The sequence below is a fragment of the Podarcis muralis genome, chromosome 1 (assembly GCF_964188315.1).
Source record: "Podarcis muralis chromosome 1, rPodMur119.hap1.1, whole genome shotgun sequence".
NCBI classification, from domain to species: Eukaryota; Metazoa; Chordata; class Lepidosauria; order Squamata; family Lacertidae; genus Podarcis; species Podarcis muralis.
In genome coordinates, this window is record NC_135655.1 from 4,133,001 (window position 1) to 4,388,814 (window position 255,814).

The 255,814-nt window shown below is 48.0% G+C and overlaps 3 protein-coding genes across 9 annotated transcripts; 1 reads left to right on the forward strand and 2 right to left on the reverse strand.

The window, feature by feature from the left end:
* The first annotated feature begins 22,870 nt into the window (after positions 1-22,870).
* Positions 22,871-60,302, forward strand: ABHD12B (abhydrolase domain containing 12B). The gene is made up of 13 exons (XM_028721634.2): positions 22,871-23,081; positions 35,322-35,455; positions 37,366-37,468; positions 40,924-41,043; positions 41,564-41,594; positions 41,999-42,044; positions 42,137-42,266; positions 44,234-44,271; positions 47,145-47,227; positions 49,246-49,328; positions 53,449-53,527; positions 57,350-57,474; positions 59,661-60,302. Exons 1-13 carry the CDS (start codon positions 22,969-22,971, stop codon positions 59,683-59,685), a joined length of 1,110 nt encoding a protein of 369 aa, XP_028577467.2. The 5' UTR covers positions 22,871-22,968; the 3' UTR covers positions 59,686-60,302.
* On the reverse strand, positions 59,789-120,657 carry PYGL (glycogen phosphorylase L). Its single transcript, XM_077935618.1, has 21 exons — positions 120,501-120,657; positions 117,159-117,403; positions 107,491-107,592; positions 106,511-106,589; positions 103,790-103,893; positions 98,523-98,654; positions 96,437-96,548; positions 92,523-92,605; positions 87,027-87,170; positions 83,595-83,687; positions 79,347-79,493; positions 76,774-76,937; positions 74,323-74,437; positions 73,296-73,397; positions 71,374-71,521; positions 70,539-70,597; positions 69,255-69,396; positions 66,379-66,586; positions 65,379-65,513; positions 63,864-63,930; positions 59,789-61,155 (listed from the first exon to the last, which is right to left on the reverse strand). Exons 2-21 carry the CDS (start codon positions 117,399-117,401, stop codon positions 60,955-60,957), a joined length of 2,580 nt encoding a protein of 859 aa, XP_077791744.1. The 5' UTR covers positions 117,402-117,403; positions 120,501-120,657; the 3' UTR covers positions 59,789-60,954.
* Positions 120,658-130,943: 10,286 nt separating this feature from the next.
* TRIM9 (tripartite motif containing 9) lies at positions 130,944-201,247 on the reverse strand. 7 transcript variants are annotated; one of them, XM_028722408.2, is made up of 13 exons: positions 200,229-201,247; positions 179,902-179,997; positions 174,900-175,022; positions 163,754-163,864; positions 161,572-161,725; positions 154,990-155,135; positions 151,960-152,098; positions 148,179-148,367; positions 143,522-143,557; positions 142,315-142,338; positions 139,953-140,256; positions 138,507-138,669; positions 130,944-136,101 (listed from the first exon to the last, which is right to left on the reverse strand). In XM_028722408.2, exons 1-13 carry the CDS (start codon positions 201,063-201,065, stop codon positions 136,039-136,041), a joined length of 2,385 nt encoding a protein of 794 aa, XP_028578241.1. In that variant the 5' UTR covers positions 201,066-201,247; the 3' UTR covers positions 130,944-136,038. The 7 variants fall into 7 exon arrangements, with proteins under 7 accessions (XP_028578241.1, XP_028577659.1, XP_028577981.1 ...); XM_028721826.2 differs by having other exon boundaries at positions 154,990-155,147; XM_028722148.2 differs by lacking the exon at positions 148,179-148,367 and having other exon boundaries at positions 154,990-155,147.
* Positions 201,248-255,814: the final 54,567 nt, after the last annotated feature.

The following is a 255,814-nucleotide window of genomic DNA, read 5'->3' on the forward strand; positions in this document are numbered from 1 at the left end:
GCGCCAGAAGCAGGCCGGGAAGGAGGAGGAGGAGGAGAGCCCGCCCGGCAGAGACCTCCCCTCGACCCCGGAGCCGGCGGAGCAGCGGGCGGGCCCGGCTGGCAGGCAGAGGGAGGCAGCGGCCTCAGGCGGCCGCTCGGGGAGGGTCCCTCGCCGGCATCCTCCGCCGCCGCCTTGAAACGCGGACCGGTTGAATTCTACATCTTTAGGGTGGTGGTGGGGAATAGGTTTTAGGTTTGGTTGAATCAGTATTTTTTAATTAATAATATTTTTAATTAATTAATTAATTAATTAATTATAAATAAATAAATTTTTATTTAGTTATTAAAAATGCAAATTTAATTACGTATTAAAAAGCATGTCACTAGTTTTCTGGGGGGCGTGCCCACCCAGGCAGGCGCTTTGAAACAGGGAGCTTTCTGTTTTTTAGAATAATAATAACAATAATAGAATTGAAGAGTTGGAAGGGACCCCGAGGATCATCTAGTCCAACCCCTGGCAACGATGGAATCTGCAACTGTCCCATACAGTGGTACCTCGGGTTAAGTACTTAATTCGTTCCGGAGGTCCGTTCTTAACCTGAAGCACCACTTTAGCTAATGGGGCCTCCTGCTGCCGCCACTCGATTTTTGTTCTCATCCTGAAGCAAAGTTCTTAACCCAAGGTACTATTTCTGGGTTAGCGGAGTCTGTAACCTGAAGCATCTGTAACCCAAGGTACCACTATATATATATATATATATATATATGCTTTCGTAGATTTTCACTGGTACAGGAATGCAGGTTTTGGTGTCCTCGGGTGTCTTCCCGTGTAAAAGTTGGGGTGTCTAGGCGACGTTTCGACGAGGTCTCACTCGTCATCTTCAGGCTGGTGCTTTCGGCTTCTTGTTACTGGAACAGAGCAGGATCTCAGTGTTTGAGTTCCTATAAATACTGTTGAGGAGGTGTGGTGCACCAGCCTGAAGATGACGAGTGAGACCTCGTCGAAACGTCGCCTAGACACCCCAACTTTTACACGGGAAGACACCCGAGGACACCAAAACCTGCATATATATATATATATATATATATATATATATATATGGCACAATGGAACACCGAAACCAGAGCAGCACTCAGAAACACCGTTTACCTTCCCGCCGGAGCGGTACCTATTTATCTACTTGCACTTTGACGTGCTTTCGAACTGCTAGGTTGGCAGGAGCAGGGACTGAGCAACAGGAGCTCACCCCGCCGCGGGGATTCGAACCGCCAACCTTCTGATCAGCAAGCCCTAGGCTCAGTGGTTTAGACCGCAGGGCCACCTGCATTTCAAAACATGCCAAAAAGTGCAAGTAGATCAATAGATACCACTCCGGCGGGAAGGTAAACGGCGTTTCCATGCGCTGCTCTGGTTCTCCAGAAGCGGCTTAGTCCTGCTGGCCACATGACCCGGAAGCTGTATGCTGGCTCCCTTGGCCAGTAAAGCGGGATGAGCACCGCAACTCCAGAGTCGGCCACGACTGGACCTAATGGTCAGGGGTCCCTTTACCTTTTTTTTTTTTTTTTAGTTTGTTTTGTATTTCTTGTGCCAATATGGGTTTGTTATTTTCGTAGGCATTTGGCTTGCCAGGTTTTTATCTGGAGATTTTGTGCTGCATGGTGGAATAGTGGGTGGTGAGCCATGGGGATTAGTGGGGAAGGGGTTAAGGACAGTTTGCCTGCTTCTTCCTTCCATGCTTTAATAAAGCATGGTCTGTGTGAACCTGTTTAGTGTTGTGGGAATTTTCCTTAAAAGTCCCTTGACAGACTCTAGGGTTGTGCGCCCATCTCACTCTATAGGCCGGGAGCCGGCGCTGTCCGCAGACACTTCTGGGTCACGTGGCCAGCGTGACAAGCTGCATCTGGCGAGCCAGCGCAACACACGGAAACGCCGTTTACCTTCCCGCTAGAAAGCGGTCCCTATTTATCTACTTGCACCCGTGGGTGCTTTTGAACTGCTAGGTTGGCAGGCGCTGGGACCGAGCAACGGGAGCGCACCCCGCCACGGGGATTCGAACCGCCAACCTGACGATCAGCAAGTCCTAGGCGCTGAGGTTTTACCCACAGCGCCACCCGCTTAGTTTTTTCCTTAGTTTGTTTCTAAGGAATGGGTTTGCTGTGGTAGAGGTATTTTCTCCTTTTTTGTAATAAATTTTTAATTGAATTTTACAATTCAACTTTCAACAGATTTATCATATATAAGAAAATAAAAATAAAACAGAACTTCCCCCAATCCATGACTTCCCTCAACTTCCCCTTATGGTTCTTTATATGAAAATTTGCTACTTCTGCTTACATTTTATCTTATTTTTCATCTCTTAGCTGAATGCTCTTAGATTCGTATCATTTTTGTACCAAATTTTATTCCAATTACACCTTGCATTTAATTAATTTCCATATTGTTATTTCTCAACCTTTACTCTTGTTTTCTGAATTGTGTTTACTCAAACCCTGCTAGTGAGTCCATTTCTTTACGATATTTCTGTAAATACAGCATGAACGATTCCCAGTCTTTTTTAAAGTCTCTAGTATTGTCTTTCTATTTGCCAGGAGGTGATGGGACCAGTGGCCATGATCTTCGTTTTTTTGATGTTGAGCTTCAAACCTAGACAGCGTCTGAAAAAGCAGAGACATCACCTTGCCAACAAAGGTCCGTATAGTAAAAGCCATGGTCTTCCCAGTAGTGATGTATGGAAGTGAGAGCTGGACCATAAAGAAGGCTGATCGCCGAAGAATTGATGCTTTTGAATTCTGGTGCTGGAGGAGACTCTGGAGAGTCCCATGGACTGCAAGAAGATCCAACATCTCCATTCTGAAGGAAATCAGCCCTGAGTGCTCACTGGAAGGACAGATCCTGAAGCTGAGGCTCCAAGACTTTGGCCACCTCATGAGAAGAGAAGACTCCCTGGAAATGACCCTGATTTTGTGAAAGATGGAGGGCACAAGGAGAAGGGGGCGACAGAGGACGAGATGGTGGGACAGTGTTCTCGAAGCTACCAGCATGAGTTTGACCAAACTGTGGGAGGCAGTGGAAGACAGGAGTGCCTGGCGTGCTCTGGTCCAGGGGGTCACAAAGAGTCGGACATGACTAAACGACTAAACAACAACAACAACAACAAGTATTGTCTTTGTCTCTGAGTTTTCCCGTAAGCTTTGCCGTTTCTGCATATTCCATAAGTTTAACTTGCCGTTCTTCTTGGGGTGGAGGTGTTTTCGATTACATCTCTCTCCAGGTGTACCCATTGCTTCATTTCATCATCTAGAATGTGTGGGATTATGGGGTGAAATCCCCAAAAAGGGTGTTCCTTTTTTTCTGTCTGCCACAACAGCTGCGAGAATATTACTAGCAAAGAATTGGAAGAAACAAGACTTACCAACTATCGAAGATTGGCAGATGAAGATGATGGATGATATGGAACTTGCCAAACTGACCGGGAGACTCCGAGACCAGAGAGAAGAGACAGTGGAAGAAGATTGGAAGAAGTTTAAGGAATATTTGAATAAATATCTTAATATTTAAATCTTAGAATAGCTTTCAAAGTGGATATAGGCTGTAGGGTTAGAAGTAGAAGATAGTGTATTTTAAAACAGTATTATTTGTAAGTGATAAAATGTGAAGATTTTTATGGTAAAAGTAAGTGTGATGAAAAAAATGGTTAGAAATTATGATATATGTACACGGCTAAAGATGAGGTACAATGAAAATCAGATAGGGGGGACTTGGGGAAGCCCACCTAACAATGTTTAGAAAAAATAAGAATAATATAAGAATTTGTTTGTGTTGTTTGTCTTTCTGTTTGTATTGTTTATTTGTGTTATAAAATGAATAAAATGTTTTTTTGAAAATAAATAGAATGTATGGGATTATGTGGCCGCACAGGGTTATTGTGGGGATAAAATGGGGAAACAGGAGAGGTACCGTCACACAAACAGTTTGGGGTGGGGTTTTAAAAAAATGAGGTCGGAAGGAAGTGAGTTGTAGAAAACCACACAGAGCACACGGAACAGAGAAGTTGTGCAAAGCTGCCCCGGAAGAAGCTTCTCGCCATCATTTTGCTCTGCTTCTTAACTCCGTGTTTTGTACTGAGTTGAATAGGATCCAAAATGCAGCAGTTTGATTGGTCCTAGAACAATAGGATCCAGAATGCAGCAGTCTGATTGGTCCTAGAACAATAGGATCCAGAATGCAGCAGCCTGATTGGTCCTAGAACAATAGGATCCAAAATGCAGCAGTCTGATTGGTCCTAGAACAATAGGATCCAAAATGCAGCAGTCTGATTGGTCCTAGAACAATAGGATACAAAATGCAGCAGTCTGGTTGGTCCTAGAACAATAGGATCCAAAATGCAGCAGTCTGATTGGTCCTAGAACAATAGTATCCAAAATGCAGCAGTCTGATTGGTCCTAGAACAATAGGATCCAGAATGCAGCAGCCTGATTGGTCCTAGAACAATAGGATCCAAAATGCAGCAGTCTGATTGGTCCTAGAACAATGCAGCAGTATGATTGGTCCGCAGGAGCCACCCAATCCGGCTCCAGATGAAAGTGAATCCACAACCTGATTGGCCTACAGGAGAATTCTGGAATGAGCCAATCACGTGCAGCCCATTGTGTAAATAATGTATATAAAGCAGACACTTGGGGGGAACTTACATTCCTCCTCTCCACTATGAGCTGAATAAAGAGCATGAAATCCACTCTCGACTCTGAGTATACAGTATTTCACTCCGGCAATATGGAGTGTGTGCAAAGGAAGATTAGAGGCTCTTAGCTTGTTTCATCTGCTGCTCTAACATGCTGCGATCATCGAGTATTTAGGACAGCTCTGCTGCTGCTGCTGCTTCCGAAAAGGGCAAAACGACAACAAACCTCTGGTTATGTGAAACATATTTAAGAAACACACAAGACGTAACCGGCTGTACGTTTGAAAAAAAATAATATATGCTATTCATTGTATTGAATTGTAGATTTCAACAGAGGTAGCTCATAAAGTTCAACAAAAAAAGTAGAAGACCTAGTGGATGAGTAATTTCTGGAATATTAGCCTTGTTTTGCCGTCCTGGGCTTCATCGGTAGTTCAAACTCATATATGATATCACAGGACAGTGGATCTTATAGCATAGTAGTAGCTGCTGTAACAGGCTAATATTCTGAAAATCCTTGTCTTAGACTCTGTGAAAGGATTCTGTGGAACTGTAACAACCTTTCATGTGGATTAGTTGGACCTTATGAAGAGACATTTGCCCACAAAGGCCCATATAGTTAAAGCTCTGGTTTTCCCAGTAGTGATGTATGGAAGTGAGAGCTGGACCATAAAGAAGGCTGATCGCCGAAGAATTGATGCTTTTGAATTCTGGTGCTGGAGGAGACTCTTGAGAGTCCCATGGACGGCAAGAAGATCCAACCTCTCCATTCTGAAGGAAATCAGCCCTGAGTGCTCACGGGAAGGACAGATCCTGAAGCTGAGGCTCCAAGACTTTGGCCACCACTTCTGACTTGCTCTGAAGACTTGGGCATTAGTCTGTTGCAGCAAAAATAGCATAGAGTCCTTTTAGAATTGTTTTATTTGAATGACTAGGATTCTATTTATAACAAAATACATTCATGCTCTACTTAGAGATATTCAACAAGTCTGAATCCCTTGTATGATGTCAAGTCCGGTAAAGAACAAAATAAATCCACTTTCCTGAAATTTCTCTGTTGAATTCATTCTTCCACCCTGTAATCGTTTGTATCATGTTACTTTGTTCAGCACCATTAAGTCCCAAATTTTCCTCTTCCATTGGTTGGCTGAAGGTGACTTATGCATTTTCCATGTCTTTGCAATCAATATACAAGCTGCTACGCCATATGAATAGCTGAAATCTATACTCTGCTGTGTGGCTGATGTTTTACAAATCCCAGAAGCATTGTTAATGCCTTCAATTGTAGTTTAGAATCATAGAATCATAGAGTTGGAAGAGACCACAAGGGCCATCGAGTCCAACCCCCTGCCAAGCAGGAAACACCATCAGAGCACTCCTGACATATGGTTGTCAAGCCTCTGCTTAAAGACCTCCAAAGAAGGAGACTCCACCACACTCCTTGGCAGCAAATTCCACTGTCAAACAGCTCTTACTGCCAGGAAGTTCTTCCTAATGTTTAGGCGGAATCTTCTTTCTTGTAGTTTGGATCCATTGCTCCGTGTCCACTTCTCTGGAGCAGCAGAAAACAACCTTTCTCCCTCCTCTATAGGACATCCTTTTATATATTTGAACATGGCTATCATATCACCCCTTAACCTCCTCTTCTCCAGGCTAAACATGCCCAGCTCCCTTAGCCATTCCTCATAAGGCATCGTTTCCAGGCCTTTGACCATTTTGGTTGCCCTCCTCTGGACACGTTCCAGTTTGTCAGTGTCCTTCTTGAACTGTGGTGCCCAGAACTGGACACAGTACTCCAGGTGAGGTCTGACCAGAGCAGAATACAGTGGCACTATTACTTCCCTTGATCTAGATGCTATACTAGATCAACCAGCATATATATATATATATATAGAGAGAGAGAGAGAGAGAGAGAGAGAGAGAGAGATCTGGATTCCCTCCCACAATTCTTTAATTAAGCAACAGTTTCACCATATATGGGGGGTTGATACATTTCATCTCCCTACACTATGGTTACCACTGAAATGTCCTGGGAAATCTGGACATATGGCAACCCATGTTGGAAGTTCTAAAACTACTTCAAAATACAGTGGTACCTCAGTTTACGAACTTAATCCGTTCTGGAAGTCCATTCTTAAACCAAAACCGTTCTTAAACTGAGGCGCGCTTTCCCTAATGAGGCCTCCTGCCGCTGGTGCCCTTCCACCGTTCGGTTTCCACTTGTAGACCGAGGTAAAGTTTGCAAATCGGGACACTACCTCTAGTTTTGCAGAATTCGTAAATCAAATCGTTCACAAACAGGACTGTTCTTAAACCGAGGTACCACTGTAGTTCTAAAACTACAACTTTTGTGTCCCCGGATTTTCACTTTTTGAAATATGGCAACCCTAACATAAATAGATGGGATGTGGGTGGCACTGTGAGTTAAACCACATAGCCTAGGACTTGCCGATCAGAAGGTCAGTGGTTCAAATCCCTGCGATGGGGTGAGCTCCTGTTGCTCAGTCCCTGCTCCTGCCAACCTAGCAGTTCGAAAGCACGTCAAAGTGCAAGTAGATAAATAGGTACCACTCTGGCGGGAAGGTAAACGGCGTTTCCGTGCGCTGCTCTGGTTTGCCAGAAGCGGCTTAGTCCTGCTGGCCACATGACCCAGAAGCTGTACGCCGGCTCCCTCGGCCAATAAAGTGAGATGAGCGCCACAACCCCAGAGTTGGTCACGACTGGACCTAATGGTCAGGGGTCCCTTTACCTTTAACCTAAATAGATTTCTAATTCCTCCCACCTTAAGATCCCTTAATACCCAGTGCTGGATTTACATATAAGCTAAACAAGCTATAGTTTAGGGCCCCACTCATGGGAGTCCCCCAAAAAATTAAAGGAAAAAATAACTGGATGTACATTTCCAAAATATAAGATAAAAAACAAATAAAATAAAAGCTACATGCAGCAACAGTGTTTTGTGTTGTATAGGCTCCTTTGATGTAAGTCATGGGCCCCGCCTGTTATATCAAGGGCCCCATTACCTTCAGTAGCTTAGGGCCACATCAAACCTAAATCCAGCCCTGCCCCATATCCTTATTGATGCTTCTTTCAGGGTGCCCCCGAAGAACAAAAAGGAGATGTGTCTCAGACATGGTGAAATGGAGGGCAAATACAAAAGACCTAGAAGGCTACGGTTTAAAAGTAATAAAACTATCAATGGAACTAAAAGAGTGTAAAATGTATCCATTAAAATGCAGACAGAAAGCAAACAATGTAGCCCAGTTTTCCAAGTCCTTTCCTTGAAAGCAGTCAGTTCCCTCAGAGCCTTTCACCTGTCGGCGGAAGTTCCCTGAACTTAGCCATTTTGTATCCTTCTTATATTATTGCAGGGTTCTTTTTCCTCTCCCTTTTGAAATCGTTTTATTCGACTTTCCAGAATAAGTAAGTGCATAAGCAGAGGAAGTTATCAGTTGAATAACATGTGCTGATGCAATCGCATTACACTGTTACACTTCCCTCACTCAGCAAACAAACATACACAGAAGAAATAATAATAATAATTGTTATGGTAAAATCTGGGTGCGAGGCTGCTCTGCCACCCAGCTCGTCGGACTAAGTCCGCGGGTCCCTGCGGAGGAAAATGAGCTCAGCCGGAGACAGGAGCAAACTGCAGAAGATCCGAGTTAATTGCGCAACAGGTTCAAGGCGAGATTGAACAGCGAGAAAGGGGTGACATGAACTTTTGAAACTTCCCTCCATGTCCCAGAATACAGTGCAAAATACATCCCAGTTACATCATGAATACATTAAGAAGAGGTTGGGTTACACAGGATTAACATATGGAGGAGGGAGGGGGGAATATGCAGAGCTGGAGATATGCGCAGATAAGCACATCCTGAGTACCGGTGATGAGAAGACAATGGTCCATGTATGCATGGTCTGCCACCTGGCATTGCTTGGCAGAGTGATTTGACAGGATTAGGGTCTTGACACCTTGCTTGAGGGATTATGGAGGACAGGGGAGGTGTCATGGAGTCCTAGAGAAATTGAGCAAATTGGCACGTTGATTTTCTATGGATTTTATAGATTTTAGTCCCTTTTGACATTGACAATTGGAAATAAATGGATATATTGTAGCGAAGAAGGAGGTGAAGAAGACATGCCCCCCCTTCCGTATCATAATAAACAAAAGCGAACACCAGAGAACCTGCACGACCAACGCTGACACCAAACCCTACATACATTAAGCAAAATGGAAACATCGCCACCCGACCCCCCCATCTCCCCCCTCCCCCCTTTTTTTCTCCCCCTAATGTCTCAACAAATTAACGGATTTGTAAAAATGATACATGGAAAAAATACGAGAGACATTACACATACTTCTATAAAACAAGAAAATCTTTAATAAATAATAATAATAATAATAGGTAAAGGGATTCCTGACCAATAGGTCCAGTCATGGCCGACTCTGGGGTTGCGGCGCTCATCTCGCTTTATTGGCCGGAGGAGCTTCCGGGTCATGTGGCCAGCATGACTAAGCCGCTTCTGGAGAACCAGAACAGCGCACGGAAACACCATTTAACTTCCCGCCGGAGCGGTACCTATTTATCTACTTGTACTTCGTGCTTTCGAACTGCTAGGTTGGCAGGAGCAGGGACCGAGCAAGGGGAGCTCACTCTGTCGCGGGGATTCAAACCGCCGACCTTCTAATCTGCAAGCCCTAGGCTCAGTGGTTTAACCCACAGCGCCACCTAACCGCATTGTATAAACAAGACATTTGTGGCTCTTTGGTCATTCTAGCTTTTATATATACACACATATATATAAAAGCAGTATTCCTTTTTTAAAATAAAGTTTTCACCAAAGTCACCAAAAAAACCCCAAAAAACCCCACAGCGCCACCTGCGTCCCTGATAATAATAATATTAATTTATTATTTATACCCCACCCATCTGGCTGGGTTTCCCCAGCCACTCTGGGCGGCTTCCAACAGAATATTAAAATACAATAATCTATTAAACATTAAAAGCTTCCCTAAACAGGGCTGCCTTCAGATGTCTTCTAAAAGTCTGGTAGTTGTTTTCCTCTTTGACATCTGGTGGGAGGGCGTTCCACTGGGCGGGCGCCACCACCGAGAAGGCCCTACCGAGAAGGCACAGAAACACCACAACAAACAAACTAATTGAAATGAAGCTAAATCACCCTGTCTGACCCCAACCAACAAACAGACCCTTGGGTTCAAAGTGTCATAAGAATGCCCAGTTGCTCCTCAGCAGATAAGTGTGGCAAAGAAATAATAATTTACATGCAAATCATAACACACATCGATATATATTAAATCTCCCCCCCCCCAAAAAAAAACAACTTAACTTCAAGATGCCCAAGCCCTCATTTAATGAGAAGGAGGAGAAAGACCATTAGTTCTATTACGAACAGAGGTGAAAAAAATCATACCACTGCCCCTCAATCATTTTTGGTTGTCCCAAATTCATTTAAATGTTTATGTAAGTTTTAAGTGGGTGTTTATGTAAGTTAAAAAGCAGAGACATCACCTTGCCAACAAAGGTCCGTATAGCTAAAGCTATGATTTTCCCAGCAGTGATGTATGGAAGTGAGAGCTGGACCATCAAGAAGGCTGATCGCTGAAGAATTGATGCTTTTGAGTTATGGTGCTGGAGGAGACTCTGGAGAGTCCCATGGACTGCAAGAAGATCCAACCTCTCCATTCTGAAGGAAATCAGCCCTGAGTGCTCACTGCAAGGACAGATCCTGAAGCTGAGGCTCCAGTACTTTGGCCACCTCATGAGAAGAGAAGACTCCCTGGAAAAGACCCTGAAGTTGGGAAAGATGGAGGGCACAAGGAGAAGGGGACGACAGAGGACGAGATGGTGGGACAGTGTTCTCGAAGCTGCCAGCATGAGTTTGACCAAACTGTGGGAGGCAGTGGAAGACAGGAGTGCCTGGCGTGCTCTGGTCCAGGGGGTCACGAAGAGTCGGACATGACTAAATGACTAAACAACAACAACGACAAGAAGAAGGTTTAAGCAGAGTTTGGATGATCATTTGTTAGGGATTCTTTAGATGAACCTGGGGAAATCCCAGACATATCTATGACACATTTGAAGCTTTCCCACTAAAACTAACCCCCAGACTCCCCCAAACCAGCAATTCCTGGGTAAGACTGCTGTCACCAGAGGTAATATAAAACGGCTTTCTGCCGCTGTATGGAAATTGTAGTCTAAAACATCTGGAAGGCACCTCGTTGCAGGAACCTGATATAAATGAATTTTAAAATCCCTTAAAAAGGATCCATTCCAAACCTTTCCTAGGCTATATCTGGTCCTACTTGAACATGTGATGTTTGCCAAACCTCTGGTGCTAGGAAGTTGAAAGCCAGGGGTCAGCAACCTTTTTCAGCTGTGGGCCGGTCCACCATCCATCAGACCATGTGGGGGGCCGGACTATATTTTTTTGGGGGAAATGAGCAAATTCCTATGCCCCACAAATAACCCAGAGATGCGTTTTAAATATCTGAGACCAGGGAGAAGAGTCGGTGGAAGAAGATTGGAAGAAATTTAAAGACTATCTACAAAAATACTGCAAAATTAATGAATGTTAGAATGATGTTGGAATGAAGTTAAGTGGTTTTAGCAGCAATGTTATAAAGGAGTATGTAAAAATGGTTGTTAACAGGTGAGAATCTAAAGTTATAATATATTAAGATAAAGGATTAGGATAAAAACAAAGAGGGAAAGGATTTGCTGAAATAACTAACTGAACCGGAATACAAAAAAGGGAGGTGTGAGGAGGTCAGGGAAACAAGTAAATGAAAGACAAGACATGGAAAGATTGATTTGTTTTTAATTGTTTTTATTTTTCTGTATTTTGTATTTTCTCTCTTTCTTTTTTTCTCTTTTTCCTATTTTTGTAACCTTTTCTGAAACTTTAATAAATATCATTAAAAAAAGAGAGAGATGCGTTTTAAATAAAAGCACACATTCTACTCATGTAAAACACCAGGCAGGCCCCACAAATAACCCAGAGATGCATTTAAAATAAAAGGACACATTCTACTCATGTAAAAACACGCTGATTCCCAGATTATCTGCAGGCTGGATTGAGAAGATGATTGGGCCGGATCTGGCCCCCGGGCCTTACGTTGCCCACCCCTGTTCAAAGCCATTTGCCAATCCTTCCTCCACCCGCCTTCAAGGTATCTCCTGGGATTTACACTTTTCTCTACAAAAAGCCCCCCAATACAAGTGGAAGTCTGCTCACACAGTGTTGGGAACTATCCTTCATCGATTGCAATCTTGAGCTCCAAACCATTGAAATCAATGAGAAATCAGCCATGGGTTTTCAGCTGCCTAAACTGCATTCGGAGAGTGCTATATATTTTGGGCGGTTGTCTAGCTTTGCATTCTGTGTGCTGCTTTGTCATCTGTTTTATCCTTTAAAAACAACAACAACAACAACAACACTGTTTTCTCCTTCAAATTACTACAACTGCAGGCATGCTTCATAAAATAAAATCACCGTTGTTAGATAAACGATGAGGGTGTTATACAATGCTGCCCCCTGTGGGTGGCAATTGGAAGTGCTTGCTGGGAATCTCACCTGCTCAGTGCTGTTGTTGCAATGGAGTGTACCTCTGGGGGTGAAGTTAAGCTGCAAAAAGGGAGAGGGTGGCTGAACGTGCTTTGAATGTGAGGTATGTACACGGAGATCCTCTTTGTGACTTCATGGAGAAGAGATTTTTTGATGGCTACAATGCAGGATGCCTCTGCCCTGCCCTAATTCTTCTTCTTCTTCTTCTTCTTCTTCTTCTTCTTCTTCTTCTTCTTCTTCTTCTTCTTCTTATAGCAATGACAAACCTAGACAGCATCTTAAAAAGCAGAGACATCACCTTGCCGACAAAGGTCCGTATAGTTAAAGCTATGGTTTTCCCAGTAGTGATGTATGGAAGTGAGAGCTGGACCATCAAGAAGGCTGATTGCCGAAGAATTGATGCTTTTGAATTCTGATGCTGGAGGAGACTCTTGAGAGTCCCATGGACTGCAAGAAGATCCAACCTCTCCATTCTGAAGGAAATCAGCTCTCAGTACTCACTGGAAGGACAGATCGTGAAGCTGAGGCTCCAATACTTTAGCCACCTCATGAGAAGAGAAGACTCCCTGGAAAAGAACCTGATGTTGGGAAAGATGGGAGGGCACAAGGAGAAGGGGACGACAGAGGACGAGATGGTGGGACAGTGTTCTCGAAGCTACCAGCATGAGTTTGACCAAACTGCGGGAGGCGGTGGAAGACAGGAGTGCCTGGCGTGCTCTGGTCCAGGGGGTCACAAAGAGTCAGACATGACTAAACAACAACAACAATTATTTATACCCCGCCCATCCGGCTGGGTTTCCCCAGCCACTCTGGGCAGCTTCCAACAGAATATTAAAATACAATAGTCTATTAAACATGAAAAGCTTCCCTAAACAGGGCTGCTTTCAGATGTCTTCTAAAAGTCTGGTAGTTGTTTTTCTCTTTGACATCTGGTGGGAGGGCGTTCCACTGGGCGGGTGCCACCACCGAGAAGGCCCTCTGCCTGGTTCCCTGCACAGCTGGAGCCAGAGATGCTTCTGAATGCCGGGTCCTGCTTGCAGGTTGCTCTGTTGATCTGGTCGGCCCCTGTGAGAACAGGATGCTGGACCAAATGGACCCCCTTTGCCCTGGTCCAGCAGGCTCCAATTATGTTCTTATGTTCTCTGGCTCACCTGCTTGTCTACTGTGCTACACCAGTCATCTTGCTTCCAGCCAGAGTTGTCCTTTACTTACAATCTGAAGCCCATTCCCGCCCCCCCTAATTTTTATTAATTTTTCTGTTTTACATTTTAGAATACTCATTTAAACAACCTTAAAATATCAATGGCTTTCTTCCTTCTCTTTCCGTGGTTCGTTTTGCATAACATAAATCCCTGCATATTTTATATAAACTAAACCATTCAGTATTCCATTATTACATCCATCAAAACTTATTCACACTGTTGAATTTATCTGAATGCTGCCAACGTTTTCAAGGGTACACAATTTACCCCCATATATTCAATAAACATTTTCCAATCTTCTTTAAATGTATGTTCTTCTTGTTCTCTTATTCTATATGTTAAGTCCTCAAGCTGTGCATATTCCATCAGTTTAAGTTGGCATTCTTCTTTAGTTGGAACCTCGCTCGTTTTCCATTTTTGGGCTAACAAAACACGGGCAGCAGTAGTGGCATACATAAATAAGGGAAGCTTTTAATGTTTGATGTATTATAGTATTTTAATATTCTTTTGGAAGCCGCCCAGAGTGGCTGGGGAAGCCCAGCCAGATGGGCGGGGTATAAATAATAAATTATTATTATTATTATTATTATTATTATTATTATTATTATTATTACCCTTTTTGACACCTGGGAATTTCCATCTGAATTATCCCCAACTCAAAGGACTCTGTGGGTTTTTGTTTTTTGGAAATGTACTTTTAAACATTTTTTTCAATTCATTATTGATTATTTCCCAATACTCTTTTGCCCTTTTACAAGTCCACCACATGTCAAAGAATGTTCCCTCAACCTCATTGCATCTCCAGCCCTTATCTCTAACCACCACATTGCACCCACTGCCGTTGGCCTATCGCTCAACATCCAAAAAAACCAAAGTGCTGCACCAACAAGTACAAAATCACCCCTCTGCAGTGCCACAAATCCAACTCAATGGTGTAACGTTGGAAAGTATTGATCACTTCTCCTACCTGGGCAGTTATCTTTCCACAAGGGCCAACACTGATGCCGAAATCCAGCATCGCCTGAGCTCTGCGAGTGCGGCTTTCTCCCAATTGAAGTGCTGAGTGTTTGAGGACCGGGACATGCGCAGGGAAATCAAAATGCTTGTTTACAAAGCTATTGTACTGCCAATCTTACTGTATGCTTGTGAAACATGGACCACTTATAAATGCCATCTCCAACTCCTCGAAAGATTCCATCAACAGTGTCTCCCAAAAAATTTACACATCACTTGGAAAGACAGGCGAACTAATGCCAGTGTACTGGAAGAAGCAAAGATCACCAGTGTTGAAGCAATGATTCTTCAACATCCACTTTGTTGGACTGGTCATGTTGTGCGGATGCCTGATGATCATCTTCCAAAGCAGCTACTCTATTCCGAACTTAAAAATGGAAAGCGTAATGCTGATGGTCAACAAAAGAGGTTTAAAGACTGTCTCAAGGCAAATCTTAAAAAATGTAGTAGAAACACCAACAATTGGGAAACACTGGCCTGTGAGCACTCCAGTTGGAGAACAGCCTTTACCAAAGGTGTCATGAACTTTGAAGATGCACAAACTCAGGACGCAAGGGAGAAACGTGCTAGGAGGAAGGCACGCTTGGCAAATCCACACCGTGATCAACTCCCGCCCGGGAACCTATGTCCCCACTGTGGAAGGATGTGTGGATCCAGAATTGGCCTCCACAGTCACTTACTGACTCATTGTTAAAACTGTGTTCATGGAAGACACTCTTCAGCCTCATCTATTATTTCCCTTCTCTTCCCTCCCCCTCCCCTTTTATGAAGATCACCCGCTCTGAGACCCCACAGCCAATTCTCCCTTGGTCTCCTCGCTGGCCAAAGTAGGACCAATTCAGCCAGCTAGCCCTGGGGATTATCTAATTGATGTATGATTTTTATTGTTATTCATGTTTTTATACTGTATTTTATGCTGCTTTGATAATTAAATGTTTTAAAGTGTTTTAAATTTGTTGTTAGCCGCCCTGAGCCCAGTTTTTGAACTGGGAAGGGCGGGATATAAAAATTATTATTATTATTATTATTATTATTATTATTATTATTATTATTACTCGGCTACGAGAGAGAGCACTTCCAATGCCAGCATCAGCAGCAGAGGTGTGTTTTTCCTCAACAAACCACGATAGCCCAGGAGGCAGCAGGTGCCTGGCCTGCTTTGGCCCAAGAGGATGCTCATTAGCCCTGCTGCAAGTGGGCAGGCAAAGGTGGAAAACGCACAGCTCAGGAGGCCTTTGGAGACCACCAAGGTGTTTGGCGATGGAAAACAAACAGAGCGCCAAAACAGAAAGTACAGAAAGAATGGAAAATCTTTAAAGAGTATTTGGGAAAGCATTACAATAACAAATATCTCCTGGCAGATATAGAACGATCCTTGCAAAACAACAAATATAATGTTTTTTTGATATCTGACGAAAACAAAGAAAGAAATACAGTAACATGGAACTGTGTGTGAAAAAAATTGTAGAAATAATAATACAATGAGTCTAATTGGGAGCCAAATGCGTTTGTTTTGTTTTGTCTTCTTTTTCTTTTCCCTCTTCTTTTTTCTTTTTGTGTGTGTCTCTTTTCTTGGACTTTCTCTTTTTGATATGTTAAGAAAGAGATAAAGAGATAAAAGTGTAATTTGAAATTTCGGTCAGTTAAAAGTGAGGTTGTGTAATTTTCTATTACTATTTGTATATTGTTAAAATAGGTTAATTGTTATGAATTGATGTAGCAACTACTGTGGCTTTTTCCTTTGTTATTGTTGAATTCTAAATAAATTCACGGGGGGCAGGGGGGCGGGGAGGAAAACAGACAGAGCGGCACAGCCTCAGGGAAGCAGGGAGAAGCTTCTGAAACAGAGCATGGCAAACGGAGACCAAATGTGATGGAGCATTTTGCCTCTTTTACTCTGCCTCTACCTCCACTGCCTTGCAGGAGAAGAAAGGGCTAAGGAGGAAACCCTACACAAATCCGGAACGGAGTCCCTAAGGTGGTTGGATGGCAGCATCTTGTACACCTCTTTCCCGCAACTGCTGCAGCCAAGCTGGTGCCTAATGTATTGCTTGCTTTCCTTTGGACCACATCTGTCAGGAATGAGCCAGCTCCGAGCAAAGGTTTGCAGCCGGCTGCAAAAAGCAGCCAGGAACAGAGAGACTGGGATTTCACTCAGGCAGAGGAGAGCCGACAGCTGCAGTCTTCACCTCCTCCTGAACTTGAACAGCAGGATGATAAGGCTGTAGCTGAGAGCTGGCTGGAACACAGCCAAAGCTTTTAGGAAGCACACAAAGGTGTGAACAGTCTCAGAGACAGCCTCTCAGAACAAGAAGAGGGTGGAGCTGATCCACTAAGTCCGAGGAGTCGGCCAATGGGAGGGCTGCTAGACAGGAAGCAAAACAAGAGACGTAAGTTCAATATCTTCTGTCGACACCGGAAGGAGTCTTCAGAAGGGTCATCTTGAGTGATAATGCCGGTGGCTGCGTTAGAGCTCTCCGGAGCTATCTGTTTGTTTTTGCAATAAATCCTCCTTTTTCATTACCTACGCTTACTGTGTTATCAAGCTGGGAACCTGGACTCCTGACAACATCAGTATTGACATCTGGGCAGCCCAGGAAAGTGTTTTGGTGTTTTCTTATTCTTCTTAAGTATATTTTATATTTCGGCACAGCAGCTTGTAACGTTCTGAATGCCGATTCCCTTTTCTTGGGGGATCATTTGGAGGAACTTGAATTGACCTGTGAACTGAGCATGAAACAAACAAGTTTGTTTTTATATAAGAGGCAAGGTGCAACCTGGAATTATTTTTTCTAATTTATCATAAGAATATACAGTACCACAGCAGCTTACAACAATATAAAAACATAAAACCAGACAACAACAACAATTTTTATTTGTATCCCACCCTTCCTGGCTAACATCATATAAATAAGATGATATGCATAACACAAGCGATCAATCAATTAAGATACATCCCACAATTAATTCAAACAATTAAAATTAAAACTAAAACTGGACAAGTGGCAATCTTCAAGTTAAAATTGGAAGACCAACTGTTACCACTGGTCTTATAAAGGACCTGTGAGTGGGCTAGGAGGCCTCTTTAATGCTTGTTCCTATACAGAAAGAAAAGAATCAGACTGAACCCCGACCAAAGGCCTGGCGGAACAGCTCCGTCTTGCAGGCTCTCCAGAAAGATGCCAAATCTTTTTTTTCCCCCCATAGATATTTATTAAAATTTTCAAAATATTACAAAATACCCAAAGAAAAAATAAAAATAAAAATAAAAAGAGTTAAAAACAACTCCATCTTCCTTTACTTAGCTTTCATTTGCTTATTTCCCAGACTTCCTCACCCCTCCCTTTTTTGTATTCCAATTCAATTTGTTAATTCAGCAAATCCTTTCCCACTTTATTTATCCTAATCTTTCATTGCATTACCTTAATCTATTTTCATCATTATCTTATAAAAAACCTTATAATTCAAAACCTAAATCTTATTTTTACTAACTTCTCATAACCATTATATTCTTTCCTAATCCTTTAAACATTTATACTAAAACCAAGCAATTTCATTTCAAACATCCTTCTAACATTCATCGATTATGTAAGACAGTCCTAGTAACAAAATAAAATGAATCAAATAAAACAAAATAAATCTTCATCCAGCGTCCCTTCCTCCTGGTCCCGGGTTTGTCAGTCCATTTTATCCCATTGAACTAGCACATTAACCTGGTAATCTTGTATCCGAGGCTCTTAAGTCTCTTCCATATCCCTTCCACGATTTTCCTTCATATTCTCCTTTCACTCTTGTGAACTCCCACCTTTTGCTTTTGCCCCTTTTCAACCAATCAGTCCCTTTTCCACAGTCCAGACTGAGCTCCATGTAGTACTTAAAAGCATGTTTCAAAATCCCTCCAAAATTTAGAGCCCCCATATCTCCAAACCTCTCACGGCCCATTGCCAGACTCGGAAAGTCCATACATCCCTGCTCAATCCAACCCCCCATTTCCAAACCAGTCCAACCTTTATCTTTCCAAGTCTGATTTTTTCGAAGATCAATTGTCAAGTCCAAAGGCTCATATTCCTGCAGGGCCACAACTTCCTCCATCTCTGGCTCCCAAAATTTAGCAGCATCCTCTTCTTTCGTCTGTTCTGTCAGGGCACACTCCTGGTTTGATTCCTGGGTAGGCTCCATACCTTTTCCTACTGCTTGTCCAAAGTTTCCCGCTGTCTGCTTAAGATTTCCAACCAAATCAGTCATCAAATTCATTCTCTCATGTAATTCTTCCAATAGAGCATTTGTTTTGTAAAGAACACACAACAACCCTTCTGAATGTATTGTCCTTCAAGGTCACCAGTCAGTTCCCACGTACTGTAGCGGCTGGAAACTCCCTAGAATTAGTTACAATTTCACAGTCTCCCTCTAGGGGGGAAACTTCTATTAGAAAATCCAACCCCAAAGTTTCTTTTTTTCTTTCTTTTGAGATACTTTGTCAATAATTGTTATTTTAAAACGTGAAAGGAAACAGTGGAATCACAATGTTTCTCTTCTTTCAGCTATCTGTCAAAAGACTTCTGTCTCTGGTCAATGAGCTTCAAACGTCAGGCCTGACACCCCGCTCCAGGGTCAGGACGGTAGAAAATTACTTTACTTTAAACTTACTTCTGCAGGTTAAAACAGTCCAAAGAAAGCTCCCCCTTCTCCTCCTGCTGCCGAAGGGAGGGGGGTTTCAACTATTTTAGATGATGAAATCCACTCCTTTAATGATGATTTTCAAAGCTTTAGTTTACTTTGTCTTTGCTTTGTTCAGTCTACAAGGAAACGGAAGGCTGACTTCCTGTTTAGACCTTCCCGTTTCAGTACCAAATTGTAATAAATTTTAAAGTCCAATTCCTTTCTGTTCCCAATTCCTTATTTAAAGTCCAATTTTCCAAGGTTTAAGTTCTCAGGGTGATTATTTTTAAAAGCCAAATTGTCCCAAGAAGAAGGCAGCACTCTCCGGCAATGGCTATGCGGCTTCACTCCACGGAAAGATCGGTTGACTCTCAGCACCTCGCCACTTCCCCCTCTTCGCTTCGGAGCCCGTTAGTGGGTTCCTTTGCGGGTTGGGGGGGTGCTAATGGTGCCCGCCGAGTCCCATGGTCACAGGCTTCATCTGCCTGTGATTTTTTAAGGGGTCCCCGCTTCGCCGTAGCGGAAAGGACCCGTTTCGCGCGGAGCTTGTCCCTCCAGTTCAGAAGGAGTCCGCCATTGCCGATGGCACCACCCTGGAAGTCCCGGAAAGATGCCAAATCGTGCAGGGCCCTGGTCTCTTGTGAGAGAGCGTTCCACCAGGCCGGGGCCACGGCCGGAAAGGCCCTGGCTCTGGTTGAGGCCAGTCTGATCTCCCTGGGGCCCGGAATCTTTAGGGTATTTTTATTTGCAGATTGTAAGGTCCTTTGTGGGACATACCAGGAGAGGCGGTCCAGTAGGTACGAGGGTCCTAGGCAGTATACAATAACAGAAAGTTAAAAACAGAAAGAAATTAAAAATAAACATTGATAGATCATTGGGGGGGGGGGTTGTACTCTTAATTGCTTGCATAGGTTGGCCTGGCAGAACAGAAAAGTTTTCAGCAGGTGTTAAAAAGCTGGCACAGAAGGCACTCACTGAGTCTCTAGTGGCAGGGTGTTCCGATGACACTAAAGGCTCAATTTCTCATTGTTGTCAAACAAGCCTCACCAACTTGGGGAACAACCAAAGACACTCCTGCAGATTATCTCAGTGATCGAACCGGGATATAAGGATCCCTGCAGTATTCTGTTCAGGGCTTTGTAAAAACCAATACAATAACCTAAAACCTGGCTTGGTAGCAGACGGGCAGCCAGACAGTGCAGCTGTTTTAACAATGGTGTCACATGTTCCTGACCAGAAGCTCCCGTCAGCTATCTGGCCGCAGCATTCTGCACCAGCTGGTTCTTCCAAACAAGACCCAAGGGCAGCCCCACATAGAGGCCATTACAGTAATCTAGCCTTGAGGTGACAAATGCATGGACTTCCGTGGTCAGGCTATCCCTGCCCAAGAATGGCCATAGTTGCTAAACCAGACGAAGCTGGTAAAAGGTAAAGTTAGTAAAGGTAAAGGGACCCCGGACCATTAGGTCCATCTCGCTTTATAGGCCGAGGGAGCCGGTGTTTGTCCACAGACAGCTTCCGGGTCATGCGGCCAGCATGACTAAGCCGCTTCTGGTGAACCAGAGCAGCACACGGAAATGCCGTTTACCTTCCCGCCAGAGCGGTACCTATTTATCTACTTGCACTTTGACATGCTTTCTAACTACTAGGTTAGCAGGAGCAGGGACCAAGCAACCAGAGCTCACTCCGTCGCGGGGATTCAAACCGCCAACCTTCTGATCAGCAAGTCCTAGGCTTTGTGGTTTAACCCACAGCACCACCTGCATCCCTAAAGGTAAAGTAGCTCCTCTTTAAAAAGGAACTTTCCAAGCTCAGTATAAAGGTGTGGTGATCCACTTCCAACTGCACAAACTTGAATTTCAGGTATGTGGCTGAATCCCTCCTGCAAAATAATGACAGTCTCTAGAGGCAGCCAAAGATGTCTTCGCCTCCTCTCTCGTTGGAGGGTTTGCGTGGCATTTCTCATCCCAACAGGGCAATTTTTCTCTCCATGTGCACCTTCCATCCAAACTGATGTTGCATCAGGTAAGTAGGAGTTACTGACAAAATAGAGGCAGTAGATCACCTCTTGCTGCAATGGCAAGACAGCTGTGAGAGACAGCATGTGCTGTCTGCAAGGTTTTGCGGGGAAGATGTAACAGTTTGATATTCTCCACCTGTCAGGGCTCCAGGCAAGTCACCTCACCCTTATCGCCTTGGGAACTGGCCTTCTCCCAGGCAAAGTGCAATAACTCACATGTGGGCAGAACTCCCAGGCCTAAGGTGCTGATGCGGAATATTCCTATACCAGACTTGCTCTGTGGTTTCTGTTATGCAATCTTTTTAAAAAGTATTTGCCAACTTGATGCCCTCCAATTGCTTTGGCTGGGGCTGTAGTCCCAAACATCTGGAATGCTGCTTTAAACGGTTTCCATTTACCACCCACCACATAAAAACTTCCAGGGCGCTTCACAAGAACTAATAAATAAATAAAGACAAACCCAGCAAAAGCACCGTCAAGGGCAGGCCCACAAACAGTGGCAGCAGAAGTCAGTTCAGACTTCATGAAAGCTTACATGCCTTTCAGGTGCTGCAGGGCTTTGGGCTGGTGTTTTTAATATTTTTTCCTTTTTATTGATGTCCTGTATCAGCCATTGATTTTATCCACACCCACTTTGAGCAAGCTACAAACCTGCCAAAAATGGAACAATTGAGGTGACCAGAAAAAAAGTTAATTTTTACAGTATGTGGTGTGATTTTATTAAAGATACATATAAAACAACACATGGATGAGAAATACTGACAGCATATACTGCAAAATGGAGCACATAAGCAGGCACGACTCATTGGCTCACTTCTGTTATTCTATGTTTCCCAAGTTGATTCATTGCAGAATCTATTTAATTGATTTATTTCAATCATTATGTACTGTAAAATAATATTTATCCCCCGTTTTGTGAGTCTTGCCACGTTTTATGACTTATAGAAATGACATGGATTGTTTTGTGGCTGCTTTGTTACCGATTCTGCGGGAGGAAATGAATAATAATAATAATAATAACAATAAATTTTATTATTATTATTTATTATTTTATTATTTATTATTAATAAAAACGATTTTAGAAAACCTGCCAAACCACTTGTCGGATGATGGCGCGCAAATGCACAACAGCTACATTGGCTCCCAGTACGTTTCCAAGCACAATTCAAAGTGTTGGTGCTGACCTTTAAAGCCCTAAACGGCCTCGGCCCAGTATACCTGAAGGATCGTCTCCACCCCCATCATTCTGCCTGGACGCTGAGGTCCAGCGCCAAGGGCCTTCTGGCGGTTCCCTCATTGCGAGAAGCAAAGCTACAAGGAACCAGGCAGAGGGCCTTCTCGGTGGTGGCACCCACCCTGTGGAACGCCCTCCCTTCAGATGTCAAAGCGATAAACAACTACCTGACATTCAGAAGACATCTTAAGGCAGCCCTGTTCAGGGAAGTTTTTAACGTGTGATATTTTACTGTATTTTTGGTTTTTATGGAAGCCGCCCAGAGTGGCTGGGGAGGCCCAGCCAGATGGGCGGGGTATAAATAATAAATTATTATTATTATTATTATTATTATTATTATTATTATTATTATTATTATTATTATTATTCTTATAGCTCATGCATAGTCGCACGCTATCAGCGCAGTCTATCAGGCTCTGGGAGCTCGGACCGGTCCTAAGTGGGCAGGCGGGCAGGCGAGCCCCGCCCCAGCGAGAGGCGCGCTCCGCCCTGGCCTCGCCCCTTGCGAAGGGAGACGGGGAGAAGGCGCTTCCGCGGGCGCCGCCGCGCACTCGGACCCGGAGCAGGCGGCTCGGCTTGGCGAAGGATGAAGCGGCGCGCCCAGGAGGCGCCTTCGGGGGCGCAGGGCAAGGGGATCGCCGCCTCTTCCAACCTGGGTCAGGCCGCGTCCGCAGCAAGGGCCCCCCGGCAACCTGCCGGGTAAGTCAGGGAGCTGGTGCGCCTCTCCATCGCGGGAATTCTGCATCGCAGTGGGTTGGGCTGGATGGCCTTTGGGGGTCCCTTGCAAGGCTACCATTCCAGGATTCTAAGTCGCCCCGCTTTGCGCGCTCCGGCCACCTGCGCCTCTCCACCCGGCGAGGCTCTGAGCGCTCCCCGCTTCCATCCGCCATCCCATCCGCTCGCTTCCTCGCTCTCTCGCTGCCGGTTTTCATCACGCGCTGGCGAGGAGGAGGGGTTTGTTTTTATTTCAGGCTCAGACAAAAAAAAAATAAGGTCACATGCATTTTGAGCATCCTTTGTTTTCAAGAGAGGCTGGAATTGGGAACGGAGCGCGCGCGCGATGACCTGAAAAGGGATGTTTTGGAACGGGGAGTTTGGCGAGGCTTGGGAGAGGGAGAGCGGAAAGATGGCGGGATTCAGCACCGGCCAAAAGGAATTTTGCTTGTCACATTTCTATCCACCCCCCCTTCCCTCGTTTAGTCCCCGTTTTGTCTTTCGAACAACCCTGCAGGCTAGGCTAGGCTGAGAATGAGCTTCAGGGCAGAGTGTTCTAGCCGGTCAGGGATGTGGGGAGCAGTTGTCTAGCTAGCAACATCTTGGAGGCGCCAGCTTAGGGGAAAGTGCTTTAGGGAGTAAAGTTGCCTTGATTGCGGTGGGAATCGCTTCAGAGCAGTGGCGTAGCGTGGGGGGTGCAGGGGGGGCCGGCCGCACCGGGCGCAACATCTGGGGTTAGGGCAAATCCACGGGTTAGGGGGCGCAAATCCACGGGTTAGGGGGCGCAAATTACTTGCCTTGCCCCGGGTGCTGACAACCCACGCTACGCCACTGCTTCAGAGTAAGCATGCATGTGATCAAGTTTTTTAATGGCTTTCAGGATGGGTGCCAGTGATTCAAGCTTTCCAAACCAGGACATTCCAGTTCCAATTCAATGTTCCAGTTTGTTTGCTTATGATTTAGGTAAAGGTAAAGGGACCCCTGACCATCAGGTCCAGTCGTGGCCGACTCTGGGGTTGCGGCGCTCATCTCGCTTTATTGGCTGAGGGAGCTGGCGTACAGCTTCCGGGTCATGTGGCCAGCAGGACTAAGCCGCTTCTGGCGAACCAGAGCAGCGCACGGAAACGCCGTTTACCTTCCCGCCGGAGTGGTACCTATTTATCTACTTGCACTTTGATGTGCTTTCAAACTGCTAGGTTGGCAGGAGCAGGGACCGAGCAACGGGAGCTCATCCTGTCGCGGGGATTTGAACGCCAACCTTGTGGTTGGCAAGTCTTAGGCTCTGTGGTTTAACCCACAGCGCCACCCGCGTCCCATGATTTACTTATTGCATAATAATAATACAGTAATATTTATAGTCCACCCTTTTCTCCAATGAGTACAGTGGTGCCTCGCAAGACGAAATTAATTCGTTCCGCGAGTTTTGTCGTCTTGCGATTTTTTTCGTCTTGCGAAGCACGGTGTTGGGAAAGTTTTGGAAAAGCTTCAAAAATCACCAAAGTTTTTAAAAACCTCAAAAAAGGCTACCACACTGCGTTCTATGAGTTGCTCCTCGAAGTCAAGTCGCAACTGTATTAACGGTTTTAAGAAAAAGGAAACAAACTTGCAAGACGTTTCCGTCTTGCGAAGCAAGCCCATAGGGAAAATCGTCTTGCGAAGCAGCTCAAAAAACAAAAAACCCTTTCGTCTAGCAAGTTTTTTTGTCTTGCGAGGCATTCGTCTTGCGAGGTACCACTGTACATCATTCTCCCCTTCCTTCATTAACCCCCACAACAACCCTGTGAGGTAGGTCAGGCTGAGTGTGATCAACTGAGTGTGAGCCCACTGAGCTTCATGGCCGAGGGGGGCGGGATTTGAACCCTGGCCTCTCCCAAGTTCTAGACTTCTAGAATGAGCGGCCTGTTTTTGGAGACATCCCTGCCTTCTGTGGGACTCGAGTGAGTTCCATAATTTAACTGTGCTGCGTGAAGGACAACATTATGTTATCTCTCCTCAATCTTCCAGCACTCAGTTTTGTTTGATGCCCGTGAGTTGCTGGTGTTACGAAAAGCTGTGCTTTTGTCACAGTTCATTCTCCTCCACTGCAAACCTTGGCCTAGCAAGCATTTAATGCTAAGGTGGTGTTTGGGAAACTTATTTGCACCCCAGATTTAACCAGAGCTGTCATTTAAATCCCTAGTGTGGCGGCACAGTGGGTGTGAACTGTTGCACATTAGGAAATCTGCAGTGCTGTTTCTGGAGCCAGCCAGTTAGCCGTGGGCGAGTGGGACGAAGGCCGCTGGTACCCATCCTGTACCTGCCCATCCCACTGATGGGATCTTGTCCAAGCCTGGAAGTGCAATGCTCCTTGCTTAAACGCCGTTGCTCTTGCAAAAGCTCAGAGGCCAAAAAATGGGGGTGAGACACACCTTTGGGCTTCAGGGTCTTCGGTGTGGGGTCTTTGCCCCACGCTCTCCCTCCCGGACCCTCTTAACTGAGGCCATGTCTCTGGAGGTAGGCAGAGGCCAAAATCCTCTGGTCTGCCATCTGCAAGAGATGCCAGGAGAGCTGTTTCAAGATGAGACCTTCTGCCCATTAAAAACACACCCACACATCAAAACCCCTTTTTGGCTTTGCTTCCAAACTGTCTAGACATCTTGCAAAAGCCCATTGCTTGCAAGATCCCAGCAACCCATCCTCTTTATTGGCTCCACCAGTGTGGGGCAGAGGTCAGAGTGTCTGACTAGGGCCCAGAAGACCCAGGTTCGAATCTCCACTCGCCCATGAAGCTCTCCCCGGGTGACCCTGGGCGAGTCCCTGCCTTCTCTCTGCCTGACTTACCTCACAGGGCTGTTGTGGGGATTAAGGGGGGGCATGTGTGCCCCCTTGAGCTCCTTGGAGAAAAAAGGTGGGATATAAATGCAATAGATTAACAGCAACAACTATTTAAAATTAGCACACGCCTGTATGGAAGTGAGAGCTGGACCATCAAGAAGGCTGATCGCCGAAGAATGGATGCTTTGGAATTGTGGTGCTGGAGGAGACTCTTGAGAGTCCCATGGACTGCAAGAAGAAGGCTTCCAGGTGGAAAAATCAAAATTGGAAACAGAACTGTTAGATCCCAAAACTAAGACTGTCAAGAATGTATAGCTTGCTGTTGAAATGGAATACTCAGGATGAAACGGTGAAATCTGCTATGATTAAATGGGCACAAGATGTTGGACATAACATTATGATGGCTGACTGGGAACAGTTATGGACCACAGGTATGAAGTTCACGACATGTAAAGCCCTAATAGAGAATATTATGAAAATGATATACAGGTGGTACATGACACCAGTCAAGCTTGCAAAAATCTATCATTTGCCCGATAATAAGTGTTGGAAATGTAAAGAAACTGAAGGTACATTCTTTCACCTTTGGTGGACGTGCCCAAGGATTAAGGTTTTCTGGGAGATGATATATAACGAAATGAAAACGGTATTTAAATATACCTTCCTGAAGAAACCAGAGGCCTTTCTCCTTGGCATTGTCGGCCAATTGGTGCCAAAGAAGGATAGAACTTTATGTATGCTACAACAGCAGCGAGAATACTTATTGCAAAGTATTGGAAGACACAAGATCTACCCACACTGGAAGAATGGCAGATGAAGGTGATGGACTATATGGAACTGGCGGAGATGACTGGCAGAATCCGAGACCAGGGAGAAGAGTCGGTGGAAGAAGATTGGAAGAAATGTAAAGACTATCTACAGAAATACTGCAAAATTAATGAATGTTAGAATGATGTTGGAATGAAGTTAAGTGGTTTTAGCAGCAATGTTATAAAGGTCTATGTAAAAATGGATTGTTAATAGATGTGAACTTGAAGTAATAATATACTAAGATAAAGGACTAAGATAAAAACAAAGAGGGAAAGGATTTGCTGAATTAACTAATTGAACTGGAATGCAAAAAAGGGAGGTGTGAGGAGGTCAGGGAAACAAGTGAATGAAAGACAAGATATGGAAAGACTGATTTGTTTTTAATTAAAACAAAAAAAAATTCCTTCCAGTAGCACCTTAAAGACCAACTAAGTTAGTTCTTGGTATGAGCTTTCGTGTGCATGCACACTTCTTCAGATACACTGAAACAGAAGTTGCCAGATCCTTCTATATAGTGAGAAGGTGGGGAGGGGTATTACTCAGAGGAGGGTGGGGATGGGTGATTGGCAGATAGCTGTGATGAGCCTGTTGACGACTATTAACGACTGCATTAGGTCTTACAGGAAAAAGCAAGGGGTGAGAAGGTGAAAAATGGCTTTGTCATGTATAGTGAGATAAGAATCCAATGTCTTTATTCAGGCCAGGTGTCTCCATGGTTTTAAGTTTGGTAATGATTTGCAATTCAGCAGCTTCTCTTTCCAGTCTATTTCTGAAATTCCTTTGTAGTAAAACAGCTACTTTGAGATCTTGTATAGAATGTCCTGGGAGATTGAAGTGTTCTCCTACTGGTTTCTCTGTCTTGTGATTCTTGATGTCAGATTTATGTCCGTTTATTCTTTGGCGTAAGGTTTGGCCTGTTTGTCCAATATAGAGAGCTGAAGGACACTGTTGGCATTTGATGGCATACACAATGTTAGACGATGAGCAATTAAATAGTCCAGAGATGGTGTGTGTGATGTTGTTGGGGCCAGTAATGGTGTTGTCCGGGTGTATGTGGCAGCAAAGTTGGCATCTGGGTTTATTGCAGGCTCTGGTGCCAGTGTCCGTGTTAAGTCTGGTTGTAGTATTATTGTGGGTTAGGAGTTGTTTAAGATTGGGTGGCTGTCTGTAGGCAATGAAAGGTCTTCCTCCCAGAGTTTGAGAAAGAGAACTGTCATTGTCCAGGAGAGGTTGTAGATCTCTGATGATGCGTTGTACTGTTTTAACTTGGGAGCTGTATGTGATGACTAGAGGAGTTCTGTTATTTTCTTTTTTGGGTCTGTCTTGCAGCAAGTTCTCTCTGGGTATCAGTCTGGCTCTGTTGATCTGTTGTCTAACTTCATCTGCTGGGTATTTTAGTTCTAAAAAGGTTTGCTGTAGATCTCTTAGGTGAGAGTCTCTGTCTGTAGAATTGGAACAGATACGGCTGTAACGTAGTGCCTGGCTATAAACAATGGACTGTTTGGTATGTTTGGGATGGTGGCTAGAGGCATGTAGATATGTTTGTCGGTCAGTTGGTTTACGGTATAAGGTGGTGTCTATGCGCCCATCCTGTATTTTTATAGTAGTGTCCAAAAAATGTATTTCTTGCATAGATTGATTCATTGTTAGGTTGATTGTGGGGTGAAAATCATTGAATTTCTGGTGGAAGGTGTTCAGGGTCTGTTGACCATGTGTCCAGATGATAAAAATATCATCAATGTATCGCAGGTACAAGAGAGGTTTGAGTGGGTAGGAGTTTAGGAAACGTTGTTCTAAATCTGCCATGAAGATGTTGGCATACTGTGGGGCCATGCGGGTGCCCATTGCTGTGCCGCTGATCTGAAGGAACAGGTCATCACCGAATTTGAAGTTGTTGTGGGTAAGGACAAATTGGCAGAGTTTGGTGGCAAAGTCCGCTGTGGTTTTATCTGAAATGGTGTTCCTTATAGCTTGTAAACCATCGTTGTGTGGGATGTTGGTATACAGAGATTCCACATCCATAGTAGCTAGTATAGTGTTGTTGGGAAGATTATTTAAAGATTGTATTTTCCTCAGGAAATCTGTGGTGTCACGTACATAGCTGGGAGCACTGATGGCATATGGTTTCAGAACAGTGTCCATATAACCTGTAAGACCTAATGCAGTCGTTAATAGTCGTCAACAGGCTCATCACAGCTATCTGCCAATCACCCATCCCCACCCTCCTCTGAGTAATACCCCTCCCCACCTTCTCACTATATAGAAGGATCTGGCAACTTCTGTTTCAGTGTATCTGAAGAAGTGTGCATGCACACGAAAGCTCATACCAAGAACTAACTTAGTTGGTCTTTAAGGTGCTACTGGAAGGAATTTTTTTTGTTTTGACTATGGCAGACCAACACGGCTACCCATCTGTAACTTGTTTTTAATTGTTATTTTATTTTTTCTGTTTTTTGTATTTTCTTTTTTCTTTTTCTTACTTTTCTTGTATTATTGTAATTTTGTTTGAAACTTTAATAAATATTATCTTAAAAAAAAAAAAAAAAAGATCCAACCTCTCCATTCTTAAGGAAATCAGTCCTGAGTGCTCACTGGAAGGACAGATCCTGAAGCTGAGGCTCCAATACTTTGGCCACCTCATGAGAAGAGAAGACTCCCTGGAGGAGACCCTGATGCTAGGAAAGATTGAGGGCACAAGGAGAAGGGGGCGACAGAGGACGAGATGGTGGGACAGTGTTCTCCAAGCTACCAGCATGAGTTTGACCAAACTGCGGGAGGCAGTGGAAGACAGGAGGGCCTGGCGTGCTCTGGTCCAGGGGCACGACTAAATGACTAAACAACTGCAATGGTACCTTGCAATGCCCCCTCCTTCTTCCTCTCCCCCCCCCCCCGCTACTCTGGGGCTAGGGAATTGAGGGCAATCGTGCCAAGGGCTGGTTTTCAGAGTTACGGTAGTTGAGTGCCTCTGAGAATGTGCAGAGTGCATTTATGTTCTTCCATGCCCTCCTGCCTCGCTCCCATTTCTGTCTTCTCCATCTGGCATAGAGGCCTTCTGTTAATATCGGTATATTTTTTGCGGGGGGGGGGGCAAGTCAGTAGCATGGGCAGGGCACTCTGCACATGCTCTGGGCACCCTCCCCTCCATGTGTGTGTATTTATGTAAAAAAAAATAATAATCCTGCCCTCACAGAGTTTGCTATGGTGGCAGAGGGGAAGGAGAACAAAAGGAGGCAACAGAGTCTTGTTCACTTTGACCCGTAAGCTTCATTCCAGCAGATCACTTCCTGGTGCAACTGGACTTCTCTGCGACCCATCCCCTCTGCAGGGAGGTGGGACCGATTCGGATGGTCCGCCCCCGCCACTTAATGGATCCAAATGGTTTCCAGAGAGTGGTAGGGGATGCTCTATCCCATGTTGATGGCCTTTCAGCCGATTCCCTGGTGGCCCGCTGGAATGTGGAGTTAACCAGGGCTATTGACTGTTAGGCTCCGAAGCGCCCTCTCCGATTGCATGGAGCCCGGACAGCCCCGTGGTTTTCCACAGATCTGAGGGCAATGAAACAATCGTTGAGACGGCTAGAGCACCGGTGGCGGATAACTCATTCCGAATCTGACCGGACACAGGTTAGAGCTCAACGTCGAGCCTACCAAGTGGCGATAGCGACGGTGAAGAAGACATTCTTTGCCGCCTCTATTGCATCTGCAGAAAACAGCAGCAGGAGACTTTTTCAGGTGGTTCACAATTTAGCGGAACCACCTGCGACATCGGGGCCCAGTACGGGCCAATTGATCTCCTGCAATGAAGTTTTTTGCAGATAAAATCGCTCAGATTCGGGAGCAGGGCCAGGGCAGGAGAGTGCTAGAGTCCTGTCTAGTCAAGTTGTGTGGGATCAATTCCAATCTGTGAGAGGAGGAGGGAGAAAGGTTGTTTTCTGCTGCTCCAGAGAAGCGGACACGGAGCAATGGATCCAAACTACAAGAAAGAAGATTCCACCTAAACATTAGGAAGAACTTCCTGACAGTAAGAGCTGTTCGACAGTGGAATTTGCTGCCAAGGAGTGTGGTGGAGTCTCCTTCTTTGGAGGTCTTTAAGCAGAGGCTTGACAACCATATGTCAGGAGTGCTCTGATGGTGTTTCCTGCTTGGCAGGGGGTTGAACTCGATGGCCCTTGTGGTCTCTTCCAACTCTATGATTCTATGACCTCCGAGGATGTGGACAGGCTGCTTGGATGAGTGAAACCAACCACCTGTCTCCTGGATCCTTGCCCATCCTGGCTTATAAAAGCTAGCCGGGAAGGACTGGGCAATGGGCTTCGTGGGGTGGTGAATGCTTCCCTCCGTGAGGGAGCCTTCCCAGACCCACTGAAAGAGGCGGTTATTAAACCGCTTCTTAAAAAACCATCTTTAGATGTGGCCACGATGGCCAATTATCGCCCAGTCTCAAATCTTCCATTCTTGGGCAAGGTGATTGAGCGAGCGGTTGCTGAACAACTCCAGGCACGCCTGGAAGAAGCAGACCATTTGGATCCCTTCCAGTCGGGATTCAGGCTTCATCATGGGACTGAAACTGCCTTGGTCGCACTGGTTGATGATCTCCGGCGGGCTAGGGACAAAGGTGAGAGCTGTTTCCTAGTTCTGCTGGATCTCTCAGTGGCGTTTGATACCATCGACCATAACATCCTTCTGGACCGTCTTGAGGGGCTGGGAGCTGGGGGCACTGTCATACAGTGGTTCCGCTCCTTCCTCCTGGGCCGTGTTCAGAAAGTGGTGGTGGGGGATGAGTGTTCAGACCCCTGGGCTCTCACTTGTGGGGTGCCTCAGGGTTCTGTCCTCTCCCCCATGCTTTTCAACATTTACATGCAGCCACTGGGAGAGATCATCAGGAGGTTTGGGCTGGGTGTTCATCAGTATGCGGATGATATCCAGCTCTACCTCTCTTTTAAATCAGAACCAGTGAGGGCGGTGAAGGTCCTGTGTGAGTGTCTGGAGGCAGTTGGAGGATGGATGGCAGCTAATAGATTGAGGTTGAATCTTGACAAGACAGAAGTACTGTTTTTGGGGGACAGGAGGCGGGCAGGTGTGGAGGATTCCCTGGTCTTGAATGGGGTAACTGTGCCCCTGAAAGACCAGGTGCGCAGCCTGGGAGTCATTTTGGACTCACAGCTGTCCATGGAGGCACAGGTCAAATCTGTGTCCAGGGCAGCTGTTTACCAGCTCCATCTGGTACGTAGGCTGAGACCCTATCTGCCTGCAGACTGTCTCGCCGGAGTGGTACATGCTCTGGTTATCTCCCGCTTGGAATACTGCAATGCGCTCTACGTGGTGCTACCTTTGAAGGTGACCCGGAAACTACAACTAATCCAGAATGCGGCAGCTAGACTGGTGACTGGGAGTGGCCGCCAGGACCACATAACACCGGTCCTGATAGACCTACATTGGCTCCCAGTACGTTTCCGAGCACAATTCAAAGTGTTGGTGCTGACCTTTAAAGCCCTAAATGGCCTCGGTCCAGTATATCTGAAGGAGCGTCTCCTCCCCCATCGTTCTGCCCGGACGCTGAGGTCCAGCGCCGAGGGCCTTCTGGTGGTTCCCTCACTGCGAGAGGCCAAGTTACAGGGAACCAGGCAGAGGGCCTTCTTGGTAGTGGCGCCCGCCCTGTGGAATGCCCTCCCATCAGATGTCAAAGCGATAAACATCTTCCTGACATTCAGAAGACATCTGAAGGCAGCCCTGTTCAGGGAAGTTTTTAATATGTGACATTTTAGTGTATCTTTCATCTTTGTTGGAAGCCACCCAGAGTGGCTGGGGAAATCCAGCCAGATGGGCGGGGTACAAATAATAAATTATTATTATTATAAAAGTTTGAGGGTCCTACAGGAGCCTCTCACTGTTGCTCCTTCCACCTCAGGGCAGCCAGACTGTGTGGGAAATAATCTCCCTTCTTCCAGCTTTCCTGCCTCCATACGAACACACAGAGCTGGGCTCCAGGGCTATTTCTAATGCTGAAATACCTGCCTACAGATAGGCCCAGGTGATAAGCTGTAATTAAAATAATGAGCCTTCATGAGCAACTTTTTTCTGGGCCTGTCAAGAGTCACAGCCCTGATCAGTTTACTATGTAAACTGTGTTGTCTTCTGGTGGCCCAAGGGCACCCCATGAGCTGCATGGCTGAGTGGGGATTCGAACCCAGGACTGGCTTTCGAATCTCCCCTCAACCATGAAGTGCATTGGATGAACTTGGGCTATTCATCTTCTCTCAGCCTAACCTACCTCACAGGGTTGTTGTGAGGAGAACAACGCACACCGCCTTGATATAAACGTAAGAAACAAACAAACAATAAAACTCTCAGGCCACTCTGATCTGGCCCTCCATTCACACACTAAAGCATCTTCCACTGTAACTAAGTACAGTAAATAAATTCAGCAATGCTTGGGATTCGCTGTGACATTTCGCCGTTTTATTTTCTCGGTTTTTATCCCGCGAAACCCCTTGCTGTTTATTACGACAGCCGGCCTGTAGCTGTTTCATTAAATGAAAAGGGTGGGAACAGCTGCAGAACTGCCTCCAGGGATGAGAGAGGAAGACGTGCGCGAGTGACGGCACTGGCACTGGGCAATAGGCACTTGCTGCAGCTGACTCTGTTGCAACATGCTGGGAGTGTGCAAGTGCTTTGGCAGCTTTTTGGAGTCTGTGGTGTCGCCAATACCTAAGGGTAGGGAGCAAGGGCAATGTGAGCTCTGGGGGTGTTGTTCTCAGGTGTTACTCAACCGAGTTCTGCTTATTTGGAAGCTGACTATTGCGGTTGTGATTTGGTTGCTGCATCACAGCAAGGTGAGTTGCTGCCTCTCTTGGGTGTGTTTCGATGCCTTGCCAAAGCACCTTCAAAGCGAAATCGCTCATCAGCTGGGTTATGTGCTGAGCCAACTGTTGCATCAGAAGCTAAGAGCATTATCTGCATCTCTCTTGTGTAAAAATCTAGCAAGACGGAGGAGGGAGGTGGTTAGCTAATCTAGTCCAACCCTCTACAGTGTAGGAATTGCAGCTAAAGAATTTATTTATTTTGTTTTCTTATACAAAACTCTTTAGTATCTTGCCTGTCCAGCTTAGAGCACAAGGCAGCAAACTGCAGAAATAAAGGAAACAATTATACAGGTACCGTATTTTTTGCTCTGTAAGACTCACTTTTTCCCTCCTAAAAAGTAAGGGGAAATGTGTGTGCATCTTATGGAGCGAATGCAGGCTGCGCAGCTATCCCAGAAGCCAGAACAGCAAGAGGGATCGCTGCTTTCACTGTGCAGCGATCTCTCTTGCTGTTCTGGCTTCTGAGATTCAGAATATTTTTTTTCTTGTTTTCCTCCTCCAAAAACTAGGTGCGTCTTGTGGTCTGGTGCGTCTTATAGAGCGAAAAATACGGTAATTTAAAACCAAACAACGACGATAACAAGAACAAGAACAATAATTTAGATGCTGCCCAAGGCAGCTTTAAAGAAAGCCAGTATAAAACCCCAAACGTATAAAAACTTCACTGTACAGGGATGTCTTCTAAAAGTCCTATAGTTGTTTATCTATTTGACGTCTGTTGTGTGGTCCGTATGCCTGGCCAAACAAAACGGCCACTGGCCTCCTCTTTAGTATCTCAAATATTGAGGGCAGACTGAATGTCGCTCTGATGGGAGTTCCACAGGTGAGGTGCCACGACTGAGAAGGCCCCGTCTCGTGTCATCGCTCTCCTGCAGGAGTGGCACTCGAGGGCAGATTTAGGCAGGGCCTTGCAGAGCCAGGCAGAGGCCCGGGCAGACAAATTTGACTAGTAATTATAATTAAATTATAATTATAATTAAAACTTCTCCGACTTCTTATTCTACTCTTAAAAAAGACGTATGCTTGTGAGAAAGCCACTATTGCTTATAAGCCACTAATTCTTTAAAAGACATGGTTTCCACCAAATTTTATCCTCATTGAGCTATATGTACTCCTCGGGTGTAAGTAATATTCCTGGCCTTGTCAACAAAATTTTAAACAAATGGCCACATCTTCATCAATTTTCCATCATTAAAAAATAAAAATTGCGATAAGAAAGCCAACACACCAGGGTTCAAATCTCCCACTCAGCCGTGAAGGTCAGTGGGTGACCTTGGTTCATCAGTCACTACATTTCAGCCGAAACTACCTCGCGGGGCTGTTGCTGGGATTAAATGAGGAGGAGGAAAACTTACGTAGGCCACTTGGAGTTTCTTGGAGGACAGGTGGGGATAGAAATGCAAAAAATAAAAATAATACGGAAATAATTATCGCTGTCCTTTCTTTGCTCATTTAAGTCTTTTTACCTCCTTATCTCCCCCCCATAATAATATTTATTATTTTCCATACATAGATATAACAAAATAAAAGGTTGACAGTAATAAAGGAAAAAGAAAAAAGAATATAAAACATAAAATACAACAAATCATCACTACACTAACACTTACTTACTTAATTAATTAAAATCCATCTTCATAAACATATTATTTGACATCCTCAAATCTCTTCCATCTGAATTGCTTAGTAATTATATATAGCAGTTTCCAATATCATTATTTCTTTACCTCCTTATCTTTTAGGGGGCTTCTGGACTGGTTCCAAGCCAGTAAAATCAAGACGCTGATCCTGAATGTATTTATTCTGTACGCCTCCATCCCCTTCATCATCCGCATGTTCCCTTCGCTGCTGCAAAAGTTTGTCTTTCTTAATTTCCGTAAGTATTCTCTTTGCCTGTTGCTTGCGTTGGGATCTTTAAACGGGCCGCACGAAAGGTTTCTCCAGAGGCTGGCTGAACTTCTGGAAATTGATTGCTGATCCAGGGTTTGCATCGTCTTTATCTCAGGCTAAGCCGGTTTGCGCTGACAGCTGCCCAGGGGTCAAGATCTGCATGTCTGTTTCCAAAGGCCTGTCTGAATAGGAAGGTTTTTGCCGGCCTGAGTCATCGCTGCAGGAGAGGAAGATCTTAACAGGCTTTGTCTTGGGAGCAAAGGAACATAGGAAGCCGAGTCAGGACATTGCTCCATCTATTATTAATTATTATTATTATTATTATTATTATTATTATTATTATTACAGTGGTGCCTCGCAAGACGAAATTAATCCGTTCCACGAGTCTCTTCATCTTGCGGTTTTTTCGTCTTGCGAAGCACAGCGGCTTAGCGGCTATTAGTGGCTTAGCGGCTATTAGCGGCTATTAACGGCTTAGCGGCTATTAATGGCTTAGCGGCTTTAAGAAAAAGGAAACAAACTCGCAAGAACTCGCAAGTCGTTTCGTCTTGCGAAGCAAGCCCATAGGGAAATTCGTCTTGCGGAACGACTCAAAAAACGGAAAACCCTTTCGTCTAGCGAGTTTTTCGTCTTGCGAGGCATTCGTCTTGCAGGGCACCACTGTATTACTAACAACAAATTTTATTTATACCCCGCCCTCCCCGGCCAGGGCGGCTAACACCAGTAAAATTACAACAGAAACATAATGGGGTGCGGGGACAAAAAACACCCCAATTTAAAATACAGGTTAAAATGCAATTTAAAAAGCAGCCTCATTTTAAAAGTAGCCCGTAAATCAAAACCGTAAGGGGAGGGAAAACATAGGGGTCAGACTGTGCCTTGGCCAAAGGCCAGGTGGAACAGCTCCGTCTTGCAGGCCCTGCTTAAAGATGTCAAGTCCCGCAGGGCCCTGGTCTCTTGGGACAGAGCGTTCCACCAAGTCGGGGCCAGTACTGAAAAGGCCCTGGCCTTAGTTGAGACCAATCTAGCCACCTTGAGGCTCAGAACCTCCAAAGTGTTGTTATTTGTGGACCTTAAGGTCCTCCGTGGGGCATACCAGGAGAGGCGGTCCCGTAGGTACGAGTGTCCAAGGCCGCATAGGGCTTTAAAGGTCAAAACCAGCACCTTAAACCTGACCCTGTACTCCACCGGGAGCCAGTGCCGCCCAGGCAGTGCGCATATTCTGCAGCTCTTTGCAAACATGCTGCTGCTGTGTTCTGTCTAGGCGGGAGAAATGGATGGTTTAATCCAGAGGCCGCCAGTCCCTTTTGGGCTTGTGGAAACCTCTGGATTTTTGAGTGAGTGCTATGGATGCGACTCCACATCTGCCTGCTTCTCTCGCTTCTTCCATGAGCACAGCCAGGATTTTGTAAATTGGGAGACTCCCCCACCCCCAAGACGACATTACGGGGGGCAGGCTTCCGCTAGGGCAGCAGAACCTCGGTTAATTGAGTATTTTTAATGCTTTTCAATACTTCTTGAGCCTGCTAGTAGCCCTCTCCTCCTCCATGAATTTTTCCAATCTGCTTTTAAAGACATCCAAGTTCGTGGCCGTCTTGTGGGAGGGAGTTCCACAGTGTAACCGTGCCCTGTGGATGAGGAGGTCATTTCTATCCTCTGTCCTGAATCTCCCTCTGGATGTCCACAAGTCCTAGTTCTCTGAGAAAGGGAAGAAAACTTTCCTTTGTCCACTTCTGCCATGTCACGCGTGGTTTGGTTTTGCTGCCCATTCATTCGAAGTCATAAAGCAGAGATGCTCATTGCATGCTTAGTGTGGCATTGACAAGTGTTGGGGGCGCATGGGGAACGCAAGGCCTTTGCCAGGGAGCAAATTTCCAACGTGAACTTCTTTTGCAGTTGCTTTTCCCTTTGGGGTGGATTACCAGAAGCCCGAAGTATATCTGAATCACACGAGGAACTTTTATCTCACCTCCGAACCGGGGATCACTATTGGGATTTGGTGAGTAAGGCCCCCCCCCCTTGGCCTGGCAGGGGCCGTGTGCTGATCTGCATGTCACCCTCCGAGTCTCGCTCCCATTCTGATCTGGGGCTGAGGATGATCCGTAGATAGATAAAACTTTATTCGCATTAGCCATGGCAACATAAAACAAGCAATAGGTAAAGGTAAAGGGACCCCTGACCGTTAGGTCCAGTCGTGGCCGACTCTGGGGTTGCGGTGCTCATCTCGCTTTATTGGCCAAGGGAGCCGCCGTACAGCTTCCGGGTCATGTGGCCAGCATGACTAAGCCGCTTCTGGCGAACCAGAGCAGCGCATGGAAACGCCGTTTACCTTCCCGCCGGAGCGGTACCTATTTATCTACTTGCACTTTGACGTGCTTTCAAACTGCTAGGTTGGCAGGAGCAGGGACCGAGCAACGGGAGCTCACCCCGTTGCGGGGATTCAAACCACCGACCTTCTGATCGGCAAGCCCTGGGCTCTGTGGTTTAACCCACAGCGCCACCCGCGTCCCATAAAACAAGCAATATATACAAATAAAAAGACAGCAATGGGTAAAAAGGGCAATCAAATGACCAAGATTATCGTCTGATTATTTTGATCTGATAAAAGAAAGAACAATGTGGCCTCAGATGGGCGGCCTGGGATGGTAAGTAAGAGTGGGGTGATGATCTCATTACTCAGATCTTTATAAAGGGGACAGGACAGGAGAACATGAGCCACTGTTTCCAGATTGCCATCTCCGCAGGGGCAGAGTCGTTTCTCAGTTGGAATCTTTTGGTATCTGCCCTCAAGTACAGCAGAGGGCATCACATCCAATCTGGCCAGTGTGCTGATCCAAGAATTTGGTCAGGTAGCAGGTTTTAAGTTGAATAAGATGAAAACTAAAGTATTAGAGAAAAATCTAACTGAGATTGAGAGAGACAAGTTTCAGAAGGGGACAGGATTGACACTGGTTAAGAAAGTGAAATATTTAGGGGTTAATATGACTGCTAATAATGTGGATTTATTTAAGGATAATTATGAAAAATGCTGGACTGAAGTGAAAAAGGACTTAGAAATATGGTCAAATTTGAAGCTATCATTGCTAGGTCGAATTGCTGTGATAAAAATGAATGTATTGCCAAGAATGTTGTTTTTGTTTCAAACACTGCAAATTTTGGACAAAATGGACTGTTTCAAGAAGTGGCAGAGAGATATCTCTAGATTTGTCTGGTAGGGCAAGAAGCCTCGTATAAAATTTAAGATATTAACAGATGCTAAAGAAAGAGGTGGATTTGCCCTGCCAGACCTTAAACTTTATTATGAATCAGCTGCATTTTGCTGGTTGAGGGAATGGATGCTTCTTGAAAACATGGATTTGTTGGATTTGGAAGGTTTCAATAATGTATTTGGCTGGCATGCATATCTGTGGTATGACAAGGTTAAAGCACACAAAGCGTTCAAAAACCATATTGTCAGAAAAGCATTGTTTAATGTTTGGATAAGATATAAGGACTTGTTAGAAAATAAAACCCCAAGATGGTTGTCACCAATGGAAGCAAAGGCTCAGAAAAAACTCAATATGGAGGCCAAATGGCCGAAGTATTGGGAAATCTTGGAACAAGAGGGTGACAGATTAAAACTGCAGAGCTTTGAAAAATTAAAAAACAGAGTACGAGATTGGCTCCACTATTATCAAATAATGGAGGCTTATAATTTGGATTAAAAAATAGGCTTCCAGGTGGAAAAATCAAAATTGGAAACAGAATTGTTAGATCAGAAAGTTAAGAATTTGTCAAGAATGTATAACTTGCTGTTGAAATGGAATACTCAACATGAAATGGTGAAATCTGCTATGATTAAATGGGCACAAGATGTTGGACATAATATTATGATGGCTGACTGGGAACAGTTATGGACCACTGGTTTGAAGTTTACGGCATGTAATGCCTTAAAAGAGAATTTAATGAAAATGATCTACAGGTGGTACATAACACCAGTCAAGCTTGCAAAGATTTACCATTTGCCCAATAATAAATGTTGGAAATGTAATGAAACTGAAGGTACATTTTTTCACCTTTGGTGGGCATGCCCAAAGATTAAGGCATTCTGGGAGATGATCTATAATGAAATGAAAATGGTATTTAAATATACCTTTCTGAAGAAACCAGAGGCCTTCCTCCTGGGCATGGTCGGCCAATTGGTGCTAAAGAAGGATAGAACTTTTTTTATGTATGCTACAACAGCAGCAAGAATACTCATCGCAAAGCACTGGAAGACACAAGATTTACCCACCCGGGAAGAATGGCAGATGAAACTGATGGACTACATGGAACTGGCGGAAATGACTGGCAGAATTCAAGACCAGGGAGAAGAGTCGGTGGAAGAAGATTGGAAAAAAAATAAAGTATATTTACAAAAACATTGCAAAAACATTGCAAAATTAATGAATGTTAGAAGGATGCTGGAATGAAGTTATATGGTTTTAGCAGAAATATAATAAAGAATTAAGTAAAAGTCGATTGATAATGGACCAAAAAGAAAAATGTAAGGTTAGACTGTTAAGATAAATTATAGAACAAAAATTGAGAAAGATGGAAAGAATTTGCGGAAACAATTAATTGAATTAGAATACAAAAAGGGAGGTGTGAGGAGGTCGATGAAACAAGCAAATGAAAGGTAAAGATATGGAATACTGGATGTATGGTTTTTTAATGTTATTGTTCTTTTTTACTGTATTGTTGTATTTTTTTTATGTTATTCTTTTTATGTACTGTAATGTAATGTTTGCCTTGTTAAATTTTTTGTTGTTGTCTCTCTTTTTCTTTTTCTTTTTGTAACCCCTAAACTTCTAATAAATATTTTTTTTTGGGGGGGGGGGGAACAATCTGGCCAGTGTGAAGGCATGTCTGTATTTTGGGATAGTTAATTTATACAAATATGGTGCCAGGGAATCAAACTGAGAACGGGGGGGGGGGGGGAGGCATACCAAGAACAGAATTTCTTTATCATGGCCAGATTGTTCTGTTGCTCTAAGTCCAATTAGCCTTTTTGCTTTATTAAAGCCCGTCATGAGAAGCTGATGTGGGTGGAATCCGCAGGAGAGGAGTTTTTGGTGCACAATTTGAAACCACACACTTTTATGGGGGTCTTGTGTCAGTAAGGGCAGTAGACCGGGTGGATTTAAGTTTAGACGGAGCCAATAATTAAGAGTTCTTTGCCAGGACCGAGCTTCTAGAGAGGGAAGACTTGAGGATGATCCGTATCTGCAAAACACCATGCATGTGCTTAGCAGCTTTGCTCTCACTTTTGCTTTCTCCTTTCTCTGTGCGCAAATCCGTATTTTTAGCTGATGCGCTCAAGGCTCGCTTTGTGCACTGATCTGGGCAGATGCAACTTGCCTCACTGCTCCCCCTTTCCATCTGCAGTGGGGCAGCCCCACTGTGGTTGAATAGGCCTTTTGCTTCTCCTCTTAGGCACTCCTTGCCTGACAACATGCGGGAGGAGGCTGAGGGGAAGGACCCCAGCTGGTACGAAGAGGCCCTGGCGGACAATAATCCCATCATAATCTATCTCCATGGCAATGGGGGGACCAGGTGAGTTTGAGACTGAAAGGAACAAAGGCAGCGCCCATGCTTCGTTATTCCCCTGCTCAGTTGTTGTTCTCCTGCATGCATCGTCTGGATGTTGGGACAGAAGGGCTGTAGCTTAGTGCAGGACACCTGCCCTGCATGCAGAATGGTCCCGGGTTCAAGGCCCAAGGGCATCCCGGTGGCGCCATTCCCCCTCCTGTGGCCGGTGTGAGTCTGAATAGTCTTGCTCATTTAACGACTTTAAAACTTTAAACCAGGCATAGGCAAACTCCGGCCCTCCAGATGTTTGGGACTACAATTCCCATCATCCCTAGCTAACAGGACCAGTGGTCAGGGATGATGGGTACTGTAGTCCCAAACATCTGGAGGGCTGGAGTTTGCCTATGCCCTGCTTTAAACCATGTCTTTTAATGGCTGGCTTGTGATCTGTTTATGAGTCATTCTGGAAATAAGCAAGTTGGCAATTTTGATCGCCGGCGACGATGATTAAACACTTGGCTCTCGTCTTTGACCTCTCTTACAGAGCAACAAGTCACAGAGTTCGTTTCGCAAAGGTAAGCTGTGGTGTTCCCTCTTCCCCTTTAAAAATAAGAACATAAGATGAGCCTGCTGGAACAGGCCAATGGCCCATCGAGTCCCCCCTCCTGTTCTCATAGCAGCCAAGCAGAAGCCCCAATGGGAAGCAGACGATCAGGATTCGAATACGAGCCCCCTCTCCCTTCCTCTGGTTTCCAGCAACTGGTGTTTAGAACCATTGCTGCCTCTGACTACGGAGTCAGACCATCCATCGTGGCTAGTAGCTACAACAGCCCTCTTTTCCTCCACGAATTTGTCCAATCCTCTTTCGAAGCTGGCCACCCCTGCCTCCCGTGGCAATGAGTTCCATAGTTTGCACTGTGCAAAGAAGGACTTCCTTTTAGCTTTCTGTTTCTGAAGTTTTGGCTTGTTTGTTCAACAGGCCATGAGTGACAGCGGCTTCCACGTCCTGGCTGTTGACTACCGAGGTAAGTTCCAACGCACAAATAATGCCGGGGTCTTGAGGGGCACGCGGATGCTGTGTTTTCCCTCTGAACCTTCATCCGATGCCTCCCTCCAGGCTACGCAGACTCCACCGGCCACCCCAGCGAAAACGGCTTCACCACGGACATCCTGTTTGTCTACGACTGGGTTAAAGCCCGCAGCCGCAACAGCACAGTCATCTTTTGGGGACACTCGATGGGCACTGGGTAGGTTTTGCGTTCTCAGCCCTGTCTCCAGACACCCTCTTTATTGTGGATTCTGTTGGAAACACGCCCAGGAAGGCTACCAACTTCCCAAGTCATTGGGACATCTCTCTGCTGGTCATCTCTGGCCGTAAATCTCCCTCAGTCCAGAGAGACCGGTAATAAGTGACCCCTCTCCTCTGAGAAGAGCACTCTAGTCTTCTAGCTTATCGTAACAGAAGAAAGACTCAATTAGTAGTTCTAAACTACTTTATTTACAGTCTTATAATACAGAGACTCCATCACTACATCTGTGCTCTTTGAACACCAGTACAGAACTGCATCGGGACGCAGGTGGACTTGCCGATCAGAAGGTCGGCAGTTCGAATCCCCGTGATGGGGTGACCTCCCGTTGCTCGGTCCCTGCTCCTGCCAACCTAGCAGTTCGGAAGCACGTCAAAGTGCAAGTAGATAAATAGGTACCACTCTGGGAGGAAGGTAAACGGCGTTTCCGTGCGCTGCTCTGGTTCGCCAGAAACGGCTCAGTCATGCTGGCTGCATGACCCGGAAGCTGTACGCTGGCTCCCTCGGCCAGTAAAGCGAGATGAGCGCCGCAACCCCAGAGTCGGCCACGACTGGACTTAATGGTCAGGGGTCCCTTTACCTTTACTTTACAGAACTGCATCACATACAGAAGTGAAACTAACTTCCAACGGTACTCAGACTTCCTGTCTCACACTCACTCAGACACTCACATGATGTATACAGAACATAGTACAATAGTAGCACTCACTGAAGCACCTCGGATAGATAAAAATCCTAACATCACTCACTCATTTTTAGGTAACCGTTTCTGTGTAAGCTAGTGCAGTATCAAGTGACATAAACAAATAGTTGTCATACACATAGTATACCCCTGTTGTACCAGTTCCACTTTTGGAACTACCTGCAACTGGATTGACCAGTTCAAACCTCTGGTTACCTGTCTTCCATGGGACTAGAGCTTTTGCTCTATCTTGGTCTGAGGAAACAGTGTTGACCCTTGCAACCTTCAGGTGTGGTTTTGTCTCTCCTGTGGACAAACTTGGCACCTCACTCAAGACCTCAGTGTCTGAAACATAGTTTGAGCTGGGGAGAGCACTCTTGTGTTCGAATTCTGCTCGCTGGTTTCCCACAGGCAGCTGTGTCCAGGGCGGCTGTCTACCAGCTCTCTCTGGTACGCAGGATGAGACCCTCCCTGCCCACAGACTGTCTCGCCAGAGTGATGCATGCTCTGGTTATCTCCCACTTGGACTACTACAATGCGCTCTACGTGGGGCTACCTTTGAAGGTGACTCGGAAACTACAACTAATCTAGAATGCGGCAGCTAGACTGGTGACTGGGAGCAGCCGCCGAGACCACATAACACCAGTCTTGAAAGACCTACATTGGCTCCCAGTATGTTTCCGAGCACAATTCAAAGTGTTGGTGCTGACCTTGAAAGCCCTAAATGGCCTTGGCCCAGTATCCCTGAAGGAGCGTCTCCACCCCCATCTTCTGCCCAGACACTGAGGTCCAGCTCCGAGGGCCTTCTGGCGGTTCCCTCGCTGCGAGAAGTGAGGTTACAGGGAACCAGGCAGAGGGCCTTCTTGGTGGTGTCCCCTGTCCTGTGGAATGCCCTCCCATCAGATCTCAAATAAATAAACTGCTATCTGACGTTTAGAAGACATCTGAAGGCAGCCCTGTTTAGGGAAGTTTTTATTGACTGATGTTTTAATGTATTTTTAATCTTTTGTTGGAAACCGCCTAGAGTGTGTGGGGAAACCCAGGCAGATGGGTGGGGTAGAAATAATAAATAATAATAATAATAATAATAATAATAATAATAATAATAATAATGGCCGGTTCCCATGAGAACAGGATGTCAGGCTCAATGAGTCATTGGGCTGATCCAGGAGAGATCTTCTGGGCCTGCGATGTGACAATATCCCTCTTTCCTGTTTCCCTGCAGAATTGCTACCAACACTGCTAGGAGGCTGAAAGAAAAAGGTAATTATTAATATCTGTGTGTGGAAGGGTCACAGCCTCACAATCCACGGGGGCCTGGTTGTGGGTACATTGTTGTTGTTTAGTCGTTTAGTCGTGTCCAACTCTTCGTGACCCCCTGGACCAGAGCACGCCAGGCACTCCTGTCTTTCACTGCCTCCAGCAGTTTGGTCAAACTCATGCTGGTAGCTTCGAGAACACTGTCCCACCATCTCGTCCTCTGTCGTCCCCTTCTCCTTGCACCCTCCATCTTTCCCAACATCAAGGTCTTTTCCAGGCAGTCTTCTCTTCTCATGAGGTGGCCAAAGTCTTGGAGCCTCAGCTTCAGGATCTGTCCTTCCAGTGAGCACTCAGGGCTGATTTCCTTCAGAATGGAGAGGTTGGATCTTCTTGCAGTCCATGGGACTCTCAAGAGTCTCCTCCAGCACCAGTGGGTACATAAGAAGCTGCAAAGTGCTTCCACTGCTGACAACAGCTCTCCAGCATTTTAGACAAGGGAGCCTGTTCCTAAATTCTACTTGGAGGCACCAGGGATCAAACCTGCGACCTTCTGCCGCCAAGGCAGATGCTCTGCCTTTGAGCTACAGATTAGAGAGAGCCATTTGCGCACGCTTTTGTGTGTAGGAAATGGCCTGTGCTACAGGGTTATTAAACCTTTAAACTAAGCCAGTGTAGTGTAGAGGTTAAGAGCGGTGGAATCGTAATCTGGTGAACCGGGTTCGCTTCCCCGCTCCTCCACATGCAGCTGCTGGGTGACCTTGGGCCAGTCACACTTCTCTGAAGTCTCTCAGCCTCACTCATCTCACAGAGTGTGTTTTTTTGTGGGGGAGGAAGGGAAAGGAGAAGGTTAGCCGCTTTGAGACTCCTTCGGGTAGTGATAAAGCGGGATATCAAATCCAAACTCTTGGCTTTTGCATAGGGTGAGCAAATTGGGGGCATGAGCCACAGATTTGGCCCTGAAATCCGTTTCAGCGGACACGGATTCCTCAAGGGTGTTTCTGAGCATGTTCAAAACGCCCTTCTTTCTCCGGTTTATTCTTACACCTCTCTGTTAACGCTTGCATGAAGCAACATCTGTTTGCGTATGAAGTCAAGAGAGAGGCTGTCGACACAAATGACAGATGCACCTGGGTCTCCCTCCTCACTTTCTCCCCTACTTCTGCTGAATCCTCACTCGTGACGCCATTCCTATGCACTTTCCCAATGCCCCTCACTCAAAACTGCCTATAGATTGCCCCTAGGTCTATAGGGGTTGGAAGAGACTGGGGTGATGAGGAAGCTGAGAAGTCACCTTACATAGGTTCCCTATTGGTAGGAGAAAATAACAGAGGCCAACCAGAGAATACTGAGAAGCAAGGCAGCTAGTAAGCTTGATCTTTATTGATCTGTTGCAACAGGGTGCTCTCCTCACCTGCAGGAAAGGAGGAACCCAGAAAAATGGTGTGCAAGGCCTTATAAAGACTTTTGAAATTGCCACCCTGTAGATCAAGACCACCCCCAGAAACATCATACATACATCACAAAAAAGGCGGTCTAAAACAGAAATTTGAATGTTGTTTTTCTCCTGTCGTTGTTTATCTCCTGTCTGGCAGGTTACTTGACTGGATTGCCTGGGGAGCCTGGCCAGTCTTTTGTAGTGATAAATACTTAGTTCCTGGGCCAGGTCACAGGCTCACACCCTATTCAAACACAGACATACCCTTAAGACAGGATTTGTGAAGGAAAAGACAATGGGAGGCTTCCCACTTTGACCTTGCAGAGAAAACATTTGCTCAGTTTAGGAATCAAAATGGCTTCAGGTCGGTCTTCCTGTGCTGATCTATGTACCTGCGGTTATGAACATTACCATATATCTAAGACCTCAAAATTCCTATCACAGATGGGATGAGAGTGGAACTCGACATGTGATTCCGAGCTGCGATCCTCCATTTGGGGACTAGATTGCGACCCTGCAATGATTTTGTGTCGGCAGCAACCAAACACGTCTCCATTTTCTTGGAATCCGCTTTGCAGTTGTTCTGGAGGGCTAACAGGGCTCCCTCTCCACACCCTCCTCAAATTTTGCAAGTTGACTGTTCAAGCCAGCCTGGATTTCTGTATATTTTGTCTCTGTCGGACTGGAATAGCTTGCTGTCCTGGTTCTTCTGGTGGGGAAAAGCTGCCCTTCTCCAGGGATTTGTCCTGGCGTCCCTCCAAGGGCTTTTCGTAGAATTGTAGAATTAAATCGCAGAATCGTAGTGTTGGAAGGGAACACCAAGGATCTAACTCCCCAGTACAGGAATCGCAGCTAAGGAATCACTGACAGATGTCAATCCAGCCTCTTTTTAAAAACCTCCAAGGAAGGAAAGTCCATCGCCTTTTGAGAGAGTCTGTTCCGCTGCTGACAGCTCTTGCCATCCAAAAGTGCTTCTTAAAGTTTAGTAGGAATCTTCTTTCTTGTCATTTGACTCCATTGCTTGAGGTGTGGGTCTGACCAAGGCAGAACTGAGCAGGACTAATAATAATAATAATAATAATAATTTTTATTTATACCCTGCCCTCCCCAGCCAAGACTGGGCTCAGGGAGGCTAACACCAGGTATAAAAACAATTGATTGAAATACAACTTAAAAACAAGATTAAAACACAACATTAAAATGCAGCCTCATTTCAGTAGGAACTCAAATCAAAAACTTTTTGGGGGGATGAAAACGTCAAGTCTTCACCAAGGCCAACTATCCAGACTGGTCCTACGTGGTCCAGGGGGAAAAAAGCCAGGGAAGTCCCCAAGTAGACTATGACTTTCCTTGATCTCGACACTCGACTTGCGTTGATGCAGCCCATGACTGCGTTTACTTCCACTTTCATCTTCCGATTCCCCCCCTCTTCCCCCCGCAGATGGAACCATAGTCGACGCCCTGGTTCTGGAGGCTCCTTACACCAACATCCGGGATGCAGCTGCCACCATCCCCGTTACAAAAGTAAGATTTAGCGCTCTTCTTTCGCCGCCCTCTTGCTGCCACTGAAACAGCTTGCTGAGCAACTCTGTAAACAGCGGGGGGTGCCAGCCGGCAAGCGGTTTTAATTTCTATTCTGTTTGGCCGGGATGGGGAACTTCAGCCCAGAGAGCCAAATATGGCATCTCAGTGTACCTTGAGCAAAAGTCAAATGTAACATGACAAGAGGCATTCTAGGTCAGACCATCCTGTTCTCACAGTGGCCACCCAGATCCCCCAATGGAAAACACATTAGCAGGATCCGAGCGCAAGGATCCTGCGGGTTCCAGTGACTGGTATTCAGAACCATTGCTGCCTTTGACCAGAGGATAGCCATTGTGGCTAGTAGCTGTTGATAGCCTTCTGCCCCATGAATTTGTCCAATCCCCTTTTTATAAGCCCTCCTAAGTTGATCGGCAAAAGGGACGCAGGTGGCACACTGATCCCTCTTTCTCTCCTGGCTTCAGCGAAAGCTGCGCATCCTGCATTCACTTCATAAGACGCACACACATTTCCCCTTACTTTTTAGGAGGGGAAAAGTGCGTCTTATAGAGCGAAAAATACGAGAATTACCATTGGGAAAAACCTAAACCAGGGGTTGGCAACCGAAGGCCTATGGGCCACAAGCGGCCCCCAGGGGTTGTTTAACTGGCCCAAGAGCCGCCCCCAAACTGAGCCACCCTCTCTGCGAGTCCCTGCGCACTGTGCTAAACCAGCGCAGCGCGGCACAGGGACACGCTTTTGCAGCACCAGAAATCGCGCCTGTGCAGACGCAGAAAATTGTGGGCCCACACGCGCTCTGGCCCACGGATGATGATGATGATGATAATAATAATAATAATAATAATAATAATAATAATAATAATAATAATAATAATTTATTTATACCCCGCCCATCTGGCTGGGTCCCCCCAGCCACTCTGGACGGCTTTCAACAAAACACTAAAATACAATAACCTATTAAACTTTAAAAGCTTCCCTAAACAGGGCTGCCTTTCGATGCCTTCTAAAAGTTTGGTAGTTGTACTTCTCTTTGACATCTGGTGGGAGGTTGTTCCACAGGGCAGGCGCCACTACCGAGAAGGCCCTCTGCCTGGTTCCCTGTAACTTGGCTTCTCGCAGTGAGGGAACCGCCAGAAGGCCCTCGGAGCTGGATCTCAGTGTCCGGGCAGAACAATGGGGGTGGAGACGCTCCTTCAGGTATACTGGGCCGAGGCCGTTTAGGGCTTTAAAGGTCAGCACCAACACTTTGAATTGTGCTCGAAAATGTACTGGGACCCAGTGTAGGTCTTTCAAGACCGGTGTTATGTGGTCTCGGCAGCTGCTCCCAGTCACCAGTGTAGTTGCCGCATTCTGGATTAGTTGTAGTTTCCGGGTCACCTTCAAAGGTAGCCCCACATAGAGCGCATTGCAGTAGTCCAAGTGAGAGATAACCAGAGCATGCACCACTCTGGTGAGACAGTCTGCGGGCAGGGAGGGTCTTAGCCTGCGCCCCAGGTGGAGCTGGTAAACAGCTGCCCTGGACACAGAATTGACCTGTGCCTCCATGGACAGCTGTGAGTCCAAAATGACTCCCAGGCTGCGCACCTGGTCCTTCAGGGGCACAATTACCCCATTCAGGACCAGGGAGTCCTCCACACCCGCCCGCATACTGTCCCCCCAAACAGTACTTCTGTCTTGTCAGGATTCAACCTCACTCTGTTAGCCACCATCCATCCACAGAGGGATCTCCACTGGAGTGAACTGGCCAGGTAAACCTTGCTGCCCCCTGACATAAATCCTCAGCCAGAAAATATGTTATATTTGGAACGTGGACTCCTCTTGCCACCGATATTGCAGCAATATAGACCCTCCACCACCCCACACACATTTGCTTTGCTGACACATTTACTGGGGCAATTTCACAAAGGCATTTTCCATCCATGGAAAATGTCCACCTTTTCCCAGGCTCTCTGTTCCGCTGAGACTTCTTCTAACGTGTCACCTGCACTTTCTTGAAACAGATCTACCGCAAGTTTCCTGGCTTTGACTATCTGATCTTAGACACGATGGCTCTCGCGGGAATGATCTTCCCAAACGACAAAAAGTGAGTCCGAAGGGTGCCACGGTGGCAGCGAGGTGGTTCTGTTTGGGGCACCTATGCCAGTGGAAGTCTGTGTACACTTGAGCAAAACTGGTGTCCTCTTATTTTGTTGTGTTTCATAAAAGGCATGCATCACTTAACTGTAAAAACAAAGTAAACCCTTAAAACGGTTTACAAAGAGAATATTATCATCATTATTAACATTTATATACCACCTCTATCCTCCAAGGATCACAAGTCGGTGCACGTGGTTCTCTTCCTTCCCATTTCATCCTCCCAACAAACTTGTGAGGCAAGTTAGGCTAAGAGATGGTGGCTGGTCCAAGGTCACCCAGGGAGCTTTCCTGGCTGAGTGGAGATTCAAACCCAGCTCTCCAGCACCCTTAACCATTACGCACACTGGCTGTTGTTGTAAACAAAAATTGCCCTTTTCCCTTATGGGGGACACAAGAGCCCATATAGAGTCCTTACATAGGTTCCCTATTGGTAGGAGAAGATAACAGAGGCCAACCAGAGAATATTGAGAAGCAAGGCAGCTAGTAAGCCTGATCTTCATTGATCTCTTACAACAGGGTGCTCCCCTCACCTGCAGGAGAGGAGGAGGGACCCAGAAAAATGGCATTCAAGGCCTTCTAAAGACTTTTGAAATTGCCACCCTGTAAATCAAGACCACCCCCAGAAACATCATACATACATCACAGCAGGGGTGTAACCTAAGACCACCCCTCAGATACATCACACCTTCATCACAAAAAAGGCGGTCTTAGAACAGAAATTTGAATGTTGTTTTTCTCCTGTCGTTGTTTATTTCCTGTCTGACAGGTTACTTGATTGGATTGCCTGGGGAGCCCAGCCAGTCTTTTGTAATGATAAATAATTAGTTCCTGGGCCAGGTCACAGGCTCACACCCTATTCATATCTTAAATGTGCCCTTAAGACAGGATTTGTGAGGAAAGAGACAATGGGAGGTTTCCCACTTTGACCTTGCAGAGAAAACATTTGGTCAGTTTAGGAATCAAAATGGTTCCAGGTTGGTCTTCTTGTGCTTGGTTGGTACACTTATGAACATTACCATATATCTAAGACCATAAAATTCCTATCACAATGTTCAGTGAAAACAACTCTTTAAAACATTCGAAAGAGAAACTCGGTAATAAATATAGAAAAAAAATTAAGATATCCATCAACATTCCACATTATGGAGTACTGTATTTTTCGCTCCATAAGACACACTTTTTTCCTCCTAAAAAGTAAGGGGAAATGTCTGTGCGTCTTATGGAGTGAATGTGCGGTCGATCGCTGGCACCTGCCCAGGCCTCCATTGTTGAATGTTCTGCAGACGGAGGCTGTTTGTTTCCCCAGCGACATGCGACTGGCTGATTAGATTATCTGTCTGGAAACTGTAGAAATGGCTCCCTTTCCTAAAGAAGCTGCAGAACTGTGAGTTGAACCCCATAAAAACAGGATTTTTTCCCTTTGCAAAGTAAGCCCAACAAAGTTGAGCTGATCCTCAAAAAAGGGGGCTTTTCCCCTTTGCAAAAGAAGCTGCACAACTGTGAGCTGACCCCCCCCCCCCAAAATGGGGCTTTTCCCCCTCTAAAAACTAGATGCGTCTTATGGTCAGGTGTGTCTTATGGAGTGAAAAATACGGCATTTCGTCTTTGCTTCAGGATAAGAACAGAAATCAGGCTCCAGCGGTGCGGTGGCAGCAAGAGGTCCCATTAGCTAAAGTGGTGCTTCAGCTTAAGAACAGTTTCAGGTTAAGAACGGACCTCCGGAATGAATTAAGTACTTAACCCGAGGTACCACTGTATATATATATATTTTAAAATAGATTTTTGGTAAACCATTTTGAGGTATTGTTGCAACCAAGCGGTATTCAAATTTTCTTAAATAACTAAAAATTGCAATTTAATTTGGGAGGCATCATCCTTAAGGCACAGGTTGGGGAACTGTTTTGGGGTCTGCGTTCACCCTTAGCCGTCACCCCACTGGGGTCCACATGCCAGCCAAAAGCGCCTGACCAAAATGGGTTTTACCCCTCACTCTTGCAGACTTTAGTGATGTATGGAAGGTGAGAGCTGGACCATAAAGAAGGCTGATTGCCGAAGAATTGATGCTTTTGAATTGTGGTGCTGGAGGAGACTCTTGAGAGTCCCATGGACTGCAAGAAGACCAAACCTCTCCATTCTGAAGGAAATCAGCCCCGAGTGCTCACTGGAAGGACAGATCCTGAAGCTGAGGCTCCAAGACTTTGGCCACCTCATGAGAAGAGAAGACTCCTTGGAAAAGACCCTGATGTTGGGAAAGATGGAGGGCACAAGGAGAAGGGGGTGACAGAGGACGAGATGGTTGGATAGTGTTTTCGAGGTTACCAGCATGAGTTTGACCAAACTGCGGGAGGTAGTGGAGGACAGGAGTGCCTGGCGTGCTCTGGTCCAGGGGGTCACGAAGAGTTGGACACGACTAAACGACTAAACAACAACAACAACTTGCAGACTTCCTCTATGTATGCAGAGAGAGACAACCTTCCCCTCAGGGGATCTGTAAAAATCAGATGAGGATGGGGATTATGACTTCCTGCCTGGTCACCAAATGATCAACCTGATGAGAAATGAGGAACAATTTTTGCGGCTTACTGGGTCACCGCTCTGCCCTGCCCAGCCCTTTAGAATAAAAACCATGTGGTACTTCTAGACTCTTAAATCTGTTCCCTGCTTGGTGGGGCTGCTACCACTGAAAAATTATATTGGAGACCAGGTGGGCCATCAGGAAAGGCTTTGTAGCTGGCCTCACACTTAAAAAGAGAGAGAAAAGAATGCCTCTTCTAAGATTGTTCTACATCACATCTAAAGCCAAAGTATGACTCTTGCTTAAAAACTATTTTTTAAATTTGTTTGTTGTTGTTTAGTCGTTTAGTCGTGTCCGACTCTTCGTGACCCCCTGGACCAGACTCGTGTTTGTAGCTTCGAGAACACTGTCCCACCATCTCGTCCTCTGTCGCCCCTTTCTCCTTGTGCCCTCCATCTTTCCCAACATCAGGGTCTTTTCCAGGGAGTCTTCTCTTCTCATGAGGTGGCCAAAGTCTTGGAGCCTCAGCTTCAGGATCTGTCCTTCCAGTGAGCACTCAGGGCTGATTTCCTTCAGAATGGAGAGGTTGGATCTTCTTGCAGTCCATGGGACTCTCAAGAGTCTCCTCCAGCACCAGAATTCAAAAGCATCAATTCTTCGGCAATCAGCTTTCTTTATGGTCCAGCTCTCACTTCCATACATCACTACTGGGAAAACCATAGCTTTCACTATACGGACCTTTGTTGGCAAGGTGATGTCTCTGCTTTTTAAGATGTTGTCTAGGTTTGCCATCGCCTTTCTCCCAAGGAGCAGGCGTCTTTTAATTTCGTGACTGCTGTCACCATCTACAGTGATCATGGAGCCCAAGAAAGTAAAATCTCTCACTGCCTCCATTTCTTCCCCTTCTATTTGCCAGGAGGTGATGGGCCAAGTGGCCATAATCTTCATTTTTTTGATGTTGAGCTTCAGACCATATTTTGCGCTCTCCTGTTTCACCCTCATTAAAAGGTTCTTTAATTCCTCCTCACTTTCTGCCATCAAGGTTGTGTCATCTGCATATCTGAGGTTGTGGATATTTCTTCCGGCAATCTTAATTCCGGCTTGGGATTCATCCAGCCCAGCCTTTCGCATGATGAATTCTGCATATAAGTTAAATAAGCAGGGGGACAATATACAGCCTTGTCGTACTCCTTTCCCGATTTTGAACCAGTCAGTTGTTCCATATCCAGTTCTAACTGTAGCTTCTTGTCCCGCATAGAGATTTCTCAGGACACAGATGAGGTGATCAGGCACTCCCATTTCTTTAAGAACTTGCCAATTTTTTAAATTGCTCCCGTGCAAATTTAATTGATTTAACCAGCTTGTCGGCTAAAGTGCCACCTATTTCATAAACTGTCTTGTGATTTTTGGATGAAGGGTGGTATATAAATCTAATCATCTCGTGTTCTAATTTTCCAAATCACTTTGGGAGCCAGGGTTTGGCCAAAGATGCAGGATAAAACCAGAATAACCAAATGCTTGGTGGTTCATTGCATTCTGTCTCCATCTGCAGCGTCCAAGCGTTGTCCAGTCCTATCCTGATCATACACGCAGAAGATGATGCGATCATACCAATACAGCATGGAAGAAAGGTAACAAAGCCTTTGTACTATTCTAATCTTCTTTTTTCATTTCTTTTAAAAGTGGGAAGGCCATGCAGCCGTGGAATGAAGCCTCCATGGTTATCTGCTCACTTAGCAAGTACAGTGGTGCCTCGCAAGACGAAATTAATTCGTTCCGCAAGTTTTTTCGTCTAGCGAATTTTTCGTCTTGCGAAGCACGGTTTCCCATAGGAATGCATTGAAAATCAATTAATGCATTCCTATGGTCAAAAAAAGTCCAAACAAAGCCAAATTTGGTACAACAAGAGTTTATTAAGTGCTCTTTAAAGTCACAAATACTGTAAAGAGCATTTCAAAATTCAAACCCAGAATTTTTTTTAAAAAACAGCAGAGTGGCCCAATGGTCACAGAAAATCATAAAAATGCAGAAAAAAACCACACAAGCTTCCAGGTTCTTGCAAACCCCTCCCCAACTGTTCCCCCAGCCACCCACCACACAGAAATTCAAACCCAGAATTTTTTTCGTCTTGCGAAGCAAGCCCATAGGGAAATTCGTCTTGTGAAGCAGCTCGAAAAGCAGAAAACCCTTTCGTCTAGCGAGTTTTTCGTCTTGCAAGGCATTTGTCTTGCGGGGCACCACTGTAAAATGGTGGCAGAGTGGGGTGGGGTAGGGTAGGGGGGCAGAACTATGGATTATTTTCACAATTACAAAGGGCTCCTTGTTCGGTCACCTGGGGACACAGTTCTCCTCGCCCTAGGCGAGCGACTATTCGTCATTGCCATTCTAGGGCTGAAAATGCAAGGTCAGATAGGTTACGCTTTCAAACTGGGCCAGGGAACCTTTGTCCCTTCTGGGATTGCTGGACTACAGTTCCCATCATCCCTGGCTCTGAGCTATGATGGCTGGGGCTGGCGGAAGTTGCAATCCAACAGCCGTAGGGCAACTGGTCCCTATATGTTGCTCTAAAACATCCTTTGCAACTACTGCCTCGAATTCCTTGTTGCTTAGTCATTTCCTGGACATTCAAAGCAACCTGCATTTATTTCAGAGGGACCAGGGTGCTCATTTTGAGAGGGAGTGGTGAGTGGGTTGTTCACTCTACATATACCATATTTTTTGCTCTATAAGACTCACTTTTTCCCTCCTAAAAAGTAAGGGGAAATGTGTGTGCGTCTTATGGAGTGAATGCAGGCTGCACAGCTATCCCAGAAGCCAGAACAGCAAGAGGGATTGCTGCTTTCACTGCGCAGCGATCCCTCTTGCTGTTCCGGCTTCTGAGGTTCAGAATTTTTCTTTTCTTGTTTCCCCCCTCCAAAAGCGTCTTGTGGTCTAGTGTGTCTTATAGAGCGAAAAATATGGTAATTTTTTTTTAATGCTGCAACATGCTTTGAACCTTTTGAAGAATGGTGGCACCAGAAGTTTTAAAGTCAGGGCCAAGTTGGAGGTGGGGGATTTCGACAGTGGAAATGAAACCACAGGCCGATGCCTCACCTCGCAACGCAAGGTGTGATTTTGCAGGAGGGCTTGCGATGAGACTGTCAGAACAGGATGCGGTTTCCAATTCCAGCTCACAAAACGTGTCGTGTGCCGCTGCAAGTTCTCTCAGACCTAACCTACCTCACAAGGCTGTTGAGAGGATAAAATGAGGGAAAGGGGGGAGAATCATTGGAAGCGACCATGAACTCTGTGGGATAAAACCATAATAATAAAAAATCACAAGTCGTGTGTCTCTGTTTCTCAATTTGATCGTTTTACATGGTATTGTAGTTAATGGTTCCACGTCAAAGTGACACGTGGGGTGTTGCAGGGTTCTGTCCTGGGCCCGTTGTTGTTCAACGACTTTATAAATGACTTGAAGGAATTGAGGGGATGCTCATCCAATTTGAAGATGACACCCAACTAGGAAGGGTAGCTAATGCTGCAGAAGACAGAACCAGAATTCAAAATGACCTTAACAGATTGGAGACCTGGGTGCAAGCTAACAAAATGTATTTCAATAGGGACAAATGTCAGGTTCTGCACTTAGGCAGGAAGAGGTAAAGGTAAAGGGACCCCTGACCATTAGGTCCAGTCGTGGCCGACTCTGGGGTTGCGGCGCTCATCTCGCTTTATTGGCCGAGGGAGCCGGTGTACAGCTTCTGGGTCATGTGGCCAGCATGACTAAGCTGCTTCTGGCGAACCAGAGCAGCACACGGAAACGCCGTTTACCTTCCCGCCAGAGCAGTACCTATTTATCTACTTGTACTTTGACGTGCTTTTGAACTGCTAGGTTGGCAGGAGCAGGGACCGAGCGACGGGAGCTCACCCCGTTGCGGGGATTCGAACCGCCGAACTTCTGATCGGCAAGCCCTAGGCTCTGTGGTTTAGACCACAGTGCCCAGATGCACAAATATAGGATGGGGGACACCTAACTTACTAGCAGTACATGTGGAAAGGATCTAGGGGACTTAGTGACCATGAGTCAACAGTGTGATGCAGCAGGAAAACCAAAGCTAATGCTATTCTAGGCTGCATCAACAGTGCCCAGATCAAGGGAAGCAATAGTCCCACTCTATTCTGCCTTGGTTAGACAAGACTTGGAATACTGTGTCCAATTCTGGGCACCGCAATTTAAGAAGGATGTTGACAAGCTGAAACGTGTGCAGAGGAGGGCGACCAAGATGATCCAGGGTCTGGAAACTAAGCCTTATGAGGAAGGGTTGCTGGGTATGTTTAGCCTGGAAAAGAGGAGACTGAGAAGAGATATGATGGCGATCTTCAAATATCTTAAGGGTGGGTGCATGCTTGTTTTCATCTGCTCTGGAGGGTAGGATTCGAACCAATGGCTTGAATCAAGTGGCAAGAAAGGAGATTCCAAGTAGGCATTCAGAAAAACTTTGTTCAACTGTCAAACAGCTCTTACTGTCAGACTCCCATGAGAGGTTGTGGTCTCTCCTTCCTTAGAGGTTTTTAAGCAGAAGTTGAATGTGTTGGGAAACTGTGTACATGCAGCAACTCACACAGAGTCAATTAAGGTTTGGCAGACAGCCAGAAGGCAATCTGAAGGAGTAAGTCTGCCTGGTGATAACAGACATGCAGATAGCTCCCTGATTGGTCAAGCTCTTTCAAGGGAGTGATAATTAATGGCCTACTAACTGGAATGAGTTAGTTCAGAGGTTCAGAGTTCTGTGTGTCAGTGTAGGAGTTGTGAGTCGTGTCAGAGAGAGCTAGCTAAAGATCCGTGTTCTGTTCGTGTAAATAGTTCACTGTATATAATCACCTAACTACAAGTTCCTGGTTCCTGCTTCGTCTATCCTGTCTGCAGCCAAGTCGCCAATTGCTTCCATGGATTCTGTGTGTACTCTGCTAGGTCTGGCTAAGGTCCTGCAACTAGTCAAGCTGCGAAACACCAAATAGGTTTTACCAATAGGATGGCGATCTATCCTGGATGCTTTAGCTGAGATGACAGCATTGCAGGGGTTTGGACTAGATCAAAGGTCGGCAACCTTATCCAAGGATGGGCTGGTCGACGCTCCGTCTATCGGAGGATGGGCTGGAGCGTGTGAGCATGCGTGCTCTTCTGGGTCAGAGGAGCACCTGTGTACGTGCGCACACGCTATTTCTGGCGCACATCCGGGTCAGGAGAGCGCCCATGAGCATCCACACAGGCGCCATCAACCCAGAAGTTGGTCCCCGTGTCGCTAAGAGCGGGCAGTGGCAGGGGTCGCCATAGGCCAGTTAGACAAGACTCGTGGGCCGCTACGGGCCCATGGGCCATGGTTTGCCGACCCCTGGACTAGACGACCCCCGTAAGATTCTATGAAACTAAGAAACCCCAGATGCTGCAACCTGCCTCATTCGTTCCCTTACAGCTCTTTGAGATTGCATACAACGCTTCGGAGAAGAAAGAGAACGTCGTGTTTATTCCTTTACCTTCTGCCCTGGGCTTAGGACACGACTACATTTCCTTCCACCCTGATCTTGCCGGCATCGTGAAGTAAGTGGGCGGAAAGAAGAGAAACGCTTTTGCAGAATGGGGTCCCTGACCCCTGACTTCCTTTTGACACTCTGGGGGCTGGGAAGCAGCAGGGAGCTGGGCTCACGCAGCTGCCGGCTCCAGCAGAAAGAGGGATGTGCAAATTTGCTGTGCTGAAAGCCCAAGAAGCAGCCTTTAGCCCAGGCTTTTTGCCTTAGCTCTTTGCAAGAGGGAGGACCCATTCTTCATCGCTCCTGCACCTTGATAAGAGAGACTGCCCAACCGTCCTGCCCTGTCCTGCTCATGAGCAGTGGTGGTTGTTTAGTCGTTTAGTCCTGTCTGCCTCTTCGTGACCCCCTGGACAGAGCATGCCAGGCCCTCCTGTCTTCCACTTCCTCCTGCAGTTTGGTCAAACTCATGCTGGTAGCTTTGAGAATACTGTCCCACCATCTCGTCCTCTGTCGTCCCCTTCTCCTTGTGCCCTCCATCTTTCCCAACATCAGGGTCTTTTTCAGGGAGTCTTCTCTTCTCATGAGGTGGCCAGAGTATTGGAGCCTCAGCTTCAGGATCTGTCCTTCCAGGGAGCATTCAGGGCTGATTTCCTTCAGAATGGAGAGGTTGGATCTTCTTGCAGTCCATGGGACTCTCAAGAGTCTCCTCCAGCACCAGAATTCAAAAGTACCCATTAGCAGTATAACCTCAGTATTTTTTAAAATAACTCCGTGATCATTGCAGAAATCAGTATGGCAGGCAGAGGGAACATGTCTCTCCATTGCATGACCAAGGAGAACATGCTTAAATGCCATGGCAGCACTTGGGCCTGTTCAAGGCATAACACCGGTCTTGAAAGACCTACATTGGCTCCCAGTATGTTTCCGAGCACAATTCAAAGTGTTGGTGCCGACCTTGAAAGCCCTAAACGGCCTCATCCCAGAATATCTGAAGGAGCGTCTCCACCCCCATCACTCAGCCTGGACACTGAGGTCCAGCTCCAGGGGCCTTCTGGTGGTTCCCTCAACATGGAACCAGACAGAGGGCCTTCTCAGTGGTGGGAACCAGACAGAGGGCCTTCTTGGTAGGGAAGTTTTTAATGACTGATGTTTTAATGTATTTTTAATCTTTTGTTGGAAGCCGCCCAGAGTGGCTGGGGAAATCCAGGCAGATGGGCGGGGTATAAATAAATAAATAAATAAATAAATAAATAAATAAATAGGCCTGCAGTCAGAGGTGGTTTTCAGTGGCCGGGCAGCTCTTGCAGAGCTAATGTGGCTTCCTCCATGTTATATTGGAGTTGTAGTCTGATATAACACGGAAGAAACCACATTGGCTACACTTGACCGAGGTCAGAGGTTAGCAAACTTTTTCAGCAAACCTTGTGGGGGCCCAGACTATTTTTTTTTGGGGGGGGGGGATGAACAAATTCCTATGCCCCACAGATAACCCAGAGATGCATTTTAAATAAAAGGACACATTCTACTCATGTAAAAACATGCTGATTCCCAGACCGTCTGCAGGCTGGATTTAGAAGGCAATTGGGCCGGATCCGGCCCCGGGCCTTCATTTACCTACCCATGACCTAGGCGATGGGGAGACATCCTCAGAGGTGGCTGGTCCCCTGCAAGTGGTTCCCTTCCCCCAATTTAAAACAAACACACCTTCCATATTTACTGAAATGGCATATAGGTGCACCCACGTACACAGAGTGTACTCTTCTGCCCAAATGCTGCACCAGAGTTTACCAAACCTGGGACTACAACTCCCATCATCCCCAACTAGCAGGGCCCGTGGGTCATGGATGATGGGAGTTGTAGTCCAGAAACAGATGGAGACCCAAGTTTGGGAAACCCTGTCCCAGCCTAAAGGCAGCCTAAGTACAGGGCCGTCTTACCCATAGGTGCTAGGGGTGCGGGGTACCCGGGTGCCGGGCTCTCAGGGGTGCCAGGCTGAGAGTCTGGGGCCTGAGAGTTGAGACCGGGGAAGAGGCCTCCATCAGTTGAAGTGAAGCAATGGGCTCTTCTGTTGCAGGTGGCTCTGCGCCGTGAGTTTGGGGGCGACTGAGCCAGTGAGACGCTGAAGCGGTAGGGTGGATATTTGCACCCCGGCGCCGCATATGCTTAAGACAGTCCTGCCTAAGTAGATACCTAGCATGGCCCCTGGTTGAAGGAATATCAATCATGCCTCTTTGTTTCCCTCCTGTTCCCAAACAGAAACTTCCTCCAGAGTGTTAAGTGACAGCAGCAACGCAGGAAGAGAAACAGCCGCTGTCAACCGCAAGGAACGCTGCGCCGTACTCCAGTTCAAATTGCTACCGATAATAAAACGAGCCATGAACAGGAAGAGTGGGTTTCGTTTTTATTTTACCAGGTGAATGTTCAGGAATGCAAGATTTGTGGCGTGGACCCGGGAGACAAGAAAGCGGGGAGACGGGAACACAAACTGATGCATGCAGCCCTTGCAAAGATGTGGGGTTGGTGGCTTCTTTTTTTGTATTAATGCACCTAAAAGTGGATATTTTAAGCACTACCTGAGCAGGACACTCTCTCTCCCCTTCTTAGCGCATCTTGCTCACTGCAGGCAAGCAGCCGGCATGTACCTGCAGAGCGCACCAATGGCATTGAACACATAGCACCTGCTGCAATACCTCAGGGTATCCGTTAAAAGCACTTTGGTCCAGCGACTGTAGGACAGATTATAGGGCTCAGCCAGACGTCCTTTTGCACCCCACTTTCTAGGCACAGGTCTGTACTTTAAAGCTCCGCATCTGAGTGGGTGGGGTTTTTTTTCCATTCCAGTGCTTCCCCTGGGAAAACCCACATTTTAATTCCAAATCAGAGCAGATAACAAGCCGCGTTTGCCAAATGCTGGGAGAATAAAACCACAGGCTCAGAGACAGAGCTTTGAAATGCAGAAAGGGAGTCTGGATATCGCCATAGGCAAATTGGAACAGGGATCCCTTTTTGGTGGGGAAGACCCTTGGCCACAAGATGGCTGAGACAGCAACATGAAGACCCCCAGGGATTCTGCTGCCACCATTTTCGACACACCTCTCTCGCCAGACAGGTCCCAAACCCTCTGCGAAGGGTTTATCTGATGGGTAACCAATCCCTTATCTTTTAAAAAGAGATGAGGATGCAAAAGAGCAGCTTGTTGACTCGATTTTGCCATTGGTCCTTCCTGGAAACTGGTTCAACAGCAGCCCCATCCTGGGAGCTTCGAAAAAGAGACTTAGGACTAGGAATTCCCAGGCTGCCAAGGGAGGGGGAGGAGGGGGGGGGGTTCATGAAACTCAGAAGTGCCCTTCAACCGGCTTCACACTTCTGCAGAATTCACGGAAGAAGTCAGATTCCCCTTTCAACGCCAATAAAAGCAGAAAGAAAAAGAGCCCACAACTTTTAACTACTGTTAGCGTCACTAAACAAGCGTGAGCTTGCCTCGCACAAAGCACACAGGGCCGCACACTCACTACTCGGGTAGAGCTAACTCCCCGGGGCTCGTGCAAACTCAGACGTGCATCTTTTCGGACGTGTCGTTGGCCAGCATCTCGTCCGCCACGTCGCGGGGCACATTGGGGGGCGGGATCTTCAAGTCGGAAGGCTCCACCCCCCAGATGTCCCGGGCGTACTCCTTAATGGTCCGGTCGCTGGAGAACTTCCCGGAGGCGGCGATGTTCCTGATCACCATTTTGGTCCACTCCTTGGCGTTCTGCGAAAAGAAGCTGACTTGAGAATCGCAAAGGTCTCATTTCCTTTTTCCCCCTTTCAATTTTTTTTATTAATTTTCCAAAAAAATTAAAACAAACAAACAAATATACATCCTATTTGTAATTAAACCAGTCTTGGTAACATTGTAAAGTGACTTCCTGAAATCCCCCTGGTTACCGGGGAGTGGGGGAGTCGCCAAAGGGCACCCACCGGATCACCAGGTCCTCAGAACGCCCGATCTGAGGTTTTTCCGGGGGACCGCGACGCTCTTGCGGTCTCCCCCTGCTTCACAGCGCTGGGGCTCTTTCAACCGAAAGAGCTCCCGTCTGCCATTACCGGGCGACCAACTGGAAGTCTCTCATTTCCATGTGCAGAGTTCTTTCTGACTGCCCAGCAAAACCCTCCGGGCCAAAGCAACGGTTTGTTTCAAGTTCCAACCTAACCCAGCCCCAAGTTTGATGGCAGGGAAACCAGAAAGAGTTTTACTTGAAGGAGCGTCTCCACCCCCATCATTCTGCCCGGACACTGAGGTCCAGCTCTGAGGACCTTCTGGGAGTTCCCTCACTGCAAGAAGTGAGGTTACAGGGAACCAGGCAGAGGGCCTTCTTGGTGGTGGCGCCCGCCCTGTGGAACGCCCTCCCATCAGATGTCAAGCAGATAAAAACTCCATAACTTTTAGAAGACATCTGAAGGCAGCCCTGCTTAGGGAAGTTTAAATGTTTCATCGTGTTTTTAATATTCTGTGGGGAGCCACCCAGAGTGGCTGAGGAAACCCAGCCAGATGGGTAGGGTATAAATAATAAATTTTATTTATTCTTATTCTTATACATTTTAGGTCAGTGGTTCCCAGTTAGCTAGGAACTGTAGACCCCTGCTTTTCAAAAGCCAAGCCATTAATTCCTTTCTTTTGAAAATGTTGACATCTCTGTAGTAGTTCTTGTTATGTGAATGGTGCCAACATGTCTCAGAGCAAATGTACGGCTTCCGGGCCTCGCTCCTGTGCGGTTCACATGACCCGTGCGAGCACACGGCGCCCACAAACAGTCAGTCGATGGGTATGCGCCATGGACATCAGTTGGGGTTTGCAGACCACCAATTGGGAACCACTGTTCTAGGTGGTTATCTTGCAAGAAGCAGCAAGAGGAGAACTACATAGGAAGTGCAGCATGTAGAAGAATCTCAAAATATAGGAGTGAAGGAAATACTTCACTGTACCTGCAGGATTGTAACAAGGAGGGATTTCAACTACAGGAGGGAGGAGGGAGAACTGTTTTGGACCCTGAGCAGGCAGCATGGCCAATGGCCAGGAGTTAAGGGAGTTTTAGTGCAGCAACACCTGGAGGACCACAGGTGAGTCACACCTGAGCTACAAGGATGCTGATGAAATAACCACAGGTGATCAAGCATGGAGTTAATAAGCACACCCAGGAAACTACAAAAGGCCACAGTTTACTAAACACAGGTGTGCGTGGGAGACAGAAAGTATGCAGGCTAAATAACTTGTGTATTTATGGCTAGACTAGTGTTTCCCCCCCTCTCTCTTTTAAGGTCCCAGGGCAGGTCACAACATTAAAACATAGTATTAAAAGCAGGTTTAAACAACTTATAGCCACAAAAAATACACCTCAGTTGTCCAAAGCCAAGGTAAAGAGGTGAATCTACAGCATTCTCCGGAAGCTGTATAATGAAGGTGCCAGACACACCTCCATGAGGACGGAGTTTCACATCTTAGGGGCCACCACAGAAAAGGTCCTCTCACCCTAGGCTGACACCTCTGAGTGTCTAAGGGCAGGAGAACTATGAAGAGGAAGGACCTCCTCTGCCGGACTCCGCACCAGAGATGGTCTGTAGGGAAGGAGGTGGTCCTTATATATTTGGGATCTGAGTCATTTACGGCATTAAAGGTAAAGGTAAAGGACCCCTGGACGGTTAAGTCCAGTCAAAGGTGACTATGGGGTTGTGGCGCTCATCTCGCTTTCAGGCCAAGGGAGCCAGTGTTTGTCCACAGACAGCTTTCCGGGTCATGTGGCCAGCAGGACTAAACCACTTCTGGTGCAATGGGACACCGTGATGGAAGGCAGAGCGCACGGAAACGCCATTTACCTTCCTGCCAGAGTGGTACCTATTTATCTACTTGCACTGGCGTGCTTTCGAACTGCTAGGTTGGCAGGAGCTGGGACGGAGCAACGGGAGCTCACTCCGTCGCAGGGATTCGAACCGCCGACCTTCTTATCGACAGGCCCAAGAGACCCAGTGGTTTAGACAATGTGAGCACCTCGAACTGGGCCCGGAAACGAATTGAAAACCTCCGCAGCTGTTTTAAAACAGGGGTTATATAAGGGAATGCCCAGCCAGGAATCTGGCAGCTGCATTTTGGACCAACTTCCTCTCCTCCCTGCTGTCCCAGAGGACCCTGCATATTGGGAGAACTCCAGAAAAAGGGCCGTGGTGGTGGCGGCGCAGGGGCGCTTTCCCTCTCGCTCCATTTCGGAGATTCTGGGAAGGTTAGTAATGGTACGAGGCCCCCCTGGGCTTCCCTCCAGCCTCTCCTAGCACCTCGCTTGAAAGCACTTCTTACAAATGTGGAACGGGCATTATGCGGTGCCTGGAACGGGGCCAGTTTGGCCGATCGAAGCGAGTGCGTTGACACAGGGTAAAGCGATCTCAGGAGACCGCTGGCCGCAGCCAAACACCCTGCACCCTGCTTACCATGTAGAGTTGACTGACGTTGTCTTGACATCTGACGTAAGCTTCGTAGTCTGCGAAGACTTTGAACCTATTTGAGGAAGGAGTCAAAACGGGCGTCAGAGGGGCTTTTGCCTGAACAATGAAGACCCTTTTTTATTACAGTGATACCTCCGGATGCAAACGGGATCCGTTCCAGAGCCCCGTTCGCATCCTGAAGCGAACGCAACCCGCGTCTGCGCATGCATGGGTCACGATTCGCCGCTTCCGCGCATGAGCGTGACGTCATTTAGAGCGTCTGCGCATGCGTGAGCAGCGAAACCCAGAAGTAATGTGTTCCATTACTTCCAGGTCGCCGTGGAGTGTAACCTGAAAGTGCTCAACCTGAAGCATATTTAACCCGAAGTATGACTGTATTACAGTGGTACCTCGGGTTAAGTACTTAATTTGTTCTGGAGTTCCATTCTTAACCTGAAACTGTTCTTAACCTGAAGCGCCACTTTAGCTAATGGGGCCTCCTGCTGCCGCCGCGCTGCTGGAGCCCGATTTCTGTTCTTATCCTGAAGCAAAGTTCTTAACCTGAAGCACTATTTCTGGGTTAGCGGAGTGTGTAACCTGAAGCGTATGTAACCTGAGGTACCACTGTATTATTATTTTACACATAAATAGGAAGGCCACCATCAAAGTCCAGTATCCTGTCAAAATAAAAACAGGGTCCTCAACAGGCCCTGACATCAAGAAGAACCTTTCTCCCCTTTCACTTTTTTATTATTAAATCAAGAATTAATCACACATATTCATAAAAATGTGCTCCCTGAGACCTTTCCATTATAGCTATCCAACCTCCCAAAATTCCAGCACCTCTTGCGATGGTTTGACCCCTTTCCGTTTTAACAGTACAAATTCTACAACCACCCTCCGTATCTCCTCAAAATCATTTCTCCTGCGTATTCCCTGTCTTACCTTAATGGCACATGTTAATTTATCATTAATAGCTATATCGCAAACCTCTTTGTACCATTATAACATTTTATTTTCTGCTTGCCTCTTCTACTTCCTAGCTGTGATAATTCATGCGGCTGTCAATAAATTTGTGAGCAAGTCCTTCACAGCCCGTGAACCTTCCACCCCATCGTAAATTGATAATACTGCTACTTCTGGACTTTTGGACAGCTTTAACCCTGTGATTTCTGCTATCCCCTTAAACACCCTTTGCCCAAAAAATTGTACATATTTACAACCCAGTAAGAGCTGTTCAACAGCGGAAAGGTCTCCCTTGGGAAGTTGTGGACTCGCCTTCCTTGGTTTTGAAACAGAGGTTGGATGCTTTAGCAGAGATTCCTGCATTGCAGGGGGTTGGACTAGATGACCCTTGGTGGTCCCAATTCTATGTTCCTTAAGCTTTTTCCAGAGTGGAGGGTCAGGGAAAGCAGACCCTGCTGCGACTGAGGCACAGAGTCCAGGCAAGTTACAGAGTGTGGCACAAGCAACCGTTAGCCAAAGCTGTCAACGGGTTTCTGCAAAGGGGTCTCCACTCACCGGTCATGGTGGAACAGCATGTTGACCAAATCTTTGAAAAGGTCGGGCTCTTTTGGTGAAAAGAATCCACTCTTGATCTGATCCATAGCTTGCTTTAGCTCAGGAAGCCTCTCGTAATATTCCTGAGCTTTGTACCTGATGGAAAGAGGGAGGAAAACCTTTAGCAAACATATTGAAGACTACCGATGGCCACGTATATCAAAATAATCATAATCATAATCATAATTTATTATTTTTACCCCACCCATCTGGCTGGGTTTCCCCAGCCACTCTGGGCGACTTCCAACAGAATATTAAAATACAATAACCTATTCAACATTAAAAGCTTCCCTAAACAGGGCTGCCTTCAGATGTCTTCTAAAAGTCTGGTACTTGTTTTTCTCTTTGACATCTGGTGGGAGGGTGTTCCACAGGGCGGGTGCCACTAGCGAGAAGGCCCTCTGCCTGGTCTGTTACGTGCTCCTGGCCTTGCAGTCACAAGACATCCTCAGCTATCTCATTTTGTTATACCAGGAGGGGCAGACATGTGAACTCCCTTGATTCCTCCATGGGGCTGTCCCTGAATAAGTTGGGCCCAACTCATAGTCATGGACATGCCTTAGACCTGGTATTCACCTCTAGTGACGTGAATTTTTATTCATTTTTGCTATTCTTTCAGGTGTTAAATACCATCTATGTTGCATTTTAAGGTAACTTTCTTTCAATATATAACACAGAGTGAATTTCATACCTTCTTTGCACAATTTCCCCCATTGTTCAAGCATAATATTTTCCCCAATATCTTGCGCCCATTTAATCATGGATGCTTTAACCGGACCTCCAGAACGAATTACGTACGTAACCAGAGGTACCACTGTAAATATATTTAAAATTTAAAAATAAAAATAAAAAAGAGGAAAAGCTCTTGGAACTGGGGGGCGGAATTCATCGGTGCACAATCCAATCAAAATACAGGTCAAGCGAAAAGCGTGGACGAGACCTTCGCTTCTGCCATACTCACCCTCTCCGGTCCAGCTCAGCCACATCCTCCACTCTCATGCCAAAGATGAAGAGGTTCTCTTCTCCAGCCTCTTCTGCCATCTCAACGTTGGCGCCATCCATCGTCCCAATGGTCAGGGCCCCGTTCAGCATGAATTTCATGTTGCCGGTGCCAGACGCTTCGGTGCCTGCCGTGGAAATCTGCTCCGACAGATCCGTGGCGGGGATCACTGCCAAGAAGGTGCAATTTTAGCCATTCCTGCAGTCCTTTATTATTATTATTATACATTTCTGTCACAGCCAACCATGATGGCTCGCAGCAGGTAATCAGGAAAAAAACCATGCAGAATCAAGCAAGCAACTTTGTTATATGGACATACAAACTGCCTTGCACACAGAGGAAAGAGAAGGGCGTAGCTGAGTGGGGCAACTGGGGGAAAATGTCCCAGTTTCAATTTCTGGCTATTTCCAATTTAAAGGCTGAGGGAGAGGAATCTGCGAGCTTGCCAAGGAGTTGATAAGGTTCAGTACCGAGTTATTTGAAGTTCGACAGCTTCTTCTCCTTCCCAGGCTGAGAGAAAAATGGCGAAAACAGGATATTTATTGGGACAGTGTGATTTCTGCAGCTGCTGCTAAAGTTGCAAACAATGAACCACGGGACAGAGCAATGGAGAATTTCTGAAGCAACAATGGGATATTAGCTCCCCCCAAGGCATGATGGAGAACAGCAACAACCAGGAAAAGATAGACGTAATATTTTACAAGGACAGGAAGAAACATTACGGACAGAATAACTGCCACTCACAGGAAGAACAAGGATGTAGTTTGAATGCTTCACCTGTAGTTTTATAGATCATTCAATGTGTCAATACAAATGGAAGTTGTTAAAATTGCAGTTGCCGTATAAGGGATTTAACGTTATTTTGACTTGAGAGTAATTGAAATTTAGAAGATTTTGGAACACAGAAATAAAGTAAAGCATCAATTCTAGCACGTGGGAGGCTACCTAAATTGTATAATTTGGCGTCTGAATTATTGGTATTACGAATTGTGTTATAATTTGGCTTTGTTATAATGAGGCTGTTATTGGATTATTGTAACTGAAAACTAATAATAATAATACAGGCTGAGGGAGAAGCTGTTAAGCACCTTTTCTGCCCAAGAGACAACTCTTGAGTTAGGGCCAATGGCCTGACCTGGTATAACACTGTTTCCTTTTACACATTACTTGGGAAAACAGGCGAACTAGTGCCAGCGTACTGGAAGAAGCAAAGATCACCAGTGTTGAAGCAACGATTCTTCAACATCAACTTCGTTGGACTGGTCATGTTGTGCGGAAGCCTGATAATAATAATAATAATAATAATAATAATAATAATAATAATAATATCATCTTTATTGTCATTGCCCCCTCTCGGGGACAACGAAATGATCGTCTTCCAAAGCAACTACTCTATTCCGAACATAATGGAAAGCGTAATGCTGGTGGTCAACAAAAGAGGTTGAAAGACTCTCTCAAGGCAAATCTAAAAAAATGTAGTCTAAACACCAACAATTGTGAAACACTGGCCTGCGAGCACACCAATTGGAAAACAGCCTTTACCAAAGGTCTCATGGGCTTTGAAGACACTTGAACTCAGGACGCAAGGGAGAAATGTGCTAAGAGGAAGGCACGGTTGGTAAATCCACACCGCGATCAATTCCTGCCTGGAAACCTATGTCCCCACCGTGGAAGGACGTGGGGATCCAGAATTGGCCTCCACAGTCACTTACGGACTCACTGTTAAAACCGTGTGAGCTGGACCATAAAGAAGGCTGATTGCCGAAGAATGGATGCTGTTGAATTCTGGTGCTGGAGGAGACTCTTGAGAGTCCCATGGACTGCAAGAAGATCAAACCTATCCATTCTAAAGGAAATCAGCCCCGTGTGCTCACTGGAAGGACAGATCCTGAAGCTGAGGCTCCAAGACTTTGGCCACCTCATGAGAAGAGAAGACTCCCTGGAAAAGACCCTGATGTTGGGAAAGATGGAGGGCACAAGGAGAAGGGGACGACAGAGGACGAGATGGTGGGACAGTGTTCTCGAAGCTACCAGCATGAGTTTGACCAAACTGCGGGAGGCAGTGGAAGACAGGAGGGCCTGGCGTGCTCTGGTCCAGGGGGTCACGAAGAGTCGGACATGACTAAATGACTAAACAACAACAACAACATGGAAGACAATCTTACTCGGCTACGAGTGATCGCCAAAGAAGAAGAAGAAAGTGTTGGAGTAGGACCTGGGAGAGACAAGGGTTCGAATCCCCATTTAGCTATCAAGCTCAATGGGTGACCTTGGGCCAGTTGTTGCCTCTTAGCCTAACCTACACCACAAGGTTGTTGTGGATATTAAATGAGGAGGGAGACAACTATGTATGCCACCTTCAGCTCCTTGGAGAAGAAGGTGGGATTATAAATGTAATCCATCAATCCATCAAATGTTTAAGGTCTGTTAATGAAGCTCTACTGCAATCCCTCTATCATGTGAAGACTGGATTCCGCAAAAAGCAATGGACCCAAGTAAGCCGTTGTCACCAATTTAAATGGTTCTTCTCTGAGTAGAACTTAGTTGGATACAACCCAATGGGCCCCAGAGCCCTCTCCCTTCCTTCAGTTTCCAGCAATTGGCGTTCAGTTGGAGTTAAACAATATCTAGAGGACCACAGATATGTTCTCCCGCCCCCAACATTTTAGCCAAAGGAAGAAGGACCCACCAAGAACAGGAAAAACGTTGTAGGGAAAGCCAATGAGGCACAAGTGCGGTCTGAAAAACATTTTGACTTTTAGGCACATTTGCCAGGAGAAATGATGCAAGGCTTTTAGACGCCAGCTCTTGCCAGCGACGGACGATGCTGGCCTTACCTTTCTCGGCCAACGAGACTCTGTAGTTTTCCAGGAAGATGACCTTCAGCTTGTTCCCCACCACGGGGTCGTTGTTGACCACGTGGCCGACGGAGGTGATGAGCTTGATGATCATTTTGGCCATGTGGTAGCCGGGAGCAGCCTAGAAGGAGGACAGAAACGCAAGTGCTTAGAAGGAACAGTGGCAGCTGGTGCAGTGATCAGGTGGGATTGCTATGAGGAATTATAACAGATATAGAGTAAGCCATCTATGTCAGAAATGAAAGCATTGCGTTGACTGGGTTTCAACTATTTTGATATGATTCTTGATCAATCCACACCTCTGCATCCCAGTTCCATTTCTCTTTCTTGACAAGTCACGTACCCACTTAGACAGGCAGGCGTCCTGGGTCATCAAAGACAGTGGGCAGTTTCTTTGCTGTAGCTTTTCTGATATGTTAATCTTAGGATGTTAATCTTAGGGCCAGGAAACAGGTCTCACCTGAAGGTGATAATGATCGCTGCCCTCCTGGCCATCCTTCTTATCATGTGTATTGCTTGTTTATGACCTCCGGGGTTGCTGAACGCACTCCTTTGTAGTTTTCATTCATTTACCCCCAAAGTATGCATGCTTAACTAGTGCTTGTAGTTTAACTTTGTCCCCACGTGGGGTTTGTTGAAACGCTCAGAAGTAATCTGATTGGTTCTTACGAACACTCTGTAAAAAGCTATTTTGTGAATAAAACGACCTGGGCCAGGGGCTGGGGGGAGAGATTATTATATGCACCCTTCCCAGAGTCTTGCGGGTTCAAGCCTCTGTGTGTATTTTTATTAATTAGAGTTCAATCCTTCCTTTACTTTGGAAACGCCTCAAGCTGGGCAATCCTTGCGCTTCCCCCTAGCCTCCCTGAAGCCACGACCCTCCAGATGCTTTCTAGATGTATTTTTTTTTTGTTTAAGCAGACTTTTCAGCTGCACAAATCCCCCACCAACACCTCACACTCTCCCTTTGTGGTGGTGGTGTGTGGTCACATTAGCAGTACATGAAATTATGCTTTAGGGAGGTGTTTTTCTCATTCTCCCATAACACTAGCACTCTGGACGGGTAGTAGCATCAGGAAAGTATTCCTCCACACAGGGCTTAATTATTCATCGGTGGAACTCCCTCCCACAAGATGTGGTACGTTGGCCACTGACAAGTCCAAGGAAGGCAGGCAGGCACTTCCAAGGACAGCCCAAAAGGGGCACCCCAGCAGATCCTAGGCTGTCCCCTCTGGAAATGTGCAGCGCGAACCCATCGCTTACTTTGCCACCAATGATCACCGTTCGGGGCACAAACAGCTTCATGGGGTCTCGCTTGATGCCTGTGGGAGAGAAAGGAGAACACAAAATGAGAGTCAGCGTGGTGTAGTGGTTAAGAGCGGTGGACTCGTAATCTGGTGAACCGGGTTCGCTTCCCCGCTCCTCCACCTGCAGCTGCTGGGTGACCTTGGGCCAGTCACACTTCTCTGAAGTCTCTCAGCCCCACAAAGCCTCACAGAGTGTGTTTTTTTTGTGGGAGAGGAAGGGAAAGGAAAATGTTAGCTGCTTTGAGACTCAAGAAGGCTGATCGCCGAAGAATGGATGCTTTTGAATTCTGGTGCTGGAGGAGACTCTGGAGAGTCCCATGGACTGCAAGAAGATCCAAACGATCCATTCTGAAGGAAATCAGCCCTGAGTGCTCACTGGAAGGACAGATCCTGAAGCTGAGGCTCCAAGACTTTGGCCACCTCATGAGAAGAGAAGACTCCCTGGAAAACACCCTGATGTTGGGAAAGATGGAGGGCACAAGGAGAAGGGGATGACAGAGGACGAGATGGTTGGACAGTGTTCTGGAAGCTACCAGCATGAGTTTGACCAAACTGCAGGAGGCAGTGGAAGACAGGAGGGCCTGGCGTGCTCTGGTCCAGGGGGTCACGAAGAGTCGGACACGACTAAATGACTAAACAACAACAACAAAAGGGGAGTGAAAGGCGGGATATCAAATCCAAACTCCTCCTCTTCTTCTTCTTTTCCACCAAGACACCTAGGAGGTGAGGCTGTCACTGCCTACTAACCACGAATGCCCAGGATGCCCAGCTGCCCCCGTGCCCTTACTCACGGTTGTACATGGTGATGATGTGCAGGCAGTTCATGAGCTGCCGCTTGTATTCATGGATCCTCTTGACCTGGACGTCAAACATGGAAGCCGGATTGATCTTCATCTTGTACTCCTTCTCTAAATACTGGGCAAACTTGACCTTGTTCTCCTGAGAGGGCAGAGGGAAGGTGCAATCGCTCAAAGCAGCAGCAAATATAGCCAGCAATGCATGGTCTGAGGGCACCAGATGCAGCCGCCCCCTGCCTAATGTCGTTCCCGAGACGTCCTTTTTATTGCACATTTATGATGCTCTGCGTTCATGACAATATTGGCGCGGTTACACACAACCCTCCTTTTCAACTCTGTTTGCACCTGCAAATGTTTCAGAGCCAACATACAGTTCCTTTCCCAACTGGGGTCTGTCCCTTAATCTCCTGCCGAAATCCTGCAACTTTTCATAGCACAGAAGTTTCCTGGGCCTTTCCGTCCTGTTTTGCTTCCGTGTAATGCAAGGCTGCCCCCCACCCCCGCAAAGGTAACATTTGGGGGAAGCACTGCAGAGCAAAGAGAGTGGAATCGTGTGTGAACAGTGCTGGATTTATGTATAAGCTAAACAAGCTATAGCTTAGGGCCCCACTCTCGTGGGGGCCCCCAAAAAATGTAAAGGGGGGGAAAACTGGATGTACATTTCCAAAATATAAGATGAAAAACAAATAAAATAAAACCTGCATACAGCAACAGTGTTTGGTGTTGTGTAGGCTCCTATGATGTGCCGTATTTTTCGCTCTATAAGACGCACCAGACCACAAGACGCACCTAATTTTTGGAGGAGTAAAACAAGAAAAAAGTATTCTGAATCTCAGAAGCCAGAACAGCAAGAGGGATCGCTGCGCAGCGAAAGCAGCAATTCCTCTTGCTGTTCTGGCTTCTGGGATAGCTGCGCAGCCTGCATTCGCTCCATAAGACACACATACATTTCCTCTTACTTTTTAGGAGGGAAAAAGTGAGTCTTATAGATAAAAAAATACAGTAAGTCATGGGGCCCGCCTGGTAGCCTGCTCCCTCAAATATCACTGCTTTCCTCCTTTTTTATATATAGGGTGCCTACATTCTGCATTTACTGGTTGCACGGCAACTTGTGCAACCTATTAGGTCCATCAATTGCCATGTAGCACATATTCAACACAAAACAGCGACAATTTCTTGTTGACAGCTGGATATACAAAGAGCCCCATTACCTTCAGTAGCTTAGGGCCTCATCAAACCTAAATCCGGCCCTATGTGCAAACAATCCAGTACAGTGGTACCTCAGGTTACATACGCTTCAGGTTACATACTCCACTAACCCAGAAATAGTGCTTCAGGTTAAGAACTTTGCTTCAGGATGAGAACAGAAATCGTGCTCTGGTGGCGTGGTGGCAGCAGGAGGCCCCATTAGCTAAAGTGGTGCTTCAGGCTAAGAACAGTTTCAGGTTAAGAACGGACCTCCAGAACGAATGAAGGACTTAACCCGAGGTACCACTGTACAAATCCACCACTAATGTACTACTGTATCGTTTCCAGTTTTAAACTGTGTGTCTGTTTGCCATCCTGAGCAAACTTGGGCTCTTTGTAGGAAAAGCTGGGAGATAAATGTAACAATTACTTTTCCCCACATTTACTGACATTATGATTATTTCCAAGTGTTTTTAATATGGTGTTCGTTTGGCATCTTGTGAGCCAACATTGAGCACTACTGTGGAAAAGTGGAACGCAAGTAAACTGATGGTGACACTGCTGGCAAGGATCGAGGGCCGTGTGGCCGTCCCCCGTCCCCGTCCCCCCAGCCACCACGTTTGCTTGACGTGAAGTCCAGCGTCTCCCAGGAATCTCGGGAGCAGAATCCTGCCTCCTCTCCAGCTGCAGTGCCAACAAGAAGACGTTCAGCTCCTCCACCCGCTTACCTGTTTGACTTTGGACACTTCCCGGATGAAAAGCTCATCGTTGGCAAAGCGGTGGAGCTTCGTCAGCTGGCTCAGGTCCTTGACGTACTCCTCTCCTATTTTCTGTAAAAGAGAAGCGGGGGGCTTGAGGCATCCAGACCACCTGCCTCAAGACAAGCAGCCTTTCCGGGGTATCTTCTCACCTCCCCAAAATGACTTTTTCCTGCCTCTTACCATGTCAGCCTTACATGCGCCTGCCTGACCACTTCGATCGGTGGAACTGGCACCACTACAGGCGTCGCAAAGCACCCGTTCTGCGCTTGTAAGAACTTGATAGTTTAGTGCGGCAGAACTTTGGAACTCCCTGCCTAATGAGATCAAGCAGGTGCCTTCACCGTACTCTTTTCGGCGCCTGCTAAAAACATTCCTGTTTAGATAAACCTACTCATCACATGCTTAGAAATTTAAGGTTGTCTGGACCTCTTTTAGCATTTTAACTTTTGTATGTTTTGAAGTAGGATTGTGAATTTTCCTTGATTTTACTGTGGACAAGCAACCGTTTTTAATCCAAAGCATTAGCTATAATCTTTAGTAAATCTTTTGTAAACTGTTTTGAGGTTGTTGCTTCTCACAATCACACGATGTATTAGTTTTATGAATGAAATGCATAAATAATTATTATTATTTTTTTAAAAAAGAATGCCTCTGTTTCCGCATGAAAATGACAGGCAAAGTTATGTTCAGATACTGCCCCAAATTTCATCACTTTGCAACTGTGATTTTCTGGGTTAAGGGGCCTGAAGACCAATTTTCCCTGGAACCAAATAACACAGAAATGAGCTCTGAATGCATGCTATATTCCAGAATAGAAGTGCCTTTTGCATCATGTGAAAGCTCAAATACAACGTGGAAATTAACAGGGAAAGGGAATAAACTGCTGCACGGAAGCAGCCTTATTGCTGTCCAAGGTACATCAGGACACGATCCACCTTGATGGAAACGGTGCGATTTCTGCCAGAGCAAAGTCAACTGCAGGTGGGCTGCGTACCTCTGCAATTAACTCTGCGAGTCCCGGGTTGCAAAGTAGGAGCCACCGCCGAGGGGTGATGCCGTTGGTTTTATTCTGAAACTTCTCGGGCTCCACCTCTGCAAAGTCCTTGAACCTGCGCAGGAAGGAAGTTCTCAGTTCAGTGGCTGGGGAAACCCAGCCAGGTGTGTGGGGTAGAAATAATAAATTCTTATTGTTATATCATCAAGGTTTCTTGGCTAACAATGCATCATAAGAAGAGTCTTTTGCCGGATCGGGCCAACCATCTCGTCCAGCATCCTGTTTGAACAGTGGCCGATCAAATGGCCCAAAGGGAAACTCACGAGTAGGACTTACCGTATTTTTCGCTCTATAGGACACACTTTTTCCCCTCCAAAAATTAAGGGGAAATGTGTGTGCGTCCTATGGGGCGAATGCAGGCTCCTTGGCTTCAGCGATAGCTACGCGAAGCCTCCGAAGCGCAGAGGGAGCGCTCCCTCCGCGCTGCTTTCGCTGAAGCCTGGAGAGTGAGAGGGGTCGGTGCGCACTGACCCCTATCGCTCTCCAGGCTTCAGGGATAGCCGCCTGAAGCCTTTGGAGCGCAGCGGGAACTCGCGCTGTGCTCCGAAGGCTTCGGGTTCCTTTTGCTGAAGCCAGGAGAGCAAGACTCTCCTGGCTTCAGCAGAGAGGGAGAGCTGTGCAGCGCCCCTTCAGCGAAGTGGGAGGAGAAATGGAAGGGGCTCCGTTTCTCCTCCCGCTTCGCTGAGGGGGCGCTGAGCAGAGAGGGGGAGAATTCCCCCCCCCCTGTTCTCCCCCTCCTACGGTCCGGTGCGTCCTATAGAGCGAAAAATACGGTAAGTGCAACAGCACCTCCCTTCACTTAATTGTCCTACTGTACAGCTGGGGGGGGGGGCAATGGAAGAAGGCTCAGAGCCCAGGGAGTGATGGTGGTGGAACAACGATGAGTAGTCAGAGGGAGAAGACTGAGAAGAGGAGGTGTTGGAAGATGAAGGGTTAACAAGGCTTGGTGAGCTGGGAGAGTCTGTGTCAGAGAGAAGTCCAGAATCAGAAGCGGAAGCAGGAGAGAGGGAAGCAGAGAGGAGTCAAGCTGGTGAAGAGGTCAGGGTGTCTGCCCCTCTTGCTGCAACACTCTTTCCTCCCTTCTGATCTCCCAGGACCAGGAGAGGTGTGAAGCAGGAGGAGCAAAGACAGTTACGTTGGCATAGTCTCAGATTGCTTGGGAAGGACCCGGGAGAGGAGGTGACTTAGGCAGTTGTGGGAAGGTGGGGACCTTTGGTCTCCACAACTGCTTCATAGGGGCAAGCGCTATTGAGAAGAGTTGTGTGCTTATTAGGCCTGGCACTCCGAAGCAGACCTTGTTTCTTCTAATAAAGAGTTAAATTGCTCCATGTGATTTATTGCTGGCTCACTCCTGACAATAGACTTATTCTGCGTGTATGTGCTTAAACTTCTCTTATAGCAGTCCAAGTTGACCATTGCTACATCATTTTGAATTATGGTGCAGGTGCTGGAGGAGACTCTTGAGAGTCCCATGGACTGCAAGAAGATCAAACGTATCCATTCTGAAGGAAATCAGCCCTGAGTGCTCACTGGAAGGACAGATCCTGAAGCTGAGGCTCCAAGACTTTGGCCACCTCATGAGAAGAGAAGACTCCCTGGAAAAGACCCTGATGTTGGGAAAGATGGAGGGCACAAGGAGAAGGGGACAACAGAGGCCAAGATGGTTGGACAGTGTTCTCGAAGCTACGAACATGAGTTTGACCAAACTGCGGGAGACAGTGGAAGACAGAAGTGCCTGGCGTGCTCTGGTCCATGGTGTCACAAAGAGTCGGACACCACTAAACGACTAAACAACAACAACAACATCTTATAGGAAACACAGTGTGTGTGTGTGTGTGTGTGTGTGTGTGTGTGTGTACTATTTTGGGGCTGCGATTTCACAGATATTTTTCACTGTGATTTACTTTTTTATCGCCAATTTTATCGGTCTTTGCATTGCACAATGGATCTACTTTCTGTTTTCTTGTGCTCTGGTTCAGAGGAAGGGTTGGGTAGGAAAGCACCAGACGAAAGGGAGATGATTACAGAAGTTGCTCTGAAGTACAAAACAGAAACAAAAACCGCCAGACTAAAAATGGGAAGGAAACCACAATACCACAACTGTCAAGGTACTGACTACAAAGAAACAGTGGCCAAGAGAAGGTGGAAGGAGAGAGGGAAACGTTCTGGGGGAAGCCGACCTTTCTCCACAGGGGACGGCTGCAGACATTTCCTCTTGCCCGCTCCCACAATCTGCACATGCTCAGGGGCTCTAGAGCTCTGTCTTCAACCACCACCCAACTGGCCCAGTAGAAAAGCACCCTGGAGCCCACCTTGGATCTAAACCCTAGTTCCAGATTTTTTTCCACGCCCACCCACTTGGGCCCCGTGGAAATCCCCGCCCGTACTCACACTTGCGACTTGACAATTTCCGAGTGGATCTTGGCGACTCCGTTGACGGCATGCGAGCCCACAATGCAGAGGTGTGCCATGTTGATGCGCTTCATGCCTTCCTCTTCGATCAAGGACATCCGCCGGAGGCGGTCAACGTCCTTTGGAAACATGGCTGCGATTCTCTGAGCAGAGACAAGGAGGGAAAGACGGCTCAGGCACTCACAGCGCTCCAAAAGGATGCCGGAAGATGCCCAACCCAGTTCCGAAGCTCCCTGGAGAGCCCTCCGCATGACAGCAGAACCTTGAGCTTGAAAGAGGGGTGTCACAGAATCAGTATTTCTGCATTGCAGAGGGTAGGACTGTTAGGATTCTTTCCCCGTGTTGCAGTCATGGGATTGTTTATATCACATGACGGTGTATGTTTTCATTCCACATTGTGGGAAGTGACGGAGACAGGATGTTTTTATTACTGTGTTTCCGTGTTGTAGGATTTTTGTCCTTTTTTCTCCCCCCCCCCCCCCCCCGTTTGATGCTGATGAGGAAGGAGCTGAGTTAGAATGCTCCGAGTGTAAAGGTAAAGGGACCCCTGACCATTAGGTCCAGTCATGGCCGACACTGGGGTTGCGGCGCTCATCTCACTTTACTGGCTGAGGAAGCCGGCGTACAGCTTTCGGGTCATGTGGCAGCATGACGAAGCCGCTTCTGGCGAACCAGAGCAGCGCACGGAAACGCCGTTTACCTTCCCGCTGGAGCGGTACCTATTTATCTACTTGCATTGGTGTGCTTTCAAACTGCTAGGTGGGCAGGAGCTGGGACCAAGCAACAGGAGCTCACCCCGTCGCGGGGATTCAAACCGCCGACCTTCTGATCGGCAAGTCCTAGGCTCTGTGGTTTAACCCACAGCGCCATTATATGTAAATAAAGTAGTTTAGCCAAAATGCTGCGCTACTGAGTCTGTTACGCTGACTGCCCATACTCTGCTGTTCCGGAAGTGTGCTGATGCCTCTGAGGCATCAGTCGCTGTGATGTTTGGGCTGGAGAAAGATTTTGAGTCTCCCGAACGACCGACCAGGAGGAAGAAAACATGCCAGCCGGGCATGTGTCTCTGCCGGATTCCTACTCGTGTGTAGGACCTCCTGACAAGGACTAGATGGGTGTCCCTCCCAACCCTACAATTCTATGATTCTGTTCCCTGATTTGTATATTTTTTAGTTTGTGGGTTTCTTCCCCTTTATTTTATTAATTCATTCCTATGCCACCCTCTCAAAATACCGGGGCATTGCGTACAGTCATACCTTGGGTTGAAGTAGCTTCGGGATGAATATTTTCACTGCGCTCCACAGTGACCCGGAAGTAACGGAGTGCGTTGCTTCCAGGTTTCGCCGCTCGCGCAGACGCTCAAAATGACGTCACACACATGCGCGGAAGCGGCGAATCGCGACCCACGTAGACGTGTGGACGCGGGTTGCATTCGCTTCAGGATGTGAACGGGGCTCTGGAACAGATCCCGTTCGCATCCAGAGGTACCACTGTACACCACTTTGTATACAGTGAAACATAATATGCCACTAAAAACCAGTACAAAATGTTCATTAAAATAACGGTCTAATAATAAGAAAAAGCTTTTAAACAGTGGCATAGGCCAGTTGGCATAAAAAGGGACATCTGGAAGTCCAATAGTGAGGGTGGCTGCTGATCGTTGGCTAGGCAAGTATCCCACAGATAGGCAACACAAAATTCCTGACTTTTGTTAACACACAGGAAGACTTAACAGCGCTCTTCCAGATGATCTCAGAGATTGGGCTGGGATATAAGGGCTCAGGTGTTCCTTAAAGTATCCTGGACCCAAGTTGTTCAGGGCTTTATATATCAACTCAAGGTGCCACAGCACGACTGTTTCTGACTGGTACTGATGGAAGTTGTAGTCTTAAACACCTGGAAGGCACCAGGTTGAGGAAAGGTTGCATTGGAGCAGGCATAGGCAACCTAAGGCTTGGGCTTGGGGACCCCCGCCGCCCGGCTCCCGTGCACCGCGCTAAACCGGCGCGGAATGGAGCGGGGACCGCCTTCCGCGAAGCTGGGCGGCCTTCCATTGGCTGCAGGAAGCTCCTGCAGCCAATGGGAAGCCGCGCATGCCTCTTCCGTGCCGGAAATCGCATCTGCACATGTGCAGACACCGAAATCGCGCTCAGGCGCACTCATGCTGTGACCCACAGAGCGATCTCCGTGGGAGTTAAGGGGCCCATGGCAAGTAAACCTTGCTGACCTTTGCATTAGAGTGAGGGCAGGAAGCATGGCCCTCACTCCGACTTGGCTTCTGTTCTCCTCGGTTATACCTGATGATGCCTGAAGCCAAATCGGAGGGAGGGCAAGCCCTTCTTGCGCTGCCCTCTGGCACCCTGTGGGCAAGAGCAAAGCCAATCCTGGAATCCAGTGAGCCACTGGGGAGTGTGAGCTCCGCCCTAGGCAAGCAGGGCAAAAACATCTGCCCCATTAAATGGCTCTCCAGGAAATCACTTCCACTGCCCCCCGAATCACGGCACTGGGCTTGAAAACCAGAACTGGGAACACGGCGACACAGCCCTGCTTACGTCCAGGTGTCTCTGGTTGATTTCATAGATGATCTGCAGGTGTCTGGGCAGCAGTTTCTCCACCAGCTCCACCGGCCAGCGCTCAAGGGCTTCAGGGAGAACTGTGTGGTTCGTGTAGGCGAAAGTCCGCGTGGTGATGTCCCAGGCCTAGGATTTGTGAGAGTGAGAGAAGGACAGTGAAGTAGCTGTTGCAGGAATTTATGTATAGGTTAGGGGGGGGTTGCCCCTCCAGCAGATATCATGCACATGCAGCCCACTACCAAAACCAGCACAATCGCTTTTGTGACTTTTGTGATTTGTCCCCACAAAACACTTCATCACAGTTTCTTCCTATCTATTCAAAGGGCTTCTGCTGCACGATACCAAATGTAATAATTCACTGATAAATGCATCTCTGTACCGGCTCACAGGGAAAACTTCAGAAATTCATCTAGACATGTGAGCTCAGCTCCTCCGCAGCCCCTCTGCCTGAGTGATAATCCCTGGCATCCTGATACCTGAGTGCCAGACAGGTAGCCATCCCAGAAATAACAAACCCAGATGAAGAGACAAAAGGGTGTGATTCACTTGGCTGGGAAACAGGGAAATGTAAATATATTTTTTGTTCCACTTGATGGGTGTTTGGTGGAGGGAAGGAGAACCATGGGGCAGGGTCCAGGATGCTCAGATTACTGCCACCAGACCTCCCCTTTCATGATGTAACCGTGATGTATGAGTGATGTAGTGGGGGGGGGGGGAGGTGTAACATGGGGATTAGCAGCTAATAAAAGTTTGGGGGCTCTTTTGTTGGGGGCTTCCATCTTGTTCCACCTTGTGGCAGGTGGGAGTCCTGTCACGACAGTCTTCAATCAAGACCAAGCCTACTGGCTGCTGTTTTGCTCTGGTATTCCTGGCTGGTGTCCTTGTTTTTTGTCCAAGGGAGCCCTCAGATTTCTCAATTAACAAGCTCAGTGGCAGAGTATCTGCTTTGCATTGAGAAGGTCCCAGGTTCAATCCCTGATTGAATACATATTTTAAGGATAGAATAGATATTTTAAGTAGCCCAGATTAAAAGGGGAAAACCTGAACTCAGGGCTTTTTTGTGCGTGACAGCGCTCACTGGTACAGAGTGCCAGTGTCAAGGTTAAAAGGCACCCTGTATTATTTAAACATGGTTCTAGGAAGTTGGCAACTCGAATGAGGCAGAAGCACCATGGCTAACTTGTGCATTTGGCAACCTAGTAAGCCAATGCTTGCTTAGACATTTATGACATACCGTATTGTCCCGAATATAAGCCGCACCTGCAAATAAGCTGCACCTTTAAAATTTGGTGGCTTGGGGGAGGCTTTGGAGCTGCAGACGGGATGGGCACCATTGCCCCATGCTCCTGGGCTGCTCTCTGGAGGGCAACTGTGCCAGATGGGAATTTGAAAAAAATAAGTGTGGCTTATATTTGGGCCAATACGGTACATACGCCACTTTACTACATAGAATGCTTTTAGAACCAAGCCTCTTAATTCTGCTCTACCTTTTCCTTTGAAAGGAACTCAGGATAGACTGAAAAGCTACCATAATAGATGATGATTGCAGCTCACTACCAGTTTGTTCCAACCTTGAAGATAAGGAGTCCTGGGAACTGCTTAGAGACCGCATAGCAGAAAGAATACAACGGGTTTGTGTGTATGTTTGCATGGCTTTTGCTTGCAGAAGCTGCAAACAAAGAAGCAGGTGGGGCAGGTAGATAGGAGGTTTGGAGTTGAAGGTGGAGCAGCAAGGCCAGCGGTCTGAACTTTGCTGGACCTATGTCTCCATGCACGCAAAGAGGACTATGCGAGAGACACTTTGACCCCTACAGCTGGATCTGGGCAATGAATAATGCTAATGGCGTTCTGGTTCCTGGGGGAGAGGGCTTCATTCTGCACCCCATCTTTCTCTAAAAACCTCTCTCTCTCTGTGCACTCAAGCAGAGAAGGACACAGGGGGAACCCTCAAGGAGGAACACCTGTCTAAAGTACCTGCGTGTGGATTAGGGTGAATCTGATTAGCCACAACAACTCCTCCTGTCCGATTCCCCTTTCCCTTTCTGCAGGCTAACTCTCTGTTAAGGAAGAGGAAGGCCTAGTTGTGCAAAAGTTTTCGGATGGACTAGATGACTCTGGGGGTCCCTTCCAAGTTTACAATTCTACAATTCGCTACCACCAGCGACCAGCAGGTGGAGCCATTGTGAAAGACCTCAACTTGGTGGCACCCTTCCCTTGGCACATATTCTTCGCCCTGGAAGTCATTTTTTTTGAGAGTAGATCTGATGACGGGGGTGCAGCTAAATGGTGCTACCATGTGGGAAGGCCCCCACACCAATTCCACCAGCAAGACCTTGTTGTTGTTTAATCATTTACTCGTGTCCGACTCTTCATGACCCCCTGGACCAGAGCACGCCAGGCACTCCTGTCTTCCACTGCCTCCCGCAGTTTGGTCAAACTCGAGAACACTGTCCCACCATCTGTCGTCCCCTTCTTCTTGTGCCCTCCATCTTTCCCAGCATCAAGGTCTTTTCCAGGGAGTCTTCTCTTCTCATGAGGTGGCCAAAGTCTTAGAGCCTCAGCTTCAGGATCTGTCCTTCCAGTGAGCACTCAGGGCTGATTTCCTTCAGAATGGAGAGGTTGGATCTTCTTGCAGTCCATGGGACTCTCAAGAGTCTCCTCCAGCACCACAATTCAAAAGCACCAATTCTTCGGCAATCAGCCTTCTTGATGGTCCAGCTCTCACTTCCATACATCACTTCTTGTTGTTGTTTAATCATTTACTCGTGTCCGACTCTTCGTGACCCCCTGGACCAGAGCACGCCAGGCACTCCTGTCTTCCACTGCCTCCCGCAGTTTGGTCAAAGCCGTACATCACTACAATTCTACAATTCCCTACCACCAGCGACCAGCAGGTGGAGCCATTGTGAAAGACCTCAACTTGGTGGCACCCTTCCCTTGGCACATATTCTTCGCCCGGGAAGTCATTTTTTTGTGAGAAGATCTTATGACGGGGGTGCAGTTGAATGGGGCTACCACGTGGGAAGGCCCCCATGCCAATTCCAAGAGAAAGACCTAGAAGATCCCCAACGTACAGTTGCACCATTCAGATGAAAATATGAAGTTACTGTAGAAGAAAAGTGAGGAGGAATTAAAGAACCTTTTAATGAGGGTGAAAGAGGAGAGTGCAAAATATGGTCTGAAGCTCAACATCAAAACACTAAGATCATGGCCCCTGGGCCCATCACCTCCTGGCAAATAGAAGGGGAAGAAATGGAGGCAGTGAGAGATTTTACTTTCTTGGGCTCCATGATCACTGCAGATGGTGACAGCAGTCACGAAATTAAAAGACGCCTGCTTCTTGGGAGAAAAGCAATGACAAACCTAGACAGCATCTTAAAAAGCAGAGACATCACCTTGCCAACAAAGGTCCATATAGTTAAAGCCGTGGTTTTCCCAGTAGTGCGGTATGGAAGTGAGAGCTGGACCATAAAGAAGGCTGATCGCCGAATAATTGATGCTTTTGAATTCTGGTGCTGGAGGAGACTCTTGAAAGTCCCATGGACTGCAAGAAGATCCAACCTCTCCATTCTGAAGGAAATCAGCCCTGAGTGCTCACTGGAAGGACAGATCCTGAAGCTGAGGGTCCAAGACTTTGGCCACCTCATGAGAAAAGAAGACTCCCTGGAAAAGACTCTGATGTTGGGAAAGATGGAGGGCACAAGGAGAAGGGGACGACAGAGGACAAGATGGTGGGACAGTGTTCTCGAAGCTATGAACATGAGTTTGACCAAACTGCGGGAAGCATTGGAAGACAGGAGTGCCTGGCGTGCTCTGGTCCAGGGGGTCACAAAGAGTCAGACACGACTAAACGACTCAACAACAACAACCGTAGAAGAGGCATGGCCAAACCCGGCACTCCGGCTGTTTTGGGACTACAACTCCCATCATCTCTAGCTAACAGGACCAGTGGTCAGGGATGATGGGAGTTGTAGTCCCAAAAAATAGCTGGAGGGCCAAGTTTGGCTCTGCCTGCCTTAGAACAATCAGAGCCTTGCTCTACTTAGCTGGCCTTGCAAGCGTGGAGGGTGGTGCTGAGTTCAGGTTCTGCTCTTGAGGCTCCCCAAGAGGCACCTGGTGGCCACTGTTAAAACGGGGTGCTGGGCCAGATTGGCCTGATCCAGCAACCAGGCTCCAGCCCTTGATCCCTGGAAAGAAACAGGAGCAACATGAAAGACGGTTCCAAACCTTGTCCCACGGCAGCCTTTCAATGTCCAGAAACACTCTCATCAGCTCAGGGATGGCCATGGCGGGATGCGTGTCGTTCAGCTGGATGGCAACCTGCAAATGTAGAAGGAAGAACCGAACAATTAATTTGGACCTTCAAATTGGCCGGTTAGCTTCTAAGAGGAGAGATGCTGGAGGTTAAAGTCTACCTCGGACAAAACTCATTGCTGGGGTTTTCTGCCCCCTCCTCCCAGCTGTGCACAGAATGGTTCTTGCTGCTCTGCACATGCCCAGAGGAAATCATCACTAACATAGTGTCAGTTTGCATTTCTTAGTGCAGAAAGTATTGATCTGATGGGTAGAGATCTTTCCTAGTCTAATAAATTCAAGAGGGTTCTGGAAGCTTCTGTCCATGAAAGAAACAAGCAGAAGGTTCATGATGTTTGGGTTATACCTTCAGAGAAGCGGAGGACAACTGGTTTAAACTGGTTCTCTTATCTCTTACCTCAACATACTGTGATATTTCCTGCACTAGCATTTGGGAGCCAATTGTCCATTTTTAATTTTTTTAAAAATAAGGCCAGAAGGAGCCTGGGTTTCACTTTCTCTTTCTGTCTCCCTTCCTTCTGATGTGGTGTTCTGTACATAGTACGCTATAGTATTAAGGTTTTAGACTTATTATAAGTTACTGTAAGTTTAACTTAAATCTGCTGCAACTAGATTTCTTATGGAAAATGCCAATCCTGAATGTATTGGATTTGTGACTAATTATGCTAATTTGCCTTCAGTAGCAGTAAAGCTCTGCTGGATGAAATACAATTGCCTCTGGTCTATTTTCTGGGAATTCTGCAACATGTTTAAGTTTTTACTCTGCTAACTATACGTTGGAGCAGGCATAGGCAAACTCGGCCCTCCAGATGTTTTGGGACTACAACTCCCATCATCCCTGACCACTGGTCCTGTTAGCTAGGGATGATGGGAGTTGTAGTCCCAAAACATCTGGAGGGCCAAGTTTGCCTATGCCTGCGTTGGAATCTACTCTGGATCAATACTGAGTTGAATTCAATGACATATCGTATTTTTCGCCCTATAGGACGCACTTTTTCCCCTCCAAAAATGAAGGGGAAATCTGGGTGCGTCCTATGGGGCAAATGCAGGCTTTCGCTGAAGCTTGGAGAGCGAGACGGGTCGGTGCGCACTGACCCCTCTCGCTCTCCAGGCTTCAGGAAGACATCTGCAGCCTAGGCAGCCCTGCGGGAGGTCCTGCAGGGCTGTCTAGGCTGCGGATAGCAGCCCGCCGCCCGCCGGACAGACATCCGCAGCGTGGGGAGCCCTGCAGGAGTTCCCCGCAGGGCTCCCCACACTGCGGATAGCAGCCTGCCGCCCGGCGCGGGGCACCCTGAAGCAGAGCGCCCCTCGCGCCGGACAGACATCCGCAGTGTGGGGAGCCCTGCAGGAGTTCCCCGCAGGGCTCCCCACGCTGCTGATAGCAGCCTGCCGCCCAGCGGGCGGGGCGCCCCTCGCGCCGGGCAGACATCGGCCAGCCCCACAAGCTCGGGGGACAGCAGGGAGGCGCAGAGCTGCCATCCCGCTGTTCCTCGACCGGGTTCGGTTTCCCCGACCTGCTTTTGGGGGGGAAATAAATGGAAAAAAAATTCCTTTATTTCCCCCCCAAAAAACTAGGTGCGTCCTATGGGACGAAAAATACGGTATATTTGTCATCAGGAGATTGATGGCTCGCTCCCTCTCCCTAGCTACTGATGCGATAGTGTTACATGAGCTGTAACAATGTCTGGATATTGTTACATGAGCTGTTGGGGAGCTTTATGCTCACTAAAAAATTTGAGGTGAGTTAATTGCTGGTTTTTATTTAGCGTTATGATGAAGTGACACCATACTTTCAAATGTATTGTGACCGTACTACAGAACTAAGACCGTTTGGTTTTTATGTGAGTCGTTTCAGTGCAGATGCATATAATGAATTATGTAAATACGGCTGCATACATACCACAAATATAAAGCACCTTAAAAGAACCTGGCTTCCCCCAAATGCATCCTGGGAACTGAGGTGTGCTAAGGGTGCTGGGAGGGACGCGGGTGGCGCTGTGGGTTAAACCACAGAGACTAGGACTTGCTGATCAGAAGGTCGGCAGTTCAAATCCCCGCGACGGGGTGAGCTCCCGTTACTCGGTCCCTGCTCCTGCCAACCTAGCAGTTTGAAAGCATGTCAAAGTGCAAGTAGATAAATAGGTACCACTCTGGCGGGAAGGTAAACGGCGTTTCTGTGTGCTGCTCTGGTTCACCAGAAGCGGCTTAGTCATGCTGGCCACATGACCCGGAAGCTGTACGCCAGCTCCCTTGGCCAATAAAGCGAGATGAGCGCCGCAACCCCAGAGTCAGCCACGACTGGACCTAATGGTCAGGGGTCCCTTTACCTTTACCTTAAGGGTGCTGGGAACTGTGGCTCTGTGAGAGGTAAACTACAGGGATCTTTGGGGGAAGCCAGGTGCTTTAAATTCCTGCATTGAAGGGTTGGACTCTTCAGGCTCTACAATTCTATGTCGTGTACGTAGCCGGCATGACTACATCTTCCAGAGCTAAAACCCTTGCTATATATGTTCTGGGGCTGAATCCTGGCTCGACGTGGCCCCGCAGCCATGCATATTTCACAACCAAATGAAGGAAAGACGTCCTATTGAATTTCACATCCTCACTGTTGCAAACTGGTCATGTTGTGCAGATTCTCGTCTTCCAAAGCAACTACTCTATTCCGAACTTAAAAATGGAAAGCGTCATGCTGGTGGTCAACAAAAGAGGTTTAAAGACCCTCTCAAGGCAAATTTTTAAAAAATGTAGTACAGTGGTACCTTGGGTTACAAACGCTTTGGGTTACGTGTTTTCAGGTTGTGGACCGCGGGAAACCCGGAAGTACCGGAAAGGGTGACTTCTGGGTTTCGCTGCTTGTGCATGCGCAGAAGCACTAAATTGCGTTTGGGCATGTGCAGAAGTGCCAAATCATGTCACGCGTGTACGCAGACACGGCGCTGCAGGTTGCGGACGTGCCTGTGTCACGGATTATGTCGGCAACCCAAGGTTCCACTGTATAAACACCAACAACTTGGAACGCTTGCCTGCGAGCGCTCCAACTGGTGAGCAGCCTTTACCAAAGGTGTCATGGACTTTGAAGACACCCGAACTCAGGACGCAAGGGAGAAATGTACTAGGAGGAAGGCACGCTTGGCAAACCCTCACCGTGATCAACTCCCGCCTGGGAACCAACGTCCCCACTGTGGAAGGACATGTGGATCCAGAATTGGCCTCCACAGTCACTTACGGATTCCTTGTTAAAACTGTGTTTATGGAAGACAATCTTACTCGGCTACGAGGGATGGCCAGAGAAGAAGAAGAATTTTGTGTGAAAGCCAACATACACACACGCAAACACAAAACTACCTGGTCTGGAAAGGAATCAAAAGCTGTCCGGACGCTTTCGGTGCTCCCAAATTTGGAGGCTTTGAACCGCCGAATGATGTCCTGTAGGGTTGCAGCCACCACAAAGTATTCTTGCTTCAAGCGCAGCTCCTTTCCTTCGAAAAACTGCAAAGATGGAGAGGAACGTCCCATTGGGAACATTGATAATAAGACACACCAGGCAAGGTACTTATCTGTTGAACAGTGTGGCTTGTCCTAGTGCAGTCTTTGCCATAAGCTGGTGTCCCCCCCCTTCCAGATGTTTGGGCTCCAACTCCCATCACAACTGGGGAGTAGAATGGCAGCAACTGTGAATTCATTGCACAGGGCAACATGGGGGGAGGACTGCAAATCACTTTGTGTGTATAAAAACGACTGTAGAAATGTTAAAAAAATATACCTTTCATTTCCCAAAGCACTTTAACCTTTACTATTCCGTGAATAATCCAAAGGGAATTTTGGGGATGGGCGAGATATTTTATATTTGACTTCATTTAGTAATGGTTCTTGTTTTTACTTGTTTTTTGAAAGTTTCTGTGGTTTTTTTGGTTAACATTTTTTTGTGTTAAATATGTAGTCTGCAGTTGACCTGCTTTGTAAAGTTTTATTTCGAAATCTTTAAGATAATATTTTAGTTTTCTGTTAATTATGTTGCTTTGGCTGCATATGCCACATTTGACTTTCTTATGAGAAATGTTTGATTCCGGATTGTTTTATTGGTGTTTTAATATGCTGTAAACCGCTTTGAGGTTTTTCTTAAAAATATAAATCGGTATAGAAATGAAATAAATAATAATAATAATATTTGAGATGGGCTGATAACCGAAAGAAGTTTGGTGAAGCAGTGGCGTAGCGTGGGTTGTCAGCACCCGGGGCAAGGCAAGTAATTTGCACCCCCTAACCCGTGGATTTGCGCCCCCTAACCTGTGGATTTGCCCTAACCCCAGATGTTGCGCCCGGTGCGGCCGGCCCCCCCCTGCACCCCCCACGCTACGCCACTGTGGTGAAGAGAAGCAAAAGAAGGGTCTTTGGAATCAGAGGGCGCCCAGATGACACATAGCTGTGAATTAAACTTTATTAGTCAAGCATCTCTTTAACTGCATATCAAGTGTTAAGTGTGCGTTGCCATGGCACTTGTAGAATTTAGCATCAAGGGGAGGGGATAACTAGAGCTAAAACAAACAGTTGTTGAAATGATGAACACAAACTCTATGAAGTGGGCTAGAATTTTATTTTTTTAAAAATCTAAAAATCTTCTGGGGAAATTAAATGAGGGACTGAGCAAAAATTTTGGGTTTCGCAGAGATGTTGGCCACTTCACTCCATATCCTGACCCCCAAGGCGTGGACTGCAATTTTGAAATGCGAGAGATTCGTTGAACGGTGGCAGGCTTGAGTGTTTCGGCACTAGTTAAGGCATTGCAGGGATCTAGCACAATCTAACAGCCAATGAATCGGTTTCCATTTTCAAACCTGGTTGCCTGATTTTTTAAAATTATTTTTTAAGGAAAGAATTGCTGTCGCCACAAGGTAAGCAACTGTGTGCTCCTGGTGAAAGCTGTTCAAAGAGATGAAATTTGGATTTCCAGTCCCTAGAAATGTATATCACATGAATGGAAATTACCTTCGTCCTGATTCAACGCTCCCCCCAACCTCAACCTAAAAAGAATATTCCAAATTCATGGAGGGGGGGGGACCCTCTAGTGGAGGCACGTCCAACTCCCAAGAGACTGATCTACTCCCAGTATGAAAAAACTGGCACTGATCTATCCAGGATTGCACAGAGTTGCTGAGTTTTTTGGGGGGAGGCGTCATCAAAGTTGTTGATGTTTTTTTCCTGTTTTCCCCCCCTTTCTGACTGGCGATCGACCAGGATCCCAGGATCGACCAGGATCGACCATGAACCAGTAGATCGCGATCGACCGGTTGGACATGCCTGCTCTAGTGCTTTACAATGGTCATATTAACACAATAATAGTGGATCAGTGGCAGATTTATTCTGCTTTATTGGTTAATCTGTGATACTTCCCCGATGCTACCACATTGGGGGCTATTATAGCAAAACTATGCAGAATCCCACCCCCCCCCCACCCCGAACATTTGTGGCGTGAAAAGTTGCTGGGTTTCAGCAAGGAGTTACAGGATATTACCAATGGGAAGTGAAGCAGTTTGACCATCCCAAATCATTCTCAGGCCTAAGCAGTATGGTTAAGTGGGATCACACATGACTGCCCTAAAAGCATTTGGATGTTTAAAGAAAAAAACTCAGTATTTCCATCAGTTCCCCCCCTCCCCCATTAACAGCAAAGAAGCTAGGCTAAGCAATGGCACAGGTGTGAAAAATCAAGACACAAAAAAGGAATTCTAGGCTCGTTCTCACAGAGGCAGTAAACTTGTGTAGGCAGTAAACATTTCAGATACTCCTCCATATAAACACACACACACACACACCCTTCCATGTCGACAAATAGCATAACAGCGAGGGTAAGATTCCCTTTCCTTGAGAGGCTAGCTTTCTAAAGGCAGGGACTTTTAAGGTTTGGAGGAGGATCCCACCCAGCAACGCTCCCTCCACATTCAGGGGGACAATCTGGAGACAGGTTTGCCACCTCGGTGAGAATTCAAGAGCAGGGAGAAGCACAGAAATACGTCACAGGCGAAGGTTGGGGTGGTCAGGGAGCGATGCCAATGAATCTGCCACGCCAAAGTTACAGATCTACACAGAGCTCTCCTCACCAGGTGCGCCGGCTGCGGCAGCGAGGGGTGAACAAGACAATGTCAAGTGCCTGAAACAGCTCAAGGGCTGAGAAAGCAACAGGAAAACATTCGCACACGAAAGCCCCCCACTTTGTCTTTGAAAAACAACCCGGCACCCTCCTCTTAGAGCAAGCCAGTAACTACAGCATTTCCCAACAACTATTTGCTGCTTGAGAGTCTGAGTGTTTTGTTTCCAGTCCTCGTGGTCACGTCCAGGGCCGGATTTAGGTTTGATGAGGCCCTCAGCTACTGAAGGTAATGGGGCCCTTGATATGTCCAGCTGTCCTTTGTCAACAACAAATTGTCGCTGTTTTTTGTGTTGAATATAAGTTATATGGTAATTGATGGACCTGATAGGTATCTAAAACCATTTGCCCATGTTGCCATGCAACCAGAACATGCAGAATGTAAAGGTAAAGGGACCCCTGACCATTAGGTCCAGTTGTGACCGACTCTGGGGCGCTCATCTTGCTTTATTGGCCGAGGGAACCAGCGTACAGCTTCCAGGTCATGTGGCCAGCATGACTAAGCTGCTTCTGGCAAACCAGAGCAGCGCACAGAAACGCCATTTACTTTCCCGCCGGAGCAGTACCTATTTATCTACTTGCACTTTGACGTGCTTTCATACTGCTAGGTTGGCAGGAGCTGGGACTGAACAACGGGAGCTCACCCCGTCATTGCGGGGATTCGAACCGCCGTCCTTCTGATCGGCAAGTCCTAGGCTCTGTGTAGGCACCGTATATATAGAAAGGAGCAAACCAGTGATATTTGAGGGAGCAGGCGAGCAGGCGGGGCCCATGACTTACATCACAGGAGCCTACACAACACAAAACACTATTACTGTATGTAGGTTTTATTTTATTTGTTTTTTATCTTATATTTTGGAAATGTTCATTGTTTTCCTTTAATTTTTGGGGGGGTCCCCCAAGAGAGTGGGGCCCCAAGCTAGAGCTTGTTTAGCTTATACGTAAATCCGGCACTGGTGATGTCTCAGAGGAACAGAAGTCAGGAGGGCAAAGGACTGTCACCTTGTTTATTAATCTCGTGAGATGCCTTACGTTTAGGGGATTAGACCTACGCCTAAGTCCTTAAGAATGAAAAGGTTGGGGGGACCTATTAAATGTTCCACATACTTTGGTGCACATATAAACCCCAACAATGGTTTGCCATTATATAAGCTGAGCCTTGAGATGCGCCCCTTGTGAGCCCTGGTTTCTGTGAACATGGTAAGTAACCGATTCACACACCGTTGGCTGTCACATCTGACCCGAGAGACTGTTGCTCAGGTGGTCCCTCCAAAACCATGTCTGCCAACATGGTGTCGGCCCAGTATCCCTGAAGGTGCATCTTCACCCTCATCATTCTGCCCGACGCTGAGGTCCAGCGCCGAGGGCCTTCTGGCAGTTCCCTCGTTGTGAGAAGCAAACCTACAGGGAACCAGGCAGAGGGCCTTCTCGGTGGTGGCGCCCGCCCTGTGGAACGCCCTCCCACCAAATGTCAAAGAGAAAAACAACTACCAGACTTTTAGAAGACATCTGAAGGCAGCCCTGTTTAGGGAAGCTTTTAATGTTTAACAGACTATTGTATTTTAATCTTTTGTTGGAAGCTGCCCAGAGTGGCTGGGGAAACCCAGCCAGATGGGTGGGGTATAAATAAATTATTATTATTATTATTATTATTATTATTATTATTATTATTATTATTATATAACACATGTTTTAGGGACGCAGGTGGCGCTGTGGGTTAAACTACAGAGCCTAGGGCTTGCCAATCAGAAGGTCGGCAGTTCGAATCCCCGCAATGACGGGGTGAGCTCCCGTTGCTCGGTCCCTGCTCCTGCCAACCTAGCAGTTCAAAAGCACATCAAAGTGCAAGTAGATTAATAGGTCCCGCTCTGACAGGAAGGTAAATGGCGTTTCCATGCACTGCTCTGGTTCGCTAGAAGTGGCTTAGTCATGCTGGCCACATGACCCGGAAGCTTTACGCCGGCTCCCTCGGCCAAGAAAGCGAGATGAGCGCCGCAACCCCAGAGTCGGCCACAACTGGACCTAATGGTCAGGGGTCCCTTTACCTTTACCTAAAACATGCTTTGCAATCCTGGTTTGGTGGCATTGCACAAACCACAGTTTGATGCGGCAGCAACTTGTGGTTTATGTGATATTTGCAGAAGTAACTGACTAAACTTGGATGGGCAAAGACGAGATGAGCACCAGGCACATTTGTGTAAGGCAGCCTTCTCCAATCCGGTGCCCTCCAGATGTTGCAGATCATAATGCCCACCAGTCCCAAAACATCTGGAGAGCACCAGGTTGGAGAAGACCAAGTGAAGTCCAAAGCACAATCGGGAACAAGAGACAGATGATGCTTTAGGGAAGACCTGTTCCTGTCTGCAGCTAAAGACACAGGGAATGAAATTGCCGCTTTTGTGGGAGAGGTGAGATTTGGAGGTCTGGCACTGAGAGCTGCTCTTACAGAACACTCCAGACGAACAAATTTTGAAGCCTGCTTGAGGCAGACTCACAGCCAAGAACTCGGTGACAAAGCCCATTCTCAGATCTTTTATGAGGACGCTTTGTGCATCCAGAGTTATGAGCCTGCAAGAAGGTTCAAATCATTTCCTTGTTTGGTTCTGAGAGGCTGACACTCTCCCTCCCTCTCTCCCAAGCAACCCCTCTCACACATCTGCAAGAGGGAGGCTGCATTTCTGCACCCAGGGACTTACGTTATCATTTGGGTAAAGGACTCGGGAAATGTTCTCAGCCAAGTTTCTGTCCAGCACAGCCTGAATGTAATCGCCAACGTTGACTAGGAAAAGGGTTTGGGGAGGAAAAAACAAGCTGTCAACTTAAGAAATACAGGGTGTGTGGCAGGGAGCGTGCAGTCTCAGCTTCCTTCTTGTTCCCCTCCCATCCATCCACCTCAAGTTTCTATTTTTTTTTTAAATGATATTTATTGAAAAAAAGTTTTTTAAAATTACACACACAAAAAAAAAAAACACAAAAAAAACCAAGACAGAAAAATAAAAAATAAAACCACCATTTCTCAAATTCTCCACTTTCAATACCTTCTTTCTTTGACCTCCTCCTCCTCCCTTTTCTTGTATCCTGATTAATAAGAATCTCAGCAAATCCTTTCCTTAATTCATAATATTCTGTCATTCATCCACCTCAAGTTTCTAGTCCTTTGTAACGGTGACAATTTTCTTGGAAGCATTTGGTGACTAAAACCTCAGGCAGCTGAAAGGCGGCCAAAATGTTATAGAAATTTAACTGTGGCCCAACAGCTGACTTCTTTGAAAAGTGAATCCAGGAACCAGTTGGTCAGAGATGTGGCCGGCGGTGGGGTGGGGGGCGGGGAGCAAGGAGGAGGCTAATGAGAATTTTCCAATCAGCTATCTGACAACAGCTAGGCAGAGCAAGACAGTGAAAAGGGAAAGGAAACAAGGTGGCTATTTCTAGACACACTGTGACTACAGCCAAAAAAGAGGCCATTTATCCCTATCTCAAACATCCGAGCTCGATGAGTGAGATTGGCAGCAGTGTGGCTGGTCATTCCCCAAATTGTTGAGGCTCGTTTGACAACGACAGAAAACCGAACCTTTAGCGCCAACAGCCTTGTGGAACTCTCTCCCACTAGAACTTCAGCCTTCTGGGCCACCTTTTAAACACCTGCTGAAAACCTTTCTGTGGGATGTAATCCACTGGGAGCAGTCAAGTACAACATTTCTTGTTTTGCTAGAGTGGTCATGCAGGGGATGTTGGTCCAGTCAGTTGAACTTCCTGTTACACCTGGCTGGAACATCCTTCCTTGCATGTGACTAGTAGGTGGGCGTGACCTTTCCAGACCTGGTAAAAGGCCAAGTCACGCAAGCACCTCCCTCTCTTCATCTTCTTTTTCGTCCCGCGAACTTCCTGATTCACCTGGACTGTTCTGGTGGCCAGCAGTCCCGCAGGTTATCTCCCATATGGGGTAAACCTGTACATATTTGTAACTTTAAGCCGAAAGCCTGCCTTCAGGGATCACACACTGCTCTGCCTGATCATGAGTAAAACTACTTTTTGTCACTTATGAATAAGACTGCTGTGTCTTTATTCTTTTAGGAAGGATCAAAGGGGCCTTATCTTTGAACATATCTCAACCTGGGCAAGGCAGATTGAATTGCCTGTTGTCTTAAGAGGCTCACACGAGTTTGCAACCAGCTTTCTGCTGCATACCGTATTTTTCGCCCTATAGGACGCACTTTTCCCCCTCCAAAAATGAAGGGGAAATGTGTATGCGTCCTATGGGGCGAATGCAGGCTTTCGCTGAAGCCTGGAGAGCCCCACCGCTAGCCCCACAAGCTCAGGGGACAGCGGGGAGGCGCAGCGCGCCTCTCCCGCTGTCCCCTGACTTGGTTAGAAGGTTAGAAGCCTGCTCCTCCCCGTCGCCAGCCCCACAAGCTCGGGGGACAGCGGGGAGGCTTCCCCCTCCTCCAGCCCCACAAGCTCCCAGAGCTTCGGCATGGCTCTGGGTCCTGTTCTGGGGGCTGGCCCCCCGCGCCTGGGGGGGAAAAAATATTTCCCCCCCTTTATTTCCCCCCCCCAAATCTAGGTGTGTCCTATAGGGCGAAAAATACGGTAAGTAGGGGAATGTAACTCTGCTATATAAAGAAACTTGCTAGTGCGAGTTAGGAAGGATATTAATAATCAATATACCGTATTTTTCGCTCTATTGGACGCACCGGACCACAGGACGCACCTAGTTTTTAGAGGGGGAAATCAAGGAAAAAAATATTATTCCCCCCCAGCCCCAAAGAGCAACGGACAGGCTGCACGCAGCCTGTCCACTTCTCCCAGACCTTCTCGGGGCTGCGGGGGAAGCCCGGGTTCCCCCCCCCCCAGCCCCAAAGAGCAAAGAAGCCAAGACAGCGCGCGGGGTCCATAGCCGCACAACCTCTCCAGCCAGGAGCTAAACCTCTGCAGTGCAGCTAAAGAAAAAGACAAGGCAGCAAGCGCGATCCATCCCGCTCGCTGCCTTGGCTTCTTTAGCCTTGCGCAGCATCTTTAGTCTTGCGCAACGGGATGGATTGCACATGCTGTCCACCGGGGCTGGACTAGATGACTCCTGGGGTTCCCTTCCAACCCTGCAATTCTATGACCTCGGAAGGTGTTTGGGGTCTCCACCACTGGAGGCTTTTAAGCAGCGGTTGGGGGACCATCTGCCTGGCGTTCTTTAGCTGTGATTCCTACATTGTGAGGGGGCTGGGCTAGATGACCCTCGGGTGGCCCTCCCAACTCTATACAGTCCTACAGTTCTGCGGCAGGGGATCCACAGCCACTTCACACAATGCCCACTCCCAATTTTCATTGGAGAGACATGTGGCTTCACTGTCTAGGTAGGTACCCCCCTACCTGCCACACTTCCCCCACCCCACTTAAGCTGGGGGGGGGGGGAATCCGCTGAAGCCTCCAGCAGCGGAGGATCCATGGTCCCCTTCCTTCCCTCCTCCGTAGTTGCTTTGAAGGAGGAAAGTGGGAGAGGAGCTGCTTACACGAGTGTAAGCTGCTCCCCTCCCACATTGCCGCCTCAAAGGGAGCCCGGGAGGAGGGAATCTGCTGCAGCTTCCCCCACCTCCCGCAGAAGCCGCACGCTCTTTAAAGGGGCGGGGCGGCTTCTCCTGGCTTTTCTGGGAGGTGGGTGGATTCCCCCACCTCGTAGAAAAGCCTGCAGGAGCCGCACAGCCTTTAAAGAGGGCGCCGCTCTTGGGGGCTTTTCCCCCAGGAGGGAGAAGGGACTGCTGCGGCCAGTCAGTCCCTTCTCCCTCCTGGAGAAAAGCCCGCAAGAGCGCACGAAGCTTGTGTGCGGCTCTTGAGGGCTTTTCCCGCCTGCCTCCCCCCTGCATTCGCTCCATAGGACGCACACACATTTCCCCTTGCTTTTTAGGAGGGAAAAAGTGCGTCCTATGGTGCGAAAAATACGGTATCCTCTCCTGCCACCCTCAACATTCCCACACTTTCCAGGCCTACGCAGGCAATTAAGAATAGCTCCTAGTTGATTTCTGATTTTAACTTCTTGTATATGCTTTGTGTATTGCCCAGTTTTGTGTATAATTGTTGTACAGTGGTACCGCTGGTTGCAAACGGGGTCCGTTCCAGAGCCCCGTTCGCAACATGAAAAGCCCGCAACCTGAAGCGCAGTATCTGCGCGGCGTGATTTGGCACTTGTGCACATGCGCAAAGTGCAATCTAGCGCTTCTGCGCATGCACGAGCAGCGAAACCCGGAAGTAACCCTTTCTGGTGCTTCCAGGTCACCGCGGGACGCAACCTGAAAAAACGTATCATGAAGCAAATGTAACATGAGGTATGACTGCACACTGGTACCTCGGGTTAAGTACTTAATTCGTTCCGGAGGTCTGTTCTTAACTTGAAACTGTTCTTAACCTGAAGCACCACATTAGCTAATGGGGCCTCCCGCTGCTGCCGAGCCGCCGGAGCACGATTTGTGTTCTCATCCTGAAGCAAAGTTCTTAACCTGAAGACCATTTCTGGGTTAGCAGGGTCTGTAACCTGAAGCGTATGTAACCTGAGGTACCACTGTATATGGTTTTAAGAAAAGCAGTATATAAATATTCTTGCAAACAGAACAAAAACACTTACAGTCGCGGAGGTTGAAATCGTTGGGAGCCCGAGCTGACCACAATCTCATGGTGTTGACCGTGTTGTTCATGTAGCCAGGAATTGGGGTGTCGTAGGGCAAAGCCAGGACCACCTGGGGAGAGAAAAGGCCCAGGGGCATCAGCTGTGTTGCAATTTCTGTTCTCATCCTGAAGCAAAGTTCTTAACCTGAGGCACTATTTCTGGGTTAGCAGAGTCTGTAACCTGAAGCGTCTGTAACCTGGAGCATCTGTAACCTGAGGTACAGCTGTATAATGTGTGTTTATGTGTTACTTTCACTGATCTATGCAAGCTTTTGCACACATTACTTGGTTAAACATTGGCACTGCAAAATTCAGGGCAAATTTCAAATGAAAATCATGTTACAGTGGTACGTTGGTTCTCAAACTTAATCTGTCCTGGAAGTCCGTTCCAATACCAAAGCGTTCCAAAATCTATGGGCATGCTTTCCCCATAGAAATTAATGCAAAATGGATTAATCCGTTCCAGACTTTTAAGAACAACCCCTAAAACAGCAATTTAACATGAATTTTACTATCTAACGAGACCACTGATCCATAAAATGAAAGCAATAATCAATGTACTGTATTATAAAATAAATAAGATGGTATTGTAGATGATATTATTTTTTCTTATCTGTACTGATGATAGTCATTGTTTGGATGAGGGGCTTTATATATATATATATATATATATATATAATAAATTTTTATTGGTTTTCCGAACACAAAATAAAAACAAACAATACACAATACACAAATATACAAACATATAAACATGTATAATTTCATAATCTTATTTTCATACACCTTACTTCCCAGACTTCCCCATACCTCCCCTTTTCTGCATCCTTGTTTTACATTTCTTCAGCAACTCCTCCAATTAACTAATTATTCAATTCAATTTCTTTTGAGTTCTTCTTTAACTTATTGATTACAGCTGCAATTCTCTATTTCCCAATTCCTTGACATCTTAACACTCCTCAATTTTACAATGGATGAGGGGCTTTTATCCATTTCCGCAGTCACACAATCAATCAATCAATCAATCAGTCAGTAGCTGAACTGGGTTCCACAGAGTCACAAAAACAAATTAACCGAAAAAGCCTCAAAAACAAAAATGCAAAATAGCAAAAACAAAATCGCCAAACTTAATCTGTTTCGGAAGTCCGTTTGACTTCCAAAATGTTCCGAAACCAAGGCGCAGCTTCTGATTGGGGCAGGCGCCCTGAAAACCATAGCCGTCAGCCGCATCGGACATTTGAAAACCAGAACACTTAATTCCGAGTTTTCGGCGTTTGGGAACCAAGGTGTTTGGGAATTGGGTTAAGTACTTAATTCGTTCCGGAGGTCCGTTCTTAACCTGAAACTGTTCTTAACCTGAAGCACCACTTTAGCTAATGGGGCCTCCTGCTGCTGCTGTTGCGCTGCCGAAGCGCGATTTCTGTTCTCATCCTGAAGCAAAGTTCTTAACCTGAAGCACTATTTCTAGCTTAGCGGAGTCTGTAACCTGAAGCCTATGTAACCTGAAGCGTATGTAACCTGAGATACCACTGTATTGGTTCAAGAAGAGCAAATCAGGTTGTTTCCCATTAAAACGGAAACAGAATCCAATCTACAGTGGTGCCCCGCAAGACGGAAAACCCGCTAGACGAAAGGGTTTTCCGTTTTTGAGCTGCTTCGCAAGACGAATTTCCCTATGGGCTTGCTTCGCAAGACGGAAATGTCTTGCGAGTCTTGCGATTTTTTCTCGCTTTCCTCCCCCTTTTTCTAAGCCGCTAAGCGACTAATAGCCTTTTAGCAGCTAAGCCGCTAAGCCTTTAATAGCCGCTAAGCCGCTAAACCGCTAATAGCGCTAATCCGCTAATAGGGTTGCTTCGCAAGACGAAAAAACCGCTAGACGAAGAGAATCGCGGAACGGATTCTTTTCATCTTGCGAGGCACCACTGTATCTCCCTTCCCTAATGGGTGAGGCATATTAGGCCACCCAGTAACCTTCTTGGCTGTGGGGAGTTGAACTTCCTCCCTCCCCACAAACAAGACCATGGAGGTGCTCCCTCTCCCAGTACCTGGGTGTCAATCCATCTCACGCCGGTCTGGGTGTGCTCCACCCTTCCATAAAAATGAATGGGAAGCATGTATTCTGGGCGGGCTTTCTCCCAGGGGTTCCCGTGTCTTAGCCAATCGTCAGCTTCTTCCACCTAGAAAGAAAAAACTGTCAGGATGAGCATGAGAAGGAGGAACAAGACAATACCATGTCACAATCAGTGTCATTCACAGAAATGACAATACAGTACAGAGGAACAGTTGTGCACAAAAACACATATGGAACGGACTCCTTTATAGTGTTATATAGCCCCTAAATTCACATCCAGTGTTTGGTTAAGCTTGGAGTTTAAAGAAATGTTCTCATAACATTTTATACAGTAAGAGGATTGATAACAACATGTGAATAATCAAGCATTTTTGAAATCATGACCGCCATTCTTATCCTCCCAAAATATATCCCACCTCCCCTTTAAAACTAGCAGGTTAGTAACTATCGCAAGACAAGTTTCAAGAAAAAGGTTCCCTGCCGATTTGGTTTTGCTTGGAGTTCTTTAAGGCAGACCAACCTATTCTTCATTCATCTTCGCCACTCCCTTAACACTCTAGTTTTCTAGCAATTTGTACAACAAGTATGTAAAAAAAATTGGGGAGGGAATTGGCAAGGAACTGAGGACTACATGTTTGGCAATGCTGGTAAACAGTTCTGACCCGGTCTCATTCATACATGCAGCTTTGGCCCATAAGCAGAGGGTGACAAGGAGAACAGAAGACCCAAAGGGATGGGGTCATAGCTGTCAACCGTCCCTTATTTGGCGGGAAAGTCCCTTATCCCAGCGCTGTCCCGCTGCTGTCCCTTATTGATGATGTCCCTTAAATTTCCCAGGTTTCAAAGGAAGCAGCTCCTCTCCCTCCCTCCCGGCCGGCCGGCCAGGGAGGAGGGAGGCTCCAACTGTGTTGCTTGGCTGCGTTGCTCACCCAATAAGGAGTCTAAGAACGACTGGGGGGGTGGAGCTTGCATGCCTTGTGCCGCTCAAATCGGCCGTGCTGCCTGGGGACTCGCCTTTGCTCAGCGCTTCCCAGCGGAGAGGTGATGGTGGTTTTCCTTGCTGCATCCCCTTTGCCGGGTTGCTGCGCTGTGGGAACCACCGCTTGAGGCTTCGTTTGGCTGCTGGCTGGGCTTTCTGCCTTTGGCTCAGAAGTCGAACATACCTGTGCTGGGGAAAATCCCTTATTTTGGCTGCTGATCCCTTATTTTCGAGGCTGCTGGTCCCTTATTTTCAAATCTGTAAGTTGACAGCTATGGATGGGGTGCTGTGCGAAGGGTGAAAGGGGTGGGTGGGAAGCGAAAGTGAAGCACGCAAGAGGTTGCAGGTGCTCCCCCAGGTTTTGTTTCCTTGGAATGAGGGCCAGCAGAAACTGTGGCATCTTTAGGATAGTGGGTTTTATTCTATGCGCATATGCAACTTGAGTGCAAGATAAGAGTGGCTCACAGCACTAAAACCTCAACAAACCTTGCTTAGGGCCCTCGTATCTACGGGACCACCTCTCCTAGTCTGCCCCGCAGAGGACCTTAAGGTCCATGAATAACCATAGTTTAGAGGTCCCGGGCCCTAAGGAAGAAGGATTATCCTCCACCAGGGCCAGGGCCTTCTTAGTAATGGCTCCAACCTGGTGGAATGCTCTGTCCCAGGAGACCAAGGCCCTGCAGGATTTAACCTCCTTCCATCGGGCCTGTAAGACAGAGCTATTCCGCCCGGCCTTTAATATGAATTCAGCCTGATCTTTTATTTCCCTTCTCTTCCCTCCCCTTTTATGAAGATCACCCGCTCTGAACCCCACAGCTAATTCTCCCCTGGCCTCCTCGCTGGCCCAAGTAGGACTAATTCAGCCAGCTAGCCCTGGGGATTATCTAATTGATTTTTTATTTTTGAATTTTATTGTTATTCATGTTTTTATACTGTCTTTTATGCTGTTTTTATAATTAAGTGTTTTAAATTTGTTGTTAGCTGTATAAATAAATAATAATAATAATAATAATAATAATAATAATAATAATAATAATTACAGAAGAACCTGGAGCTCTCTCCTTCTGCTGGCCAGAACTGAAGTCATCTAAGGCTTTTCCTGAACCCTGTTATACCCATGCTCAGGGCGTCACAGAGTCTCCCGGAAGGGAGTAACCGTGCACCAAAATCCTGCCAAGAAAAGTTGGCTCAGATCCCTGAACTTGCTGGGACTTCCCAGCACATGAAAAGGCAGAAATTTACACCTAAAGGAAGAATCCCAGAACTCTTTCCTATGTCCTGGGGCCCAATGAGAGCTGATTGCCCTTTGCACCGAAGATTCCCTTGAGCGTGTTTGGAGGTGATGCAATTGGCCCCTCTCTCCTCTCTGCCCCCCCCCCTTTGAGACCTAGCCCAGGGACCTAGTCACTCTTATCAATCCAAGGTAAATTAGCCTATGCACATCTAGTCTGTGATCTCCCTGAACTCCAGTTATCGTTTGCCAGATTATTCTGTTAATAATTGTCCCAGCCTACTCCCTGGAAGCCTTTGAAAGAAACAGGAGGGGCCCCCACAACTATTTACCAAACACACACACACACACACACACACACACACACAGAGTTCACAGCCTAAAAAGGATGATATAGAGGTTGGGAAGGTTTTTCAGGAAAGGGAGACCTAAATTATCAAGGGAAGAGCAGCGGCATAGCGTGGGTTGTCAGCACCCGGGGCAAGGCAAGTAATTTGCGCCCCCTAACCCCTAACCTGCCGCCACTGCCAGCTTCTACTTGCTGCTGCCTGGGGTATTTACGGTAAGGTAGCCACGGGGGTGGCGGCGGGTCCGTGTCAGGTGATCTGAGGCGAGTTGCCGTGGGCGCTGCCGCCCAAACGACGCCGCTTGCCTGGAGGAGGAGGAGGGCAGAGAGGCGAGGAAAATGCAACATGGCCCAGCAGCTGCAGCAGCAGCAGCGGCGGCGGGGCTGTGAGTAGGGGCTGCCTGGTGCGCCCTCCGCGGCCCTGACGCGCGGGGACCGCGGCGAGCGCTGAGAGCTGCTGCCAGCTCGTCGGTTCCGCGAGACATGGGGCTCTGCTACAGCCTGCGCCCGAGGCTCTTCGGCGACTCCGGAGGCGGCGAGCGCCCCCCCCCCAGATGTTGCGTCCGGTGCAGCCGGCCCCCCCTGCACCCCCCACGCTACACCACTGGGGAAGAGAGGGGAAAGGTTTCAGCATTCGGGACTTTTGATCTTAGAAAAGAGACGATTAAACGGCGACACGGTAGAAGCTGATGAAACTATGCAGGTGAACATTGGAAGATTCAGTGCAGATAAAAGTCCTTCAGCACATCGTTGAACTATGGAACTCATTGCCACATGAGAAAGTGATGGCCACCAACTTGAATGGCTTTAAGAGAGGATTAGACGAATTCAGGGAGGAGATGGCGGTTGGTGGCTACTAGCCGCAAAGGCTAGGGTCTGCGTCCACGGTCAGAGGCAGTAAATGTCTCTGAACAGCAGCTGCTGGAAACCGCAGGAGGGGAGAGGGCTCGTGTTCGAATCCTGCTTGAAGCTTTCCCAAAGGCATCTGGTTGGCCACTGTGAGAACAGGAGGCTGGACTAGATGGGCCGCTGGTCTGATCCAGCAGTCTCTTCTTCTGCTCTTATAATATCAAATGGCTTAAAGGTAAAGGTAAAGGGACCCCTGACCATTAGGTCCAGTCGGGGCTGTGGTGCTCATCTCGCTTTATTGGCTGAGGGAGCCAGCGTACAGCTCCCGGGTCATGTGGCCAGCATGACTAAGCCGCTTCTGGCGAACCAGAGCAGCGCACGGAAACGCCGTTTACCTTCCCGCCAGAGCGGTACCTCTTTATCTACTTGCACTTTGACGTGCTTTCGAACTGCTAGCTTGGCAGGAGCAGGGACCGAGCAACGGGAGCTCACCCCGTCGCGGGGATTCGAACTGCCAACCTTCTGATCAGCAAGCCCTAGGCTCTGTGGTTTAACCCACAGCGCCACCCGTGTCCCACATCAAATGGCTTAGTAATCCTTCAAAATAAATAAACCTGGTTGCCTCCACTTGTTTTGGACTACAGCCTGGATAGCTCAGCTGGTTAGAGATTGATAACTCCAAGGTTGCAGGTTTGATGCCCGTAAGGTACAGCTGCATATTCCTGCGTTGCAGCGGGTCGGACTGGATGACCCTTGGGGTCCCTTCTGGGTCTGTGGTTGCAGCCACAGCAAAGGTGGCATTTTTCCATCTCCGCCGTGTTAACCTTTCTCACCCCGACCTTGCCACAGTGATCCATGTGACAGCCACCTCCAGGCTTGATTATTGCAACTCGCTCTATGTGGGTCTGCCCTCGAAGCTGACCCAGAAACTCCAGTGGGTGCAGAATGCTCCGGCGAGGCTCCTTACGGGGTCCTTGCCGCAGGATCACATTCACCCAGTGCTCTACCAGCTGCACTGGCTCCCGGTGGAGTACAGGGTCAGGTTTAAGGTGCTGGTTTTGACCTTTAAAGACCTATGCGGCCTAGGACCCACGTACCTACGGGACCGCCTCTCCTGGTATGACCCACGGAGGACCTTAAGGTCCACAAATGACAACGCTTTGGAGGTCCCAAGTCGCGAGGTGGTTAGATTGGTCTCAACTAGGGCCGGGGCCTTTTCAGTACTGGCCCCAACTTGGTGGAACGCTCTGTCCCAAGAGACCAGGGCTCTGCGGGACTTGACATCTTTCCGCAGGGCCTGCAAGACGGAGCTGTTCCGCCTGGCCTTTGGTTTGGACTCAGTCTGACCCTTATGTTTCCCTCCCCTTATAGTCTTGATCTGTGGGCTACTTTTAAAATGAGGCTGCATTTTAAATTGCATTTTAACCTGTATTTTAAATTGGCTTTTTTCCTATTATGTTTTTACTGTAATTTTACTGGTGTTAGCCGCCCTGAGCCCAGCTCTGGCCGGGGAGGTTGGGGTATAAATAAAATTTATGACGATGATTCTATAACTCAGCCATGTTGGCTAAGACTGACAGGAGCCAAAATCCAAAACCTCTGGAACGTGCCGGGCTGGGGATTGCTCATGCGCACCTATGCCCACTTATGCGCAAGGCTCATGAATGCATTTCGCCACAATGCAAGCTAGGAAGCTTGTGAGTAAACTCTGAGATATGTACACACAATAAAATATATTGTGCACTTACTTCACCCGTAACAATGTAGGCTCTCTTTTCTTGCACAATACAGTGGTATAAACTGTGCCGTGCTTCATATCATACACATTTAGGTTACCTGCCATCCGTCTCTGATCTTCTGATTGAATATGCCGTACTCATAGCGTATCCCATAACCGTAGGCTGCGAGCCCAAGGGTGGCCATCGAATCAAGGAAGCAGGCTGTGGAAGGAGAGGCAGGGATGTGCTCAGTCCCACCCACAAAAAGGTAAAGGTAAAGGACCCCTGGAAAGTTTAGTCCAGTCAAAGGCAACTCTGGGGTTGCGGCGCTCATCTCGCTTTCAGGCCAAGGGAGCCAGTGTTTGTCCACAGACAGCTTTCCGGGTCATGTGGCCAGCCGGACTAAACCACTTCTGGCGCAACAGGACACCGTGACGGAAACCAGACCGCACAGAAACACTGTTTACCTTCCCACCACAGTGGTACCTATTTATCTACTTGCACTGGTGTGCTTTTGAACTGCTAGGTTGGCAGGAACTGGGCCAGAGCAATGGAAGCTCACCCCGTTGTGCGGATTCGAACTGCCAACCTTCCGATCAGCAAGCACAAGAGGCGCAGTGGTACCACAACCCAACACAGTCCTGGCTGTCCACCTTCCCTTTTTTTGTGGGAAATTCCCTTATTCCAGCACCGTTTCCCGCTGCTTCCCACTGCTATCCCGGATTGTTAGATATCCCGTAGACTGTCCCTGGGACAGGAGAGGCTGCTGATCCCTTCTTTTCAAACCTGAAAGTTGACAGCTATGAGCAGAGTTCAAGAGCTTTTCTCACCTTCTCTGCAGGTATAAAGGTAAAGGGACCCCTGACCATTAGGTCCAGTCGTGGCCGACTCTGGGGCTGTGGCGCTCATCTCGCTTTACTGGCTGAGGGAGCTGGTGTGCAGCTTCCGGGTCATGTGGTCAGCATGACTAAGCCGCTTCTGGTGAACCAGAGCAGCGCACAAAAACGGCGTCACCCATAGCGCCACCCGCGTCCCTTCTGCAGGTATAAGCTGCTCTTAAAAAGGATCAATAGTGAAACTGGAGTTGGGATTCTGGAGATGCAGGAAATCTGGCTTCACCATGTGGCCTACAGGAACCCTCTACCCCACCAATTTCTGTACAGGGATGGCTCCACCGAATGATGTAGCCACAGGGAAAGATGACTGGCGCAGCCCCAGGGCTATGCTCAGCCCATGATCCGCTACAGCAGCCAAGACCAGCCCAGCTCTGATGAGAGTGCAGTCCAAGCACGACTGAAGGCACCAGGTTGGGGAACAGATCTCTGCACACAGATCTTCTAAAAGCATCTCAGTGTTGCGATTAGTCCCTTAACAGCTTGGGACCAGTTTACTTACCAGATCGCCTACCCCATATGTGCCCACTCGACTGCTTCGATCAACGGAATTGGCATTTTATAGGTGCCACATAATATTCCCAACTCATTTGTAAGAACCTGGTCATTCAGTGTGGCAGCATCAACACTTCGGAACTCCCTGCCTACTGATATCCTGCAGCCCCATTCGCTGTATTTTTTTCAGTGAAGACATTCTTATTTAGACAGGCCTACTCAAATGTTTAAGGGATGCGGGTGGTGCTGTGGGTTAAACCACAGAGCCTAGGACTTGCCAATCAGAAGGTCGGTGGTTCGAATCTCCGCGACAGGGTGAGCTCCCGTTGCTCAGTCCCTGCTCCTGCCCACCTAGCAGTTTCAAAGCACATCAAAGTGCAAGTAGATAAATAGGTACCGCTCCGGCAGGAAGATAAACGGCGTTTCCGTGCGCTGCTCTGGTTCGCCAGAAGCGGCTTAGTCATGCTGGCCACATGACCCGGAAGCTGTACGCCGGCTCCCTCGGCCAATAAAGCGAGATGAGCACCGCAACCCAGAGTCGGCCACGACTGGACCTAATGGTCAGGGGCCCCTTTACCTTACCTTACTCAAATGTTCAGAAAACTTGTAGGAATTTTAATTTCTTTTAGTCTATTGTGGCTTGAACTTTTTGCATGTTTTAACTTATGGTTTTGATTTTTTAAAAAGTCATAATCTTATTGTTTTATATTTTTTGGAAACCGCTTTGAGGCCCCCCTACAATCAAGAGGTATGTAAATTTTATGAAACATATAAAATAAATAAATATTGTTTCATAAATTAACGGAGCCCTTGTGAACTGGCGCCAAGAAAATCTGGTATTTCTGAACCAAGAAAGACGGTTCATTTTTGCTCAGATTAGTTTCCTATGCACGACTGGAAATGGCCTCGTGATTCACACCTGTGTTTTCTCATTTGAACTTCAAGTTTTGAACTTGAACCTTGAACTTCAAGGTGTTCACTAGCTGAAGCAGAAATGAGTTTTGAGAAGTTACGGGCTGGCCACGTTCACAACACACATTGAAATCACCACGATACCACTTCAAACAATCACGGCTCCCCTCAAATAATTCTGGAAACTGTAGTTTGTGGAGGCTGCCGAGAGGAAACTTGTACGCCTCTCCCAGAACTACAATTCCCAGAGTGGTTTAGCAATCAATCCCTCCGAAGAGGGAACACTGGGAATTGCGGCTCTCTGAGGGGACTATGGATCTCTTAGCAACTCTCAGCGCCCTTAATGAACTACGGTTCCCAGAATTCCTTGTGGGGAGGGGTCCTGACTGCTTAAAGTGGTAGCATAATGCTTTCAATGGAGCTTGGATGTCAAACTCTCAGGGATTCTTTCAGCTAACATTCCGGCATAGCAGGGGGTTGGACTAGATGACCGCTAGGGGTCCCTTCCAACTCTACAACTTCTATGATTCCTCACTTACCTGCAAGTCTGCCAAGGCCTCCATTGCCCAGGCCAGCATCTTCCTCAATCTCCTCCAGTTCTTCAATGTCCAGCCCCAGCTAAAGAGCCACATATAGAGATTTGTTTATTTCAGTTATAGCCCACATTTTACTCCAAGGTGCTTAAGGCAGCGTACAAGGTTTCCCCCCCTCCCATCTCATTTAACCCCCACAACAACTATGCGAGGTAGGTCAGGCTGAGAGGTAGCGATTGCCCCCAAGGTCACAACAATGAGCTTCATCCCCAAGTGGGAGATTTGAACCCGGGTCTCCCAGGTCCCGGCCCAAAACTCTAACCACTAAACCACGCTGGCTCTGTGCAAAACGCTCCCAAGAGTTGTGTTTCAAGCATCAGCGAAGCCCCACAATACACACACCCCTACAAAAATGGGAACGGAAGGCAGCCAAACTGTCAAAATCTGCCGTTTTTTGTAGCAGGCAGGCTGAGGCCAGTTACACAACACAACTGCACAATTTGTTCTGGGAGGCTGCAAGTGATTCAAGCACCGTTTAGATCAGCCGTGGGCAATTAACGGAAATAAATCTAACGGCAAAGAGGAGGTAACCAAGCCTCTGCAAAATTCAGCCAAGTTCCCCCGCCTGACGCTTGCAAGTTTTCAGAGTCTTGTACTACTGGCTGTCGCTTCCAGAATTAGTTTTATTTTTAAAAGGTGGGGAGGAATCACTTCTGTGTGTGCACACACAAGGGGGGAAACATTGTGTGAATGGGTGTTCAGAGGCAGATCCGACTTGCCAACGGATTTGCAAAACCAGGAGCTTCTGGGTAGAGGCTCAGACTTGCTCGACTCCATCCCATGACCAGATCCATAAGGCGATAAATTTATTTCACTTCTCAATGGTTTCAAAATACTGTTTCTCCTCTCGATTCTGACCCGGGTCACCTTCAAAGGTAGCTCCACGTACAGCGCATTGCAGTAGTCCCCCCTCTCCCCCCCCTTACCTGATAAATTGCCTCATCGCAGGCGTTCTGCAATCCCAGGTTTATCATGGTGTTCTGCAGAGTCCGGCCCATGTAGAACTCCAAGGAAAGGTAGTAAACTCTCTGGAAAGGAAGAAGAAATGGTCATTGCAACCTGCTAGGATTGGAGAAGTTGTGATGTATGGAAGTGAGAGCTGGACCATAAAGAAGGCTGATCGCCGAAGAATGGATGCTTTTGAATTCTGGTGCTGGAGGAGACTCTTGAGAGTCGCATGGACTGCAAGAAGATCAGACCTCTCCATTCTGAAGGAACTCAGCCCTGAGTGCTCAATGGAAGGACAGATCCTGAAGCTGAGGCTCCAATACTTTGGCCTCCTCATGAGAAGAGAAGACTCCCTGGAAAAGACCCTGATGTTGGGAAAGATGGAGGGCACAAGGAGAAGGGGACGACAGAGGATGAGATGGTGGGACAGTGTTCTCGAAGCTACCAGCATGAGTTTGACCAAACTGTGGGAGGCAGTGGAAGACAGGAGGGCCTGGCGTGCTCTGGTCCAGGGGGTCACAAAGAGTCGGACACGACTAAACAACAACAGTTTTAACTTTTAACTTCATCCCACGTGGGGTTTTTGAAATGATCAGAGGAAATCTGATTGGTTCTTACGAACACTGTGCAAAAAGTTCTTTTGTGAATAAAACGACCTGGGCCAAGAGATGGACAGGGATTATTACTGGCACCTCCGCCCAGAGTCTTGCTGGTCAAGCCTTGTGTGTATTCTATTAATCAGAGTCCAATCTTTCCTTTACTTTGGGAATGCTACATTCAGCAAACCATGGGGATTGTATTATAAAGGGAAAGAGAAGAGAAGAGCCGGCAGACCTAGACAAACCACAAGCCACCAGCAAGGATCAATTCGACGCAATTCATTCTCTGCCAGACATGTGCTTCGCATTCCAGGAACATTTCCCCCACCAAACTTACTCCATTACGTCACGGTTTGTACATCGGTGAGCAAACAGTCTCATTGCCCAACACGCAGCAACCGTCTCCAGAGCCAAATGGCTGGGTTAGGATTGCACCATTTTGAGTTTGGCCCCAGCACAATTGGTGTAAATGACAGTCAGCCACCTTTAACAAAATAAAGATGACTGAAACCTTAAGAAAATGACAGCTCTTCTTTCAAAAAAACAAAACCAAACCAGAAGCCTTTCTGTTAGGCATTATGTCCACTGAAATCCAAAAAAGTTTAGAGCCATCTTTATGTTTGTAACCACGGCGGCCAGAATTCTGGTAGCAAAAAATTGGAAAGGCGACTTAATTCCTATAAAGCTTGACCGACAGGTGAAGACGATAGAATACCTGGAACTTGCGGAAATGACCAGGAGAATAAGAGGAAACTCAAATCAGAAAGCGTGCAAAGTATGAACAATACTGAAAGAATATTTAAAACAATATTGTGAAATTGCAAATCTCCTGACAGGTATAGATTGAATCTTGAATATTAAAGAAAATCATAAAATATGTGTGATGTTAAATGAAGTGTAGTCAATTAATGTTTAGTTGTCATTGTGGTATTGTTTTTGCCTGTTTGTGTTGTATGTTTTGCAATAAACATAATAATTTTTTAAAGGGGGGGGGGGAGAAAAAAGAAAGAAAATGACAGCTCTGGGAGAAAGGGGCCGGGGATCAATTCAGGGCCAGGTCTGCCATCTGGGGAGGGAAGGAAGTTGCATGTGACGTGCCTTGAGACACGCAGGTCCCCTGGGAGACCTGAATTCTGTGTTTTTAACTGGTATGAACCCGCTCTGTGTACAGTAACCACAAAAAAGCCATACACAAATAAACCTGCCTTGATGCAGGTAGTTTTTCTGCCTGCCGCAGGGGTGATTTATTTGCTCTGCTTGGATAGTCGTAAATAAGAACAAATCTTAGAAGGAACCCTATGTCTAAACCCTCTGGAACATCCACTGCTCAGAAAATTAGGGGGAGAGTCCACAGAAATCACTGGTATTCAAGTCAGGAGCAAACATAGGTAAAGGTAAAGGGACCCCTGACCATTAGGTCCAGTCGTGGCCGACTCTGGGGTTGCGGTGCTCATCTCGCTTTACTGGCTGAGGGAGCCGGCGTACAGCTTCCGGGTCATGTGGCCAGCATGACTAAGCCACTTCTGGCGAACCAGAGCAGCACACGGAAACGCCGCTTACCTTCCTGCCGGAGCGGTAGCTATTTATCTAGTTGCACTTTGACGTGCTTTCGAACTGCTAGGTTGGCAGGAGCAGGGACCGAGCAACGGGAGCTCACCCCATCGCTGGGATTCGAACTGCCGACCTTCTGATCGGCAAGTCCTAGGCTCTGTGGTTTAACCCACAGCGCCACCCGCGTCCCTATTCAAGTCAGGAGGAAACATATTCAGTGCTAAAATATAGCCTGTTAAAATTCATAGGCTTATCCCTGCCTCTGATCGTCACTTCTCCAACGCTTATCAGGTGGTTTGGGGCAATTTTCATTACAGTGGTACCTCGGGTTACAGACGCTTCAGGTTACAGACTCCGCTAACCCAGAAATATTACCTCGGGTTAAGAACTTTGCTTCAGGATGAGAACAGAAATTCGGCTCCGGCAGCGCGGTGGCAGCAGGAGGTCCCATTAGCTAAAGTGGTGCTTCAGGTTAAGAACAGTTTCAGGTTAAGAACGGACCTCCGGAACGAATCATCGTATTTTTCGCTCTATAACATGCACCCAACCATAACACGCACGTAGTTTTTAGAGGAGGAAAATCCGTAGGCATGCCACCCGTAGGCATTCCCTCCATAACACGCACAGACATTTTCCCTTACTTTTTAGGAGGAAAAAAGTGAGTGTTATGGTGCAAAACATACGGTAAGTACTTAACCCGAGGTACCACTGTATTCTATTTTATTGGTTTTATCATCTATGAGGAGCATTTGCCTGAGAGAGCAGGTCCAAAATCAAGTAAGTTAGCTGTGCATGCTTTTAAGAGGATTTCTACTCCTGCAAGAGCTGGGGGCTCATCAGGACAGCTTTGGTCCCAGTTCCCACAGTGACCAACCCCTTTGCTGTAAAGGTAAAGGTAAGGTAAGGTAAGGGAAAGGAGCCCTGGACGGTTAAGTCCAGTCAAAGGTGAGTATGGGGGTTGCGGCGCTCTTCTCGCTTTGAGGCCGAGGGAGCCAGTGTTTGTCCACAGCTTTCTGGATCATGTGGCCAGCAGGACTAAGCCGCTTCTGGTGCAACGGGACACCGTGACGGAAACCAGAGCGCATGGAAAAGCCATTTGCCTTCCTGCCGCAGTGGTACCTATTTATCTACTTGCACTGGCGTGCTTTCGAAATGCTAGGTTGGCAGGAGCTGGGGCAGAGCAACGGGAGCTCATTCCGTCACGGGGATTCGAACCGCCAACCTTCTGATCGGCAAGCCTAAGAGGCTCAGTGGTTTAGACCACAGCGCCACCTGCATCCCTTTCCCTTTGCTGTAAAGTACAGCTCACCTTGGAAATAATAGCGGAGTTGAAAGGGACACCCAGGGGTCATTAGTCTAACCCCCTGCCTTGCAGGAATCCCAGCCAAAGAATCCCTGGCCGATGAGAAGCCAACTTCTGTTGAAAAACCTACAAGGAAATAGCACCCACCCCTTTATGACTGAGTCCGTTCCCCTGGCAAATTGCTCTTGCCATCAGAAAGGTTCAGTTGGAATTTTCTTTCTTGCGGTTTAGATCTGTTGGTTCGGTTCCCACCCTCTGGGGCAGCAGAAAGCAAGCTTGCTCCATCTTATAGCCCTTTGTGGATTAGGGCCCTCGTATCTACAGGACCACCTCTCCTGGTCTGCCCTGCAGAGGACCTTAAGGTCCATGAAATAACCATAGTTTAGAGGTCCCAGGCCCTAAGGAAGTCAGACTATCCTCCACCGGGGCCAGGGCCTTCTCAGTGATGGCTCCAACCTGGTGGAATGCTCTGTCCCAGGAGACCAGGGCCCTGCAGGATTTAACCTCCTTCCATTGGGCTTGTAAGACAGAGCTATTCCACCTGGCCTTCAATTTGAATTCAGCCTGATCTTTTATTTCCCTTCCCTTCCCTCCCCCTCCCATTTTACAAAGATCATCCGCTCTGAGACCCCACAGCTAATTCTCCCCTGGCCTCCTCGCTGGCCCAAGTAGGACCAATTCAGCCAGCTAGCCCTGGGGGTTATCTAATGCTTATTTGCCCTAAATTGATTTTTGAATTTTGAATTTTATGGTTATTCATGTTTTTATACTGTATTTTATGCTGCTTTTATAATTGTTTTAAGTTTGTTATTAGCCGCCCTGAGCCCGGTTTTTGAACCGGGAAGGGCGGGGTATAAATAAAATATTATTATTATTATTATTATTACACACCCTGGCAGCTGATGTGAGCTATAAATGGTGGCTCAGGGGTCACCTCTGGGTCCCAACCGATGAGGCAAGACTGGACTTTTCTAAAGTTAAAATGGGAGGCAGGGTGGAAGGTGGTTCTGGAAGTCTCTAGGATGAAGCACCGAATCAAAGATGGGAGCTGGAGAAAGGGCAGATTAGGAGCAAAGCTCTTCTCAGCAGAGAGCCTGTCTACCTCACTTGAGAAAGGGCTTCCGACTGATGTCACAAATGGGATTACTCCTTAATCTGCTAGGCTAAAGCTCTACATTAAAGGCCGTTAACAGTCGAAAACCTGACTGAAGAGATGGTTAAGTCAATCCAATTCGAGGAGGGCAACCAGCTATTCCATGCTGGATTTAGATCTGCCTTTTAGCCTCTCGCTTTTCAGGATTGGCAGTGACAAGGTCTCTTCCAGCCTTATTAAGAAGCGCATCTTTCAAAGCTGGAGAAGGCAGGGATTGAATTTGAGACCTTCTGGGTGCAAGGCATGGATTCTGCTAATAAGCCAGGCTCAGTCCTCACCAACTGGAAATCCACAAGTTGGGAGGGAGAAGAAATTCTATTCCGTTTTCACTTTTTGTGCTTTTTTGGGGCATAGCATTTTCATTAAGGCTTTGTCATAATGAGATACCGTGAAAACAAGGTAATCTAAACAAAAGCAGAAGCAGAAAGAGAAAAGCAAGGTCACCTGGGAGGTAGGTCACCTGGAAGCTTCCCTTTCTTCTCCCAGCCTCCCACCCTGGGAGATCTTCCCTTCTGCCTCTCATACAGTCTTTCTTCAACCATCTGTCACCTTCATGTGCCTACCCTCATTGACCCAGAGTAAAAGGTAAAGGGACCCTGGACCATTAGGTCCAGTCGTGGCCGACTCTGGGGTTGTGGCGCTCATCTCGCTTTATTGGCTGAGGGAGCCGGAGTACAGCTTCCGGGTGATGTGGCCAGCAGGACTAAGCCGCTTCTGGCGAACCAGAGCAGCGCACGGAAACGCCGTTTACCTTCCCGCCAGAGCGGTACCTATTTATCTACTTGCACTTTGACGTGCTTTCGAACTGCTAGGTGGGCAGGAGCAGGGACTGAGCAACGGGAGCTCATCCCGTTGCGGGGATTCGAACCGCCAACCTTCTGATCGGCAAGTCCTAGGCTCTGTGGTTTAACCCACAGCGCCACCTGCGTCCTAATTGACCCAGAGTAGAGGGCATCAAATGCGAGGAGAATTGTAGGGTTGGAAGAGTTGTAAACAAAATCTGCCTTTATTCCCTTATGGGGGACATAAGAGTCCTTAAAGAGTCCTTTGTAGGTTCTCCATTGGTAGGAGAAAATAACAAAGGCCGACCAGAGAATATTGAGAAGCAAAGCAGCTAGTAAGCCTGATCTTTATTGATCTGTTGCAACAGGGTGCTCCCCTCACACGCAGGAGGACAGAGGAGGACCCAGAACCAAGGTGTGGCTGCCCTTATATCGACATTTTAAATTCCCTGCCCTGGAGCTCAAGACCACCCCTCCATACATCATACATACATCCCAGAAAGGGTGTAACCTAAGACCACCCCCCACAAACATCATAACTATGTCACAGAAAAGGCGGTCTACAACAGAAATCTGAGTGCGTTGTTTATCTCCTGTCTGCCAGGTTATCTGATAATGCCTTATCTGATTGCCTTTCCTGGTTGTCTGCCCATTCCTTTGAGATGGTGATTCCCCAATTCCTGAGAGAATGGGAAGGTTCCCTCACCCCCTCCCTCCTTGCAGAGAAAACATTTGGTCAGTTTGGGAGTCAAAATGGTTTCAGGACGGGTCTTCCTGTGCTGCTCCAGACATGTGGTCCCTATATCTATGTACGTGCTTGGTTGGTACATTTATGAACATTTATTATATATAAGGTAAAGGTAAAGATACCCCTGCCCGTACGGGCCAGTCGTGTCCAACTCTAGGGTTGCGTGCTCATCTCGCTCTAGAGGCCGTGAGCTGGTGCCGTCCAAAGACACTTCCGGGTCACGTGGCCAGCATGACGAAGCTGCTCTGGCGAGCCAGCACCAGCGCAGCACACGGAAACACCGTTTACCTTCCCGCTATAAAGCGGTACCTATTTATCTACTTGCACTTAAGGGTGCTTTCGAACTGCTAGGTGGGCAGGAGCTGGGACCGAACGACGGGAGCTCACCCCACCGCGGGGATTCGAACTGCCGACCATACGATCGGCAAGCCCTAGGCACTGAGGTTTTACCCACAGCGCCACCCGCGTCCCGACAAAATATGTGTCGTGTAGTCGGCACTTATAAGACCTTAATTTTTTTATTTCAGAAGGTACCCTGAGGATCATCTAATCTAGGCATGTCCAACTCCCAAGAGACTCTGATCTGCTCCCAGTATTTAAAAACTGGCAGTGATCTACCCATTGGAGGGAGGAGGAGCGTGCGTGGGGCAGGTGGATTGGCCAGAGTTGTTCAGCTTTTGGGGGGGAGGATTGCACAGAGGGTTTTTTTAGCTCCCCCCCCCCCGTAACTTTTTGTACACAATAAGGATCCCACGATCTGCCAGGATCAGCCGGGGATCTACCTGATCTAGTCCATCCCCCCTGCAATGCAGGAATATGCAGCTGTCCCTGACAGGGATCGAACCTGCAACCTTGCCATTGTGAGCACCACGCTCTAACCAACTGGGCTATCTAGGTGGAAAAGGAAAACAGAGCAAAAGCAAAGGGAGGGAGGAATAATAATAATAATAGAATGAAAAGAGAAATAAATAAAGTAGACTTCTGCAATTCTGTCTGCAATTGAAAGAGAAACCACCTATGTAATTTGCACTTCTAGTGGCCCATCTACCGTATTTTTCACTCCGTAAGACGCAGTTTTTCCCTCCTAAAAAGTAAGGGGAAATGTGTGTGCGTCTTATGGAGCGAATGCAGGGGGGGAGGCAGGCAGGAAAAGCCCCCAAGAGCTCCCGCACACAAGCTCCGCGCGGCTCTTGCAGGCTTTTCCCCAGGAGGGAGAAGGGACTGACGGGGCCAGTCAGTCCCTTTTCTCCCTCGTTGTAGAAAAGCCCGCAGGAGCCACGCGCTCCTTAAAGGGTGCGTGGCTCCTGTGGGCTTTTGCGGGAGGTGGGGGTATTGCCATAGCCGTGCGCAGCCCCTCCGGTTGATTTTTTTTTCTTGATTTCCCCCTCTAAAAACTAGGTGCGCCTTATGGAGCGAAAAATACGGTACTCCAACATCCTATTCTGATGGTGGCCAACCAGATGCCCCCATGGGAAACTGTCAGGCGGTGAGGTGGTTGCTCACGAGTAACCAGGCAGGACCCCGACCTGTCTTTTGTGGGTTTTTATTTGTGCAAACTATTTACAGTGCAGAACCACAAAGTTCATGTCCGTCTCAGTCACTTGCAGATTCCGGGAGTGGCCCCTTCCGGCTCCCCCCCCCCAACTTAAGAACTTGGACACCCCAAATCTCTGCCTCCCCTCCTTCCGTTTCACCTCTCTGCACAAGCAGGGTGACGGAAGAGTGTGTGCCTCCTGGCCGGCCGTGCCAGGTGAGGAGCTTAGGATCTCTGTAGCATCTTCGAGCCTTCCCTCCACCCGGCTACCTCTTTCCCCCTCTGCTCCACTGGAGGTGTGGCCTTCCCTACTGCCAGATGAGGAGCTGCTTCTCAGAATCTGCGGAGTATCCCCCTGCCTCTCTCCCCATTCAGATGGCAGTCTCCTGACAGAAACCAGCAAGGCACAAGAACAGTTCTCCGCTCCTGGGATTTGCAGCAACTGAGATTCAGGAGCACTGCTGCCTCCAAGCCTCCAACTTAAACCCAGCCATCCTTCAAAATCCGCATTTTGTGAGGCAGCCCTCCAACCTCAAATATGGAGGCATTCACAAAAAGTGTGCAAACCTAGACAGCATCTTAAAAAGCAGAGACATCACCTTGCCGACAAAGGTCCGTCTAGTTAAAGCTCTGGTTTTCCCAGTAGCGATGTATGGAAGTGAGAGCTGGACCATAAAGAAGGCTGATCGCTGGATGCTTTTGAATTCTGGTGCTGGAGGAGACTCTTGAGAGTCCCATGGACTGCAAGAAGATCAAACGCATCCATTCTGAAGGAAATCAGCCCTGAGTGCTCACTGGAGGGACAGATCCTGAAGCTGAGGCTCCAAGACTTTGGCCACCTCATGAGGAGAGAAGACTCCCTGGAAAAGACCCTGATGTTGGGAAAGATGGAGGGCACAAGGAGAAGGGGACGACAGAGGACCAGATGGTGGGACAGTGTTCTCGAAGCGACCAGCATGAGTTTGACCAAACTGTGGGAGGCAGTGGAAGACAGGAGTGCCTGGCGTGCTCTGGTCCAGGGGGTCACGAAGAATCGGACACGACTAAACGACTAAACAACAACAAAAATGTGGAAACTAGCATGAAAGGTGAGTGATAGGAGGCCTGGGTCAAGGACTCAAGTTCCCTGCCTAAGAGACTGTCAGTGTCCGAGTAGGGAGAGAGACCAGGGTGCTGAAGACATCCCACTTATTTGTGTTAGAGACATTACACAAGGCACATGTTGCACAACTGTGTCATGTGTGCGTATATAGCCAGGTCCCCAAAAGCAACAGGAGGACAGCCTTGCAGGGTACCTGAGCTGCTGTTTTTTGTCCTGCCACACACATTGCCAAGCAGAACACCCTGATCTCAGACCTCACCATTGCTGGAACAATGGCGCCGGTTTCACCTGGGAACATCGCATTTCCCCCTTGAGGAGCGGCGGCATGCAAAGGCATGTGGCTCTTGCAATTCAACCAAGGACGGCACATCCATCACCACCTCAAGCCGGCCTGTTTTTCCAAGGACCACACCTAACACCACCAGGTGAGAGTCTCCAAGAAGCAGTCAAGGGGTGATTTACACACCTGCAGGGACCCACCGCCGATTTATTAATCACCTTCTAAATCACCGAGTCAAGGCGATTTCCATGTACAATAATTTAAAGAAGCTAGGTCCTGGAACTCCTTGATTTTTCAGCATGGGAACTTTGCCCCTGCTTATTTTGAAAATATATATCCCACCTGTTCAAGAAATGGAGGCCTGCTAGCAATCAAAAGCATGTTATATAAACTATGGAGCGATCCACAATTTAACCAAATCATAAATAGAAATCCGAGTCCCGATGGACCAGCTAAGCAAGAGGCTGCTGGACACCAGGCCAACATTAGTTCAGGTTGGTGGTCATCACTGCCTACTGTGGCAAGGAGTTCCACAGCCCAACTGTGTCAAAACAGCAATAAGAGCCGCTTTCTGGCTTGCCCCGCATGTCTCACCTTGGGGTCCTTCTCATAGTAGTACTGCTGTGTGCGGATCCACCTGCCCACCAGGTGATCGCGGACGGTGTGGGCCAGGGCAAAGTAGTAGTCGCGATGAGTGGCCACATTGCGGTCCTTGACCAAGGTGAAGTGGAGGTGCCGGTTGAAGCCTTTCTTCAGCTCCGCCACGTTCTCCACGCCGACGATGCCACGGATGCTGATCTGCTTGCGCTTCTCCTGGTCCGTCAGAGGGCGAGACATGGCTGTCGGAGGAAGGAGACGACAGCGCTGGGTGCCCTTCGCACAATACGGCCCAGCCGCCAAGGGAGAGAGAGCAGCTGGGAAGGCACTGACCTCTGGAGCTCCCGGCCAGTGACCGGGTACAGCCCTTTCCTGTTCAGGCCAGCCTCCCTCCTCTTCTGCCTCCCTCTGTGGGGCTGAGAAGCGACTGAATGAAGGGAGGAAGAGCAGGAAGAGTCTGGTTTAAAAGTGAGCTCAGCTCTGAAAGAAGCAGCTGGGAGACTGCCCCTTTCCTGGACACAAGTGGAATTAGGGGTTTGGGCTGGCGTTTAAATTCCTTCTTTCTTTCTTTTTTGTTAGCTCATTTTTATTAATTTTCCAAATAAAAGACATCCAATTAACATATCAAATCATAATCCAACAAAACTAAAATTAAAAAGGTCAAATTATCTTCCGAATTGTAGTTATTAATTTCACGACTTCCCATAGTCTGAACCTTGAAGCATGTCCAAGTCTCAATCCTGCCTTTCGTCAATATTTCCACATCTCGATGTTAACTCTCCAATTAAGTTCCTAAACTTAAATTACAAAATTACGTAAGTTTCACCTTTTTTTTTTTTTTTTTTGCATCCTGCGGGTTCAGGTTGAGTGGCGCGCTTCTATGAGAGGTGCAGGAGATTGGGGGGGGGGCCTGGAAACCGGGGGAGGGAGCCGACGTCAGTTATTGCAAACACTGCATTGGCAACCGGGTTTGCAAAGGTGGGAAATCAGAGCTTGGGGTGCACCACCTCAGATTGCAAATGCAGGCTTACATGATGGAATACTCTTACAAATAAACACCCATTCACCCTGTACCTAGGCAGCTAGCAAGTCATATAATAATAAAAATATTTTTTTTATTTATACCCCGCCCTTCCCGGTTTAAAAACCGGGCTCAGGGCGGCTAACAGCAAATATAAAACATTGATTAAAATGCGACTTAAAAACAGCATAAAACAGAACAGAAAATGCAGCATCAATATCAATAAAATTCAAAAATTCAGGGGTCATTGGGGGAGGGGAACCCAGTCAGTAGACATCAAGTGACCACCAGGGCTAACTGGCCAAGTTGGTCATACCAGGGCCAGCAAGGAGACCAGGGAAGAATTGAAATGTGGGGTCCCAGAAAGGGTTTCTTCATAGAAGAGGAAAGGGGAAAGGGAACAGAGGATCAGGCTAATGCAAATTGAAGGCCAGGCGGAATAGCTCTGTCTTACAGGCCCTGCGGGAGGAGATCAAGTCCTGCAGGGTCCTAGTCTCGTATCAGGCAGAAGGGGGTCTAGAAGAGTATTATTTTATAGGAACTCTCAACTGCAGCCTGAAGTGTTCTGCCCATACCCAGATTACATGCTTCAGTGCTAACCAGGCCAGTCACAATGACAGAGAAAACCTTTTCTGCCTGAGAAAGAGGGGAAGTTGCCAGGCAGCAAGAAAAGAACCTCAATTTCCTCCTTCCTTTTTGCACACGAGTCCTGGATCCCCGTTTGGGCTTTCATGAAAAGCCCAGATAAATTGGTTGCAGCACAATGGGCTACGTCTCTCTCCAAACCGCTTTGGACTTTGGTCAGTTCACAGAATCCTGGAGTTGGAAGGGACCCTGAGGGTCATCCATTCCAACCCCCTGCAACGCAGGAGACTTTTGCCCACTGTGGGACTCGAAGACCCTGAAGAGTCTCAAGCTATCCCAGTGCGAATATTTTATTTTTGCTTTGGTTATTGCAATCTGTATCTTGCCCTTCGTCCCAAAGGAGTCCAGGGTGGCAAACAACCCCACTTGCAAATAGAGTTACACAAGAACATAACAAAGTAGGCTGCCAGATTTTTGGACTACAACTCCCATCAGACTGGAGAATAAATAAATTTATTTATTGCTTGCATTTATACCCCCCCCCCGTCTTTCTCTCTAAGGAGCTCGCGGCAGTGCACCCCCCTCCTCATTTAATCCTTGCAATAGCCCTGTGGGGTAGGCTAGGCTGAGAGGTCCGGCCCAAGGTCACCCAGTGAGCTTCATGGCTGGGTGGGGATCTGAACCCCGGTCTCACCCAGGTCCTAGTCTAACCACTACACCACACTGCCTCTTGATGCAGAAAAGTCAAATTCAGACCCTTTCCAACCTAAAGACCTTGATCAGTGGGACAAGACACCCATGTAGAGATCCCAAAAGCAATTCAAGCCTTAGGTTTGAGAAGGTCCAAAATCAATGAGTTTAACTGTTCCTGGGGAAAGCCCCACTTGTGGGTCAGAGAGGGTCAGTGGCAGAAATGACACCCTATGCAGAGCATTTTTACTCAGAAGGAGACCTCACTTGCTCGCGAGTAAGCATACTTGGGATTGCACTGTGTTGCCCAAATGTAAGCACGCTTACTCCGAATTAACTCCCACTGCGTTCTATGCGGCTTACTCTCCGGCAAGTAAGTGCGTGCACGGAAGCGCAGCGTCACTTCTGAGCTGTCTCTATGGGGAAAAGATTGAGACCTTTAAAGTGGATGAGGGGCTCTCCCCCCCCCCCCCCCAGAGAACGCGCATCCGACGGAAGCGTTCACACTCCTCTTGCGGACCTCAGAAGTGCAACACGCCTCTTTCAGAGTCACGTGTGAACTGTGGCTTTTTTGCCTGGCAGGCAAGGAAAATCACTTACACAGAACCGCCTGCACTCTTCCCTTCCACTCTTCCGTGGGGAGGGGAGCAAAACATCCTTGAAGAAAGTTGCCCCCCCCCTCAGAAGGCTGGAAGATTCGAGGTGTGCGCATGAGTGGGGGGTCCCCCTCCACCCCAAGGAAGTGCCTCCTTGCACCCGAGAAAGTTCAGAGCCACCCGCTTACCTCGCTTCTACCCTGTGCGCTTTTACGCACTGTTTGCAGCAGCGCCCACCCGGACCGCTCCCCCTTCTTGCGCGCTTACTTGCGAGGGGTTGGAGGGAGGGAATGGGGGACACCCTCCCCGCCCCCAAATGCCCCCCAAACTTTCTCCCCTGGGGCGTGTCCTGCAGGACTTTCCCTTTCTTCCTCCCCCCCCCCCCCAGGGAGCTACGCCAAGCAGGACAAGCGCGCCGACGGGCGTCGCCCATCGCGAAGCATTTACCTGCGCTGGATCCCGGGGCGTCGGAGGATGGTGTCCCCTCTCTTTTCGGGGTTCGGTGCTGCGCAAAGGCGCTTCGAGGATCTTTCCCGGAAAGAGCCAAGGCCCGCCCCCGCCCCTCTTTTTATAGGCTGCCATTGGCCGAGGCGGACGCCTGTTAGCCCCGGGACCCCGCCTCCTAATCGCTGGACAGGGAAGTTTCCTTGCCCGAAGGGGCGGGCGGAGCAGCGCAGCCCTGGAATGGGGAAGCGGGGCGGGATCGGGCTCCGGACTGGCTGCTGCCCCTCCCTCGGTGCTCCTTCTTCCCTCCCCAGCCGCTTTGGCGTTGCTCCGGTTGCAGGAGGGATGGCAGGCGCAGCCAGGAGTTTGCCAGGCCCCGAGGGCAGGGCGGGCAGGCAGGCTGGGACGTGAAGCGGAAATCGGCGGCCCTCACCCCCTCTTTACCCGAGAGTAAGCCCCATTGAGCTCAAAGGGCCTTACCTCTGAGTAGGCAAAGCTATTGGTTCGTTGGTGAACCAGTTCCGTGCCGGTTTTAGGTTTCTAAGCGATTTGCACGCATGGCGTTTAGGGCGTCTGGATTAAAAGGCGCAGTGAAACGGCACCGTGGGAAAGCGTTGGGGTAGAAACGTCCGTGGTTAAAATATGCATTTAAATATTGCACGGTGAGGAAGGGTGCGGGGCGGAAGCTTCTTGCAAAAGCTTATCGGTAGGCAGTTGCAAGGGTTCCTCTTCCTTCATTCTGCCTTCAGATGCCTTCTAAAAGTCTGGTAGTTGTTGTTCTCTTTGACATCTGGTGGGAGGGCGTTCCACAGGGCGGGTGCCACTACCGAGAAGGCCCTCTGCCTGGTTCGCTGTAACTTGGCTTCTCGCAGTGAGGAAACTGCCAGAAGGCCCTCAGCATTGGACCTCAGCGTCTGGGCAGAATGATGGGAGTGGAGACGCTCCTTCAGGTATACTGGGCCGAGGCCGTTTAGGGCTTTCAAGGTCAGCACCAACACTTTGAATTGTGCTCGGAAATGTACTGGGAGCCAGTGTAGGTCTTTCAAGACCGGTGTTATATGGTCTCGGCGGCCACTTTCTGGATTAGTTGTAGTTTCCGGGTCACCTTCAAAGGTAGCCCCACGTAGAGCGCATTGCAGTAGTCCAAGCAAGAGATAACCAGAGCATGCACCACTCTGGCGAGACAGTCTGCGGGCAGGTAGGGTCTCAGCCTGCGTACCAGATGCTCTGATAACCTCTAGGTTAGATTACTGCAACACATTATTCATAGGCCTGCCTTTGAAGACGGTTTGGAAACTTCAGCTGGTGCAGAATTTGGTTGCTCACTGGGGCAAGACAGTTTGAGCATCTTACGCCTATCCTGGCCGAACTTCACAGGCTGCCAGTTAGTTTCCAGGCCCAGTGCAAAGTGCTGGTTTTGACTTACAATGCCTTAAATGGCTCAGGCCTGTGATATTTCAAGCACCGCCTCTCCCCATATGATCTCACCTGGACCCTGCAATCATCATCTGAGGCCCTTAGTTCGTGTGACCTTCCCCTCCACAACAGCTCTGGAGCATGGCAACTTGAGAATGGGCCTTTTAAACACTGGTTCCCTGTTTGTGCAATGCTCTCCCTGATGCTGGGAAAGATGGAGGGCACAAGGAGAAGGGGACGACAGAGGACAAGATGGTTGGACAGTGTTCTCGAAGCTACCAGCATGAGTTTGACCAAACTGTGGGAGGCAGTGGAAGACAGGAGTGCCTGGCGTGCTCTGGTCCAGGGGGTCACGAAGAGTCGGACATGACTAAATGACTAAACAACAACAACAATAAAATAATAACGATTCCCTCAGGAGGCAGTGATGGCCACTGATTTGGATGACTTTCATAGAGGATTAGACAAATTGATGAAGAGGAAAGCCATCAATGGCTACCATGTTTTCTCTCTCTGTCAGAGACAGTGTGCCTCCGAGTTCCTGGGAATCACAGGTGAGGCAAACGGAGTTGCAGTCGGGTCCTGCTTAATTCTGCTTTAGAGGGTTGGCTGAGGCCCGTGATATGAGAGGCGACAGGAGAAATGAACTTTCCCTGATGCTGCACCTCAGAGGAGGGCAAAGGAGCTGCAGGAGGAGGGCCACCCGCCCGGCTGCGACTCAATATAGACCTGACATCAATCCATCTTGAAGCCATCGCTCTGTGCAGTTTCCTGCGGGAAGGAAGTCGGAGAGGAACACAAGATGCTGCCGTCTACTGAGCCAGACCCAGTAGTCCTTCTAGCTCCATTGAAATATACTCAGTCGAGAGTGGATTTCATGCTCTTTATTCAGCTCATAGTGGTGAGGAGGAATGAAAGTTTCCCCAAAGTATCTGCTTTATATTCACTATTTACACAATGGGCTGCATGTGATTGGCTAATTCCGGGATTCTCCTGTAGGCCAATCAGGTTGTGCATTCACTTCCATCTGGAGCTGGATTGGGTGGCTCCTGCAGACCAATCATACTGCTGCATTGTTCTAGGACCAATCAGACTGCTGCATTTTGGATCCTATTCAACTCAGTACATAACATCCATAATGCCTGCACTGACTGGCAGCAGCTCCCCAGGATTTCACAGAGAGAGGCATTGCCCTCCCTGCCTGGAGATTGAACTGGGAATGCATTGTGTGGTTTGTTTGTTTCAAAATTATATCTTTCCTCCAAGGAGCTCAGAGTGACCTAATTGGTTCTTCTGCTCCCCATTTTATCCTCACAAGAACCTTGTGAGGTAGGTTGGGTCCTGTTTATGGGATTCCCAGAGGCCTCTGGTTGGCCACTCTGAGAACAAAAGCTGTCGTATGAGACCCCCCTTTGGCCTGATGATGATGATGATGATGATGATGATGATTTATACCCCGCCCATCTGGCTGGGCTTCCCCAGCCACTCTGGGCGGCTTCCAACAAAATATTTAAATACCAGAATACACCAAACATTAAAAGCTTCCCTAAACAGGGCTGCCTTCAGATGTCTTCTAAAAGTCTGGTAGTTGTTGTTCTCTTTGACATCTGATGGGAGGGCGTTCCACAGGGTGGGTGCCACCACCGAGAAGGCCCTCTGTCTAGTTCCCTGTAACCTCACTTCTCGCAATGAGGGAACCGCCAGAAGGCCCTCGGCGCTGGATCTCAGTGTCCGGGCTGAACGATGGGGGTGGAGACGCTCCTTCATGTATACTGGACCGAGGCCATTTAGGGCTTTAAAGGTCAGCACCAACACTTTGAATTGTGCTCTGAAACGTACTGGGATCCAGCATGCGGGCTCCTCTTGTATTCTTAAGAGCACGTGAGCCTTCGCAGGTGCAGGAAACACAGAGACCCAACTTGCTAGGCATAATAGCTTTAGGGACATTTTATGCTATCTCTCCAGTCCATCTGAATCAGGAGAGGCAGTTCAGGTACGGAACTGGTGTCTGGAGGCAGGGATGGGGGCCAATAAACCAAACCGGAATCTTGGCAAGGCAGAGGTCATATGAGTCAGTGGGGCTGAGGTTCAGGAATCAGGGTGCTGGCCTATTCTAGGTGAGGTGCCCCCCCCAAAGCAGGTAAGTAGTTTGGAAGTGCTTCACAATTCTAAGCTGTGTCCGGAGATACAGGTGACTTCGGTGGCAAGGAGGGCTTATGGCCACCTGTGGTTGGTTCACCAGCTATAGACATTCCTGGACTGAGAGGGTTTGGCTTCTCACTCGTGGGGTGCCTCAGGGTTCCGTCCTCTCCCCCATGCTTTTTAATATCTATAGGAAGCCCCTGGGAGAGATCATCAGGGGGTTTGGGCTGGGTGTTCATCAGTATGCAGATGACACCCAGCTCTACCTCTCTTTTAAATCAGAACCAGTGAAGGTCCTGTGTGAGTGCCTGGAGGCAGTTGGAGGATGGATGGCGGCTAACAGATTGAGGTTGAATCCTGACAAGACAGAAGTACTGTTTTTGGGGGACAGGAGGCGAGCAGGTGTGGAGGATTCCTTGGTCCTGAATGGGGTAACTGTGCCCCTGAAGGACCAGGTGCGCAGCCTGGGAGTCATTTTGGACTCACAGCTGTCCATGGAGGCACAGGTTAATTCTGTGTCCAGGGTGGCTGTCTACCAGCTCTATCTGGTACGCAGGCTGAGACCCTGCCTGCCCATAGACTGTCTCGCCAGAGTGGTGCATGCTCTAGTTATCTCCCGCTTGGACTACTGCAATGCGCTCTACGTGGTGCTACCTTTGAAGGTGACCTGGAAACTGCAATTAATCCAGAATGTGGTAGCTAGACTGGTGACTGGGAGCGGCCGCTGGGACCACATAACACCAGGACTGAGAGATCTGCATTGCCTCCCAGTACTTTTCTGAGCACAATTCAAAGTGTTGGTGCTGACCTTTAAAGCCCTAAATGGCCTCGGTCCTGTATCCCTGAAGGAGCGTCTCCACCCCCATCATTCAGCCCAGACACTGAGGTCCGGCACCGAGGGCCTTCTGGCGGTTCCCTCATTGCGAGAAGTGAGGCTACAGGGAACCAGACAGAGGGCCTTCTTGGTAGTGGCACCCACCCTGTGGAACACCCTCCCTTCAGATGTGAAGGAAATAAGCAGCTATCTTATCTTTAAAAGACATCTGAAGGCAGCCCTGTTTAGGGAATTTTTTACTATTTAATGCTGTATTGTTTTTAACACTCGATTGGGAGCCGCCCAGAGTGGCTGGGGAAACTCAGCCAGATGGGCGGGGTATAAATAATAAATTATTATTATTATTATATCAGTGACCCATGCACTAATAACATTTGGGATAGATTACTGCAGTGCACTCTGCATGGGGCTGCCCTTGAAGACAGTCTGGAAGTGCAGAATGATTAAGGGGGTGGGGTGAGTCCCCTGTGAAGAATGGTTGCAGCATTTGGGGCTTCTGGGTTTAGTTTAGGGGAAAGGCCGGTGAGAGGCGATGTGATATAAGTTCACAGAATTATACATGACATGCAGAAATTGGAAACCGGTCCGCATCGCACACCTGATCTGTCACATGGAGTCTTGCTTCCCCTAACCTCTCCAACTGAACCAAGAGCCAATGATAGGATTATAGTCTGAAAGGGAGCTTAGATCCCATTTGCCCATCAAGGAGATGCTAACTCCAGACAGAAGAGGAGCTCAGAGGGCCCTTGTAAATGGAATTTAGAAGTCAAGGAGAGGGTGTCCTTTGCCTGGCGACAGCGCCCGCGATAATTCTGCTTGAGAGGGTTGGCTGAGGCCCGTGATATTAGAGGCGACAGCAGAAATGAGCTTTCCCTGATGTTGGGTCTGGGAAGGATGCAAAGATGCTGAGCAGGGTGGACTGCGCACAGCAGGGGGTGCCTGCTGCACCTCAGAGGAGGGCAAAGGAGCTGCAGGAGGAGGGCCACCCCACCCCGGCTGCGACTGAATATAGACCTGACATCAATCCATCCTGAAGCCATCGCTCTGTGCAGCTTCCTGCATTACGGTTGCTGGGGGGAAATCGGATGTTGAAGCCGGAGTTTCCTGCAGGAAGGAAGTCGGAGAGGAACACAAGATGCTGCCTTCTACTGAGCTGGATCCAGTGGTCCTTCTAGTTCCATAATGCCTGCACTGACTGGCAGCAGCCCCCCAGGATTTCACAGAGAGAGGCATTCCCATCCCTGCATGGAGATTGAACTGGGAATGCACTGTGTTGTTTGTTTGTTTCAAAATTATATATTTCCTCAAAGCGACCTATTTACTTCTTCCGCTCCCCATTTTATCCTCACAAGAACCCTGTGAGGTAGGTTGGGCTGAGGTGAGCAGCTGGCCCAAGGTCACCCAGTGAGCTTTATGGTTGAGTAGAGATTTGAACCCTGGTCTCTCAGGTCCTAGACCAACACTCTTTGCCACAACAACACCTGCTTAATTTGCAAAGCCTCAACAACAGCACACAGCAGCCCATGCCAAGAACAAACTTAGTTGGTCTCTAAGGTGCTACTTAGGGATGCGGGTGGCGCTGTGGGTTAAACCACAGAGCCTAGGACTTGCCGATCAAAGGTCGGCGGTTCGAATCCCCGCGACGGCGTGAGCTCCCATTGCTCAGTCCCTGCTCCTGCCAACCTAGCAGTTCGTAAGCACATCAAAGTGCAAGTAGATAAATAGGTATCCCTCCGGCAGGAAGGTAAACGGCCTTTCCGTGCGCTGCTCTGGTTCGCCAGAAGCGGCTTAGTCATGCTGGCCACATGACCTGGGAGCTGTATGCCGGCTCCCTTGGCCAGTAAAGCGAGATGAGCGCCGCAAACCCAGAGTTGTTCGCGACTGGACTTAACGGTCAGGGGTCCCTTTACCTTTAAGGTGCTACTGAACAATTTTTTTCTTCTTATTATTTTTATATACCGTATATACTCGAGTATAAGCCGACTTTTTCAGCACATTTTTTATGCTGAAAAAGCTCCCCTCGGCATATACTCGAGTGAGGGTCCTTTTGGGCTGCTCCTTCCTCCTCCTCTTCCTCTGCTGCTGCTGCTGCCACCACCACCCGGTTTGTGTGGTGAACCGGCTTATACTTGAGTCAATAAGTTTCCCCAGTTTTTTGTGCTAAAATTAGGTGCCTCGGGTCGGCTTATACTCGAGTATAAGTATAAGTATAAGTAAGTGAGGAGGAATTAAAGAACCTTTTAATGAGGGTGAAAGAGGAGAGTGCAAAATATGGTCTGAAGCTCAACATCAAAAAAACGAAGATCATGGCCACTGGGCCCATCACCTCCTGGCAAATAGAAGGGGAAGAAACGGAGGCAGTGGGAGATTTTACTTTCTTGGGCTCCATCATCACTGCAGATGGTGACAGCAGTCACGAAATTAAAAGATGCCTGTTTCTTGGGAGAAGGGCAATGACAGGCCTAGACAGCATCTTGAGAAGTAGAGACGTCACCTTGCCAACAAAGGTCGGTATAGTAAAAGCTATGGTTTTCCTAGTAGTGATGTATGGAAGTGAGAGCTGGACCATAAAGAAGGCTGATCGCTGGAGAATGGATGCTTTTGAATGAACTATAGTGCAGGAGGAGACTCTTGAGAGTCCCATGGACTGCAAGAAGATCCAACCGCTCCATTCTGAAGGAAATCAGCCCTGAGTGCTCACTGGAAGGACAGATCCTGAAGCTGAGGCTCCAAGACTTTGGCCACCTCATGAGAAGAGAAGACTCCCTGGAAAAGACCCTGATGTTGGGAAAGATGGAGGGCACAAGGAGAAGGGGACGACAGAGGACAAGATGGTGGGACAGTGTTCTCGAAGCTACCAGCATGAGTTTGACCAAGCTGCGGGAGGCAGTGGAAGACAGGAGTGCCTGGCGTGCTCTGGTCCAGGGGGTCACGAACAGTCGGACATGACTAAACAACAATTACTCGATTATATACAGTATTTCAACAATAGAGACGTACCTAGGCTCTCTCGATTGCCCCATTGGCAAGGAGCTGAATGGGAGCTGCACTTCTAAGTACACCACTGGGCAACCTAGGAGGGGACCCTGCTGCCGTGGCCCATGCTAGGAAGCAGATTCCTCCGCTGGGGCACCCATAGGAATCACCCAAAGCAGGGGAAGAGCAGCTTGGGGAGTGGGCAGTTGGGTTGGCTCCTAGCCACTCCAAGCCAGAGTGAGGAGGCACAGAGATTTGTGCCCCCTGGGCCTGCCCTCTTGGCAGGGGCCAATCTTGCCAATCCATAGGCACGCCCCCGCTGAACAACTTAGCCAAACCCTCCAACATCTGGAGTCCCCAAACCGGGATCAGGCTCAATCCTCGGTGGGGCTAGAGAGTCTTCTTTTTTGGCGATCCCTCGTAGCCGAGTAAGATTGCCTTCCATCAACACGGTTTTAGCAATGAGTCCATAAGTGACTGTGGAGGCCAGTTCTGGATCCACACGTCCTTCCACAGTGGGGACATTGGTTTCCGGGCGGGAGGTTCCCCCTCTTTCTTAGGAAGAGTTAAGATACGGCCATGCAAGCCAAGAGGAAAGGTTACAACATCTGGGACTTTCCTGTTAAAGAAGAAGTGAGCAAAGGAGGTGTGGGGGAGGAACATGATGTGGAGACAGTGGGGTGTGAGGTTTTTTCCGTCATCATGCTAAAATTCCTGTCTATCCCATGAAGCCGATTTTTGGAAGATTCAGGGGAAGTTTTGGTATGAAAACGGTGCCATTCATACCACGGAATATGTGGAACATGGCCAGTGGCGTAGCAAGGTCAGGTGGTACCCGGTGCAGAAAATTTCTTGTCAAGTCCATTGAATTTTTATTTATTTTATTTATTTATTTTGCCTGCAAAAATGGGTTTGACTTGGGGGGGGGGAGCTAGAGTTGTTGAGCTTTTTTTTTTACAGAGCCAAAGTTGTTCAAGTTGTTCAGTGTTTCAACACCTGGAAGCCTCTCTGAACATGGCACTAGGTTGGCGAAGTCTGGGAACAGAATGTGACTCTGGCTCCATCTGCTGGGGGACAATGGTCTCTTTTGAACTCTGGCTAGTTTTTAAAATGAAAGCAGGCGGTGATTAAAAATAAATAAATGATACCGTAGCCCGTTTTCCCCTCGGGGGGGGGGGGGAATGCTGCAAAATCAAAATGGCAGCACCAGCATTTCAAAAATATGGATTTTGATCAGTTGCCTTATTGGGGCTTGCGAGACTGCACAGAAAGACCATATTTCTAGAGGCGCTGAGGAAGAGGGCGGTCAACTCAACAGCTGTGCCTTGGATTCATTTGATGGATTTGTTTCTGTAGCACAGAAATACATGTCATCATTACTAAAGGCCAAGTTGCAGGAGCTCAACGAAAGAGCTGGCAGCCCTAGAATTGCAGTTTGAGATGTGCAGCCCTGGAAGGCTAAGATAATAATAATAATAATAATAATAATAATAATAATAATAATAATAATAATTTTTTATTTATACCCCACCCATCTGGCTGGGTTTTCCCAGCCACTCTGGGCGGCTTCCAACAAAGTATTAAAATACAGTCGTCTTTTAAACATTAAAAGCTTCCCTAAACAGGGCTGCCTTCAGATGTCTTCTCAAAGTCTGGTAGTTGTTGTTCTCTTTGACATCTGATGGGAGGGCGTTCCACAGGGCGGGTGCCACCACCGAGAAGGCCCTCTGCCTGGTTCCCTGTAACTTCACTTCTCGCAGGGAGGGAACCGCCAGAAGGCCCTCGGCGCTGGACCTCAGTGTCCTGGCAGAACAATGGGGGTGGAGATTAGAAGGGGGAAACAGACAGACTTCCTGCGCTTTTAATAGCTGCCATGAAATGTACATGTGCTGCAATTCCCTCTTCTACACAACTGTTAAAAGTGCAGGAGTCCTTTGTCCTCTATGGCATCCGGCCAATGTAACCCATGCTGTTATTATCCTTGCTATGATTTAAGAGCAGGAGAACACATTGCATAACCAATAGAGAGACTGCCTATCAGCTGCAGCAACAAGAACCAGCTGAGTCTGCTCTGGCTCCTGAGGTGATGGAGGACCCATTCAGTGGCGTAACGTGGGGGGTGCAGGGGGGGCCGGCCGCACCGGGCGCAACATCTGGGGTTAGGGCAAATCCACAGGTTAGGGGGCGCAAATCCATGGGTTAGGGGGCGCAAATCCACGGGTTAGGGGGCGCAAATTACTTGCCTTGCCCCGGGTGCTGACAACCCACGCTACGCCACTGGACCCATTGCCTGCAGGTGCTCCACTCTCAGCCCCGTCAGAGGAAGCTGAGGTTGCCTCTGGGTCCGGTAACCCTCCAGCCTCTCCGGAGCTGCAGAGGCTCAGGGCAGAGAGGCGGAGAGAACTGAGTTCCCGCAGGAGGAGTGCTCGCCTCCAGGCCAGGAGAGGCAAGTCACCAGAGGATCGGGGCCGCCCTATGCCTCGGGGCAGATAAAAGCTGGCCAGCCCCAGTCGCAGGTTGCGGGAGCATTATTGGTTGCTAGTTCCTGCCTGAACCCTGTCCTGCTCTTCTGCCAGAGTTCCTGACCCCACCCAACTCCCTGCTTGCATGCCTGCTTCTGACTTCACCCGACTCCCTGCCCTGCACCCAGATTCAGCTACTACGCACTGCCTCCACATTGCACCTTTAGGGATGAGATTGCTCCCTAATTGTTTTAATGTTGTATCTTAATCTTTTAAATTGTATTTTAATCAACTTGTTTTTATTATTGGTTGTTAGCCACCCTGAGCCCGTCTTGGCTGGGGAGGGCGGGGTATAAATTATTATTATTATTATTATTATTATTATTATTATTATTATTATTAGACCACGGACTGGACTTGAACCTCGGCTCTCGGGTAACCCACGGGACCAGCACATTAATTTATTAATATTATCGGGCAGATGTTGTATTGTAGACACTCCTGGGCTTCGGGTTGTATTTTGGTAGGTGTCCTCTTACACTCCCTCCCCCCGACTTCCTCTTCCAGATCCAGGCACCCTCCCCCCAAAAAAGAAACAGTCAGAAACACTGGCAATTCTCTGACTAAAATCTTTTATTAGAACAACACACAGGACCCCCTTTGGGCCTGGGAGGGCGGCTGTCTGCAGCTAAGGATTGCAATAAGTTGCCAACGACATGTTACGAAGTCACTAGGAATCTATTCTATGCATCAGGAACATCATCAAGAAGCAAGATCGATGCTGATGGGAAAAGAAGGCCGCAGGTGGCCCAGCCACCCAAGCCCAGGAGGAGATCGGCGTCACCCTGCAACCTGTCTCCTCTGCAGCCCAGAAAAATGAAGAGCGTGGCTGCGAGGTTAGCACCCATTCAATAAATTATGTTTAACGTAATGCTGGTACAACGTCACCATAACAGAGAAAAATCAGTTCTAAGGGGAAGGAAATCCTAGAAGGGAACAATTATTTATTTACAGACATCTCCTTTGTTGTTTTGCTTTGGGTTTTTGTGTGTGTGTTTTTTTGCTGTTAACATTTATTACATTGGATTGTTTTCTTCCCACCATTCCTGATTTATCTCCACTCCTGGTTAAATGAATCAAAGCAGATACGTAATTTAAATAACTTGCGATGAGAAACAATGGTAGAAGAAAGAAAACAATATCTCAACCCTCCGCAGACAAGTATCTCTAGAGAGCGCCACCAATCTGAAAGCAAAAGGAAAGGTCAGAGCAGCATGCTGTCCGTGTTACAGAGAGAATATTATGGCACCAACCACATGGGATGAACTTGAGGCATCATGGGGTATGTACATGACATTCGCCAAATTTAGCAGCCGGTCCCAAGATGGGAACAGATTCCGATGGAAGGGTTTGTTAAGGTTTTCTAAAGTTGCCTCCTCCAAAATGGAATGTGGATGGTTGGTATGACCACAGATATCAGCATCCCTATCATTTATGCCCCCCCCCCTTCTGGAGATCACAAATGCCACAAAACTGCCAGACTCCAAGACAGAGTGCTGTCCCATTGAAGGATTGGGCTTCCACAAAATCCAGGGTTGCACCATTGAAATACAAGGGCTTCTATTCTTGTTGGAACAACATCTCTGATGCTCTGGAGCTGTCCCAGGTCCTGACCTGCCACCTGCTGACAGCTACCAGCCTCCTACCAACCTCCTGACCACATTGCCTGCTCTCAGGCATAATCCAGGCTAGTTTCCTTATAAGGCATTGCTCAGCAAATGCTCAGCAAATCCTTCTACCCCCGGTGTAAACTGATACATGGAAACGCATGCAAATATGCAACTGCCGAAGCCTTATCTGCGCTCGCATTTTACTGGGTCACATGCACTGCGCCCATCTCAAATTGCAGTTAGAGGCAGCTGCTAGGTGGGTCTTTCGGGAGCAGAGGTGGATGAGTATTTCATTGCAACGTGGTTCCTTCCAGTTCGGCAGAAACGTAATGACAGAGAGCCAGCCTGGGTTGACACTGCGACACAGTTAATCAAACAATGCAAAGAGCAGATAATAATATTATGGTGATACAGGTGAAGTGTGTTTGGATTGGTGGGGGTAGTGCTGGTTGATCTGGTTTCAAACCAGGAAGGTGGCAACCGCGAGAGGTAGCCATGGCAATGAGAATATTTAATTTCCTGAGATTGTGAAAGGAAGGCATTCCTGCTCTCTTCTTTCTTCCCTTCTCCATGTCTGTCGTTGACCACAAAGGAATGCTAGATCTGCCTCGTAGTTGTTGGTTTTTTAAGGCAAAGTCATCACTGTAGCTAATTTTGAAATGCTGCTATGCAAAACTATGCCCTGACACACACGTGGATATGAGGCGAGATGGATGCTATGCACCGGGATGTAGTCAGAGAAAACGGAAACATGCCACGTCAAGCTTGTTTGCAGAATCAAAAAGGACCCCGCAAGCAGCCCCCCCACCGAGCAAAAAAGCAGCTGCCCATTTAGAGCGGGTTATCCAAAATTGACAGCTCCGTGTAGACGTGGTCAGGGAATCTCACATTGTTAATACAGCATCAGACTAGCCAAAGAGCTGGTTTCATCAGTTACCTACGTGGTATGGAAGCCACCCATGGGTGCTTGCCTCTGATATCTGTAGCAAGCAATCAGTAAGTCCAAGACTACAAAGCCCAGCATCAAGCACAAGGCAAGAGGTGTGCTATTCGAGGGAGGTCCAGCGGCAGGTACCTGCCTCTGCCATGTTTCAGACCATGCACGAGTTTATTCTTAATTAATACCTGCATCTCTGGACTCCCAATGGTCTACACACTTATATGCAATCCTGTTTGCTTGCTCAAAAGGAAGCCATGCAAGTCCCACTGTGTTCAACAGGATTTACTTCAAGTTAAGTGTGTTTAGGACTGCAGACTTGTCCCCGAGCAACCCTGTGCATGCTTACTCAGAAGGAAATTGCATTAAGGTGTGCTTACCCCCATGCTAGCATGCATGAGGTTGCGGCCACAGTGACTGATGTCACAAACAATTAAATGGGGCTGCGAACCAGGTCAGGATGTCAAAGGCACAAGCCTCTTTGCCTTGGAAATATAGCGAGATAGAGGAAGGAAGATGACTGTTTGACTGGTGCTGATAATGGAGGATTATTACGGCATGAAAATGAAACACAACGAATTGGCTGGTTTACAAGGGAAACTTGAATACAGTGGTGCCTTGCAAGATGAAATTAATCCATTCCGCGAGTCTCTTCGTCTTGCGGTTTTTTCGTCTTGCGAAGCACGGCTATTAGCGGCTATTAATGGCTTAGCGGCTATTAGCGGCTTAGCAGCTTTAAGAAAAAGGAAACAAACTCGCAAGAACTCGCAAGATGTTTCGTCTTGCGAAGCAAGCCCATAGGAAAATTCGTCTTGCGGAACGACTCAAAAAACGGAAAAACCTTTTGTCTAGCGAGTTTTTCGTCTTGCGAGGCATTTGTCTTGCGGGGCACCACTGTATATCTAAGAGCCAGCCTTGGAGCCTTGCTGTGAATATGGTTCTCTCCCAGTCTGAAATCTCTCCCTGCACCGTGACCAGTCAGGAGTCGCATCTCTGCAAACTGACTTAGCACACAAAACAACCATGTAAGAAGCCCTTTCCAGTCAAAGCTGCGATAATCACCGCAGCGCGAAGGATGTCCCACAGGGCTGGCCCTAACATGAGGCGGCTGCCTCAGGCGGCAAATATTGAAGGGTGCCAAGCGGCGGGAGCTCTGTGTATGTGCGTGTTATGCAACCTGTCCTGCGCCCTTGGGGTTCAGCGGAGGATGTTGAAACAAGATTCAACGGTCTGTTGAGGTTTTGTACTAGGACTAGGAGGATGTGACCTCTCACATTTTGCTTCTGAAACAGTGAGAGGATATCAGGATAGCAAAGGCCGATGTAAACAAATGAGAAACAGAAGTGCATTACGGGAGCTGCCGTCTCTAGCGTGCAAAGGGCCCTTGTTGCACACTAGAGCAAATTGTGGGTGCCTCCTTCTACTTCAGGCGTTCAGAGACAGATTGGTGACCCCCCCCCTCCGTTTACAGAGGTACAGGACAAATGTCTGGATAAGCAGCCAATTAACTTGAGCCAGAAGATTGTCACGTTCTGCTAAATACAACCATCCATCCCAATCAGAAAAGAAAAGGGATATTGGATATATTTGCTGAATGCAGGCGGGGGGGCATTTCTGGGTGGCATTTTGGGGGGAGCATTCAGAAATTGGAATGTTGGCATTTGAGTTTTGAAACTCACTGAAAATGGAAATGTTCTGCTCCTACAAAGTGATAATTTACTCAGAACTCAAATACGAAGTTCTGCCAATAGAATTCCAAATTTGAAAATGGTGCTAATTTCATACATTGATTGAAGCGTTGAGGACTCCTCCATAGAGTCGTCTAAATCGTACACCTCACCCTCACAGGGCTGTTAGACCTGTATCTGAGCTGCACCACTTCAGATGTGGGTACTGGGCAGTGGCGTAGCGTGGGGGGTGCAGGGGGGCCGGCTGCACCGGGCGCAACATCTGGGGTTAGGGCAAATCCACAGGTTAGGGGGCGCAAATCCACGGGTTAGGGGGCGCAAATCCACGGGTTAGGGGGCTCAAATTTCTTGCCTTGCCCCGGGTGCTGACAACCCACGCTACGCCACTGGTACTGGGAGCAGCTCCCATCACATCTGGGCTGGAGAACCAGGCCTCAGTTGCTAGGCCCCAAAGGATGCCCTGCTAAAATACCATCCTTCATAACCAACATTATTATTTTCCAGCGTTGATTTGTTTATACCGGTGTTCTGTGCCTTGTGCTGAACTGCCTTGCGCATCCTCTGGATCAAAAAAAGGGGTGCCTGATCTTTAAAAAACGAAAAGCTAAACACTGACATGGGGGGGGGGATCATGTGACCTTTCCCCCAACTCTCTGCTTTGACTGGGAAAAAATTAAGATAAATCCCATCTCCCAGGGCTTGATTCATCAACCTGCATGGCTTTGTATGTTGATTAAGTGGTGATCCCAAGCTGATGTCTATGAGAAGGAATTATTCAGCAAGAAAGGCCACGAGGACAGAGGGGGCTAAAGTCAGCTGGACTCTCTGCAAACCCTTCAAGGACCACCCAATTCTTGCCCGCCCAGGGGCTTGGGGTGGGAGTCTCGCTGATGTTATATGCACAACTCTCCATACGTAGCAAGTGAAGCTCAGTTTTCCTTCTGGCTGGAGAATCCGGAAGTTGGTTCAGCCAACCCTTGGGAATCTGATCCACATTTAGGGGAAAGGGGAAATCGCAAACTGAAAGAATAACTGAACCCAAAAGCTGATTTGAGAGAGTCGCATCTCAGGCTCTCTTCAGGAACGCTGTCGTCAGCCGAAAGAGCAAAATTAGCAAAGCAAACACACACTCGTGCACACACACACAGAGAGAGAGCACAGGTGGGGCTGGAAAGGCGGAGAGGGGTGGCCCTGGCGGGTGCCCAAAGTCTGCTTGGTCCTTTCTCTTCTCTAGATTCCACCCCGCTTTTTGTCTGTCTGTTTTGTTTGTTTAAAAAATTTGGTTTCCGCTGGCCTGGAGTTACCAGACGACCAGATATTCTCCTCCTTTCTCCCATGAGGTCAATTCCTGAAGAAAACGAACGCAGGTCTCTCGGTGTGTCCTGAGAAAAAGCCGCCGGGCGCCCCCTGACTCCTTACTGCATGGAGCCTCGTGCGTTGTAGAAGTCCGGGACTGGGAGACCGGTGTGCAGCGTCACCTGAAAGCAAAGAGCACTTGCTGCAAATACCCTCCAACATTTCTCCAATGAAAATACAGTGGAGCCTCAGGTTGCGAACGTAATCCGTGATGGAGGCACGGCCGCAACCCGCAGCGTTTGTAACCTGCAACAACGCGTCTGTGCACGCGTGTGACACGATTTGGCACTTCTGCGCATACGCGAAGCGTGATTTAGAGCTTCTACGCATGCGCAAGCAGCAAAACCCAGAAGTAACCCTTTCTGGTACTTCTGGGTTTCCCGCGGTCCACAACCTGAAAATGCGTAACCCGAAGCGTCTGTAACCCGAGGTACCACTGTAGGAACATCTCATTCCACAATGATAACTTTACTATTTATACCCCACACATCTGACTGGGTTGCCCCAGCCACTTTGGGTCTGGGCAGCTTCCAACATATATAAAAACACAATGAAATATTAAACATTAAAAGAAAACTTCCCTATACAGGATTGCCTTCAGACAGCTTGGGGGTTGGATAACTCCATACTCTCCAATGAAAATCGGGACATTCCAGGATCAAATCAGAAACCGGGACGGCGTCTCTAAATCAGGGACGTCCCTGGAAAATAGGGACACTTGGAGGTTCTGGGTACAGGGTTCAACAAGAGGTAGCAGGGCCGGCCCTACGATGCGGCAAAGTGAGGCAGCAGCCTCAGGCGGCAGATGCTGAGCTGCGGGGATTGTGAGTGCTATGTTGGCATGTTGCATTCAACTGGAGGGGAAGACACTTCCCTTCCCCAGTACTGGAGTAAGATTCAACCACCAGTCCAGTGGGCTTCTGCCTGTGCCTTGGGGAAGGGCACCATCTTGCCCCTTGCCTCAGGCAGCAAAATGTCTTGAGCGGGCCCTAAGGAGTGGCATTTTTAATCCCATCACAGCTGGCAGGATTTGATCTTCCCATGCTCACAGAACCATATCCCTCTGTCTGTATGTGTGATGGCCTGGGACTCGGGCTCGGAACCAGAGGAGTCTCAGTCCGCACCGGATCCTTTGCCTCAGGCATCATCTGAACTACGTCTGGGGCCTGATCCTGAAGAGTCCCAGTGTTTTAAATTTGTTATTAGCCGCCCTGAGCCCGGTTTTTGAAGCGGGAAGGGCAGGGTATAAATAAAAATTTAATATATTATTATTATTATTATTATTATTATTATTATTATTATTATTATTATTTATTCCCAGAAAGTCACTAGGACTTGAGGGGCAATTATGGCAGGACCATATTTACACATTGAATGAATCTCCCGCCGTCTTTACACCATAGGCATCAACTCCTAGGGGCCCAGCTCTTTGGGCCCTCCCAATAATTTTTTGGTGGGACTGCCCTTCCCAATGATCAGGGGATGGAGGCGGCTGAGTACCAGTTGGTGCCTTTGCTTTAGTCATTGTTGTGTATGTTCCCTAATTCCACACAAGAGCAGACAACGAGGGCTTGGGCAGAACACTGCTCACCCCCACTGCCCTGCCCCACGGCCCCGTTTATGAGTAGCAAAATTGGAGTGTTTGGGCAATTCAGAACAGGACATTTTTACCACCTGCTGCCCAGCCCACCCCTGCCCAGAATGCCCTGCTTGAGGGCACTAGCTTTGAGTACCAAACTGATTCTGAATATTAAACCCAGCAACCTAAGAATCACAGCTTGCTCGCTTTTCGTCAAAGCGAGTTTCTAGTCCTTGGCGTTCCTCCGCCTGTTTTAGACTACGACTCCCGTCATCGCCAGCCAACGCAACTCTGGGTTTCCTGTTCTGATTTCTTTTCTTCCCACTCTCTGCCCTGCCCCTCTCCAGCAACTGATGGGAGCGCTCAGCGGCATAGCGTGGGTTGTCAGCACCCGGGGCAAGGCAAGTAATTTGTGCCCCCTAACCCCTAACCTGCTGCCACTGCCAGCTTCTTCTTGCTGCTACCTGGGCTGGGGTATTTACGGTAAGGTAGCCACGGCGGCGGCGGGTCTGTGTCAGGTGATCTGAGGCGAGCTGCTGCTGGCGCTGCTGCCCAAACGATGCCGCTTGCCCGGAGGAGGAGGAGGGCAGAGAGGCGAGGAAAATGCAACATGGCCCAGCAGCTGCAGCAGCGGCGGCGGCAGCGGGGCTGTGAGGAGGGGCTGCCTGGCGCGCCCTCCGCGGCCCTGACACGCGGGGACCGCGGCGAGCGCTGAGAGCCGCTGCCAGCTCGTCGGTTCCGCGAGACATGGGGCTCTGCTACAGCCTGCGCCCGAGGCTCTTCGGCGACTCCGGAGGCGGTGAGCGCGCCCCCCAGATGTTGCACCCGGTGCGGCCGGCCCCCCCTGCACCCCCCATGCTACGCCACTGGGAGCGCTTCATCCCGAGATCCAAGAAGCCTCCCTGTCTCTCCTCCCTGAGGCCCGGACTCCTTCCCACTCCTCCTTACTTGCACATTCCTGTTCAGACTGACAGCAGGGAAGAAGACACCTTCCAGGTTCTCAAAGGCCACCGGCCCCTGCTGGTCCTCATTGATGGAGAAGGTCAAGGTCCTCCTGGTTAGGTCAAGCAGGATCCCAACTGTAGCCCCTTTGGTGATGCCCCCTTCAGTCCTGCCGAGAAAGAAAGCGCTCCTCATTAGCTCAGGGGGTTGGGCTAGATGACATTTGTGGTCCCTTCCAACCGTACAAGTCTATGGCTAACCTCTCTCTCTCTACACACAGTGCTTTTTCTTAAAAAAAAATGTTTTGGGGTATAGTTGTACCTCTGGTTGCGAACAGGATCCGTTCCAGAGCCCCGTTCGCAACATGAGCAGAATGCAACCCACATCTGTGCATGTGCGGGTCGCGATTCACCGCTTCTGCGCATGCGTGTGACGTCATTTTGAGCATCTGCGCATGCGCGAGCAGTGAAACCTAGAAGTAACCCTTTCCGGTACTTCCGGGTCGCCGCGGGACGCAACCTGAAAAGACATAACCTGAACCCAACGTAACAAGAGGTATGACTGTACTCTCATTTTCACTCAATAAAATCACCATTTTATAGTTCAAATCAGGAAAAATAAATACAGTAAATGGACAAAAGTACAAAGATTCGTAAAATGTTTAGGGGTATGTGTACCCCTGTGTTGCCCCAGAAAAAAACTCTGTGTGTGTGTGTGTGTGTGTGTGTGTGTGTGTGTGTAAATTTTTAATTAAATTTTCTGTTTTACCATTTAAAATACCCATTTTACATCCTTAAGATATCAATGACTTCCCTTCTTATCTTTCCACAGTTCATTTTACATATCATAAATCCCTGCACATTTTATCAAAGCTATACCATTCAATATTCCATTATTGCATCCATCAAAACTTGTTTACACTGTTGAATTTATCTTAATGCTGCTGTGATGGCCTGGGACTCGGGCTCAGACTCGGAACTAGAGGAGACTCAGTCTGCATCGGAACAGCTGCCAGCATTTTCAGCTGTACACAATTATTTCCCATATATTCAATAAACATCTCCCAATCTTCTTTAAACATATGTTCTTCTTGTTCTCTTATTCTATATGTTAAGTCTGCGAGTTGTGCATATTCTGTCAACTTAAATTGCCATTCTTCTTTGGTTGGGACCTCGCTCATTTTCCAATTTGGGGCTAACAAAACACGGACTGCAGCAGTAGCATACATAAATAACCTTTTTTGACACCTGGGGATTTCAGTCTGAATTATCCCCATGACTTATCGTAACCCTCTTCTAAAACTATCCAAGTTGGTGGCCATCACACTACCTCTTGTGGCAGGGAGTTCCATAGTCTAACTGTGTGCTTCCTTTTGTGTGTCCTGAACCTTCCAATGTTCAGAGGACGGGGGGAAGAGACAGAGGGAACAAGAGATGCTCTGGGGCTACGTACCTATTGGTGTGTGAATTGTTATGCATGAACCAGCTCCGGTTGTTGTCCACGTACATGGCCCAGGCCTTGTCATCTTTCCCCAGCATGACGTCCTTCAGAACATCCATGCGGGCCACACCAAAGGCCGGGTCCGGGTGGTTGTCATAGCGGTCGATGGACAGCTCCCAGTAGTGGAGACCCTTGGAGAAGCCCGTTTTGCCCAATACCACCCGGTCGTCATAGCTGTTGCAGGTGACTGTCAGGTTGTCGTTGGAGAAGATGACGTCCGAGTGGGCCGTATTTGGGTCAAACGAAAACCAGGCCACTGCAATGGACACAAGGGAAGAGCAGTTCCCAGTGAATGGGATGGCAGTCCCTGGGCTGGGGGGGGAGGGCACAAAATGCATTCCATGCAGGCATGCAGGAGGACGAGAGTTGCAGGGTGGTCAAAGGCCACGATTCCACATGCTTTCTGGGACAGAGCCGGCCCAAGGCATTTTGCCGCCTGAAGCAGGGGGCAAGAAGTTGCTACCACCCAGTCCCATTCCAAGTACAAAAGCTCAGCAAACCATTGCATCTTATTTCAACATCCTCCACTGCACCCCAAGGGCTCTCTCTGTTAGTGTGATGGCCTGGGATTCCGATTCTGAGAGTGAACTGGAGGAATCCCAGCCGGCACAGGAGTCCCCGCCTCCAGGGCCGGCTGAACTGGGGCAAGGCCTAGATTCTGAGGAGCCTGCACCTGTGCCAGATCCTCAGGAGCAGGCACCAGGTGAAACCATTCTGGCTCCAGAGGTGCTTGAGGACTCAGTGCCTACAGGTGAGTCTCCCCCTGGGCCCAGTAACCCTTCAGCCTCTCCTGAACTGCAGAGGCTTAGGGCAGAGAGGCGAAGGGAACTGGTTTCTCCCAGGAGGAGTGCTCGCCTTAAGGCCAGGAGAGGTGGGGCTCCTGGGGGCCGGGACCGCCCCTGACCTCAAAGAAGATAAAGGCCAGTCAGCCCGGTCCGAGGTTGCGGGAGCAACGTCGTTGTGGAGTACCTGCTCTTACCCAGACCTAGACCTGTACTTCCAGTGTTCCTGTTCCTCGCCCGGCTTCCTGCTTCTGACCTTCCAGCGTTCCTGTTCCCGCCCAGCTCCCTGTTTCGGACCTTCCAGTGTTCCTGTTTCCTGCCCGGCTTCCTGCTTCTGATCTTCGAGGGTTCCTGACCCCGCCCGGCTCCCTGTTTCAGACCTCGCGTCTCATCTTGTGAACTTCTACCAGGCTAGTGACTCAGGACTGAACTTTGGCTACGGTAATAGTACCTTCCCCCCCGGGACCAGCACAGTTAGTTTCTGTTTGCCACTGTGCAGCTGCTTAGAGTTGCAAGACTCTGTTTACATTCCAGAGACATTCCAGGCTGTTGGAAGTCTCACGGGAGACGGATGTGACGTTACTGGTTTCCTGTTCCTTTGTTTGTTCTCAGTTGCTCTCTGCCTCTCACAGAGAGAGGATGTGGTTTTCTGTCTGCGTAGTAAGAAATAAAGCATAGCGATGTAGCCATAAATCTCATCACTTCCGCGGGCTGTTTTGATTCTCTGCGTAATGGGGAATGTGCCTGGAGCCTTATCAAAGGCTCAGGTCGTTAATCACGTTGGAGGCGATTCCAGAGGAGCTCGGCCGATCGCAGGTTTCGACACTCTCCACTCAATGCTCATCAGTATTTGCCGCCCGAGGCACTTGCCTTACTCTACCTCATGGTAGGGCCAGCCCTGTTCTGGGGACAAATCCAAAGGGAGGCACAGAAATTCCTCCCTATGTAAGTTGTGCAAGCTGCGTACAGTAACTCCCCACAGCAGGTAGGGAGATAAATGGTTTAGTTTTTGTTGGAAGGTGACTTGCAGCAGAATGGAAACGATGCTGCGTGCGACAAATAGAGGCAAGAACAGAAAATGGGTGGAGCGTGGGCTCATGGGGAAGAGCCAGGGGCTGACACCCCTCCCCTGAACCTGCCGCCTGAAGGCATGTGTCTCACTCTGTCTAATGGCAGGGCTGGCCTGGGCCTACAGACTTGGCTCCCTGATTGCCTTTGCCTTTGCCTGCTTTGTTTGTATAGGCTTTTCACTGCAATTGCACATTGTCCGAATGCAGAGGACAGCAGAGGATGCCATTGGGTTGCTGAGTTTTGCTGCACCAACTGGGAACCCACAGAGCTTTGGGGTAGCAATCTGGGCATGTGCCAACTGCACGGCTTGGACTTGGTTACCGGAATTCCTACGGGCAAGACATCGCCTTGAGGACAACACACGTGCCGCAAAGTTTTCAAAACACACTCACAAACACACACAAACTGTTGCAGCCAGTCAGTAGGTTCCATTGGCCCCATGCATCCAAACTGGCTCCTACCTGCTACCAGTTTTTTAATATCAACTGTTGTCGTTCCGAGCGAATGGCATGAAAGGGAACAAATGAGAAGCTGCGTCGGCATTGATAGAGAACAAAAGCGCCAACTGCAAGCTTCATTGTAGCTCGGTTTCCTGGCTGCATACTTTAGTTTGCCCCTCCCAGCCAAAGCTGGCACATCAATTTGGCATTAGCAGAAACCTCGCACAGTTATACATAACGTGTACCGGAGACCACACAGCGTCTGCAGACAGGGAAGGGCTCAAGGAAAGGCTACCAAATTCTGCAAGAGGCTGCTTTCCTTTAGCTCCTCCTGCCTCCCCACAACTCGGCTAAGAAACCAATTAGAATCCCTCACCCAATTAAAGAAAAACCAGGTCTAAATTTCACTTCTTCGAAGGGTTGACTCCAAGCTAGGTTTATAAGACTGCTTCCAGAGTGCCATAACTCGATGCATCCCTTATGAGTTTCAGAGGCTCCGACGGACACCTTGAGCCAGGTGTGATGTGATGCTGAGAGTGAGTTCGCTCAGACCAGGGAGATCTGGGTTCAAATCTCTGCTTAACTAGGCTATGTCCAGGCAGGGGGCAGACTGGGGCAGTCACAAGCTCTAAGCCAGCCTTCCTCCAAAGGCGCCCCCTAGAGGCATTCTAGCAGGCTCTGTGAATTCACTTACCGTATTTTTTGCTCTATAAAACTCACTTTTTCCCTCCTAAAAAGTAAGGGGAAATGTGTGTGCGTCTTATGGAGCGAATGCAGGCTGCGCAGCTATCCCAGAAGCCAGAACAGCAAGAGGGATTGCTGCTTTCACTGCGCAGCGATCCCTCTTGCTGTTCTGGCTTCTGAGATTCAGAATATTTTTTTTCTTGTTTTCCTCCTCCAAAAACTAGGTGCGTCTTGTGGTCTGGTGCGTCTTACAGAGTGAAAAATACGGTATATTCTTATGAGCTGATGGCTTTGTCCTCTAGCTAAAAACAGCTGTTTCTCATTTCAGAATCGCTTCCTGGGCTGCCTCCCCTCTTCCCCCACCCCTCAAAGGTGTTACAAACACGGTAGGGGGGGACAGACTGGACCAAACATAGTGTTAGTTTAAACATTGGGTGTATAGCTGGGGGTCTCTCCTTGTCACGTACGAATGGGGGGAGTCGAGGGTTAAAAACAAGTGACCGAAACAAATGCCACCGAAATGTGGAAGGAAGTATATACTTGCCCAATTGGGAGAAAGGTCCTGACTGAGCCTCAAAACCTATAAAGAGACACACTGCATTTCATACGTCGACACGGAGAAAGGGCAACCGGAGTCGGGCGACAGGAGCCACGCAGCTGGGGCACCAGCGGGCGGCAGCCGCCGGAACGGATTTGCCAGATTCACTTGCAAAGCGAGAGGCCCACCATCGGAACCAGAGACATGCGCATTTCATGGGCCTTCATCAACCTGCATCTCTCCAGGTCAATTGGACACCCAACTCCCATCAGCCCCAATCGTACTGGCAGGGGCTGATGGGAGTTGGAGTCAAAGCTCCCGGAGAGACCCATTCTAGAACCCAGGCCTGGCACCCCTGAAGTGGGTTGACAGCAGCGGATTCAAGGCAAACAACAACTGGCACTTCGGCCATGCACAGCACATAGCCAGTGGAACTCCCTGCCACTGGCTTTTAGACAACCCAGTGGAGAGGTCTATCCATCAGGCAAGGCCTCTTTCCCCCTGCCTTGCTCCACCCTTTAGTTTCTGCTTCTCAATTGTATTGTATTATTTTGCGTACTGTGGTCTTATTGATTATAGTTTAGAAATTATTTATTGTAACTGTTGAGTGGATTTCTGTTTAACTTTTATATGTTGATATTATTATTTTGTACTGTTCTAATAATTGTTGAATGTTACTTTTTGATGTAGGTTGCTTATTTTAAAGTTTTGTTTTATTATCACATTTTTTTATTGCATCGGATTGTTATAAGGTGTACATTTTTTCTTTCTTCAGCTCGTAAACCGCCTTGAGTATTGTAAGATAGAAAGACGATATACAAATAATAATAATAATAATAATAATAATAATAATAATAATAATAATATCATCAAGCATTAGCTATGCGACTAGAGCAGGCTTCCTCAACCTCAGCCCTCCAGATGTTTTTGGCCTACAACTCCCATGATCCCTAGCTAGCAGGACCAGTGGTCAGGGATGATGGGAATTGTAGTCTCAAAACATTAAATACAATATTAAATGCAATTTGATATATTGAGCATTCTAGTTTCAATGTCCGCCCCCCCCCTTCCTATCTGTCCTACATTTGCTTCCTATCCTATCTGGGTGGCCACTTGCCAGGAATTCTTTTAGCTGTGATTCCTGCATTGAAGGGGGTTGGACTAGATGACCCTCGGGGTCCCCTCAAACTCTACAATTCTATGATGGTGATGATAAAAATAATAAATTACTTATATTCTGCCTTTCCTCCCGAAGGAGGAGGTCAGGGCAGCAAACAAGTCAATAGCGGAAGTCAATTAAAACTTCTAAAAACAGTTTTAAAACCTTGTAAAAACAGTAAAAGAAACACCCTCATTTCTCCTTGTCATCACTGTTCTTTTTCGTGTGTGTGCCAGTATTAATGGATGAAAAAATAAAAATAAGGATGCCTAATTGAGTTTGCCTAAATCGGAAAATGAATTGGTGGGGGTGGAATTTGAGCATCAATGGAAGAAATGCACATAACCTTGACCATGTGGAATTTAGCAAAAGCCTTTCAAATGAATCTGGACTCAAACCAACTTAGGGGATTGCGACCTTCACATTTTTTTTGCAATTTCCCATTGTGCAACATCTCCTAAGAGAAGCAAAAGGTGTCCGTTTTAGGGAAGAGCTCCACCAACCATCTAAGGATAGGTGAATCTGAATTTCACACACTGTGTGAATTTCTGTGAATTTCCCACTCTTAAGTTCTCCACATTTCCACACCAGTTCGTGAATTTTTAAAAAAGACGTTCTCACGAAAATTCGCCAGCATATCACACACTTGTTTTGTACGCAACGTTGTTTGACGTGCGCATTTTTGCAAAGCAATTCCTCCCGATGGAATGTGTTTTTATCTGTTATCTCCACAAATATATCAATATATATATCAATTTCCCCTTAAATATATCAATTTCCCCTTAAGAGATTCGTTTTTGTACAAACTACTTGGCCGGGGAACTGCGCTGCAAAGTTCGGAGAACGGCGAATCTCAAACGATGGCAATGTTTGGGTTTGCTTATTGTTTCAGAAAGCAGAAATTATGCAGGTTTGCTTTTTGAAAGCGAACCAAATCCAGTTTATCCCCCCCCCCCCACATCCCTACCTCCACCCCACAAATCCACCCCCCAGCTTGAGACCAATTCACTCCAAAGATACAGACTTCAAGAACGTACAAGGAAGCAGGCAGACCCACCAACTCTTCGTACACGGGACACAAGATCAGAAACGTTCGGGGATGGATTATGTCGAAAGCCAGTCGCACCAAAGCAGTGGGATGGGGTAACCCATAAAAGGACGATGGGGAAAATATAATAAAACCGGGGTTGTGCGTCCAGCCCCTCGATGTAGCCCAGCAACTAAAAGACTGTGCCATTCCTCATTCCAAATTATGGGGTGGACGGAAAGAAATAAATCTATGTCAGGGCTATTCTCCTTGCGCTTACGCCGGTGTCAGGCAGGTGCCAATGGAGGTTACATCAGCGTAAGCTTGTAGCGACGGGAGAATCCTTAAAAAAAATAATGCAACCCAAACGGAAAAGGTTGGTTCTTGCAAAGGTGGGAAGGGGAAGGGTGGGCTGCGGAGAGAGGGGGCACCTGAGGCCTTGGCGCCATAATTCCAGAATATCCCACAGGAAAATGCACGTGAAGAGCTGCTATTACACCCCAAGGCTCAGGACAGCTTTCTAGAACCTTCTCCTTGGTTGCTCTCTTGCTGAAGGCATCACAGTGGAAATCACCTTGCCCCTTACTCGGCTGCTTTGATCTGCGGAAACTGGCACTGCTGCATATGCCATGTAAGACCCGTTCTGCGCTTGCAAGAACTTGATCTTTTCCTGTGGCCTACACTTCGGAACTCCCTGCCTATTGACATCAGCCACCTCTGCTGTACTCTTTCTGGGGCTTCCTGAAAGCCTTTCTGTTCAGACAAGCCTGCCCAGATGTTTAGATAGCTGGTGGAAGCCTTAAGCTGCTTTTAGCTTATCGTTATTTTAAACCTTTCGAATGTCTTAAATCATTTTTCTTTGTGTTATGTGCTGAGTCGAATAGGATCCAGAATGCAGCAGTCTGATTGGTCCTAGAACAATAGGATTCATAATGCAGCAGCCTGATTGGTCCTAGAACAATAGGATTCAGAATGCAGCAGTCTGATTGGTCCACAGGAGCCACCCAATCCAGCTCCAGGTGGAAGTAAATCCGCGACCTGATTGGCCTACAGGAGAATCCTGGAATTAGCCAATCACGTGGGGCCCATTGTGTAAATAATGTATATAAAGCAGACATTTTGGAGGAACTTCCATTCCTCGCTACTATGAGCTGAATAAAGAGCATGAAATCCACTCTCGACTCTGAGTATATTTCACTTTGTGACCATCTTAATGTTTGTTTTCTTTTTTGTAAACCGCTTTAAAGTGTGTATGTGTGTGTGTATGGTGTGTATACACCAGCGGTGTATGCATTTTAGGAAATAAATAACAAATAAATGTGTGGGGCCTGGCCACAGATTCAATGTTATAGACAGTGGGCACCCATCTCCCACCCAGGAATTATATGCCTTCAGGAACCCCAACGCAGCTTGGATGTTTTCCTACGTGGCGGCAGCCAACATTTTGCCTTCCAGATGTTGTTGGACAACAGCTCCTCTGGCCACTGGCCAAGCCGGCTGGAGGAGATGGGCGCAGCCCAACATCTGGAGAAACCACATTGGCTGTCCTGTCCTGCACCAAAACCTCTGCACTGGGGGAAGTTTAGCCTGTTAGGGAGACGTTTCCTGGCCCAGTCTTCTTGCTGACATGCTGTGCCACAGTTAGTCGGTGTGGTATGTACCGTATTCCAGATATTGATGGACTACAATTCCCATCATCCCTGATCATTGGCACATCTGTGATCTAACCTGCTTCTTCTGTTACAGCACCAATCGGGTGCTCAACAGTCTTGTTGGACTACAACTCCCATCAGCCTGAGGCAGCATGGCCCTATGCTCCTGAGGGTGCTGGCTGGGTGTTCATGGGAGTTGTAGTCCAAAATATTTGCAGAGCACCAGGTTGGCAAAGGTTGTGTTATTCCCTCAAGTTGCATTTTAAAAATCCCCAATCTGGCGGTGAATTCCAGTAATTGCTGCCTGCCCTGGGCTCCTTTGGGAGGAACAGCAGGATAGAAATTTAATCAATAGAATACTGTAAGTAAATAGTGCTTTTTTAAAAAAAATCCTTCTAAATGCTATTGGAACTTTGCACATTTGTGACTTCCCCCCCTTCTCAAAGACAATGCTGTTGACTGCAAGTCCACATAAAGGAGACAGGATGTCAGCAACGATATCCTTGCTTGCTGGTGCTGTTCAAACAAAGTCTACAAACTTGTAACACAGAAACAAACATGTCACACATCATGTCTACATCCTCAGAGTTTCCTGCACAGTGGAACACGGGCCACTGACAACATAGAACAGCAAGTCCCGTCTCACACGGATGCCATGGGCGGGGGGAGAAGGGGAGGAGGGCCCCCCCAAAAAAATTTAAAAGAAAAGCAAAAAAAAAAAAAGCAAACAGCAACAAAACAAGAGCCGAACCCCCAAAACAAAAACGGGGGGACGTCCAGAAGCACAGCGCAAGAGGCAACGCCAGGCACGCTCGGCTCACCCACCGGCCGAATTCAGAGACTGTAAAGAAGAGTGCAAGCTCATTTGGTGGGACGAGGATCTGAGCTCAAAGTAGGATCTCCCCGGAAAGCTGTTTTGCAGGTTAAGGGTGGAGGAGAAGGGGCTGGATCTACGCAGCTGCAGCCTTTCCAAAGGCACTGGGAAAGTCAGGGCCTGCTCCTCCGGTTCGGAGTCTAGATGCAAGATCAAGGCAAACTCAAGGTCAGAGCTCCCCAAAGGGGTGAGTCGAACACGGCACCCAAGCCCTTCCTTACCTGTGCAAGTGAAACTGGGGGGAGAGTCTCCCAAGGGGAGCGTGGCCCCTGGGGCAGAACAGCTCCCAGCAGCGGAGGAGCATATGCCCACACTACCCAGGACGGGCGCGTCCACCGAGGGGGGTGGGGCGTGCTCCCGAGGGGGGGCACGGAGGGTGGCCTCCCAGGCGCGGGATAGCCGCTCGGGTGCACGGTGCGCTCGACATTCGGTGCGCCTCCCACCTGCAATTCCTAAGCTTCCTCCTGCTGTCCCCCTTTCCCCCGACGGCTCGGGGTAGGCTTCGGAGTCGCGGGCGGGCGGTGCGGCAAATGTCGCCCCCCTCGGTGAAGACGCCCAGGGTGGACTGCCCCCACCGCACACTCCTCCCTCCGCCACTGGCTCCCAGTTATGGCTTTACCAAATTTGGGGGGGTGGGCTCACAGGGAGAGGAGAGGAAGGGGAAGCCCCACCCCACCAACGGCATTCTGCTAGTTCATAATAATAATAATAATTTTTATTTATACCCCGCCCTCCCCAGCCAAGGCCGGGCTCAGGGCGGCTAACAAGCAAGAATAAAAACAAGTTGAATGAATACAACTTAAAAAACAATATTAAAATACAACAAATATTGAAACATTAAAATATTAAAATGCAGCCTCATCGCAGGAGGAGAAAGGAAAAAGAAAGAGGGGGAGGGAATCAAATTGGCTCCAAGCCAAAGGCCAGGCGGAACAACTCTGTCTTACAGGCCCTGCGGAAAGAGATCAGATCCTGCAGGGCCCTGGTCTCATGAGACAGAGCGTTCCACCAGGCTGGAGCCAATGTTGAAAAGGCCCTGGCTCTGGTTGAGGCTAATCTGACTTCCTTAGGGCCCGGGACCACGAGGGTGTTGCTATTTATGGACCTTGAGGCTCTCCGTGGGGCAGACCGGGAGAGGTGGTCCCATAGGTACGAGGGTCCTAGGCCTTCAAAGGTCAAAAGCAGCACCTTGAACCTGACCCCGTACTCCACCGGGAGCCAGTCCAGCTGGGTCCCTTGGCAGAGACCCCGTGAGGAGCCTCGCTGCAGCATTCTGCACCCTCTGGAGTTTCTGGGACAGCTTCAAGGGCAGCCCCGCGTAGAGCGAATTACAGTAGTCAAGCCTGGAGGTGACCGTCACGTGGATCAATGTGGCCAGGTCGGGGCGGGAAAGGTAAGGGACCAACAGCATCGGATGCAACCCTATGTACAAAGCTCTGCATACAGATCTACAAAGCTGGGTGCAAATCTATAGATATACACGTGTGTGTGCATGCATGCGTGTGTGCGCACGCACACACACACTCCTCAGCCGAAATCCTTGAGCAAGCAAACCTTATCTTTCGGCAAGTAGAAGAGACAGTGGCTGTGGACTCTCCCTCCTTGGAGGTTTTTAAGAAGAGGTTGGGTGGCCACCTGTCAAGGATGCTTCAGGTGAGATTCCTGCCTTGCAAGGGGTTGGACTAGGGTTGTAGTGTTGGGAGGGGGGAGGGGACTCCCAGGGCAATTGCTCCGGGCACATTTTTGGGGAGGGAGCGCTGCTCATGCCACCTTCCTTGAGCTGGCCCTTTGCAAGGCTGGAATATGATCAGATCCCAGCCTTGCAAAGCGGCTCAGGGAGGGTGCCTTGAGAAATAATAATAAAAATTTTTTATTTATACCCCACCCTTCCCGGTTCAGAAAACCAGGCTCAGGGCAGCTAACAACAAATTTAAAACACTTAATTGATGCAACAAAAACCAGCATAAAATACAGTATAAAATGTGGATAACAATAAATTCAGAATTCAAAAATCAATTTAGGGGAGAAATCCATCCAATAAACATTAGATGATCACCAGGGCTAGCTGGCTAAGTTAGTCCTATTTGGGCCAGCGAGGAGACCAGGGGGGATTTAGCTGTGGGATCCCAGAGCAGGTAATCTTCATAAAAAGGGGAGGGGGAGGGAAGGAAGGGAAATAAAATTGAAAGCCAGGCAGAATAGCTCTGTCTTACAGGCCCTGCAGAAGGAGGTTAAATCCTGCAGGGCCCTGGTCTCACAGGACGGAGCATTCCACCAGGTCGGAGCCATCACTGAGAAGGCCCTGGCCCTGGTGTAGGATAGTCTGACTTCCTCAGAGACCTCTAAACTATGATTATTCATGGACCTTAAGGTCCTCTGCGGGGCAGACCAGGAGAGGCGGTCCCATAAATACGAGGAAGATGCCACGCACCTTCCAATCCCAGCCCCAGCCTCGAGCCCCTTTGCAAAGCATTGCAAGACCCTGTGCTGCTTTCGGAGGCTGGGGTCATTCCAGTCTCACAAAGCAGCTTGGGCTGGGGTCACTCCATTGGCTGCAGTGGGTGGGGCTGGGCATGTGCAAAGCAGGCTACGTTCGCCCTCCAGACCCCCAGTATGTGCCCCCCCCGGTGCCATGGATACATGCTCCACTGCTGGGTTGGACTAGGGGTCCTTTCCGACTCCACCGCTCTATGATTCCATCTTGCCGAAGTCTCACAAGAGCTCATGGAGAGCAGGAGATCTTGTGAGATTTCGGCATGATCCTCTGTCAGAAGATGGCACTGCTGCCAGTGTTTTGTGGGCTCTGGCACACAATGCGGGAAGAGAGCCACAGCGCCAGTGGCGAGGCGAACAGCGCGGGGAGGGGGTGGCTCATGCCTGTTCCGTCTCAAGTGGGAAAACGGGGTGCGCCTACCCCACCCCGATTAGGGGCTGAAGGGAGAAGTAGGAAAACGGAGGCCAAGGGGGAGTTTGAAGGCCGTGCGTGTCAGAAGAGAGGGAGGCGGAGGAAAGCTTTACGGGAGCTGTTTCCCACTCAAGAAAGAGAGATAAAAGAAATAGACTCCGGATCTCAAAGAGTCGCCTCCAACAAAACACCTGTAGGTGCACCTGCGGACTCATACAAGGTGAAAAAGAAGTCAGGATTAAAAAACTGTGAACGATCTCACTGCCTGGGAGTGGGGTGCCTGACCCAAGAAGTAGCCCCTCCCCAGAGAGAGGATGTCATCTGCTCTAGGGCTGGAGCCCAGCAGCTCTTCCCCATCTTCTGACGTTACTGAATCACACTGACTGATGAATTTGTTGTTGCCCGTTTGCTTTATTCATACGCCAATGCGTTATTAGAGATATTAGAGCACTCGCTGCTGCTGCGTTTGTTGCTTTTCAGCGCTGCTGTGATTGTCGCAAGCCGCTTTGAGCGCCACGTTCATTGTTGGAAAAGCAGGATGCAACTATTAAATAGAAAACATGGCCAGGTGCGTGACACGTTTTTGGAACGGAAGGGGCAGGGAGGGCAGAAATGGCTTTTGACACCTGAATTCCGTTCTTTCCCAGGTGACATTTCTCTCCTTTCTTGAGGGAAGGGGGTCTCCAGTTTAGCAACCCAAACAAGGAAGGGCATCTCCTGCAAGAATTCCTAGGATGCACCTAGGCAAGGAAGGAACCACCCCCCCGCCCCAGCCCTGCTCTTCAGTGGAAAATGCCTCACCCCTGATCCCGGCAGCCATGACTTACCCTCGGAGGTCTGCAGGACCAGCATCTTGCTGTAGGGGCTGACCCCGGTCTTGTTGAAGGCCTTGACCCGAGCACTGTAGGTGCTGTTAAAGTGGAGTCCATCCACAGTGCACATCGTCTCCTTCCCGACATACACCTCCTAAGGACCCAAAGACACAAAGCTGATGTATGTGTGGGAATGATCAGGGAGGCATATATTGTTTATTAATATCCTTCCTAACCCACGCTAGCAAGTTCCTGTACTTAGCAGAGTTTACATTCCCCTTCTCAAGCACAGCAGATAGCTGGTTGCAGGCTCGTGTGAGTCTCTCATACAATTCAGTCTGTCTCAGAATGAATTGTACAGTTCCTGCTAAGTAAAGGGAAAGGGACCCCTGACCATTAGGTCCAGTCGTGACCGACTCTGGGGTTGCAGCATTCATCTCGCTTTATTGGCCAAGGGAGCCGGCGTACAGCTTCCGGGACATGTGGTCAGCATGACTAAGCCGCTTCTGGCGAACCAGAGCAGCGCACGGAAACACCGTCTACCTTTCCGCTGGAGCGGTACCTATTTATCTACTTGCACTTTGATGTGCTTTCGAACTGCTAAGTTGGGAGGAGCAGGGACTGAGCAACGGGAGCTCACCCCGTTCTGGGGATTCAAACCGCCAACCTTCTGATTGGCAAGTCCTAGGCTCTGTGGTTTAACCCACAGCGCCACCCACGTCCTTGCTATAGTTCCTGGTAAGTTCCCTTTAATCCCTCTTAAAAGAATAAAGAGACAACAATCTTATTTAAAGCCAATAAAAGAAGTTTACTCACGTCAGTTCACAGTTGGATTCCTGAAGGCAGACTTAGTTACAAAATATGTACATGTGGATCTTCCCCATATGGGGGAATAATCCCAGTGCTTATGCTAGATGAGAAGCTATCATAGCAGTCCTAGCTAAAAAGCTGGTCAAACAAAGAAGGAAGTCAAAGAGAGAGAGAGTGCTGGGTGATTTGTGCTTTTTGTTACCTGGACAGGTAAGGTCACGCACCCCTCTAGTCACATGCAAGGAAGGATGCTCCAGGCCAGGAGGAAACAGGAAGTTTCGACTGGCTGACCAATATCCCCTTGCATGTCCACTCTAGGAAAACAAGGAATGTTGCATTTGACTGCTCCCACAGGGAACGGGCCCTTTCAGGGAAGCTTTGCAATGCAGCAGAGATCTGGGGTGTGCAGTGGGAGGCAAGATCATAGGCCAGCCTTTGCCAACCTGATGCCCTCCAGATGTTTCGTACCACTACTCCAAAAATCCATGCTGGTTGGGGCCGATCGGAGTTGTAGTCCAAAATATTGATAGGTGTCAGGTTGGCAAAGGAAGACTCTGGCTCAAATCTCAGTTGAGTCAACGACAATCGCTGAATGTCCAAAAAATTAGGATTGCGGGAAGCTGCCTTGTGCTTATTGCTGTCTACACTGGCTGGCAGCAACTCTCCAGGGATTCAGGAAGGGAGCCTTTCCCAGCCCAACTTGGAGATGCTGGGGAGTGAACCAGGGTGCTTCTGCATGCAGAGCAGGTGCTCTGCCACTGAGCAATGATCCTACCTTAAATATATAGGGTAAACAAGAAACTGCCTTATGCAGCCAGGCCACTGGACCATCTAGGTCAATATTGTCCACACTGACTGGCGGCATCTCTCCAGGGTTTCAGCCAGGGGCATCTCAGGGGCATCGGAAATTGAACCTTGGACCTTCTACAAGCAAAGCAGATGTCCGACCACACAGCTGAGGCTGCTCCCCAGTGAATATATTACATATATTTGTGTTTTTGATTGCTGCTCCTAAGAAAAAATGATTGTTGAGTAACTGTCCCTGAAACTCACAGCTCCCCAGAGAAACGAGAAGGCTAGGAAGCAATTGCCTTTTATTTCCAAGATGTTGGAGGCAGCTATTTTAAGCCAGCCCCCCCCCCTCCAAAAGGCATCTGTGCTGGCTTAGCTTTCCACCCACCCAAGTCTCACATCAGAAATCTATTCTCGATTGCCTACGCACACAAAGCGTCAGTGGTTTCAGCCCCTGCATTTCAGGGACTCGGACTAGATGACTTTGGGGTCCCTTCCAACTCTACAGTTCTGTGATTCTAGGGTCCCAAAGCCACTTCCGCCCTTCCGAGGAGGTGGGGTTGCGGGCTTCATGGCCCCACCATGCGCACGGTGGGTGGAGGCCAGCCCCCGCATGATTGGGGGATTCCTGGCTGTGTCACCCCCTGGCCGGCCAATTGGCTGGTTCAGGGGGCGTGGCCTGCCCTATAAAGGCAGGACGCGGCCGGGGATCTCCCTCTTTGCCGCGCATCAGCTGTTCCGGTTTCCCAACCTCCCGCCCTATAAGGTTTCCGTTCCTTGACCTTGCTATGGACCTTGGTTGGTTGTCATTGAGGGGCCTGGTAGGAATTTTCCCACTTGGCAAATTGGCACCAGCCACTTGGTTTTCGCCTACCTCGTAGCAAATCACCACAACTTTCTGGGTATTGGCGGTTAGGCATTGGTATTGTTCTGTAGATGGAAGAGGGGAGGTAGCGCCATCACCTGCCCCGCATATTGGAGGGTAGTCTGGTAAAGGATTCCAGGGGGCATGGCCCTGTCCGTAGTCTAGGGAGGTGAGGGCCTAAGGCACGCCCCCTATTGGTGACCCCGGGGGAGTTCCTAGTTGATGTGCATCAGCAGGACTCCCCCTACTGGTGGTTAACCCTTGCCGGTCTTCCAGCGGACGGGCTGGAGTCGGATATAGTCAGTTAGGACCAATGCCTAAGCCAATACTGCTCATCACCTGTAACCAATAAAGTTGTGGCCTTTTTTAGCCCATTAACCTTAATAATTGTGTCACGTGCCACGCAATTCTATTTGAGTTTTAATGGTCTTTTAACGAGGTTGGGTGGCCACCTGTCAGTTGAGATCCCTGCTTCACACGGGGTTGGACTAGATGACCCCTGGAACCCCTTCCAACGCTAAAACCTGGAGCCAGCACTATTCAAGCACAACGTAAAAGCGCCTCTCCATAAAACATACCCTGAACTGACCACCGTTCCCGTCATCCAACTCCAGGATGTATCCGTCCACTTGCACCGCGGAAAGTGGAGGCTGCTTCCACGACAAGGTGGCGCTGTTGTTCTGGGTGCAGCACTCTTCCAGCTGGAGGATTGGGGGGGCCGGCACTGGGGAGGAAGCTAAACAGAAATTAGTGTAACCCCGACTTCTACCGCCAGACAGGGTGGAAATCGGGGCCTCTGTTTTTTTTGTTTTTTTAAATAAATTTTTATTAGTTTTCCAAACACATAATAAAAACAAACAATACACAATACACAAACATACAAACATATAAACATGTATAATTTCATAATACACCTGTACACCTATACATAAAACATGTATAATTTTCATACACCTTACTTCCCGGACTTCCCCATACCTCCCCTTTTCTGCATCCTTGTTTTACATTTCTTCAGCAACTCCTCCAATTAACTAATTATTCAATTCAATTTCATTTAAGTTCTTTTTTTTTTAACTTATTGATTACAGCTGCAATTCTCTATTTCCTAATTCCTTGACATCTTAACACTCCTCAATTTTACAACAATTTTTAAGATATGTTTTAAATTTCTTCTAGTCTTCTTCCAGTCTTCAATCGGGGCCTCTGAGTTCTGCAAGAGTTTGTCGGCTTATTACCCATCCTTCACCCTAATACAGTGGTGCCTCGCAAGACGAAAATAATCCGTTCCGCAAGTCTCTTCGTCTAGCGGTTTTTTCGTCTTGCGAAGCAAGCCCATTAGCGGATTAGTGGATTAGCGCTATTAGCGGTTTAGCGGCTTAGCGGCTATTAAAGGCTTAGCAGCTTAGCGGCTAAAAGGCTATTAGCGGCTTAGAAAAAGGGGGGGGGAGCGAAAAAAAATCGCAAGACTTGCAAGACGTTTTCGTCTTGCGAAGCAAGCCCATAGGGAAAATCGTCTTGCGAAGCAGCTCAAAAACGGAAAACCCTTTCGTCTAGCGGGTTTTCCGTCTTGCGAGGCATTCGTCTTGTGGGGCACCACTGTACAGTGGTACCTCTGGTTGCGAACGGGATCCGTTCCAGAGCCTGGTTTGCAACATGAGCAGAACGCAACCCACGTCTGCACGTGCCGCGGTTCGCCGCTTCTGTGCATGCGCGTGACGTCGTTTTGAGCGTCTGCGCATGCGTGAGCGGTGAAACCCGGAAGTAACCTTTTCTGGTACTTTTGGGTTGCTGCGGGACGCAACCTGAAAAGATTTCACCTGAAGCAAACGTAACAAGAGGTATGACTGTATTATAATAATAATTATAATTTATACCCCGCTCATCGGGCTGGGTTTCCCCAGCCACTCTGGGCAGCTCCCAACAAAATATTAAAAGCATGATAAAACATCAAACATTAAAAACTTTCCTCAACAGGGCTGCCTTCAGATGTCCTCTAAAAGTCTGGTAGTTGTTTCCTTGACATCTGGTGGGAGGGCATTCCACAGGGAGGGTGCCACTACCAAGAAGGCCCTCTGCCTGGCTCCCGGTAGCTTCACGTCTCACATTGAGGGAACTGCCAGAAGGCCCTCGGAGCTGGACCTCAGTGTCCGGACCATAGGCGCCGACCCAATGGGGCTTGAGGGGGCCCGAGCCCCCTCAAAAATTCGCCCCCCCAATAATCTCCGGCGCCCCTCCAGCAGAGCGCCATCGCCGCCCCTCTCCCAGCCCAAAATGCACAGGGAGGGGCGGGCTGCATGCCTCCTGCCCTCCCTCCCGAGCAAAAGCTCCACCCAATTTCCTTTGGAGCTGATTAATAGGCGCAGCACGCTCTCCCCTATTCACTCACGAGGAGGCGGCGCCACTTTATTTGCATATTCATGAGCCTATTTATTATTCATGAGCTTTCCCAGGCCCCCCCAATATTTTTTATAAGTCCGCGTCCCTGGTCCGGACTGGACGACGGAGGTGGAGACGCTCCTTCAGGTATACTGGCCCGAGGCCGTTTAGGGCTTTAAAGGTCAGCACCAACACTTTGAATTGTGCTCGGAAACATACTGGGAGCCAATGAAGATCTTTCAGGACTGGTGTTACATGGTCTCAGCGGCCGCTCCCAGTCACCAGTCTAACTGCCGCATTCTGGATTAATTGTAGTTTCCGGGTCACCTTCAAAGGTAGCCCTATGGAGAGCGGATTGCAGTAGTCCAAGCATCCCTAAAGTCCCAGGAGGGGGCCACAGCATTAAAAGGCAACATTAAAATAAGTTAGAACCATTAAAAAATCAGGTGGGTGCTAAAAACCTATGCCTCAAGTCTCAGAAGCCAGGGTAAAAAGGCGAGCCTTTAGCATTTGTTTGAACCTGTACAGGAAAGGTGCCAACACAGAGAAGGCCCTCTATCTTTTTTTTAAATAATTTTTAATTAGGGTTTTTACAATATTACAAAATGAAAAAGAAAAAAGAAAATTATTATAACATTAAATTTTTACTTATAAAAAACATTTTTTCATATTCTTTTATACCATTACAGCTAGAAACCACCTTATTTCAATCCAACATCATTCTAACATTCATTAATTTTACAGTATCTCTGTAAATAGTCTTTAAATTTCTTCCAGTCTTCTTCCACCGACTCTTCTCCCTGGTCTCAGATTCTACCAGTCATTTCCGCCAATTCCATGTAGTCCATCACCTTCATCTGCCATTCTTCCAGAGTGGGTATGTCTTGTGTCTTCCAATACTTTGCAATAAGTATTCTTGCTGCTGTTGTAGCATACATAAAGAAAGTTCTATTCTTCTTTAACACCGATTGGCCGACTATGCCCAGGAGAAAGGCCTCTGGTTTCTTGAAGAAGGTATATTTAAATACCTTTTTCTATTCATTATATATTGTCTCCCAGAAAGCCTTAATCCTTGGGCACGTCCACCAAAGGTGGAAGAATGTACCTTCAGTTTCTTTACATTTCCAACATTTAGAGAAGGCCCTCTATCACCCCAAGCCTCTGAGTGGGGTCCCCTCCGATTGTCCCCTCTGCAGCGCCTCTGACTGAATGATGCAGCAGCAGAACTTTGTATCCCTGTTTAGTTCCCACCAGCTTTTTAGGTTTTGTTGGGGGCACACTTGGTTCTCAGTAAGGGCTTTGTATAAAAGGGAAATTAATCGCCGAGTCATTACAGTCTCCCTTATTTCTTTTCATATTCTGTTAGTTTCCCTGTAGCTTCATTTTTAATTTGTGTATTTGGAAGAAAGGATCACAAATGATAGTCTAACAGCCATGAGATTTGGTTATTTTCTAAATGTACTTGCATCTTTGCTACTGTAATTCAAAGTGTTGGTGCTGACCTTTAAAGCCCTAAGTGGCCTCGGTCCAGTATACCTGAAGGAGCGTCTCCACCCCCATCGTTCTGCCCGGACACTGAGATCCAGCTCCGAGGGCCTTCTGGCGGTTCCCTCATTGTGAGAAGTGAGGTTACAGGGAACCAGGCAGAGGGCCTTCTCGGTGGCGGCACCCGCCCTGTGGAACGCCCTCCCACCAGATGTCAAAGAGAACAACAACTACCAGACTTTTAGAAGACATCTGAAGGCAGCCCTGTTTAGGGAAGTTTTTATTGTTTGATGCTTTATTGTGTTTTTAATCTTTTGTTGGAAGACGCCCAGAGTGGCTGGGGAAACCCAGTCAGATGGGTGGGCTATAATATATTATTATTATTATTATTATTATTATTATTATTATTATTATTATTATTATTATTACTGTAAGAGGCTGTCCTTGGCTGTAATAACCCTTCAAGTAATATAAGTAGCGTCCTTTCTGTACCTTGGCATTATATGTTCTGTTTTAATTTTTGTACTGGAATTGTAGGTGATAGTCCTGGGGGCCACCTAAAACTTGCCAATTTATCTCCTATTCTAAATTACTGAGTGTATAGAAATCAGTAAGCCATCTCATCTTCTTGTTCATTAGCCCCACTTTTGAAAAAAAAAGGCTATAGAAATACTGTTATTACTGCAAAAAAAAGGCTATAGAAATACTGTTATTACTGCAAATTGCCAGCTCAGAACTTCCTTCTCATTAGCCGTGGGAACTGCAGTTCTCCACAAGCCTACAGTTCCTACCCAGGTGGCAGGCACCCTGAGCGTCGCCCTACAACAAAGCCTGTTTCAAGACAGGGGTCTGGATACCCCTTCCCCCTTGCGAGGCTTTGAAGTGCCACAATGGCGCAGATGGGCACCTCGCAGCTGGCAGGTCGCCCAGGAGCATCGCCACAAACATCTTCTCAGCAGCCCTGCCTGTTGCCATCTCTCTCTGCTCCGCTGCTCTGCCCCAGATGGGGCCTGTTGCGATGTGCCAATGCAGCTGAGCTGGCAAGGAGGAGAGGAACGAATGCGAAGGCAGCTGGGCATATCGCAGGCAAGGAGGGCTGCATTGTGCCCAGTCGTGTGAATGCAGGAAGAACAGATCTTGGAATGAATGGCATACAGAGGAAGGGGGGAGGCAAACGCTCCCATTTCTCCATCAGATTTATTTCCCCTGTTTCCTAAAATGGCAATTGCACAGCCATTACTGCAGGCATGTAAACATGGGGATTTTCCATCCTGAGAAAGCTAGATTGTCATTCTCTCTCTCTCTCTCTCTCTCTCTCTCTCTCTCTCTCTCTCACACACACACACACACACATAAATAATTTTAATTGGATTTTCTGTTTTACCATTTAAAATACTCATTTCACTTCCTTAAGATATCAATGACTTCCTTTCTTCTCTTTCTATGGTTCATTTTACATATCATAAATCCCTGCACATTTTACAAAAAAACTATACCATTCAATATTCTATTATTGCCTCCATCAAAACTTTTTTACACTGTTGAATTTGTCTTAACTGCACTGGCTCCTGGTGGAGTACAGGGTCAGGTTTAAGGTGCTGGTTTTGACCTTTAAAGCCCTATACGGCCTAGGACCCACGTACCTACGGGACCGCCTCTCCTGGTATGCCCCACGGAGGACCTTAAGGTCCACAAATGACAACATTTTGGAGGTCCCAGGTCGCAAGGTGGTTAGATTGGTCTCAACTAGGGCCAGGGCCTTTTCAGTACTGGCCCTGACGTGGTGGAACGCTCTGTCACAAGAGACTAGGGCCCTGCAGGACTTGACATTTTTCCGCAGGGCCTGCAAGACAGAGCTGTTCCACCTGGCCTTTGGTTTGGACTCAGTCTGACCCTTATGTTTCCCTCCCCTTATGGTTTTGATCTATGGGGAAATGAGGCTGCATTTTAAATTGCATTTTAACCTGTATTTTAAATTGGGCTTTTCCCCCCATTATGTTTTTACTGTAATTTTACCAGTGTTAGCTGCCCTGAGCCTGGCTCTGACCGGGGAGGGTGGGATATAAATAAAAATTATTATTATTATTATTATTATTATTATTATTGCCAGCATTTTCAGCTGCACACAATTATTTCTCATATATTCAATAAACATTTACCAATCTTCTTTAAATGTATGTTCTTCTTGTTCTTATTCTATATGTTAAGTCTACGAGTTGTGCATATTTCTGTCAACTTAAGTTGCCATTCTTCTTTGGTTGGGACCTCGTTCGTTTTCCATTTTGGGGCTAACAAAACACGGGCTGCTGTAGCAGCATCATACATAAATAAGCTTTTGACTCTAGTTTTTTTAGGAAAGTACTTATAAACATTTTTTTTCAATTCATTATGGATCATTTCCCAATACTCTTTTCCCCTTTTACAAGTCCACTGGATTGTCATTTTCCTAGCCCAGAGGCTAGGTCTGCAACTAAGGACATAAGAATGGCGCAATCAGTTGGTGCGCTCCACGTCTGTTGTGCTCCTGTTTTAGTAAGATGGTGTTGTGAATCTCTAGGATTCTATCTAAGAAAAGCCTGTTAAGGTAAAGGTAAAGGGACCCCTGACCATTAGATCCAGTCGTGACCGACTCTGGGGTTGTGGCGCTCATCTCACTTTATTGGCCGAGGGAGCCGGCGTACAGCTTCCGGGTCATGTGGCCAGCATGACTAAGCCGCTTCTGGCGAACCAGAGCAGCGCACGGAAACGCCATTTACCTTCCCGCTGGAGCAGTACCTATTTATCTACTTGCACTGTGTTGCTTTCGAACAGCTAGGTTGGCAGGAGCAGGGACCAAGCAATGGGAGCTCACCGCCTCGCGGGGATTCGAACCGCCGGACCTTCTGATCAGCAAGTCCTAGGCTCTGTGGTTTAACCCACAGCGCCACCCGCGCCCCTTAAGAAGAGCCTGTTAGATCAGGCCAATTGGAGACTGGAGACTGGGGTGGCAGGTAACATTCCTAAAGAAACAAGTTAACATTACTCGTCTTGGTCCATATGGAAATGTTATCTACCCAGACTCACTAGCAAAGCTCGGCTTTTAAAACTGGTTCCTTGGCAACAGTGTTTCAAAAAAGACATTTAATTATTATGCAATTGTTAGTCACCCTGAGAACTTTGTTCAAGCATGGGAGATAACATGCCTAAAATAAATTTCTACCTTGCGGCTATTTTAAACCTGCTGTTCTTTCCTCCCCCTCGTATTTTCATGCCTGGCACTCCTTCCAAACAGACAGAGACAGAATTTCTCTGACATTTACCTTTCATTTGCATGAAGTCCAGTTGGTGGATGGTCTGCAGCAAAGGCCCGCTGTCCAGGTTCAGGTCAAAGTCTGTCGTCATCCTTGGGGAGAGGGTTCCTTTCCCCCATTGGTCCTCTGTCAGGTGGACTCTCCTTATCAGCGCATCAGAGATCTGGTGGCAAAGGAGACGGGTGGATCAGAGTGTGCGATGCTTGGATAAGTACAGGATTGGAGACGTCTCCCGGGGTGAGGAAGGTCACAAGCCTTGATAGCCAATATGCAAAATCCATTCTTAGACACAGGATACCCTTTGACTGACATACTTGTGGGATGTGAAACACAAGAGCAGTCAAGTACAACATTCCTAGAGTGAACATGTTGACACATGGGGAGGAATGTTTGTCCAGCCAGCAGGTAAACTTCCTGTTTCCTTCTGGGCTGGGACAGACTTCCTTTGCATGTGACTAGAGGTGGGTGTGGCCTCACCTGTGCAGGTAACGACAAAAGCACAGGGAAGGGCAGCCACCTCCCTCTCTTTGACTACATGCATCGAAGAAGCAACATCTGCTTAGCCAAAGATGCTCTCTTGGCCTCCTTGTAACTTGGCTTCTTGTAGTGAGGGAACCGCCAGAAGGCCCTCGGAGCTGGACCTCAGTGTCTGGGCAGAACGATGGCGGTGGAGACGCTCCTTCAGGTATACTGGACTTTTATATACTTTACACAAGATTGTGGCGTGCTCATTCTTTTAAGAGGAATATAAGGGGACTTAACAGGACTCTAATAGTGAGAGGCTTAAACAACCACCTATCTACTGTGCGTTTAAATGGGGAGTGTAAAACTCTGCTAAGTAAAGGAACTTGCTAGCGCAAGTTAGGAAGGATATTAATAAACAATATATCCTCTCCTGCCTCCCTGAAGATTCCCACACAACAGACCTGAGAAAATTCAGATCACAGAAGACAAAAAGGAGGGGAATTAGCCTTTGCTGTAGTCCTGAGGAAAATCCCCCCTCCGAGGCTGCTATTTGCATCAGGGGGAAATGTTCCATTGATGCCAAACTCCTCTGCTTCTCTGCCTGCAGCAACCTGCATCTCCTCAGCAACTTCTCTTTGCATCTTATAAAGTGCATATTAAATGAAAAGATGCATTGAATGGTTCCTTTTGTGCAGCTTCAGATCTTTTGGTCTATCAAGCCCACTACTGTCTCTCTATACCAGCTGTGTTTCCCCCCAGGGACTCAGACAGAGACACTTTGCAGTGACTCTGCCTGAGATCCTTTTAACCGGAGATACCAGGGATTGAATTGAATTTAGGGGTCTTCTGCATGTGATGTGCTCAGTCCCTGTACTTCGCTCCGGCCATCCCTGATGGAATGAGAAGGTAAAAAGGTAAAGGTACCCCTGCCCGTACGGGCCAGTCTTGCCAGACTCTAGGGTTGTGCGCTCATCTCACTCTATAGGCCGGGGGCCAGCGCTGTCCGCAGACACTTCCGGGTCACGTGGCCAGCGTGACAAGCTGCATCTGGCGAGCCAGCACAGCACACGGAACGCCGTTTACCTTCCCGCTGGTAAGCGGTCCCTATTTATCTACTTGCACCCGAAGGTGCTTTCGAACTGCTAGGTTGGCAGGCGCTGGGACCGAATGACGGGAGTGCACCCCACCACGGGGATTCGAACCGCCGACCTTTCGATCGGCAAGTCCTAGGCGCTGAGGCTTTAACCCACAGCGCCACCCGCGTCCCTGGAATGAGAAGGACTGAGTCTTAAAAGGTTAAACAGATCAGCAGGTTTATCTTCTCAAGGCGACTTGCAAACAAGCAGCCAACTCCTCCTCTTTCCACAAGTGCTTTGTGCTCCTAGGCCAAGTAGCCTTGAGTTGCTTAGGAATGCTAAGTAGCATCATCTAGAGGACCGGTCATGAACACCACAATGTACAGTGGACACTCGGGTTGCAACCTGCAGCGTTCGCAACCTTCAGCAGCTGCATGCACGACCCCTGAAACCCGGAAGTAACCCGTTCCGATACTTCCGGGTTTCAGCGGTCCATAACCCAAAAAAACGCAACCTGAAGCATCTGTAACCCAAGGTATGACTGTATACATGAACTCAAGGAGGTCTGAATTAGGGCATTTGCAGCAATAAGAGGAAATCCACGCTTCTCTTAGGATTATGAACAGGGGGGAAGAGAATCAAGCAGCAACCTGGAGGAATCCGCTGGGATCGTTCTCCTTGATGACCTCCAAGCAGTATTCCATGAGTCCCGTCGTCTGGCGTAGTTTCACTGTGCAGTGGGAGATCTGGTCCCGCACCACCTGCAACGAGACACACAAGACAGCAATGTTCCCAGAGCTAGGAGCCATGCTGTTCTATCTCTGTACCATTGTCCGCCCAGACACTGAGGTCCAGCGCTGAGGGCCTACTGGGGGGTTCCCTCCCTGTGAAAAGTGAGGTTGCAGGGAACCAGGCAGAGGGCCTTCTCGGTGGTGGCACCTGCCCTGTGGAACGCCCTCCCGTCAGATGTCAAAGAGATAAACAACTACCTGACATTTAGAAGACATCTGAAGGCAGCCCTGTTCAGGGAAGTTTTAAATGTGTGACATTTTAATGTATTTTTAATCTTTGTTGGAAGCTGCCCAGAGTGGCTGGGGAGACGCAGCCAGATGGGCGGGGTATAAATAATAAATTATTATTATTATTATTATTATTATTATTATTATTATTATTATTATTATTATGTATTCAGTGGTCTGTGTTGTCAGGTCTAGGGATTCTGAGCCCTTGTGTTCTGATTCGATACATGATATCCAATCACAGAACATTTCAGGATTTGGGCCTCTGCCATTGGCCCTTAAACTCTGACTTGTGATTCGCAGCTTGGAAGTTTAGACAGCCAATCACGTTGAGAGTGGGAGTAGCCCAGGCCTCCAAAAATGTATTTAAGCAATTGTTTTGCCCCTCTTGTCCTGTTCTGCAGTTCAATAAAGGTTCTTGCTGTTGTCACTTTGTCTTGCCTCGCAGGAACCCGCCTACACTTCAGCTTCTGAACACCAGCTGTTGGAAACAACAGGAGGGGAAAGTTGCTCTTGTGCTCAGGTCCTGATCCAGCATATGCTCTTCTTAAGTTGTTGTTGTTGTTTAGTCGTTTAGTCGTGTCCGACTCTTCGTGACCCCCTGGACCAGAGCACGCCAGGCACTCCTGTCTTCCACTTCCTCCCGCAGTTTGGTCAAACTCATGCTGGTAGCTTCTAGAACACTGTCCAACCATCTCGTCCTCTGTCGTCCCCTTCTCCTTGTGCCCTCCATCTTTCCCAACATCAGGGTCTTTTCCAGGGACTCTTCTCTTCTCATGAGGTGGCCAAAGTCTTGGAGCCTCAGCTTCAGGATCTGTCCTTCCAGTGAGCACTCAGGGCTGATTTCCTTCAGAATGGAGAGGTTTGATCTTCTTGCAGTCCATGGGACTCTCAAGAGTCTCCTCCAGCACCAGAATTCAAAAGCATCAATTCTTTGGCGATCAGCCTTCTTGATGGTCCAGCTCTCACTTCCATACATCACTACTGGGAAAACCATAGCTTTAACTATACGGACCTTTATTGGCCTTGCCTTCTTAAGTTCCTATACTGCAATACTGCACGCATCCAGTAGGAGGGGCTCGCACATTGTGTTGCTTCTTCGCGTTTACATTTGACATTTGAGTTCATGCAAGTTTCTGCAAAGTTGCAGAAAATGAGGACATGAGGTCCTTATCACACTGATTCCGAATGACAGGCCAGATATCAGTCTTTCCAATGATGGACTTGTGGAATCAGCAGCTATTGCCATTCCTGGCTTGGGAAGGTCTTGCCACAGAAATTTATGGGTCTTCTTTTTGCAGGACACGTCCTCTTTTTCAGGGGTAAAATTTGGAACAATTTGGGTTTCTTTGCTTTGAATGGCCATCATATCGTCCTCTTTTTCTTGCTCTTCAAGATACGGCAACCCGAGTTCCATCAAGACTGGATTACTGCAATGCACTCTATGCACTATGTTGCTATTAGTCCACAAAGCCCTTAATAACTCAGGGCCAATTTACCTACAAGAACTCCTTACCCAACATGTGCTCCATCAACCACTTCAGTTGATGGAATTGGCAGTACTACATCTGCCACATGTAGTATGTGGGCTGGATGAATCCCAAGCCGGAATTAAGATTACTGGAAGAAATATCAACAACCTCAGATATGCAGATGACACAACCTTGATGGCAGAAAGTGAGGAGGAATTAAAGAACCTTTTAATGAGGGTGAAAGAGGAGAGCGCAAAATATGATTTGAAGCTCAACATCAAAAAAATGAAGATCATGGCCACTGGTCCCATCACCTCCTGGCAAATAGAAGGGGAAGAAATGGAGGCAGTGAGAGATTTTACTTTCTTGGGTTCCATGATCACTGCAGATGGGGACAGCAGTCACAAAATTAAAAGACGCCTGCTTCTTGGGAGAAAAGCAATGACAAACCTAGACAGCATCTTAAAAAGCAGAGACATCACCTTGCCAACAAAGGTCCGTTTAGTGAAAACTATGGTTTTCCCAGTAGTGATGTATGGAAGTGAGAGCTGGACCATCAAGAAGGCTGATCGCTGAAGAATTGATGCTTTTGAATTCTGGTGCTGGAGGAGACTATTGTGGGTCCCATGGACTGCAAGAAGATCCAACCTCTCCATTCTGAAGGAAATCAGCCCTGAGTGCTCACTGGAAGGACAGATCCTGAAGCTGAGGCTCCAAGACTTTGGCCACCTCATGAGAAGAGAAGATTCCCTGGAAAAGACCCTGATGTTGGCAAAGATGGAGGGCACAAGGAGAAGGGGACGACAGAGGACGAGATGGTGGGACAGTGTTCTCGAAGCTACCAGCATGAGTTTGACCAAACTGCGGGAGGCAGTGGAAGACAGGAGTGCCTGGCGTGCTCTGGTCCAGGGGGTCATGAAGAGTCGGACACAACTAAACAACTAAACAACAACAACACATGTGCCACATAACACCCATTCCACATTTCTAAGAACGCAATTGTTTAGTATGGCAGCACCTATACTTCAGAACCACCTGCCTCTTGATACCAAGCAGGAACCTTCACTGTATTCTTTTTGGTGCCTGCTAAAAACATTCTTGTTCAGGCTAAGCCTACCTAGATGCTTAGAAATGCTAATGTGAATTTTAATCTGTTGTAGTATTTTAACTCCTAGCATGTTGAAAAGGATTGTAAATGTTTCTTGGTTTTATTGCTTTATCCTTTTGTAAGCCGCTTTGTGGTGGTTGTTTATTTGTTTGTTTTTACAAACAACCAGTTTATAAATTTTATGAAATAAATATAAATAAAATACACAGACACAGTTCTGAGTGGCATTCCCTTGGCTTTTTTAAAAAAAAACTGAAGTCAATTTGCTCCCAGTAATTTGCTCCCCTTTGCAAATGTTGATGTCGACTCTCAGTGTTCAAATATTTGCCAGTTGTTTGGTGTCTACATTAATTGTATTTGATTTCAGTGTTTGCTACCTGGTGGTAGGCAGCTGGCATGCAGTGGCATTCGGGTGCTTAATTTATTACAGGGCATGCAATGGCATTCAGCATAAGGCAGCTTCCTCTGTTCCTATAAAATCTCCAGCCTCAGGACAAGTAAGCAAAGCATTGAAAGAGCCTTCCCTTTCATCACGTCGGCCTCCGTTAATGCTCTTTGCAGAGATGAGCCCTGCCCTGGAGAGCGAGATTGCAAATATGGGATTTGCGGGGGAAACCATCTTTTATCTCCTTATCTTCTTTACAGCTTAAGTCGAGGTTCCTGCTCTTCCCAGATAATGAAATCTCTCGCCTCTCCACTCAAAGTTGACGCTTTCAGAATATTATTGAAGGAGCCACCATCTGCTCTGCACAGAAACTCTGTGTGTATAAATCACAGGGTGATGCATGGTCTGTCCCAGGTGTGGCAAGGAAGGAGTTTCAAGGGCTCCCGAAATTCAATAATGGCTCATAATCTTAGCTTCACAGAAGGAAGTTCAACACAGTCCCAGCGGCGCCTTAACTGGTGTCAGGGGACAGAGCTGTAGCCTGTGAGGTTAGGGCTTGACCTGGGCCAGGGGTGACTCCTGACCTCTGAGCTTTTTATAACCTCAACAGCAAGCCCAGTTGAAGGCCAACATGTCTGTACAATAACACATTACAGACAAAATCTGCAAAGGACTTGATAAGCATTGCCTCCGATTCAACGCACTACCAGCTGCCTCTAATTCTCTTGAATAAGGCCCATCCACACTATATATTTAACTGGGCTCATACCACTTTAAACAGCTGTTCCTTCTCCCCAGAGAATCCTGGAAACTGTAGTTTGCTATTCCACTCAGAGAGCTGCAATTCCCAGAGTTTCCTGGGGAAAGAGATTGATTATTAAACCACTTTAGGAACTATAGCTCTGTGAGGGCTGAGGTTTGGTGAGTGTCTGAATCTACTTGTGCAAATACCGTATTTGCAATATCAGACATCTCTCATCCCTATCAACAAACCTTTGAATCAAAGAATTAGAAAGTTGGAAGGTACTGCAAGAGCCTGCAATGAAGAATCTCAGCTAAAGCTTCCATGACTGATGGCCATCCAAAAGCAAAGGTGAAGAAGAAGGGTTTGGATTTGATATCCCGCTTTATCACTACCCAAAGGAGTCTCAAAGCGGCTCACAATCTCCTTTCCCTTCCTCCCCCACAACAAACACTCTGTGAGGTGAGTGGGGCTGAGAGACTTCAGAGAAGTGTGACTAGCCCAAGGTAACCCAGCAGCTGCATGTGGAGGAGCGGGGAAGCGAACCCGGTTCACCAGATTACGAGTCCATTGCTCTTAACCACTACACCACACTGGCTGGTAAAGGACCCCTGACCGTTAAGTCCAGTCGCAGACAACACTGGGGTTGGGGCGCTCATCTTGCTTTACAGGCCAAGGGAGCCAGTGTTTGTCTGTAGACAGTTTTTCCGGGTCATGTGGCTAGCATGACTAAGCCGCTTCTGGCGCGATGGAACACCGAAACCAGAGCAGCGCACGGAAATGCCATTTACCTTCCCACCATAGTGGTACCTATTTATCTACTTGTACTTTGACGTGCTTTCGAACTGCTAGGTAGGCAGGAGCAGGGACCGAGCAACGGGAGCTCACCCCGTAGCGGGGATTCGAACCGCCGACCTTCTGATCGGCAAGCCCAAGAGACTCAGTGGTTTAGAAAGCACCACCTGCATCCCTGACGCCCATCCAACCTATGGTTAAAAGTCTCCAAGGAAGGAGAGTCTACCACCTCCCAAGGGAGCGCGTTCCACTGCTGAGCAGCTCTTACCATCAGAAAGCTATTCCTGATGTTCAGTCGGAATCTCCTTTCTTGCAACTTAAATCCATTGGTTCGGGACCTACTCTTAAAAGCAGAAGAAAACAATCTTGCTCCCTCCTCCTTGTGACAGCCCTTAAGATATTTGAAGATGGCTCTCATATCTCCTCTCAGTCTCCTCTTTTTCAGGCTATATTATTTATAATCTAAAAGCTTTAATGTAAAATTTCAAACTGTGTTGTATTTGTATACAGCAAAGAGACGTTTAGAGTAATTAGGTATATTTTAATTTAGTTAATTATGTGCCATATTTTTCGCTCTATAAGACGCACCAGACCACAAGACGCACCTAGTTTTTGGAGGAGGAAAACAAGAAAAAAAATATTCTGAATCTCAGAAGCCAGAACAGCAAGAGGGATCGCTGTGCAGCGAAAGCATTAATCCCTCTTGCTGTTCTGGCTTCTGGGATAGCTGCGCAGCCTGCATTCGCTCCATAAGACGCGCACACATTTCATAAGTGAGTCTTATAGAGCAAAAAATTTGGTAATAGGTTTATGTTAGAAAATGAATATGGATATTGAATTTGATGTTTGTAATTTTTCTTTTTTCGGTTTTGGAAGATAATAATAATAATAATAATAATAATAATAATAATAATAAAAAAGATATTTGAAGAGGGCTCTCATATCTCCTCTCAGTCTCCTCTTTTTCAGGCTAAACATACCCAACTCCCTCAAACATTCCTTCTAAGGCTTGGTTCGGACCCTTTATCATCTCTGTTGTTGTTCTTTGCACACATTCCAGTTTGTCAATATCCTTAAATTGTGGTGCCCAGAATTGGACACAGTACTCCAGGTGTGGCCTGACCAAGGCAGAATTGAGCAGGACTATTACGTCCCTTGATCTGGACGCTACAAAGCCTTGGCCCTGCAAAGAGTTAAAAACTGGCCCGGGTATGCTGTGCATTATTTAAAACCCAGCCTCTGAGCCACAGCAAAGACAAATGCTGCACTCTAAATAAATGATGCCCATAAAGCAATGCAAATATATTTTGTATAATTAGTGCCACATTATGCATGGTTATTTATCTTTCTGCATCATTTATGATGCTTGGCGCTGGAGAGCGAATAAGTTGTTCTAGTGAGTCCTCAAGCCCCATTCCAGCATCGCTGGTAGTCACACGCGGCCCTTCTCCAGCCCCAGGGACTCTTCCCATGTCCATAAGGGCTAGAAACTTACTTTTATTCAAAAACAAAAGCGTAAGTTTCGGGTACAGAAAATCCAGTCCTCAGTAAAAAATGCAGGGAATTAAAAACTTGCAAGTCCACATAGGGCTGTCATACGCCCAGATTTTCCTGGACACTGGCGGGATTTCAGAGGCGGAAGTGATGTCTGGAAGGAATTTTCAAAAAGCAGTGCTTTGTCCTGGATCTTAGGTAAGTCAATTGAAAAATTGTTTTTAACATTTGTTTTTGTTTTTAACAATTGTTGTTTTTAACATTTTTTGCAAAAAGGGGGGGCTCAAAATCTTTGGGGGTGTCATCCGAAGGCAGCCCTGTTTAGGGATGTTTTTAATGTTTAATGCTGTATTGTGTTTTTAATAGTCGGTTGGGAGCCGCCGAGATTGGCTGGGGAAAACCAGCCAGATTGGCAGGGTTTATAATATAATATTATATTATATTATATTATTATATTATATTATATTATTATATTAGGGACGCGGGTGGCGCTGTGGGTAAAACCTCAGCGCCTAGGGCTTGCCGATCGCATGGTCAGCGGTTCGAATGCCCGCGGCGGGGTGAGCTCCCGTCTTTCGGTCCCAGCTCCTGCCCACCTAGCAGTTCAAAAGCACCCTTAAGTGCAAGTAGATAAATAGGGACCGCTTTACAGCGGAAAGGTAAACGGCGTTTCCATGTGCTGCGCTGGTGCCGGCTCGCCAGAGCAGCTTCGTCACGCTAGCCACGTGACCCGGAAGTGTCTCCGGACAGCGCTGGCCCCCGGCCTCTTAAGTGAGATGGGCGCACAACCCTAGAGTCGGACACGACTGGCCCGTACGGGCAGGGGTACCTTTACCTATTATATTATATTATGTATTGTATTGTATTGTATTGTATTGTATTGTATTGTATTGTATTGTATTGTATTGTATTGTATTGTATTGTATTGTATTATATTATCATATCATATATCATATCATATCATATCATATCATATCATATTATATTATATTATATTATATTATATTATATTATATTATATTATATTATATTATATTATTATATATCTAAGGAAGAATACAGCAGGGAGATCCTAGAAATGGGTCTGTTTAATTTTTTAAAAATTGATGGATTTGTGTTTCACTGTTCTACATTCACTCTGAATTAATTTCCATTAATTTCAGTGGGTTTTGTTATGGAAGGCATAGAGGACATATCAGGAAGTTATATGACATTAAAAGATGGTGGAATTTCAAATCTAAGACCAATGAATGTGAATATGGTATGACCCAAATGAGTTCTGCCTCTGGGCCACAATGAAGTACTCAAAGGCTCAACGCAACTTTATAGCTCATAAAACAATCCAGGAGGCAGAGAAGATGGGGAGCCGGGAGCACTCATTACTGAGGGGTGATGTTGTGTAAATAACTGCTCAAGGGAACTCAAGTTACATCCAAGTCCTTTAAGAGACCCCAAAGCTCATTATCAGCTTTGCAAACGTCATCTGTTTCTTCCTCCTGAGCTTCTCTCCTCTCTCTCTCTCTCTCTCTCTCTCTCTCTCTCTCTCACACACACACACACACACACACACACACACACACACACACCCCACTCTTCTAATCAGAACAAGCTGAACGAACTCTGTCATTTCACAATCTTGGAGCCCTTGCAGGTTGTATGATTCAGGAAAGGGAGCGGAACCCAGCATCTTGAGAACTGCAGGAATCATTTCTTCATCATCCGAACTCTGTGTTCATCATCTGAGGCTGTTCTCTGAGTGCCCTGCCCACATGGGGTGGCAACATGAGAACGGCATACCCTCCAACATTTCTCCGATGGAAATAGGGGCATCCCATTCCATAAGGATAATTTTTCAAATTACACCCCTTTGCAATTTATACCCCACACATGTAACTCGCTCTACGTGGGGCTGCCCTTGAGAATGACCCAGAAACTCCAGCGGGCGCAGAATGCCGTGGCAAGACTCCTTACGGGGTCCTTGCCACGGGATCATATTCACCCAGTGCTATACCAGCTGTACTGGCTCCCGGTGGAGTACAGGATCAGGTTTAAGGTGCTGGTTTTAACCTTTAAAGCCATATACGGCCTAGGACCCTCGTACCTACGGGACTGCCTCTCCTGGTATGTCCCACGGAGTACTTTACGGTCTTCAAATAAAAACATCTTGGAGATCCCGGGCCACAGGGAGGTTAGGCTGGCCTCAACCAGAGCCAGGGCTTTTCCGGCTGTGGCTCCGATCTGGTGGAACGCTCTGTCCCAAGAGACCAGGGCCCTGCGGGACTTGACATCTTTCTAAAGGACCTGCAAGACGGAGCTGTCCCACTACGATGCAGCCCCTGCTGCATTCTACTGTAAGGAGCGACGCAGGTTTGCTTTGAAGAGACATCTCAGTTCTGCTCTGAAAATGCCAGCGGTGTTCAAAGACACACACAGAGAGGTCTAAAGGAAGGATGAGGGTGGAAAGCCAAAAGCTCTGAGCTGGCCGCCTCTGTGCATGCAGGGAAACCTATTGGACTCCTCTGCTGAATAGACAAAAATGTGTTTGAGTTAACTGGGCTGGAAAACATCTCAGCACTGCTGCCTTTGACTATTCCCAGGGGGAGAGACTTTTGGCTCCGGCCGACCCACTGCAACACATTCAGCCTGTGTTGCAGTGGTGCATTGAAAAAGCCCAGGAGATGGACTCTCTCATTCCTCCGCTAGTCCATTTCCTTTCAATCAATTCTCTTGTGCAGCCGCAAACCCCCTCCTGGGAAAGGAGCTGTAACCTTTCCTCGGAGGGGAGTGTGCACAGCACACAGGCAGCTGCCCTCCATCTCCAAGGTCAATTCTCCCTGGGCTTATCTGTTGCTGCTGGTCCCCGCATGCCACACACACTGCCATTCCTCTCTCCGTCTCCGGGTGTTTCTATGGCAACTGTTGCCACGGCAGTTTCCAGGCCCCCTCCCTCCCATGGTGGCTGCACCCTCATCCCTAAATCATCCCAGCCCTCTAATCATTCCTGTGTGTGCTGGAGGGGGTGGGGGCTTCAGGGAGTCTGGGTGGAGCAGGGAGAAGCCCTGCTCAGCTATCCCTGAATTGTATGTGCAGGTCCGTATAGTTAAAGCTATGGTTTTAAGTGAGAGCTGGACCATAAAGAAGGCTGATCGCCGTAGAATTGATGCTTTTGAATTATGGTGGTGGAGGAGACTCTTGAGAGTCCCATGGACTGCAAGAAGATCCAACCTCTCCATTCTTAAGGAAATCAGCCCTGAGTGCTTATTGGAAGGACAGATCCTGAAGTTGAGGCTCCAAGACTTTGGCCACCTCATGAGAAGACTCCCTGGAAAAGACCCTGATGTTGGGAAAGATAGAGGGCACAAGGAGAAGAGGACGACAGAGGACGAGATGGTTGGACAGTGTTCTCGAAGCTACAAACATGAGTTTGACCAAACTGCGGGAGGCAGTGGAAGACAGGAGTGCCTGGCGTGCTCTGGTCCAGGGGGTCACGAAGAGTCGGACATGACTAAACGACTAAACAACAGCAAAGCAAGTGTGCAGGCTTGAGGCGATGGCAGTTGAAATCCAAAATAACTGGAGGGCACCAGTTCTCACAAATGTAGAGAGACAGCTACCTATATGGATCTATATTTCAGGGATGCGGGTGGCGCTGTGGTCCTTGGGCTTGCCGTTCGGAAGGTAGGCGGTTCGAATCTCCGCAATGGAGTGAGCTCCCGTTGCTCCGTCCCAACTCCTGCCAACCTAGCAGTTTGAAAGCACGCCAGTGCAAGTAGATAAATAGGTACCACTGTGGCAGTAAGGTACCATATTTTTTGCCCTATAGGATGCACTTTTCCCCCTCCAAAAATGAAGGGGAAATGTGTGTGCGTCCTATGGGGCAAATGCAGGCTTTCGCTGAAGCCTGGAGAGCGAGGGGGGTCGGTGCACACCGACCCCTCTCGCTCTCCAGGCTTCAGGAAGCTATCCGCTAGCCGTGGGAGACGCAACTCTCCCACGGCTAGCGGAGAGCTTGCCGGCACCCAGAAGCTTGGGGCGCGCTGAGCTCAGCACTCCCTAAGCTTCGGGCTTCGCGCAGCGCTCCGCTAGCTGTGGCTCCCATGGCTTGTAGATAGCAGCCTGTTCTGGGGGCTGGGGTCGGGGGAAGCTCCGGCTTCCCCCGCCCCAGCCCCGCACCTGGGGGAAAAATAATTTCCCCCCTTTATTTCCCCCCCAAAAAACTAGGTGCGTCCTATGGGGCGAAAAATACGGTAAATGGTGTTTCTGGGCGCTCCGGTTTCTGTCACAGTATCCCGTTGCACCAGAAGTGGTTTAGTCCTGCTGGCTACTTGACCCAGAAAGCTGTCTGTGGACAAACGCCGTCTCCCTCAGCCTGAAAAGCGAGATGAGCGCCGCAACCCCATAGTCACCTTTGACTGGACTTAACCGTCCAGGGGTCCTTTACCTTTTACCTTTATGGATCTTGTCTCACCAACCTCAGACTGCCCTCAGCCAGCCCCCACCTGCTTATTTTCTTGTTTACAACCAGTCAGAAGAACACCAGAAGATCTCTACTGGGCCACGATGATGGCCCATTGAGTCCGGCACCCTCTTCTCACAGTGGGCAACCTGTAGCCCCTATGGGAAACCCCCAAGTAGGTCCCCAGCACAAAGGTACTCTCCCCTCCTGCGATCTGTCTCCCATCTGTGTCCATCACCCATGTCAACCTTGCTGGCCGTTCTTGTCTAAGGGCCGTGCGGTACCCCCAGATGCTACATCACCACCACCCTCACCCCAGACCAACCTTCAGCTTGTGCTCATGTTCCTTGTTGACCCGCGTCAACAGCTGAGCTTTTCTCCGGTTGAGGGCATCAATGAGGGCATCACACTGGGCGACGAGGCAGGCTTCAAACTCCACGCTGTTCTCCTGTGGGGCAAAACACCTGTCAGATGGTCCCAGTGATGGGGACAGTTGAAGCAGCTCCCATTACATGGTCTTGTCCTCATGCAAGTCTACCCCTACTTGGTGCCCTCCAGATGTTGCAGAGTAGGATTCACATCAGTCCCAGGGGATATGGCAGATGAGTGGTGCAGCCCCAAACATCTGGAGGGCACCAGGTTGGGGAAGGCTCTCCTGAGCTGCATGAAGATTCCCCAAGGCCTGCTGGAGGTGGCGGATATTGACTAAGAAAAGTACACATTTCGTGTGCAGATGATGTGCACATTCTCCAGGCGGCCTGGTGAATGTGCACAATGGCTAGTTGTTATGCACATTTACCGCTCAACTAAGGGCTCACCCACACTTTTGCTTGTCTTAGAAAGGATGGACCTGAGCAGTTTCTACCTTGCCCTGCTCCTTTCCCAGGAAAAACCCAGTCTTTAGCTCTAAATCGGAGCAAACAGCAATCTGTGCAAAAACCAGATTGCTGTTTGCTCCAACTGAGCGCTAAAGAGCAGTTTTGCCCGGGGGTGGGGGAAGCAGTGGGATAAGAGTAAGTGTGGATCAGGGCCAGATTAAGACCTTTAGAGACCCTAAGCACTTAAAGGATTTGGGTGCCCTGTATATATATCTAATTCAAAATATAAACCATAATAAACCATAAAATAAATTTACATTTTTTGAAATGAAACAAAACCTACAGTAAAATGGGAAAGAGTGTTTATTTTTGTCTACTTCCACTTTATTTATATCTGAAAAAAATTCTCCTGCTTTTTCTAATTGTAGTCTTTGACCAGATCCTCAAAACTAATCTTATGTAAAACATCTGCTTCTACACTTAGTTGAGATAGTTGTTCTATTGGGATTTTAAATATACTTCAGCTGAGGAAATGAATGCTCAGCTGAGCCATTTGTGACCATGAATGTTTAAAAATCCAGCAATGGGAAAATTCTGCGGTGCCCCCCCCTTCCCCTTGATGCCCTAAGTGCGTTCCTATTTTGCTTAATCCTGCCCTGGTGTGGCTCAGCCCTTACATTACCCCTCCTCCACACAAAAACTGGTAAGACAATTGAGCTACCGGGGCAAAATCAGGCCCTTACAATCGAACAGCATCTCTGTGCTGCCTTGAGAAAGCAGAGCTCCTGCAAAACCTCCCCGGCCTTTCCAACCCATTCCTGGAGATCAAACCCCTTCACTGAAACAGTTGTGTGTCTCCGTCCACAGCAGGGCTGCTCTGTTAAGCGAGGCAGGATTAGTCCCAGGAGAGATTACTAACATCAAGGCATACAAAGTGGGGCGAGGCAGCGGTAGGGGGCGGGGGTTTAATTTGGCAACAGCTCAGCCTGGCTGTGATGGATGACTCTCCACAGCTTAATGGGGAAAGGCGGAGAGGAACAGCTTTCCTGGAAACCAAAGCCAGCCATCCGCAGCCCAGGAGCCACACTTTAAATCAATGCTGCATGGAAGCCCAATTCCTCCGGAGGTTTGCATTAACCCACCAGGCACATTTGCAGAGATGTTATCAGGCTTGGCTGGGGGACGGAGAATAATTGCCTCGGCTATGCCCTATCTTTAGAAGATGCTGCGGCAGCAACAGCGGTACCCAACACCTCTCCATCTTGCCTAAATACTACTTGGGGTGGGGGGGATTTAAACTGTCCGATGGTAATATTATTTTGAACTATATTCCAGCTGCCTGGGGTTTGACAAAGGGTCGGTGTAAACGGACTCTCCACGCCCTTACTTCTGCGAAAAGGCCGATATTATTTCGTAGGAAAGATAATGTGCCATGGCTCCCTTCGATCAATGGATGAAAGAGACGATGACTCCAGCAACATACGAACGGATTGCTTTGAAACACAGATTGCGTGTGGATAAATATTTGGAATCAGTTTGTAAAAAGCATAATGCCGTGTTAAGAATTTGTCAGATTAATTGTGCTACTAATGTGCAGGGTTATTTTGGAGCAGGAACTCGTGGGAACCAAGTTCACTTATCTTTTTTTAAATTAAATATATATATTTTTGGTCTAGGCAGGCTGGAATGGATGTAAAACCCAATGCCCGAGCCAAAAATCCACTTATATCTGCAATCAATAAAGTTGTGGACATTTCTAATTGAGATCATTGTCTGCTGGAGTTTATGAATCACATCTTACATTTAGCCACTGCCTGGGGGTGGGGGTGGCACTGCGACTGGGCCCGCAAAAACAAACAAAAAGTGCTGCTTATGTACAGTGGTACCTCAGGTTAAGAACTTAATTCGTTCCGGAGGTCCGTACTTAACCTGAAACTGTTCTTAACCTGAAGCACCACTTTAGCTAATGGGGCCTCCTGCTGCCGCCGTGCCGCCAGAGCATGATTTCTGTTCTCATCCTGAAGCAAAGTTCTTAACCTGAAGCACTATTTCTGGGTTAGCGGAGTCTGTAACCTGAAGCGTGTGTAACCTGAAGCGTATGTAACCTGAGGTACCACTGTACTTATATATGCTGTTGTACTGAATTGTTTTGATAACTTTTCCTCTTTCTTTCCTTTCACATTTCTTTTCTTTCATATCATATTTTCACTGAATTTTTAAAATAAAATATAAATATTTTAAAAAGCACGTAAGTGACATGGTCCAAGAGAGCAGGCTTTGCCAACCTTGTGCCCACCAGCTGTTTTAGGCCACAGCTCCCATCAGCCCTGGGGTTCAAAGGACTTCCAATGCACAGGAAAAGCACATGACTTTCCCCCCCAAAATGAAATCTGGGAACCGTAGTGTGGCGTTTGCCTCCTAGGATGAGTCATAAGGAAAGGGTTAAAATAGGTGTGATGTGATTGGCTAGTGAGAATGCAAGGGGGGAATAAAAGTTAGAGTGGGAGGTTTTGAAAGTCAGTTGAGTTGAGTTGAGTGAAGTTGAGGCTTGGGGAGTTGAAGAAGGAAGAGGGAGGAATAGGCAGTGGGTTGGTAGAGTTGTACTGTGAGAGAGTGAGAGGAATTGTTAGGTGGAGTCAGATAGATAGTTGGAAGAATCAGTTTGGAGTTGTTAGGAACTAAGAATAAGAAACTGTCAAGAGAAAAATTAACTGAAACCATAAGCTTGTTCCTGCATTTAAAAATAAACTTGATTATTTGTTTATGTTAACCACTGACTGGACTCTGTGTGTCCGCGTGAGAAGCGGGGTGGTGGCAGCGGAAAAAGCAATCACAGTGGCGGCACAGGGTCAATAGACCGTCAAATGTCCGGGGGCCCTGTGTGCGATCGCCACACGTAGTTTCCTCCTCACAGAGCTGCAATTCTCAGGACCTTTAAAAAACTACCAATTGCTGGGAACTATGGGACGCAGGTGGCGCTGTGGGTTAAAGCTTCAGCACCTAGGACTTGCCGATCGAAAGGTCGGCGGTTCGAATCCCTGCGGCGGGGTGCGCTCCTGTCGTTCGGTCCCAGCGCCTGCCAACCTAGCAGTTCGAAAGCACCTTTGGGTGCAAGTAGATAAATAGGGACCGCTTTCTAGCGGAAAGGTAAACGGTGTTCCGTGTGCTGCCCTGGCTTGCCAGAGCAGCGATGTCACGCTGGCCACGTGACCCGGAAGTGTCTGCGGACAGCACTGGCTCCCGGCCTATAGAGTGAGATGAGCGCACAATCCTAGAGTCTGGCAAGACTGGCCCGTACGGGCAGGGGTTCCTTTACCTTTACCTTTATGGGACGCGGGTGGCGCTGTCGGTAAAAGCCTCAGCGCCTAGGGCTTGCTGATCGAAAGGTCGGCGGTTCGAATCCCTGCGGCGGGGTGCGCTCCTGTCGTTCGGTCCCAGCGCCTGCCAACGTAGCAGTTCGAAAGCACCCCCGGGTGCAAGTAGATAAATAGGGATCGCTTACAAGCGGGAAGGTAAACGGCGTTTCCATGTGCGGCTCTGGCTTGCCAGAGCAGTGATGTCACGCTGGCCACGTGACCCGGAAGTGTCTCCAGACAGCGCTGGCCCCTGGCCTCTTGAGTGAGATGGGCGCACAACCCCAGAGTCTGTCAAGACTGGCCCGTACGGGCAGGGGTACCTTTACCTTTATGGGATGGGAGAATGTTGCTCTCGTGTTCAAATCCTGTGCTTGCGCGCTTACCACAAGCATGTGGGTGGCTACTCTGAGAACAGGACGTTGGACTCAGTAGGGCATTGGCCTGATTCAACAAGTTCATCTCATGCTCTTAACCATTCCTAGGATACTTTGGGGGAAGCCATGTGCTTGGCTTGCACGCTGGGTGCTTTAAACTATGGATGATTTAAATTATGGTGTGGGTCTGCCCCCAGTCATCATGGTCGGGGGCTGATGGGAGTTCTAATCCAAAACAGCTGGAGGTATTGGTTGTGTTTAGAATAGATTTATGAAAGATTTAGAAAACTTTAGTGATTAGAATATTTGCATGAGATAGTATGGGGAAAATACAGAATAACAGATACAACCTTGCTTAAAATGTATATAGGAAGTGCAGTGTAAGCGATGGAAGTCAATCAATGAAATTTTATTATTCATTTCATATTGAGATATTTGTAGAAGAAATTTGGAAGAAATTCTTCCAACTTTTCTTCTTTTCTTCTCTTTGTTTTTCCTCTTCTTTTTTCTTTTCTTCTTTTTTATCTTTTGTTCCTTTGTTCTTTTTTATATGTGTGCTTATCTGAAATATATATGTATGTATTTGCAATATTTTGCTTATATTTTGTAATAATTATGTTTAAAAAATTAAATAAACAAAAAACAAAACGGCTGGAGGGCATCTGGTTAGGGGGCTGCTTGGCTGGGCAGTGGCCAGGGTTCCAATTTGGGCTTTCGGTTTCAGGTCCCCAAATGCTGCATCCAGCTCCCACTTCCACCTGGCGGATTTGAGAGCGTACCTGGATTTGCTGCACCATGTTCCGTAGTTGCACCAGAAATTCTTTGGCCTCCTTTGCTCTGTCTGAGAGTCCGTTCAGCGCCTGAGACAGCTGGCTCTGTGGGGGGGAAGGAGGAAAAATCTGGGTTAGAAGAAAGGGCCCCATTTCCCGGGGAAAGTGCAGACTGGTTTTAGCTGCTCCAGATGTGAGACTGATATTTACTCAATTTGATTTATTGAAAAACATTTAGAGTTTGTAAATGCAGCATAAAAACAAGCAGCGTCATTAAAACCAAACTACCACCCAAAACCGGCAGCGTAAAAGCACATAAAACCAAACAGAAATTCAGGGGATTCGGGTACATAAATCAGGGTCAGGGTCTTATGAGTCTGTGGAAGCCTCTGTACATGCTCAGAGAGCTCATCGTTCTCACACCTGCACCAGGGATGGGCCTCAACATTCTAGGTAGGTTATGGAGCCAAATATTCCAAGCAGCTCAGTGTTAAGTTGTGAGTGAACATATCAGATGACACAGCGATTCTTCAAACAGCTCTTGTTTATTCGCAGACCCAGAACAGAACTGAACTGAAGGTCCCTGGTTTTTAAAAGGGTCCCTGCTACACCACCATCCCTAAACCAGCCCCTTTCCAGGGCAGGCCATTTGTGGAGTCTCCTGGGGAGCAGAAGGCAAAGGCACTGGAGGAAGAATTTCCTTCCGGATCTTTTGCACGCTCTCAGTGGAAAAAGCTCCATCAGGCGGCAGGCAGTTTGACTGCTGAAGCGGCAGGCGAGGAAACAGTAAATGGAGCCCGGGCTGTTGAGACAATTACTCATCACCTCCTCGCAATCAATTGCTTCCACATTATGTAAATAGGGTGCCCTGAATTCACTGCACGGCTGCTTCCCGAGGTGCATCAATGCAGACATGGAGGCTTTTTCAGTGACAAGGAACCACTGGAAGATTTATGCCAGGAATTCAGAGGCAAATGGATGGTAGCACAAAAGCAAGGGGAAGGGAAAAGCTTGGTGGTGAAGTGCCTGCTTTGTATGCAGAAGGTTCCTGGAACATTGGAACATAAGAACCTGCCTTATTCCATAGAATGAGAGAGTTGGGGAAAAGGTAAAGGGACCCCTGACCATTAGGTCCAGTCGTGGCCGACTCTGGTGTTGCAGCGCTCATCTCACTTTATTGGCCGAAGGAGCCGGCATACAGCTTCCGGGTCCTGTGGCCAGCAGGATGAAGCCACTTCTGGTGAACCAGAGCAGTGCACAAAAACGCCGTTTACCTTCCCACCTATTTATCTACTTGCACTGGTGTGCTTTTGAACTGCTAGGTTGGCAGGAGCAGGGACTGAGCAACAGGAGCTCACCCCATTGCGGGGATTCGAATTGCCGACCTTCTGATTGGCAAGTCCTAGGCTCTGTGTTTCAACAGAATATAAAAATATATTAGTCTATTAAACATTAAAAGCTTCCCTAAACAGGGCTGCCTTCAGATATTTTCTAAATGTCAGGTAGTTGTTTGCCTCTTTGACATCTGATGGGAGGGCGTTCCACAGGGCAGGTGCCACTACCAAGAAGGCCCTCTGCCTGGTTCCCTGTAACTTCACTTCTCACAGCGAGGGAACCGCCAGAAGGCCCTCGACACTGGACCTCAGTGTCTGGGCAGAACGATAGGGGTGGAGACGCTCCTTCAGGTAGGGCTTGGAGGGAACCTGCCCATTTGTGTAGACAATACTGAGCTATCAGGACCAATGCTCTGACTCTTAAATAGGCAGCTTCCTATTTAAATCTCACGTTCTTATGTCCTGATAGAGTTTTCTGCACACCCCGTCTCTTTTCCGCTTGCATTAACAGATTTTGGAGGAAGAACAAAGATCACCAGTGTGCAGTGACCGGAAATTCGTCTAGGTTAAAGCGCTTTTTTCTTCTCCCACGACTTCAATCTTGGAAAAGGAGCTGGTGTCCTAGGATAGATGAGGGATGAGAAGGGGGAAGGGCACCCAGGCTTAACGAAGTAGAAAACGACCTTACAGTTGCCTCTCTAAAGGGGTTGGGGGAAAACCTAATGCAATCCTTTGTCAATTCTTTTCTGGGTAATTTATAGCAGCAAGATCATTAAGATGGAGAGCTAATCAACGGAGGGTTCTCTAATTAAAATGATGCCACTCATCAGCCCTGCTCCCACTCAATACCCCCCCCTCAAGTAACATGGAAAAACACAGGGTGGGGGCACTGCCGAGAAGCTTCAGGGTGAAGATTTTCCAAGGAATACAAAACTAGACACAATCAAGAAATACACAAACTAGATACAGGTGACACCACTCCGCCATTTAGATTTACATTCTCAGCAAATGTAAAGTCCTATTTAGCTAATGATGTTCTAGGCTGCATCAGCAGAGGTCTAGCGTCCAGATCAAAGAAAGTAATAGTCCCGTTCTATTCTGCTTTGGTCAGGCCACACCTGGAATACTGTTTCCAGTTCTGCGTACCACAATTTAGAGAGGGTGCTGACAAGCTGGAAGGTGTGCAGAGGAGGACAGGCAAGATGAGCAAGGGTCTGGAAACCAAGTTATGAGGAACGGCTGAGGGAGTTTGGCTTAGCGTGGAGAAGAGGAGACTAAGAGGAGATATGATAGGCATCTTCAAATATCTGAAGGGGAGATGGAGCAAGCTGGTTTTCTGCTCCTCCAAAGCACAGGATGCAAACCAATGGATACAAATGACGAGAAAGGAGATTTCAGCTAAACATTACTGTAGTGGTTCTAGGGGTTGCTCGTGCGTAAGCCAGTGTAAACACCTGGCTGGGTTGCCTGAGTGAACCTTTTCTGTCCAGACAGCCACTCTCCCATGGCTGTCTCAATCGCTGGCAGAATCCGTCAGTGGGCGTTTCTTAAACTTCTTCCAGCAAAGAAGCTCTTTGACACCCAGTCTCCTCCTACTCTCTCTGCGCGAAAGCCTTCTGCGCAAGGAGGGCGCAGGCAGCGGAGGACCTCTACTCTCCCCGCTGGTCCCCGGCAAGGAGTCCTGGGACCACCTCGCCGCTTCCCCCATCTGCCCCCCTTCTCCACTGCTGCTACGCTGATTCTCTTCCCCAGAAGATGGGCTGCCTCTCCCAATCCCGGGACGCTCTCTGGAACCCCTCTGGATTTTGCTCTCTCCCTCCGTGTGATGGCCTGGGAATCCGATTCAGAGGATGAACCGGAGGAATCCCAGCCTGCACAGGAGTCCCCTCCTCCAGGGCCGGCTAAACTGGGGCAGGGCCTTGATTCTGAGGCGCCTGCATCTGTGCCGGATCCTCAGGAGCAGGCACCAGGTGAATCCATTCTGGCTCCAGAGGTAGTTGAGAACTCAGTGTCTACAGGTGAGTCTCCCCCTGGGCCCAGTAACCTTTCAGCCTCTCCTGAACTGCAGAGGCTTAGGGCAGAGAGGCGAAGGGAACTGGTTTCTCCCAGGAGGAGTGCTCGCCTTAAGGCCAGGAGAGGCGGGTCTCCTGGGGGCCGGGGCCGCCCCTGGCCTCAGAGAAGATAAAGGCCAGTCAGCCCGGTCCCAGGTTGCGGGAGCAACGTCGTCGTTGAGTACCTGCTCCTGTCCGGACCCAGACATGACCCTCCAGTATTCCTGTCCCCACTCGGCTTCCTCCTTCAGACCTCGCCCCGCTCCTTGTGAACTGTTTCCAGGCTAGTGACCGAGGACCGGACTTTGACTACGTCAACGGTAACCTTCCCCCCCGGGACCAGCACACTCCGGCACTGATGGCAGTTCCCTGACAATTACGAAGAGCTTTCTGACAACAAGAACTGTTCAAAGGGGAAAAGATTCCTTCAGAAGGTGGTGGACTCTCCTTCATTCAATTATTATTGCTGTTGTTAATTTTATTATTTATACCCCGCCAGGGTGGCGGGTGGCACTGTGGTCTAAACCACAGAGCCTAAGGCTTGCCGATCAGGAGGTCGGCGGTTCGAATCCCTGCAACGGGGTGAGCTCCCGTTGTTCGGTCCCTGCTCCTGCCCACCTAGAAGTTCAAAAGCATACCAGTGCAAGTAGATAAATAGGTACTGCTCCGGTGGGAAGGTAAACGGCGTTTCCATGCACTGCTCTGGTTTGCCAGAGCTGGCCACATGACCTGGAAGCTGTCTGTGGACAAACGCCGGCTCCCTTGGCCTATAAAGCGAGATGAGCGTGCAACCCCAGAGTCATCCACAACTGGACTTACCTGTCAGGGGTCCTTTACCTTTACACCCCGCCTATTTGGCTGGGTTTCCCCAGCCACTCTGGGTGGCTCACAGCATATATCAGAACATACTAAAACATGAAACATAAAAAACTTCCTGAAACAGGGTAGAGGCTGGATTGCCATCCATCAGGGATTCTTTAGTTGTGATTCCTGCATCACAGGGACTAGATCACAGAATCATAGAATTGTAGAGTTGGAAGGCACCCCGAGGGTCAACGAGATGTCCTTGGAGTCCCTTCCAACTGTACAATTCTATGAATCTATGACTCTTATTTATGCTCAAGAATTAGGATGCAAAGCTATGTCCTCTTCCTCGTGACTAATCGACTCTCCAGGCATAACGCTTATCGTCCATTCATGATTATTTGCGCTCACGGTTATATCTGGGTGGTTATAGGCAATCCTGCTTTAAATAATGTTTGTGCCTGCAGAAGTTTCAGGATGAGCATACAGCTTCATTTCCAAACAATCTATAAAAAAACCATAAATCCTCACTGAAATCCTATAGCTCTAGACAGTCCCTACAGATGGCGGTGATGGAATAGCATTGGAAGATCATCACAGACCAAGCAAGAAAGCAGAACAATGTGTGGATGGTCCGGTATAAATCCACCTGTGATGGCCTGGGATTTGGACTCGGATGCTGAACCTGAGGAATCCCAGCCTGCACAGGAGTCCCCGCCTCCAGAACCAGCTGAGCCGGGGCTGGGGCCTGAGCCTGAAGGGTCCTCACCTGTGCTGGATCCTCAGGTGCAGGCACCAGCTGAGTCTGCTCTGGCTCCTGAGGTGATGGAGGACCCATTGCCTGCAGGTGCTCCACTCTCAGCCCCGTCAGAGGAAGCTGAGGTTGTCTCTGGGTCCGGTCACCCTCCAGCCTCTCCTGAGCTGCAGAGGCTCAGGGCAGAGAGGGGGAGGGAACTAAGTTCCCGCAGGAGGAGTGCTCACCTCCAGGCCAGGAGAGGCGAGTCACCAGAGGATCGGGGCCGCCCTAATGCCTCGGGCATAAAGCGAGATCAGTGCCGCAACCCCAGAGTCGGTCACGACTGGACCTAATGGTCAGGGGTCCCTTTACCTTTACCTAAGAACAGAATGGCAACTTAAATTGGTGGACTATGCACAGCTTGCAGACCTAACATATAGAATAAGAGAGCAAGAAGAACATACGTTTAAAGAAGACTGGAAAATGTTTATTGAATATATGGAGGAAAATTACGTTCATTTGAAAATGTGGGCAGCATTAAGATAAATTCAGCAGTGTATATAAGTTTTGATGGATGTAATAATAGAATACTGAATGGTCTAAGTTCGGGGTGGCCAACTCCCAAGAGACAGCAATCTACTCACAGAGTTAAAAAGTGGCAGTGATCTACTCCCTTTTTGGGGGTGCAGGGCAAAGATGTTGAGCTTTTTTTAGGAGAGCCAAAGTTGTTGAGCTTCTTCGGAGGGGAGCCAGTGATCTACTGGTGATCTACCACAGACGTCCAGTGATCTACAAGTAGATCACGATCTGCCTGTTGGACATGCCTGGTCTAGATTATATAAAATATGCAGGGGTTTATGTTTTGTAAAATGAACCACGGAAAGAGAAGAAGGGAAGTCACTGGTATCTTAAGGATGTAAAGATGAGTATTTTAAATGGTAAAACAGAAAATGTAATTAAAATTGAGAGGGGGGAGAACAGGATGTTGGACTAGATGGGCCAAGGCTCATGTTACATTCTTATGTTCGACACCAGCAAGCCTCTCGAATCCGCAGCCAGGAAACTCCCCGGCGGAATTAAATAAGTAATGGGAAGGTTGAAGGCCAGGATGCCTCCACAATGTACGGGGGGGGGGGGGGGAGGGAGAGAAAAGTACATTATTTCCTGGAGATTGCACGCCAGGCATGACGTCAACCTCTGTAACATTTGCAATCCCTTCCCCATTCATCCCAAGAGGCTTTTGCTCAATGGCTCAGCCTGCTGGAGGATTATCAGCGGTTCTTCCAGACAGCTGCTCCGGTGAAGGCAAGGGCTGGGTGGGCTTACGGCTTGCTGGGATGCTTGATTTGTGGAAATTGCACAGGGGGTCTCTCTAAGCCGCCCAGCCCTCCTCCTTTTGGCCTTTTGCAACCCATTAAGGGATTCCAGCACTCTGGGGTGGGGTGGGGTAGGGAGGCTCTTGGGCTGTCAGCTTCTGCAAAAGAAGACTTGTGCTCAGATGACCTTGGAGTAGGAAGGAGTGTGTGTGTGTGTGTGTGTGTGTGTGTGTGTGTGTGTGTGTCTTTCGGTTCCAGAGATTGTAATTAGCAGGCCATCTTTTGTGCTTGGAAAGCCAAAGTGTTGCTTCGGGGAGAAATGAGATTACTGGAGCGAAGGAAGGCACCTCTGGGGAGGGAGTGAAGGGAGAGGGGGGAGCCGAGAGAGGAGGAAGGGAAAGAAGAGGCAGAGAGAGAAAGCAGACAGAGAAGGATTAGCCAAATACAGAAGCAGCTAAAGGACCCGGACTCTGGATTCGAATGGGAAGCAGAGGGTGGATGACGACAAACAGGGCATTTTAATTTGCTCCACAGAGGAGGGTATTGATTTCTCCTCTGTATGAGCGATGCTCTTTCCACACTTGAAAGAGAATACAAACCCACAGTCTCGATTCTTGTGTTTTGGGATGTGATAGTACATCTCCTACCTGTTCATTTCTGCCTTTGGTTTCTATTGCGTGTCCATCCCATCTGTTTTTCCAGGGAGCTTAAGGCGGCTTATATGGTTCTCCCCCCCCCCGCCCCCCCAGTTTATCCCCACAACAACCCAGTGAGGTAAGTTGGGTCACCCAGTGAGATTCATGGCCAAGTGGAGATTTGAACCCTGCTTTATCCTGGATCCTAGGCTGACTCTCTAACCACTACACCACACTGGCTTGCTGTCATGAACTGGCAGGACGACGGGGAGACGGAGGAAGCGGTGGAATAGGATCCTGGCGAGGGGTGTGGCCGGGACTGGGACACGCCCAGGCAAGCTGGGACTAGGGAAGGAGAAGTTGGTATAGGAAGTACCGTATTTTTCGCTCTATAGGACGCACCAGACCATAGGAGGGGGAGAACAGGGGGGGGAGGAATTCTCCCCCTCTCTGCTCAGCACCCCTTCAGCGAAGCGGTAGGAGAAACGGAGCCCCTTCCATTTCTCCTCCCGCTTCGCTGAAGGGGCACTGCACAGAGAGGGGAAACTGTGCAGCACCAACCCCTCTCGCTCTCCAGGCTTCAGGCGGCTATCCACAAGCCTTCGGAGCTCAGCGGGAACTCCTGCTTGTGGATAGCTGCCTGAAGCCCCCGGAGCGCAGCGGGAGTTTGCGCTGCGCTCCAGGGGCTTCAGGCGGCTTCAGCAAAAGCAACGCGAAGCCTCCGGAGTGCGGGGGGAGCTCTCCCTCTGCGCTTCGGAGGCTTCGCGTTGCTATCGCTGAAGCCAAGGAGCCTGCATTCGCTCCATGAGACGCACACACATTTCCCCTTAATTTTTGAAGGGGAAAAGGTGTGTCTTATAGAGCGAAAAATATGGTACTCACAGGCTGTCAAGGACCGAGGAGGAATGTCTTGGTTTCTGTTTATGCCACTGTGCAGTGGTTGGAGTCACAAGACTCTGTTTTGCATTCCAGAGATTCCAGGCTGTTGGAAGTCTCACGGAAGACGGATGTGACGTTACTGGTTTCCTGTTCCTTTGTTTTTCCAGTTGCTCTCTGCTTTCACAGAGAGAGCATGTATGTTTCTTTTCTGTCTGCGTAGTTAGAAATAAAACGCTCTTTGCAATGTAGCTCATATTTCTCAGCTCCTTCCCTGCTGCTGGATACTCTGCGTTACTCTGGAGCCTTATCAGAGGCTCAGGTCATTAATCATCGTCGGAGGAGATTCCGGAGGACTCTACCGGAGGAGTAGCTCGGTCGTAGTGGAGATTCTGACATTTTTGGTTATGGGCCCAGAGGAATGGAATGCAATGGTGGGAGCCCCGCCCCTTCTCCTGAACTTTCCCAAAGGCAGGAGGACAGTATTGATTTAGAACAGTGGTTTGCAGAGGGACATGGTCCAGAAGGGAGAAGCTGGGAAATACTGGGTGAGAAACAGTTAGAAGAAGAAACATCAAGAGCGAAACAGCTGGTAGATTCAGTATCTTTGAACAGCATTCCTGACCCCCTTTCACCTAAGACGGACACTGAGGGGAGGTAGGTAGCTGTGTTGGTCTGCCGTAGTCGAAACAAAATTAAAAAATTCCTTCCATTGCATGCACACATGAAAGCTCATACCAATAACAAACTTATCACCCCGTCGCGGGGATTCGAACCGCCGACCTTCTGATCGGCAAGTCCTAGGCTCTATGGTTTAACCCACAGTGCCAACCGCGTCCGTGTCCCTGGAATGACTGTAGCCAGGTGCTAATTGCTACAAATTACCTCCTCTAGCATCACTCCACCTCCCAGGCCCCAAATCTCTAGTGATTTAAGAGAGGGAGGCAACAAAATCCCATGAACGCAACCTGTATCGAAGTGTGGAAATAAGAATTTGAGAAGAATTGGGATTCACCGGTGTTGGAGGCCTCGTTGTCATGGAGGCGTTAAACTTGTATCTGGGCTTTACCACTGCAGACTGCAAAGGTAGGTATCCAAAGGCACCCACAGGACCTGAAAGATTGCACAAGCCAAGATCAGCAGCCCCCTCGCCTGTTGCTGAAGTTGCCCATCACCAACTGCTTTGCCACGTCTCCTTTCTGTTCTTGCAAGGATGCTTCACAGAACTGAGATCTGACCGCAGGCAAAAATCACCTTCCCCGGCAAGGGAGAGGGGAGCAAGGTTTCTTTCAGGCTGCGTCCCATGTTGGGTAAATATTTTGACAGCTTGGCTGAGGAGGCCGCCGAGAGAAGAAGCTCATGCGTGGCAAGCCGTGTTGCACCCAGCGCCCTTTTGCCCTGAGGCGGCCTGGGTGACACCGGAGAGCTGGCAGAGCAGTTTGTGTCTTGTCAGGCAGGCTCACTTCCGCCTCCTGAGCTCAGGAGGGCTGCACTTGTTGAGAAGCGGAGTGGGAGGAGGAGGAAAGCGAGGGAGGGAGCAGGAGAGGGCAGAAATGCAGCGGCGAAGAAAGCTGCAATTGTGAAGGAAGGTCCTTCTTCGTTCCCCCACCCCACAGCCACCTGTGAAGTCAAGGAGATGCTCCAGAAAACTCCATGGCTGCTAAGAATAATGGAATTGTAGAGTCCAACCCGTTGTCTTTGTCCATGGAGTTTTCTTGGCAGGGATACTGGAGTGGCTTGCCGGTTCCTCCTCCAGGTGGTTCACGTTTGGTCAAAACTCTCCACTATGACCTGTCCATCTTGGGTGGCCCTGCACGGCATAGCTCATAGCTTCTCTGAGTTATTCAAGCCCCTTCACCACGGCAAGGCAGTGATCCATGAAGGGGCAGTGATCCATGAAGGATCAATGACAAACCTAGACAGCATCTTAAAAAACAGAGACATCACCTTGCCAACAAAGGTCCCTATAGTTAAAGCTATGGTTTTCCCAGGAGTGATGTATGGAAGTGAGAGCTGGACCATAAAGAAGGCTGATCGCCGAAGAATTGAGGCTTTTGAATTATAGTGCTGGAGGAGACCCTTGAGAGTCCCATGGACTGCAAGAAGATCCAACCTATCCATTCTGAAGGAAATCAGCCCTGAGTGGTCACTGGAAGGACAGATCCTGAAGCTGAGGCTCCAAGACTTTGGCCACCTCATGAGAAGAGAAGACTCCCTGGAAAAGACCCTGATGTTGGGAAAGATGGAGGGCACAAGGAGAAGGGGACAACAAAGGATGAGATGGTGGGACAGTGTTCTCGAAGCTACCAGCATGAGTTTGACCAAACTGCGGGAGGTGGTGGAAAACAGGAGTGCCTGGCGTGCGCTGGTGCAGGGGGTCTCGACTAAATGACTAAACAACAACAACAGAGTCCAACGCCTGCAATGCAGGTATCACAGGAAACTCTGTTTAAAAACCTCCAGTGAAGGAGAGCTCACCACATTCCAAAGAAGTCCATGCCACTGTCAAATGGCTCTTGCCGTCAGAAAGTTCTTCCACATGTTTAATAAGGATCTCCTTTCTTGACATTTGAATCCATTGGCTGGGGTCCTACCCTCCAGAGCAGGAGAAAACAATATTGCTCCATCTTCTAGTGTGATAGCCCTTCAGATATTTGAAGACGGCTCTCAAATCGCCTCTCAGTCTTCTCTTCTCCAGGCTAAACATCCCCAACTCCCTCAACCATTCCTTGAGTTAGGGTTGGATGAAGCTGATTTAAATTCATTTCTCCACATTTCTGCAACAATTTGCAATTTAAAAAAGAACCCTATAAAAGTTCTGTCAGGGAACTGACATCAGCTCAGAGGCGGAAGGGCAGTTGTGTTATAGGGAACCTCCGAAGATCTTGCAAAGCAGTTCCTCCTCTGGTGAGGAGGAAAGCCCCGCCTCCAGTGGGGAGGGGGTGCAGGGACCAGGAGATGCTAGGAAGAGCCTCAACACTGAGCCTGAGCAAAGCAGAGGGGAGGAAAGTACCCCTTTGCCAGCGCCCACTCTGCGCAGTAGGTTTGGGTGCAGAGAGGGGAAGAGAAGGGTGGGGGTGACGCGACTGTTATGCTGGGGGAGGTACAAGGACCGGCCACTCCCAGATTCTGCTAGCGACTGAACCAGACATGAACTTGCGACGCTCTTCACTGTAAATAGTTTGCACTAAGAATAAAGCTTGGAAAAGACAGGGTGGAGTCTTGCCTGTTTGCTCTCGAGCAACCATCACCATCACCTGACAAGTTCATCAGTATTTTAATGCAGATTTCCCCCTGATAAACACATCTTGGTGTGAAGTTTTGACTAATATGCATATTTTTGCATGCAATTTCCTCTAAAAGAATGCATCCAACCTCTTGTTTTCACCCTATTTCTGTGACTGTAATTTGTTTTAGCTGCTTTTACTTCCCAATTTTAAATTGTTGTCACCCACCCTGGGGCCTGTTGGTGACTTTTCCTGCCATATATACATTTTTGTATGTATTGCCTGGTTGTAGAACTGCATTGCAAAATTCAGAGAAGGGGAGACTGGACTTCAGTTTGGGCATCATTTTGAAAAGTGCACATTGGATTGTTTCTCATTAAAATGCAAACAGTATCCATTTCCCCCTCCATCCTTGCCAGGAGGAGGCACACAAGCACAGGAAGTCCACAGAGCCAAAGGCATGCCTAAGGAACCAGCCTCACACCTGATTGGCGGTTGTGGGGTGCTCCTGCCACTCCCACTCCCCCCTCTGAATTGTGGGAGTGCATGTTTGCCGTCTCTTATTTTTTTAAAAAAAATAAAATATTGTTGTTGTTTCTATCACAGTTCCCCCCCCCCCCAAATCCAGAACTTCTATTTTTTATTTTATTTTTTGGAAATTTTATTTACAACATAACATAAACCCCCACCCCCCAGTACAGAAATACAATAAACATAACATACAACAATACAAACAACCAAATAAAAGACTTCCTTTATTCTGTATCTGGCCTCCTTATTTACTGCTTATAAGCTGTTTACTTTATGAATAATTATTAAGATTTTTCTAATTATAACTTAAATATCCACAAAGTCTCCTGCAGACATTAATCGAAACAAGTCCAGGTATGTATTTTAGGGCACTGTTTTGTGAAGTATTCTCTGCATTTTCCCCATGCTTTTTGAAACTTTTGTCTAGTGTGATCTCTAAATCCAGGACTTCTAATGCAGTTAAAGAGGGAGAAGAACTTCTACTCCTTTTCTCTAAACTGAAAGGTCCCAAAAAATGCTGCAACCTTTTCTCAGAGTGGAGTTTCTCCATCTCCAACTCCACCTCCGCCTCCACCTCCACCTCCACCATCTCCATCTCCATCTCCATCTCCATCTCCATCTCCATCTTGCTAGCCTTTTTCCAACTCTACAAGATCCTTTGGGAGGTGAAGCGACCAGAAAAGGAAGCGAAATAATTTCCTGGAGTGCGGTTCCTTTGCAACAAGCAACGTGCAAAGCTTAGGCGCCAACATTTCCTTTCACACTTCCTCGACTGCTGAGCAATCCCCCTGGCAATGTTTGCTAGATGCCCTGCATGGTCTACTTTCTTGTGCGCTGAGAGCTGCCAAACTGAAGGTGCTGCAATAGTGGCTTGAGCAGATTCTCCTGGCTTAAAGCCAGCCACACTCACAGTCCCAGGGTGCACAGAGCATGAACCTTCTAGGACAGGGGTAGGCAACCTAAGGCCCGGGGGCCGGATCTGGCCCAATCGCCTTCTAAAGCAGCCCATGGACTGTCCGGGAATCAGTGTGTTTTTACATGAGTAGAATGTGTCCTTTTATTTAAAATGCATCTCTGGGTTATTTGTGGGGCATAGGAATTCATTAATTATTATTTTTCCAAAATATAGTCCGGCCCCCCCAAGGCCTGAGGGACAGTGGATCAGCCCCCTGCTGAAAAAGTTTGCTGCCCCCTGTTCTAGGGGGCTCTTCATCCAGCCCCTGTCCCACCCTATCTAAAATATAGAGACAAGGATACTAGCCTACCTTCTAAAGCTATTATTGTCAGGATTAAATATGGCGGCAAAGTTGCCAGCAAGGACCCACTGCAATGGTCACATTTCTCCTCCATTTGAAGATCTACACTGGTTACCAGTGTTCATGATCGCTTAAACTGAGTCAGACCATTGGTCCAAATAGCTCAGCAATTTCTACAGGACCCTATCTGAAATTTAGATTTGTTTTTAAAGGAGACAATAATACCAGCCTCCCAATTGGACGGAAGGCCCTCGGCGCTGGACCTCAGTGTCCAGGCAGAACGATGGGGGTGGAGATGCTCCTTCAGGTATACTGGACTTAGGCCGTTTAGGGCTTTCAAGGTCAGCACCAACACTTTGAATTGTGCTCGGAAACGTACATTCCCTAATGAGGCCTCCTGCCACCAGTACCCTTCCACCGTTCGGCTTCCGTTCGTAGACCAAGGTAAAATTTGCTAACCGGAACACTACTTCCAGTTTTGTGGAGTTTGTAAACAGGGAGTTTGTAAACAGGGCTGTTCTTAAACCGAGTTACCACTGTATCTTACAGAAATTCACTCTGAGCTACTTTTCCGAGCCCCCTCCATTAAAGTCTTGGGTACAAGATGGAGGGGGTTCCTTGCTCAGAAATATGACCTTCACTGCTCCCAGTCATCAAAGGATCCCATCCTCTATGAGGGCAAAGTCAGTTGTAACCAAGCACTGGGTGAAATATATGAAGTGGCAGTGGCAGCTTGGCCCCATGGTACCTTTTGACTGTGGGATGTAACATCACTGAAGCAGTCAAATACAACATTTCCTGTTTGCCCAGAGTGGACACACAGGGGAATGTTGCTCCAGCCAGGAGGACTTCCTGTCACATCTGGTCTGGAGCATCCTCCCCCTGCATGTGACCAGGTAGGTGGGCGTGACCCTAGCAGACCCTATAAAGGGACTAGTCACGCAGCCATCTTCCTCTTATGCTGCTCTCTCTTGATCCCCTCTCTCCATTTTGCTGTCTGCTGTCTGCTAGCTCTCAGCCAGCAGCACAAGGGCTCATCCCTCACAGAGGATGAATCCACACTTTTCTGTAACTGTAACTACAAGATAGGGACGCGGGTGGCGCTGTGGGTAAAAGCCTCAGCGCCTAGGGCTTGCCGATCGAAAGGTCGGCGGTTCGAATCCCCGCGGCGGGGTGCGCTCCCGTTGCTCGGTCCCAGCGCCTGCCAACCTAGCAGTTCGAAAGCACCCCCAGGTGCAAGTAGATAAATAGGGACCGCTTACTGGCGGGAAGGTAAACGGCGTTTCCGTGTGCTGCGCTGGCTCGCCAGATGCAGCTTGTCACGCTGGCCACGTGACCCAGAAGTGTCTCCGGACAGCGCTGGCCCCTGGCCTCTTAAGTGAGATGGGCGCACAACCCCAGAGTCTGTCAAGACTGGCCCGTATGGTCAGGGGTACCTTTACCTTTACCTTTACCTTTAACTACAAGATAATGCCTGCCCCCAGCACCATACTGTGAACTTTTAAAGGAAGACCATTGTGTCGCTATTGTTTTTAAGAGGGAACCAAAGGGGATTTACCAGGAACAATCCAATCTGGATTGCTTAACTCAAATGATTCTCACGAATCCATCCACTAGCTTACTGCAATGTAAAGGGGAATGTGCTACATGACTCACTAACGTGAGTGAGGAAGGATAATATTTAATCAATATATCCTCTCCTACTATCCTCAACATTCCCACATGGACAACTTTTGCTTGGTTACATAAAGCAGGTGAAGTCCCAGGCCCTGTGTCTTTCTCCAAAGACACTCTCCAGAAAGTTTTGTTTGATGCCATCCACGGCCAGTCCAAGACATTTTGCCACCTGAGGCGGAAGAAAATTTGACCACCCCCTAATTCCACATATAGAAGTCAATCTTCCACTCTGGTGACATTCCCACCATGCCTGAGGCAGCAGGTCAGATTTCTAAGTGCGGAAGGAGTGGCCATGTGGAAACAGCAGAGACTGGCTGGGGACCCAGGAGTAGCAGCCAGAAACTGCTGCTGCTACTCCTGAGTCAATGCTGCCTGAGGCACTTGCCTTACTCGATCTAATAGCAGGGCCAACCCCAATCCCTTGCCTGCAAAAAGGAAACCACCACCACATTTTGTCTAATAGCAGTTACTTGGCTATTCATCTGTCGATATCTATGAATTACGGTCTCAAAAACGAGGCAATTCAGTATGTCTCGGAAGATCATTAGAATTCATTACAATGATGAATCATAGAATCATAGAGTTGGAATAGACCACAAGGGCCATCGAGTCCAACCCCCTGCCAAGCAGGAAACACCATCAGTGTGGTGTAGTGGTTAAGAGCGGTAGTCACGTAATCTGGGTAACCGGGTTCGCGTCTCCGCTCCTCCACATGCAGCTGCTGGGTGACCTTGGGCTAGTCACACTTCTCTGAGGTCTCTCAGCCCCACTCACCTCACAGAGTGTTTGTTGTGGGGGAGGAAGGGAATGGAGAATGTTAGCCGCTTTGAGACTCCTTCGGGTAGTGATAAAGCGGGATATCAAGTCCAAACTCTTCTTCTTCTTCTTCATCAGAGCACTCCTGACATATGGTTGTCAAGCCTCTGCTTAAAGACCTCCAAAGAAGGAGACTCCACCACACTCCTTGGCAGCAAATTCCACTGTCGAACAGCTCTTACTGTCAGGAAGTTCTTCCTAATGTTTAGGTGGAATCTTCTTTCTTGTAGTTTGGATCCATTGCTCCGTGTCCGCTTCTCTGGAGCAGCAGAAAACAACCTTTCTCCCTCCTCTATGTGACATCCTTTTATATATTTGAACATGGCTATCATATCACCCCTTAACCTCCTCTTCTCCAGGCTAAACATGCCCAGCTCCCTTAGCCGTTCCTCATAAGGCATCGTTTCCAGGCCTTTGACCATTTTGGTTGCCCTCCTCTGGACACGTTCCAGTTTGTCAGTGTCCTTCTTGAACTGTGGTGCCCAGAACTGGACACAGTACTCCAGGTGAGGTCTGACCAGAGCAGAATACAGTGGCACTATTACTTCCCTTGATCTAGATGCTATACTCCTATTGATGCAGCCCAGAATTGCATTGGCTTTTTTAGCTGCCGCGTCACACTGTTGGCTCATGTCAAGTTTGTGGTCAACCAAGACTCCTAGATCCTTTTCACATGTACTGCTCTCAAGCCAGGTGTCCCCCATCTTGTATTTGTGCCTCTCATTTTTTTTGCCCAAGTGCAATACTTTACATTTCTCCCTGTTAAAGTTCCATGAATTAAAACGTATTTCAGAAGGCTGGTTTTAAATGCATTCTTCTTAACAGAACTGGGCCAGACAAGTTGACTTTGGTGCAGCGATGCCACTTTGCTGAAGTGGGATCATTGGGCGAGGGCTGAGGGGACCTGGGTTCAGAGGTCCTGAAACTCATGGGATGGCCTTGGGCCAGCCACTGTTCCTTAGCCCATGGGGATGAAAACACTGTGCGTCCATGTACTGATCAATAATAATAGCATTCTCACATGCAAGAGAAAGAGGGTGGATAATGAATAAACAAAATATCCTCACCTACTCATCTAAATCCATCCAACAGATAAGCTGTCATGCATGCAACAAAGATGATCAAGGATCTGAAAACCAAGCCTTATGAGGAACAGTTGAGGGGGTTGGGGGTGCTTAGCCTGGAGAAGAGGACACTGAGAGGAGATGTAATGGGCATCTTCAAATATCTTAAGGGCCGTCACATGGGAGGAGGAGCAAGCTTGTCTTCTCCTGCTCCGGAGGGTAGGACTCGAACCCGTGGCTTCAAGTGACAAGAAAGGAGATTCCAACTAAACACGAGAAAGAACCTTCTGGAAAGCACTCCTTTAGAAGGTGGTGGACTCTCTCCTTCCTTGGAGATTTTGAAGCAGAGTTTGTGTGGCCATCTGTCATGGATGCTCAAGTTGAGATTCCAGCATTGCAGAGGGTTGGACTAGATGACCCTCAAGGCCCCTTACAATTCTAGAATTCTATGATTCTATGATGGGGGTGGTGGTGACAGAAAGGAAGGTTAGAAAAGAAGAGAGAATGTGGGAGAAAGAGAGAAAAGAAGTGGGGGGGAGAGAGAGAGAGAGAGAGAGAGGTGGGTGGCTGAAAGAGAGAAATGGGGTGCTCTGTCCAGTTCTGCCCATCACTGGCTCTGACTCCAATACCTCCCCTCTGTCTATGGCCAACCCTGGTCTGCACCCCCGACCAGTAATTACCTGATGGGAGTTGTAGTCCAAAACACTTGGGATGCACCAGGTTGCAGAAGGCAAGGCTAGTGCGTTGGCTGTAGAGCACCCTTGTTTCCAAATGCTCCCACCACAAAAAATGGCATTTTGTGTATTCCTGGTTCATGTGGCTTGAGGAGAAACGTCCCATTGCCACCTCTCACACGGCACCTTGAGCAGCGCTAAATTCATTACAGTGGTACCTCGGGTTACAGACGCTTCAGGTTACAGACTCCGCTAACCCAGAAATAGTACCTCAGGTTAAGAACTTTGCTTCAGGATGAGAACAGAAATTGTGCAGCGGCAGCGGGAGGCCCCATTAGCTAAAGTGGTGCTTCAGGTTAAGAACAGTTTCAGGTTAAGAACGGACCTCCGGAACGAATTAAGTACTTAACCCGAGGTACCACTGTGTTGACTATGAGACCTGAAGCTAAAAGCTTTGGCTGCTGTTAAGTCATAGCATACCACATACATTGTTTCAGCAATCCATGCAAAAACCCGGAGGAGAGCGAGGCAGTGTGATTATCCCCACATCTGTGACCCTGAGGGCACTTTGCATTTCATGGATGAGCAGAGAGGAAACAGGGTTGCCCCGCTCACGATGCAACACTTAGCCGTAATTTTGCACACACCGTTGGTTCTGGCTACACCAGGCAGAATCGTAGCTGGAGTTTCAACCGACGGTGATGGGTGTACATGCGCTTCATCTCCAACAGAGGCAGATGCTTCTGGTTTGCGCATTGGAACATGGACTTCACAGTCCGGGTGCGACATTTGCAAAAAGCAAAAAAATCACCACCGCCAAACCCTCTCCAGGGATAAATGTGTCACTAGGTGGTTTCTTCCCACACACCATCCTGAACATGCCACATCCTGGCTCCCTGCCCAGACAGCTCAGTGAGGGTGATCGGGTGTGTGAGAGAGAGGGGAATCAATTATGCCGATGTGCATCCATGCGCTGATGCCCGGCTTACGTGTTCCATCAGGGTACGTGGGGGAGGAGGGGATATCCAGCCACATCAGAGTTGCTTCTCTGCCCTAGTTACCTCAGAGGCAGGGTCGCAATCCTGCAGCCAGATCCCCTGTGACAGCTAGACATGGGTAGCCGGTGGGTGGGTGGAGTGGGGTGTAGAATGGGTGGGTTTGGTAGGAGTCTAAAACCATATCCCTCATCTCATTCTTCCCACCCACCACTGGAGTGGCTGCTCCATATTTATTCAGCCAGCCTTTGCCAACCTGATGTCTTCCAGATGTTGTCAAACTATAACTCCCATTGCATTCGTGCCAGCTGGGGCCGATGAGAGTTGCAGTCCGACAGCATCAGGAGGGCACTGGGTTGGCAAAGGCAACATCAAGCAACATCAAGTGTCATCTGAAATAATTTGCAGAGAAGCTGGTCAGCATTCAGGAGAGAAATCTAATCCTCCAGAAAGCAGCCTCCGAAATCTCCTCCGATGCTCTTGAGATCTGTCACTGGCTTAAAGCCCCTCTCTCCACAGACCCTTCGTTGAACCCAAGAATTCATTTTTCCCCCAATGCCAATGGCCAGCTCTGTCGTCAGTGAAGGAACAGTGCTGAAAATATCACCTCTGACAGGCACAGGCAAAGCGTTTCCCCCTCTTAACAAAATAAACACGACACATTCCTGCGCATATGGCAACACAGAAATGCAGCTGAGAGACCCGAAACAGCTGCACCAAGCCAGGATTGATCCCAGCACCCTGCCGACCACCCCTGGCTCCAGATATCTGGTCCTGCCCTTTGCCGCCTCACTGAAAAATGAGAGGGGCGTTTGCAAGAAAAGCTTGTAGGGGTTTCTGTGGGGAACATCGCCTGGATGTGGGCAAAGGCAATGGAAGTCCCAGGGGTGATATAAGGACAGTCGAGGGCTGCAGCATACCAAAGTCCTGACCACCCCCCAAACCCACTCATCTGTCAATGTTAAATTCATCCCCCCCCCAAATGCCCACCCCCAGGTCTGTGTTGCTTTGCACTGCAGGCAGCTTGGTGCAAACACTTGAACAGCAGCCAAGAAAATGGGGGTGTCAAGAGCCATGGGAAAAGAGGCAATGGAGCCCCAGCAGTTCTGCGCTTCGAAATCAGGGTGAGAGACACCCCAAGAAGCAGCTGGATTGGCTGACAGACAGGAGGGGCAGCAGCTGGGGGGGGTCTGGAAAGGGACTCCTGGAAGCCCATCGAGGAGCAAAGACTGGGAAGAAGGTTGTTTACATGGAGCTGAGACTGAATCATTAAAGGCGGGGGAGGGAGATGGGGGGTGGGATTGATTAGTCAGGTAGGGAGGAAGCTGGCTGATGAGAGGAAAGGGGTGGGAGGGAGGGAGGGAAGGAAGGAAGGAAGGATGGGAGTGTTCGCTCGTCCATACTGTCATTTAATATGGATGTACATCTACTGATTCTCCATTACCCTTATGACGTTCTCCTGCAAATCACTGCCTCCACAAACGTTCCTTTTCCCTCAGTCTTGATTTTCACATACCAGGCATGCTCTAAAAATGAGAGGGTATGAGAAAATCCGTATGGAGCGAGAGGAAAGTGTGGGGAGGCAGTGATTTAGAGGAGAGCGTCCTATGGGCAAATGAAAATTAACGGAGGGCCAGGAAGCTTGCTATTCACATTGAGGGATGGTGTGGATGAACCCTAAGGAGGGACCTTGCAGAAAAAGACGAAGTGGGGGGATGAAGGGAGTCAAGAGATGGAAAGGGAGGAAGGGAACTCTTCAAAGCTGACTGCCCAACTAGTGCCCACCAGCTGCTTGGGACTACAGCTCCCATCAGCCCCAGTGAGCCATGGTGGGGGCTCTGGAGTTGTAGTCAGGTAACATCTGGTTGGCGGGGCTGATGGAAGGCAGAGAGAGAAAAAGAGAGGGGGGGAGAGGGAGAGTTTGAGACTGAAGACATTTAAACAGAACCTAGTGGAGAGGTAGATAAGTGAGAGAGAAAGAGATGGAGAGAGAAGAGAAGAGACATGGATGGATGGATGGGAGAGATGGGAAGAAGCCCCCCCCCCCATGGACCTTCAGGTTACTGCATGCCAGCCCTATAGTATAGTGGTTAGAGTGTTGAACTAGGGCCTGGGAGACCAGGGTTCAAATCCCCCCTTGAATCTCCATGGGTGACCTTGGGCCAGTCACTGTCTAGCCTACCCTACCTCGCACGGAATTGTTGTGGGTTGCAATGTGGAGTGGGGAGAACCATGAACTTCTTGGAGCAAAGGGTAAGATATAAATGCAATAAGCAAACAAATAGAAGGTCTTCCCCCCTCCCTCCCTCCCGCCCGCCCACAGACACACTCCCGGGGGGCTGACCTTGTGGAGCTTCCACATGGCACCCAGGGCCTTGACCTCGTGGCTGGAGTGCTTGCCCTCCTCCAGGCACTGGTAGCAGACGGGCACTTTGCACTGGACGCAGTACATGCTGTGGTTCTCCAGCTCGTGGTCGGTGCAAGTGGAGATCTTGCGCGGGCTGAGCCTCCGGCTGACCCGGCCCTGGGCAGGGGGCAACAGGCGGTGCTTGGCTAGCGGCCCCCGCGGCGGGTGGCAGCGCAGGCGGCAGGGGTCGCAGTAGAAGACGTCGCACTGCTCGCACATGACGGTGGCCTCCTTGGGCGCCTTCTCGCACAGCTGGCAGCGCAGGGCGGCCGCCTTGCTCTGCTGGTAGCGGTCGATGACCCCCTCCAGGACGCGGTTCTTGGGGAAGCCGCGCAGGCCCCGCTCGTCCAGGATCAGGCTGCGGTGGCACTGCGGGCACGTCAGGCAGGAGTTGCGCGGCACCGGCGCCAGAGAAGCGGCCGAGGCCGGCGGCAGGTGCGCGGCGGGCGGCACGGTCGGCGGGAAGACGCGCACGCCGTTGGGAGACTTCTGGCACGGGGTGGTGGGCGCACTGGCGAAGCCGCCGTAGGAGCCGTAGCCGCTGTCCGCCTCACTGTACAGGCTCATCTTGTCCAGGTCCAGGTAGTCATAATCGGAGGCCGAGCCGCCGGAGCCCGAGGCGCGACGGCTCTGCGGCGAGTCCGCCTCGGGCGTCTGCACCAGGATGTTGCGGGCGCACGCCTGGCACAGGTTGTGCGAGCAGGGCAGGATCAGCGGCTCCCGGTAGAAGGAGCCGCACACCGGGCACTTGAGCTCCTCTTCCATCTCGTCCATGGAGCACAGCAGCCGCCGCTGCCCCTCGACGGCCACCGGCAGCAGCAGCAGCAGCAGCGAGCGAGCGGAGGCGCTTTCAGCACCACGGAGCTTTCAGCACCAGGGACGGCGGACAGCGCCTGCTGCAGCTGCTGCGCCGACGGCCAGCCTTGCTCTGCCTGCGCGCCGCCAGCCTCTGCGAGCGCCTGGCTGCCGCAGCCGCCCCTCCACTCCTCGGGGCCCCCCCACGCTCGCCATTGGCCAGCTCCAGCCCAGTGCCCGGCCTCCATTGGCTCAGGGAAGCCGCCCCCGGAGAGAGGAGCTCCTCCTCCTGCCCCCCTGCCCTCGCCGAGGCGGGGGCGGCCGCAGCAGAGGAGAGGCGCCGCTCCTGCTGCGGAAAAGGAAGCGCACGTCCTCTCTGGAGCGTTGGATGCGGCTTAGGCGCCCACCCGCACTCCCACGACACCCTGGGGTGCTTCGCCCGGGAGGACGCCGTCGCCCAGTACAAGGGGATCACGGGTTGGCTGGGGGAACCGCAGCCCAGTTGGGACTGGGAGGCCTGTAAATGGGATTGCGGGGGGGGGGGTGGACTGAACGTGGCGGGTTGGATCCCCGTTTAGCGCAGCATCTTGGCCAGACTGATGCGTCTGGGAAGCTTGTAAATCAGGCGGGAAGGCTCCTCTCCCTGTTTAATCTCTTCTCCGCCACCCAGTCCCGCGCCACTCGCAGTTAATATCTGAAGACCATTTGCCTCTGAACACAGAGGGCAGGGATGGGGCCCCCGAAGTACTTCAGATGCTATTGGACTGCAGAGGTCACCACCCTCTGACCATTGATCGTGCTGGCTTAGAATGATGGCAGCTGGAGTCCAATAACATCTGGAAAACACCTGTTTTAGGGCCAACCATGCATCACCTCCTCTTGTGGTAGCAAAAGTCCACAATTTAATCCTGGACTGGGAGAAGACTTCCCTGGTGTCTCTTAGGAGTCATTTTTGTCTGTGTGGTATCCAACACAGCTGTTCCACTAGCGCAGTGGATTTCTGCTTGAGCCACAGAATCCCCCCCGACTCTCCTCCTTTATTCACCTCCCAGAGGTAACAATCCCCAGAGTTCCCTGGGAAGAGAGATTAATTGTTAAACTTCCTTCCGGCAACTCCTGCAGCCAAGCTGGTGCCCGCCAATCCATACCCACTTGTGGGACATCTTCAGGAATAGAAAAAGCCAAGGTATAAACCCTTTTATACCTGGGACGTGGGTGGCACTGTGGGTTAAACCACAGAGCCTAGAACTTGCTGATCAGAAGGTCGGCGGTTCGAATCCCCGCAACGGGGTGAGCTCCCGTTGCTCAGTCCCTGCTCCTGCCAACCTAGCAGTTTGAAAGCACGTCAGAAGTGCAAGTAGATAAATAGGTACCGCTCCAGCGGGAAGGTAAACGGCGTTTCCGTGCGCTGCTCTGGTTCGCCAGAAGCGGCTTAGTCATGCTGGCCACATGACCCGGAAGCTGTACGCCGGCTCCCTCGGCCAATGAAGTGAGATGAGCACTGCAACCCCAGAGTTGGTCACGACTAAACCTAATGGTCAGGGGTCCCTTTACCTTATAGTTAAACTATGGAGCTCACTCCCACAGCAGGCAGCGATGGCCGCCAACATAAATGGTTTTGAAAGAGGATTGGACAAATTCATGGCGCAGAGGGTTATTGATAGCTACTGGCCAGGATGGCTCCGCTCTGCCTGAACAGTCGGATGCAGCAATTCTTCTGAATACCAGTTGCTGGAGATCACAGAAGGGGAGAGCTGCTTTTGTTCTCAGATCCTGCTTGTGGGTTTCCCACTGGCATCTGGTTGGTCACTGTGAGAACAGGATGCTGGACTAGAGATAGACTGTGCTAGTCCCAGGGGGAAGGTTACTGTTACCGTAGTCAAAGTTCAGTCCTGAGTCACTAGCCTGGAAATAGTTCACAAGGTGCGAGGCGAGGTCCGAAGCAGGGAGCCGGGCGGGGACAGGAACACTGGAAGATCAGAAGCAGGAAGCCGAGGGTCAGGTCTGGGTCCGGACAGGAGCAGGTACTCAACGACGACGTTGCTCCCGCAACCTGGGACCGGGCTGACTGGCCTTTATCTTCTTTGAGGTCAGGGGCGGTCCCGGCCCCCAGGAGACCCGCCTCTCCTGGCCTTAAGGCGAGCACTCCTCCTGGGAGAAACCAGTTCCCTTCGCCTCTCTGCCCTGAGCCTCTGCAGTTCAGGAGAGGCTGAAGGGTTACTGGGCCCAGGGGGAGACTCACCTGCAGGCACTGAGTCCTCAACCACCTCTGGAGCCAGAATGGATTCACCTGGTGCCTGCTCCTGAGGATCTGGCACAGGTGCAGGCTCCTCAGAATCAAGGCCCTGCCCCAGTTCAGCCGGCCCTGGAGGCGGGAACTCCTGTGCCAGCTGGGATTCCTCCGGTTCACTCTCAGAATTGGAATCCCAGGCCATCACATAGGCCATTGGCCTGACCCAGCAGGGCTCCTTATGAGGTCGGGAGCGTTTTCTTGCTGGGATCCACTGCAAGGCCCTTATGCATGCATTCCTGGGGTCTCTTGGCAGCTGCTTCCAGGTGCACTGTGCTGGTCCCGGGGGCTAACCATGCAGCGAGGTCCGAGTCCAGACCGAGGTCGATGGTGCGGTATGGAGGCTGTCCGTCAAGGCTGAAGCTGGGTCCAAGGCAGGGAGTCAGGTGAGGTCAGGAACTCTGGCAGGAGAGCAGGACAGGGTGCAGGCAGGAACAGGCTAGCAACAATGTTGCTCCCGCAACCTGCGACTGGGGCTGACTGCCTTTTATCTGCCCCAAGGCACAGGGCGGCCCCGGTCCTCAGGTGACTTACCTCTCCTGGCCTGGAGGCGAGCCCTCCTTCTGCGGGAACTTAGTTCCCTCCGCCTCTCTGCCCTGAGCCTCTGCAGCTCAGGAGAAGCTGGAGGGTTACCTGACCCAGAGGCAACCTCAGCATCCCCTGATGGGCTGAGAGTGGAGCACCTGCAGGCAATGGGTCCTCCCTCACCTCAGGAGCCAGAGCAGACTCAGCTGGTGCCTGCACCTGAGGATCCGGCACAGGTGAGGACCCTTCAGGCTCAAGCCCCGGCCCCAGCTCAGCCGGCCCTGGAGGTGTGGATTCCTGTGCAGGCTGGGATTCCTCAGGTTCAGCCTCTGAGTCCGAATCCCAGGCCATCACACCCTCGTTTGTTATCCTCTTTGCCTTCTGTAGCTGCAACCCCTCTCTCCACACACACACACACACACACACACACACACCACCGAGCCTGGCTTCCCTTTGGCCAAGTAAAGACCTCCTCTTCTCAATGTTTGCGCCTCTGTGGGCAACCCTGGGTCATTTATCATTGTATCAGGGTGGAGGGCCTGCTTAGCCTGCAAATGAGCAGCAAACCTCCCCATAGGGAAACCAGGAAGTGTGGGGCTGCTTTCCCCCTCCCCTCCCCCTCCCCATCATCATGTACCATCATCACATCCTGTGGCTTTCTACCTGACACAATGTTTCAGGACTCTAACTCGACGAGACAATGCTTTGGGTCATACAAGATGCTGCTGCTGCCTCCTTGTCATGTTCAATATTGCCCCGAGGAGTGTTGCTGTTTTCATAAGCAAAAGAGCTGTAATCATTGCTTCCCTGCTCGCTAAACTCTTTGGAGAGACACAGCGGTGGTTAGGAGTGTGGGAAAAGGTTATGAAACCAGATATAGATTTCCTGGTTCGTTTGCGCATGCACTCGGCAGTTAAATAACGAGGAACAGAAAGGCAGTCTTCAAAGTTTGGGTTTTTTTGCATTGAATATGCCCAGATTTTTCCTTTCTTGAGAGTCGATGGAAGATAGCCATCTCCAGCAAAAGGTTTCGGGTGTCCTAAAAAGGGGCAGCAGAGTGGGAGGTGGGTCTGAGATGACCTATAGTGCTCTGGTGCAGTTCCTCCCCCCCCCCATTTTTTTTATTTTATTGTTTTCAAGTATTTATACAAGAAGCATCAGTATTCAGCAATCCACACACAGAGAGAGAGATGCACTAAATATCTATTTGGTTACATCTAACTTGGAAGTCATTCCAGTTTTTAGGCAAAGGCATCATTCTACAAGTTGCCATGTGTCCTCCAAGGCCTGTATCTATGTTCTGCCACTGTTGCAGGTGTAATAAAACTACGCCAGGTTGATTGAAAGTATTGGTTTCCATGCGTTGTCAGTTTGTCCATTTATAGTCTTATAAAAGCTGGGTACTTGCCCCTCTCTCTGCTGAGGGGTGGCAAGAGCGCAAGTGGTGCCAGCCACATGGATTTAAGAATATGGCTTATGGAGAGGCAGGACTGAGATCTGGATATGCTTCAAGGTCCAGACTATGGGGAGTCCCGAAAAATTAAAAATTGTAATTTGGATGATAATTTGGTCTTTTTTATTTTAGTTTTTTATTTTAATTGGATTATGATTTGACATGTTAATTGGATGGTTTTTTTTTATTGGAAAATTAATAAAAATGATTTAACAAAAGAATATGGCTTATGGAAGAATGGGGGAAACTGTGGAGAGTGAATTTGAAATTTATTGGTTGTATACTATTAAAAGAGAATTATATGAAAATGATATATAGATGGTATATTACATCTGAAAATATAACCAAAATGTACAGAACAGGCTCCAATAAGTGTTGGAAATGTAAAGAAAAGGAAGGTACTTTTTTCATATGTGGTGGAGCTGCAAATTGATTAAAAATTATTGAGATATGATTTATAAGGAAATTAAGAAAATGTTTAAGTTCACCTTTACTAAAAAAAAAAAAAAAGACAAAAGCTTTTTTATTAGGCATTTCAGGTCAAGAATTGCCAACAGAAAAGAAGAAATTCTTCATGGATGCTACAAATGCGGCTAGGATGCTACTAGCCCAAAGATGGGAAAGTGATGAAATACCAACTAAAGAAGTACGGCTACAAAAACTGATGGAATATGCTGAAATGGCAAAACTAACAGAAAGACTCAGAGACAAAGACAATAGAGAATTTTTAAAAAGATTGGGAACCATTTATGCTGTACTTACAGAAACAATGTAAAGAAATAGATTCACTAGCAGGGTTTGAGAAAACATGTACGATTAACAAAAGTAAGTGTAAAAACTATAAAGATGATGCCAAAGTGATAAAAGATAACAATAATTAATATAGAAAGTCCCTATGAAGGTACAGGAAAGCAAGCAGGAGAAACCAATATTGGGGAAAACCAGAAGAGGAGGATGAGGGAAGTCGGGGGGGGGTGTGTGGAATTGGGGGAATGCACTTATTTATTTTGATGAATTGATATGATGTAATATGATAAACCTAGACAGCATCTTAAAAAGCAGAGACATCACCTTGCCAACAAAGGCCCGTATAGTAAAAGCTATGGTTTTCCCAGTCGTGATGTATGGAAGTGAGAGCTGGACCATAAAGAAGGCTGATCGCCGAAGAATGGATGCTTTTGAATTCTGGTGCTGGAGGAGACTCTTGAGAGTCCCATGGACTGCAAGAAGATCCAACCTCTCCATTCTGAAGGAAATCAGCCCTGAGTGCTCACTGGAAGGACAGATCCTGAAGCTGAGGCTCCAATACTTTGGCCACCTCATGAGAAGAGAAGACTCCCTGGAAAAGACCCTGATGTTGGGAAAGATGGAGGGCACAAGGAGAAGGGGACGACAGAGGACGAGGTGGTGGGACAGTGTTCTCGAAGCTACCAGCATGAGTTTGACTAAACTGCGGGAGGCAGTGGAAGACAGGAGGGCCTGGCGTGCTCTGGTCCAGGGGGTCAATAAGAGACGGACACGACTAAACAACAATATGATAAAAATGTAAAATTTAATAAAAACTTTCTTTAAAAAAAAGAATATGGCTTATTCACCTATTTACGCCTTCCGTCTGCATGGAGTCCAGATCTTACTGCATAGTCATCTCAAGAGGCAGCAGTGCAGGCTGCCTGGAGCCAGTCTCTCCCAAGAACTGACTTGTGTAACAATATCAAACGCCTGAGTTGCGAGGTCCTGATCTCAAACATGCCTGCATTTAGAGTCTTCCAGCTCCTTGCAATAGTAAGCCACCAGGCGAGTAACTAGATCCTTGTGGGAAAGTTGTTGAGCAGCTTCTGAGTAGTACAACAGAAGGGCTATTTTAGGATCCAAAGGGATATCTTCTTTTGTGATAAGACCTGCTAGCTCCTCTCCCATTTCAGAAAGGCTTCCCCAAGAAAGATGCTGTTGGACTCCAACCAATGGCTTCAAGTTACAAGAAAGGAGATTCTAAGCATCAGGAAGGCCTTTCTGGTGGCAACAGTGGAATGGACTCCATCAGAAAGTGGTGGGCTTTCCTTCATTGGAGGTTTTAAAGCAGATGTTGAATGCTCATCTGCCAGGGATGATTTAGCTGAGATTCTTGCATCGCAGGGGGTTGGACTACATGACCCCTGGGGTCCCTTCCAACTCCACCTTTCTGTGATTCCATGATTCAGCCCATAGCTGTCAACCGTCCCTTATTTGGTGGGAAAGTCCCTTATCCCAGCACTGTGTCCCGCTGCTGTCCCTTATTGATGATGTCCCTTAAATTTCCCGGGTTTCAAAGGAAGAAGCTCCTCGCCCTCCCTCCCTCCCTGCCGGCCAGGGAGGAGGGAGGCTCCAACTGTGTTGCTTGGCTGCGTTGCTCACCAATAAGGAGTCTGAGAATGACTGGGGGGTGGAGCTTGCATGCCTTGTGCCAATCAAATCGGCCGCGTTTCCTGGGGACTCGCCGTTGCTCAGCGCTTCCCAGCGGAGAGGTGACGGCGGTTTTCCTTGCTGCATCCCCTTTGCTGGGTTGCTGCGCTGTGGGAACCACCGCTTGAGGCTTCATTTGGCTGCTGGATGGGCTTTCTGCCTTTGGCTTGGAGGGGCTCGGAAGTTGAACATACCTGTGCTAGAAAAATCCCTTATTTTGGCTGTTGATCCCTTATTTTCGAGGCTGCTGGTCCCTTATTTTCAAATCCGTAAGTTGACAGCTATGATTCAGCCACACAAGTGGCTGGCATTGGGTGTGTGCTCGGTACTTCACTGGAGAACCAGCTGCCAGGGGCAAAACTAGGCTTTATTTCACCTGAGTCAAATATGTACACACACACAGGCTGGGAGACTCAATCGTGCCCCTCTGGAAGCTTCGCCCCAGGCAAAAAAAACCTGGCTAACTCCCACTTCACCCTGTAGCTACAGGACAAATCTGCATTTCCTCAATGTGTGGGTTGGTCCTGAGGTTGATAACTGGCCATTCAGAAGAACAGGGCATCTGCTGAAGCACTGCAGATTTCGTAGGGCGCTCTCTCCTGTCTCATTTCTCCCTGCCTTCCTTGCCAGGATCCAAGACTCAGCTACTTTGAGTGAGTCATCCCTCCTTCCCCAATCCTGCAACAAGAGCCTCATGCCAAAAATCCTTCCTCAGCCAAACATCCCCCATCATGCTGGAGCCAATTCATCATAAGCTCACAAAAAACAAAGGCCCGTCAGCTCTGAGATTCTGCATCCATCCGAATGACACAGCTGTAAAGCAAGGCACAATGGAGATGGCCAATTCTTCCCGGACACCTGCTCTGGTCAAGCCACGCCCCTCACTGGCCCTCCTCCATCACAGAATTATAGAATTGTGAAGTTGACAGGGACACCAAGGGTCATCTAGTCCAACCCCGTGCCAAGTGTGAACCTTGGTAATATGGCGCCATTGCAAGGGCTAAATTCAAGGCACTCCTGCCCCTCACACCTCCTCAAAGCTGGGTAAGGGAGATGCTGGCCTCTGGGAAGGATGCACTGTGGGATGTAATCCACTGGGAGCAGTCAAATACAACATTCCTTGTTTTCCTAGAATGGACATGCAGGGGAATGTTTGGTTCAGCCAGTTGAAATGTCCTGTTCCTCCTGGGCTGGAGCATCCTTCCTTTTGCATGTGATAGAAGGTAGGTGTGACCTAACCTGTCCAGGTAACCAAAGGACGAGTCACGCAGCATTCTCTCCCCCCCCCCACTTCCTTCTTCTTTGTACCAGATTCCTAGCTAGGAGTGTTCTGCTAGCTATCAGCTAGCAGAAGCACTGGGACTATTCCCCATATGGGGTAGATCCACATTTACATCTTTGTAAGTCTGCCTTCAGGGATCCAACTGTAAATTGATGTAAGTAAACTTCTTTGGTTTATATGGTCCGTATAGTTAAAGCCATGGTTTTCCCAGTAGTGATGTATGGAAGTGAGAGCTGGACCATAAAGAAGGCTGATCGCCGAAGAATTGATGCTTTTGAATTCTGGTGCTGGAGGTGACTCTTGAGAGTCCCATGGACTGCAAGAAGATCAAACGCATCCATTCTTAAGGAAATCAGCCCTGAGTGTTCACTGGAAGGACAGATCGTGAAGCTGAGGCTCCAGTACTTTGGCCACCTCATGAGAAGAGAAGACTCCCTGGAAAAGACCCTGATGTTGGGAAAGATGGAGGGCACAAGGAGAAGGGGGCGACAGAGGACGAGATGGTTGGATAGTGTTTTCGAGGTTACCAGCATGAGTTTGACCAAACTGCGGGAGGCAGTGGAAGACAGGAGGGCCTGGCGTGCTCTGGTCCAGGGGGTCACGAAGAGTCGGACACGACTAAACGACTAAACAACGACAACAACAACAACAAACTTCTTTTGTTGACTTTAAATAAGATTGTCGTGTCTTTATTCTTTTAAGGGGGATTTAAGGAAACTTACTAGGAGTATACAATTCAATCTGAGACAGACTGAATTGTATAATAGTGAGAGGCTTACACGAGCCTGCAACCAGCTATCTGCTGTGCATGTAAGAAAGGGGAATGTAACTCTGCTAAGTAAAGGGACTTGCTAGTGCAAGTTAGGAAGGATATTAATAAACAATATATCCTCTCCTGCCTCCCTGAACATTCCCACAGGCACAAGGCTTTGGCAGGGTCCTAGAGCCCTCCCTCCTACTTCAGAAAGCTGGGCAAGTGCTAACTAGGCTTGGGGAAGGAAGAGGGAGGACTCTAGGACCCTGTCAGAGCCCTCACATCTCCTTCCCAAAGCCCAGCACCTACTAGTGTGAAAGCATCCCCTGGGTCCTTGCACCCTGTGGTTGCAGTGCCCTAAATCCATCTCTGCCCATGCAAAGCAGGAATCACAGCTAACAAATCCCTGACTGATAGCCACCCAGCCTCTGTTTATAAACCTCCAATGAAGGAGACCCCACCGCCTTCCGAAGTCATCTGTTCCACAGTCTAACTGCACTTGCCATCAGAAACGTCTTCCTGATGTATAGCTGGAATCTCCTTTCTTGCCCTTTGGATCCATAGGAGTCATACACTCCTTGAGAGTCTTTGCGCAGGTGGCGCTGTGGTCTAAACCACTGAGCCTCTTAGGCTTGCAGATCAGAAGGTTGGTGGTTTGAATCCCTGTGAAGGGGTGAGGTCCCACTGCTCTGTTCCAGCTCCTGCCAACCTAGCAGTTCAAAGCATGCCAGTGCAAGTAGATAAATAGGTACCACTGCTGTGGGAAGGTAAATGGTGTTTCTTTGTGCTCTGGTTTCTGTCACAGTGTTCCATTGCACCAGAAGCAGTTTAGTCCTGCTGGCCACATGACCCAGAAAGCTGTCTGTGGACAAATGCTGGCTCCCTTGGCCTGAAAGCAAGATGAGCACTGCAACCCCATAGTCGCCTTTGACTGGACTTAACCGTCCAGGGGTCCTTTACCTTTACTTTCAGAAAGTGCATCCTTGAACTCAGATAATAATGCATAAAATACCACAAAAGATACAAAACCACCTAGAAGGATCAAATTGAGAAACGAGGGCACACAGCTTATAAAATTATTTTTTTACAAATATCTCTGAACTTCTCTTCCAAAGGTTGCTGAAGACCAGAGAAGGGCAGGGCTGTGGCTCAGTGACAGGACGCCTGCTCTGCATGCAGAAGGTCCCAGGGTGAATCTGCAATGGCATCTCCATGCAGGGCTGGGAATATCCCCTGCCTGAAGCCACGGACAGCAGCTGCCAGTCAGTGTAAACAATACTGACCTAGATGGACTCACAGTCTGGTTGGGTGTAAAGTGGCTTGCTCCGTTATACTGAATTAGAAAATTTGGTCTTCTCTTCCTTCCAACCCAGTTGTCTTGGTTTTTCCCCCTCCCTCTCCCCAGCTCACACAGAGTTGCAGAGAAAAGGTCAAGAATCACACAACTGGCAATTAATTCTTGAAGCGCTGTTACTTTCTTGGAAGTGTTCAGACACCTTTATATTTATTTATTTTTTAAAGGGGAAAAAATGACATCTAATTTGAATCAAGTAGTAATTAAAAAATCTGTCCTCCTGGTATACTACTTATCTCCCTCCTCTGGACCACTTCAGTCCTCGTGCACCTGAATGTCTCCTACTGACTTTTTAAGGTTAGAAAACTGCATCACTAAGGCAGAGCTGTGTGGAAGTGAGAGCTGGACCAGAAAGAAGGCTGATCGCCGAAGAATGTATGCTTTTGAATTCTGGTGCTGGAGGAGACTCTTGAGAGTCCCATGGACTGCAAGAAGATCAAACACATCCATTCTGAAGGAAATCAGCCTCAGAAGAAGAGAAGACTCCCTGGAAAAGACCCTGATGTTGGGAAAGATGGAAGGCACAAGGAGAAGGGGACGACCGAGGATGAGATGGTTGGACAGTGTTCTCGGAGCTACCAGCATGAGTCTTACCAAACTGCGGGAGGCAGTGGAAGACAGAAGTGCCTGGCATACTCTGGTCCAGGGGGTCACAAAGAGGCGGACACGACTAAACGACTAAACAACAACAACAAGGCAGAGCTGTGGGCAGCAGCCTTTGGGGAGCTGGGTGCCATGGGCAGCAGTCATCAGTGGGGCTGTGGAGGAAACAGAAGGAAGTGGTGCTGTTAGGGGGTGGCCCTGGGAGTCCAAGCCCCATATCCTGAACCACCTGCCCCTCTGCTCCTTTTTTAATTTTTGTAAAGAACAGGGGTTCTTTAGCTATTATTATTTGCATTGCAGGGGGCTGGATTAAATGACTCTTTGAGTCCCTCCGAACTCTATGATTGGTCATACTGGCTGGGGCTGATGGAAGTCCAACAACATCTTGAGTTTCCCACCCCTGAAAGAAAGAAGTAAAAGAAAGACTTTTGCACCAACGTTAGCAGGGTCTGGTTTGCTTTTCCTTTTGCTTGGATGGAACTTTCTAAAATAAAAAATAAAAACGAAGTGCTGCTAATCACTGGATTCCTCCAGACAACCCGGATTGGCTTGCACAAAGCTTACATTATGTTACACCACACCAGGTCTTTCTTGAGCATTCATTTCTAATTTGGTATACCACAAGAAGCATTCAATAATAAATAATAATAATAAATTTTATTTATACCCCGCCCTCCCCAGCCGAAGCTGGGCTCAGAGCGGCTAACAACTGTAAAACCATAAAACACTCTAAAATCACTTCATTATAAAATTAATTCCAATCAAATTAATGGCAACCATTGGGCTAGAAGTTCTGAGAGGATTGCCAAAGGAGTAAGTCAGGCTGTGCCCTGGCCAAAGGCCTGGTGGAACAGCTCTGTCTTGCAGGCCTTGTGGAAAGATGTCAAGTCCCGCAGGGCCCTGGTCTCTTGTGACAGAGCGTTCCACCAGATCGGAGCCACAGCCGAAAAAGCCCTGGCTCTGGTTGAGGCCAGCCTAACCTCTCTGTGGCCTGGGACCTCAAAGATGTTTTTGTTTGAAGACCTTAAGGTCCTCCGTGGGACATACCAGGAGAGGCGGTCCCGTAGGTACGAGGGTCTGAGGCCGTATAGGGCTTTAAAGGTTAAAACCAGCACCTTAAACCTGATCCTGTACTCCACCGGGAGCCAGTGCAGCTGGTATAGCACCGGGTGAATGTGATCTCGCAGCGAGGACCCCGTAAGGAGTCTCGCCGCGGTATTCTGCACCCGCTGGAGTTTCAACTTTATTTCCTTGCATTGCGGCTATACACCTTCCCAGTAATCCCACACTTTTCAGTACATTTCTCCATCACTTTCCTTACAGCAAAACATTCAATTCTTTTCAAGTGGATTTGTTGCAGAAGGATGGCAGAGGGCTTTAATCCAATTTAATTGTGCAAACCTACATTTCTGATGGGACGCGGGTGGCGCTGTGGGTAAAAGCCTCAGCGCCTAGGACTTGCCGATCGAAAGGTCGGCGTTTCGAATCCCCGCGGCGGGGTGCGCTCCCGTCGTTCGGTCCCAGCGCCTGCCAACCTAGCAGTTCGAAAGCACCCTCAGGTGCAAGTAGATAAATAGGGACCGCTTACTGGCGGGAAGGTAAACGGCGTTTCCGTGTGCTGCTCTGGTGCCGGTTCGCCAGAGCAGCATAGTCACGCTGGCCACGTGACCTGGAAGTGTCTGCGGACAGCGCTGGCCCCCGGCCTATAGAGTGAGATGGGCGCACAACCCTAGAGTCTGGCAAGACTGGCCCGTACGGGCAGGGGTACCTTTACCTTTACCTACATTTCTGATATTCACTTGGGTTCTGCAATACACTGGCTACCTGAGTGAGGGTGACCCATACCTAATATATGGCTGGAGGAGTTGGTATTCCCAAAGGGGGGCGGACTTCACAGGGAAGGAGGGACTTAGAAATGTGAGACCCTGCTGCAAATATATTCACTTGCAAACTACCTGTCCATTGTAATTCGCCGTAATACACAGTGGAAATATAGCTGCATTCAGAATGACCCCAGAGAACCTGCCATGGTTCTGAAGTGATCAGACTTGCCAACTGCTAAAAAGCAAATCCCCCTTCTGTTTGGCTAGGCAGCTCAAGAAGAGTCCACCCTTCTTCCCAGATGGCCAGATAAGCTTAATTCCTTGCTCCAATCTGTTCCGAAGAGCTGGGGTCTCCTCAATGGTGCTTCCAAGATGGGAAATTGAAATCTGCTGGAATCTCACCCTGGTAGCTATTTGCACTTGGAAAGTACATCTTCTATGACAGGAATGGGGAACCCTTTTCAGCTTGCCCCCCCCCCCTGCATTTCCTTGTGGAGAACCTTCCAGAAGCTGCGTATCAGTTGTGGGTGGGAACGCTAAGAACCAAAAAGATCAGTGCAATTTTGAAGGTTGAGTCTGCCACACTGGTTCAAAATGGCATCCAGCTGTATCTAAACATAGATGAAAACTCGCTGCCTTGATCTCAAGGATCATCCTGTGAAATTTCGTTACGATATTTTAAGAGGTAGAATCATAGAGTTGGAATAGACCACAAGGGCCATCGAGTCCAACCCCCTGCCAAGCAGGAAACACCATCAGAGCACTCCTGACATATGGTTGTCAAGCCTCTGCTTAAAGACCTCCAAAGAAGGAGACTCCACCACACTCCTTGGCAGCAAATTCCACTGTCGAACAGCTCTTACTGTCAGGAAGTTCTTCCTCATGTTTAGGTGGAAACTTCTTTCTTGTAGTTTGGATCCATTGCTCCGTGTCCGCTTCTCTGGAGCAGCAGAAAACAACCTTTCTCCCTCCTCTATATGACATCCTTTTATATATTTGAACATGGCTATCATATCACCCCTTCACCTCCTCTTCTCCAGGCTAAACATGCCCAGCTCCCTTAGCCGTTCCTCATAAGGCATCGTTTCCAGGCCTTTGACCATTTTGGTTGCCCTCCTCTGGACACGTTCCAGTTTGTCAGTGTCCTTCTTGAACTGTGGTGCCCAGAACTGGACACAGTACTCCAGGTGAGGTCTGACCAGAGCAGAATACAGTGGCACTATTACTTCCCTTGATCTAGATGCTATACTCCTATTGATGCAGCCCAGAATTGCATTGGCTTTTTTAGCTGCCGCGTCACACTGTTGGCTCATGTCAAGTTTGTGGTCAACCAAGACTCCTAGATCCTTTTCACATGTACTGCTCTCAAGCCAGGTGTCCCCCATCTTGTATTTGTGCCTCTCATTTTTTTTGCCCAAGTGCAATACTTTACATTTCTCCCTGTTAAAGTTCATCTTGTTTGTTTTGGCCCAGTTCTCTAATCTGTCAAGGTCGTTTTGAAGTGTGATCCTGTCCTCTGGGGTGTTAGCCACCCCTCCCAGTTTGGTGTCATCTGCAAATTTGATCAGGATGCCCTTGAGTCCATCATCCAAGTCGTTGATAAAGTTGTTGAATAAGACCGGGCCCAAGACAGAACCCTGTGGCACCCCACTAGTCACTCTTCTCCAGGATGAAGAGGAACCATTGATGAGCACCCTTTGGGTTCGGTCAGTCAGCCAGTTACAAATCCACTGAGTGGTAGCATAGTCAAGACTGCATTTTGCCAGCTTCTTTACAAGAATATCATGGGGCACCTTGTCGAATGCCTTGCTGAAATCAAGGTAGGCTACATCCACTGCGTTCTCTTCATCTACCAGGCTTGTAATTCTGTCAAAAAACGAGATCAGGTTAGTCTTACATGACTTATTTTTCAGAAATCCATGCTGACTATTGGTGATCACAGCATTCCTTTCTAGGTGCTCACAGACTGTTTGCTTAATGATCTGCTCCAGAATCTTCCCTGGTATTGATGTCAGACTGACTGGGCAATAATTATTTGGGTCCTCTCTTTTCCCCTTTTTGAAAATAGGGACAACATTTGCCCTCCTCCAGTCTGCCGGGACTTCGCCTGTTCTCCAGGAATTCTCAAAGATGACTGCCAGTGGTTCTGAGATCACATATGCCAGTTCTTTTAATACTCTTGGATGCAGTTCATCTGGCCCTGGAGACTTGAATACATCTAAACTAGCCAAGTATTCTTGTACTATCTCCTTAGTTATCCTGGGCTGTGTTTCCTCTGCTGAATCATTTGCTCCAAATTCTTCAGGTCGGGCATTGTTTTCTTTATCGGAGAAGACTGAGGCAAAGAAGGCATTGAGGAGTTCAGCCCTTTCTGTGTCCCCTGTTTGCATTTCACCATCTTCTCCTCTGAGTGACCCCACTGTTTCTTTGTTCTTCCTTTTGCTACGGACATACCCATAAAAGCCTTTTTTGTTGCTTTTAACCTCTCTAGCAAGCCTGAGTTCATTCTGTGCTTTAGCTTTTCTGACTTTGTGTCTACATGTGCTGGCTATTTGTTTGAATTCCTCTTTGGTGGTTTCCCCCCTTTTCCATTTTTTGTACACATCCTTTTTTAATCTTAACTCAGTTAAAAGTTCTTTAGATAGCCACCCTGGCTTCTTTAGGCACCTTCCATGTTTCCGTCTCATTGGTATTGCCTAAAAAAGGTATCAAAATGCATGGTGAATGAACCAGTTTCTAAAATTTTGTTGTTGTTGTTTAGTCATGTCCGACTCTTTGTGACCCCATGGACCAGAGCACGCCAGGCACTCCTGTCTTCCACTGCCTATACGGACCTTTGTTGGCAAGGTGATGTCTCTGTTTTTTAAGATGCTGTCTAGGTTTGCCATCGCCTTTCTCCCAAGAAGCAGGCGTCTTTTAATTTCGTGGCTGCTGTCACCATCTGCAGTGATCATGGAGCCCAAGAAAGTAAAATCTCTCACTGCCTCCATTTCTTCCCCTTCTATTTGCCAGAAGGTGATGGGCCAAGTGGCCATGATCTTCGTTTTTTTGATGTTGAGCTTCAGACCATATTTTGCGCTCTCCTCTTTCACCCTCATTAAAAGGTTCTTTAATTCCTCCTCACTTTCTGCCATCAAGGTTGTGTCATCTGCATATCTGAGGTTGTTTATATTTCTTCCGGCAATCTTAATTCCAGCTTGGGATTCATCCAGCCCAACCTTTCACATGATGAATTTCTAAAATATATAGTAGATATTGATTGATTGATTCATTGATCATTAAGTGGTTTTGTGCATCTAAACAAATGCCCATCCTTTCTGCACATTCCTGGAGGGGAACTGGCCAACAAGCAAATAGCCCACTTGAATTTGGATGTAAGGTTTATAGACAGAGGTGTTGTCCACTCTCTCTGGGACCACAGGAGGTCTGGTGGGGCTCAGTTCCAACATGGAAATCTGAAAGACAGGGCCTGCTGGCTTTCAAAAGTATTCTCAAACTAGGAGATTCTACAATCTCCCTAAGTAAGATGTTTTTAAACGAGAAACAGGGGATTTCAGGAGCTGTGAAGAATGCCTAATTGTAATCACACCAATTTCAAGGCAGGGAGGCAGAGCAGCTGGGAAGCCCTCGCTCAGAGATAAAACTCCTCTGCTGATTAAATGCCGCACCTTTGAATGCCGTTAGAGAGCCATGATTGCAGATTTCAGGTTGGGCACAGTTGACGTCAGAGGAAGCTTGCCAGGGTTCGCCATTTAAGGTAGAACACTTTTTTTTATTTTTAGCTAATTTGGTTGCCATGGCAGCAGGGAAATTTCAGCACTAGGATGCAAGATGAAACTTAACTTTTTTTCCCCCTTTCTCTTTTGCCTCCTACTCAATGTATCCTAAAACCCCCCACTGTGGAACAGATTGCACAGAATTAGACTGAAGACAGGCTGTACATTCCCCGCCCACAGAATAACATGCTGACCCACTTTGTCTTCCACCATTTTATGGAGTCCGCTTTCTCCGGGCTTTCTGGTCCAACCCAAAAAAGCTATGATGGAAACAGCAGGAGGTGAAAGATCCACTTCAACGCATCCCTGAGGCTTTGGCGATGCCTTCAGAGTAGTGGCAAGTAAGAAATCCCATTGGCCTAAGCTGGTGGTTGCCCAGCTTTTGGGGCTTCTGGGACTCTCCAGATTCTAGAGTCCCTGTTGTGGATGTCATCCTCTCTGGTCTCTTCATAGAATAATGGAATTGGAAGAGACCCCAAGGGTCATCTAGTCCAACCCCCTGCAATGCAGGAATCTCAACTGAAGCATCCCTGACGGATGGCCACCCAACCTCTGCTTAAAAATCTCCAAGGAAGGAGAGTCCACAACCTTCCGAGGGAGACCGTCCCATTGTCCAACAACTCTCCACCCCCATCGTTCAGCTCGGACACCAAGGTCCAGCTCCAAGGGCCTTCTGGCGGTCCCCTCACTGTGAGAAGCAAAGCTACAGGGAACCAGGCAGAGGGCCCTCTTGGTGGTGGCGCCTGCCCTGTAGAACGCCCTCCTATCAGATGTCAATGAGATAAACAACTACCTGACATTTAGAAGACATCTGAAGGCAGCCCTGTTCAGGGAAGTGACATTTTAATGTATTTTTAATCTTTGTTGGAAGCCGCCCAGAGTGGCTGCCCAGCCAGATGGGCAAGGTACAAATAATAAATTATTATTATTACTGTCTGATAGTTCTTCCTAATGTTTAGTAGGAAACTCATTTCTTGTCATTTGAATCCATTGGCTACTCCACCTTCTATGCCCCCTAGATCAAGTAAAACAATAAAAATACTTAACTGACCAATCACATCTGTTCTGCCCCCCCCCAAGTCCTGCCCCCTCAACAAAAACCCTGGCTACGGCCATGGTGGAAGGTACATGTAGGAGGTACTTATAGGAAGGGCCACCTATTTGTGAGGTCTTTGGTTAATCGGCTGGAGGGTCTTATGAAAGTTTTCTGCTGGCACTGTCTCTAATTAGCAGCGTAATCCTCTCCTACTGAGAATTAAGTGGCATTGAATTCAGTGGTTCTTACCGCCGTGGATTGCAGCCTGAAGATTTCTAATGGAATATTATTATTTTTTAAGAATAATTTTTTATTAACCGACCAATCACATCAAATCAAACCAAATTACATAAATTCCAAATTATACAGCCGAATTTTAAGTTTTTGTTGGGGGTACCCATATTTCAAATTTTGAAGGGGATCCTTCTTGCTTCTTGCTGCTGTTTTAATGTCCAAAAATCTAACCTTATGATGTTCACAGGACTATCCAGTCCTTTCTTATTGTTTTTCCACATCTCTTGTTGTTATTTTCATATATTTTTCCTTTCTCTTTGTGACCTCTGATAGTATCCACAAGCTGGTTAGAACAGTTTGTAATCCTGCGTGGATATTATTTTTTTATCCAGTAGCCATATCCAGACGTTTTCCATATAACATCACTTCCATACATCAAAACAGTCTTAGCGTCATTAATCTTCACCAATCTGCCTCTGTTCTCAAAACCTTTGAGGAGATTCACCAGGAATGCAGTCTGAAAACAAGTCCGTTCCTCCTCCCGGCTATAAATCCTTTGGCAAGATGGCGACTCCGAGTTTATCTCCACACAGACCTTAATCATCCTGCTTGGGTCAGTTCAACCAACAATTCTAATGAGGAGGGGTTCTTGTAAATCACATAGAAGGAAAGTAAAAAAGGTCCCCCCCCCATTCAGTCCCGTTGCCAAACATACCCAGCCTTTGGTGTATCTTCATCATAAAATATTCCTGTTTCTCCAACCCGTCGTCTTCTTTCGCAGAGGTCACTTAGATTAGCAGACTTCACTCCCCTTTTTCACTTGAAATATGTGCATTTGCTTCTTTTGTAATTAATTATTCCATATTGCTGCAGCTAGTGCGCGATCAGAGACAGCGTCCAGGAGAGCCGAGGTCCACACGGGGGCATTCTGCCTAGGGCCCTCACTCCCTTCTTTTGAATTAGGGGGTGATTTATGGGCACAGCAGGCAAGGGCAGTGCTCCCCATTTCCTTGGGGCAACAAGGGAGGCTGCCTACTCCCATAACAGCCTCTTAATTACCCCGTGTGGGTCAGAGAGATGGTATTGTCGGCCATCTTTCAATGTGCCCCTAGTGCCCCCCCCCCCCCGATTTCTAATGGAATATTGATTGAACATTTCATTTCACATTTAAAAAAAAACCTGTGCTTTTTGCATTGGGAAGAGTGGGTTAAAAATATTTTAAAGAAACAAAGGGAGCTGCTGCATGTGGAGGAGCGGAGACGCGAACCCGGTTCCCCAGATTACGAGACTACCACTCTTAACCACTACATAACACTGGTCGTAGGTCAGTGGTAGAGCATTCAGAAGGTGCCATGTCTAGTCCCCAACATCTCCAGCTGGGGCTGGGAATGAGCCCTGCCTAAAACCCTGGTGAGCGACTGCCAGCCAGTGTAGACAACAATGGACTGTATGGACCAACTATTCTGCCAAAGGCAGGGTTCTTTCCAGATCTGGAGTCAATAAGCACACCAGCGGATGAAGAATAAGTGATGCTTTATTTGCATAAGGTTAACAGACAGCAGCAGGCATACAAAACATACAGGCATACAGAGCTGTTCCACCAGGCTTTTGGCCAAGGCGCAGTCTGACCCCCTCCTTTGGTAATCTTCACAGAACTCTAGCCCAATGGTTGGGTTGCCATTAATTTGATTTTGAATTGATTTTAGAATGCTGTGTTACTTTTATTGTTGTTAGCCACTCTGAGCCCGGCTTTGGCTGGGGAGTGCGGGATGTAAATAAATTATTATTATTATTATTATTATTATTATTATTATTATTATTATTATCATTATTATTATTATTAAAACACAAATTATAGCATACCTGACAGAAGTCACACACAATCTCCCCTTCAGCTGCCCGGAGCTCCAGGTAGAGCAGCGAGAGAGAGACCCTGGCCGACAGTCTCACAGCACCTGGTACCTTGACCTGTGAAGATGCTCTCTGGACCACTTCAACCGACAGCTTTTACAGCCAACTTTGATTGACTTGATTGACTGCACCTGGTTATCAGGCATCACTCATGATCAGCCCGGAACACCGGGTGTGACTCAACAGGAATGAGGAGCAGCTGAGAGTCTCCAACCCAATTCACTGCAACCGGGTATCCTCCCCACTAGCCAATCAGCACTTAGAACACAGGAGGCCCAGGAAACTCCTGACACAGGTGTGTGGAAAACAAGTTATACCCGCATGAATGGGCAAACTTTAAACCGGGGATGTAAAGGGAAAGAGACATGTCATCTAACTCATGGGTAGGCAAACAAAGGCCCAGGGGCCGGATCCGGCCGAATCGCCTTCTAAATCTGGCCCATGGACAGTCCAGGAATCAGCATGTTTTTACACGAGTAGAATGTGCCCTTTTATTTAAAATGCATCTCTGGGTTATTTGTGGGGCATAGGAATTCATGCAACAAATGTTGGAAATGTAAAGAAAAAGAAGGTACGTTTTACTATATGTGGTGGGAATGTAAAAAAGTGAAGGGTTTCTGGGAGTTGATTTATAATGAAATGAAAAAGATGTTAAAATATACATTTACAAAGAAACCAGAGACCTTTCTCCTAGGAATTACAGGGAATGAAATTAGAAGGAAAGACTGTAAACTTTTTCAATATGCAGCCACAGCAGCAAGAATCCTACTGGCCCAGAAATGGAAACAAGAGGAGCTACCGACAATAGAAGAATGGAGAATGAAGCTGATTGATTATGCAGAATTGGACAGATTAACCGAAAAAATTAGATATCTTCAAGACCAAAAATTCATCGAGGACTGGGGGAAATTTGTCGAATATCTGAAAAAAAATGTGATGTGCAAACAACACTGGTGGGGTTTCGAATAGCACTGTGAAAACAGAGATATATTGTTAAAAACATAAACAGGAGTGGGAGGGAAGCTGAATGGCAATATATACAGAGAAATGCATAAATTGAGAAGTAAATATGGATGATTCTCAGAGAATCCAAAGGAAGTCCAAAAAGCAACAAATTTGTGAAAATTTGTGAAATGGGTACAATTGTATTTTTGTTTTGTTTTGTTTTGTATTGGAAAATAATAAAAATTATTTATTAAAAAAAAAAAGGAATTCGTTCATTTCCCCCCCCCAAAAAAATATATAGTCCGCCCCTCCACAAGGTCTGAGGGACAGTGGACCGGCCCCCTGCTGAAAAAGTTTGCTGACCCCTGATCTAACTCCTTGAAATTACAATGGTCTTCTGCGTTTCCCCTACACCAACAGTCTGAATTAGTGTTACGATCTTACGATCATTTTTAAGGTATCCAGCAAAGGAGAAAGGTTGGTTGTGTTTTCACAGGGGCTGGCAAGGAGGAGTCTTTGCAAAGTGCGGGGGGGGGCATGTTGTGGGTTTAGAGGGGGGTCATTCTGGATGATGCCCTGAGTCCCTCCCAGTTCATGAGGGCCTGTACCCAACGAGGTTTAGAATCAAATGGAGGGTGATTCTGCGGATGAATTTAAGTGTCGTCCTCAGCATCCCAAAAGAATGAGTTGGGTTGTAAGAGCTACGGCTAAGGGATGGTACCCTTATAAAATCATTTATCCTATAGAACTTTTTTTATGTATGCAACAACAGCAGCAAGAATACTCATCACGAAGTATTGGAAGACACAAGATCTACCCACCAGGGAAGAATGGCAGATGAAGTTGGTGGACTATATGGAACTGGCGGAAATGACTGGCAGAATCCGAGACCAGGGAGAAGAGTCGGTGGAAGAAGACTGGAAAAAGTTTAAAGATTATCTACAGAAACATTGTAAAATTAATGAATGCTAGAAGAATGTTGGAATGAAGTGATATGGCTTTAGTAGAAATGTTATAAGGAATTAAGTATAAATAGATTAATAGAGTATTAAAGGAAAAATAAGGTTAAAATGTGTTAAGATAATTATAGGATAGGAAACAGGGGAAGATGGAAAGGAATTGCTGAAATAATTAATAGAAGTGGAATACAAAAAGGGAGGTGTGAGGAGGTCGTGGAAATATGTGAAAGAAAGATAAGATATTTAATTTTTTTATTTTTTTATTTTTGATGTGTTTTTAAATTGTTTTTGTTTTGGTTTGTTAGTTTAATGCTTTAGTGTTATGTAGTGTTTTTGTATTGTATTGTAATTTTTTGTTTTTTCTTTCTTTTCTCTGTAGTGTTTAAATTGTTGTAAAAGTAATAAATATTATTTTTTTTAAAAATCATTCATCCTAGAGACACCACAGTCTCCACTGACCTTCATTCTAAGAAAACCGCAGCAGGGTAACTGTCCAGAACCTGGACTCTCTCACTGCTCTGAGATTGGGGTGGCATGTAACGGGCATATTATTTGCTTTGGATGTCGGGGAAGGGGGGGCGGAGGATGCAGTTGCTCTTAAAGACCAGTTCAGTCAGCCAGAGCCCTACCCTCTTCCTCCCTGTGGTACCTGCACATTTGTGTGACAGAGACCACAGGAGGAGGACCGTCCATCGCCAGAACCCTCTCGTCACCGTGAAGCTCTTGCTGACCCCTTCCAAGGAGCCAAAAACCCCAATGCATTCTCTGGGCTTGAGCAGGAGCAGTGGCGTAGCGTGGGGGGTGCAGGGGGGGCCGGCCGCACCGGGCGCAACATCTGGGGTTAGGGCAAATCCATGCGTTAGGGGGCGCAAATCCACAGGTTAGGGGGCGCAAATCCACGGGTTAGGGGGCGCAAATCCACGGGTTAGGGGGCGCAAATTACTTGCCTTGCCCCGGGTGCTGACAACCCACGCTACGCCACTGAGCAGGAGCACTCGAAGGCAACACCCCCCTGGTACAAACACACACAGCTCTGTTCACGCCTGCCTTGTGGAGCGTCAGTTGATTTAGATAAGGTTTTTTTTGGTGGCCGGGAGAGAGGCTGACACCGTGACCAGAATCTGTAGAGGTTGCCATGGCAGCAGAGGCGCCACAAAAGGCTTCAGAGACCGCCTTGGAGCAGCCTATAAAACATGCCCGTTTCCAAGGCAAAGTCTTGCAGGAGAAAGAGAGGGCCTCACGTGTCTCCCCCCACCCCAGCCCCTGGCTTCATCCTGCGTCCCCAGGATGGCTTGTTATCCCAGCAGGACATTTGTGGGCCACGAAAGACAAGGGAAAGACAAGGAAGGCTGTCCCTACCCTCAATAAACAACTAAGGGGCATTCAGATGTGAGGGGTTTGGCACTAGTTTTTCTGGTAATAATGCCTGTACTCCTGTCCCATTTTCTAATGAATCTTTCACACTGCAGTACAGTGGTTCCTCGGGTTACAGACGCTTTAGGTTACAGACTCCGCTAACCCAGAAATAGTACCTCGGGTTAAGAACTTTGCTTCAGGATGAGAACAGAAATCGTGTGGTGGCAGTGCGGCAGCAGTGGGAGGCCCCATTAGCTAAAGTGGTGCTTCAGGTTAAGGACAGTTTCAGGTTAAGAATGGACCTCTGGAACGAATTAAGCTCTTAACCCGAGTAGGCACCTTTTATCATATGTAGTGGACGTGTAAGCATCTTTAAAAGTAGAGGCATCACGTTGCTGACAAAGGTTCAGATAGTTCAAGCTATGGTTTTCCCAGTAGTGATGTATGGAAGTGGGAGCTGGACCATAAAGAAGGCTGATTGCCGAAGAATGGATGCTTTTGAATTCTGGTGCTGGAGGAGACTCTGGAGAGTCCCATGGACTGCAAGAAGATCCAACCTCTCCATTCTGAAGGAAATCAGCCCTGAGTGCTCACTGTGTTACGGAAAAATCTGGGTGCCCCCCCCTGTTCCTTCCGTATCAACTGGAAGGACAGATCCTGAAGCTGAGGCTCCAATATTTTGGCCACCTCATGAGAAGAGAAGACTCCCTGGAAAAGACCCTGATGTTGGGAAAGATGGAGGGCACAAGGAGAAGGGGACGACAGAGGACGAGATGGTTGGATAGTGTTCTCGAAGCTACCAGCATGAGTTTGACCAAACTGCGGGAGACAGTGGAAGACAGGAGTGCCTGGTGTGCTCTGGTCCAGGGGGTCACGAAGAGTCGGACACGACTAAACGACTAAACAACAACAACATGTTTCCACAATCCTCGGCGCTCTGTTGATATAGCGTGCTCAGACTTTTGAAGTCCTGAGTCGCTGATTTACGTTGCACCAGAGATTGGGGGTTTGTCACTGGAAGGGCATGATCCAGCTGGGGGCTAGCCAGCTGGCATCTCGACCCCCGAAGGATGCCAACAACAACAGGATGCTGGACTAGATGGGCCACTGGCCTGATCCAGCAGATGCTCTTCTTATGCTCTCATGTTCTTAGAGGGACACGGGTGGCGCTGTGGTCTAAACCACTGAGCCTCTTGGGCTTGCCAATCAGAAGGTTGGCAGTTCAAATCCCCGTGATGGAGTGAGCTCCCATTGCTGTGTCCCAGCTCCTGCCAACCTAGCAGTTTGAAAGCACGCCAGTGCAAGTAGATAAATAGGTACCACTGCGGTGGGAAGGTAAACGGCATTTTCATGCGCTCTGGTTTCCGTCATGGTGTCCCGTTGCGCTAGAAGCAGTTTAGTCCTGCTGTCCACGACCCAGAAAACTGTCTGTGGACAAACGCCAGCTCCCTCGGCCTGAAAGCGAGAGGAGCGCCACAACCCTATAGTCGCCCTCAACTGGAGTTAACTGTTACGGGGTCCTTTACCTTTACCATGTTCTTATGTCAATAAAGGAAACAGGAAATAAAGTAAATACTGCTTCTGATTCCTGTGCATAAAACTAGACAAAGTTTTCAGTTTGCTGTGGAGTTGCTTTGCTCCAGATTAATAAACAAAAGCTAGACAGATGTTCTCGCCTCCCCACACAGCATCCATTGGAAGTCTCCTAAGATTAGAAAAAGTATTTTGAAAAATATGAGGCTTAAATCTCCCGTTTAGCCTTAACACGGTGCATGATGAATTATCAATGCTTTGACTTCCAACATCCATTTACCAACGTAATCGGAATGAATGAAAAATATTAAAATACCTGACCTAGTTTTTTTACAAAACCAGTTTTACATTTCCAACATGGATTTGGAAGGTTTAATGGGATGGAGGGGGATTTCTAGGTCAGGAAGGCAAATCCATGCGTAGCAGCCGACTTCAGCTTTATGCACAAAATGCAGGAATCCCGAACAATGTGTGCTTCCTGAATCCGCACGTACGGTCTATACTTGATGCTCCCTTAAGAAAATTTGCATACTCGTGTTCCCAGTTAGGGACCGGTTCAGGATGACATTTTCTAGATCTATAGAAACTCTGGTTCAAACACTCACTGGTCTACATGTGCAGTAGAATAAGGTGGTAGAGTCAGTAGAATGGACTGTACCAAATTTGGGTGGAAGACCATGTTTTTCAATAATAATAATAATAATAATAATAATAATAATTTATTATTTATACCCTGCCCATCTGGCTGAGTTTCCCCAGCCATTCTGGGCAGCTCCCAATCAAGTATTAAAAACAATACAGCGTTAAATATTAAAAACTTCCCTGAACAGGGCTGCCTACAGATGTCTTTTAAAAATAGGATAGCTACTTATTTCCTTCACACCTGAAGGGAGGGCGTTCCACAGGGTGGGCGCCACTACCGAGAAGGCCCTCTGTCTGGTTCCCTGTAACCTTACTTCTCGCAATGAGGGAACCACCAGAAGGCCCTCGGCGCTGGATCTCAAGTGTCCGGGCTGAACGATGGGGGTGGAGACGCTCCTTCAGGTATACAGGGCCGAGGCCGTTTAGGGCTTTAAAGGTCAGCACCAACACTTTGAATTGTGCTCGGAAACATACTGGGAGCCAACACAGATCTCTCAGAACCGGTGTCATGTGGTCCCGGCGGCCGCTCCCAGTCTAGCTGCCGCATTCTGGATTAATTGCAGTTTCTGGGTCACCTTCAAAGGTAGCTCCACGTAGAGCGCGTTGCAGTAGTCCAAGCGGGAGATAACTAGAGCATGTACTACTCTGGTGAAACAGTCCGCGGGCAGGGAGGGTCTTAGCCTGCAAACTAGGTGGAGCTGGGAGACAGCTGCCCTGGACACAGAGTTAACCTGTACCTCCATGGACAGCTGTGAGTCCAAAATGACTCCCTTATGTAACAAAGCCAAACCCTTTTGCAGGTACAATATTTAGCAGAGCAGGCAGAGTGGGCTGCACCACTCAGAATGGGAGGGGTGGGGGCCGTTTTGGAATGCTGCCCCTTGTACAAACTAGTCTAGTATCCTGGCTCCCACTCAATGCATGCACACAGAGGCACTCAACCTGGAGTAAGAAAGAAGTCGTATCCGTGTCCAACTGGTAAAGTAAATGGGATAGAGTAAATTGGAGGTAGGCAGACAGTAGGTAGCTTTTATTTATTTTATTTGCATATGGGTGCGGGTGGTGCTGTGGTCCAAACCACTGAGCCTCTTGGGCTTGCTGATCAGAAGGGCGGCGGTTTGAATCTCTGCGACAGAATGAGTTCCCGCTGCTCTGCCCCAGCTCCTGCCAACCTAGCAGTTCGAAAGCACGCCAGTGCAAGTAGATAAATAGGTACCACTCCGGCGGGAAGGTAAATGGAGTTTCTGTGTGCTCTGGTTTCTGTCACAGTGTCCCGTTGTGCCAGAAGCAGTTTAGTCCTGCTGGCCACATGACCCGAAAAGCTGTCTGTGGACAAACACCGTTCCCGAGGCCTGAAAGCAAGTTGAGCGCCGCAACCCCATAGTTGCCTTTGACTGGACTTAACCATCCAGTGGTCCTTTACCATTCCTTCTTCGCAGAGGTTTGAACTAGATGACCCTTGAGGTCCCTCGGGTTAAGAACTTAATTCATTCTGGAGGTCTGTTCTTAACCTGAAGCACCACTTTAGCTAATGGGGCCTCCTGCTGCTGCCACCGTGCGATTTCTGTTCTCATCCTGAAGCAAAGTTCTTAACCCGAGGTACAATTTCTGGGTTAACAGAGTCTGTAACCTGAAGCGTATGTAACCCAAGGTACCACTGTATTCCATATATGCAGCAAACCACATAAATGCCATCAATACAATTAAGGTAAAGATAAAGGGACCCCTGACCATTAGGTCCAGCCGTGGCCGACTCAGGGGTTGCGGCGCTCATCTCGCTTTATTGGCCAAGGGAGCACAGCTTCCGGGTCATGTGGCCAGCAAGACTAAGCCGCTTCTGGTGAACCAGAGCAGCGCACGGAAACGCCGTTTACCTTCCTGCCAGAGTGGTACCTATTTATCTACTTGCACTTTGACGTGCTTTCGAACTGCTAGGTTGGCAGGAGCAGGGACCGAGCAATGGGAGCTCACCACATCGTGGGGATTCAAACCGCCAATCTTCTGATCGGCAAGCCCTAGGCTCTGTGGTTTAACCCACAGCGCCACCTGTGTCCCATCAGTTTAAAAAGCAGAAATAATAAATGGTTACATGTGTTTGGCCACAATTGCCAACACCTGCAGAACGACAGTATTTCCTGCAGAGATCTAACTTGTTCCTGGCTTGGGCTACACACACACACACACACACTGTGTCTGCTTTTGTTGCTTTATGAGAATCAGAGGAGGGCTATCAATGACTGCTAGCCGTGACAGCTCTGCTCTGCCTCCGCGGTCAAAGGCAGCGTTGCTTCTGAATACCAATTGCTGGAAACCACAGGAAGGGAGAAGATTCCTGTGCTCAGATCCCGCTTGCTGGTTTCCGAAAGAGTCCTCTGGATGGCCACTGGGAGAAAAGGATGCATGTCTAGATGTGTAGCCTTATTGGAGTTCACCGATTGGGTCTGCGTTGCTCCAGGACAGGAGGAAGGAAGTCAAATGACACCGAGGTTGGTTCAAAGAAAGAGTTTATTCTGCTCTCCGGAACAGCAGAAAGGTACCTGCGTGGTCAGTCCACAGCAAGCCCAAAGAAATGAGAAGTTTCATGCAGTATATATATCCTCCAGGCACCCTCTCCCTCCTTCCCCAGAAATCCAACCACGTCAGCTTTTACACGCAGGTTGACATCACAGATGTTCCTGCTCCGGCACTCTTAACCATAAAAGGGTATTCCTTCCTGTACTCCTGACCATAAAAGGATCTTCCTGTTCCTACTCTTATCTTGGAGGAAGAGGTCACCATCTCCGAGAACACGCTCTGGCTCTGTTCCCGGACTTAGGTCTGTGAGTCAGGGTTGTGGTAAGATAAGACCTAGAGTGTCATCCCTGTTCCACTTTAGAGTGGACAAGGCCATCCTTATCGTCACCGACTGATAAAGGAGAGAGCCTTGTTTATGCAGCTGTGTTCTTGTTATGCATTTGCTCAACAGCTCAAGTTAAAGCATTTTGAAAATGCTAAGAAGAAAAGGGGGAGGGGGTTGAGTCAATTTTAAACTGACTGCACAGAAACCCATTCCTTCAGATGGACCATTGGTCTGGTCCAGCCGCAAGCTCTTCCTAGGTTCTTAATTATCAAATTAATTACGCATGGAATCCATATTCATTAATACCTCTTGGCGGCAGCAAGAATATTATTGGCACAAAAATGGAAGCAAGAAGAATTACCGGTGGAAGAAGAATGGCGGATGAAATTGATGGACTATGCAGAACTGGATAAATTAACAGGGAGGATTCGAAACCTGCGGGACCAGAGATTCTTAGAAGACTGGAGTAAATTTACCAACTATTTGAAAAGTAACTGTAATGAACAGATTACGCTAGTAGGATTGCAAGAAGTTTTGTAATAATAATTTATTATTTATACCCCGCCCATCTGGCTGGGCTTCCCCAGCCACTCTGTAAGGATGATTATTTGACATATTGCAAGAAAGACTATGAGGAGAATTGTTAGTTAATGATAATTAAGAGTAATCGAGAAATTAAGCAATGCAGAATAAGTGGTAAAGAACGGAAAATCAGCAGAGGTGTTGACGGAACTCCAAAATATTGTATAAGATAAGAAGCTATGTTATACGATTGTTGGAAATGATATGTTAAAAAAAACTAATAAAATGTATATAAAATAATAAAATTAACACCTCTTGGATTGTTCTGGGATCTGAAGAAACTTGATGCCAGCAGCCACCAAGACCAGTGGAAGACAGGCCAAATTAGTGCCCTCTCATTTTTGTGAGTTGTGTGCCATCTTCATCTCCCAAAGAATGCCTATTCTGTCATTTCTTACACACGCACACACTCTTCTCCAGATTTAAAATGATGCACTCCATGTGGGTGGGAGATGACTTGCTAGAATCCGTATTGAGAGCGTGTGGGAGAGCAGTTGCGAAGTCATTTGCAGCCGGAATTGAAAGGAAGGGAGATCTGTAAGCCTCAATTCCCCTCCCTCTCCCTGCCTCCCTACCTGCTCTCTCTCCAACGAATAACAGAGCAAGGGTGGAACACCTCAGGCCTTGGGGCCAAATCCAGCTCTCCAGGCCTCTCTCTCCGGCCCCCAGAGCTCTTTCCTAAGCCACGCCCCTCTCCTCAAGCCACGCCCCTTCATGGGCTCTACTTCACACCCAGAGTGTTTTTGCCTGGCTTGACTATGTCATCCTTTACCAACCTGGTGCCATCCAGATGCTTTTGGGTTTTTTTCTTCAAGTTTTTTTTTATTGGTTTTCACAATTTTATAAACAAGCAAACAAACATAAATCATAACCTTATTGAAAATCACACTTATTAACTTTGTTAAGTGACTTCCTCGTTTCCCCTTGGTTGAATTTCATTGCATGTCCTTTTAACAGTCTTCCAAATCACAATTCTTATGAAATTTAACTTAAACATTAACATCCTAAAATCTTCACATTATGGAATTAAACATATTAATTCATCACTTAACATGAATAAAATCCTAAGCAAATTAGGTATCTGCAAGCTGTTTTCAGTTAACATATTTAACTAAATAATCATTAAATTTAATCCACCCTTCCTGATACTCTTTCTGGTCGCGGACTCTTCCGGTTAGGTCGGCCAGCTCCGAAAAATCCATCATCTTCATCTGCCATTCTTCTATTGTTGGTAATTCTTGGGTTTTCCACTTTTTAGCTAACAAAATACGAGCAGCAGTTGTGGCATACAAAAATAATTTAACATCTTTTGGATTGCAGCTCCTGTCAGAAGTGGGTTAATGGAAGCTGCCATCCAAAAATATCTGGATGCCACCAGGGTGGTAAAGGCTGGAATATGTCATTCATGGAATCATAGAACTGTAGAGTTCAAAGGGACCCCGAGGGTCATCTTGTCCAACCCCCTGCAATGGAGGAATCTCAGCTCAAGCATCCATAACAGATGGCCATCCCACCTCTGCTTAAGAACCTCCAAAGAAGGAGAGTCCACAACCTCTCAAGGGAGATGTTGCAGACCAATCAGAGCATCTCTCTATTAAAAACAAAATTTGGTTTTATAGCAGTCATGATTCCCCCTCCGAAGCATCCTTTGAGCTGTTTGGGAAGGATGCAGCAAATTTCCTATTGTTGATTCACAGCCCTGCAGCACCGACTGACAGTTCCTGGTCTTCCCTGGAGAGAGAGAGAGAGAGAGAGAGAGAGAGAGAGAGAGAGAGAGAGAGAGAGAGAGAGAGAATGACAGCTACTAGTCTAAAGATGCCTCCAGACTGTCACTATTCTGTGGAAGGGATTCCAGAGCAGACCAGAACTTTAGCTTTGTGTGATTAAAGCAGATCAATGTCCTCTGTCGCACTGGAGCAGGAAATCCACTTCTTTTTAAAGGGCTTTTTGAATTTAGGATAGTGACAGGGAACAGTACTGAAAAGCATGGGGTGAACAGAAGCATAGTGGGAAGCCACGTGGACCTTCCACAAGTGAATCAGGACGAACCCTCAGTAGAAACTTGGGAATCAACCTTATACCGAATCAGACCATTGATCAATCTAGCTAAATATTGTCTACACTGATTAGCAGTGGTTTTCCAGGGTTCCACTGGTGACTGGGAGCGGCTGCCAAGACCACATAACACCGGTCTTGAAAGACCTACATTGGCTCCCAGTACGTTTCCGAGCACAATTCAAAGTGTTGGTGCTGACCTTTGAAACCCTAGTTACAGATAGGTAGCTGTGTTGGTCTGCCATAGTCAAAACAAAACAAAAATTTGTTTTGTGTATCTGAAGAAGTGTGCATGCACACTTTTGTGTATCTGTTTTTTTGTTTTGTTTTGTTTTGTTTTGTGTATCTGAAGAAGTGTGCATGCACACGAAAGCTCATACCAAGAACTAACTTAGTTGGTCTTTAAGGTGCTACTGGAAGGAATTTTTTTTTTGCTTTGAAACCCTAAACAGCCTCGGTCCAGCATACCTGAAGGAGCGTCTCCACCCCCATCGTTCAGCCCAGACGCTGAGATCCAGCGCTGAGGGCCTTCTGGCAGTTCCCTCACTGCAAGAAGCCAAGTTACAGGGAACCAGGCAGAGGGCCTTCTCCGTGGTGGCGCCCGCCCTGTGGAACGCCCTCCCACCCAATGTCAAAGAGATAAACAACTACCTGACATTTAGAAGCCATCTGAAGGCAGCCCTGTTCAGAGAAGTTTTTAATGCATGATCTTTTGATGTATTTTGAATCTTTGTCGGAAGCCGCCCAGAGGAGGGGGCAGGGATCTCTCAGTTACGCAATGGGAAGCCTCCCTTCCCAGCTGAGGGATCCCTGCCCCCTCCTGCTTGCACGCAAGTAGGAATTGGATTGGGGCTGCTCCGATGGGAAGGGAGGCATCGTGCTGGCTGAGAGATCCCTGCCCCCTCCTGCTTGCACACAAGTAGGAGTTGGGATGGGGCTGCTCCTCAACGTGTAGTGTTTGTTTGTTTGTTTGTTTGTTTGTTTGTTTGTTTGTTTGTTTAAAGTGTCCCTGGATTCTGGATTCATTGAAAAAAATCTGGTAACCTTACTGTACATGCACAGAAGTCCTTAAAGGGGAGCCCTTAAATAAATAAATAAAGCAAAAGAATGGGAGACTGCAAACACATCCGTGCCACTTTGGGAATAAAATCAGGGAGGAAGAATTACATAAGCAGCCTTGACGCCAACTTTATTCTAGAGCCTGAACCTTGACAGCAACTTCAGATGGTTCTGAGAACAGCCCACCCTCCTTCCGGTAGATCTTGTGAGCTCTGCCAGGCCCAGGATATTGGGGTGAGTGAACCATTTGTTCCATTCAGCCACACTTGGCGTGTTTTAGGAGTTTAGCAAACTGAAGCATCCCTTTGCTTGCATTTTAAGGAAGGGAGCAGGAGCAAGCGAAGCCTTCCTCCCTTTGCAGGTCTGGCACAGCTCAGAGGTGATGCTTATGCAGGGGAGACAGGATCCAGCCTCCTTCCTATCTTCCAGGAGATAAGTAAACAGGCAATTCATCGATAAGCAAAAAATGCAAGTGGTGGCAGTAGCATCTCTCTGAAAAAAGCCAGCAGACAGATGGCCGTGGGCCCTGAAACATCTTGCTGGAACAGACCAAATGTGGGATCGGGGACAAGAAAAGAAAACACCTCCATTATTAATTTTTTGGTCATTGCAGAGGGGCCCTCCTCCCTCAGGTTGGGAACAAAGCAGACAAGCAGGTGGTTGTGTGAATGAGACGATCTGGGCAACGGAGGAGTGAGGCACCTGGACCCAGAATTCGGCTCACCTAGAGGATACCTTAGGCAATCTGGTTACAGCCAGATGGGTGGGGTATAAATAAATTATTATTATTATTATTATTATTATTATTATTATTATTATTATTATTTCCATGAGGCTTTTAGAGCACCAGCTGCAAACTGCTCAGAGGTCTTGTTATGTACTCATCTGATGTTAAACCACAGCATGCACAGGCTGGTGGGCGCAACAGGAGAGCATCCAGGAACCTGGCCATGGGAGGGGAGGAAGAGAGGAACAAGGTGTAAGTAGCCTTAATGACTTATCACCTCCCCAGGGCTGTGCCTCCCTGTACCCCTGATGGCTGAAATTGGGGTGGCATCACCCACGTCCCTCCCTCCCTCCCTCCCAGAAACGCATGATGCAAACAACCTCTCGATATAACACCTATTGTGCATCTGATTGTTGCACATTCCATGTTCACCGTGTAATTTGCATTAAATGGCACTAAGATGACGCTCTGCCTGGAGGTACGGCACATTCAGAGTCTTCTCAGTAAATGGAAGGGGGCAACCCTGAGAAACTATTTTCTTTCTGCTCTTTCTTTGCTGGTTATATAACAGGCTCAAAATACGCACTGAAGACATCCGAGCGACAAGCTCCTCTGCTTTCCCTAAACTGTAGAGATATAAATATCCACCCTGTGCTGTGAGCAAGATGTTGCAAGAACAGAAGATGCAAGCACAAGCCCATCCTCACTACTTCCTCTTCCCTTTATGGTCACCTGCAAACTTTAGGGAAGAGCGGTGAATTTTCGGTGGCTTTTTCCTCTGGTTCCGCTGTTTCCCAATGCAGCTTCCAGCTCCTTCATGCCCAGCTAGTCCTGCATTCTGGTTCCAAATCGAGGAGGACATGAAGACTCTCCTCCAGCAAAACCTCTCATTCAGGGGTTATAGGAATGGGGCAGGAATTTGATTCTGTTCACCATCAGGATTCATCCACTGTTCCATTTGCTCTGCCGTTTGCCTCCAGAAAATCCCATGATTTAGCATTGAATCAGAACCAATGACAATTGGGGTTTTTGCAGATTGCTGTTTGCTCCAATTTAACACTAAAGAGGGGGGGACGCGGGTGGCGCTGTGGGTAAAAGCCTCAGCGCCTAGGGCTTGCCGATCGAAAGGTCGGCGGTTCGAATCCCCGCGGCGGGGTGCGCTCCCGTCATTCGGTCCCAGCGCCTGCCAACCTAGCAGTTCGAAAGCACCCCTGGGTGCAAGTAGATAAATAGGGACCGCTTACTGGCGGGAAGGTAAACGGCGTTTCCGTGTGCTGCGCTGGCTCGCCAGATGCAGCTTGTCACGCTGGCCACGTGACCCGGAAGTGTCTCCGGACAGCGCTGGCTCCCGGCCTCTAGAGTGAGATGAGCGCACAACCCTAGAGTCTGGCAAGACTGGCCCGTACGGGCAGGGGTACCTTTACCTTTACCTTTTTAACACTAAAGAGCAGGATTTCCGGCGGGGCGGGAACAGTGGGGTAAAAGCAAAAACGCTCAGACCCATGATTTCTAGGCAGAAGTGTGGCTGAACCCTTAAAGCAGGCTTCCTCAAGCTTGGCCCTCCAGATGTTTTTGGCCTACAACTCCCATGATCCCTAGCTAGCAGGACCAGTGGTCAGGGATGATGGGGATTGTAGTCTCAAAACATCCGGAGGGCTGAGTTTGAGGAAGCCTGCCTTAAAGGCAACTCTCCCACACTTTCTGAAATAATATAATAGCAGCTGTGTTTTGGGAATTGGCACTTAGCGTACATATCTTACACTTATATGATCGCCAAAGAATTGATGCTTTTGAATTATGGTGCTGGAGGAGACTCTTGAGAGTCCCATGGACTGCAAGAAGATCAAACCAATCCATTCTGAAGGAAATCAGCCCTGAGTGCTCACTGGAAGGGCAGATCCTGAAGCTGAGGCTCCAATACTTTGGCCACCTCATGAGAAGAGACGACTCCCTGGAAAAGACCCTGATGTTGGGAAAGATGGAGGGCAGAAGGAGAAGGGGACGACAGAGGACAAGATGGTGGGACAGTGTTCTCAAAGCTACCAGCCTGAGTTTGACCAAACTGCAGGAGGCAGTGGAAGACAGGAGTGCCTGGCGTGCTCTGGTCCATGGGGTCACGAAGAGTCGGACACGACTAAACGACTAAACAACAACAACTACTACTACTACTTACATATCTAGATTTTGTGATGTGGTTCTCCAACCAATACGGAGATCTGAATTTAAGATTGGAGAAATGAGAAATAGAGAGACCCAGAATGGACAGAGCTTTCCATCCCCTCCAAAGGTACACAGAGCTTCCATTTGGCTCTTGTGGTCAAAAGCCGCTGACTGACCTCTCCCTCCACTTCCACCTTCTGACCATCTGAACTACAGAGGACGCCTCCAGTCCATCACTACTTTGTGAGGAGGATTCAATCGCACAGCAGAAATTCAGCTTCGCACAGCTGAAGTGCTCAGGTGCAACAAATCCACTCGGAAAACAAACAAACCAAATGTTTATGGTTAGGACAGTTATAGGAAACTGCATTGAAAAGCAGGGGATGAGCAAATCACTAATAGGAAGATGTATTCATGCAAGCAAATTGGGATCAAATCAGGATGCATATTTTGAACTGCTGAAGTCCCATCTGTTTTAATCTGTTTTTAGTTTGTCGCTGATTTTCTCTTCGGAATGTTTTAAAAGAGTCCTTTTATTTTGTTCTTTTGTAAACTGTTATGTACTGAAGTTTTCACCTTGGGCCAGCAGGGGGATACTGTAGATAGTTATGCAAATAAGGGATCGAAAGTGACGTTCAGTGATTGGATAGTTTTAGAAAATGGTTACTGTTGCGTTCTAGTGGAGCTCTATATAAGCAGGCTGGCTGAACCCTTCAGTTCAGTTCTGTCCTGGCCTGTGAATAAACAAGAGCTGTCTGAAGAATTGCTGTGTCGTCTGATATGTTCACCCACAACTTAACATAAACCACTTTGAGCTTTTTTCAAACAACAACAACACACCTGTCAAACCGTGTATACATTTTATGAACTAAACAAGCAAAGGTCCACTCAGTCCTGTACTCTGGTTCCAAAAGCTCTCCGTGTAACCCTTTTGCACAAAGCGTCGTATTTCTCTAAGTACAGAAAAGAGAGTTTTTACAGACATGCTGAGTGCTGTGAAGAAATAGGCTAAATTATAGACCAGCAGCACAGCTGAAGGACACCTCTTATGGTTCTCCTGATGAGTCAAATTACAGTGGTGCTTTAAACAGCTGGGCTACAACAGTCCTACATCCATTGCGTACCTGAGGATGCTGAGGGCGAGGTGAGAGACACTGCAGACTCAACCCTGCCCAGGACTATGGACTGGAAAAACAAGAAACCGAGAGAAACCAAAACTGACAGATTTGCTCATCATTCCTTGTGCCTAGTAGCCAAGTCTGCTCCTCCATCTTCCATGCATTTCTGCTAGATTTGAGAAAGCGGATGCGGGTGGCGCTGTGGTCTAAACCACAGAGCCTAGGACTTGCCGATCAGAAGGTCGGCGGTTTGAATCCCCACGATGGGGTGAGCTCCCGTTGCTCTGTCCCAGCTCCTGCCAACCTAGCAGTTCAAAAGCACACCAGTGCAAGTAGATAAATAGGTACTGTTGCGGTGGGAAGGTAAACGGCATTTCCGTGAGCTCTGGTTTCCATCAAGGTGTCCCGTTGTGCCAGAAGCGGTTTAGTCTTGCTGGCCAAATGACCCAAAAAGCTGTCTGTGGACAAACGCCGGCTCCCTCGGCCTGAAAGCAAGATGAGCGCCACAACCCCATAGTTGCCTTTGACTGGACTTAACTGTCCAGGGGTCCTTTATCTTTACCTTTTTTAGATTTGAGAACATAAGAAGATGGCCCATCATAAGAAGATGGCCCAATGGCCCATCTAATCCAACATCCTGTTCTCACAGTGGCTGACCAGATCCCTGTGGGAAGCCCACAAACAGGATTCGAGCACAAGAGACTTCTTCCCGCCTGTGATTTCCAGCAAACAGTATTCAGAAGTCTCGCTGGAGGCCTTTTGCTGTTGGCCTTTGACTCCCTTCCCCCTTTCTCCCGCTAGCTGACTTCCTCTCCGGCCTCAGAATCCATTTCACCTGTAATTTATTTCCATTCATATTCATTTCCTCTGTAATTCATACCTGAATGGAAAACTCATGCAGGGGAGACTGAAATTATGACATCCTGACAGGCTGGAGAATAATGCTACTTTCCCATAACTTGACAGCTTTCCCTCTCCTGCAAGTCAAAAAGCAATAGTCAAAAATCCCATAGGCATCTGGTTGAGGTGTTGGATTAGATGGGCCCTTGGTCTGATCCAGCACAGCTCTTGAAGGGGACAGTTCTAGTTACAGGTAGGTAGCCGTGTTGGTCTGCCATAGTCGAAACAAAATAAAAAAATTCCTTGCAGTAGCACCTTAGAGACAGCTAAGTTTGTCATTGGTATGAGCTTTCGTGTGCATAAGAAGTGTAAAGGTAAAGGGACCCCTGACCATTAGGTCCAGTCGTGGCCAACTCTGGGGTTGCGCCGCTCATATCGCTTTATTGGCCGAGGGAGCCGGCGTACAGCTTCCGGGTCATGTGGCCAGCATGACTAAGCCACTTCTGGCGAACCAGAGCAGCGCACGGAAGCGCCGTTTACCTTCCCGCCAGAGTGGTACCTATTTATCTACTTGCACTTTGACGTGCTTTCGAACTGCTAGGTTGGCAGGAGCAGGGACCGAGCAACGGGAGCTCACCCCGTCATGGGGATTCGAACCGCCGACCTTCTGATCGGAACCGCAGACCTTCTGATCGGCAAGTCCTAGGCTCTGTGGTTTAACCCACTGCGTCACCCGCGTCCCTTAAGAAGTGTGCATGCACACAAAAGCTCATACCAATAAGAAAACTTAGTTGGTCTCTAAGGTGCTACTGGAAGGATTTTTTTTATTTTGTTTTGAAGGGGACAGCGTTTGGGCTGAAAACGGGAAGTGAATTAGTAGATGGAGCTAATGCAGGCTTCCTCAGCCTCGGCCCTCCAGATGTTTTGAGACTACAATTCCCATCATCCCTGACCACTGGTCCTGCTAGCTAGGGATCATAGGAGTTGTAGGCCAAAAACATCTGGAGGGCCAAGGTTGAGGATCCCTGGGCTAGTGAGTTACCATAGAATCCTAGAATTGTTGGAGGGTACCCGGGGGTCATCTAGCCCAACCCCCAACCCCCTGCAATGCAAGAATCTCTACTAAAGCTTCCTCCTTTCGCCCATTATTTGAGCACCGGTGCTCCCAACTTAATGATAAGATCATAATCAGCAGCTAAAAGCTATTAGAATAATTCCAATTCCCTGTTACTAAGCAACGGGAGGCCTTATTTAATTATAAAACACAAAATAACTAACCCACAGCAGCGCTGGCAGCAGTCATGAGCTGCAGCTAAACACCTGACATGGTTTGTCTTTAAAAAAAGCAAAGCTGAGGCCAACCAATATGGCAGGGAGAGCTGAAAAATTGCCTGGCTTTTGCTTTGCACCCTTTCTTGCAACTGGATTTGGGGACGAAGGCTGCTTCCGCTCCAGCTGTTTCAGCCCTCTACCCATCACACCATCACCTGTAACCTGGCTGTGTGCCAGGGGACAACTTGTCCAACTCTTTTCCCCAACCTGGGGCTCAAACACGCAGCCTTGAGATTAAGAGCCTCATGCTCTACCTATTGAGCTATCCCAGGTCTCCATCACAGGGCGGGTAATTAACAATAAAATCACATGGGTTGCTCTGCCCACTTTTGCCTATGCTCCGCCCAACGGTCATGCGGCCTTTAGAAGATTGCCCAGAAGTACATACAGTGGTACCTCGGGTTAAGTACTTAATTCGTTCTGGAGGTTCATTCTTAACCTGAAACTGTTCTTAACCTGAAGCACCACTTTAGCTAATGGGGCCTCCCGCTGCTGCCACTGCGCCGCCGGAGCACGATTTCTGTTCTCATCCTGAAGCAAAGTACTTAACCCGAGGTACTATTTCTGGGTTAGCGGAGTCTGTAACCTGAAGCGTATGTAACCTGAAGCGTATGTAACCTGAGGTTCCACTGTAGTCTGGTTGAGCCATCCTGCTTGCTTTCCTCAGAAATGCTCTGGGGTGAACAGCCATAAGCAGAAGCGCTTAGTTTACCGTATTTTTCGCTCTATAAGACGCACCAGACCACAAGACGCACCTAGTTTTTGGAGGAGGAAAAGAAGAAGAAAGAATATTCTGAATCTCAGAAGCCAGAACAGCAAGAGGGATCGCTGCGCAGCGAAAGCAGCAATCCCTCTTGCTGTTCTGGCTTCTGGGATAGCTGCGCAGCCTGCATTCACTCCATAAGACGCACACGCATTTCCCCTTACTTTTTAGGAGGGGAAAAGTGAGTCTTATAGAGCAAAAAATACGGTATTTCTTGGTTGCTATATTGTTAACGTTGTTCTATCGATTATTAGATTGTTATTACTATTATTGTTATTATTATAATTTTTTAAATTTCTATACTGCTCTTCATCTGAGGCCCAACATAAAAAAACAAATATACATACCACAGATTACACTTTTCTTCTAGCATATTGTTTTATTTTGGCATAATATGAGGGGTGTCAAACAGCTAAAGAAGAAGAAGAAGAAGAGTTTGGATTTGATATCCCGCTTTATCACTACCCGAAGGAGTCTCAAAGCGGCTAACATTCTCCTTTCCCTTCCTCCCCCACAACAAACACTCTGTGAGGTGAGTGGGGCTGAGAGACTTCAGAGAAGAGTGACTGGCCCAAGGTCACCCAGCAGCTGCGTGTGGAGGAGCGGAGACGCGAACCCAGTTCACCAGATTACGAGTCTATTGCTCTTAACCACTACACCACACTGGCTCTCACTGGCTTAGGGCCTCATCAAACCTAAATCCGGCCCTGCCCCAACCTCCCCATGGCTTTAGCAAGGCCATCACTGTGTGTAGGTTGGAGCCCTTCCATTCTTGGCAAAGGTGGAGATGCCACCAGCAAGCATCATTGAAGCTGGTGGTCCCCCAAAGACCCTGAGGCAGCAAATGGCTCTGCTGGCACGGTTCTGTCTCTCCTTTCCACCCTGGTGCTTTTCTGACTGCCATGCCAGGTGAGCCCAGGATAATCCTGAGCACTTTCTGTGGGGGTAAGACCCAGCGTAGGAGCAGCTGGATTGTGGGGCCGGTCCATCAAGCCTCCAGAAATAATTAGAAGTTGCCACGAGGAGTTTTCTGATTCCGAACAGCTTTGTGTTTCTCCGGCACCAACCGTCCTCCGTGCGGGTGACTCACACGCTGTGGGCAGGCAGGAATGACTGTACTGCTCGACTGGCATGGCTTCCAGCAGAGAGCCGGGCAGCCTGCCAGCGTTGCCCCCAGAAGCAGAGATGGTGGGATGGTGATACAGCCCAATGGCAAGGCGGAGGGGAGTCAGACGATCAGGATTCAGAAAGCTTGTGGGGTTCTGGGAGGGGGGGGTATGGCACAAGGGTTTGGCTCCTGCAGATCTGAAGGAGGGTCTTATCCCATGTGAGTCCCACACAAACACACACTGCTCCCAAAGATCTAATTGAGCTCCCATTGCTTGGTCCCTGCTCCTGCCAACCTAGCAGTTCGAAAGCACATCAAGTGCAAGTAGATAAATAGGTACCACTCCGGCGGGAAGGTAAACGGTGTTTCCGTGCGCTGCTCTGGTTCGCCAGAAGCGGCTTTGTCATGCTGGCCACATGACCTGGAAGCTGTACGCCCGCTCCCTCAGCCAATAAAGCAAGGTGAGCGCCGCAACCCCAGAGTCGTCCGCAACTGGACCTAATGGTCAGGGGTCCCTTTACCCTTTACCTTTAGGGTGGCGGCCATAACACTGCCTCCTCCAGTGGCAGTGAGTTCCATAGTTTATGTGCAGCATGAAGAAGTACTCTCTGCATAGAATTGCCCCTCACCTCTGAACTTGGCGAATAAAAGGAATTATGATCATGGCACCAAATGAAAGATATTGAACTGGTTCAGGGGAGAGCCTTTGTATCCTCACCAAGAGAAGCTTTCTCCTGCCGATTCCATGGCGATAAGGATCTCACACACACACACCCAGCTCCCTCCGGATCCATAAAAGGATTTGCGGGTGAAAGAACATTTCGCATCGGCCCACACACTGATCCCAGCGCTCACAGATAAACGGCGTGTGGGTGAGCCTCACAAAGCATCTCGCAGCATCATGTCGATGAAGTGTGCCAGAGAACACTGCCTACCCCCCAACACACACACACACACACAAATTCAGGGCACAGCTATTATTACAAATGTTCTGGCTTAATTATTCCTCGCGGCATTAGTCCTCCTCTGCTGCCTCTTTCCTGCCCCCCCCCCACTGGGCCCTGAACAAAGCGAGAGGGAGCAGGGCAGGGGCTGCTATGGCGAAGCTTAGGAGTTGAATGGCGCCAGGCTCTTGTCCCTGGTATCCTCTCCAGTTTAACAAGAGGAGGAGGAGGAGGAGGAAGGGCTATAGATGGCTGCTAGTCGCCAAAGCCTCCCTCTCTGTGGACGTGGCTTCAGGCAAGATCTCCCCAAAATCTCATGAGCTCCGCAAGATCTCGCAAGGTTTCGACTTCTGAAACGTTTGAGATGCAATGGGCGGTCAGCAATTTCAATGGAGAAAATGGAGAAACACACCTTCGGAAGTCGTTCGACATCCGAGGCACGTTCGAAAACAGAAGTATTCGCTTCCGGGTATTCCGGCGTTCGGCTTCCGAATCGTTCGGCTTCTGAGACCCTCAAAAACCAATTTTCCACTGTACCGTACTCAACACGAATGTTTCACAACAAATGTAACTGTTTTGTAAGAAAGACTGCATACCCCCCCCAAAAAAAAAATAGAGACAAGGCACGTACTTTTATAAACCAGGAAAATCTTTAATAAAAACGAATCAAAATAAATAAATAGTCTGCACTAACTGGCAGCAGCCCTCCAAAGTTTCAGGCAGTATCTCTCCTAACCCCTTCTGGAGACGCTGGGGATTGAACCTGGAACCTTCTGCATGCAAAGCAGGTGTCCTGTCACCAAGCTACAGTCCTTCTCTCTAAGAGAATAAAAAGGTAAAGGGACCCCAGACCATTAGGTCCAGTCATGACCGACTCTGGGGTTGCGGCGCTCATCTCGCTTTATTGGCCGAGGGAGCCAGCGTACAGCTTCCGGGTCATGTGGGCAGCAGGACTCAGCCACTTCTGACGAACCAGAGCAGCACACGGAAACGCCGTTTACCTTCCCGCCAGAACGGTACCTATTTATCTACTTGCACTTTGTGCTTTCAAACTGCTAGGTTGGCAGGAGCAGGGACCGAGCAACGGGAGCTCACCCTGTCGTGGGGATTCGAACCGCCGACCTTCTGATTGGCAAGTCCTAGGCTCTGTGGTTTAACCCACAGCACCACCCGTGTCCCCTCTAAGAGAATACATTATCATTAAATCACCAGAGCCAGCCCATATATATTGGAGATTTCAGGCCTCCTGGAGTCCCCAAACCTTTCATTTCAGAATACAGTTTCTCAGTTTTATTCTGTAAAGAAGGCAATCAGGCACAAAGTTTAAACGTTCTTCTCTTTCCTGCCATCTTCTGGGTGAATGTGAAACTGCATTGTGGATGCAAAACATAATCCTGGACACAGGGGCTCCTTCTCATAATCCCCAGTCCTGGAGAGTCATGTTAAGTATAATTGTTTAATTCACATTGAAACGGAAAATGCTTAAATGTGTATTACTGAAGGATTTAACACAGGGATTTTCCATGGGGCTATAGCAAGCTCTCTGAGCTCCTAGATGGGTTGATAATTAACTGTTATCGCTCTCTGCTGGCTCTGACAAGGTGTTTAACTTTAGATCACATGGGAGGCTATTGAATTGCAAATCGCTATTTTGAAGGGATTTGCCTTTTGTTATGTTTTTGTTCCCAGGCTCTGTGGTATATTTTTAAGATACTGAGCCTGTGCTGGACACGCACAAGATATTGTACAACTGTTCGGCTGTACCATTTGCTGTTCTTTTGTTCTGCTTTGAAGAAAGATCTGCAAGTAAAGCTTTGAATCAAACATGGGTCCGGACAATGTTTTATTCCAAAAAGGGTCGATTTTTATGCACCCAGTTGCTTCAAGCTGTGCAATATTAATATCTGCAATAAATGAGCAGGGCTATGGAATTCTAGGGTGCTGTGGCATAAGAGTCCCTTGATCAAGGAAGATCAAGAAACAAGAAGTTTCTGGTGGGTCTTCTCAGCTACTGGCAGGAAGGCCAACACTAGGTGATACCAGAGCCGGCGGCAGGCACAGCAAATTCCCCTATGTTGTCCCCATCCTCTTCCCTGCTGAGTTCTACAAGGACAACATAGAGATTAAGGAAGAAGAAGGGAACAGGAAGTGCCACCTGCTGCATTAAGAAGGCTGGCAGGTGGAGGGGGGGGTTAGGTGAAGGCAGAGCCAGGGTTGGTGGGGCAGTGGCTATGGCACCCATATTCTAGACTGCACCTCCCCGTCTGAAAGGTGAATTGGTGCCAACTTTGCTGGATATAGCCAATCGCCGAAGAATTGATGCTTTTGAATTATGGTGCTGGAGGAGACTCTTGAGAGTCCCATGGACTGCAAGAAGACCAAACCTCTCCATTCTGAAGGAAATCAGCCCTGAGTGCTCACTGGAAGGACAGATCCTGAAGCTGAGGCTCCAGTACTTTGGCCACCTCATGAGAAGAGGAGACTCCCTGGAAAAGACCCTGATGTTGGGAAAGATGGAGGGCACAAGGAGAAGGGGACAACAGAGGACGAGATGGTGGGACAGTGTTCTCCAAGCTACCAGCATGAGTTTGACCAAACTGAGGGAGGCAGTGGAAGACAGGAGTGCCTGGCGTGCTCTGGTCCAGGGGGTCACGAACTAAACGACTAAACAACAACAATGGTGAGTGGGAAGGGATCCTGAGGGTCATCTAGTCCAACCCCCTGCAATGAAAGAATCTCAGCTAAAGCATCCAGGACAAATGGCCATCTGACGTCTGCTTAGAAACCTCCAAGGAAGGAGAGTTCACCCCCTCTCATGGGAACCTGTCCCACTGCCTAACAGCTCTTGCTGTCAGAAAGGTCTTCCTAAAGTTTAGTCGGAATCTAGCATTTGAATCCACTGGTTTGAGTCCTGCCCTCTGGAGCAGCAGAAAACAAGCTTGCTCCTTCAATACCATACGATAATCTTGTCATTGCCCCATACAGAACAACGAAATTGAAAAAGTCTACATCAGACATTCAAAAACCAACAAACCTGCTATCCCAGCTATCCCAGCCTGGTTAACCCCCTAAAAACTCTGATACCCCATAATTAAATACAATATACTCCCACAGAGACTACCTTACACTGTGTTTAAAACCAAAATCGCATTCGGATGGAAACTGTTTCTCAAGCGGCTAGTCCTAGTCTTTATAACCCTGTACAGTGGTGCCTCGCAAGACGAAATTAATTTGTTCCACGAGTTTTGTCGTCTTGTGATTTTTTTCGTCTTGCGAAGCACGGTGTCAGGAAAGTTTTGGAAAAGCTTCAAAAATCACCAAAGTCTTTAAAAACCTCAAAAAAGGCTACCACACCGCGTTCTATGAGTTGCTCCTCGAAGTCAAGTCGCAACTGTATTAACGGTGTTAAGAAAAAGGAAACAAACTTGCAAGACGTTTCCGTCTTGCGAAGCAAGCCCATAGGGAAAATCGTCTTGCGAAGCAGCTCAAAAAACAAAAAACCCTTTCGTCTAGCGAGTTTTTTGTCTTGTGAGGCATTCATCTTGCGAGGTACCACTGTACCTTCTTCCAGAAGGCAGAAGCTGAAAAAGATCATTTCCGGGGTGTGTACTGTCCTGTGCTATCTCTGCCGCTTTCTTATGCCACCTGGAAGCATAGGTTTGATCCAAGGTGGGAAGAGTGCACCCATTTATTCTCTCCGCAGTCTTTACAACCCTGGACAGCATTGTTTTTTCCCTGGCCGTGCAGCTCCCAAACCACACACAGAGACCATAAGTTAATACACTCTCAACAGTACAGTGGTAAAATGCCATCAACAGGTCCTTTGAGAGATTATTTTTACGGGTATGGCAGATATCTCCATCCCTATTTGGGGGGGAAATTAGTGGCAGAATGAGCTCAGGGGTGGGCGGCTGTTCTCAGCCTGGCCTGGTTCCATGCTGCCACCTTCTGGCAAACGAGGCAGGGTTCAACGAGGAAGTTAGAAACCTGTGTGGCAAGTGGGCCTCTAATTTCAGCTCCAAACAGGCTGGGGTTGGTCGATCCCTCGATGCAGGAGTTCCAGGCTACTGTGAACCACATGGATTGGCTGTCACCAAGTGCGCCACTGACATCAGCGAGGGCGGAGGGAGGTTGGTTAGAGCGTGGTGCGGATAACGCCAAGGTTGCAGGTTTGATCTCCGTACGGGACAGCTGCATAGTTCTGCATTGCTGGGGGGTTGGACTAGATGACCCTCAGGGTCCCTTCCAACTCTGCAATGGTACAATTCTATGAATAATTCGCCTCCTGTGAGGAGTCTAACTGGAGCTGCCGTGTCGTGCTGCTGTGGACATTGCCCACATTCACATCAGGAGTTCAGCCTACACTCGAGTAGGACCCTGGCAGAGAGACATGCCTGACTGGCATGTTCTCTCCCTCCTGTTCGATCCTTCGGGAGCTTCAAAAACTTTCTTTAGCCCGAACATCACAGTGACCGATGCCAGCCGACACCGGCACACTTAGGGATCTGCAGAGTTTGCGCATCATGCACGTAACAGACCTCAGCAACTCAGCATTTTGGCTAATCTACTTTATTACATACAAACACACACGGAGCAATGCAACATGACTTCCTCTCTTCCTAGCATCAGACAGCAAAGAGAAAAAGAACAAAAGGCAATAGTCCCACTTCACGGAACACAGTAACACAAACATCGTGTCTCTGTTACTTCCCACTCTGTGGAGTCAAAACATACACCGTCATGTGATAGACAACAATCCCATGACTGCAGTCATGGAGCAGGAATTCTAACAACATCGGCGTTAGATTTAGGGCGGTGTGGGCAGCTCCCCTGCGCAGGCTGCCAAGCCAAGGGTGGCACAAAACAATAATGAATAAAAAAATGAATTATTGTGAAAATAAGAAATATTGAGGTGAGGCAAATTTTGTCCTTGCTCAGGGCAAATTACCAAATTGCTTTCCCTGTATGCAATTAAAGTTCAATGACACCAAATTAAGCAGTACAGTGGTACCTCGTGTTGCGTAACCCTCAGGTTATGGAATCTTTGGGTTATGGCTGCGGCAAACCCGGAAGTGTATACTTCCGGGTTTCGCCATGCGCGCATGCGCAAAAGTGCTCTGCATGCCACAGCACTCAATCGTGCCGTGCGTGTGCGCAGAAGGGCGCCTCTGGTTACGAAGTTTTCAGGATACGGCCAGGCCTCCAGAACGGATCCTGTTCATAACCAGAGGTAGCACTGTAATGGCTTCCCTTAAGAATTATGGGACCTGTAGCAACAGTTGGTAGAGTGGTTTACCAATCAGTCCCTCTTCACAAGGAACTCTGGGAATTGTAGCTCTCTGAGGGGAAACAGCGGTCTCCTAACATCTCTCAGTGTCCATAACAAACTGCAGCTCCCAGAATTCTTTGAGAAAAGCCATGGCTGTGCTATAAAAATTCTAAGGTCTCAAATATAAAATAAATGTTCATAAATTTACAAGGCAAATACATACATAACTATATAAATCGTGTGTCTGAAATAGTAAAGGTAAAGGAACCCCTGACCATTAGGTCCAGTCGTGGCCGACTCTGGGGTTGCGGCACTCATCTCGCTTTATTGGCCGAGGGATCCAGCATACAGCTTCCGGGTCGTGTGGCCAGCATGACTAAGCCGCTTCTGGCAAACCAGAGCAGTGCACGGAAACGCCGTTTACCTTCCCGCCAGAGCGGTACCTATTTATCTACTTGCACTATGTCGTGCTTTTGAACTGCTAGGTTGGCAGGAGCAGGGACCGAGCAATGGGAGCTCACCCCGTCGTGGGGATTCAAACCGCTGACCTTCTGATCAGCAAGCCCTAAGCTCTGTGGTTTAACCCACAGCGCCACCCGCGTCCCTGTCTGAAATAGTACAGGAGAGCAATCCTGAAGCCATTTTGACTCTCCCAGTGACCTCAAATATTCCTCTGCAGTGAGGAAATGGGGAAAGCCTTCCCATTGTCTTTTTGCTTACAAATCCTGTCTTAAGGGTGTAGTTGTGTATGAATAGGGTGAACCAGTGACCTGGATTCAGGAACTAAAGTATTGACCATCATAAAAGAATGGCCAGGCTGCCCAGGTAAAGCAATCAGTGACCATTATCAGGTCTCCTGGCAAACAGGAGTTTCTGCTGTAGACCGCCTCCTCTGCTGTAGACCGCCTCCTTCTGTGATATATGTATGATGCTTTGGAGGGTGGCCTTGGGCTATGCAGTGGTACCTCGGGTTACATACGCTTCAGGTTACATACGCTTCAGGTTACAGACTCTGCTAACCCAAAAATATTACCTCGGGTTAAGAACTTTGCTTCAGGATGAGAACAGAAATCGTGCAGCGGTGGCGCAGTGGCAGCAGGAGGCCCCGTTAGCTAAAGTGGTGCTTTAGGTTAAGAACAGTTTCAGGTTAAGAACAGACCTCCAGAACGAATTAAGTTCTTAACCCGAGGTACTACTGTATAAGGACTTGTGCACCATTGTTCTGGATTCCTCCTGCGTGTGGTGAGTGGGGGCCCTGTTGCAACTGTTAATAAAGATCAGGCTTACTAGCCACTTTGCTTCTCAATATACTGTACTCTGGTTGGCCTCCGTTATTTTCTTTTTATATATATAAATATTTATTAAAGTTTAACAAATACAGAGAAACGAAAGACAAACAATAAAAAATTACAATAAAAAAGAAAAAAAATATTGAGAAAAAACAAAAAAAGACAAAAGCATTTTAAAAACACAAACATTTAAAAAAGAAAAAGAAAAAACCCATATTTTCATATCCTTATTTTACATTTGCTTATTTCCTTGACTTCCTCAAACCTCCCTCTTTGTATTCCAGTTCAATTAATTATTTCAGCAAGTCCTTTCCCTCTTTCTCAAATTTAAATCCAAACTTCTTCTTGACGCCATTTAACCTTAAATTTTGCCCTTTAACCATAATCAATCTATTCTTACTTAATTCTTAATAACATTTCTACTAAAGCCAAATAAGGCCTCCGTTATTTTCTCCTACCGATAGGGAACCACTTAAGGGCTCTATAAGGGTTCTTGGGTACCCCATAAGAGAAAATAAGGTTTTTTTATATAACAGCTGTTTAAAATGGTATCAGAGTGGAATATGGCCTCTCTCACATAGTCAGATGAGGATCATCTAAGTTTCTCGCTGGTCCCATTCACCCCACACATTTCAAGCACTATGGTACCAATTTAAACTGCCATGGCTTCCCCCAAAGAATTCTGGGAGTTGTAGTTTGTTAAGGGCGCTGAGGGTTGTTAGCAATACTCCATATGTGATATTATACTGGGAAATGCCTGGGGCCAGGAGGCCAATTGCCCCTTCCCCATTGCTGGACTCCAGTCATTAACATTTACTTGTTTCGGCTACTTGTTTGTATAAATTTTTCTTTTCTTTTTTGTCTTTTTAACTTTTTTTCTTACTCTTATGTTTCTTACTCTTATGGTTTTCCCAGTCGTGATGTATGGAAGTGAGAGCTGGACCATAAAGAAGGCTGATCGCCGAAGAACTGAATTCTGGTGCTGGAGGAGACTCTTGAGAGTCCCATGGACTGCAAGAAGATCCAACTTCTCCATTCTGAAGGAAATCAGCCCTGAGTGCTCACTGGAAGGACAGACCCTGAATAGAATAGAATAGAATAGAATAGAATAGAATAGAATAGAATAGAATAGAATAGAATAGAATAGAATAGAATAGAATAGATTCTTTATTGTCATTACACAAGTGCAACATTGCACAAGTGCAACGAAATTGGATGCCATCCCTTAAAAACAACAAAAGCAAAACAACAACAACAACCAAACAAACCACATTCCAGCCACACCCACACCAACACCCATCAAACTCCCAGGTCACACTATCGAGTTACAGCATTCAAAAAGGCCACAGCTCTTGGATAGAAACTGTTTTTCAGTCTATTTGTCCTTGACTTGATGTTTCTATATCTCCTGCCAGAAGGCAGTAGTGCAAACAGACTGTGTCCCGGGTGAGATGAATCCTGCAGGATGTTATTTGCTTTCCTAAGACAACGGGAACCGTACAGTTCTTCCAAAGATGGGAGAGGATGACCAATAATCCTTTGGGCTGTGGTTATGACCTTCTGGAGCACCTTCCTCTCCCTAGCTGTACAACTGGAGAACCAAGCACAAATACAGTATGTAAGAATGCTCTCTATGGAGCCTCGGTAGAAGGACACCAGCAGTCTCTCACTCAGATTGTTCTTCTTTAAAAGTCTGAGGAAATAAATTCTCTGCTGGGCCTTCTTCACCAGAGCAGTGGTATTTGCGCTCCAAGTCATGCCCTGATCGATAGTTACTCCCAAAAACCTGAATTCCGCCACCCTCTCCACCCGTTCCCCGTTGATATACAAGGGCTGAATGTCCGCCTTTTTTTTCCTGTAATCCACCACCAATTCCTTGGTCTTAGCCGTATTAAGAGCCAGATTGTTCTCTCCACACCAAACACAGAGCCGCTCCACCTCGTCCCGATAGGCGGACTCATCCCCTCCTGAAATGAGCCCTACCACCGTAGTGTCATCAGCAAACTTGATGATTTTGTTGCTGGAATAGATGGCTGTACAGTCATACGTATAGAGAGCATAGAGCAGGGGACTCAACACACAACCCTGTGGTGAGCCGGTGTTAAGGCTAAGGGCTGTGGACATATGTGACCCTACTCTAACCCTCTGAGAACGTTCTGACAAAAAATCCAAAACCCAGAGACAGGTGGAGTTGGAGAGTCCAATCGCCTCTAGCTTGGACACCAGTCTATGGGGGAGGATAGTGTTAAAAGCAGAGCTAAAATCCACAAACAGCAGCCTCACATAACTCCCCGGCTGCTCCAGATGGGACAGAGCAGCATGGAGAGTGGTGGTGATAGCGTCTTCTGTGGATCTATTTGCCCTGTATGCAAACTGATAGTTGTCAAAAGTTGATGGAAGACAGGAAATAATGTGACGGCGCACATTATTGAAGCTGAGGCTCCAAGACTTTGGCCACCTCATGAGAAGAGAAGACCCCCTGGAAAAGACCCTGATGCTGGGAAAGATGGAGGGCACAAGGAGAAGGGGGCGACAGAGGACGAGATGGTTGGATAGTGTTTTCGAGGTTACCAGCATGAGTTTGACCAAACTGCGGGAAGTAGTGGAGGACAGAGGTGCCTGGCGTGCTCTGGTCCAGGGGGTCACGAAGAGTCGGACACGACTAAACGACTAAACAACAACAATATCGTGATGTTTTTCTCTTCTGTATTGAATTTTTCTATACTTACCTTCGGTGTAAATGATCATTTACATCGGTATTTTAAACCAATAAAGATTTATCATGGAAAACAAAAACAAACATTTACTTGTTTCTGTGTGTGTGTGTGTGTGTGTAGCTATGAGTGTGGGGTGTGTGTGTGGAAGCAAGGCTCCAAATCCTTAGATTCTGTAAAGGGTTAGAATTTTCGAAAATTCATAAATTCCTGAATTTAGTTTGGAAATACAACTCAAGCAGAGGAGTGTAACAATATACATGTACATTTCTTTCAGGGAAATCTTAACATTTGGGACATGCAGCTCAGCCACTTCAAAATATACTTTGCCCAGAATTTTTTTTTCTGGTGCTGTCACTGGGCAGGAAATGGGGACGAGGAAATAAATAAATTAACACTGCGGAGAGAGGGAGGTGGTCCTGTTACACACCTTTGCGGCTGTAAATCATCCTGATTAAAAGTGCTCCGTGACAAACACAGGTCCTCACTTCTCCCACCTAAGAGGCAGATTTCATTCCCATTTTAAGGTTGCCCCATGTTCAATGGCAGGGGACCAGATTACGACTCCTTCATCCGCTGCTACCTCTGATATCCAGGAGATGGCAGTCGAGGATCAGGGGCTCCTCTTTTCGTCAGAGGAAAGAATTCTCTTGGAAATGCATGCGAAGTATGTATATTACCCTCATTACTAATTTGAAGCATCCAAATTTGAAGCATCCTCGTTATTAATTTGAAGCAGTTGCTTACATTCGTGATGCCCTGTGGAACAAATCTGCAACAGAAACGGAAATTAGTATAGGAAAAATCCTCCCAGCTCAGGGTGAAATGGTCCCAGCATGGAAGGGGAAGCAGCTATGGTCACATCTGCACAATACATTCACAGCAGGGCCAAATCACTTTAAACAGTCAGAATCCGATTCCATTATCATCATCGTACTATTTATACCCCGCCCATCTTACTGGGTTTCCCTAGCCACTCTGGGTAGCTTCCAATATACAGTGGTACCTCGGTTTAAGAACAGTCCGGTTTAAGAACAATTTAGTTTACAAACTCCGCAAAACCGGAAATAGTGTCCTGGTTTGAGAACTTAACCTCGGTCTAAGAACGGAATCCAAATGGTGGAAGGAAGGCCTCAAGAGGGAAAGCGCGCCTTGGTTTAAGAACAGTTTTGGTTTAAGAACGGACTTCCGGAACGGATTAAGTTCGTAAACCGAGGTTGTTGTTTAGTCGTTTAGTCGTGTCCAACTCTTCGTGACCCCATGGACCAGAGCATGCCAGGCACTCCTGTCTTCCACTGCCTCCCGCAGTTTGGTCAGGCTCATGTTTGTAGCTTCGAGAGCACTATCCAACCATCTCATCCTCTGTCGTCCCCTTCTCCTTGTGCCCTCCATCTTTCCCAACATCAGGGTCTTTTCCAGGGAGTCTTCTCTTCTCATGAGGTGGCCAAAGTATTGGAGCCTCAACTTCAGGATCTGTCCTTCCAGTGAGCACTCAGGTCTGATTTCCTTAAGAATGGATAGGTTGGATCTTCTTGCAGTCCATGGGACTCTCAAGAGTCTCCTCCAGCACCATAATTCAAAAGCATCAATTCTTCGGCGAGGTACCGCTGTATATAAAAACAGAACAAAACATTAAACATTTAAAAAAACTGTACAAGACTGCCTTCAGATGGCTCAAGGGCCAGATTACTCCGTACCCCACCCCCAATATTTCTCCGGTGAAAATGGTGACGTCCTAAGGAAAAGGGGGACATTCCGGGATCAAAACAGAAACCAGGATGACTTCTGTAAATCTGCAATTTCCCCAGGAAAATAGGGACACTGGGAGGGTCTGTTGAGGCTTCCCAAGCTGTTGCCATTGGCTACGGACTGCCTGTGATGTCACAAAGGCACTTGGCAACAGAGTGGTTATAAACAAGGGCAGGGATGCCAACCTGAATAAAATATGGGGGGGAGGAGAGCAGGTAAGTCCTGCCCTGCATAATTGATCACAAGATGCAGTGCATGCACCATCAACTGTGGGGGGGGGGGGTTTCAATCATTTCATTGGGGAGCTGAAGACCCCTTAGGCCAAAGCAGAACACAGCTGGCAACAGCTGTGACCTTCAGCATTGCCTGGGGTTTTTTTCCACTTGGAGGTGGCGAACTGGCAAAAGCAAGGCGGCGATCATCAGGTGGTGGGATGCTCTGGAGCGATACTATGCCAAGTTTGCGACCTTGAAGCCTGCTGATATATCCCAGGTCGGAAGCTGGCTGGTGTTTAGCGATGGACCTAGCGGAAGCTGGCAGATGTTGGTGGGTGGAAGCCGGTGGAGTTCGCATTCGGAAATCTCAGGGCTGAAGCAGGCTGATGTTTGTGGATAGAAGCTGGTTGAAATTTAGCTTCGGAAGCTGGTCCAAAGAAGCCGGGGGCTATTTGTGGGTTGAAGCACAAAGGAATGGAGAGGGAGTGATAAGCAAATGTGTCTATTGTATTCATATTCATAGATGTTGGCCGGTGTACATTTGCGTAAGCGACTGGCATGTTTCGACACGATCCAGGTATGTATGTGCTCAGATGTAACATTTGAAAGGAAACTGATCCATGAAAGGTGAATTGGTGTGTGAATGTGATGTTGGATATTCATAAATAGATTAAACCTGTGGGAACTGGCTGGATGAAGTCAGCGGACGAAGTCACCAGGCTGAAGTGTCTGGGTGATGTTGCCAGATACAGTGGTGCCTCGCAAGACGAAATTAATTCGTTCCGCGAGTTTTGTCGTCTTGCAATTTTTTCGTCTTGCAAAGCACGGTTTCGGAAAAGTTTTGGAAAAGCTTCAAAAATCACCAAAGTCTACAAAAACCTCAAAAAAGGCTACCACACCGCGTGCTATGAGTTGCTCCTCGAAGTCAAGTCGCAACTGTGTTAACGGTTTTAAGAAAAAGGAAACAAACTTGCAAGACGTTTCCGTCTTGCGAAGCAAGCCCATAGGGAAAATCATCTTGCGAAGCAGCTCAAAAAACCAAAAACCCTTTCGTCTTGCGAGTTTTCCGTCTTGCGAGGCATTCGTCTTGCGAGGTACCACTGTAGATGCCATTCCACTCACAACCCCTGCATTTTGCTTCCAGGGATGTTCAAAGCTGCTGCGATTCTCTCAAGACGGCAGAGGCACCAGTGGCAGCTGCAGGCGCAGGTGGTAGAGGCGGCAGAGGCGCAGGTGGTAGAGGCTCAGGTGGCAGCGGCGGCACAGGCGCAGGTGGTAGAGGCTAAGACAGCAGAGGCAGCAGTGGCAGCGGCAGATGTGCAGGTAGTAGAGGCTCACACAGCAGAAGAGGCAGTGGCAGAGGCGCAGGTAGTAGAGGCTCAGACAGCAGAAGAGGCAGCAGCAGAGGCGCAGGTGTTAGATGCTCAGATGGCAGAGGCAGCAGAGGCAGAGGCGCAGGTGGTAGAGGCTAAGATAGCAGAGGCAGCAATGGCAGCAGCAGATGCGCAGGTAGTAGAGGCTCAGACAGCAGAAGAGGCAGCGGCAGAGGCGCAGGTAATAGAGGCTAAGACAGCAGAGGCGGCAGCGGCAGAGGCGCAGGTAATAGAGGCTAAGACAGCAGAGGCGGCAGCGGCAGAGGCGCAGGTAATAGAGGCTAAGACAGCAGAGGCGGCAGCGGCAGAGGCGCAGGTAATAGAGGCTAAGACAGCAGAGGCGGCAGCGGCAGAGGCGCAGGTAATAGAGGCTAAGACAGCAGAGGCAGCAGTGGCAGCGGCAGATGCGCAGGTAGACAGCAGAAGAGGCAGCGGCAGAGGTGCAGGTGGTAGAGGCCCAGACGGCAGAGGCAGCAGTGGCAGCGGCAAAGGCGCAGGTGGTAGAGGCTCAGACGGCAGTCCAACTCTGTGTTACAAAGATGTCTGCAAATGTGACATGAAGGCTGGATTTCAACCCTGCTGTGTGGAAATCCCATGCAGATGACCTCAGTGCCTGGAGAAGACAGTCAGTTCGTGCATCCGCAGCAGTGACTAGAAGAGGAATGACTGCTGGGAGGAGGGCAGAGAGAGAGAAGAAATGCCATGATGCATCTGCAGCAGCCCAACAGGACACCTTCCTCTGCCCTGGCTGCAACAAAACATGCCTCTCCCGTATCATTCTCCACAGCCACAGCAGTTGCTGTAACCAGGCCCTCCCAGTGTCCCTATTTTCCAGGGACAGTCCCAGATTTACAGGAGCCGTCCCGGTTTCTGGTTTTATCCCAGAATGTCCCACATTTCCTTAGGATGTCTATTTTCACAGGAGAAATATTGGAGGGTGTGGAGTTATGCCCACCCCCACCCAAGCCAAGGAGATAAGTAACTACACCTTTAGAAGACGTCCGAAGGCAGCCCTATATAGGTGAAGTTTTCAAAAAATGTTTCACGTTTTATTATGTTTTTATATAAGTTGGAAGCTCAGGTGGGCACGGTATGAACAATAAAATATCACGGAATAAGCCGTCCCTGTTTTCATCGAAGAAACGTTGGAGGGTATGTGTAACTCTCCAGTGGTTTGATTTCGCCCCAAAAGGCGCACTCCTCCACTGACAGATGCCGGCGTCTACATGTGTGTGTTTTGTTATGTACTGAAGTTCTCACCCTGGGCCAGCAGGGGGATACTTTTCACTCAGGTCCACATATGCAAATAAGGGATGGAAAGTGACGTTCAGTGATTGGATAGTTACAGAAAGTGGTTACTGTTGCGTTGTAGTGGAGCTCTATATAAGCAGGCTGGCTGAACCCTTCAGTTCAGTTCTGTTCTGGCTTGTGAATAAACAAGAGCTGTCTGAAGAATCGCTGCGTCGTCGTCTGATATGTTCACCCACAACTTAACACGTTTCATGAATACACGTGTCCACCTCACGGGCAGGCTGGAGCCACCTGTCACGTTCAGCTGAGACGCCTGCGTTTCCAAGGGGTTGGACTGGATGACCCTTGGTGGGGTGTGTGTTTTGCGTGTGTCTGTAACACTCATTCTGGCGTGGGCGCCCTCATCCCCTCACAGCCATTCCCGTC

Excerpts from the sequence above, each read along its gene's own strand:
- ABHD12B (XM_028721634.2), top strand. The coding sequence starts at position 22,969 with ATGAAGCGGCGCGCCCAGGAGGCGCCTTCGGGGGCGCAGGGCAAGGGG. Across the intron at positions 35,456-37,365 it reads GTTTGTCTTTCTTAATTTCC|TTGCTTTTCCCTTTGGGGTG; the intron begins GTAAGTATTCTC and ends CTTCTTTTGCAG. Across the intron at positions 57,475-59,660 it reads GATCTTGCCGGCATCGTGAA|AAACTTCCTCCAGAGTGTTA; the intron begins GTAAGTGGGCGG and ends GTTCCCAAACAG.
- PYGL (XM_077935618.1), bottom strand. The coding sequence starts at position 117,401 with ATGTCTCGCCCTCTGACGGACCAGGAGAAGCGCAAGCAGATCAGCATC. Across the intron at positions 107,593-117,158 it reads ACTATGAGAAGGACCCCAAG|AGAGTTTACTACCTTTCCTT; the intron begins GTGAGACATGCG and ends CTTCCTTTCCAG. Across the intron at positions 73,398-74,322 it reads TCGCAGAGTTAATTGCAGAG|AAAATAGGAGAGGAGTACGT; the intron begins GTACGCAGCCCA and ends TCTCTTTTACAG.
- TRIM9 (XM_028721826.2), bottom strand. The coding sequence starts at position 201,065 with ATGGACGAGATGGAAGAGGAGCTCAAGTGCCCGGTGTGCGGCTCCTTC. Across the intron at positions 152,099-154,989 it reads GGAACGGTGGTCAGTTCAGG|GAGGTGTATGTCGGGAAGGA; the intron begins GTATGTTTTATG and ends TTGGGTCCTTAG. Across the intron at positions 143,558-148,178 it reads ACAGTCTCTGAATTCGGCCG|GTTTTGAGGCTCAGTCAGGA; the intron begins GTGGGTGAGCCG and ends GTCTCTTTATAG.